Source organism: Bombina bombina, chromosome 7 (assembly GCF_027579735.1).
Source record: "Bombina bombina isolate aBomBom1 chromosome 7, aBomBom1.pri, whole genome shotgun sequence".
NCBI lineage: Eukaryota > Metazoa > Chordata > Amphibia > Anura > Bombinatoridae > Bombina > Bombina bombina.
Genome location: NC_069505.1, coordinates 487,243,272 through 487,501,623, shown reverse-complemented (window position 1 = coordinate 487,501,623; position 258,352 = coordinate 487,243,272). Strand labels below are relative to the sequence as shown.

At 41.4% G+C, this 258,352-nt stretch overlaps 3 protein-coding genes across 3 annotated transcripts in view; 2 read left to right on the top strand and 1 right to left on the bottom strand.

Annotated features, from left to right (window-relative positions):
* The first annotated feature begins 20,290 nt into the window (after positions 1–20,290).
* On the top strand, positions 20,291–174,682 carry LOC128666815 (cytochrome P450 2G1-like). Its single transcript, XM_053721610.1, has 9 exons — positions 20,291–20,455; positions 47,887–48,049; positions 66,628–66,780; positions 76,556–76,716; positions 77,208–77,384; positions 149,511–149,652; positions 149,839–150,026; positions 173,943–174,084; positions 174,369–174,682. Exons 1-9 carry the CDS (start codon positions 20,303–20,305, stop codon positions 174,548–174,550), a joined length of 1,461 nt encoding a protein of 486 aa, XP_053577585.1. The 5' UTR covers positions 20,291–20,302; the 3' UTR covers positions 174,551–174,682.
* A 58,018-nt stretch (positions 174,683–232,700) lies between these two features.
* On the top strand, positions 232,701–233,261 carry LOC128636018 (syncollin-like). The gene has a single exon (XM_053689089.1). It carries the CDS (start codon positions 232,713–232,715, stop codon positions 233,109–233,111), a length of 399 nt encoding a protein of 132 aa, XP_053545064.1. The 5' UTR covers positions 232,701–232,712; the 3' UTR covers positions 233,112–233,261.
* A 131-nt stretch (positions 233,262–233,392) lies between these two features.
* LOC128666814 (caldesmon-like) overlaps positions 233,393–258,352 on the bottom strand; it is a 47,409-nt gene continuing 22,449 nt past the window's right edge. The window contains exons 4-6 of the mRNA XM_053721609.1: positions 238,826–238,921; positions 234,172–234,310; positions 233,393–233,605 (exon numbers count right to left, since the gene is read on the bottom strand). Coding sequence (XP_053577584.1) covers positions 233,468–233,605; positions 234,172–234,310; positions 238,826–238,921 — 373 coding nt within the window. The 3' untranslated portion in view covers positions 233,393–233,467. The remainder of the gene's footprint in view (positions 233,606–234,171; positions 234,311–238,825; positions 238,922–258,352) is intronic.

Here is a 258,352-nt window from a genome sequence, read left to right as displayed (position 1 = left end):
AGCTCTGGCAGGTGTGTGATACAGTAAAGCTGGTACATACAGTAAGTCAGCTCTGGCAGGTGTGATACAGTAAAGCTGGTACATACAGTAAGTCAGCTCTGGCAGGTGTGTGATACAGTAAAGCTGGTACATACAGTAAGTCAGCTCTGACAGGTGTGTGATACAGTAAAGCTGGTACATACAGTAAGTCAGCTCTGACAGGTGTGTGATACAGTAAAGCTGGTACATACAGTAAGTCAGCTCTGGCAGGTGTGTGATACAGTAAAGCTGGTACATACAGTAAGTCAGCTCTGGCAGGTGTGTGATACAGTAAAGCTGGTACATACAGTAAGTCAGCTCTGGCAGGTGTGTGATACAGTAAAGCTGGTACATACAGTGAGTCAGCTCTGACAGGTGTGTGATACAGTAAAGCTTGTACATACAGTAGGTTAGGTCTGGCAGGTGTGTGATACAGTAAAGCTGGTACATACAGTAAGTCAGCTCTGGCAGGTGTGTGATACAGTAAAGCTGGTACATACAGTGAGTCAGCTCTGACAGGTGTGTGATACAGTAAAGCTGGTACATACAGTAAGTCAGCTCTGGCAGGTGTGTGATACAGTAAAGCTGGTACATACAGTAAGTCAGCTCTGGCAGGTGTGATACAGTAAAGCTGGTACATACAGTGTCAGCTCTGGCAGGTGTGTGATACAGTAAAGCTGGTACATACAGTAAGTCAGCTCTGGCAGGTGTGATACAGTAAAGCTGGTACATACAGTAAGTCAGCACTGGCAGGTGTGTGATACAGTAAAGCTGGTACATACAGTAAGTCAGCTCTGGCAGGTGTGATACAGTAAAGCTGGTACATACAGTAAGTCAGCTCTGACAGGTGTGTGATACAGTAAAGCTGGTACATACAGTAAGTCAGCTCTGGCAGGTGTGTGATACAGTAAAGCTGGTACATACAGTAAGTCAGCTCTGGCAGGTATGTGATACAGTAAAGCTGGTACATAGAGTAAGTCAGCTCTGGCAGGTGTATGATACAGTAAAGCTGGTACATACAGTAAGTCAGCTCTGGCAGGTGTGTGATACAGTAAAGCTGGTACATACAGTAAGTCAGCTCTGGCAGGTGTGTGATACAGTAAAGCTGGTACATACAGTAGGTCAGCTCTAAATATAAAATTATATATATATATATATATATATATATATATATATATATATATATATATATATATATATAAAATAAAACAATCAAAGAAAAAACATAAGCGCACAGGAAAAGAGTTGTGAACTATTACATAAAAAAACAACAAATGTAATCAGAGAGAAGATGCAAAAGTTCAGATATCCAGGAAAAATCTATCAGTGATGAAGTGCAAAGTTCCAATCACAATCGAACCACCTTAAGGATTTGTTAAAAATTGTCCCAGTGCAATAAGATCCAGATAGATAACACAAATGGATACTAATCAAACCTTCCCTCAATCCTATGAGGTAAGGGTTTTGCTCAGTGTGGGAGAGGGGAAAACAACCGAACCCACCGTCAGTATGTAGATCCAAAGTGGTCTCATTCCGAGGATGAGTCGTGTATAAAATGCAAAGAAGATCCAATAGTATAAAATTGTTTGATAAATTGTATAATAAAAATGCATACAAATGTTAAACGTAATCCATATGAGGTCAGTAAAAGGCTGTTGTTGTAGTTGTCAATACAAAAATGCCATCTACATGCCGGGACATTTCTAAAATCAGCGTCTGCCAGGAAACAATACGCTAATGGTCATAACTTTACGCGTTTGGATTTTTAAAATAATTGATTACTTCTTTATTAGAGGGCTCTGATAGTGCTCTTATAGTGTGGCTTTTTGTCTTATAGTTTAGGCTATAACCTCTACCCCCTTTTATATACAACAAAGGTTTTTTTTGGTTAAGCACACCACAAAAGGACTGTTTAATCTTAGCACACATATTGTGGGAGTGCTATCAAAGTGACCAAAACAATTACAAAACAACAAAAAGTATTGGTGCACATCCAACCAATTAAGTCCACTCTTTCATGGCATATTTGTATATGCTTCTGTCTGTCAAATATACTTACATAGCTTCTAATAAGATTGGGATAAACATCTTCCAATAATATTGGCTTATATTTGAGCTGCAAAAACAAATATACTTCTATATGCTAAATATATTTACATAGTTCAAATAAAATTGGGATTAACATCTCGCAATAATATTGACTTATATTTATGGTGCAAAAAATTGCCTGTTTAAATTTAAATAAAATAGGGATCTTAGTCACACAATATGATCATATTCTGCTAAGCCAGTCACCACTTACAAGGTGTCCCATATTAGACTGGTCCTAACACTAACCAGTTTCCACACTGCAGCAAGTCATGTCTACACAGTGTGAAACTTTCTAGCTTATTAAGTATATCACAATTACATTATCTGGAACACACCTGGGCTGGGTGGCGTGCATTAACAAAAGGGGAGGGATTTGGTCACCTCCCTATTTAAAGATACAACAAAAGTTTTTTTTTTTTTTTTAAGCACACCACAAAAGGACTGTTTAATCTTAGAACACATATTGTGGGAGTGCTACTAAAGTGACCAAAACAATTACAAAACAACTTATATATAGGTAGAGATCAATGTTCCCTCTAATATTTTGTTGGAATATTCACAATTCTTAAAGTCCATGTGAATACACTCAGTTTTTACCAATTTCTAGTGCAAAAAACAGGCCCCCTTTATTTAATTGCTGATAACTGATTTTAGCATATATATATATATATATATATATATATATATATATATATATATATATATATACACACACACACACACATATATATATATATACTAAAATCAGTTATCAGCAATGTGAGATATATATATATCCTAGTTTGTGGATCCAAGCACTCACTGTACGTAGATATGCCTGGGTGCACTCTATGGTAGATAGGTAGAAACTTTGGTAGAGAAGAGGCACTCACAGGTCTTAAATAACATAATCTTTATTTCATAAATTCAGTCAACGTTTCGGTCCTCGCAGGGACCTTTGTCAAGACTGTTCCCAGTGGTAGGCTGTGTAGTATAATCAGCGGTTGACTGAATTTATGAAATAAAGATTGTTATTTAAGACCTGTGAGTGCCTCTTCTCTACCAAAGTTTTTATATATATATATATATATATATATAAAACACACATATATATATATATATATATATATATATATATATATATATATATAACATATATATACAGGGAGTGCAGAATTATTAGGCAAATGAGTATTTTGACCACATCATCCTCTTTATGCATGTTGTCTTACTCCAAGCTGTATAGGCTCGAAAGCCTACTACCAATTAAGCATATTAGGTGATGTGCATCTCTGTAATGAGAAGGGGTGTGGTCTAATGACATCAACACCCTATATCAGGTGTGCATAATTATTAGGCAACTTCCTTTCCTTTGGCAAAATGGGTCAAAAGAAGGACTTGACAGGCTCAGAAAAGTAAAAAATAGTGAGATATCTTGCAGAGGGATGCAGCACTCTTAAAATTTCAAAGCTTCTGAAGCGTGATCATCGAACAATCAAGCGTTTCATTCAAAATAGTCAACAGGGTTGCAAGAAGCGTGTGGAAAAACCAAGGCGCAAAATAACTGCCCATGAACTGAGAAAAGTCAAGCGTGCAGCTGCCAAGATGCCACTTGCCACCAGTTTTGCCATATTTCAGAGCTGCAACATCACTGGAGTGCCCAAAAGCACAAGGTGTGCAATACTCAGAGACATGGCCAAGGTAAGAAAGGCTGAAAGACGACCACCACTGAACAAGACACACAAGCTGAAACGTCAAGACTGGGCCAAGAAATATCTCAAGACTGATTTTTCTAAGGTTTTATGGACTGATGAAATGAGAGTGAGTCTTGATGGGCCAGATGGATGGGCCCGTGGCTGGATTGGTAAAGGGCAGAGAGCTCCAGTCCGACTCAGATGCCAGCAAGGTGGAGGTGGAGTACTGGTTTGGGCTGGTATCATCAAAGATGAGCTTGTGGGGCCTTTTCGGGTTGAGGATGGAGTCAAGCTCAACTCCCAGTCCTACTGCCAGTTTCTGGAAGACACCTTCTTCAAGCAGTGGTACAGGAAGAAGTCTGCATCCTTCAAGAAAAACATGATTTTCATGCAGGACAATGCTCCATCACACGCGTCCAAGTACTCCACAGCGTGGCTGGCAAGAAAGGGTATAAAAGAAGAAAATCTAATGACATGGCCTCCTTGTTCACCTGATCTGAACCCCATTGAGAACCTGTGGTCCATCATCAAATGTGAGATTTACAAGGAGGGAAAACAGTACACCTCTCTGAACAGTGTCTGGGAGGCTGTGGTTGCTGCTGCACGCAATGTTGATGGTGAACAGATCACTGACAGAATCCATGGATGGCAGGCTTTTGAGTGTCCTTGCAAAGAAAGGTGGCTATATTGGTCACTGATTTGTTTTTGTTTTGTTTTTGAATGTCAGAAATGTATATTTGTGAATGTTGAGATGTTATATTGGTTTTACTGGTAAAAATAAATAATTGAAATGGGTATATATTTGTTTTTTGTTAAGTTGCCTAATAATTATGCACAGTAATAGTCACCTGCACACACAGATATCCCCCTAAAATAGCTAAACCTAAAAACAAACTAAAAACTACTTCCAAAAATATTCAGCTTTGATATTAATGATTTTTTTGGGTTCATTGAGAACATGGTTGTTGTTCAATAATAAAATTAATCCTCAAAAATACAACTTGCCTAATAATTCTGCACTCCCTGTATATATATATATATATATATATATATATATATATATATATATATATATACATACACACACACTATAGTACTATATCCTATACTATAGTAGTTTTTTTTTTCCATGATGCTACTTTCTGGCAAACATGCTAATGAGTACACATCATTGCATATTTTGACAGGATTGACAGTGGCACCCATTTTTAATTAGCAGAGGAGTAAGGAAGAGATGTTAGGTTAGAAACTAATACATTTGCAGCAAATGCATTAGACACAGTACTGTAAATAATTAACTGTTCTAAATTTTAACCCTACCTGTTCATGAAAAGTATTTTCTCTTTTATCATCTTTAAATAGTGCTTACTTATGTGTGATACAAATGTATTACACTTCCACATCCCTTTTAGCAGCTAAGCATTTAATTGAAATATATTTTTATTAATCACACTCCTCCAGCAATAACATCAAAAGAAGAGAAGATACAGACTTTCAATCATTAGAAAACATCAGATCTTGGGGAACAATAATCACAATTAAAAAAGGAATGTCTTTCCATAGCATTTCTGATTCCAAAAAGTCTCTTCTTTACTTGAAAACACGACCAAGTTACTATATAAAGCTACTGTAGAGGTCAGCAAACAGGTTGCCCCATTGTTGTTTTAATGAGATTAGTCCCTTTCACTTTGTGCAGTCTGCTGTACATTTTCAGGGGAGAGTGTGTTGTTTAAACATAAACACATGATCCCTCAAACATTTTCTTAACAAAACCCATCATGTATTATATATTTGGGGAGCATGTAATATGCAGGAGGCATAATCTTCAAAGATTCCCAGCCTCAATAACAATAACTTAAAAAAAAAAACTGTATAAACATAAAAACAATAATCAATGCACGGTTCAAACTTCTACCTTAATATTTAAGCGTTGTATTTTGTGTTTTTAACATTTCAAGGAGTTGTTTGCTCATCTTATCTTGCTCCTAAAGTTAGTAACTAGTTCTATTCCTCGCCACCTCTTCTCTCCCCTTGAACCCTATCTCTCTCCCCTCTCCGCTCCACCTCCCCCTCAGCTACCACAGAAGTCAGACTATTATCCCCCTCCAGCATCCAATAAAACCAGACTTTCTGAAATCTGACCTCCGTATCTTGAATCTGTGCAGCAGATTCATACATTGAGTACACCAACTTAATTCTAGCTATTACTTCTGACCACGACGGTACCTCCGTCTTCCAGTATTTAGCGATCACTATTCTGGTCATGGTGCACAATATTCTAATAAACGTATTAATGTGTTTGTTCAGTCTAGGAATGCGTTCATGCAATAGAGCCTGAGCGGGGGTGAGATTAACCCCTTAAGGACCAGCGACGTACCCTGTATGTCACTGGCCTTTTTTTGGGACTTGATTGTTTTATAGCGCGGTCTTGCCACCAGCGTTGAGACTGCTCTATTCCACAAAGCCTGCTGGAGGGAGGGCATTAATAGCGTGTTCTTGCTAGACTTGTGCTATTATGTCCTTAAAAAACACTTAACGACCAGTGATATATGACATTGTGGTCATTAAGGGGTTAATCCGCTCGCCCAACACTCTTCCCAGTAGTGAAGACAATTCCTGCCATACTTTATATACTTTGGGACATTCCCACCACATGTGTAGATATGAACCTACCTCTCTGCACCCTCTGTAACAAAATTTAGAGCTCTCTTTTCCCATATGGGCTGTCCTAGTTGGGGTTAAGTACCATCTGAAAGATGTTTTTAGTGCATTTTCTCTCAAATCAGCACTAATGAGGCCCTTACAGGTTTGGTGCAATGTCTCTTGCCATTTATCCCGTTCTAACTCTTTATCTATGTCTACTTCCCATTTTGCCATTAATGTTGTTTTAGAGTCACTTTTAGATTCCTGGATTGAAATGTATAACCTAGATATTGCCCTCTTGGGTCGAGCAGTCGCTGTGCAAAGGTGTTCAAGCTCAGATTGTCTAGTGTGTGTCGGGGATTTGTCTATATATGTGCGTGCAGCTGATACTACTTGGAGGTATAAGAACCATGGTAATGGAAGAGGTTCAAGTTTCTGCTGGAGCTGAGTGAGTCAACAGAGTGCCTTGGGAGTACATGTCGGCTACCCTATATAACCCCTTGTTTTCCCATTTTCTAATGTGATATTTAAATTCTTCATTAACAATGTATTTCAAGGGTAGTACCTTTGTGCGTGAGGGAAGAATTCTTTCCATGTTTCGTGAGGGTGGCCACTGTCGTCTAGAGAGTAGTGTGATTTTATTTTGGTATATGGCGTGCCTACTAATCAGCTCTTTACACCAAAGGATACCATCCGGAGTCTCCTGCCCCACCATCTCTGCCTCTAAAAGAGGCCATATTACATCCTCCTGTCTCCTGCTTAAGAGGGAATCCTGGGCCAGTCTTGCTGCTCTATAGTAATCAAGTAGATTGGGGACACCTATCCCTCCCAGTTGCCTATGTCTGTTTAAGATAGTGTGAGGTATTCTCGGGTGCTTATTATCTCTTAGGAAGCTATGCATGTCTCTCTGAAGACTAGCAATGTCTGCAGTATTAATCCTGATCGGGAGCACCCTAAATAAGTATAGTATTCTAAGTAAAATCGTCATTTTTATCGCGGATAGTCTCCCATACCAAGAAAAACAAATTTTCTTCCATTTTCCCAGATCAGATCTAATCACTTTAAGTAAAGGGGTATAGTTTGCTTCATACAGCTTCGAGTAATGTGAAATTAACTTTATGCCTAAATATTTCAACCCATCTGGAGCCCAATTAAAATCAAAGTTTGCTTCTATCAATTTGATAGTATTCTTAGGAATAGAAAGGGGTAGCGCCTCACATTTATCTACATTAATTTTATATCCCGATATTTGAGAAAACCGCTGTATTGCTTGATATACATACGGTAATGAATGCAGAGGTTTAGAAATAGTCAGCAACACATCGTCCGCAAATAGGGTGATTTTATGGTGGAATTTTCCTACCTCTAGGCCGAATATATCAGGACAATTGCGTATATACGCCGCCAATGGTTCAATGCATATGGCAAAGATCAGAGGTGAGAGCGGGCAGCCTTGTCTGGTGCCATTAAGTATATGGAAATTTTATGATTGGTGTCCTATCGCCCAAAACAAATGCTGTAGGCCTTGAATATAACCTTTGAACCGCCTTCAGGAAATTGCCCTCAAACCCCATGCGTGATAAAAGATCTAGCATGTATTTCCAGTCAACCCTATCAAATGCCTTCTCCGCATCCAGTGATAGGACCAGAGAAGGCACTTTTCTGTCTCGCAATAAATCTATTATCGATACCATTCTGCGGATATTGTCTGGGGCTTCCCTATCCTTAATGAATCCCACTTGGTCAGGGTGAATAATACTGGGTAGAATATGTTTGAGTCGGTTGGCCAGGATTTTTGTAACTATCTTAGCATCTTGATTGATAAGGGAAATAGGCCTGTAGCTGCTACATAAATTAAGGTTTTTCCCCTGTTTTGGTATTACCACAATTTTGGCTCTAAGCAGTTCCTCTGGTATTGGTCTCCCTTCCATAATGTGATTTGCAAACGTTATCAAGTGTGGCACCAGGACTTCCCTAAATGCCTTATAGTACTCCCCTGGGAATCCATCAGGTCCCGGGGCCTTACCAGGCTTAAGGTCTTTTATAGCTGCTATCACTTCAGCCCTTGTGATCTCAGCATTCAGATTAGTTCTGTCGTCTTCAGTTATCACTGGCAACTTCGCCTTGTCCACAAAAGAGTTAAAAGCCTCTTTCGTCTCTGGATTATGCTGCACTTTCGTGCCGTCATATAATATCTGATAGAACTTGGCAAACGTGTCAACAATGTCCTGTGGGTGTGTAGTGGTCTGGCCTGTCGGTGTCTGAATGCATGGAATAGAAAGGGATTGGTAGTTATCTCTAAGTTTCTTTGCTAGATATTTGTCAGGCTTATTGGCAAAAATAAAATAATTCGTTTTCAGTCTATGTGCAGCTTTTATGGAGTGCCCATTCAGTATAGATTGTAGAGTTTGCTTTTTTTCAACTAGCTTGGTGAGTGTGGCTCTAGAGTGGTTTGATTTATGTAAAGTTTCTACTGTGGCAATTTCGGTGTTCAGTTGATAAATAAGGTCGTTGTTCTTTTTTTTATATAGTGTCTTTTCTTAAATTAGGACCCCTCTGATCACCGCCTTATGCGCCGCCCAGGGTATAGCTGTGTTTTCTGTGGTCCCAACATTAATTTTCCAGTATTCTTGTAGGCTATGTAAAATCCTGCTCTTAACGGGTGGGTGTTTGGTGCTAGACGCATCGTATGTCCATGTCCTAGTTCTCTTAGGGTCCGCTAGGTCTCCCAAAGTAAGCGCTGTCAGAGAGTGATCTGACCAGACACATGGGTGAATATCTAGGGAATGTATTGCTGGTTGTAATATCTGGCTAGTAAATACGTAGTCTATTTTTGAATAGCTATCGTGTGGTGCTGAATAAAATGTAGTGTCTCCTAGCCCACCATGCAGTACCCACCATGTGTCCTGTAGTGTATGTTGAGCTAAGGCGTCTAGGATGTTTTTAGCAATACTCTTCTGTCTCTGTTTTTTCTTAGACTGTTGGGTAATTGTTTGTCTAGTCAGTGATTGCAGGTCAATGTTAAAATCCCCCGCCAGGATTATTCTTAATCTAGACCAGTCAGTTAGCAAATTCGAAATGACAGTAAAAAATGTATCTTGTTGTTCATTTGGGGCGTATATATTGCATAGAAGAATCTCTATACCCCCTAAACACCCAAACACTAAAAGGTATCTACCTTCCTTATCAGAAATAGTCTCTCTATGAGTAAAGGGTATCGATGAGTGTATTAAGATAGAGACCCCTCTCTTTTTGGAATCTAAGGCAGAGTGATACTGCTTTGAGTAGTCTCTTGCCCAGTATTTGGGGATAGTGTCTTTCAGGAAATGAGTCTCCTGAAGATAAATAACATTAGCTTTCAATCGTCTATAATGTGACATGGCTGTCCTCCTTTTAACATCAGTGTTTAGTCCTCTCGCATTATGCGAGATCAAAACTATCTTAGGAATAATCATCACAATTTTTGCACCAACATTTCCTCTCAATCCTACCTTTGGCAGCAGGGACCCCGGATGGTAGATCTCCCTCTAAGCTCCGGTATCTAAATTTATAACCTGAAAGTAGAAGCCTGTTAATTTCCCTCTTCCTCCTCTGTCCCTCTAACTGTTTCTTCTTTTTCCTATAACCATTTCCGCAAGATGAGCTTAGTAAAGTTATACAACATTGCATGCATTGAGATATTAATAATATAAACAAATATAATAACACAACAGTAAAGAACAATTAAACAATTGAATGCAAATATATCGAAACCAGCACATAAAACCTGTACTGTGCAATTCCGACATGGAGTTTCAACTTTGCATCACTTACACCAAATGAAGAGTCCCAGTCTCATCTTGTGAGTTTAAGTCTTAATCGGCCTCCCGGCCGTTTTCAGCTACACCTAGGTCTTAGGGCAGGCCACAGAATGTAATAAAAAGAATAGGTATTCTCGTCCGTGGCACTCATGTACTGCCTGGACGTCTCATGTTTTGGATTTCTTTTTGTTAGTCACCTTTTTCCATTTTGATCTTTGGGGTTTCGCCTTTAGTGAAGATACAGCAGAAGAGGTAGATGTCAAATCCTCCCTTAAGATGTCTGGTGGTTCCAAGTCCAGGAGCTTGCAGATTTCTGGGATTTCATCAGTGGTTTTAATAGTAAACATTTTGCCATTTCGCATCACTTGCAACGCGAAGGGGAGCCCCATCTGTAGGGGATGTTATTTTTTCTTAGGAGAAGAGTGAGAGGTTTCAGAGCATATCTTCTCTGTAGTGTTTTAATGCAAAGGTCCTGGAAAAACTGGATAATATTGCCCTGGAACTTGAATGTGGGATTGTTTCTAGCAGCCAATAGAATCTTTTCTCTATCAGGGAACCGTAAAAGCTTAACTATAACGTCCCTTGGTGGTTGATCTGGTTTGGGCTTTGCTTTGAGGGCTCTATGCGCTCTTTCTATTGGGCACTCAGAGTCTATCGGTCCTCCCAGTATAGAATGGAATAATTGCTGGAGATAACTGTGTAGATCTTCTGCTCCAATTGACTCAGGGATACCTTTGAGCCTAATGTTGGAGCATCTGCTTCGATTCTCCAGATCTTCAATTTTTTCTTCTAGATCTTGTATGTGTTGGTTGTGTGAGTCAAGAGTTTGGGAGACTGTTGTAATTTCCTCCCCCATTTCCTCTGTGGCTGTTTCTAAGGAATCTACTCGGGTTCCCAGCTCTAGTATCTCTGTTTTAATGTCCGTAAGACTATTAGTGACTGTAGTTTGGAAGCTGTCCATCTTCTCCCACAGTTTCTCAAAGTTAGAAGATATATCCTGCAGGTCTGCTTTAGTTGCGGGGGTTAGTTCTGCAAATTCCTCCTCATTTTCAGAATCCATATCTTCCTCGATTTCCGCCTGGGCACTTTCTTGAGATTTGGAGATCTTAGAGATTTTAAAGAAGGTGTCTACTGATAAGGGTTTTAGACCCTCGTCTCCCTTGGATCCTTTTCTTGTAGCCATAATGTGTAAGCTATTCTTTACTACTTTTGTTTTTGTGGTTTTTAAGTACCCAACAGGCATTGCTAAATTTCCTTCTTTCTTCTTTGGAGAGGTTCCGGTTCGCCTAGACCTCCGCTGGATAATAGGGTATACTTTATCACCTCTGCGCCCTCTCTATCACTCTTCACTCCCTCCAGACATGTTTAGTAGATAATGGATGCCTCGCCTTTCATAGCTTATGTGAGCATTTCTGCAAACTTATCATCTTTATGGTAGAAGTGGGTGAAAGGCGAAGACACCGCAAGTGATGCAATAGTGGGTATAGGGTTAGCTGTAATCGTCCATGCCGGACTGTCCCAGCACAGTGTATCTCAGGCAGCTACATCTTCTTTATTAACTATCTCTAGTTCTTTGCCAAACACTCAGAAGCAGAGCTAAGATGGTTGCTAACTGTTCTCTCTGCCCCAGGGAAGGTGTCCTCACTGGACGAAGTCGGGAAAGGGAGTTGGGATATGACCTGCTGATATCTTGGTCAGCAGGAAATGGAGGGGAGAGAGAACTGTTCAATAGCACATACACACAGAGGATATATAGAAAAGGGAACAGAGAGGGAGATGCTGCAGGGGGTTCTCCTTTCCTTGTTATTACATCCCTTCTCCCTCTCTCTGCCACATCAGGAGCTTGTTACAGCAAACTATATATGATTAGCATGGGTAATGCATTGCCTTACAAGTTGCAGTTTATGTGCCAAGTGTCATACAAACAGATCCCTCTCTTGGTGTGCTGTGTTAGCGGTTTCTGAACCGGCTGTATTCTGCAAAGTTTATGTCTGCTGGGGATCGCTAAAAGCCTTTTGCCCTAGAGTTGTTTCAAACAAAGCTAGTGATGAGCAAACCTGTAATTGCTCGTTCTGAGGGGTTCTCTCTCTAACTAGGAGCTGGAGCTATCCTGTAGAAAGCCAGTGGGTATTAACATTTAAGGCTAGCCACTTTTGAAAAAAGAAAACGGAGATTTAACTTTAAGTTCACTTTGTGTGGCTGCTCCCAAAATGGCGTCTTTTTGCGCCACTGACCTTTACACTGAGCGGCTTGGCTTGCGGCGTGGGTTCTCTGGTTCAGGCGGCTCTAAATTTGTAAGTGGGGGGTAAAAGAAGGAGAAGATCTTCCCAGAGTAGACTCCGGTATTTGCTTACCCCTCCGGTGTAGATGATGTGGAGATTCGTTTTAAGCCAGATGAGCCCACCGCCGTCTGTCTCTTCTGAGGTTCCTTAGGTTGCTCAGTCGGCTCCGGAGCGGGGCCCGGCCCTCCGGAGTCACGATCCGACTGTTGTGCTTAAATTGGGGTCCTTCTCCTTATTCCACAGTCCCAGAGCAGATGTACAGTAAAGCGGGTGTCTGCCAGAGGTATTCCCCGCCTGGCTAACCGCAACGGTTCCTCTCTCCTCGCAAAGTGCAGTTACCAGTCTCCAATCTGAGTGCCAAACTGTTCCACAACAATGCCCCACTGTATATAGTAGTAGACTAAATAACCTGAGAGACTTTTAGGGCAAATTTGCTAGGTAAAACAGTTGTTTTTTATAGATTATCTGAGGAGCCTCTGTATGTTGCATTCATTCAGCTCGGTTGCTAGCTCTGCCCGCAGCTAAGCATTTAAAGGGACACTCAAGTCAAAATTAAATTTTCATAATTCAGATAGAGCAGGCAATTTTAAATAACTTTCCAATTTACTTCCATTAACAAAATGTGCATAGTCTTTTTATATTTACACTTTTTGAGTCACCAGCTCCTACTGAGCATGTGCAAGAATTCACAGAATATACGTACATGCATTTGTGATTGGCTGGTGGCTGTCACATGATACAGGGGGAGTGGAAATAGACATATTTTTTAGAAAAAACATAATTTATGTAAGAACTTACCTGATAAATTAATTTCTTTCATATTAGCAAGAGTCCATGAGCTAGTGACGTATGGGATATACATTCCTACCAGGAGGGGCAAAGTTTCCCAAACCTCAAAATGCCTATAAATACACCCCTCACCACACCCACAAATCAGTTTAACGAATAGCCAAGAAGTGGAGTGATAAGAAAAAAGTGCGAAAGCATAAAAAACAAGGAATTGGAATAATTGTGCTTTATACAAAAAAATCATAACCACCACAAAAAAGGGTGGGCCTCATGGACTCTTGATAATATGAAAGAAATGAATTTATCAGGTAAGTTCTTACATAAATTATGTTTTCTTTCATGTAATTAGCAAGAGTCCATGAGCTAGTGACGTATGGGATAATGAATACCCAAGATGTGGATCTTCCACGCAAGAGTCACTAGAGAGGGAGGGATAAAATAAAGACAGCCAATTCCGCTGAAAAATAATCCACACCCAAAACAAAGTTTAAATCTTATAATGAAAAAAACTGAAAATATAAGCAGAAGAATCAAACTGAAACAGCTGCCTAAAGTACTTTTCTACCAAAGACTGCTTCTGAGGAAGAAAACACATCAAAATGGTAGAATTTAGTAAAAGTATGCAAAGAAGACCAAGTTGCTGCTTTGCAAATCTGATCAACCGAAGCTTCATTCCTAAATGCCCAGGAAGTAGAGACTGACCTAGTTGAATGAGCTGTAATCCTTTGAGGCGAAGTTCTACCTGACTCAACATAAACATGATGAACCAAAGACTTTAACCACGATGCCAAAGAAATGGCAGAAGCCTTCTGACCTTTCCTTGAACCAGAAAAGATAACAAATAGACTAGAAGTCTTCCGGAAATATTAGTAGCTTCAACATAATATTTCAAAGCTCTAACTACATCCAAAGAATGCAACGATCTTTCCTTAGAGATCTTAGGATTAGGACACAATGAAGGAACTACAATTTCTCTACTAATGTTGTTAGAATTCACAACCTTAGGTAAAAAATAAAAAGAAGTTCGCAAAACCGCCTTATCCTGATGAAAAATCAGAAAAGGAGACTCTCAAGAAAGAGCAGATAATTCAGAAACTCTTCTAGCAGAAGAGATGGCCAAAAGAAACAAAACTTTCCAAGAAAGTAATTTAATATCCAGCGAATGCATAGGTTCAAACGGAGGAGCTTGAAGAGCCCCTAGAACCAAATTCAAACTCCAAGGAGGAGAAATTGACTTAATAACAGGTTTTATACAAACCAAAGCTTGTAAAAAACAATAAATATCAGGAAGACTAGCAATCTTTCTGTGAAAAAGAACAGAAAGAGCAGAGATTTGTCCTTTCATGGAAAAAATACCTCTGGGTGAAGAGACCATTCTCCCGGATGTAGCGTTTGGCGACTGAGATAATCCGCTTCCCAATTGTCTATACCTGGGATATAAACCGTAGAAATTAGACAGGAGCTGGATTACGCCCATACAAGTATTCGAGAGACTTCTTTCATAGCCAGAGGACTGCGAGTTCCTCCTTGATGATTGACATATGCCACGGTTGTGACATTGTCCGTCTGGAAACAAATGAACGACTCTCTCTTTAGAAGAGGCCACGACTGAAGAGCTCTGAAAATTGCACGGAGTTCCAAAATGTTGATTGGTAATCTCCCTGAGATTCCCAAACCCCTTGTGCTGTCAGAAACCCCCATACAGCTCCCCAACCTGTCAGACTTGCATCTGTTGAGATCACAGTCTAGGTTGGAAGAACAAAAGAAGCCCCCTGAACTAAACGATGGTGGTCTGTCCACCACGTCAGAGAGTGTCGAACAAACGGTTTTAAAGATATTAATTGAGATATCTTAGTATAATCCCTGCACCACTGGTTCAGCATACAGAGCTGAAGAGGTCGCATGTGAAAAACGAGCAAAGGGGATCACGTCCAATGCAGCAGTCATAAGTGCTAGAATTTCCATGCATAAGGCTACCGAAGGGAAAGATTGAGACTGAAGGTTTCGACAAGCTGAAACCAATTTCAGACGTCTCTTGTCCGTCAGAGACAGAGTCAAGGACACTGAATCTAACGACACTGTCTGAGGAATCAAACGAACTTTTTGGTAAATTGATCCTCCAACCATGTTCTTGAAGAAGCAACACTTATAAAAGACTGGAAAGGTTCTTTCTAGTGAAAATGAGCAAAGGGAATTGAATCCAATGCTGTGGCCATAAGACCTAAAACTTCTATGCATATACAGCAACGGAAGGAAATAATAGAGACTAAAGGTACCGACAGACGGAACCCAAAAAAATTATCCTTGTCTGATAGAGACAAGGACAGTGACACAAACTATCTGGAAACCTAAAAAAAGGTGACCCTTGTGTGAGGAATCAAGAGCTTTTGAAAAAAAGATCCTCTAACTATGTCCTGAAGAGCAAGTGAATCATATGAGATTCCGCATCCTCAGAAAATAATTTGAATGAAAACAGAAAAATGAAAATATGCATTTATTGTATCTAATGAAAACAAATAATGCTATCAATGACAATAAAAAGGCAAAATAGTTTGAATAAAACTCCAAAACCCGGTTCCTCAAAAGGAACTGGAAGAAATACCCCAGAAGATTCCAGATCTGAGCAGCGCTTGAACCCCATGGGTGCCCAGCCATGCTTCAACAGTACCCAAAATATATAGGACAGAAACACAGTTAAAGAAAGTGTTAGCCTTACTGGAATAAAATCAAAGAAATTTGGACAAAATAGAACCAAATAAATTTCAAAGAAGTCTTAACCTGCCCCTTACGTACATCGCAATATTAGGGAGCTGATTTCGAACTCCAATTATAAACATGTTACTTGGGAAAGAACTCAGGAATTCGTTCCTTAATAAGAACAACCAAACTAGTATAAGCTTAAAGTTTTAGTCTTAGAACTCAGTCTTGAAGCCCAGAGTAACAGTTAAGAATTGAATCCAATTATAAAACAAATAATTGATTATCTTAGAACAAAAGAAATATGGATTTATTTTTTTTATTTTTTTAAAAATCACAAAATTCTTCTAGCTAAAAAAGCTAAAGACATAGATTAACCCTCATTTGCGAAAATATTCAATAAAATGAAGACACAAATGAAATTATTAGCATGATAGTCCAGTTTAAAGGACCAGCCAATACAGTGGACTTGCATAATCAACAAATGCAACAGCACCTAGTCTAGTAAATGTTGTCCCTTTAACAATGCTAAAATAAATCATAATCTGATACTTGATCTTAAAGTAAACAGAGAAAATGAAGCAATTGCAATATCCAAATAAATCACAGGACCAAGAAAAGTACCTGAAACTAAATAATTTTCCATAAATAAGATACAACTATCTAAAGGAAAATAAATACTATTTTGCTATAGAAACAATAGCATAATTAGTAGAATTAGAGATAGCCCCAATAAATTGGAGAACCCTCCAAATTGAATTTAACTGATGGCAAAGAATATAGTTTAAAACCTTTGAAGAAGGAATAAAAGAAAATTCTCAGCCTATTCCATTCCCTAGTATGGGGATTGGAAAGAAAACCTCTGAAAACACAGAAGAAATAAATAGGCAGAAATAGTGTCAGCTAGTCTTAAAGAACTAGTTACCTTAATATCCAAAATAATCAACACCTTTTCAACAAAGAACAAATGTACTTTAATAATAGAAAAATAATAAAAAAGTAGATTTGTTAGTGTCAATATCTGATGAAGAAAATTTCTGAAAGAGAAAAAAACATCATCAGAGAAGGATAAATCAGTATGTTGTTGGTCATTTGAAACTTCAATAATTAAAAATTTTTTATTAGAAGGCACGAAGTCAGACAAAGCCTTTAAAATAGAATCAGAAAAATATTTCTTATAAATCTTCTAAATATTTCTTGTAAGAATGGAAATATATAAAGCATAAATACTAATGGATTCTGCATGTAAAAGTATATCATAATAACTTATTACAAACCATAGCTAAAGATAAACATTTATAACATTTAAAATAAATGAACTTAGCTTTGGTAGAACTGAAACTCAGTTAAGCGTTTTTCCAGAAGTGGCTTCTGATTCAGGGTCAATCTGAGACATCTTGCAATATGTAATAGAAAAAACAACATATAAAGCAAAATTGATCAAATTCCAAAAACAAGCTTCTAGCAACCAGAAGCAATAAATAATGAGACTTAAATACTGTGGAGATAAAAATGACACTCAAATTTTTTAGCGCCAAAAAAGCCGCCCACATTATTTGGCGCCTAAATGCTTTTGGCGCCAAAAATGGCGCCACATCCGGTAACGCCGACATTTTTTGGCGCAAAAACGTCAAAAAAATGACGCAACTTCCGGCGACACGTATGACGTCGGAAAAGACAAGAACATTTTTGCGCCAAGAAAGTCCGCGCCAAGAATGACGCAATAAAATGAAGCATTTTCAGCCCCCGCGAGCCTAACAGCCCACAGGAAAAAAGTCAAATTTTAAGGTAAGAAAAAATTGATTAATTCATATGCATTATCCCAAATATGAAACTGACTGTCTGAAAATAAGGAACGTTGAACATCCTGAGTCAAGGCAAATAAATGTTTGAACACATATATTTAGAACTTTATATAAAAGTGCCCAACCATAGCTTAGAGTGTCACAGAAAATAAGACTTACCTACCCCAGGACACTCATCTACATGTAGTAGAAAGCCAAACCAGTACTGAAACGAGAATCAGTAGAGGTAATGGTATATATAAGAGTATATCGTCGATCTGAAAAGGGAGGTAAGAGATGAATCTCTACGATAACAGAGAACCTATGAAATAGACCCCGTAGAAGGAGATCATTGCATTCAAATAGGCAATACTCTCCTCACATCCCTCTGACATTCACTGCACACTGAGAGGAAAACCGGGCTCCAACCTGCTGCGGAGCGCATATCAACATAGAATCTAGCACAAACTTACTTCACCACCTCCATAGGAGGCAAAGTTTGTAAAACTGATTTGTGGGTGTGGTGAGGGGTGTATTTATAGGCATTTTGAGGTTTGGGAAACTTTGCCCCTCCTGGTAGGAATGTATATCCCATACGTCACTAGCTCATGGACTCTTGCTAATTACATGAAAGAAAAAATCTATTACTCATTTGAATTTCAGACTTCATACACTGTCTGCATTTATCATTGCACCAGCAGTTCTTGTGAACTGCTGGTGCAATACCACCCCCTGCAGATTCACTGCCAATCGGCCGCTAGCAGGGTGTGTCAATCAACCCGATTGTATTCAATCGAGCTGATTGCTGTCCGTCACCTCAGAGGTCTTAGGACCGCTGCTTCTTAACTTATCATATGCGAGGCAGGGCGGACATGATTCACTGTAGCAAGTCATGACCGCTGCTTCTTAACTTACGTTTCAGGCTCCGTAGCAGCATCCGCGGTTTAATAAATCTATCCCTAAGTGCTATTGCATTGTCTTTTTATCATGTATTTGTTGTTCATGCAAATCTTCACTATTTACTGCTCCTTTAACTTGGTTGTGTATATTTAGGAAACTCACATAACCTTAAATTACATTTCTACCTCAAAGTGCATTAAAGTTACACTGCATCTTCATTAGAAGTTATTAATTAAAGGGCCATGATACCCAAATGTTGAAACACTTGAAAGTGATGGAGTATAGCTGTAAAAAGCTGACTAGAAAATATCACCTGAACATCTCTATGTAAAAAAGAAAGATATTTTATCTCAGAAGTTTCTCAGTAGCCACATCCCATTGTAAAGGACTTTATGCAGCAAATCAGTATGTCTGTCCCGGGACAGTGGAAGGAGAGAGCTTTCGTGCACTCTCATCTTATTTCCTTATTCAGTGTAGGGAAGTTTACAATGAAATCTCATGAGAGTTAAAGGGACAGTAAAGTCAAAACTAAACTTTCATGATTCAGATAGGGCATGCAATTTTAAACAACTTTCCAATTTACTTTTATCATCAAATTTGCTTTGTTTCCTTGGTGGTATTTTTGAAAAGCTAAACCTAGCTAGGCTCAAACTGATTTCTAAACCGTTGAAAACCGCCTCCTAGCTCAGAGCATTTTGTTTTTCACAGTTAGACTGTGCTAGTTCACATGCATCATATAGATAACATTGTGCTCACTCCCGTGAAGTTATTTAGGAGTCTTCACTGATTGACTACACTGCATGTCTGTCAAAGTCACTTAAATAAGGAGGCTGTCTGCAGAGGCTTAGATACAAGGTAATCACAGAGGTAAAAAGTATATTAATATAACTGTGTTGGTTATGCAAAAACGGGGAATGGGTAATAAAGGGATTATCTATCTTTTTAAATAAGAACATTTTTGGTGTAGACTGTCCCTTTAAGTGAAGTCTCACAAGATCACAGTAAGAGTTCATGACCTCAGCACTGTTGATGCTGATTGGCTGCTATTCATTTCTTCCTTTTTTAATTTTTTTTTTACCGGCAGCTGAAGTATAACTTTTTACACAGAACTTACTCTGCTGAGCTGAGGAAATTGTGAGGTAAAATATCTTCCTCTTTTACATAGAGAAGCTCAGGTGATATTTTACTGTCAGCTGTTTATTGTTATACTGCATCAGTTTCATGTGATTTAGCATATGAGTATTATGTCCCTTTAAAGCCCATCTAAAAAAGTTAATTACACTGCCCTAAGAGAGGCTATCATGCATAAAACACACTACAGAAATATAACCTACAAACATTATACGCAGTGATTATTGTATATCAGTGCCCTAATTGATCAAAGCAGAGAAGACAAACATACTCAAGATGCCATTTGAGTTGAATATAGCTAATCTGCAAAACAATACATCTGCCAGATTTAAATGCTGTTAAATCTTTATGACAATATTTTGCAATAGAGTGGTTAATTGCTTGTTTATATCCACCCATAAATGACTCATTTATTACACCCCTTTTTTAAACTATTTGACATTCACAGCTACTCCACCAAAGCTACCATGGATGTCTCTGGAGATACAACGCTAATGATTGCCTTCTGCATATCTCTTATTATTTTAATCTTGGGTTTCAAGACGGCTTGGAAGACACATAACCTTCCCCCTGGACCCACACCTCTTCCCGTGTTAGGGAACATTTTGCAGATACGAAGAGGAGATATTGTTCAATCGCTAATGGAGGTGAATTTTCACAAAGATATATTGGTGGGAGAGGAAACTGGTTATAGGGGGTCTACATACAGATCCAGCATTTCCCATTACAACGATTGGTATTTTCCATGTCAAAATGTTGAGTGACAGTAAACACTTTAACGTTTTGATATAAAATATTTAATTGTGTGTAGTAAAGCATCTTTGCAATATACTTTATTTTGCCCCCTTTTCCTGTAATGTGAGTCTGAAAATTAAAAGGGGCAGTGTACTGTAAAATAGTTTTTCCCTTAAAGGGATACTAACCCCTCATTTTTTCTTTCATGATTCAGGTAGAGCATGCAATTTTAAGCAACTTTCTAATTTACTCCTATTATTAATTTTTCTTTGTTCTCATGTTATCTTGTTTTGAAAAAGCAGTAATAAAAGGTTAGGAGCCGGCCCATTTTTTAGTTCAGCACCTTGGTAGAGCTGCTGATTGGTTTGCTACATTTAGCCACAAATCAACAAGTGCTACCCATGTGCTGAACAAAAAATGGTCTGGCTCTAAAGCATACAGTACTGCTTTTTCAAATCAAGATAGCATGAGAACAAAGAAAAAATTATAATAGGAGTAAATTAGAAAGGTGCTTAAAATCTCATGCTCTATCTGAATCATGAAATTAAAAAATTGGGTTTAGTATCCCTTTAATGTGTTTTCGATTACTTGTTATACCAGCTTCAGAGTATAAAATGTATGAGAATTTGCTTTTTTTTTTTTTTAAAGGGACATTGAACACTAAATAACTGCTAGATAAAATTATGCATTCAAAGAAAAGAGTCTGAGAATAAAATGTAGATGTATTTTATAAGGTTTCATTAGTTGTTTAAATAGTGACAAAATAAGTTTTACGGGTTTATTTAACAAGGGCCGAATGGCTCCTGTTCCCCTAGTTTCCGCGCGAGCCGTAATGCTCGCCGGAAACGGGAGTTAAGAAGCAGCGGTCTTAAGACCACTGCTCCTTAACTCATACACCGCCTCTGAGGCGGCGTATAGCAATCCACCCAATCATGTACGATCGGGCAGATTGACACCCCCTGCTAGCGTATGCTGTCGGCATTTATCGATGTGCGGCGGACATGGTTCCCTATAGCGGATCATGTCCGTCCGCTCATTGATAAATGGTGGCCTTAGTGTCTATAAAACAATGGGAGCTACCATGTTGTAACTTAGGTTACCTTCTCTGCTGTGGCCAATTAGGAACAGTTATAAATAGGTCACTAGAGTGTGCAGCCAATGACTGTGTGGTATATAACAGTGTTCTGCACTTCCATTTCTAACAGGAAATGAAAAGCTCACAATGTCAGAATTCAATTACAGGAAAATGCGACAAAATAAATAATAAAAGTATATTGTAGTTTTTCTTTTTTATATATATATATATATATATATATATATATATATATATATATATATATATACACACACATACAGTTTATTGGTTTATATTACTATCTCTAAGTGTTTAATGTCCCTTTAAGTTTATTTTTTAATTTTAAATTGCTGACTTTGTTCTTTGAAACCACAACCCATTATAATGGGTTGAACTTATTTTACACACACATGCTTTTTAATTATATCTCTTTCAGTATTCCAAAGCCCAATAATTGAAAAATTAAAATTGGGAGTGTAATTTCTTCTGCTGGCTATGTTCACACTGCTTTTCTATAGCTAATACTTAAAGGGGCAGTTCAGTCATAATTAGACATACATTATTTAGACAGAAAATTTTAAACAACTTTCCAATTTACTTCTATTATTTTATTTGCTTCCTTCTTTTGTTATCCTTTGCTGAAAGGTTTATCTAGGCAAGCTAAGGAGCAGTAAAGAACCTATATTCTAGCTGCTGATTGGTGGCTGCATATATAGACCGATTGTCATTGGCTCACCCATGTGTTCAGTTAGAAACCAGTAGTGCATTGCTGCTCCTTCAACAAATGATACCAAGAGAATGAAGCACATTTACTGATAGAAGTGAACTGGAAAGTTGTTTAAAATTGTATGTTCTACCTAAATCATGAAAGAAAACTGTTGGGTTTCTTGTCCCTTTAAGCATGGAAACTTTCAGTATAGGTAAGGACATCACATATAAAATCAGCTATTTTAAATGCTGATATAAAGGCAAAGGATCTATATGTAAACAATTTAATACACTTTAGCAGGTAAAATGGATCATTGGGGTACATTGTCCCTTTAAGAGTTTTCCAATGAGAACTGGAAGCCTACATGACAGGCTTCACAAGCCTAACCCTGCTACATATCTGTACTTTCTTTGCTTCAGGCAGAGATGATCAGATAAGGAACTGCAAAACAACGGGTATTTTTGCTAACATGACAATAGCTAGTCTTGTCAACGTAAGTTCTTATTGGCTCCTCTAAAGAAGTCAAGTGGTGGGTGGATATTGTCTATTGAAAAACAAATGCAGAATACAAAGTGCATTTAAAACATTCTGAAACTGTCAAATTGCAGAACAACCTAGTAATTACAATCACCTAGATTACGAGTTGTGCCAGAGGCGTAACTAGAATTCACAGGGCCCAGGTGCAAGAATCTAAGAAGGCCCCCCACCCCAAAAAAAAAAAAAGTGTATTTGATACATTTATTTTTTTTAACATTTAACACAGAAAAAAAAATGTGAATCAGATTACATGTCTGCAAAAGGAGGTACCGTGTGCCCACAGTCTGTGAGATGGTCTAACCCCCTATTACTGTATATAGTGACACTGTTTAACACACCGGTACTGTATATAGTGAGTCAGTGACACAGTCTGTAATCTGCCGGTGAGATGGCTGGCCCGCCCCTACCCGCCCCAGTACTTTATAAAGTGACCACAGTAGTCTGTGACATAGTCCAGCCCCCCCCCCCCCCTTACTGTATATAGTGGTACTGTATAGTGACACTGTTTACCTCCCACCCCCCATGCTGTAGTAACAAGGTCTGTAATTTGCTGGTTCCACAAACATATACACACACATGCATAAATACACACACAGTCACATGCATACACACACATACATGCATAAATACACAGTCACATACATACATACATACACACACACATGCATAAATACACAGTCACATACATACACACACATACATGCATAAATACACAGTCACATACATACATACATACACACACACATGCATAAATACACAGTCACATACATACATACATACACACACACATGCATAAATACAAACACAGTCACATACATACATACACACACAGTCACATAAATACATACACAATAAATCCACAGAAGAAGGCAGCACCTTGCAGTATAAAAAATATCTTTATTTCCACATGCTGGAATAAAACAGTGACGTTTCGGGTATATTTTTTATACTGCAAGGTGCTGCCTTCTTCTGTGGATTTATTGTGACTAAAGAGATTACAGCACCCTTTTTGGCCTGCACCTGACAGTGGAGCTGAGCTACAAACTGTTCTAATAAATACATACACACACACACATACATGCATAAATACACACACAGTCACATAAATACATACACACACACACGCATAAATACACACACAGTCACCTACATACATACATACACACACATACATGCATAAATACACACACAGTCACCTACATACATACATACATACACACACATACATGCATAAATACACACACAGTCACCTACATACATACACACGCATACATGCATAAATACACACACAGTCACCTACATACATACATACACACACATACATGCATAAATACACACAGTCACCTACATACATACATACACACACATACATGCATAAATACACACACAGACACCTACATACATACATACACATACATACATGCATACATACACAAACAGTCACCTACATACATACATACACATACATGCATACACACACAGTCACATACATACATACACACACATACATGCATACATACACACACAGTCACCTACATACATACACACACACACACACATGCATACATACACACACAGTCACCTACATACATACACACACATACATGCATAAATACACACACAGACACCTACATACATACATACACACACATACATGCATAAATACACACACAGTCACCTACATACATACATACACACACATACATGCATATACACACACAGTCACATACATACATATACACACACATACATGCATAAATACACACACAGTCACCTACATACATACATACATACATACATACATACATACACACACATACATGCATAAATACACACACAGTCACCTACATACATACATACATACATACACACACATACATGCATAAATACACACACAGTCACCTACATACATGCATACACACATACATGCATAAATACACACACAGACACCTACATAAATACATACATACACACACATACATGCATAAATACACACACAGTCACCTACATACATACATACATACATACATACACACACATACATGCATAAATACACACACAGTCACCTACATACATACACACACATACATGCAAAAAAACACACACAGTCACCTACATACGTACATACATACATACACACACATACATGCATAAATACACACACAGTCACCTACATACATACATACACACACATACATGCATAAATACACACACAGTCACCTACATACATACACACACATAAATGCATACACACACACAGTCACATACATGCATACACACACATACATGCATAAATACACACACAGTCACCTACATACATACATACATACACACACATACATGCATAAATACACACACAGTCACCTACATACATACACACACATACATGCATAAATACACACACAGTCACCTACATACGTACATACATACATACACACACATACATGCATAAATACACACACAGTCACCTACATACATACATACACACACATACATGCATAAATACACACACAGTCACATACATACATACATACACACATACACACATACATAAACACCAATGGGTAAAACTGAAAGACTAACCCCTGTAGTCAGAGACACTAGTGAAGCATCACGTCACACTCACATGATATCATTGCAGGCAGTGGCAGGTCAACATTTTTTATTTTTTTTAAAAAAAAGAATTTTTTTTTTTTTAAGCTGGGCCCCCACCCTTGGGGGCTCAGTCGCAATTGCGACCTCTGCACCCCCTGTAGTTTCGCGGAGTTGTGCGTTCGTGTTTTAACGCTAAAAAAATTGCCATCTCAGCTTTAAAACAGCACCCTAGCCCTAGCCCTAACCCCCAGACAGCTCCCCAACCTGTAAGACTTGCATCTGTTGTGATCACCGTCCAGGACGGATGAACAAAGGAGGCCCCTTGAACAATAAGGTGATGGTTTACCCACCAATTCAGAGAGAGTTGAGATGGGATTTAAGTATATCAACTGTCATATCTGAGTATAATTCCTGCACCACTGGTGCAACATGCAAAGCTGTAGAGGTCTCATATTAAAACAAGCAAAGGGGATTGCGTCTGATGCTGCAATCATGAGACCTAAAAATTCCATTCACATAGTCACTGAAGGGAATGATAGAGACTGAAGGTTTAGACAAGCTAAGACCAATTTCATTTGTCTCTTGTCTGTTAGAGAAAGAGTCATGGACACTGAATCTATCTGGAAACCTAAGAAGGTGACCATTGTCTGAGGAATCAAGAAACTCTTTGGTAAATTGATCCTCCAACCATGTCTTTGAAGAAAAAACATTAGTTGTTTCGTGTTAGATTCTGCTAAATGAAAAGATTGAGCTAGTACCAAGATATCATCAAAATAAGAAAACACCGTAATACCCTGCTTTCTGATTACATATAGAAGGGCACCAAGAACCTTCGAGAACATTCTTGGTCTTGTTGCTAATCCTAATGACATCAAATATAGCATCACAAATGAAATGATTTGCACGTTGAAGTAAAGGAACAATGCTAGATAGTTCAGGATCTGATAACTGCTGCGCTAAACTGTCCAACCAAAAAGTTTAAGCAGCAGCAACATCAGCCATATAAATAGCTGGTCTAAGAATATAGCCCGTATGTAAATATCCTCTTCTAAGGTAAGATTCAAGCTTCCTATCTAAAGTATCATTAAAAGAACTACTATCCTTTATAGGAATAGTGGTACGTTTGGCAAGAGTGGAAATAGCCCCATCAACCTTAGGGACCTTTTCCCAAAACTCTAGACTAGCCACAGGTAAAGGATACAACTTCTTAAACCTAGAAGAAGGGTTAAAAGAGGTACCAGGTTTAGACCATTATTTAGCAATCATATTGGAGATAACATCTGGAATAGGAAACACTTCAGGAGTAACCTCAGAAGTCTTAAATACAGAATTTAAATGATTATTAACTTTGCTGTCAGGAGGACTAGACTCCTCAATACCCAAAGTAAACAATACTTCTTTTAATAGAGAACGAATATGTTCAATTTTAAATAAAAAAGATTTGTAGATTTCTGACTCTGATGCAGGATCCTCTGAGTCAGAGGAACCCTCATCAGTAGAGGATATTTCAGTATGCTGTCGGTCAGTAAAAAATTCATTAGATCTATGACAAGTTTGGAAAGACCCTTTACATTTATTTGAAGGCAGAATAGCAGTCATAGGCCTCTAGTTATCAAGCTCCGTATTTACCTGCATTCGCCAGCCCCAATACGCTCGCCTAAGGTCGCCTAACATCGCCGCCGCGGACCTGAATACGTTAGCAAAATTTATCAAGAAAACTGTCAAAAAGCCGCGCACCAAGTACGGGGCGAAGAGCAGCGGACTGTTGTTAACTAACAGTCATCGATCTCGCTGCTCATCGACTTATTCGCAGCTTTCTTGCTACCCTGTCACTAAGCACACACACTATACTATACAGTTTTACCCCCTAAACCGCCGCTCCCGGAGCCCCCTGCAACTAAATAAACTCATTAACCCCTAAACCGCTGCTCCCGGACCCCGTCGCAAATATAATAAATATATTAACCCCTAAACTGCCGCTCCCGGACTCCGCCGCCACCTACATTATACCTATTAACCCCTAATCTGCCGTCCCCTATACCGCCGCCACCTACATAAAGTTATTAACCCCTATCCTGCTGATCCCGGACCTCGCCGCAACTAAATTAATTGTTTAATCCCTAAACCGCCGCACCCAGAGCCCGCCGCCACTTACATTACATTTATTAACCCCCATCCTGCCCCCCCTACACCGCCGCCACTATATTATATGAATTAACCCCTAAACCTAAGTCTAACCCTAACCCCCCCCTAACTTCAATATTATTTAAATTAATCTATATAAATATTCCTATAATTAAAAAAAAATATTCCTATTTAAAACTACTTACCTATAAAATAAACCCTAAGATAGCTACAATATAATTAAAAATGACATTGTAGCTATTTTAGGATTTATATTTATTTTACAGGCAACTTTGTATTTATTTTAACTAGGTAAAATAGTTATTAAATAGTTATTAACTATTTACTAACTACCTAGCTAAAATAAATACAAAATTACCTGTAAAATAAATCCTAACCTAAGTTACAATTACACCTAACACTACACTATCATTAAATAAATTAAATTAATTAACTACAATTACCTAGCATTAAATAAAATTAACTAAAATTAACTAAAGTACAAAAAAACAAAACACTAAATTACAGAAAATAAAAAAAATTACAAGAAGTTTAAACTAATTACACCTAATCTAAGCCCCCTAATAAAATAAAAAAGCCCCCCAAAATAATAAAATTCCCTACCCTAAACTAAATTAGAAATAGCCCTTAAAGGGCCTTTTGCGGGGCATTGCCCCAAAGTAATCAGCTCTTTTACCTGTAAAAAAAGAAATACAACCCCCCCAACATTAAAACCCACCACCCACACACCCAACCCTACTCTAAACCCCACCCAATCCCCCCTTAAAAAACCTAACACTACCCCCTTGAAGATCACCCTACCTTGAGCCGCCTTCACCCAGCCGGGCAGAAATCTTCATCCGATCCGGCCAGAAATCTTCATCGAATCCGGGCAGAAGAGGTCCTCCAAGCGGCAGAAGTCTTCATCCAAAGGATGCAATCAGCCAATCTGATTGAGCTTGCATTCTATTGGCTGATTGGAACAGCCAATAGAATGCAAGCTCAATCCGATTGGCTGATTGCATCAGCCAATCGGATTTTTCCTACCTTAATTCCGATTGGCTGATAGAATCCTATCAGCCAATCGGAATTCAAGGGACACCATCTTGGATGAAGTAATTTAAAGGAACCGTCATTCAGTGTTAGGACGTCGTTTGAAGAGGATGGCTCTGCGTCGGCTGGATTCAAGATGGCTCCGCTCCGGTTGATTGAAGATAGAAGATGCCGCTTGGATGAAGACTTCTACTGCTTGGAGGACCTCTTCTGCCCGGATTCGATGAAGATTTCTGGCCGGATCGGATGAAGATTTCTGCCCGGCTGGGTGAAGACGGCTCAAGGTAGGGTGATCTTAATAAATGTAATGTAGGTGGCGGCGGGGTCCGGGATCGGCAGGATAGGGGTTAATAACTTTATGTAGGTGGCGGCGGTATAGGGGGCGGCAGATTAGGGGTTAATATTTATAATGTAGTTGGCGGCGGGGTCCGGGAGTGGCGATTTAGGGGTTAATACATTTATTATAGTTGCGGCGGAGTCCGGGAGCGGCGGTTTAGGGGTTAAAGATTTTATTTAGTTGTGGCGGGGTCTGGGGGCGGCGGTTTAGGGGTTAATAAGTATTATATAGGTGGCGGCAGTGTAGGGGGGACAGATTAGGGGTGTTTAGACTCGGGGTACATGTTAGGGTGTTAGGTGCAGACACTTCCCATAGGAATCAATGGGATATTGGGCAGCAGCGAACATGAGCTTTCGCTGCTGTCAGACTCCCTATTGATTCCTATGGGATCCGCCGCCTCCAGGGCGGCGGATTGAAAACCAGGTACGCTGGCCCGGAATAGTGGCGAGCGTACCTGCTAGTTCTTTGATAACTAGCAAAAGTAGTCAGATTGTGCCGAACTTGCGTTCAGAACATCTGGAGTGACGTAACCATCGATCTGTGTCGGACTGAGTCCGGCGGATCGTATGTTACGTCACTAGATTCTACTTTTGCCGGTCTGTAGGGCTTGATAACTATGGCGAATCAGCCTCGCCACAAATACGCTGCGGAATTCCAGCATATTTGCGGTTGACGGCTTGATAAATAGAGGCCATAGCCTTCTCTATGGCTGCAGCAATAAAAAAAAGTCATATCTGCAGGAATATCAAGTACATTAGACAGAGAAGGAATAACAGTAGATGTATTTTTGTACTCATAGAAACATTATCAGCATGTAATAATTTGTCATAACAAATGCCACATAATTGAGCTTGATCTGAAGAATAAGCTTGTTACAACAAACACACTTAGCTTTGGTAGAATTGTGTTCAGGTAGCTTAGTTCCTACAGTAACATCCGAGGCAGGATTAGTTTGAGACATCTCGCAAAATGTAACAAAAAATAAAAAATAACATCTAAACAAAATATCCAATTTACTCAATATAGCAGTTTCAGGAATGGGAAAAACATAAATTATGCTTACCTGATAATTTCATTTTCTTCCGTGGGAAAGAGTCCACAGCCGCATTCATTACTTGTGGGAATTAAGAACCTGGCCACCAGGAGGGGACACAGGACACAAGACTCTACACCTAAAAAGAGCAATGACTACCTCGAGGTAGCAGTCTCGGGTCCCCACAACAGATGCCGTTGTACTAGCTATGATGCCAAAGTGACCTTTACCCTACAGAGGCACTCCGCAGGAATGTTGAGTCACAGTCAGGGCACCAGCCAAAGGCTCAAATACTCCTCCCACTTCCCCTATCCCCCAGTCATTCTGCCGAGGAACAAGGAACAGTGGAAGAAATATCAAGGTGAAAGAGTGCCACAAGACTATACACGAAACGCCTCAAAAAATGGGCGTGGGGCTGTGGACTCTTTCCCACGGAAGAAAATGAAATTATCAGGTAAGCATAATTTATGTTTTTCTTCCTAATTGGAAAGAGTCCACAGCCGCATTCATTACTTGTGGGAAATTATACCCAAGCCAAAGAGGACACAGAATGCCAAAACGGGAGGGTAAGAGGCGGCCCAATCTGAGGGCACCAGGTTTGAACCACATCCCCATAAAGAAAAAAGCATTGCTTCGTCCGAAAACAGGGAACAAAATTAATGAAAAAAATGGCAGATCCCAGTCACAGGGGGACCCTGACCAACAACTCCCAAAAGGAAGAAGCAAGGTAGAGAGAGAATGAAACTAGAACCCTGTCTTCCAGAAGACAGATCAAGTCCAGCTCGCAAGGCTCAAGAAAGCCCAACCAGATGCCAAGAAAAAAAGGGCATCACAGCAATACGCGACCAGGTCGGAGACTGAAAAAGAGAACGAAAGGTATCTCAAGGAGCAAGAAAACTGCACAGACATCTAAGAAGCACACCATAGTGCAAGCCACGGAACAAGGGGGAAAAAAAAACTTGCCTAACTTCCCAGCTGGAGGGAACCAAGGCATGTGCGCCTCAAACCGTAAAAGAGACTGAGGGCGGCTCCAAACGAAAACCCTGCAGCCCGGTAAAAAAGAAACAGCAAGAACCAATCCCTTAGACGAAACACCCCCCCATGGAGGGATAACTCAAAGGATCCAAAACCCACAGAGAGCTCAGAGAGCACCTCAACAGGGATCCCATGCAGCCTAAATAAACAAGAGGGAGCTGAAAAAGGTGAAAGATAACCAGAACCACAGCTTAGGATCCTGAGTTAAACAGGGTCGTCCTCACCTACCTCAGAAATGCTGCAACGAGGACCACCCACACACGGAAAGACTAACCTGTCGACGACAGGGCTAAGCCTAGGGACAGAGTCCCACCACTCCTTGAAACGAGAGGGAAGAGAAACAACAAGCCAAATCAAAAGAGAGTGACCATAAACACGGGCAGAGACCCCCCAGAACTGGAGGAACACAGAAAACCCAGAGAGACAACTCACAAGGGTATCTCTATCCCTGAAAAAGGGACTAACTTGGAAAAACACCCACAGAGGGACAAAAGTACCCCAAGGGGAGACAGAGGGCAAGGAAAACCTTCCCACAGGACACAAGACTCTACACCCAAAAAGAGCAATGACTACCTCGAGGTAGCAGTCTCGGGTCCCCACAACAGATGCCGTTGTACTAGCTATGATGCCAAAGCGACCTTTACCCCACCGAGGCACTCCGCAGAAATGTTGAATCACAGTCAGGGCACCAGGCCAATGGACCCCAAAGGAAGGTCCAAAAGCACTGCACCTGCTTTCACAGAAACAAAGGCACCGAACAGCCAGAAGAAAAGGTCTAGACAATGAAAACCCCTTTCCAGACGAAGCCCGGAGGGAAAACAGGACAGGTATAGACAGGGCTATACCAACACCAACCGGAAACTCTAGACCTACCCCATATCCACAACCAGACCTGAATGAGGAGGGCGTCATAGATAGTATTCCATGAGCTGAAACCCAAGTCGAACAAGACCTGAGCCATACCCTGACCAAAAGCCTGGTCAGACACACTTCACCCGAGGAAAGAACCCGAAAACGGGAATTACAGAAAAACCCCAAGAAAAGGACTGCAAAATCACAGAAACTATCCCAAGGCGATAGAACCCTCGACACAGAGACAAGCTCCGGGAAATTCAGAAACCATGGTCCCACGTCGGCACCCAACCCCATGGGACGGAATAAACTATGGAAAACCAAGTACCAGAACCGAGACGAATCCAAGGTGACCCTTAATATCCGGGTTCCTATCAGAGAAGACAGCCCTCACAGAGAATGTGGGCATGGAACCCACTGCCTCTCACATCCAAGCGAGCATTCCACCACTAATTTACGAAACCGGATCCCGAAAGATAGCGGAACGAGCCAGATCCAGCGACCCCAATAAAAAAAGGGCAGTGAAAAGCCCAAAACAAAGGCCTCAAACCGCATCTAGCAAAGAAGGTCCCGCCCCCAATCAGGGGAGCCAGAAGCGATGCGGCGGAATCCACTAATACAGGCCCCGGGAAGTAGGCTGGTACGCCAAGTCTATCCCGGAATCCGGACCCTAAAGTCTGAGATGTAGATGTATAGTGTAGTTTGTGAAAACAAAACATAGAACAGTAAAACAAACACTCAAGGTCCCGCCGGACCAGCCAGGTGCATCATGCGTCATTGACAACTAACAAGGTGCACAGTAAACTCTGGACCTAACAAGTCCGTGAACAACTTCTGTGGAAGTAATAAAACAAGTCAATCCTAGAAATTTCCGAAGGAATAATCAAATAAATTATATCCTAACCGGATGAAAGAAAATAAGGCAGCCCGTAGGCATCCGCCAAATAAATCTGGGAAAGAGTACGAGCGACCGACATGTACATCATTTCCACTAGTCTAGCTAGAAGCACCATTCGAGGACTGAGAATTCCCCGACTGATAAAGAAAAGGATCCCCCAATAAGTCGATGACAAAGTAGGACGCGCAGCCACACAATCCTATAGCGAAAAGCACAACCTGGAGGGACATTCACCCCCGGGGGAAACTGGATAGACCCACCCAGGGTCTGGACACCTGGGATAGTCGGGCAAGAACACAACCGCGCATAAACCTCTGGGTCATGTATGCAAACAAGCGCCATCAATACATTGAAACGGAAATGACCTGCCATCTCCAGGGGGAACAATCCACCCTGTGCGGAGGGAGAATTAACATTACGGTTACCCGCAAATGTAGTAGAAGGGTGCTGTTGGGAATCCGCCACTTGAGGGACTGTCATGTATCTATAGCTTTAAGAAGAAGACATTGCTTCACCAACAATATGCTATTTAAGGATGTCATATCCTCCTAATCAGTGCTTAGTTATTGTGTTTCTTAGTTACTCCTGTAGCTGTTCATTCTAGCTCTCTCAGCTGTTTACATTCTCTTATTTAGTAAGAGTATGAACCCTTACCTACCTTTTCATAAAGGTTTAACTACATTAGTCTTTCACTCCTTGCATCATGGAACAAACTCTGCAATAATAGCTATGCCTATGGATTGTAAACTTGTAGCACTGGATCTCCAAATTGTTTGCTGCTCCGTTCTTCGCTACTATCTGACATCAGTCAGCCTCGCTCTGGAGTGAATGATTTCACACTGCCGCAGCTCCTCACTCTGCTTCGCAAGACGCTACATAGATCCACACGCAAGTATTCTCTTGATGATAAGAGATGTATTGTATCTGATAAACTCGAAACTAATATACACTTACCTTACTACATGAGGAATAGAAACATATGATATATCTTGAAATATATGACCAACGTTATTCAACAGAAATCCTGGAAATTCCCCTGGAAGTGGGAACAAAAGACAGAGGCGCCTCTAAGTGCAGCAACAACAACACAACCTCAAATCAGCAATGAAGATCTATGTCGATGTTCTCACATTTTACGAAGCACACTATAGTGCAAATGGAACAGACCGAGGCTTCTGAGCCGCTCGGCTGACTCTATGACAGAACTTGTACATCTATGAACTGTTAAATTAACAAACACTCCGAAATGCATCCTATGATAATCCTTGTAAATATATGAACTGTTTCAGATGATGGCCTCTAGTTATCAAGCCGTCAACCGCAAATACACTGGAATTCCGCAGCGTATTTGTGGCGAGGCTGATTCGCCTTAGTTATCAACCCTTACTGCCTGGCAAAAGTAAAATATAGTGACGTAAGCTTCGATCCACCGGACTCAGTCCAACACAGATCAATGCTTACGTCCCTCCAGATGTTCCAAACGCAACCCCGCCGCAACTACATAATACCTATTAACCCCTATCCTGCCCCCCTACACCGCCGCCACCTATATTAAATTTATTAACCCCTATCCTGCCCCCCCTACACTGCCTCCATTATAATAAATGTATTAACCCCTATCCTGCCCCCCCTACACCGCCGCCACTATAATAAATTTATTAACCCCCTATCCTGCCCCCCCCACACCGCCGCCACTATAATATAATTATTAACCCCTAAACCTAAGTCTAACACTAACCCTAACACCCCCCTAACTTAAATATTAATTAAATAAATCTAAATAATATTACTCTTATTAACTAAATTATTCCTATTTAAACTAAATACTTACCTATAAAATAAACCCTAATATAGCTACAATATAACTAATAGTTACATTGTAACTATTTTAGGATTTATTTTTATTTTACAGGCAAGTTTGTATATATTTTAACTAGGTACAATAGCTATTAAATCGTTAACTATTTAACAGCTACCTAGCTAAAATAAATACAAAATTACCTGTAAAATAAAAACTAACCTAAGTTACAATTACACCTAACACTACACTGTCATTAAATAAATTATTCCAATTTAAAACTAAATACTTACCTGTAAAATAAACCCTAAGATAGCTACAATCTAATTAATAATTACATTGTAGCTATGTTATGATTTATATTTATTTTACAGGTAACTTTGTATTTATTTTAACTAGGTACAATAGTTATTAAATAGGTATTAGCTATTTAATAACTACCTAGCTAAAAGAAATACAAAATTACCTGTAAAATAAATCCTAACCTAAGTTACAATTAAACCTAACACTACACTATCATTAAATTAATTAAATAAATTAGCTACCAATACCTGCAATTAAATACAATTAAATAAACTAAACTAAATTACAAAAAAACAAAACACTAAATTACAGAAAATAAAAAAATATTACAAGAATTTGAAACTAATTACACCTAATCTATGCCCCCTAATAAAAAAAAATAATAATAAAAGTCCCTACCCTATTCTACATTACCAAGTAACCAGCTCTTTTAACAGCCCTTAAAGGGCTTTTTGCGGGGCATTGCCCCAAAGTAATCAGCTCTTTTGCCTGTAAAAAAAAAAAAAATACAACCCCCCCAACATTAAAACCCACCACCCACATACCCCTACTCTAACCCACCCAAACCCCCCTTAAATAAACCTAAGACTACCCCCCTGAAGATCCCCCTACCTTGAGTCGTCTTCACCCAGCCAGGCCGAAGTCTTCATCCGATGGGGCAGAAGAGGACATCCAGACCGGCAGAAGTCTTCATCCTATCCGGGCAGAAGAGAACATCCGGACCGGCAGACATCTTCATCCAAGCGGCATCTTCTATCTTCATCCATCCGACGAGAAGCGGCTCCATCTTCAAGACCTCTGGCGCGGAACATCTTTCTTGCACGACGACTACCCAACGAATGGCTGGTCCTTTAAATGACGTCATCCAAGATGGCGTCCCTCGAATTCTGATTGGCTGATAGGATTCTATCAGCCAATCGGAATTAAGGTAGGAAAAATCTGATTGGCTGATGCAATCAGCCAATCAGATTGAACTTCAATCTGATTGGCTGATAGCATCAGCTAATCAAATTTTTCCTACCTTAATTTCGATTGGCTGATAGAATCCTATCAGCCAATCAGAATTTGAGGGATGCCATCTTGGATGATGTCAATTAAAGGACCAGCCATTCGTCGGGTAGTCGTCATGCAGGAAGGATGTTCCGCGCCGGAGGTCTTGAAGATGGAGCCTCTCCTCGTCGGATGGATGAAGATAGAAGATGCCGCTTGGATGAAGATGTCTGCCGGTCCGGATGTCCTCTTCTGCCCGGATAGGATGAAGACTTCTGCCGGTCTGGATGTCCTCTTCTGCCCCATCGGATGAAGACTTCGGCCCGGCTGGGTGAAGACGACTCAAGGTAGGGGGATCTTCAGGGGGGTAGTGTTAGGTTTATTTAAGGGGGGTTTGGATGGGTTAAAGTAGGGGTATGTGGGTGGTGGGTTTTAATGTTGGGGGTTGTATTTTTTTTTACAGGCAAAAGAGCTGATTACTTTGGGGCAATGCCCCGCAAAAAGCCCTTTTAAGGGCTGTTAAAAGAGCTGGTTACTTGGTAATGTAGAATAGGGTAGGGACTTTTATTATTATTTTTTTATTTTATTTTATTAGGTGGCTTAGATTAGGTGTAATTAGTTTAAAATTCTTGTAATATTTTTTTATTTTCTGTAATTTAGTGTTTGTTTGTTTTTGTAATTTAGTTTATTTAATTGTATTTAATTGTAGGTATTGGTAGCTAATTTATTTAATTAATTTAATGATAGTGTAGTGTTTAATTGTACCTTAGGTTAGGATTTATTTTACAGGTAATTTTGTATTTCTTTTAGCTAGGTAGTTATTAAATAGTAAATACCTATTTAATAACTATTGTACCTAGTTAAAATAAATACAAAGTTGCCTGTAAAATAAATATAAATCCTAAAATAGCTACAATGTAATTATTAATTACATTGTAGCTATCTTAGGGTTTATTTTACAGGTAAGTATTTAGTTTTAAATTGGAAAAATGTATTTAATTATAGTGTAGTGTTAGGTGTAATTGTAACTTAGGTTAGTTTTTATTTTACAGGTAATTTTGTATTTATTTTAGCTAGATAGCTGTTAAATAGTTATTAACTATTTAATAGCTATTGTACCTTGCTAAAATATATACAAACTTGCCTGTAAAATAAAAATAAATCCTAAAATAGTTACAATGTAACTATTAGTTATATTGTAGCTATATTAGGGTTTATTTTATAGGTAAGTATTTAGTTTTAAATAGGATTAATTTAGTTAATAAGAGTAATATTATTTAGATTTAATTAATATTTAAGTTAGGGGGGTGTTAGGGTTAGTGTTAGACTTAGGTTTAGGGGTTAATAATTTTATTATAGTTGCGGCGGTGTAGGGGGGGGCAGGATAGGGGTTAATAAATTTATTATAGGTGGCGACAGTGTAGGGGGGCAGGATAGGGGTTAATAAATTTATTATAGGTGGCGGCGGTGTGGGGGGGCAGGATAGGGGTTAATAGGTATTATGTAGGTGGCAGCGGGGTCCGGGAGCGGCGGTTTAGGGGTTAACATTTATTATAGTTGCGGCGGGGTCTAGGAGCGGCAGTTTAGGGGTTAATAATTTTATTATAGTGGTGGCGGTATAGGGGGGCAGGATAGGGGTTAATAGGTATTATGTAGGTGGCGGCGGGGTCCGGGAGCGGCGGTTTAGGGGTTAACATATTTATTATAGTTGCGCCGGGGTCCGGGAGCGGTGGTTTAGGGGTTAACATATTTATTATAGTTGTGGCAGGGTCTAGGAGCGGCGGTTTAGGGGTTAACATATTTATTATAGTTGCGGCGGGGTCTAGGAGCGGAGGTTTAGGGGTTAATAACTTTATTTAGTTGTGGGGGGCTCCGGGGGCGCCGGTATAGGGGGTAGAACAGTATAGTATAGTGTGAGTGCTTAGTGATAGGGGTATCAATAAAGCTGTAAAAAAGCCGAAGAGCAGCGAGATTGATGATTGATAACTATCACAGTCCGCTACTCATCGCCCCGTACTTGGTGCGCAGCTTTTTGACAGATTTATTGATAACTTTGGCGAGCGTATTCAGGTCCGCGGCGGCGATGTGAGGCGAGCGTATTGGGGCCGGCAAAGGCAGGGAAGTACGGAGCTTCATAACTAGAGGCCATAATATCTTGTAAATATGAACTACCACTTATTATGAATGCTTCTATTATATGAACTGCAATCAAGTCAGTGTTTTTAAAATCATTCTTACCAAATACTTTTATATCACTCTTACAAATAATTGTTGGAAGGCTTGTGAGAATTCTCAGATTGAAGTTAAAGTATTTAATAACTATCGCTACCCTGCAATATGCTCACATACTGTCAGGGTGCCAGGAATCAGACTGAGACGAGAAGTGCAAAAATAATCACACCTTTATTAATAACAAAAAATAATCACAAGTCAAATAACAAGCCAGGAGTCAAAGCCAGAGCTGGTAGTCAGACGAGCCGAGTCAGGAGGCAAAGCGAGTAGTCAGACGAGCCTAGTCAGGAGGCAAAGCGTGTCAGGAACCAGGAGGGACGTCAGACAGCCAGGTAATACACAGGAACTCACAAACAGGTCTGAGACAATGCAAGGGCAAAGCATACTGAACAGAGGCCCTTTAAATAATAAGTGATGACATCAAAATTCTGAGACTGCAACCTGTCTCACACGGATGATGTACAACAGTCTGGCCATAAGAGGATGTGCAGGAAATGAGCAGCATCACACACTCTGCACCAGATTCAGCAAGAAAAGGTAAGCAAAATGGCTGCCAGTAGCACATGGCAAACAAAGCAGGGAAAAAAACATGACACATACTAACTAATCCCTATTCATGTGGGGTCATTCTCTTAATTAAAACTAAATTGCTTTTCCCTATTCCATACCATTCACTTACCATAGTGAACTGATTGAAGTAGAAAAGCTACAAACTAACTAAACTAACAATTGTTGTTAAAGCATTAGAAGGACAGAGCCCCCAGAGGCTGATGGCTCAGCAGGCCCATGGTTCCCCGAGCTTGAGGAACCAGGCGCTCTAAGAAGGCACAAGAGACAGGACTCTATCAGCCAATCGGAATTAAGGTAGGAAAAATCTGATTGGCTGATGCAATCAGCCAATCAGTTTGAAGTTCAATACGATTTTTCCTACCTTAATTCCGATTGGCTGATAGAATCTTATCAGCCAATCGGAATTTGAGGGATGCCATCTTGGATGATGACATTTAAAGGACCAGCCATTCGTCGGGTAGTCGTCGTGCAGGAAAGATGTTCCGCGCTGGAGGTCTTGAAGATGGAGCCGCTCCTCGTTGGATGGATGAAGATAGAAGATGCCGCTTGGATGAAGATGTCTGCCGGTCCGGATGTCCTCTTCTGCCCAGATAGGATGAAGACTTCAGCCCGGCTGGGTGAAGACGACTCAAGGTAGGGAGATCTTCAGGGGGGTAGTGATAGGTTTATTTAAGGGGGGTTTGGGTGGGTTAGAGTAGGGGTATGTGGGTGGTGGGTTTTAATGTTGGGGGGGTTGTATTTTTTTTTACAGGCAAAAGAGCTGATTACTTTGGGGCAATGCCCCGCAAAAAGCCCTTTTAAGGGCTGTTAAAAGAGCTGGTTACTTGGTAATGTAGAATAGGGTAGGGACTTTTATTATTTTTTTTTATTTTTATTTTATTAGGGGGCTTAGATTAGGTGTAATTAGTTTAACATTCTTGTAATATTTTTTATTTTCTGTAATTTAGTGTTTCTTTGTTTTTGTAATTTAGTTTAGTTTATTTAATTGTATTTAATTGTAGGTATTGGTAGCTAATTTTCCGATCAGCCAATAGATTGCGAGCTCAATCTGATTGGCTGATTGGATCAGCCAATCGGATTGAACTTGAATCTGATTGGCTGATTCCATCAGCCAATCAGAATTTTCCTACCTTAATTCCGATTGGCTGATAGAATCCTATCAGCCAATCGGAATTCAAGAATCGCCATCTTGGATGACGTCATTTAAAGGAACCGTCATTTGGCGAGTAGGCGTCGGTAGAAGAGGATGGATCCGCGTCGGCTGGAAGAAGATGGCTCCGGAAGAAAGAAGATTGAAGATGCCGCTTGATAGAAGACTTCAGCCCGATGATGGACCTCTTCAGCGCCCGCTTGGATCAAGACTTCAGCCCGATGATGTACTTCTTCAGCGCCCGCTTGGATCAAGACTTCAGCCCGATGATGGACTTCTTCAGCCCCCGCTTAGGCTTGGATGAAGACTTTGGAGGCTCCTCTGGACGGATCGGTGATACCCGGCGTGGTGAAGATAAGGTAGGGAGATCTTCAGGGGCTTAGTGTTAGGTTTATTTAAGGAGGGTTTGGGTTAGATTAGGGGTATGTGGGTGGTGGGTTGTAATGTTGGGGGGGTATTGTATTTTTTTTTACAGGCAAAAGAGTAGAATTCTTTGGGGCATGCTCTGCAAAAGGCCCTTTTAAGGGCTGGTAAGGTAAAAGAGCTTTTCTATTTGTATTTTAGAATAGGGTAGGGCATTTTTTTATTTTGGGGGGCTTTGTTATTTTATTAGGGGGCTTAGAGTAGGTGTAATTAGCTTAAAATTGTTGTAATCTTTTTCTAATGTTTGTAAATTATTTTTTAATTTTTGTAACTTAGTTCTTTTTTATTTTTTGTACTTTAGTTAGTTTATTTATTTGTATTTATTTGTAGGTATTTTATGTAATTAATTTATTGATAGTGTAGTATTAGGTTTAATTGTAGATAATTGTAGGTATTTTATTTAATTAATTTATTGATAGTGTAGTGTTAGGTTTAATTGTAACTTAGGTTAGGATTTATTTTACAGGTAATTTTGTAATTATTTTAACTAGGTAGCTATTAAATAGTTATTAACTATTTAATAGCTATTGTACCTGGTTAAAATAAATACAAAGTTACCTGTAAAATAAATATTAATCCTAAAATAGCTATAATATAATTATTCGTTATATTGTAGCTATATTAGGGTTTATGTTACAGGTAAGTGTTTAGCTTTAAATAGGAATAATTTATTTAATAAGAGTTAATTTATTTCGTTAGATAAAAATTATATTTAATTTAGGGGGGTGTTAGTGTTAGGGTTAGACTTAGCTTTAGGGGTTAATAAATTTAATAGAGTAGCGGTGAGGTCCGGTCGGCAGATTAGTATAGTTAATACTATTTATTATAGGGTTAGTGAGGCGGATTAGGGGTTAATACATTTATTATAGTAGCGGTGAGGTCCGGTCGGCAGATTAGGGGTTAATAATTGTAGGTAGGTAGCGGCGACGTTGGGGGGGCAGATTAGGTGTTAATAAATATAATATAGGGGTCGGTGGTGTTAGGGGCAGCAGATTAGGGGTACATAGGGATAACGTAGGTGGCGGCGGTGTACGGAGCGGCAGATTAGGGGTTAATAATAATATGCAGGGGTCAGCGATAGCGGGGGCGGCAGATTAGGGGTTAATAAGTGTAAGGTTAGGGGTGTTTAGACTCGGGGTACATGTGAGGGTGTTAGGTGCAGACTTAGGAAGTGTTTCCCCATAGGAAACAATGGGGCTGCGTTAGGAGCTGAACGCTGCTTTTTTGCAGGTGTTAGTTTTTTTTCAGCTCAAACGGCCCCATTGTTTCCTATGGGGGAATCGTGCACAAGCACGTTTTTGAAGCTGGCCGCGTCCGTAAGCACCGCTGGTACTGAGAGTTGCAGTGGGGGTAATATATGCTCTACGCTCCCTTTTTGGAGCCTAACGCAGCCCTTCTGTGAACTCTAAATACCAGCGGTATTTAAAAGGTGCGGGGGGGAAAAGCACGTGTAGCTAACGCACCCCTTTGGCCGCAGAACTCTAAATCTAGCGGTTAATTAATTTAATTATAGTGTAGTGTTAGGTTTAATTGTAACTTAGGTTAGGATTTATTTTACAGGTAATTTTGTATTTCTTTTAGCTAGGTAGTTATTAAATAGTTAATAACTATTTAATAGCTATTGTACCTAGTTAAAATAAATACAAAGTTGCCTGTAAAATAAATATAAATCCTAAGATAGCTACAATGTAATTATTAATTACATTGTAGCTATCTTAGGGTTTATTTTACAGGTAAGTATTTAGTTTTAAATTGGAATAATTTATTTAATGATAGTGTAGTGTTAGGTGTAATTGTAACTTAGGTTAGTTTTTATTTTACAGGTCATTTTGTATTTATTTTAGCTAGGTAGCAGTTAAATAGTTATTAACTATTTAATAGCTATTGTACCTAGCTAAAATATATACAAACTTGCCTGTAAAATAAAAATAAATCCTAAAATAGTTACAATGTAACTATTAGTTATATTGTAGCTATATTAGGGTTTATTTTATAGGTAAGCATTTAGTTTTAAATAGGATTCATTTAGTTAATAAGAGTAATATTATTTAGATTTATTTAATTAATATTTAAGTTAGGGGGGGGTGTTAGGGTTAGTGTTAGACTTAGGTTTAGGAGTTAATAATTTTATTATAGTGGCGGCGGTGTAGGGGGGGCAGGATAGGGGTTAATACATTTATTATAGGTGGCGGCGGTGTAGGGGGGGCAGGATAGGGGTTAATAAATTTATTATAGGTGGCGGCGGTATGGGGGGGCAGGATAGGGGTTAATAAGTATTATGTAGGTGGCGGCGGGTCCGGGAGCGGCGGTTTAGGGGTTAACATATTTATTATAGTTGCGGCGGGGTCTAGGAGCGGCAGTTTAGGGGTTAATAATTTTATTATAGTGGCGGCGGTATAGGGGGGCAAGATAGGGGTTAATAGGTATTATGTAGGTCGCAGCGGGGTCCGGGAGCGGCGGTTTAGGGGTTAACATATTTATTTTAGGTGCGGTGGGGTCCGGGAGCGGCGGTTTAGGGGTTAACATATTTATTATAGTTGCGCCGGGGTCCGGGAGCGGTGGTTTAGGGGTTAACATATTTATTATAGTTGCGGCGGGGTCTAGGAGCGGCGGTTTAGGAGTTAATATATTTATTATAGTTGGGGCGGGGTCTAGGAGCGGCGGTTTAGGGGTTAATAACTTTATTTAGTTGCGGGGGGGCTCCGGGGGCGCCGGTATAGGGGGTAGAACAGTATAGTATAGTGTGAGTGCTTAGTGACAGGGGTATCAATAAAGCTGTAAAAAAGCCGAAGAGCAGCGAGATTGATGATTGATAACTATCACAGTCCGCTACTCATCGCCCCGTACTTGGTGTGCGGCTTTTTGATAGATTTATTGATAACTTTGGCGAGCGTATTCAGGTCCGCAGCGGCAATGTGAGGCAAGCTTAGGCAAGCGTATTGGGGCCGGTGAAGGCAGGTAAGTACGGAGCTTCATAACTAGAGGCTATAATATCTTGTAAATATGAACTACCACTTATTATGAATGCTTCTATTATATGAACTGCAATCAAGTCAGTGTTTCTAAAATCATTCTTACCAAATACTTTTATATCACTCTTACAAATAATTGTTGGAAGGCTTGTGAGAATTCTCAGATTGAAGTTAAAGTATTTAATAACTATCGCTACCCTGCAATATGCTCATATACTGTCAGGGTGCCAGGAATCAGACAGAGACAAGAAGTGCAAAAATAATCACACCTTTATTAATAACAAAAAATAATAAAAAGTCCACAAGTCAAATAACAAGCCAGGAGTCAAAGCCAGAGCTGGTAGTCAGACGAGCCGAGTCAGGAGGCAAAGCGAGTAGTCAGACGAGCCTAGTCAGGAGGCAAAGCGTGTCAGGAACCAGGAGGGACGTCAGACAGCCAGGTAATACACAGGAACTCACAAACAGGTCTGAGACAATGCAAGGGCAAAGCATACTGAACAGAGGCCCTTTAAATAATAAGTGATGACATAAAAATTCTGAGAATGCAACCTGTCTCACACGGATGATGTACAACAGTCTAACCATAAGAGGACGTACAGGAAATGAGCAGCATCACACACTCTGCACCAGATTCAGCAAGAAACGGTAAGCAAAATGGCTGCCAGCAGCATATGGCAAACAAAGCAGGGGGAAAAACATGACACATACTAACTAATCCCTATGCATGTGGGGTCATTCTCTTAATTAAAACTAAATTGCTTTCCCTATTCCATACCATTCACTTACCATAGTGAACTGATTGAAGTAGAAAAGCTACAAACTAACTAAACTAACAATTGTTGTTAAAGCATTACAAGGACAGAGCCCCCAGAGGCTGATGGCTCAGCAGGCCCATGGTTCCCCGAGCTTGAGGAACCAGGCGCTCTAAGAAGGCACAAGAGACAGGACTGATAGACATGCGTCAGTGGGGCTGAAGCACCTTCCTCACAAGAGGAAGAATCTGAATCAGAAACTACAATAGTCTCACAGTCAGAATCCTCCATGGCTAAAAACTATCAAAAAGAAAAACAAGACTATACCAGAAAATGAACGGCACCTGACACCCACAATGGATGGGGCACTCACCACCTCCTATGACCAGATCCCCGCGAAACAGACTTTCTTTGTCGCCACACGGTCAGGAATGCGGAAGCGTAAAAATAAGTGTAACAACGCCCGGTCACAGGTGATCCGTGCAGTCCAAAAAAAGTGCGCCAGAAAAAGGCGGCAACTAGGCCCCACATAAATCCTTCAAGCAATTCTCCTGAAATGCAAGATGTCTCAGTCTCAGAGCCAATACTCACTACACAAGGCAGGATGATCACATAAGAAACATGATTAAAGGAAACCCTCCCTGTTCATAAATCCCCCCTAAGGAAGGAATAATCCCTCGATTCCCAGATCCGTACAGAGGAGCCTCACTGAGACCCCTGCTATCTGTCACATAAACACATAACATTCATATTGTTAAAATGAAACAATCTTACCGGAATCTACGCCATGGAACAGGAACACGGCCCTTCAAGTGTGACGATAGTAGCGTCGCCTCCGCAATGGAATTGAGAGAAGAGAGCAGGTAGCGAAGCGAGGTGCAGCAACGCCAAGTGCTAGAAGAGCTGTTAATACGAGTCGGGGTGGTGTCGCAGAGAGAACTCCCACTGCAACTCCGGACTCTAACATTCGCCCAGGCCCTGAGAGACTGACAGGACTACTTAAAACTTCCGTCCCATTGCGAAGAGTAATACCCTCCATAAGAGACACACTTTATGTAAAAAATAAAGTAAAAATACTTTTAAAAAGAAAAACTTCTGACACTTCTCTGCCAACCTCTTGTGACGAAAGGCAAAGAATGACTGGGGGATAAGGGAAGTGGGAGCAGTATTTGAGCCTTTGGCTAGTGTGTCTTTGCCTCCTCCTGGTGGTCAGGTTCTTAATTCCCAGCTGTGGACTCTTTCCCATTAGGAAGAAAAAATGCTTATGATAAAATTCTTATACATGAAGTAAAATCAAAAGCAAGCATCATAGCTCTCTATAATATAATGAGAGCAGAGAGCATAAGAGGGAGAGGCTTAATATAACACATTTTGGTGCCAAGAACGACTCACTGAAAAGAGGCAATTTGTGTCATAACAGGCGTGACTTTGCGCCAAAAATGACGCAATGAAATGACGCAACTCGTGTCAAAGCAGGTGTGACCTCGTGCCAAAAATGACGCAATGAAATGACACAACTCGCGTCACAGCAGGTGCGATTTTGTGCCAAAAATATTCGCACAAAAAATGACGCAATAAAATGATGCAATTTGCGTCATCACGAGCCTAATTTGTCCGCAAAAAAATTAAAAACAGACTCCATGTTAGCAGCTAACAGGAACCCCAGGTAAGAAAAAAATACCTAAATTCTCCCATAAACATATTTTCCATTCTGAAACTGTGTGACTGCAAAGGGAAATATTAACAGACCTGACTCATGGCTAATATATGCAATATACATTAAAAACTTTATAATATAAAGTGTCTTCCATAGCTGAGAGTGATATATACTTACCAGAAGACACCCATCCACATATAGCAGACAGCCAAACCAGTACTGAAACATATCAGCATAGGTAATGGTAGAGGAGTATAATGTCATTCTGTAAAGGGAGGCAGCAGATGAATACCTACGACCGAATTTACAGAGAGCCCTAGAATAGATTTCCCATAGGAGAAAACATGGTGTCATCAGGTAATACTCCCTTCACATCCCTCAGACAAACACTGTACTTTGAGAGGAACTAGGCTTCAATATGCTTAGAAGCGCGTTTCACTGAAGAAATCAAGCACATCATGCTACAACACCTCCTAAGGAGGCAAAGTTTGTAAAACTGAGGTATGAGTGAGGTGGGAGGTGTATTTATATGCATTTGAGGTTTGGGAAACTTTTCCCCCTCCTGGTAGGAATGTATATCCCATACGTCACTAGCTCATGGACTCTTGCCACCTATATGAAAGAAATATAGTTTTTGCGAAAGCGATATTTACGCTCCACTTAGTAATACCAGCTCACGTTTGCATTGCACGGAAGCTTTGCACTCACGAGAGCGTGTTTCCATAGGCGTGAGACATGGCATGAGAACCTAGCGCAGCAAAGGGGGTAATTCGCACAGCGATGGGCAGAAGATTTAAATATATATGTATATGCTTATATACATATATATTTATGTGTTAATGTGTGTATATACATATATTAATATATACATACCCACTCGAACAAATGCACTCACAGGACTTTTCAAGGAATAACAAAGGTTATATTTAATGAAACGTTTTCGGGTATGCACTACCCTTCATCAGCATAACATAAAATGAGATATAACACACAATATATAGGCAAACAAATCATATCATAATCAAAACAAACACACTCCAACCTGTGTATTCACAAAAAAAGCGCCAAAGTGAATAGCTGAAACGCAATCCTGCGTTTCACTGTTTCGTATCACCGGAAGGACTATTCCAAACAGTATAAGTGTACATGTAATAGCATGTTGTATCCTAACATAATACAATAATCGTGATATAAGCCCTGATAGTCACCTGTATGTTTATTCTTAGAAAGCGAGTCTAAGTTACCATGCCAACGGACCCAAACATCCAGTCTCATAGTGCTTTGGTAAGAAATTAAACTTATATGTGATCACATAAACATTATAAACTATAAATATCATGAGTGTATAAATGCACACCACTAGTGATCCATACTTCTCACATATGCCTTAACGTGACTCCTACATATACAGATGGTATAATAGAGGCTATAGAAATGGCGAAACCGGAAATGACATAATAGTCCTTCCGGTGATACGAAACAGTGGAACGCAGGATTGCGTTTTAGCTATTCACTTTGGCGCTTTTTTTGTGAATACACAGGTTGGAGTGTGTTTGTTTTGATTATGATTTGATTTGTTTGCCTATATATTGTGTGTTATATCTCATTTTATGTTATGCTGATGAAGGGTAGTGCATACCCGAAAACATTTCATTAAATATAACCTTTGTTATTCCTTGAAAAGTCCTGTGAGTGCATTTGTTCGAGTGGGTATTTCCTGATATTTCTGCACCCAGGCAGCTGACACTGGTGGATTGAGCTGCTGAAAGGAGTTTATATTAATATATACATATATATGTATATAAGCATATACATATATATTTACAGAGAACACACAGTTCCCCATAGACCGATATGTAAAGGCACTATTCACTGACGTTTTTGTTTTCTAATACCGCACACCCGCCATCTTTAACCCCTAAAAACTGCTTCATGCCGTTTTAAAAAATAAATAAATAAAGATGCTAGAATATTTTTTTTTAACAAAATGTGCTACACACTTTATTTTGGGGGCAATTGGAGCACATTTAGAAAATTAACCAGAGATCTGATCTCTGGTTAATTTATGAAGCTCACGGTAGCAATAGCCAGCCACTTGTAATGTCTGGTTATTTATCGCGCGCCCCCGTAAATGGGCGAATTAGCCCGTTTATAGGTGCAGAAAATTTGCGCTCCGCTTGTAATCTAGCCCTACGTGTTTAATTTCCTTTTAAAATGTTTCAATCTTATTTTCTCCTTCTTAATGCAGCTAAGTAGAAAATACGGGGAGGTCTACACAATATATTTGGGCTCCCGACCAGTGGTGGTGGTCACTGGGTACAAGACTGTTAAAGAGGTACTGGTAGACAGAGGGGATGAGTTCCTGTCGCGAGGGGAAATGTGCACTTTGAACACATACTACAGAGATTACGGTAAGTACAGATAAGTATTAAAGGGACAGTGTGCTGTAAAATTGTTTTCCTTACGATGCTTCCAGTGACTTGATATACCAAGCTGCAGAGAATAAAATGTACAGGATATTGCTCCTTTAGGTTTATGTTTGTATTTGTTTTTTGCTCATTGAAACCTCAACCTATTGTTCTCAAGAACATGCCCATTTAAATTGGCTAAGCCTGCATGAGAGACAGATTCTTATCTTATCTCTATATACACATGCTAATGCATCATTATTTAACTGTCTCTACAAAGACTGAAGTTTCCATTTTTAATTGCTAGCATAAAAAAACCTGGAACCTGCCATTTCCAATATATATAACGCTATGGGGTTGGTAAAACAAGTAATCAGGAAAACAGTACAGGTGAAAATGAATCATTGGATGCACATAAGAAGGCATAAACATTTATTAATGATGCAATTAAAGAATAGGATTGGATGAAGCACTTGGATACAAATATTGTTGCAGAAGGCACAAAAATATTGTTGGACTTATCTTTTGGGGGGGGGGGTTGTAGAAAGGTCTTAAAGGAAAATTTTGGGGCAATTTATACGTCTGTTTTTGTCTTTTAGATTAACTATGGTGAGAATAAACTTAATTAATTGATGAAAATTAAAGAGTAATATACATTCATTATTTATTTGCTTGCTGTTGCAGTGAAATACCTCTGCAAATTAGGCTTGTGCCACTCTATCAAAAAGTAAATTCGGTACTTAAAGGGACACTAAACCCAAATTAAACTTTTATGATTCAGATAGAACAGCAATTTTAAGCAACTTTCTAATTTACTCCTATTATCAATTTTTCTTCATTCTCTTGGTATCTTTATTTGAAAAAGCAGGAATCTAAGCTTAGGAGATGGCTCATTTTTGGTTCAGAACCCTGGGTAGTGCTACATTTAGCCACCAATCAGCAAGCGCTACCTAGGTGCTGAACAAAAAATGGGTAATCTCCTAAGCTTAGATTCCTGCTTTTTCAAATAAAGATAGCAAAAGGACAAAGAAGAATTGATAATTGGAGTAAATTAGAAAATTGCTTAAAATTGCTGCTCTATCTGAATCATGAAAGAAAAAATTGGGGTTTATTGTCCCTTTAAGTATGATGCACATTGCCTGACCCAGCTACATACTGCATACTATATAGAGTAGTAGACAAGCCGAACTGCAACTAATCCTAATTGGTCAAAATCAAGGGAGGTAAGATAATCATACTTTCCAGGAATTTTTAGTGTTTTCCTTATTTGCAAAACTGTGGCCCAGGTGCTAAAACTAAAGGGACATAATACTGGAATACTCAAAGCTAAGAATAAAATATCAAATGAACATCTCTATGGAAAAAACATAAATGATGCTTACCTGATAATTTTCTTTTCTTCAGATGGAAAGAGTCCACAGCTGCATTCATTACTTTTGGGAATTCAGAACCTGGCCACCAGGAGGAGGCAAAGACACCCCAGCCAAAGGCTTAAATACTCCTCCCACTTCCCTCATCCCCCAGTCATTCTGCCGAGGAACAAGGAACAGTAGAAGAAATATCAGGGTGAAAAGGTGCCAGAAGAACAAAAAACAGACACCCCACAGAAAAAATATGATGGGGAGCTGTGGACTCTTTTCATCTGAAGAAAAGAAAATTATCAGGTAAGACTAATTTGTTTTTCTTCATAAATGGAAAGAGTCCACAGCTGCATTCATTACTTTTGGGAAAACAATACCCAAGCTATAGAGGACACTGAATGCAAAAACGGGAGGAAACAAGAGGCGGCCCATTCTGAGGGCACCAGGCCTGAAAACCCCAACCCAACAAAATACCGTTTCGTCCGAAGCCGAGAACAACTGTGAAAAAAAGGAAAAGGCCCAAGGACACTGACCCGCAGATAATCCACAGCCTTGCTAAAGACCGCAGGGACTAGACTCGACTGAGTCAACAGCCTCCAAGAGACACCGTCGCCAAGCAGTCAGTCTCCAAACAACACACCCCTTACTAAAGAAAGGGAACAAACTACCGTATTCTTCCACAAAGAAGAAAAGGCACGAAGAAAACATGATTGTACTTAAGGGACTCAAGACGCTGCTCATTTTATCAACCTCGAAAGGAGGAAAGGCTGAGTAAACCTCGCCGGGGATCGAACTTACAACCCTCGGTTTGCTACAGTGCAGAGTAGCCACAGTGCATTAGTATGCTGAGCTACCTGTCCAGCAAGCATAAGGAACTCCAGACCAACAGAGACCCACCAGTCTCATAGAAACAAGGGGAGGCAACGCCCAGACCCCAGAAAAACAGAAACCACAGGATAAGGCCGGGAGTCCGAAACAGAGAAGATCTTCCCCTAACACAGTGCAACCGCACTCTAAAAAGCAACTGAAGATGAAGGTCCCCAAGTCGCAAAAAGGTAGCTCAGAATACTGAAATATTCAGAAACCTAATGCAGCAATCTCAGATAGGTCTGACGAACAACACCTGAAGCAAAAACACTGCACGCTGCAGTCATAAAAAAAACTCTGGGCAAGCAGAAAGCAGCTGAAGATAGGATCCTTCAGATTGCTAAGTATCCACTAACCAGCAGATGACGTTGCAAGCTATCCAAGAGCCGCCAGTCCGCCCCACAAATCTTAAATATGGAGAAAGGAGAAACCTCAAGAGGCTTACCGTACCTTGAATGCTCCGAGGACGAATGTAGCAGAGCAACAGATCTCAGATCCTGCTCCAACACCGGACCAGCCCAAGCGACAGACATGTCTAATAGACAGGGGGGACAGAAAGACCCCAACCACAAGCCCCCAGGGAATGGAAAGAAAAAGGGGGGACTCACCCACCTCAACAGACCTTGGGTGCCAACCCAATCTGCTCCTCCAAAATAAGGCCCTTCCAAGGAGAACCCCCTGGGACCTGGAAAAGAGAAAAGTGCAATAGATCCATAGGAAGACCTGTCACAGTTCTCTTAGAAAGTCTCTACGTAGAGAGATCAAATTCCAACAGGTGAAACAGAGCCCACAGAGCAGCAGATGCTGCCCCTTATAGAATATAAGCCACCTGATCCAACGTCTTATACACATGGCAGCACAAAGACCCTCCAGAGAGAGGAAACCCCAGCTCATAAGGAAGACAAAAACTATCCCCTCAAGAGGGAAGGGCACAGATAAGAACAGCGTACATGTCCACAAGACATAAAGCCATAGTATGATCAAAACACGGACTGAACGAAAAAATCATCCAGACACCACTGTTGACCCAACAGAGAGAAAACTCCCCATGAAGAGGAGCACACTCCGTCCGAAGGACAAGTCAGGCCTTAAAGTTTATAACCAGTACCCGAAGGTGGATGTGAACTCTGGCCTTCCTGCTTGCAAGCCCAATAAGCTAGCCCCTATGTCGCAACATAGGGTCCCTGAAAACACTGGGTCGTCCCGAACCAGTCCACAGGATCATAAGTCTCCAGACATCCAAGAAGGATCCAAGACAAGAACCCTGGACCCGGGACCCAGAATCGTCCTAGAACGAACAACACCCCCAGGGAACAAAAGATACCCTGTCTGAAGCAATCAGACCTCACAGGGGGATGATAACCGTGGAACCCAGAGAATGGGTACAGGACTCACTCGTAATTCCCAGCCCAAAAGGGAAGAGAACACCCTTGGCCGGAGGTCAACACCCCCCCCCCCCAACAAGGTGCTAGGCCGCGACAAAGTCACGCAATTTCTATAGATCCCAAAGGCCCCAAGGGCAACACAAGGGAAATAAGAATGAGAACAGAGTCACTCGAAAGAGAGAGAAGAAAAGAAAGGCTAGTCACCATAATCCTTTCAGATTAACGTTCCAGAGGACCACACCCAAGGGAAAAGAATGCAAAGCACCCCAAACCCAGGCAGAAAAACATCCCCTAAAGGGACACTGAACCCAAATTTTTTCTTTTGTGATTCATATAGAGCATGCAATTTTAAAAAACTTTTTAATTTACTTCTATTATCAATTTTTCTTCGTTCTCTTGGTTTCTTTATTTGAAAAAGAAGGCATCTAAGCTATTTTTTTGGTTCAGAACCATGGAAAGCACTTGTTTATTGGTAGGGGAATTTACCCACCAATCAGCAAGAACAACACAGTGTGTTCACCAAAAATGGGCCGGCATCTAAACTTACATTCTTGCATTTCAATAGAAGTAAATTAGAAAGTTGCTTAAAATTGCATGATCTATCTGAATCACAATAGAAAAAAAATTGGGTTCAGTGTCCCTTAAGAAAAAGCTTGGAAAAAGAGACAACACCTCCTATCATCCCTGATATGGAGATGACTAACTCCTGAAGGAAGACAGAGCCACATGGCCTTCACTTCCTAATTAAGCAGCCAAAGCCGCCAGAAAAAACGGACGTAGTCCAGAAAGTCTCGACCCAAAGGAAGAGAATCTCTAAAAGGGACAAGTCCTAAAAGGACACTTCCAACACGTGTCTGAACTAGGCCTCAAAGACAGAAGGATCTGTACCCAGTCAGGACCAGCCTGAAACCAAGGGCCCCAGCACTGTCAAGGCCTTATAGAGTCTCCCCCAAGATGGAGGGATAAAGAACAGTCAGACAGACCTTTATAAACAGTGCGACCACAAAATCGGGAGTATCAATTCCAGAGAAGAAAGTTCCCGAAGGTAACCTCACACCACAACATGAGCTTTAGACAAAATAAAAATGATCCTCACCAGATGAAAATAAAGGATAAGGCAACCCATAGGCTATCGCCCAGGAAGAACGGACAGACCCGCAGGACCAGCCCAACAGCGGTCCGAGACTTTCAAGCTCAGAACTGGAAAAGGATACACAAATAACAAAGACCATAAGAAGATTACTTCATCCCCTTATGTCTATGCACGCAAGCCAGTCGAGATTAAGACTGAGAATCCCCAAACCCATTAAGAGTGGGATCCTCCAGCAACGCCAAAAACGTGCCTTAGTAGAACACGAAGGTGCGCCAGTCTATAACGAAAGGCGCAACATACCTCTGCCGGGACAAAAGAAAACACCAGCCCCGAAGATTGACCCCCTGAGGTCTCAGGGGCAGTCGCTGAACTTGACCAGGCGATCCCACGCTTGACGAGCCCCAGTTAACGGAACATGGACAATATTGTAAGCACACTCCCAGGAGGTGCAGATGCGCCAGCGCCAAAGGTATGGCCATGCAGAACTGTGTTGTAACCTCCAGTGGGAACAGGCCACACTCCATAGAAGGATAAGTAGCGTTTGGGTTACCTGCATGCGTAGTAAGAATTGGTGGTAGGGAACTCGTCTCGTGGGAAATAGAATCCCCAGAGGCGGATGGCTCAGTGGGCACCTGATTCCACGATCCCGAGGAACAGAGCACTCTAAAACGGCATTCAGGACATAACTGATGGGCATGTATCACCCAGGTCAATTCATATTCTTCGAAAGAAGTAGAGTCTGAATCAGAGACATCCGTCTCCAAAAAATAAGAATCCTCCATAACTAGGACACTGAATAAAAAATAGACCAATAAGAAAAATCTAAACGGCACCTTACACCCCCAATGGCTGGGGCACTCACCACCCTTGATTAACCCTTGATTCCTAGATACAAAAGGAGCCTCACTGAGACCCTATGTTACAGTTATCCCCGAAAGGTTGTAGCCCCTCTCGGATAAACAGGTGTAATTACAATACATCCATGATGAAAGTAAAATGAAACGATCTTACCGGAATCTACGCCGTGGAATAGGAACACGGCCCTTCAAGTGTGACAGATAGTAGCGTCGCTTCTGCCATGGACTTGAGAGAAAAAAGCAGGCAGCGAAACTCGTCAACGCGGATTGCTTGTGGAGCTGTTAATGAGTCGGGATGGTTTCGCAGAAAGACTCTCCCTGCATCTCTGGACTCTAACTTTCACCCATGCTCTCACTGAGAGGCTGACAGGACTACTTAAAACTCCAGTCCCATGCCGAAGAGTACTAAACTCCATAAGACTATCGAAAACTTCTGACACTTCTCTGCCAACCTCCTGGGACAAAAGGCAAAGAATGACTTGGGGATGAGGGAAGTGGGAGGGGTATTTGAGCCTTTGGCTGGGGTGTCTTTGACTCTTCCTGGTTGCCAGGTTTTGAATTCCCAAAATTAATGAATACAGCTGTGGACTCTTTCCATTTATGAAGAAAAAGGAAGATATTTTACCTCAAAATTTCTTCATCTCACAATAGTGGGTGCTCTGTGAACAGTTATCATTCAGCTGCTGTTGAAATAAAAGAAAACAAAAAAACAGCCAATTAGCTCCATCAGTGCTGCGTTAAAACTTTGCTTTATTGTGATCCAGGGCTGACATCAGGGGGTGAAAGGGGGCACTCAAGTCAGGGGCCCGGTGGGTCAGGGGAGGCCGGGTCCCAAAGGGGATGAGGGCACCATAAGTGCCTTAAAAATAGGCCTGGCACTCTTATTTTTGGTTTCCACGGGGGGCCCCCACTTACCCCTGATGACCTAAACTGCCAGTCGCACCTAAAATTTAATCCAGTGTGGCTGGGTCCTTTCTAGGCTGCACTGCTGAGAACTGCATGTTCCAGAAGGCCGTGCAGCAAGAGGACTGCAAATAAGATGCAGAGGGAGGGGCTTCCGCATCCCGGAGCAGCACATAGAGATTGGGGATGAAGGGTCTTCTAGAGTGGCACACAGGGTTTGGGAGAAGAAAAAGGTCCTGGAGCAGCACTCTAAAAAGGCATCCTGAGATTAAGATAGGCATAAGTTTTTTGTTTTTTTATTATTTAACCCTTTCACTACCAAAAACTTCAGAGAAAACTTGCCCAAAATACTGAAGAATTTTAGCATTTTTGCTATCACTCCATTTAAACAGAAATAGAGCCTTGGCTTTTTATTTACAAAGCTATTTATTTTTTTAGTAGACAACACAAGGTATTTATCTAGGCCCCTTTTGGTATATTTCATGCCACTGTTTTGCACACAACAGTTAGAGTGCCACTCGGAATCTAGCCCTTTATCATTCATTAACAGAGCAGTAGTTTAACCCATTTGTGAACCTTATTGATACCGCAGATGTGCCACATGGCATTCTCTTTGTCTAAATCCTTAACCACACCGTTAATGTACATATCAGTGGTTTAGCTCTTTGTACCAGTAATACATACAGCAGTAGTTTACCCCTCTGTGCCAGTCATACATAATGCAGTGGTTTAGCCTCTGTGTGGCAGTAATACAAAGAGCAGTGGTTGCTCCCTCCTTGGGAATAATACATAAAGCAACATTTGGAATATTTGTGCCAATTATACATAGAGTAGTGGTTTAATCCATTCGTGCCATTAAACTAAAGAAAAATTATTTTACACCTCTTTTGCCTGTAACACATAAAACAATGGTTTATCTATTTTCTGTCAGTATCACACTTACCAGTGATTCAGCCATTTGTAATGAGGGAAGCTGTAGAAATACAAATCGGGTTTAAGCTTTTATACAAGTAACAAGTTTAACTTCTGCTCTATATGTTAGAAACACAAATGGATTCATGTACAGTTCTATGTGTTACTGGATGTTAAAACACGTATTTATATACTGCTGGCCAGGGACACCCTTAGTATTTGCGGGGCCCTGGACAAGACAAACTTTTGAGGACCCACAGCCCTTCCCCCTCTATGCCCACCCCTATCCCAACATTCAGTGCTACCTATATAAAGAATAACAATATATAATTGCACCTCTTGATACCATAAACACTTTGTTACAGAAGCATTAGTTATTTTGTTGTGAAGAGCTTATTTCCCAGCAGCAATGCCTGAACCAGCAAGCCAGCGCCTAAGAAGGGCTCCAAGAAAACCGTAACAAGTTTCATTTCATAAAGAGTTAACTCTTTTTTTTTCAGCTTTTAGAAACTATTGTCTAATCACCTCTGGAGCCAGACTGCTAATTGATAAGATGAACTTGTAAACTTGTTATCTTAAGTACTGTAATCCTATTGTGGCCTGTCAAAGGACAGTGCTCTCTATCTAAATGTGTGATGGGGGATTTTGTGCTTCCCCCCCTCTCCCCCTGGGAGTGCCCTGTGTGCATGTAACCTTAATAAAAAGCAGGCTGGGCATCCCAGTCCTGAGTTCTTGTTTTGACCCTCAATCGCAGCGTTGACTCGTTTTTGTGGGCAGAAGGATATCCTAGCTGTACTGCAGCTAAGGGAGATTATTCTATATTTGCGAGACTCATATAGAATACTATGGAAAGCAGCTTCTCCCCTCTTTAGCAATAGGGATCCAGGCTACTAAGCGGTCCATCTCTCAGCGAGACTAAGGGTAACCGTAACATTTGGCGGCAGCGGCGGGATTTTCCTGGATTTCCTAGGAGAGGTACAGAACGGATGGAGAGCGCTTACGAAAAATTGAAGCGTACAACCCTAAAGGATTTACTTGAAAGCAGAGGGGGGTACGCCAGCAACCGGCCGAGCAGAGAGCTGATCGCAGAATTGACCGAACTGGATCAGAGCTTCACAATGGCGGAAACACCGACCACGATTAGTGACGAAAAAACCAGGATTGTTCGGGAAAGGCTCTCATTATACGGGCCGAACCCCTCCATGGAATTGGTACAGCAGTTGATGGCGGAGGCGGACGAGGATATACGAGAGACTCGAGCCCACAAACTCAACCTAGCGAACGCACACCGCAATGCTGAAGCCCCGCAGGTAATCATCCCTGTCGAAAATGCTGGGAGGCCCAAGATACCCTATGCGGCATTTCGACCCTTCCTAGAGAGCGAGACAGGGATTGATGAATATTTGGCGGACTTCGAAAGGCAATGTGCCCTGCACCAGATTCCCAACAGAGAGTGGCCCACGATATTGTCTGGGAAACTATCCGGGCGAGCCCTGGAAGCCTTTCGTACTCTGGGTGCTGAGGAAGTGACACAGTATGAGCTAGTTAAGGAGACACTGTTGCGACGGTACGCTGTAACTCCGGACACGTATCGCCGACAGTTTCGGGGCACGGAAAAGAAGCCTAACGATACCCATATGGAATGGGCGCACCGAATGCGGAGAGCGGCAAATCACTGGCTGAGCGGAAGTAAAGCGGTGACTGGGGAGGAAATTTTACAATTGTTTCTCTTAGAACATTTTTATAATGGCATGGAACAGCAAGGGAAGGAATGGCTGCGAGACAGGCGGCCTTCTACCTTAGAAGAAGCAGCCAAATTGGCCGATGAACATTATGACTCCCGTCTTCACGAACCCATGAACTACCGAGCTCCAGCACGGGTCGAACCCAGAGAGGTTTACCGTGCACCCCCTCGTGCTGAATTCCGAGCCCCGGTGCCCACAGGGCCCGTCCGACACTCAGGACCACCCAATAACAGCTCTGAGCGTCCCAGACCGACTTGCCACCGATGCAAGCAACCAGGGCATTTCATGGCTAGCTGCCCCCTTAATACGCACCAGACACCCAGGAATTACAATTACCCCTCTGGGTCCTATCGTCCGGCCCGGGCCCTCTGTGTTAACCAAGAGGCCCCTATGGAGGGATATGTGGGGCCGCTTCACGAGGCAGACCCTGTATATGCTGCCTCAGATAACCGCCAGCACCATCGGCAGAGGGTATGGCTCGAGGGGCGATCTACCGAGGGATTGCGAGACACAGGGGCTACTATCACGCTGGTACAGAGTCATTTGGTGCCAGAGCACAAGCGATCTGGACAGACTGTGGCCGTTAGAGTGGCGGGGGGGGATGTGTACAAAATTCCAACAGCTAAAGTGCATCTTGATTGGGGAGCGGGAAAGGGGGCTGTGAACGTGGGCCTAATGGATAATTTACCTGCCGAAGTACTACTGGGCAACGATTTGGGCCCCATGACTTCTGCCTATGCTCCAGTATGCAACAACGAGGCGGACCCAGTGACTACACGGGCCCAAGCCCGGACGGAGCGAGAGCTTTCACCAGTGCGGGAGACACAGGTAAGACCTACCCCGACCTTGCCTGACAGGTTAGGCCCCATACCCTGGGACACCCCAGATGCTTTCGAGGCAGAGTCTAAGACTGACCCGACCTTACAAAAGTACCGGGAACGAGCAGAGACCGGAGGGGGCGGGGCAGATAACGAAACATTCTTATGGGAAAAAGGGAAACTATACCGCTGGACAGAGAAAAGGGGACAGCGTAGGCGACAGCTGGTAGTGCCCCACAAATACCGTCAAGAAATCCTCAAAATAGGCCACGACATCCCCTTAGCAGGCCACCTAGCCGTTACCCGTACCCTACACCGCATTACTCACACGTTCTTTTGGCCAGGGGTGCACGCTGACGTTAGAACTTACTGTAACACCTGCGATGTGTGTCAACGAGTAGGAAGGCGAGGCGATCACCCTAAAGCCCAGCTAGTAAATATGCCCATTGTAGAGGAACCCTTCAGCCGGGTTGCTATTGACCTAGTGGGACCACTGGCTACCCCTAGTCCCTCCGGTAAGCGATACATTCTTACCGTAGTGGACTACGCTACCAGGTACCCAGAGGCTGTCGCCCTATCCAACATACAAGCGGATACGGTAGCGAATGCACTAGTACAGGTGTTCTCCCGGGTAGGATTTCCAAAAGAAATCCTATCCGACCGAGGCACCCAATTTACGGCTGAATTGACCCAACAACTCTGGCAGGTTTGCAAAATTAAGTCCCTCCTAAGCTCCCCATACCACCCCCAGACGAACGGGCTGTGTGAGAGGTTCAATGGGACCCTCAAGCAAATGCTCAAGACGTTCACTCAGGAATACCGAGACTGGGAACGCTTCCTGCCGCACCTCCTATTTGCTTATCGGGAGGTGCCCCAGGAAACGACAGGGTTCTCTCCCTTCGAGTTGCTCTACGGAAGAAAGGTACGGGGACCCCTAAACCTGATCCGGGAGCACTGGGAGGGAGAGATGGAGGCTGACGGTGTCCCAATTGTGCCATACGTGCTGGAACTCAGGGACCGAATGGAGCAATTAGCCAAATCCGTGCGGGCTAATCTCCAGTTGGCCCAGAGAAGACAGAAAGTATGGTACGATCGGGGGGCCCGAAAGAGAATCTTCACCATAGGACAAAAGGTGTTAGTACTTAAGCCGGTGAAGACAGACAAATTGCAGGCGTCCTGGCAGGGTCCCTACCAGATCGTAGAGAAAAGGGGAGACACCACTTATGTGATAGCTAGCTGCCACGACAACAATCTTAGAAAGACATTCCATGTAAACATGCTCAAGGAATATTTTGAGCGACCAGAGAACGTGACGGCCGTATGTTGTTCCCCTCAGGAAGACCCAGACAGTTTACCTATTCCAGACCTATTAGAAAAGAGCCTCCCCACAGGTATAGTGGCGCAGGTTCAGATAGGGGACCGACTTAGCCCCACTGAAAGGGAGCAGCTCAACCAACTCCTCCAGTCCAAACACCTCACCTTCTCCCCGAAGCCAGGGTACACTACTTTAACCACCCACCAGGTAGATACTCCGGGACAAGCTCCCTTGCGCCAGGCTCCGTACCGAATCCCCGAAGCAGTTAGGACAGGAATGAAGAAGGAGATCGATGAGATGCTCCAGCTCAGGGTAATTGAGCCCTCCGATAGTCCCTGGGCCTCCCCAGTTGTCTTGGTGCCCAAGAAAGATGGGACCACCCGGTTCTGCGTAGACTATCGGAGGCTCAATGAAAATACCGTGACGGACGCTTACCCTATGCCCAGGGTAGACGAGCTACTCGATCGTATAGCCAGGGGAAATTACCTGACCACTATTGACCTCTGCAAAGGTTACTGGCAGATTCCCCTGGCCCCGGAGGCTATCCCCAAGTCGGCATTCGTCACCCCATTCGGCTTATATCAGTTTAGGGTAATGCCGTTTGGGATGAAGAATGCCCCAGCTACATTCCAGCGCTTGGTGGATAGGCTCCTGGATGGCTTCCAGAGTTTTGCTTGCGCCTACCTGGACGACATAGCGATCCACAGTGAGTCCTGGGAGGACCACTTAGCTCATGTGGGAATGGTTCTGGATCAGATCCGGGCTGCTGGCCTGACTCTGAAGCCAGAAAAATGCCACTTTGGGATGGCCGAGGTACAGTACCTGGGTCACCGGGTGGGGTGTGGAAAGCAGCGACCAGAGCCGGCCAAAATAGAAGCTGTCGCCAATTGGCCCACCCCCATCACTAAGACTCAGGTCCTAGCCTTCCTGGGCACGGCAGGGTACTATAGACGGTTCGTACCAGACTACAGCACACTTGCCAAACCCCTGACTGACTTGACCAAGAAGAACTTACCTCGACAGGTCCTGTGGTCTCCCCACTGTGAAACGGCTTTCCAGGCTCTCAAAAATGCTCTAATTAACGCTCCTGTCTTGGCGGCCCCAGCCCTTAACAAACGTTTTATCGTCCATACAGATGCTTCCATGTTCGGGCTGGGAGCCGTCCTCAGCCAAGTAGGCGAAGATGGAGGGGAGCATCCAGTTGCCTACATCAGCCGGAAGCTCCTGCCCCGTGAAGTCAGCTATGCAGCGGTCGAAAAGGAGTGTTTGGCTTTGGTGTGGGCATTAAAGAAATTGACTCCCTATTTATATGGTCAGGAGTTCACTCTGGTCACCGACCATAACCCGTTGGTGTGGCTGAACCGGGTCTCTGGAGATAACGGCAGGCTATTACGTTGGAGCTTATCGTTGCAAACCTTCAATTTCACCATTACTTACAGACCTGGGAAACAGAATGGCAACGCCGACGGGTTGTCCAGACAAACCGACCTCAGCCCCACATAACCAGCGGTCTGGACAGCCTTAGTCTGCCCCGAAAAGGGGTCAGACCGTGTCTGCCAGAGTGTTCCACAGAAAGGGAGCAATGTTACAGAAGCATTAGTTATTTTGTTGTGAAGAGCTTATTTCCCAGCAGCAATGCCTGAACCAGCAAGCCAGCGCCTAAGAAGGGCTCCAAGAAAACCGTAACAAGTTTCATTTCATAAAGAGTTAACTCTTTTTTTTTCAGCTTTTAGAAACTATTGTCTAATCACCTCTGGAGCCAGACTGCTAATTGATAAGATGAACTTGTAAACTTGTTATCTTAAGTACTGTAATCCTATTGTGGCCTGTCAAAGGACAGTGCTCTCTATCTAAATGTGTGATGGGGGATTTTGTGCTTCCCCCCCTCTCCCCCTGGGAGTGCCCTGTGTGCATGTAACCTTAATAAAAAGCAGGCTGGGCATCCCAGTCCTGAGTTCTTGTTTTGACCCTCAATCGCAGCGTTGACTCGTTTTTGTGGGCAGAAGGATATCCTAGCTGTACTGCAGCTAAGGGAGATTATTCTATATTTGCGAGACTCATATAGAATACTATGGAAAGCAGCTTCTCCCCTCTTTAGCAATAGGGATCCAGGCTACTAAGCGGTCCATCTCTCAGCGAGACTAAGGGTAACCGTAACACACTTCTTCATAAATTCCTCATACCCTCACTCCTAAAATGAGGCATAAATGACTGCTGTATGTGTTTCTGACACCAAGGGGAGTTGTCTGACCCCTATGTGTCCATAACAGATACAGAAATCTGTTTAACCCCTCTTTTCCAGGGTGGCTGCTGTAATGAAGAAGTCACAATGTGCATACATGATAAAGCAGTGCATAAAAGTTAGCACTTTTTTAATGAAGACAGACATATTGAAAAGGTTGCAACATCCTGTGCATTCCTGAAGTGTCGCTGTTAAAGGGACATAATACTCATATGCTAAATCACTTGAAACTGATGCAGTATAACTGTAAAAAGCTGACAGGAAAATATCACCTGAGCATCTCTATGTAAAAAAGGAAGATATTTTACCTCACAATTTCCTCAGCTCAGCAGAGTAAGTTCTGTGTAAAAAGTTATACTCAGCTGCTCCCAGCTGCAGGTAAAAATTAAAAAAAATGAAGAAATGAACAGCAGCCAATCAACATCAGCAGTGCTGAGGTCATGAACTCTTACTGTGAGCTCATGAGATTTGACTTAACTCTTATGAGATTTCATAGTAAGCTTCCTTTACCTGATTGGTGAAATAATATGAGAGTTCACAAGGCTCATCCCCTAAGATGTCCCAGGACAGACACACTAAAATGCTACTTAGAAATCCTTTACAATGGGAGGTGGCTACTGAGGAACTTTTGAGGTAAAATATCTTTCTTTTTTACATAGAGATGTTCAGGAGATATTTTCTAGTCAGTTTTTTACAGCTATGCTGCATCACTTTCAAGTGTTTAAACATTTGGGTATTATGGCCCTTTAATGTGCAGCTGGTGGTGGCCATCTTGAAACGATTGATACCATATTTGTAAAGGACACAGCAGCCTTCCGGCTAGATCACAAGTTTTTGTCGGTAAGGCTTGCGGGGCTAACGCTCCTTTTTTTCTTACCGCTCCCTTAAGCCAACGCTGGTATTACGAGTTTTCTGTAAGCCGGCGTTAGCCTCAGAAAAGTTAGCGTTGAACAAAATTTAGCTCCACATCTCACCTCGATACCAGCGTTGCTTACGGTAGCGGTAAGCTGGCAAAACGTGCTCGTGCACGATTTCCCCATAGGAAACAATGGGGCTGAGCTGGCTGAAAAAAAAACTAACACCTGCAAAAAAGCAGCGTTCAGCTCTTAACGCAGCCCCATTGTTTCCTATGGGAAAATAAAAAATATGTCTACACCTAACACCCTAACATGAACCCCGAGTCTAAACACCCCTAATCTTACACTTATTAACCCCTAATCTGCCGCCCCCGTCATCGTCGCCACCTGCATTATACTATTAACCCCTAATCTGCCGCTCCAGATACCGCCACCACCTACATTATACTTATAAACCCCTAATCTGCTGCCCCCAACATCGCCGACACCTACATTATAGTTATTAACCCCTAATCTGCCCCCCCCCCAACGTCGCCGCAACTATATTAAATTTATTAACCCCTAATCTCCCACCGCCAACGTCGCCGCCACTATAATAAAGTTATTAACCCCTAAACCTAACCCTAACCCCCCCTAACAAATATAATTTAAATTAAACAAAATTAATTTAACATAATTAAATAAATTAATCCTATTTCAAACTAAATACTTACCTATAAAATAAACCCTAAGCTAGCTACAATATAACTAATAGTTACATTGTAGCTATTTTAGGATTTATTTTTATTTTACAGGCAACTTTGTATTTATTTTAACTAGAAACAATAGTTATTAAATAGTTAATAACTATTTAATAACTACCTAACAAAAATAAATACAAAATTACATGTAAAATAAACCCTAACCTAAGTTACAATTACACCTAACACTACACCATAATTAAACTAATTACATAAACTACCTACAATTAAATACAATTAAATTAAATAAACTAAATTACGGGGGGAAAAAACACTAAATTACAGAAAATAAAAAAAGAATTACAAGAATTTTAAACTAATTATACCTAATCTAATCCCCCTAATAAAATAAAAAAGCCCCCCAAAATAATAAAATTTCCCTACCCTATACTAAATTACAAATAGCCCTTAAAAGGGTCTTTTGCGGGGCATTGCCCCAAAGTAATCAGCTCTTTTACCTGTAAATAGAAAATACAATACCCCCCCAACATTACAAACCACCTCCCACACACCCCTACTCTAAAACCCACCCAATCCCCCCTTTAAAAAACCTAACACTAACCCCCTGAAGATCACCCTACCTTGAGCCGTCTTCACCCAGCCGGGCACAAGTGGTCCTCCATACGGCAGAAGTCTTCATCCGATCGGGGGAAAAGAAGAGGTCCTCCAGACGGCAGAAGGCTTCATTCAGGAGGCATCTTCTATCTTCATCCTTCCGGAGCAGAGCGGGTCCATCTTCAATACAGCCGACGCGGAGCATCCTCTTCAAATGAAGTCCTAACGAAGAATGAATGTTCCTTTAAATGATGTCATCCAAGATGGCGTCCCTTGAATTCCGATTGGCTGATAGAATCCTATCAGCCAATCAGAATTAAGGTAGGAAAAATCCTATTGGCTGATGCTATCAGCCAATAGGATTGACCTTGAATTCTATTGGCTGATTGGAACAGCCAATAGAATGTGAGGTCAATCCTATTGGCTGATTGGATCAGCCAATCGGATTGCACTTCAATCCGATTGGCTGATTACATCAGCCAATAGGATTTTTCCTACCTTAATTCTGATTGGCTGATAGGATTCTATCAGCCAATCGGAATTCAAGGGACGCCATCTTGGATGATGTCATTTAAAGGAACCTTCATTCTTCGTTAGGACTTTGTTTGAAGAGGATGCTCCACGTCGGCTGGATTGAAGATGTACCCGCTCCGCTCCGGAAAGATGAAGATAGAAGATGCCGCCTGGATGAAGCCTTCTGCCGTCTGGAGGACCTCTTCTGCCCTGATCGGTTGAAGACTTCTGCCGTATGGAAGACCACTTGTGCCCGGCTGGTTGAAGACGGCTCAAGGTAGGGTGATCTTCAGGGGGTTAGTGTTAGGTTTTTTTAAGGGGGGATTGGGTGGGTTTTAGAGTAGGGGTGTGTGGGTGGTGGGTTGTAATGTTGGGGGGGTATTGTATTTTTTTTTACAGGTAAAAGAGCTGATTACTTTGGGGCAATGCCCCGCAAAAGGCCCTTTTAAGGGCTATTTGTAATTTAGTATAGGGTAGGGAAATTTTATTATTTTTTTATTTTATTAGGGGGATTAGATTAGGTGTAATTAGTTTAAAATTCTTGTAATTCTTTTTTTATTTTCTGTAATTTAGTGTTTGTTTGTTTTCATAATTTAGTTTATTTAATTGTAATTAATTGTAGGTAGTTTAGGTAATTATTTTAATGATAGTGTAGTGTTAGGTGTAATTGTAACTTAGGTTAGGATTTATTTTACAGGTAATTTTGTACTTATTTTAGCTAGGTAGTTATTAAATAGTTATTAACTATTTAATAACTATTCTACCTAGTTAAAATAAATACAAAGTTGCCTGTAAAATAAATATAAACCCTAAGCTAGATACAATGTAACTATTAGTTATATTGTAGCTAGCTTAGGGTTTATTTTATAGGTAAGTATTCAGTTTTAAATATTATTAATTTATTTAATTATGTTAAATTAATTTAGTTTAATTTAAATTATATTTAATTTAGGGGGGTTAGGGTTAGACTTAGGTTTAGTGGTTAATAAATTTATTATAGTAGCAGCGACGTTGTAGGTAGGTGTCGGCGACGTTGGTGGGGGCAGATTAGGGGTTAATAAAATTTAACTAGTGTTTGCGAGGCAGGAGTGCGGCGGTTTAGGGGTTAATACATTTATTAAAGTGGCGGCGATGTCCGGTCGGCAGATTAGAGGTTAATAATTGTAGGTAGGTGGCGGCGACGTTGGGGGCGGCAGATTAGGGGTTAATAAATATGATGTAGATGTTGGCGATGTTAGAGGAAGCAGATTAGGGGTTCATAGGTATAATGTAGGTGGTGGCGATGTCCGGTCGGCAGATTAGGGGTTAACATTTTTTATTTTAGTGTTTGCGATGTGGGGGGGGGGCATGGTTTAGGGGTTAATAGGTAGTTTATGGGTGTTAGTGTACTTTGTAGCACTGTAGTTAAGAGCTTTATGTTCTGGCGTTAGCCCATAAAACTCTTAAATACTGACTTTTAAATGCGGTAGGAGTCTTGCCAGGAGAGGGTCTACCGCTCACTTCTTCCAAGACTCGTAATACCAGCGTTAGGCAAATCCCATTAAAAAGATAGGATACGCAATTGACGTAAGGGGATTTGCGGTAGCCTCGAGTCGCGGAAGAAAAGTGAACGGTACACCTGTACCTGTCAGACTCGTAATACCAGCGGGCATTAAAAAGCAGCGTTGGGACCTCTCAATGCTGCTTTTTAAGGCTAACGCCAAACTCGTAATTTAGGCGTTCATTTTTTTTAAACATGTTTCTTGCACTCTGGTATTTGGGGCTTATAGGGCAAAATGGCATAAGGCAGAGCTTGACAAACCCAGGAGCCAGGCAGCCACTGGCTTCTAGAATTTTATTAAATCCTAAATATTTGTACTGGCTCCTAAATTTTAAGCTTAATTGTCGACCCCAGTCATAAGGTACTTACTATTTTTTTACTGCCCAGTTTTAAGGATATAGCCCTGTACACCCAACCTTTAATGACACCCCTGTTTTATGGTGTTCCAAACCCCCCCCCCCCCCCCCAGAAATAAATGTTATTTGGCTCCTGAAGTAATGTTTTTTACAAGTTATACAAAGTTTTCACTATGTGACCCTTACAAAGTTGCCTAGTAACTGTTTGTTTTTCAAGTAATCAAGCGTTTTAAAATGAATATATACTGGGTCTCAGATAAGACAAAATCGAAAAGGTTGTGGGGGAATAACCAGTATTAAATGTAACACAGATGGGAAAGTGAAATTATTGTTGGGTAGTCAATCTGAAGTAAGGACCTCTTCATAGCTGCCGTAGATCTTTGAGAACTATTGGTGGGAATAATTGCAACAACCTACAAACGAAGAAGACACATCTCTAGCTGTAGCATATGTTCATTTGTAGCATCTATACACTAATATAACATAAAGAAGAAACTTACAATAACCTTATTTACAATACAGGAGTGGCATTTGCCTGTGATGTGAACAGGTGGAGAGAGCTTCGACGTTTTTCTGTCACAGCTTTGAGGGATTTTGGCATGGGGAAGAAGTCCATAGAGTATCGTATACAGGAAGAGTCAATGTTCTTGGTGGCCGAACTAAAAAAGACCACAGGTAGGTATATAACAATCTTGTCCGATATTAGTCCTCAAGGGCTGGAGAGAGATTAGATTTCAAGAATATACTTGTGAGAGAAAATCTGAGTGCTTGGGATGAGTGGTTCAAGGAGGGTCCACCCCAATTCTCAATGATGTTAAAAGCCATACATTTTCAAGGCAGCCCATGGCCTAGCTCTTCCAGGGAACAGAGATGGAAATGGGGAAAGGGAGGTTTTAAATTAAAAAAAAAACTACACACAAATAAGTAGAACATAATGGGGTACATTTATCATGCAGCCTATGCTGCTGTTTCCGCGCGAGCCTTCATGCTCACCAGAAACATAAGTTAAGAAACAGCGGTCGTAAGACCGCTGCTCCTTAACTCATCCACCACCTCTGAGGTGGCGACTGCAATCATCCCGATCGTATCCGACACCCCCTGTTATGGCGGCCGATTGGCAACGAATGTGCAGGGGGCGGCATTGCACAAGCATTTCACCAGAAATGCTTGTGCAATGATAAATGCAGACAGCGGATCATGTCCATATGACATTTTATAAATCTACCCCAATGGCTCAACAGAGCCCTTTTCTACCCTTAATATGTGTAAATCCTGTTTAGCATCCCCAATTTTTAAGGTCTGCAACCCCCCTTTTTAAACGGACATAAAACATAAATTTCTTTCTTTCCTGACTCAGATAGAACTTACAATTTTAAAAATGTTCTTTGTTTTCTTGCTATCTTTTGTTGAAAAGCAGGAAGGTAAATTCAGGCGTGTGCACGTGTCTGCAGCACTATATTTGTAACGGGAAGAGAAACTTCCCAAAGTAGGAATGGAACCCAGTGGCAGAGAACAATAAATAGACAAAATCCAAAGCGTCACAACAGGCAAGGGTTGAAGCAGAGATCGAAGTCAGGAGTATCCAAGGTCAGGGCAGGCAGCAAAGAAGCAACGTCAAAAACATGCCAAAGGTTAAAAGCCAGGGAGATCCAGAATACAAGGTAAGGTAACATGATAATTGCTTAGTCTCTGTGAATCATCCAGCAGAATAACTCAGCATTGAGTAAGAGGGCTGTCCAGGCTTTAAACCCTGCAAGGGCCAGGAACGTCCTTGTTGCTCAGGTAACGCAGGTGCAGCAGTCACCTGAGCACCTATGGGAGACAAGGGTGTAGCCACAGAAAACTCCCCCTGTTGAATTCACGGGTGTGCACAGCCGCGCAAACACCCGTGAACAACATGTCAGTTGTGGGGGTGGGTTGCGACAGCACCTGCCGAGCCCCCCATCAGTTCCCAGGTAAGAGAGTACCCCTGGTACCACAACAGAGCCCCCAACAAAGAGCGGCTTTCGGACGAGAACCGGGGAAGACCTGTCAGGGTGCCTTCGATGGAAGGTCCACACCTTCGCATTGGCCTGGAGATTACCCACAGGCTCCCAGGACCTCTTCCAGTGGACCAGGTACTCCATCCTGTTGCGACGTTGTCTGGAATCCAGGATCTCTTGTACCTCATACTCTTCAATGCCATCTACTTGGATAGGTGGAGGAGGAGCGGCAGTCCTACCAGGAAATGGGTTGTGATGGTATGGTTTCAGGAGAAACACATGTAAACTGGGTGGATCTTGAATGTGGGAGGTAGAATCAATCGAACTGCCACAGGGTTCACTAGTTTTGTTACTGAGAAAGGACCTAGGAATTGTGGTCCCAGTTTCTTGGAAGGACAAGTTAAGTGGCGATGTTGGGTAGAGACTACTACTTATAAAAGTGGAGACAACCTCCTTCTTCTATCTGCTTGTCATTTTTGACGTGCCTGGGAAGCGATCAACTGTTGTGTCAAGGCGCAAAGCAGAGAGAGGAGGTTGTATAGATGTGTGGAGACCTCAGGAACAGGGATTACAGGTGGTAGATCAGGTAGGGTATTAGGATGGTACTTGTAGTTAGCGTAAAAAGGGGTCATTCAACTAGAATAATTTTTATTGGTTATTGTATGCAAACTCTGCGAGGGAAATCTGCTCTTTCCAGTTGTCTTACAGATGAGTAGAAAAGCAGCAGAGGTACTGCTCAAGGGTCTGATAAGTCCTCTCTGTCTGCCCATTTGACTAAGGGTGGTAGGCAGTGGACAGGCACCAGTAGATACAGAGGCTCCGGCAGAACAGGGTCCAGAACCAGGAGGTGAACTGTGTGCCATTGGTGAGATACAAAAGATTTGGGTACACCATGAAGCCGGAATATATGTTGGATGAATAGCTCAGCGGTCTGGCGTGCTGTAGGGAGACAAGCAACTAGTATGAAGTGCTCCATTTTAGTGCATCTGTCTACAACCACCATAATGGTGTTGTGTCGTTGGGATGGAGGTAGGTTGACTATAAAATCCATGGAGATGTCCCTCCATGGATGTGTTGGCACAGGTAATGGTTGTAACAGCCCTGCTGGTCTGGAGGATGGCTTCTTGTTGCGGGCACAAACAGAACAGAAGGAAACAAAACAGTGGATGTCCGAGGTCATGGAAGGCCACCAGAAGTGTATTTGTGTGAGTTCAATATTATTGTGGATACCACGATGGCCCACTATGGGATTATCATGGTGATGCTGCATAACAGCAAGGCGATGGTCGGTGGGTATGTAGATACGTTGATGGCCTCTATCAGTGACTGGTGTGTGGCTAGGAAGAAGGAAGAGGACAGTGTGATTTCTTGTATGTCAGCGGAAGGAGCCTCCTCAATGGCATACATACGGGACAAGGTGTCCGCCTTCCCGTTCTTGGAGCCTGGACGGAACGTTATCTGTAGGTCAAAGCAAGAGAAGAAGAGGGCTCATCTGGCTTGTCTTGGGTGGAGACTTTTTGCTGATTTCAGGTATTCCAGGTTTCTGTGGTTGGTATATACTACCACAGGATACGTAGCGCCTTCGAGCCAGTGTCTCCATTCCTCTAGTGCTGTTTTGAGGGCCAGTAATTCCCTCTCGCCTACATCATAGTTGTGTTTGGCACTGGTCAGTTTACTGGAATAATAGACTGGATGGAGTAGGTCTTTCTCTCCTGTTTTCTGTTATAGAACAGCTCCAAACGCTGATTCGAAGGCATCTGTTTCCAGATAAAAAGTACTTGCTACGCTTGGTTGTATAAGGAAAGGGGCTTGTGTGAAAAGCTCTTTCAGGTGATCAAAGGCATGTTGTGCAGCAGAAGTCCAGGTGAAAGAGGTGCTCGTTTTGGTCAGGGCTGTGAAAGGGGTGCATAAGGAGGAGAACCCTTGGATGAACCGTCTGTAGAAGTTAGCAAAGCCAATGAACTGTTGCACCATACGTTTAGTCTTGGGCACAGGCCAGTCAATGATTGGTTGTATTTTCTTTGGGTCCATCTGTATGCGCCCTGGTGACAGAATGTACCCCAGGAACTCAATGGTGTCTACTTCGAAGGTGCATTTCTCCAGTTTTCCATATAGGTGTTTCTGCCTCTCTCGTGTACGGCCAATGAAGGGGAGAAGATGAGGATGACATCCAGATACACCACAAGAAAGGTATCCAAGAGATCTCTGAAGACATCAATGATAAAGTATTGGAATGTTGCCGGGGCGTTACAGAGCCGAAAGATGCATGACGGTGTACTCAAAGTGGCCGTAACGGGAACAGAATGTAGTCTTCCATTCATGCCCATCCTTCACTCTGACGAGGTCAGAGGCCCCTCTGAGGTTGATCTTAGTAAAGATCCGTGCATCCTAACTATTCTGTCGAGCAATTGAGGAATAAGAGGATAGCGGTTCTTCCCCGTTATGGCATTGAGAGCCCTGTAATCCACACAGGGTCTGAGACCCCCGTTTTTCTTCCCTACCAAGAATATGCCGGCACCAACTTCTGATGTAGAGGGACGAATTAACCCTTTGGCCAGGCTCTCCTCTATGTATTGTATTCTTTCAGTAGCTTGGATTCTGGCTCTGACAGGGAATAGAGACGTCCATATGGCAAGGGTGCTCGTGGCAACAGGTCAATAGGACAGTCATAAGGCCTGTGAGGTGGTGGCTTATCAGCCCCCTTTTTCTCAAAAACGTCCACATAGGCCTTATATTTTGAGGGCAAGGTACATCCTATGGTAGAAGTGATATGAGCAGAAGTTGCAGAGGAAGGACATAGACAGGAGGTGACACAAGGCGGCGAGGAGAAGGTAAGTTTACCGGCTACCCAGTCCACAGATGGGTTATGTTTCTTTAACCAGGTGATTCCCAAGATAACCGGGAACAAAGGAGAAGGAACAATGTCCCATATGATGTGTTCTTGGTGTTCCTTCCCAATTCGGAGCAACAAGGGATGTGACTCCAAGATGACAGGACCGATCTTCAGTGTGCTACCATCAACCATATGTAACAGAGAAGGGTATGTTTTAGTATGAGTAGGTACAGAAAGCTGGGAGGCAAGGGTAGCAGCCAGGAAACAGCTACTGGCTCTGGAATCCACGATGGCAGTCAGCTCGGTGGACTTATCTCCCAGCTGTAGGACGACAGGAATAGTAAGGTGAGAGGAGGTATTATATATATATATATATATATATATATATATATATATATATATATATATATATAGGAAGGTTGAGACAGATGGCTTGAAGTTGTGACATACCCGTCTGAGGTCTTGCAGGACAGTCTTTCAGAACATGGCCAGGCTTGGCACAGTAGAGGCAGAGGTGGAGTGTATGTCTACTGGCCCTCTTCATAGCTGTCAGTTGCCCACGGACCAAACCGATCTGCATCAGTTAACCTTGCTCTTCAATTCCAACTGAAGGGGATGTAATGGTAGCAGAAGGAAGGAAGGAGTCAGAACGTTGAGGCAGTGGTGGTGAGGAGCCTTGTTTTTCTTGCTATCTCTCACGGAAGCAACAATCCAATTGTGTGACAACCAGGATCAACCCCTCTAGGGTGACAGGAATGCCAATATGTGCTAGCTCATCCTTCAGGTGATTGTTCAATCCAAGGCGGAACGGGTCTATGAGGACTTATCTCCCAGTTGTAGGATGACAGGAATGGTAAGGTGAGAGGAGGTATTATATATAGGAAGGTTGAGAAAGATAGCTTGAAGTCATGACATAACTGTCTGAGGTCTTGCAGGACAGTCTTTATGAACATGGCCAGGTTTGGCACAGTAGATGTAGAGGTGGAGTGTATGTCTTCTGGTCCTCTCCATAGCTGTCAGTGGCCCACGGACTAAACCGATCTGCATCAGTTCACCTTGCTTTTCAGTTCCAACAGAAGGGGATGTAACTGTAGCAGAAGGAAGGAAGGAGTCAGAACGTTGAGGCAGTGGTGGTAAGGAGCCTTGTTTTCTTGCCGTCTCTCACAGAAACAACAATACAATTGTGTGACAGCCAGGATCAACCCCTCTAGGGAGGCAGGAACTCCAATACGTGCTAGCTCATCCTTCAGGTGATCGTTCAATCTGAGGCGGAACTGGTCTTTGAGGGCCACGTCATTAAGGGCAGTATGAGGAGCGACTTCACGGAACTCCATTATGTATTCCTCTACTGGTCTTTTTCCCTGTGTCAGGGACAGGAGGGTGTTCCGTGCTGTGGCGGAACGTAATGGGTCATCATAGAGAGTGTTCATTGCTGTTATGAAGGACTCCCAAGTCTCCAAGATAGGACTTCTAGTATGCAGCAATTGATGAGCCCATGTCTGTGGATGACATGCAGCAGGGAGATGGCAGTGACACTTTGACAAAGTCCATGGCATAGGTACGAGGTTTGAGTGAAAACAGTAGTTCATAAGAGGTGACAAAGGCACAGTAGTCAGAGCGCTTGCCTGTGAACTTCTCACATAGGGCGACAGCGGGCTCAGAGCCTCATACAGGGGAGATGGTTAAGGAGGAGAGGGGGGTAAGGCTGCTGCTGCTGCAGCAGCAGATCACTGTTCCCGGCCCCTCTCTCTCTCTGCAACAGGCTCTCCTAGCTTGCTTGCAACTCCTGAATGGCTTGCGCCATAGCGGCCAGATTATAGGTAAGTGCAGCCAGCGGGTAAGGTTTTCTTGCAGGTTCCATGGTAAGGCTGAGTTATTATGTAACGGAAAGAGAAACTTCCCAAAGAAGGAACGGAACCCAGTGGCAGAGAACAATAAATTGACGGTGTCACAACAGGCAAGGGCTGAAGCAGAGAGTGAAGTCAGGAGTATCCAAGGTCAGGGCAGGCAGCAAAGAAGCAACGTCAAAAACAAGCCAAAGGGGGGGGGCTTGGCCAAGAGGCAATCATGGCGGTCGGAAAATCTTACAGCTCTGCAGCCTGGCAATCTAAATTAAAGATTTTATACTGAGAAACCTACAGCCTGACCAGATTAACCATATATGTGGCTCTCTGACAATGCCCACATTCAAATTAGACGCTCATTTTGCAACCTTGAACATAGAGATTGCTAATATAAGTGGACTGATATGATACGGAGGCCTGCCGCACAGATCTTTATTTCGATTCCACGCAGATCCGGTCAAAAAAGCTAAACCCACAGTGCACTATGATGAGAGAGATGGATGCAGTGGTGGCCCTCCTCGGGGACCTAGGACAACGGATGGATTTTCATTATACCCAACTTACCTCTGACATCCGCTCACTGGGCACCGGGAGGGACCGCCATGGTACCCACGCCATATTGGAAGAGACAGCAGAGGAGCACTGCCATGTGGAACAACACTTCGATCCTCAAATGTGCACGCAGAAATATGCTGCCGCATTGTTATACGGACCTCCGCACACGTCCAGACCTCTTCTTCCTCTGTTGCCCGCTGCTACGGTCAGTATGACTGACATGGGGAAGACCTCATCTGAACAGCCCGTACCTGAAACAGACCATTCTCCCCTGTGCTCTCCTCCCGGAGCGGTCCCGCTGCCATTTCAGTCTAGCTCCACACTAGGTACTTTGACCTACCAGCTCACTCAGCTAAGTAGCGGGCCGCAGTCACAACTTAATCCACCCGCCCGGCGACGACTAAGGGGTCAATCTTATACAATAACTCACAGCAACTTCGGTATTCAAGGGGCCCTTAGCACAGACAAAGCAGGAATCGGCTGATTACACCAGGAACTTGCTGTGAGAGATGACTCTCACAAATGCTTGACACTCTGCAATACTGCTCTAACACTAGAGCCGTGTAATTACCATGATAATGCCCTCCATATTTGTTCTCTCATACCTTAATGACGGCCCATAAGCTTGAAAATTTGGGACTGAGGGCTTAATTTGCAAGGCTCTACATTACAGATGACTTTTCTCTTGCTATAGTTCAGCAAGCAGCCTGGTTCAATATTAACTTCCTTTGTTATTAATCCATTTATGATGCCTGTTGTATCACACCTTTGTATGGAAACCATATGACTAAGTTGCTTGCTACCTTAGCTGTCTTTTATTTAAACATTTGTGATTACTTGGACTTTACAGCTAGTACAGATATAAATATTATTGTATGTCTCAATTTTCCCATCTCACTCTAACTAGTAAAGTGCATAGCCTATAACACTTTCATACCCATATGGTTAAACAGTGCATTCCACTGAAGATATTAAGGTATATATAGCCCTATTCACTCTTCTTAGCTACTAATCTAACAAGGCATGGGGGTCTTTTTAAGACTTCATAGATGTACATGTAACTTTCAAACTTTGTATTAGAGATCACTGCTGATAGTTTGACATTCTCTATCATATTACATTCCATTCCATACTGCATCCTTATCCCCACCAGTTAGAACGTAGGGGCCTAAACTTCAGTTTTCCCCACGCTTAGCATAAATAAACCACCACTTTCCTCCCTACCTCAAGCGGACAATACTAGTACTGTATTTGACACACGCTCCTCCAGGTGAATCAACACTACCCCCACCAATTTACAGCCACTCATATTTAGATATCACCTACCCTTGTAATGTATATACATTACAGTGACTCCTACTCCATAAGGAAACACTTTAGTAGAAGAGAACTCTCCTTAACCCTACATAGTGTGTATCCACATTCTATAGGTAGTGCAATAACCACTCACCCTATGCCTCTATTTACCTATATTAATATATAATGGGTACTTCAGCCATGTTATGAGACTTTAGGTTACATATTTAGTAATCCCACTCCTATCTATCAATACCCCAAGACTATATGTAGATCAGCCTAGTAGCCTCAGCGAGGAATTACCATTACCCTATCTCTAATCCTTTAACCCTGTACATTATATTAAACCTCTCAGGCTTATAACTGTCCAATAGAGTCTGATGCTCCTCAAATTGTACCTTGATTTTTCTTCAACTATATTCCACCTTCACTGACCAGCATGCTCTTATAGTAAACCCTTGTTATCTCTACCACCCTTACTATCATTGTATCAGAAGTGTGACTCCAAACTAGCTACAGGTTGAGGCTTTATTTATAAAAACCTGTGGGATCCCTAGGTAGGACACTCAATTAAACTAGCTATGACATATCCTTAGCATGTGCAGGTACCGTGATTCAGTATTATTAGATGAGTGCCTTTCTCTTTAATTACCCTATGTACTGAATCTTATTGCTGACAGCTCCTTACTTTAAGTCAATTTCCACTATACTAGCCCGCCCCCCCCCTCTCCTTCCCTCATCAAGAGTAGCTTTGGCCCACTGATTCCCCTACCCCCCTTTAATCCACACAGTTGCCTGTTGACATTTAGTGTTTTATTAGTTTGTGTCTGGATTACAAAAAAAAAAAAAAAAAAAGAGGTCCTTTACACCTCTGCACAGATTGCATTTCAATAACATCATTATTTTTTTATCACTTGTAGCCATTTGTTTTTGAATTGGTCAATTTATGCCTATTCATACATATATCACTGCATATCTAATGTTGTTGACTCCTGTAATGGCATTGCATTGTATACCTCACCTGTGCAGATGGATTCCTGTATGTTAAGTTTTTCCTTTTACCTCAATAAAAAACTATTTTCAAAAAAAAAAAAAAAAACAAGCCAAAGGTCAAAAGCCAGGGAGATCCAGAATACAAGGTATTGAAACAGGATAATTGCGAAGTCTTTGTGAATCAGCCAGCAGAGTAAGTCAGCAATGAGTAAGAGGGCTGTCCAGGCTTTAAACCTTGCAAGGGCCAGGAACGCCCCCGTTGCTCAGGTAACGCAGGTGCAGCAGTCACCTGAGCACCTATGGGAGACAAGGGTGTAGCCACAGAACACTCCCCCTGTCAGGAGCTGGGAATGTGTTATGCATGTCAGCCGCGCACAAGAACGCACGCACCTGTGCAGACACCCAAAAACAGTTGCGGGGGGGTTGCTGCGACCGCACCTGCCGAGCCCCCCATCGGTGCCCAGGTAAGAGGGTACCCCTGGTAACACGACAATATTGCAGCAGTTTTACAATAATGTTATACATTAGCAAGAGCACTAGATGGCAGCACTATCTCCTGTCATGTAGGAATTCAGACATGTGCAGGCTACCTATCTAAATATCTCTTCAACAAAAAATAATATATGAACGATACAAATTTGATAACTGAATTAAATTGGAAACTTTTTTTAAACGTATACTCTCTATCTGAATAATGAAAGAAAAAAATTGATATTCATGTCCCTTTAAACAAGTCTTCAAAATCTTGTTTGTCTAAAGCCTTTGAGAAATAATGGAGTACAACATTGCAAATAGCATTTTGAGAAAATACAGTGTGGGGGAAAAAACAGATGACAAGAGTTTAAATATATTTACTTAAAAGATCAATGTTGAAATATTCGTCATCACCCAAGAACTTTGATAAAAGTACTCTATAGGTGATTAAAATTATTGTTTCTTTGTTTTAGAATCAGTGATTTACCCCCACCAGCTCCTCAGCCTGGCAACAGGCAACGTTGTCTCCTCTATCATGTTCGGCCAACGATATGACTATGAAGATGAAGAGTTTAATACTATTTTAGCTTCCATATATGAATGTTTTAAGATCATGAGCTCTGCATGGGGTCAGGTACGGATATAAATGCAAATTTCCTATAAAAATACAAAACTGTAGTAGGCCATTGAATGTCTAAACTGACTATTCTAAACAATATATGTCCAGCTTCAGTCTTCAGGGATAGTAAAACAGAATTTCCTTTAATGAGTAAAAAGTTGGTCAACCAATGTCAATCAATCTGATTATCTCTCTGACCAGATTGATCAAAAAATTCTGTCCCAAGTCCCTTGAAGACTTGAGTTGACATTCCTAAATCTAGAACAAAGTATTTAACTAGTTAATAGATATTTAGGGTTTTGAGAAAAGGAATTACTACAAATATTGAATGTTTCTATTGTGTATTTGCATGGTAAATCAATTCGAAATAATGTATTATGTTTTAGAAAAAAGAAAAAAAAAGAAATATATATATATATATATATATATATATATATATATACCTTCTCATTTATTCTGTGATGTTCCTTTGGGCTAGAACAAACTTCCTTTTTAATTTTCCTTAGCTCTATGAAATGTTCCCCAGGATCATGAGATATCTTCCAGGAGATCATCAGAGGATTTTTCGACTCACTGAGAACCTCCTAAATATTGTAGAGAAGAAAGCTTTGATGAACCAGAAGACTCTGGATCCAAATAACTCCAGAGACTATATTGATGCTTTTCTAATAAAAATGGATAAGGTAGGAAAACATTTTCAGCCACATTATAAAACAAGAAAGGGCTGGTAAATGGCAAATGAGGTTTAATACTAGTAAATGCAAAGTTTTACATTTTGGAAGTAAAGATATGCAGGCTACTGTAGTGTTCTTACTATTGGGTCACTGGTGAGATTTTATACTGACAACTTGACACACTGATAAATGTACTAATTTATACATATAAATAAACAGTAACAAGCTCTGTAGCTTATATCCATATATACCTTTTATAAGATTATGGGCTCCCTTTATTAACCAGCGGATGCTGCTTCGGAGGCCATCATTCAGGTTTGCCTGAAATGGAAGTTAAGAAGCAGCGGTCAGTGAGCAGGGGGCGGCATTGCACAAGCATTTCACCAGAAATGTTTGTGCAATGATTAATGTGGACAGCGTATGCTTTCTGCGTTTAGCGATATCTAGCGAATAATCTCCGCTCAACACTTAATAAATCGACCCCAATGACTGGAACACTATTCTATAGAACAAACTGTCATCGGACTCTCGGGGGCAGTGTGATCTCAGAGGAACTGCACAGTCTATATTGGTTACTGATATACAGGCATAATGCACATACACTGTCTCTTATGTTCAGGGAAATATTTCCTCTGAGAGGGGCAATCACAATCCTTGTTGGTGATGATAGAATTTACTGCAGGCAAACATCTGTGTACACACTGTACTGTTACTAGCTCAGGCAGCCATCTTGTTTTCTACCCAGGAACTGATTCCCTCAGAAACTCACCAATTGGAGCTAGCTCCGCCCACACACAAAGAGACTGACAGTTCTGCCCCTCTGTTATTCTCATCACAGCATAAGACATGTAATGACAAACACCAAAGCTACCTATTATTTAAATGAGACTAGACAGAGGCAGCTCTTGAGTTAGTGAGGCCTTAGGCAAGGCTCAAATTTGTGGCCCTCGACACAAATAAAAATCCAAAAATTAAACAAATATGAATATGAATTGCTTAGATTTTTGCAGAAATCTGTCCATATGTGCATTAAAAGTTCACCCAAACCCTTCCTATAGGGTCGCCATATTGCCACTTAAAAACAGGACACATATGAAAAACACATGTGTCAGGGCTGTTTAAAGACATGTTTTTAATAATATACCATTATAAGAACCCTGACATATGTATTTTTTATATGTGTCCTGTTTTAAAGCGGCAATATGGCCACCCTAGATTTGGCAAATATTCAACCTGAATTAAAGGGACATGAAACACAATTTTTTTTTTCTTTCTTGATTTAGAAAGAGCATGTAATTTTTTTGAAATATCTTTTTATTGTTGTCCAAAAAAGTAATACACACATTCTTATCGTTTACAATTTGTGCGGGTGTAGTCACATATGATACAGTTTACAACATCCATTACAAATTATACGCTGAACCTTACAGTATACACATAATGATTCACATTAGTATCAGTTGGGTGAGAACATGATATTTTCCTTTCTCATCCGCACTTTGAAATCTATAGCAAGTAGTATTTTTCAAGTCAGTGTGATTACATTTCTCAGACGTACTCTTTTTCCAATACCTTTATCATAATTAAAACTCAATCTAAATCATATCTAACCTAACATAAACATAACATAACTAAACCTATTCCAAAGTTGTTGCTGCTGCTTCTGGGGCCTAGCGGTGGGAAAAAAAAAGAAAAAAAAAAGGGGGGGGGGGGTGATGGGAATGAAAGAGGGATGGAGAAAGGAGGGGGAAGGGAGAAGGAAGAATCATCCTACATAAGTGCTTATTGTGACTTAGAATAAATGTGTCCACTCCCCCCTCAACTCTGCCTCTGTGAAGAGAACTGAGTCTTTAAATGGCGTCAGGATTAGCCTTTGGATCTCTAGTTCAAAGGTAAGTATGAGTCTACGCCATTTACGTAAAAATAGGCCCAGCCTGTTCTGAACATCCATCCTAACATCCATTTGTTCCGTAAATATCTGTGATCTGAGTAGATTCCTAAAGCTCGCAAAAGAAGGGCTTTTCCTTACTGTCCAATTTTTTAAGATACATTTTCTAGCTAACAATATTACTAGACTCAGTACAGCATCTTGTTGTCTGTGGTGTGGGTCCCAGTGTAAGAACAGAATAGTTTCTGGGCGGAGTATGAGGTGTATCTGTAAGGACTGGTGAATCCAATATTGTATTTTACCCCAGTATTGTCTGACTGCTGGACATTCCCACATATAATGTAGGAGAGTAGGTGCCTCTATCGCGCATCTCACGCATTGATTAGGGCGTGTGGTCACCCATTTGGCAAGTATTCTCGGAGTGAGATAGGCCTTATGAAGGAAGCGTATCTGGGATTCCCTGAACATGGCGGACAATGTGGCTGATTTAGTTTTTTCGAGACCTTCTCTCATGTCCTCCCACGTAATGTCACCAATTCCCTCTCAAGCCCATCCCACAAGCATTGAGTCCCTTGTGCTCTGCGCTCGTTGTTGTAGAAGAGTCTGATATATTTCAGATAGGGAGAACTTACCCATTTTATACAATGCTTGTGTGATGCGGAAGGGAGAACCCTCCCAAAATTCCGGTGCGTTTCGAAGCAGTGTATTGATATAATGGCGCACTTGTAGGAAGGCAAAGAAGTGTGTTCTTGGTATTCCAAACTCTCTCTGTAAGGTACCAAAATTTTTTACCTCCTTTGTGAGGGGAACTAATAATTGTTGAAGTGATCTCAGTCCCTTCCGTTCCCAGACCAAGAAAGGTTGGGTTTCCGAGCCTGCCGGAATCTGGATTTTTGACAATAGGTAGGTAGCTTGAAACATGGCAGGATTTCTTCAGAAATTTATGAGCCTGGTGCCAGGCCTTTAATGGTTCGCTGAACAGCATATTAAGGCCCAGAGCCTTCACAGATTTCATGTTCGAAACATGAGGTAGGTACGCTAAGGAGATGTCTCCCAGAACCGCCTGCTCCAGGGAGGGCCGACAAAAGTGGTGTGTTCCCACCTGCCAGTCCAACACCAGTCGTATTAAAGCCGCCCAATTATACAGTCTGAAGTCTGGAAAAGCCAGTCCCCCATTGAGAAAACCCATGCTCAGTTTTTCCCTCGAGATTCGTGGCTTTCCTCCTTTCCAGATGAAGCGAGTCGCTGCCGAATTAAGCATTTTGACATCTGATTTGCTTAGGAGCAGGGGGAGCATAAGAAGAGGATAGAGCAGGCGAGGGAGTATCACCATTTTGAGGAGGTTGATCCTACCTGAGAGTGACAGGGGTAGCGATCTCCAGCTGTTCATCTGCGCCTGTAGTTTTGCACACATAGGTGCCAGATTATTAGCGTACAATTTATTGGGGTTAGCGGAGATTTTAATGCCAAGATAGGTGATATCATGTTTAGCCACTGAGAATGGGAAGTCCCCATCAGTGCTAGCTTTCCTGAGAAGCCATAGAATCTCCGATTTATGCATATTAATTTTATAGCCGGATAGCAGTCCGAAATCAATGAGAGTCTCCAGAATACGCGGTATATGTGTGCGCGGATTTTGGACAAACAGGAGCATATCATCCGCGTATAATGCCAGATGTTGTGGGTGTCCTGCCAAATCTATGCCAGGGAAAATCTGTTTTAGCTTAATAGCCAATGGTTCGAGGGAAACATTAAAGAGGAGGGGTGATAAGGGGCAGCCCTGTCGGGTTCCCCTGTGTAAGTAAATGTTCTCTGAGAATATATTATTGACAAGTATATTAGCAAAGGGGGCTCGGTACAAATTTTTAATAAAAGTCAAAAATGGGCCAGAGAAGTGAGCCTTGGCCATGGTGTAGAAGAGGTGGTCCCACTCCACTCGGTCAAAGGCCTTCTCTGCGTCGAGGGACAGCAGGAAGGCCTCCGTGTCACTTTTCCCCTCACCATCTCCCTTCGCGGTCCAAAAGTGCTGGATGACCTGCAGGACCCTGCGAACATTGACCACTGATGATCTCGCATACATGAATCCCGTTTGGTCCATGTGTATAATGTCAGGCAATATAAATTTTAGTCTTTCTGCCAATAAAGAGCATGTAATTTTAAACAACTTTTCAATTCACTTCTATTATGTAATTTGCTTCATTCTCTTGATATCCTTTGTTGGAAAGAAGATCTAAATAGGATCAGTAGCTGCTGATTGGTTGCTGCACATAGATGCCTTGTGTGATTGGCTCACTCATATGCATTGCTATTTATTCAACAAAGGATATCTAAAGAATGAAACAATGATAATAGAAGTAAATTGGAATGTTGTTTAAAAACATAAATTATGCTTACCAGATAATTTCATTTCCTTCTGTATAAGGAGAGTCCACAGCATCATTCCTTACTGTTGGGAAATACTGAACCTGGCCACCAGGAGGAGGCAAAGACACCCCAGCCAAAGAAAAAATACCTCTCCCACTTCCCCTATCCCCCAGTCATTCTTTGCCTTTCGTCTCAGGAGGATGCAGAGAAGTGTCAGAAGATTTCAGAGTTGTTCCTCAGGAGGGATAAGTGCCTTTCTTTATGGAACTGGAGTTTTAAGTAGTCTTGTCAGCCTCTCAGTGAGAGCATTGACAAAAGTTAAGAGTCTGGAGATGCAGGAAGAGTCTTTCTGCAAACCCTTCCAGACTTCATGCTAACAGCTACTTAAGCAACAAGTGTTGACGAGTTTCACTGTCTGCTTTCTTCACTCAAGTCCATGTCAGGAGCGATGCTACAAGACTTTCACACTTGAGAGGCTGTGTTTCTGTTCCACAGCACGGATTCTGGTAAAATTGTTTAGATTTTTACTTATGTTGAAAACGCTAGAAGACAGGGTCACAATGTGACTCCTTTTATCTTTATAGAATCATGGGTTAATATCTCCTGAGGGAGGTTATTGAACAGTGGGGATGAATCAAATATGTTTTCTTTAATTTATGCTGCTTTATATGTGAGATTTATTTTGGGCTCATAGACTGTCTGTTATGCGGTAACGGAACATACAGGTTTTTACTTTCACTTTGAACGCTGTGCAGCTTGTAGCTTGGCGCGCTTTTTCTCATAGCAGGGTCAGTCCTGCATTGCTCACCACGTGACCAGGTATGGCCGTTTTCTCTTTCCAAACCAAACTAGCTGTCAGCGAGGTTGCTTCTTCTCTGATTGCCTGGGTCTAGGAGGTGGTGAGTGCCCCAGTCATCGGGGGTATAAAGGTGCCGTTTTTGTGAGAAAATAAAAGTGTATTTATTTGTATCCTACTATTGTTAGCGTAAGCTATGGAGGATCCTGATATGCTTGAGGGTACTGCCTCTATTCCTAACAGTAATACCTGTCTATATTGTGAGGAGGCCTTAGTGTGCCCGCCCTCTCAACTATGTTCCATATGCATCAACAAGGTTATTATGTCTGAGAAGGTTAACCCCTTTAGTACGACTGAGCCGTCCACCTCTGAGGACTCGCCGTCCCACAAGGTACATACCGATCAATCATCTCCATTGTCACATGCAGCTTCCCGTAGCACAGAAGCTTAACCGCGCAGTAAAAAACGGCGGTGTCTGGAGGGGAGGAGCCAGCCAAGGAAGAACATGGCTGCTTTTGTGTGATGCTCCGGAGCAACTAGTCTCGGTGGAGGGTCTGAGGGGGAGCCATCCCGGCCATTGAACAATGTAAAGGCATGGAAAAATGCGATTTAACTAAGAAGCAGTCCTAATTATACAGAAGAGCGCAAACAGAGCTGAAAATGTGGCTATAGGGATAAAGCTGCGGCCCAGCAATGACACTCCTCACACTCTAGTAGTGGAAAACACAGCTACGCACGATAGCCCTGACTATAAAACACGACCCTTGAATGCTTACGGAACCCACAGCAAGACGCAACAGCATTTGAAAACGCCGGGAAAACCTAAAAGCAAGTATAAACTGTGTCTCTGATAGTCTATATAACAAAGTGGGACCCGAAAAGTTTATTCACCTGGGGGGCGGCCTGCTGAGCTGGATGGGAGCATTACAATTGCAGCCACCATTATCCCCTATTCATAGCCTATCATTACTACTGCAATTTCAGAATTGTCATATACCTTATTAAATGGCACAACGTCCTGTGCGCACGGCATAAAGAAATAAATATTTAGACGACTGACTGAAGCCCCACGTGCGTTTGGGGATTGGGCCTTGCACACCAGGTCCACACCCCCACAGGTGCTTTGCAAATACATCACAAGAGGTGTGGGAGGAATAGCTTTTTAAAAGAGACTGCATATATTATCTAATACGTTCACCAGAACCCTGACTGACAAGCCTGTATTCGTTTAAAAAGACATTACCTTTAATAAAGCCAACATGGCGGCTCGGAACAAACCTAAAGGGGATAAAAAAGCTAGGTCAGTAACCGCACAAGGGAACAAATTTAATGCCTTTTTCAAACCCCTTGGAGGGCCAAGCATTGGAAATGTAGATCCAGCAACAACAGTCAATATGGATAATACAGAATACACTACATCTACCACAGAGGATCAAGCTACAAATATCACCAAAGCAGATCTTAGCTCTCTGCCTACCAAAGACGACCTCAAGTATTTCATGGCCCAAATGAATAACACTATAAAAGAGGGTTTGGCAGAAGTGAAACGAGAAGTAAATGCACTGGGTCACAGAGTTCTCCATTTGGAAGAGCAGATCGAGGAGACATCTAAGACCTCTGACAACATGGCTATTGCCTTGGAACAACAGAACTTCACCATATTGGAATTGCAAGCACAGGTAGAAGATCTTGACAATAGGGGCCATCGTCAAAATCTCCGTATCAGAGGGGTGCCCGAACAAATTCAACCTGCACAAATCCCATCCTACCTACAAAACCAAATCAAATATCTTCTGGAACTGAAAGCAGATGACAATATTCCAATAGATAGGGCCCACCGTGCATTAAGGGCTAAGCCTCCCCCATAAGCCCCCCCCCCCCCCAGAGACATTGTCTTGTGTTGCCACAAATGTTTGGATAAGGAGAGAATACTTCAGGCTGCACGGAAAAAAACTCCTATCATGTTTGGAGAAGATTCCATACAAATATATGCTGACCTCAGCGCACTTACGTTCTCAAAACGTAGAGAAGCCAGATATTTAACCCTACACCTCTCAGAGCTGGAAATCCCATATAGAGGGGGTTTCCCATTCGCCATAAAAGTAATGAAAGGGGACAAAACCTTTATATACAAAGATTCAGAAGACCTGGAAACCTTTTGTACACAGCTGGGAATTCCTCAGCCGTCTCTCCCACAACTAAAAGAAAGTAATAAAGAAGACAGAGCCCACCTAGGCCGCAGCGCCCTAAATGGTCTACTATTCCAAAAAAAAAAGCTAGACACTTTTCACCGTCTAACAACCAGAATGGACATCCGGTCATTTCCAGACGGTTTTGGGATACACTCCATAAATATTTCATGAGACTGACCAAAAACTTAAATATACTGGCCATTAGCTACATTAACACTCATTTAGTCCCCCCCCCCTGACACAACCAACTCCTGAGACAAAGTCGGTACCTACACCGACCAGAGGTTCATTACCCCATCACTGGTAGCCCAGAGCAACCAGTTATTTAGTGTTTTAGGGATATAACGTTTTTTATATCCCGACTAATACTAACCAGATGTTATCTATAAGATTTTTTAAGATCAAGGTTTTGATCTTACACTCACCATAATATCACAAAACACGAAGGGCCTCAACTTGCCCACTAAGCGTTCAGTTGCCCTTCGTTGCTTTGCTAAGCACAAAGACTCAATTATCTTTATACAAGAGTCCCATTTTTTTAAAGGCTGCAGAACCCAAATTTTCATCTAAAACTTACCCCCTGGGTTTTTTTTAATTCTCTCTCTACCGGGAAAAAAATGGGGTGGGCATCCTTTTCCATAAAAATATCCAATTCACATTGTTAAACAAAGTTATGGACGATGAGGGTAGAATTTTAATCCTGATAGGCTCCCTTTTTAACAGTCCAGTAACTCTGGTGAACGTATACGCCCCCAATATCAATAAATCCAAATTCTATCGCCAGTTATTAACAATGGTTGCGGATAATAGGAAGGAACCCCTGATAATGGGTGGGGACCTAAATATAACTCTTGACCCCAAACTAGACACATCCGCAGGTAACCCCCAATCGCAAACGAGGGCACCAAACACGATATATGACTGCCTCGCACAGCTGGGGCTAATAGACATTTGGCAAGAACACAATACTCAAAGAAACATACACTTTTTATTCCCATCCGTGGACAGTCTACACGAGAATCGATTACTTGCTAATAGACAGAAACCACCTCTCCTTAGTTAAAGACTCTGACATCCAACCTACTTCCTGGTCTGACCACTCTCTAATAAGTGTTGACCTGAGATGGCCCAACCACCCCATTACTCTGTTTATATGGAGAATAGATGATTCCCTACTACACTCCCCGTCCACATTGGAATCTCTCACAAAAACACTAAGTGAATACTTCAGCATTAATGCCACGCCGGACATGAGTCCAAGCACAATCTGGGAAGCCCATAAGGCCGTACTAAGAGGAGAGTGCATCAAACACTCAGCGTTTAGGAGGAAAACATATAATAAGAACATTGCTGTGCTCTTTCAGCAGCTTCATAACCTATAACTTAGGAATAAAAACACCTCATCAGATTCTCCAACTTATACTCAACTACTACAGGTTAGACAGGACCTTAATAATATATTGACCAAAGAGGCTCAAAGAAAGGCTCTTAATATTAGGAAATTATATGCATATGAAGGTAATCGTGCAGGCCCACTCTTGGCAAAATTGTTGAGGGTCCAGACACTCAGATCCCAAATACCCAAATTGGTGACCCCAGACAACAAATGTATATACGACAGTAAGCAGATTGCTGACCATTTCAGTAAATTTTACTCAAAGCTATATAATCTTGATAAAGGTAATACACATAACCGGTTAGAGCAAATGAGACACTATATAGGGAAAGCGGACTTACCCAAACTTGAATCCCCGCAGAGGGATGCTTTGTAGGAACCAATATCACTAGCGGAGGTACTTAGGGTGATCCGTGACTTACCTGCAGGGAAAGCTCCCGGCCCAGATGGCTTCTCAAACACCTATTACAAGTCCTTCAGGAAAATTCTGTCCCCACATTTATTACAGCTATTTAACGCTCCAGACGATAAATATACACTTACTCAAGAAATGCTAACAACACACATCTCAGTGATTCCGAAACCGAATAAAAGCCCTACTGACCCGAGCAGCTACAGACCTATTTCCCTCCTCAACACAGATATCAAGATCCTGGGCAAGATCTTAGCTAATGTATTAATAAGATTCTGAATACTCTCGTTCACACTGACCAAGTAGGTTTTATCCCAGGGAGGGAGGCGAGAGACAACACCATCAGTCCTTATAGTGACGGATGTTGAAAAAGCGTTCGATCGCATAAGCTGGGATTTCCTGAGGGAAACCCTGAGATCTCAGGGATTTGGCCCCAATATGATAACCCGTATATTTAGCCTATACGCGCACCCCTCAGCAAAAGTTAAGGTGAATGGAATGCTGTCAGAACCCTTTACCATTAGCAATGGCACTAGGCAGGGCTGCCCCCTCTCGCCCATTCTGTTTATCCTCACAATGGAAGTCCTAGCGGCCCATATCAGGCAAGACTCAGAGATAAAGGGAATTAACATAGGGCCACACATTTTTAAGATAGCTATGTATGCAGATGACATCTTATTCACAATTTCAGATCCCCTGGCCTCTATCCCTAAAGTCCTTGACCAGATTGACACCTTTGGCAGATACTCAAATTTTTTAGTTAATAAGCATAAATCTGAGATCCTGAACATCTCCCTCCCATCAGACGCATTGCAATCCATCAAAAATCTGCCCCTTGAATTTACAAGAAAAATCCCTCAGATACTTGGGCATTCAACTTTCTCCTAATATCACACAACTTTTTGATGACAACTATTTAGCACTTTCCCGGAAATACACCAAGACTTGAAGGGGTGGGCAGCCAAACCGATTACTTGGTGGGGAAGAACTCAATGCATAAAAATGACCACCTTGCCCAGGATCTTGTATTTGTTCCAAACACTCCCTATTCCTATTCCCAAATGGTTTAGCTCACAACTGCAGAAGCATATTAATCTATTTATCTGGGGGAAACTTAAGAGCAGGATCCGCAGAGACACTATGTATAGGGCATGTGGGAATGGAGGCTTAGGACTGCCCTGCATTGCAGATTACTTAGATGCATAACCCTACAAAGACTAGTAGACTGGCACAGATCTAAGGATTCCAAGGCGTGGGTGGCAATTGATTCACACATACTTAAGGTCCCAGATGTAGGAGCTTTGTGTTGGATTCCTAGATACCTCAGGCCCCCCCAGTGCACAACACTGGAGATTCACTGATGTGTGTTTGATTTATGGGATTCAATAGTTCAGCGTAGAAAACACATCTCGGGTGCTCGCTCTCCTCTTTTTCCAATCCCCATGAACGTTGATACGAGGGCTAGATAAGGGACAACAGAGATTAACAGAATGGGGCTATACCATCCCTCTCAAAGAGTTCACCACACAGGGGAAACTTAAAGGCAGAGAGGACCTGGGGTCGGTGGCTGGGGGTAGGTACTCGACTTGGCTCAAACATTCTCAACTAGCGCACTTTATCCATACCTCCCCATTCAAACAAGATTTCCTAAGAGACCTCACACCTTTCGAAAATTACTGCACCAAACTAGAAGGAGCAAAGCACTCATTATCGCTGGCCAGAAAATTAATACATACTGAGCACAAACTACAACTCCCTACATATACACACAAATGGCAACAAGACCTAAATACTGAAATATCAAAAGATGAGTGGCACAAAATATTTCTACAGACCAAGCGAGCTTCAACTTCCCCCCAATCACTTGAATTAAATTTTAAAGTCCTGATGCGGTGGTACCTCACCCCTTCAAGGTTGCAATCTATCTACCCCAATGCATTAGAGAAATTCTGGAGGGGCTGCAATGAAAGGGGGAGCTACCTCCATATGTGGTGGTCTTGTACCAAAATAAGACCCTTCTGGCAAATGGTGGAAACATACCTATGCTCTTTGATCTCCAGGGAGTTCTCTTTGACACCCAGACTAGCCTTACTGAATGACCTGCCAAAGCTCCCCTGCAAACTTAAGCTCACTTTACTACAAATAGGTCTGACAGGTGCCAAAGCTGTGATAGCCCTCCACTGGAAAACTCAATATTCCTGACAATATCTAACTGGACTGAGAAAATATCTGACCTGTTGGTCCTGGAGGAATATGGTTACACCAAAAGGAAGAAATTAAACTTCCTTGCAGAAGTACGTTTCCTCTGGGAGGACTGCCTTGCACGCTCCGACATAGGGTCTACACAAGTTTTTGGGAATGACAATTGACTGACTATTCAGATATCTGCTGTGACCTGTCCTTTTCTTCTTTTCACCTCCCTCGGGGAGAACACATCAGCCCTCCCCATCAGTCAGGTACAAATAAATAGGTTAGATAGACAAGGAAGGTTTAACATTGTCGAGAGGTTGATCTGAATAGTCAAGAAGCATGACAGGGCCGGTTGACACATATGATTAAGGAATACAGACAACGGGGAGAGGGGACACAGAGACGTGGGATGGGAGGACATGGGACAGCGGAGGTACCACACATATAAAGCATTTTTTATCGGGACACAATGGTGGGACGTGAGGTGATACAGTGTAGATTATTGAGAACATCTGAATCCCTCAATAGTAGTTAAGATTTACCATACTCTCCTCTAAGGCTCCCACACATAGGATACATTTTGACTGGCTGACAACCTTTCTTTTTCTTTTTTCCCTTCTGTTCCCATTTTCCTTTTATGGTTTGCATTGAAAATATCATCTGCCTAACAATGTGTAAAATTTAGGCTGATAGCATACCATCAGTAATAAGATATTGTGATTATGTTTTGTATTTATCACAAAGATGTACTATGCTGTATGAATGTTAATAAAAGATGATTTATAATAAAAAATAAAAATAAAAAAAACGGCGGTGTCTGAGGCCCTTAGTGCTCTACCTCGCCCTGATAAGCACAAGCGAAAGGTTAAACATAGCTTTCCGGTCCAGGGGACATCCAGTGATTTGCTTGATTTGTCTGCCTTTCAAGTATCCCAGGATGGGTCACACTCTGGATCGGAGTCTGCTACCTCTAGGCCTCCCGCTGTGGAGAAGCCAGCCTTTAGTTTTAAAATTAAACACCTACGTTTTCTTCTAAAGGCGGTTCTGTCTACCTTTGATCCCTAAATTAGACAGAGTGTATGAGGACAGGGTAGTCCCGCTAACTTTTCCTGTACCTGTAAAAATGGGGAATGTTATTAAAAACGAATGGGATAGAATTGGATCTTATTTTTCCCCTTCATCTGCCTTTAAAAAATTATTCCCCTTCCCAGACGCCCAGCTGAAGTTGTGGGGTTCCGTCCCTAAGGTGGATGGCGCTATCTCCACGTTAATTAAGCGTACTACTATCCCTCTTGAGGAAAGCTGGTCTTTCAGAGAGCCGATGGATGAAAAAATGGAAACTTTTCTCAGAAACATGTTTCAGCATACAGGATATTTATTTCAACCGGCGGCTGCTGTTACCTCAGTTGCTGGAGCTGCGGCCTAGTGGTGCGACTCCTTGACGGAATTGATCAAGGTGGAGGGTCCCCTCGACGTTATCGAAGACAGAATTAAGGTCTTGAGAATTGCTAATTCTTTTATCTGAAAACGAAAGTGTAACCACACCCGGTCACATGGTGCGCAAGGCAGGACCGCCCCTGCTATGAGAAAAAGAGCGCCAAGCTACAAGCTGTGCAGCACTCAAAGTAAAAGTAAAAACCTGTGCGTTCCAGCCACATAAACAGTATATGAGCCCAATAAATCTCACACATAAAGCAGCATAAAACCAAAGCATCGCATTTGATTAATCCCCACTGTTTAATAATCCCCCTCAGGAGATATTAACCCATGATACTATAAAGATAAAAGGAGTTACACTGTGACCCTGTCTTCTAGCAAATCCATGCTGTGGAACAGAAACACAGCCTCTCAAGTGTGACAGTCCTGTAGCATCACTCCAGGGGCTCCTGGAGATTGCAAGGCATGGTCGGAAGGAGCCATGACCTGTGGAGGAAGAGGCCCCTAATTGAGGTAGGAGGGATTAGAGGAGGAATGAGGGGAGGTTTTAAAAGGGACATGCAGAGCGGGAAAACCAGCAGACTGTTTTTTACATAGTAAGAGAGAACATCCTCTGTTGGTTCTCCCGCCCTGCATGCTATGGCTTCTGTGGAGGAGCTGTTGTGCAGGCTTCGTGAGGCGGCAGCTGAAAAAGGACCTACCTGGTTGGAGTCGCAGGTCCGGTCGCTTCTGGGGGCTTCAGTTGCCGGTCCGGAGACCGGTGGCGTCCCGCTGAGGAAGAGGTCGTCGAGGCCTTCAAGGCCTCCAGCTAGGCTGAGTCCGGAGGTGAGCTGTAGGCCGGCGGGGAAGAAGATTGGATCCGGCTCGAGCAGGAAGACAGCGGCCGCGGCCGCGGCAGAAGGGGCATCATCATCTTCTAGGCCCCAGGCGATGACGTCATCGGCGGTGAGGAGCGGCGCGGAACCGGAGCGGCAGGTGACGGCTACGACGGCCTCACAGGGGGCAACAGGTGATATTCAGCCGGTGTACGGCCGGGATGGGCCTGGGAGCAGTGGCTTGGGAGCTGGGAGGGATGTGGTGGTTCCTGGGCCTAGCGGGGTGCCGTTTTCGTTTGGGGGGGTTGTTCCTGATAGTGATAGTGAAGGGGATAATAGCTGGGCGCCAAATGTTGTTTCTGTGGGGGGGGCGGGGGGGGGGCCCTGTTATGTTGCCTCTGGATGTGTCGGCTGGGCCTAGTGAACTGCCTCAGGATGGGTTGGGTCAGGTGGGGGATGGGAGACATCAAGGGTTATTAGTAGATTGTGAGTACGGCTCTGAAGAGGAGCTTGAGGATTTTGAATTGGATTCTGGGGCTGTGGGGCTGGCACTTGAAACGTCTGATGAGGAGTTTGTCCCCCCTTCCCCTGGTGTGAGTGGAAAGTCTGTTTGTTGTTTTGGTGGTTTGTCAAATGTTTCTTCTGATATGTGTTCCTCTCCTAAGCCCCCAGGTAATCGTGGGAGGGTTAAGGATGTTGGTGTGGGGGGCTCACATGTGAGTTTTTGTTTTCCAGATGGTGCTGCGGCGGCGCAACGGCCTGGCCCGCGTCCTGGCCCGTCCGCTGCGGCGGACCTCAATGACGGCCTGGAGGAGGATTTCCTCGGCCTACACGGCTCCTGGACCGAATCAATTCGGATTGAGCCTGATGAAGGCGAAGGGGGAGACGCCTTGCAGGTTGCTGGTAGTGAGGTGAGAGGTAGGGGCAGGGGGAGGGGGATGGAGAGGCCTAAGGTACAGAGTGGAGCCAGTTCAAATACGGCGCTCACTCGGGGGGGGTGGGGGAGGGTATAGACGGCCGGTTAGGTCGCAGGCCCAGGTTGGTATTTCTAGGGGGGGGAGTAGACGACGGCCGGGGGCGGAGGCTCCCTGGTCGGGGGGTGACGGAGGAGGGGCGCCGAAGAGGGGTAGGGGTGGGCCTACGGCCAGGATGGCCAGTCTACATCAGGTGAGACGGGGGAATAGGGGTTTTCCTCCTCTGAATATGAGTTCACGTGCTGTTGTTTTGCAGGATCAGCCACGGCAGCCGGCCCAGATGACACGGACGGCGGCCATACTGCAGGAAGATAGTCTGCATGGAACGGAGCCACGTGGTGGCGGGTTCCAGATTGCTGCACGAGAACCAGCGCAGGGAGTGCAATCGGCAGAGGCGTCAACAGGTGAGACATGTTTGGTGGGGGTGGGGGTGAATGTTGCGGGACATGCTAGTGATTCTATGGCTGGGAGGGTGGTTTCTGGTCTGAGGGATTTACTGTTGCAACTGGAAGGGTCTGTACCTGCTCAGGAGGGGTCGGTGGTTAGGGCTTGGGTCCCTGGTCCGAGTTTGTCGAGTGCGCCGGCGGTAGGGAGACTGGAGGTGGGTACGGTCGTTTCACCGGGCGCTAACGTGGGTGCTCCTGTGGTGTCTCAGGGCGCGGGAGTGTCGGTGGCTGTGGTTGGTTTACAGAAACAGGTTGATGGGCCTGAAATGAGGGTGGCGGATACGGCAATGTCCCGTTCTTGTCTTTGCTCCATTGGCCCCCTAGGGATGCACCTGGCCGTGGAGGTGAAAGATAAGATATGTAAACGGGAGTTTATTGAGTTGTTTTCCCTTCTTCCGCTTGAGCAATCCTTTGAGATCCCTGAGGATTCAAAAAAGGATGTGGCCAAGAAGGAGGAAGATGAAAGGAAAAAACGTTATAGAAAATTGCCGAAAACATTCACAAATTGGTTCCAAGCCTTTGTGATTTATGCGAGCGTTTTTTCGGGTAGGTTCCCAGAGCAGGGTGGTTCTTTGTTCTGCTACCTGGATGAGATTGCGGCCGCTCAGAGAACATACGGGGGTATGGCCTGGTGGTCCTATGACGAGAATTTCCGGCAACGGTTGTCTGTTAAACCGGAGATGAGGTGGGATGACCGGGACATGGGATTGTGGTTGAAGATAATGACACCTTTGAGAGCCTCCCAGTCCTTTCGGTCAGGAGCCGGTGGTCCACCCTCGGGTGGGTCCCCGGCGTCAGTTAGAAAAGGGTGCTGCTTTGCATTTAATGAAAAGCTGTGCAAATGGGGTTCAGCGTGTAAGTTTAAACACGAGTGCTCAGGGTGTGGGGGAGCCCATTCCTACACAAAGTGTTTCAGGAAGGGTAAATCAGGGGGAACAGGGGATTCGGCTGACAAAGGGGGTGACTCCGGTGAGGCTAGGCGCGATGGAGCCCTGGCTCGTCAGGTACGCTAGACGTCGGGGTTGTCTGGAGAGAGCGGCCTTATTGTATCATGGCTTTCAATTTGGCTTTGTTATCCCGTCGCAAGGGGGCAGTCGGGTATTTAGGGGCAATTTGAAATCGGCACGTGTGTGGCCGGGGGTTGTCACTGAGAAGTTGGCAAAAGAGGTGGCGTTGGGGCGCATGGCTGGTCCTTTTGGTTCCCCGCCTATTCCTGACTTGAGAATCTCTCCGCTAGGGGTGGTACCGAAGAGGGAGCCTGGGAAGTTTAGGCTTATTCACCATTTGTCTTTCCCGAAAGGGGGATCTGTAAATGATGGTATCCCTCATGAATTGTCTTCGGTTAAATATGCCTCCTTTGACCAAGCGGTGGACTTGGTGAGAGGGGCGGGGCCTTCAGCTTTACTTGCCAAGGTCGACATTGAGTCGGCTTTCAGGTTGTTGCCTGTTCACCCGACTTCGCACCGTTTGCTGGGCTGTTGTGTGGGGGGCTCGTATTATGTTGACTTATGTCTGCCAATGGGCTGCTCCATATCGTGCTCCTTTTTTGAGCATTTCAGTACTTTCCTTGAGTGGGTGGTATCAGAGCGGACAGGCTTGTCCTCGCTGGTACATTACCTGGATGACTTTTTGTTTGTAGGACCGGCGGGTTCTCCGGCTTGTAAGAGGCTGCAGGAGGTTTGTTGTCAGGTGGCCTTGGAATTTGGAGTGCCAATTGCGCAGGAAAAATCGGAAGGGCCGGTTACGGCCCTTGATTTTCTGGGTATCACGATTGACTCCGTGAGAATGGAGTGCAGACTGCCATGCGATAAGGTGGCGGATCTGTTGGAGTTAATTGACCGCTGCTTGTCGGTAAGGAAGATTACGTTGCGGGAGCTTCAGTCTTTGGTAGGCAAATTCAATTTTGCGTGCCGAATCATCCCGATTGGGAGGGTTTTTTGCAGACGGTTGTCGCTAGCGACGGCGGGTGTGGTCAAGCCGCACCATTTTGTTCGGTTGTCTAAGGAACTGAAGGATGACTTAATAGTCTGGAGGCGTTTTTTGATGGGTTTCAACGGTTCTGCATTGTTTCAGGCACCTAGGTTGTCTAATGAAGAGTTGGGGCTGGTGACTGACTCCGCTGGTGGTTGTGGTTTTGGTGCGTATTTCTCGGGTCATTGGTGTGCGGACAGGTGGCCTGAGGATTGGTTTTCCTTGGGTCTGGTAAAAAATCTAGTGTTCTTGGAACTTTTCCCCATTGTTGTCTCCTTGTTTGTCTGGGAGGATGAGTTGTGTAATCGGTCGGTATTGTTTTCAACTGACAATATGGGGGTGGTTTACGCTTTGAATACTTTGACTTCTTCTTCCTTGCCTGTTTTGCGCTTGTTGCGTCTGTTGGTTCTGAAATGTTTGAGAATGAACGTGTGCATTAAGGCCAAGCATATTCCGGGGGTGTATAATTCTATAGCCGACTCCCTTTCTCGTTTTCAGTTTCGACGATTTCGGGAGTTGGCCCCCCGGGCAGACGTGACTGGTTGCCCGTGCCCGGTTTCCCTGTGGAGGCTTGGAGTAGAGGACTGGATAGACTGGTGAGGGCTTCCTTGGCTCCAGGTACTTGGGCTTCCTATGCTAGGGTGTGGAGGGACTGGGAGTCCAGGTTATTGGCATATGGTGTTGTTGAAGGGGGCTTTGAGCTTACGGGTTTCCTGCTGGACTGGATGAGGGAGTGGGAAGTTCAAAAACTGTCGGCTTCGGCGATGGATAAGCGGCTTGCTGCTTTGTCTTTTCGCTTTAAATTTTTGGGTGTTCAGGATGTGACAAGAGTTTTTTGGGTTCGCCAAGTACTTAAGGGTTTAAAGAGGGGCTCGGTGGGCCCCTCCCCTGATAGTAGGAAACCGATTACCTTTATGCTGTTGAAAAAGTTATATGGGATCTTGGAGGTTGTTTGTTCGTCGGTGTTCGAAATTTCGTTGTTTAGAGCGGCCTATGTTTTGGCTTTCTTCGGGGCCTTCCGCATATCCGAGTTGGTCAGCAAAAACTTAAATTCTATGGGGGGTTTAGGTTTTGCGGATGTGTTTCTTTATGACGCCAGGGTGGAGTTACTTTTGAGAAAGAGTAAAACGGACCAGCGAGGGAAGGGTAGGACGGTAGTCCTTTTTTCTAACGGTTTGGAGGTTTGTCCATGCCAGTGCTTGCGAGTGTACTTGGGTTGTCGGCCAGTAATTGGTGGGTCATTGTTGGTCCACCAGGATGGGAGACCTTTGTCGCAATTTCAATTTAGGGCAGTACTCAAAAAAGCTCTGGTTTGTTTGGGCCTGAATTCGGCTGATTTCGGGTCTCATTCGTTTCGTATTGGAGCGGCAACGGAGGCTTCCATGCAGGGGCTTTCGGAGGCTGAAATTAAGGGCATTGGTAGGTGGGGTTCTAAGCGTTTTCGCCTGTATGTTCGCCCTGAGTAGGGCTTTTTGAGGGGGTTTTTTGGGTGGTGTTTTTCAATTGTTTTCTGTGTTTCAGGTTTGAAACGTTTGTGGCTGGTCGGTCATTCGTTTATTTATTGGGCCCGGAGAGCGGCTGCAGTGAAAATGGACGGTTTACAGTTGGGTATTCCTAAGTCCCAGTGTGAAGTGAAATGGTTCGGTGTCAGGGGGCTCAAATGGGACGGATTGTTGCCTTTGGTGATGGATTATTGCAGGCATTTTCAGCCTCCTACTATCTTATTGATCCACGCTGGGGGAAATGATCTGGGTTGTCTATCTCAGAGGGATTTGGTGAGAAAAATGAAGAAGGACATTGGGAGGCTGAGGGTGTTGTTCCCCTCAATGACTTTTATTTGGTCTGACATTCTACCACGGTTGGTGTGGAGGGCAGCCTGGGACCCTGTTCGGTTGGATAAGAGTAGGCGTAAAGTTAACAAGATCATGGGGGCCTTTGTTCGGAGGCTTGGGGGTTCGGTGGTACATCATTTAGACTTGGCTGAGGTTGGCGAGGGTGAGTTTTATATGCCGGACGGTGTTCACCTGAATGATTTTGGCCTGCAGCTATTTATTCTTAATTTCAAGGAAGCGTTGTGTGCGGTTGGTGGTCTGGCGGGACTGGGCTGAGGTGTCAGGCCAGTCGGTGGCGGTGGTGCTAGCCCTAATTTACAGAATATTATGGCCAGTTGTCAAGTGTGGTGGTATGTTGAATTCCCATGGAGGGATTTTAAGATGGGGTTTTCTAAGGGCATGGGGTTCCTTAGAAAACTTAGATGGATTTTCGTTTACGGGCCCAACCACTTGCACGGTTGGGTCCAGTTAAAGGAGTTACGGCCATAGTAAGATTGGAAGAAAACGCAGGAAGGACTAGTACCGCTGGGTGGTTTTTTGTGTGGTGAAATGTTTACAGTTATTTGCACTTTATTGATTAAGTTATTAAAGTTTACAAAGTTATTTATTTGAATAAACGGCTGCGGCCAATTTATACCATTAACTAAGTCTGGTGCCTGTTATTTATGTTGGTTTCAAGAGTGGGGTTTGGGTTGGTCTAAAGGGGCCGGAGCTTGACGACATAGAAGGTCAAGGGGCTCCTGGAGATTGCAAGGCATGGTCGGAAGGAGCCATGACCTGTGGAGGAAGAGGCCCCTAATTGAGGTAGGAGGGATTAGAGGAGGAATGAGGGGAGGTTTTAAAAGGGACATGCAGAGCGGGAAAACCAGCAGACTGTTTTTTACATAGTAAGAGAGAACATCCCCCACCCGCCCGTCCCCGTATTAATATGGAGAGGAGTGTTTTTTTTTTATTTCTGTTTCAGGTTTTGTCGCAGTTGAAAGGCGGTGGTGCTAGCCCTAATTTACAGAATATTATGGCCAGTTGTCAAGTGTGGTGGTATGTTGAATTCCCATGGAGGGATTTTAAGATGGGGTTTTCTAAGGGCATGGGGTTCCTTAGAAAACTTAGATGGATTTTCGTTTACGGGCCCAACCACTTGCACGGTTGGGTCCAGTTAAAGGAGTTACGGCCATAGTAAGATTGGAAGAAAACGCAGGAAGGACTAGTACCGCTGGGTGGTTTTTTGTGTGGTGAAATGTTTACAGTTATTTGCACTTTATTGATTAAGTTATTAAAGTTTACAAAGTTATTTATTTGAATAAACGGCTGCGGCCAATTTATACCATTAACTAAGTCTGGTGCCTGTTATTTATGTTGGTTTCAAGAGTGGGGTTTGGGTTGGTCTAAAGGGGCCGGAGCTTGACGACATAGAAGGTCATGAAATGGACTTGAGTGAGAAAACAAGCAGGCAGTGAAACTCGTTAACACTGTTTGCTTAAAGGACCATTCAACACATTAGATTTGCATAATCAACAAATGCAAGATAACAAGACAATGCAATAGCACTTAGTGTGAACTTCAAATGAGTAGTAGATTTTTTTATAACAAATTTCAAAGTTATGTATATTTCCACTCCCCTTGTACCATGTGATAGCAATCAGCCAATCACAAATGCATATACGTATAGTCTGTGAATTCTTGCACATGCTCAGTAGGATCTGGTGACTCAAAAATTGTAAATATAAAATTAATGGAAGTAAATTGGAAAGTTGTTTAAAATTACATGCTGTATCTGAATCATTAAAATTTAATTTAACCTGAGTGTCCCTTTAAGGAGCTGTTAGCAGGCAGTCTGGATGGGTTCGCAGAAAGACTCTCCCTGCATCTCCACTCTCCAGTCTCTAACTTTTATCAATGCTCTCACTGAGAGGCTGACAAGACTACTTAAAACTCCAGTCCCATATTGAAGGGCAGATACCCTTCATAAGGAACTCTCCGAAATCTTCTAAAACTTCTCTGCTATCCTCCTGTGACGAAAGGCAAAGAATGACTGGGGATGGGGGAAGTGGAGAGGTATTTAAGCCTTTGGCTGGGGTGTCTTTGCCTCCTCCTGGTGGCCAGGTTCAGTATTTCCCAACAGTAAGGAATGATGCCATGGACTCTCCTTATATTAAGAAGGAAATTGTATTCTCTATCTGAATCATAAAAGAAAATAATGTAGGTTTCATGTCCCTTTAATTCCCAATTCCATAATTAGTACATTAAATTACAAGTCTCTTGTATCAGTGTCTCTACTAGATCACTGAATTTAAAATCTGTCCTCAGGAATCAGGACTCACTAACAGGCCACATTTTGAGGATATCTGAACTGAACCACAGGTGAAATAATCAGCTGATTAGTAACCATGGTTATTTCACCTGCTCTCATCTCAGGTAATCCCCAAAACCTGGCCTGTTGGGGAGGTCTGAGGATAGGATAGGAAAACCAGTGATCTAGACCCTAGTTTCTCAACCTGTGGTATGTGTACCTAGGGTTGCCACCTCTGCCATGTTTTCCTGGACACTTATGAGTTACACATGCTGCAGGGTAAGCAGGGTGGAACATGAATAGTGCCTCTAGACATCACATGAATAGAGCTGATGAACAGCACAATACATGTTCCTCCCTGCACACCCTGCAGCATGTGTAACTCATAAGTGTCCAGGAAAACATGGGCAAGGTGGCAACCCTACGTGTACCCCAGGGATTGGCCTTTATTATTTTTCCCCCGCAGATGTAGCTATCATAAACATGACATATCAAAAAAAGTTGTGTTTCTCATTTCTACCCTCTAGCATTCCTAACATTTCCTGCCTAGGTGAGACCACTGCTCAATCACTGATTCATCTTAAATTGGTAAAACCTTAGATTCTGGCTTTTAAGTGACATATGAGGTCTGGAGTTGAGCTTCACTGATATGAACAGAGAAGGTGTATTACTGCATTTAATTATCATAGAGACAAGTGGCAGATAAATGTGCCACTGTGAAATAGGTAAAGTGTGACGCAGTAAAATGAGACAGATACACTGTGTATGAAATGGTTATTAAAAATAAATAGATGGTACCATAAATATTACTTTCCTAATCATTCAGAAGAGTTTATTTTCCTCTTTTTTTTAATGTAAGAAGCACAGTAATTGTGTATCATTATTAATATCAATATACTATATAGATATGTCTGTGTTTTGTGTGTTTATTATTCTCTTGTGATAATATTGCCAAATATATTAAATTGCGTAAAACATAAAACCGATATCCGATTCCTATATATTTAACATAACAGATACAAGCTTGTGAAATCAAGTAATACACATGATTGCCACTTTTGCTCATGTAAAATATCAATAGTATTTGTGCAGCAGTTGGGGAACATAGAAAAAATAAATGTACGCCTACAGGGGTACTTGCTACAAAAAGGTTAATAAACACTAATCTAGACCATAAAATTTGGGTGCGCAACAATTTGGCCACAAGCCTATATATAAAGGTTGCAGGGGATATAGGTAGAGGACCTAATCTTCTACTGCCTACTTAAAACCTTTACCCCTCTCTGGTGCTTTGTTCTCTACATTGATGACATTACAATGGGGACTATTTATTAATGTGCGAGCGGACTTGGAGGGATATTTATCAAAGCCTCAACTATGCTGCATTCGCCGGCACCAATACGCTCGCCTAACATGGCGGCCGCAGACCTGAATACGATCTCCATATTTATAAAAATAACTGGAAAAAAGACGTTCACCAAGTACGGGGCGATGAGCATCGAACTGTTGTTAGCTAGCAGTCATCGATCTTGTGTCTATTCGCCTTTTTACCAACTTTATTTATACCCTGTCACTAAACGCCGCCACTATATTAAAATGTTTAACCCCTATTCCGCCGATCCCGGACCCCACCGCAACTAAATAACATTATTAACCCCTATCCCGCCTCTCCCGGCCCCCGCCGCCACTAAATAAATGTATTAACCCCTAAACCTCTGGCCTCCCACATAAGCCAATAGGATTAGAGCCGCTAAAATCCTATTGGCTGTTCCAATCAGCCAATAGGATTTGAGAAGCTCTCATCCTATTGGCTGTTCCAATCAGCTAATAGGATTGAGTTCTCATCCTATTGGCTGATTGGAACAGCCAATAGAATGAGAGCTGCTCAAATCCTATTGGCTGATTGGAACAGCCAATAGGATTTTAGTGGCTCTAATCCTATTGGCTGATTGTAACCTTTCAGCCAATAGGAATGCAAGGGACGCCATCTTGTATGATGTCCCTTGCATTCAAGTTCCAGTTTACGGCGGCGATTGTATTGAAGAGGTGCTCCGCGACCGAGAGTCTTCAGATGTCTTCAGGATTGACCCGCTCCGCACCGGATGGATGAAGATAGAAGATGCCGTCTGGATGAAGACTTTGCCGGCTGGATGAAGATAGAAGAGGCTGCCTGAATGATGACTTCGCTGGCTGGATGAGGATGGATGTCCGGACTTCAATAACTGTACGTGGATCGTCGGGGGTTAGTGTTAGGGTTTTTTAAGGTTTTTTTTGGGTGGGTTTTATTTTTAGAGTAGGGTCTGGGCAGTAAAAGAGCTAAATGCCCTTTTAAGGGCAATGCCCATAGAAATGCCTTTTCAGGGCAATGGGGAGCTTAGGTTATTTTAGATATGGTTTTTATTGGGGGGGTTGGTTGTGGGGGTGGTGGGTTTTACTGTTTTTTACTGGTGTTTGTATTTTTTTTTTACAGGTAAAAGAGCTGATTTCTTTGGGGCAATGCCCCACAAAAGGCCCTATTTTTTTGTAAAAGCGTTTTTTGTTTTTTTTTGTAATTTAGTAATTTTTAATAAGGTTAAATAGTATATTTAAATAATTTGAGTAGGGTTAGGGTTTTTTTAATATGTAATTTAGTTAATTTAATTGCTAGTTTAATTTAATTGTAGGATAATAGCTAGGATAGGTTAATTAATAGTTTAATATAGTTTATTTTAATTCTACAGGTAAGTTTAAATTTATTTTAAGATAGGGATGTGGTAATTTTAATTTAAAGTTAGCAGGCTGTTTAGGGGTTAATAGCTTAATTTAGTTTATGCGATGTGGGGCCTGGCGGTTTAGGGGTTAATAGGTTTAGTTAGTAGTAGTGATGTAGGAGGCCAGGGGTTTAGGGGTTAATAGGCTTAGTTAGTGGTAGTGATGTGGGAGGCCAGGGGTTTAGGGGTTAATATGTTTATTTATTTGTGGCGGGGTCCGGGAGCGTCGGGATATGGGGTTAATAACTTTATTTAGGTTGCGGCGGGGTCCGGGAGCGGCGGGATAGGGGTTAATAACTTTATTTAGGTTGCGGCGGGGTCCGGGAGCAGCGGGATAGGAGTTAATAACTTTATTTAGGTTGCAGCAGGGTCCGGGAGTGGCGGGATAGGGGTTAATAACTTTATTTAGGTTGTGGCGATGTCGGGGCCGCAGATTAGGGGTTTTTAGACTCAATGCTTATGTTAGGGTGTTAGGTGTAAACGTAACTGGTTTTCTACCATAGAAATCAATGGGATATCTGGCAGCATTGAACATAAGCTTTCGGTGGTTTCAGACTCCCATTGATTCCTATGGTATCCGCGGCCTCCAGGGTGGTGGATTGAAAACCAGGTACGCTGGGCCGGAATAGCCGCGAGGGTACCTGTCAACTATTTGATAACTTTTAAAAAGTGTCAAATAGTGCCGAATGTGTATTCGGAACATCTGTAATGACGTAAGCATCAATCTGTGTCGGATTGAGACCGGCGGATCGTATGTTACGTCACAGATTTCAAATTTTGATGGTTTGTAGGGTTTGATAACTAGGTCGGATCAAGCTTGCAACAATTACGCTGCGGAATTCCAGCGTATTTGCGGTTGACACCTTGATAAATATCCCCCTTGATCCGATATTGCGTGTCATGTCCGCTGCACATCGATAAATTCCGACAGCATTCGCGTTCTGTACTTGAATATTCAATCAACCCGATCGTATTCGATCGTGTTGATTTCTGTCTGCCACCTCAGAGCAGGCAGACAGGTTATGAAGCAGTGATCTTTGGACCGCTGCTTCATAACTTCTGTTTACGGCGAGCCTTCACGGGGCATCAAGCTCCATACGGAGCTTGATAAATATGCTCCAATATCTTGCAAAGAATTAGTCCGTTACTGAGACAATTGGGTTTTTTTTACCATAAAAAAAAAATGAAATTTATTCCAAATTAAAGGGATAGGTAACCCAAAAATATTCTTTTCAGACAGAGCATACAATTTTAAAAAGGTTTCCAATTTACTTCTAGTATTAAATTTGCTTTGTTCCAATGCTATTCTTTGTTGAAGAGATACACAGGTAGGCGTCTGTAGCACTACATGGCAGGAAATAGGGCTGCCATCTAGTGCGCTTGCAAATATATAACATTGGACATCCAAAAATAAAGCGTATTGTGCCAAAATAGGACTAAGATAAAATCCAAACTTTTATTACAAAGTTTAAAAGCATACGAAGGTCAGTATTTAAAATAAAAGTATCAGGTAGATGACACAACGCAGACCCATTTTGTGCGCATGCGAACTTGATCTTGCAAAACTGCTGCCAGAAATGGGCCGGCTCCTAAGCATAGATCCCTGCTTTTCAGCCAAAGATACTAAGAGAACAAATAGAAGTAAGAGAAGGAATTTGTTTAAAATCACATGCTCTATCTGAATCATGAAATATTTTTTGGGGGGTTTCATATCCCTTTAACAATTGAGATAAACAATGAAAGCATTCGCGTTCTGTACTTGAATATTCAAGCAAAAGAAAACATAATTGTAAGTCATGTATAAACCGGTCACGTAAGCCATTAAGTCTATCTCTGGCATGCCCCAACGCTCTGTCAGAATGATGAAAATTTCCTGTTTGAGAGACAATTCCCCAGAGTTAAGAGTCTGCTGGCTCCGGTAATCCGCCTCCCAGTGGTCCACACCTGGAATGTAATTTGCTGTGATTGTACATTGATGAAGTTCTGCTAAAGACTGTATGCGCAATATCCCCTCCATTGCTAAGGTGCTGTGGGTACCTCCCCTGATGATTTATGTATACTACCGTTGTGATGTTATCCGACTAGAAGTGGATGAAGGGCACCGATCTGAGTTGGTGCCAGAATTGTAGTGCCTTGAAAATTGCCCTGAGTTCCAACACATTGATCGGTAATCAATGACCATGGCCATCCCAGACCACTTCCGAGCCCGACAGGCTGGCATCCATTGTTATAATTTGCCAATCCAAGCAGCTGAGTCTCACTCCTCGCGAGACTGAATCTTGGAGAATCCACCAAGACAGATGTCCTTGTGGCTTTGTCTAACTGAATGCGCTGTGATAGGTCTGAATGACTGCCATTCCACTGGGAAAGCAGGCAAAGCTGAAGTGGACGAAGATGAAACCTGCCGAACTGAACAGCCGCTACTATCAGTCCCACAACTTCCATACACTGACCGACTGAAGGAGATTGGACTTCTTGAAGTGACAAATAAGCTGCAATGCGTTGATCAGTGAGTAACAGCTTCGTTGACACATAATCTATAATAAGCCCAAGAAACAGACTCTTGTCTGAGGAGACAGAGAGTTTTTGGGTACATTTACCTTCCAGCTATGCATCCAACGAAACCAAAGTGGTGTCTCCGTATGAGCCTTAACGAAGATATCTGTTAAGTAAGCGATGGGAACCCCCTGGGAACGGATCACAGAAATGTCTGTCCAGAAAGGCGAAACAGAGAAAACAATGATAATCTGGATGGATCAGAATATGCAGGTAGTTCTTTAAGTGCACAAATTTGACAGGCTATCAAATACTCCATGAGGAAAGTCTAATGTCTAATGGTTAAAGGGACATTTTGTAAGCTGCATGATAATGCGCCTTCATATTTGAGAAGAATCTTGCAATTAATAATGCATCTTCTTTTTGTCGGATGAGTATATTTTGTTATGTTTTTTTCCTCTCACTGATTTCCCTATGCCCCAGAACAAAACCCTTGCTAACCAATCACAAACGAATACACTTATATTGGATTTGAGCATAAATTGTTATTTGCACTTAAAGGGACACTGAAGGCAGAAAAAAACTAACCATAGCTAAAAAGAAAGTACAAATTTAAATATATTTACAATGCCCTATGTGTTTCAATAACTTACCGATTTGTAGATAATTGGCTCCGAATATTTAGTCTTTTCCAAACCCACTCCGTTTTTCGTTTTTATCTTTGTCCAATCCGGGCTGACAACCCATGTTCGAATATGGCAACCGTTATTCCTGATGCACATGCGCAAGATACGCGACGTAATTGATTACGTCACTATCTTTATGTAAGTTCTGTATGCAGTAGACCCGTTCTATCTATCGCGGATCAGAAGAGTTTGCTGGACTTTAAAGGTAAGTTGCTTGCGTGTGTGTGCTTAGAGAATCTCCCTATAAATAACGAGCAATTGATAAAAAACTGGGGAATACTACTTGTTAATACAAATGTATATATATACACATTAGTAACAATCTTATATTTCACTGTTATGTTATGTATTTGTTATTTACTAAACTTTATTACTGAGAATCTCCCTATAATTAACGAGCAATTGATAAAAAACTGGGGAATACTACTTGATAATACAAATGTATATATATACACATTAGTAACAATCTTATATTTCACTGTTATGTTATGTATTTGTTATTTACTAAACTTTATTACTGAGAATCTCCCTATAATTAACGAGCAATTGAGAAAAAACTGGGGAATACTACTTGTTAATACATTTTTATATATACAGTATGAACGATCATATATTTCATACTTATGTTATGCATAGGAGAATTAATTTAACTTTATTACAGTGAAACAGCAGTAATACATTTTGGACTACTAACATGATAACAGAGTGAAACATAATTGACCGTAAAAAGACTGGAGAACCTATCTAGTCGATTTAACTTTCTAATGCACATGCGTGTTTGAAAATACTTTGTGGGTAATGTCGGCGTCAGTGCCGCAATCTGCGCATTCGCGTATCAACCGATCTGATTGCGCATGCACAGGATGACGAAATCGGAATATAATGATATTCAAAAACTCGCCATGCGATTGGAAATTGCTTGATACCGTGTACGGCCCATATTTGAGAGCTGGATGAAGTCATGTCATGTATAGAAAATAAAATTATATTTTCTAATGATATGCAGTTTCGTTATAGGACAAAATAAGGTACATTTGATTGTATTGATGTATGTTAGATAAAATATGTGTTCCGTTTTGAAGACAAAATTCAAAAGTTAATAATCCTTTAAAGAGATTGGGGTAGCCTGCCTTCTTCTCTTAAGGTGGTTTAACACAGATTCAACTTAGTTAATAAATACTTTTTCTTTCATGATTCACATAGAGCATGTAATTTTGAACAACTTTCTAATTTAATTCTATTATCTATTTTGCTTTGTTCCTTTGCTATCCTTTGTTGAAAAGAATACTTAGGAACGCTTAAAAACAGCAAAGCACTACTAGGAGCTAGCTGCTGATTGGTGGCTGCACATACAATTCCTCTTGTCATTGGCTTATTTGGTGTGTTCAGGTAGCTCCCAGTAGTGCATTGCTGCTTCTTCAACAAAGGATACCAAAGGAACAAAGCAAATTTGATGATAGAAAGTAAATTGGAAAGATGCTTAAAATCACATGCTCTGAGGCCTATCTATTAAGCCATCAACTTATTTGCATTCGCGGGGTTCAATACGCTCGCCTAACATCACGGCCACGTATCTAAATACTCTTTCCTTATTTATAAAAAAAGCCGGCAAAAAGACGCGCACCAAGTATGGGGCGATGAGCATCGGACTGTTGTTAACTAACAGTCATTGATCTCGATGCTATTCGGCTTTTTCCCAACTTTATTTATACCCTGTCACTAAACGCCGCCACTATACTAAAATGTTTAACCCCTATCCCGCCGCTCCCCGACACACCGTTGCAACCTAAATAAACGTATTAACCCCTATCCCGCCGCTCCCCGACCCCGCCGCAACCTAAATAAAGTTATTAACCCCTATCCCGCCGCTCCTTGACATCGCCACCACCTACATAATGTTATTAACCCCTATCCCGCCGCTCCCCGACACCGCCGCCACTAAATAAACGTATTAACCCCTAACCCTCTGGCCTCCCACATCACTACCACTAACTAACCCCTAAACATCGCCAAAAACTGAGTTAAGATATTAACCCCTAAACCTAACAACCCGCTAACTTTAAATTAAAATTACAACATCCCTATCTTAATATGAATTTAAAATTACCTGTAGAATTAAAATAAACTATTTTAAACTATGAATTAAACTACCCTAATTATTATTCTAAAATTAAATTAAAATACAAATTAAATCAACTAAATTACATATTAAAGAAACCTAACCCTACTCAAATTATTTAAATCTACAATTAAACATTATTAAAAGTATTAAATTACTAAAAAAAACAAGCACTAAGTTACAAAAAAACAAACACTAAATTACAAAAAATAAAAAACCACAGTATCAAAAATAAAAAAGAATTACACCTAATCTAATAGCCCTAACAAAATAAAAAAACCTAGCCTACAAAGATATCAGCTCTTTTACCTGTAAAAAAAAATAAAAAACCTATCTAAAATAACCTAAGCTCCCCCATTGCCCTCAAAAGGGCATTTGGATGGGCATATCAGTCTTTTGCCATGCCCTGAAAAGGGCAATCAGCTCTTTTAAAAGCCCAAACCCTAAGCTAAAATAAAAACCCACCCAAAAAAACCTTAAAAAAACCTAACACTAACCCCAAGACGATCCACTTACAGTTCTTGAAGTCCCGCTTGAAGGATCCATACAGCCAGCGAAGTCCTCATCCAGGCGTCAAAAAGTCTTCATCCAGACGGCATCTTCTATCTTCATCCATCCGGCGTGGAGCAGGTCCATGCTGAAGACATCCGCGCAGAGCATCCTCTTCAATGCGGTCGCCGCCGTAAACTGGAACTTCAATGCAAGTGACGTCATCCAAGATGGTGTCCCTTGCATTCCTATTGGCTGAAAATTTTCAATCAGCCAATAGGATTAGAGCTGTTAAAATCATATTGGCTGATCCAATCAGCCAATAGGATTTGAGCAGCTCTCATTCTATTGGCTTTTCCAATCAGCCAATAGGATTTGAGCTCTCATTCTATTGGCTGATTGGAACAGCCAATAGGATGAGAGCTCAATCCTATTGGCTGATTGGATCAGCCAATAGGATTTTAGCAGCTCTAATCCTATTGGCTGATTTAAAATTTTCAGTCAATAGGAATGCAAGGGACGCCATATTGGATTAATGACTCAGATAGGGCATGAAATTTTAAACAACTTTCCAATTTATTTTTATCATCAAATTTGCTTTGTTCTCTTAGTTGAAAGCCCAAGCTAGGTAGGCTCATATGCTAATGTATAAGCCCTTGAAGGCTGCCTCTTATCTCAGTGAATTTTGACAGTTTTTTTACAGCTAGACAGCGCTAGTTCATGTGTGCCATATAGATAAACATTGTGCTCATTCATGTGGAGTTATTTATGAGTCAGCGCTGATTGGCTAAAATGCAGGTCTGACAAAAGAACTGAAATAAGGGGGCTGTCTGCAGAGGCTTAGATACAAGGTAATCACAGAGGTAAAAAGTGTATTAATATAACCGTGTTGGTTGTGCAAAACTGGGGAATGGGTAGTAAAGGGATTATCTATCTTTTTAAACAATAACAATTCCGGAGTAGACTTGTCTTTGTGGCAGAAAGTGGAACAAGATTAAATGTTGTGTATTTCCCAGCAATGCATTTAAATAGAAAAGATTTGGCTAGTGATATGAACATAACATTGCGTAATATATAATTATATGCTGTTACATAACATTTTTGTAACAAAATAAATGTCAGTTAATGATCCATCATGTTAATGTAAATAACATATAGGTTGTTACTTCATAATATTTTAATTGTAATCTTACTATGGAACAATTGCACAATGTATAGATACATTCATCTGTAGTATATTATGTTTTTTAATGTTGAAGACACAGCCTTGGGGAGAATGTATATGACGATTGTTGAATCTAATGTTCACATTAAGATACTTGGTTTACATAATGATAATGTAAAGTTGTCGGATTTTAAGATTGATATCTGGGGTAATTAATAGGTTGAAATAATAAAAAAATGATAAGGGAAGAGGTTTATGTGGATAGTGCTGTATGTATTTTTAATTTTAAAAATATACCTTTTTTTTTTTTTAACCCTTTCCCGCCTAGACTAAGTTGTCTACATCAGAACTAAGTTCCGATGTAAACAAATTGAAATCAAATGATCGTTCATGCGATCGCGTGATTTCAATGATGGGATCGGGTCAGGGAGGAGTGCCTATGATGCTCGGCACGCCCTCCAGCCAGCAATCTCATTTACCAAGCCGCTATGGCTTCAGGACTGTCAAACGGCTAGGACATTCCATGCTGTCCTAACAGCCCTAAAGCCCAGCGCAGTTAGGACGGCATGGAACGTCCTAATGGCGGGAAAGGGTTAAGATTGCGTTCTGTAAGGCTGACCATTCCACCTACAAGTCCCTTGAATGATTGAAAGCTGCCAGAGGCTATAATGAGTATACAGCCATGTCACCTAGATTTAGCCCTGCTGTGAAATGCACAATTGGCCAAAAGAAGCTACTCCCAGGTGGTAACCAAGCCATAGAACAAACTACTGAGCTGTTGTTGATAGTGGAATCCAGACCTGGACTCCTTGCCCAATGTGCTTAGAGGGATATGGCTGCACCTCACTGACGAGGCCCAAAGGAGGCCGAAATGATCGTCTGGGGTTGCCATTTAACTTCTTCAGAGGAGAAATGCCTGGTATTTCAGGGCTGGACTGATCTTGTTAGGCAGGATCAGACTGATATACTACAGGAAAGTCTTCCTTTGTGAAAAGCACAATGGGGCTAAAAGAAGCTACTCCCAATGGCAACCAGGCCATAGAACAAGCCACTGACTGGGTAGCTCTGCCAAAGAATCCTCCCAATACCTGTAACCTGCCGCTATGTAGTGGAGAAAGCAATTCTAGCAGAAGCCCACCCAAAAAACTAGACAGACTAGTATTCAGGTGAAAACACAAAGTACCTTTATATTGGGAAAACACAGTTTTTATACAAAATCTCATAAGAGCTTGGTGGCTCCGGGGTGATCCCGGGGTAGGGGCAGCACTTCCAGGGTGTCGTTGGCAAGCCCTCGGTCTTCAGCTGCTACAGTCCAAAAAGCAACATGATCCATGGCTGAGGGCCGGAGCTATGGGTGATTAAACGTACACTGGGAAGGCCACTGGGGACCGGGTCCGGAACCCCCAGTTCCCAAGGTAGTTCCTTTCCTGCAATCACCCTCCCTCTTGCCCTCCTCACGGGGGATCAATCCCCAAAAGAGCAGAGCTCTGTGTCAAGGGCCCCCTGGAGCGACCTGGGTTTAAGGACACCAGGGATCTCAACTGTAGTTAGCGACCGGTAGTTCCATAGGCCCGGCCGGCCGGAGAGGGATGGGGCGGTCAGAGACCAGCTCTTCCAAGATGAGGTCCAAACACAGAAATACAACTAAGGGAAGGTCTGGGAGATCGTGAATGCTCCCAATTGCTCAAATCCAGGGAGAAACACAAAGGGGGTAGGTGGCAGGGGGTAGAGGTTTAACCCCTGCAGCCTGGTATCTGTGACAGAGGGATATGGCTCCACCTCACTGATGAGGCTCAAAGGAGGCAGATACAATCATCTGGGGTTGCCATTTAACTTGTTCAGAGGAGAATTGCCTGGTATTTCGGGCAGGACTGACCTTGTTAGATGGGATCAGACTGATTTACTTCAGTAAAGTTCTCCTCTGTGACACAATTGGGCTAAAAGAAGCCACTGCCAGCCATAGAACAAGCTACTGAGCTGTTATTCATTCCTGGCAGATTGCTTCTATTTCTGTATTTATAAGCCCTGCTAGACATTGGCTACAAGTTATCCTCTCATAAAGAGCTGGAAGTCTTGGACAAATCACTTTCAACTGATTCCATCTCCCTTAAAGGGACAGTCTAGTCAAAATTAAACTTTCATGATTCAGATAGGACATGCAATTTTAAACAACTTTCCAATTTACTTTCATCATCAAATTTGATTTGTTCTCTTGGTATTCTTTGTTGAAGGCTAAACCAAGGTAGGCTCACATGCTAATTTATAAACCCTTGAAGGCAGCCTCTTATCTCAACGCATTTTGTTAGCTTTTCGCAGACAACACAAGTTCATGTGTGCCATATAGATAACATAGTGCTCACTCCCATGAGTCAGCGTTGATTGGCTAAAATGCAGAAGTGAGATAAGGGGGCAGTCTGCAGAGGCTTAGATACAAGGTAATCACAGAGGTAAAAAGTTTATTAATATAACAGTGTTGGTTATGAAAAACTGGGGAATGGGTGATAAAGGGATCATTTATCTTTTTAAAAAATAAAAATTCTGGAGTAGACTGTCCCTTTAATAACTATAGCAAAATTGTTTTGTACATGTTCATATTCATGATGTCATGTACTTTATGAGTCTGCCAACATCAGCTGGTCTGAATTCTCCCATAGGATACATCAACCAGTTGTGGCTAACCATGCTTTCAGTGGTTATTTTCTAATATTTTAACTTGCAGAATTAGTGAAAGATATGAACTGCGCATATGCAGTCACTTGGGGGGGGGGGGGGAAAGCCTGTGCTAGCATGCTATTTCAAAAGGTCAGAGCTGTTGAACAGAAAAAGGCCAAAAAAACTATGGAAATCTGCTCAAATGTATTTTCAATTGGATTGGAATCTTATGGAGGATTCCCCTCCATACAAAGGGGACGATTTATTAAGCAGGGTATGCTGCTCATTACGACCGAGTCTATCGGCTCGCCGGAATCAGGAGTTAAGTAGCAGCAGTCATAATAATGCTCATATGTTAAATCACTTGAAACTGATGCAGCATAACTGTAAAAAGCTGACAGAAAAATATCACCTGAGCATCTCTATGTAAAAAAGGAAGATATTTTACCTGACAATTTCCTCAGCTCACCAGAGTAAGTTCTATGTAAAAAAAAAAATTAAGAAATTAACTGCAGCCAATCAGCATCAACAGTGCTGATGTCATGAACTCTTTTACTGTGATCTCATGAGATTTCACTTAACTCTCATGAGATTTCATAGTAAACTTCCTTAAACTGAATAGGGAAATAACATAAGTGTGCATGAGGCTCACTCCCTTGCCGGTCCCGGGACAGACATACTGATCTGCTGCTTAAAGTCCTTTACAATGGAATGTGAATACTTAGGACATTTTGAGGTAAAATATCTTTCCTATTTTACATAGAGATGTTCAGGTGATATTTTCTAGTCAGCTTTTTACAGCTATGCTGCATCACTTTCAAATGTTTCAACATTTGGGTATCATGGCCCTTTAACTTGTCCGCCACCTCTGAGGTGGCGGACTGCAATCATGCCGATCAGATACAATCGGGATGATTGACACCCCCTTGATAGCGGGAATGTGCAGGGGGTGGCATTGCACAAGCACTTCACAAGAAATGCTTGTTAAATGATAAACGTCGATAGCATATCTTTTCGGCATTTATCGATGTCGGGCGGACATGATTCTCTACAGCAATAGCGAATAATAAATCGTCCCCAAAGTATCAAGGTCTAATATTACCCGGGTCGAGCAGGTTTTCACCAACTGCTGTATTTGCTAAACTAACCAACTGCAGAAACTTTATTTCAACAACATGGAAGATGCCTATTCACTAATACAAGCCCTCCTCATAGAATTTGATATTAACATGGCTGACAGGTTTGACCGTTTGCGTAGCCTCATTCGGCCCATGGAGGATGAGACGTGTGTGACTAGGCCTGCTGCAACGGATGAAGGAGTAGTCATTAAGCGACAAGCATTATCGATATACCGCACAGCTCAGAAGCCTACACTGAATGCGAAAGAAGACAACCTGCTGGGTCCTGAAAAAATAAGGAATCTCCCATACTCTTCATTGCCTGCTGAACAGGGGGAAGCTGTTAATTCCTCTAAACAGCACAAGAAAGAAGAGTGAGCACCAGTTAAAGAATACGCCAGTGAAAACTACCGTTCTTGTTGGGAGCGGTAATCCTTTGGTGGAAGCCTTTGATCAGCTCATCCCATTTAGATCCCAGAGAGTAGTCGTCACCAGCTCATCTGGAACTGTGTCATTAAAGTCTGCTTATAGAAGCGAGATAGAGAAATTAAAATATACTGGAGGCTACACTGAAGACCTGTGGCGGTTTGGAGACGAGGTTCAAATAGCTGCAGGAGAGTCGCGACCATGGGGAACATAAGTAAAAACCTGGATGCCTACATTCTCATCCAATGTCAAGGTTCATACATGGCAATCATTAGAGCTGGAATAGGATTGTAACATTCTTTCCCTTTAAGAGCTGTAATTACACTTGCTTAAAAGGCAGCAGCACTACCAGCATAACGCTTGCTATTGATTGCTGGTTCCGGTAAGGAATCCCTTTCACTCTCATCCTGGGACTTCTCAAGCCACTCCTATTCCTCTCCGTGACTGGTTGTTGCTGCTTCCTCAAGTCAGTGACGTCATCGCAGCTGCGATCGCTCTCCTCCGTTGCCTGTCAGCTTCTCCACCCCACAAACAGGGGCTCGCTTCTCAGCTGCTTTACCTACCTCTCCAGAGACACGCTTTAACCATATCCTGTCTTCTGTAACGGTATGCTTAAATCTTTTTATCGTCATCCTCTGCTAGCAAAGTTACAGATAGAAACATAGATATTGACGGCAGATAAGAGCCATAGGCTCAGCAAGTCTGCCCGACCTTACCTAACAGTATAAACTTATCTAGTTCGTAGGATAGCCTTATGCTTGTCCCATGCATTTTTAAAGTCCCCCACAGTGTTTGTTGCTACTACCTTTTCAGGAAGTTTATTCCATAAATCAATCACTCTTTCTGTAAAGAAATGCTTGCTCAAATTACTCCTGAATCTACTACCCTTCAGCTTGAGATCACGTCCCCTTGTTCTTGAATTTTCCATTTTATGTAAATACCCACAGCCTCAGTTTTACTAAACCCTTTAATGTACTTGAAAGTTGCTATCATATCACCTCTTTCCCTTCTCTCCTCTAAGCTATACATATTTAGGTCATTGAGCCTATCCTGGTAAGTTTTATTTTTTAGACCATGTACCATTTTGGTAGCCTTCCTTTGCACAGATTCAAGTTTGTTAATATCCTTCTGAAGATATGGCCTCCAGAACTGCACACAATACTCAAGATGAGGCCTGACTAATGATCTATAAAGTGGCATAAGAACCTTACTATTTCTGCTGCAAATACCTCTACCAATACATCCAAGCATTCTGCTAGCCTTATTCGCTGCATTACTACATTGTTTACTAAGTTTTAAATCATCTGAAATAATAATTCCCAAGTCATGTTCCTCATCTGTAACAGTCAGTAAAGTGTCATTGAGTCTGTAATTAACATTTGGATTTTTCTTCCCTAAATGCATTATTTTACACTTTGCTGTGTTAAACTTTAGATCCCAGTCGTTTGACCAATCCTCCAATTGTTGTATATCACTTCTCATTTTGTCTAACCCCCCCCCCCCCCCCCGAACATCCACTCTGTTGCAAATTTTTGTATAATCTGCAAACAGACATACTTTCCCCTGTAGCCCTTTGCTGATATCACAGATAAATATGTTAACAGGCCCCAGATCTGACCCCTGAGGAGCATCTCTAGTAACAGCCCCCTTTGCTGAATGAACTCCATTTACTAAGACACTTTCACCTAGATTTAGAGTTTGGCGTTAGCCGTCAAAACCAGCGTTAGGGGCTCCTAACGCTGGTTTTGGGCTACCGCTGGTATTTAGAGTCAGTCAGGAAAGGGTCTAACGCTCACTTTGCAGCCGCGACTTTTCCATACCGCAGATCCCCCTACGCCATTTGCGTATCCTATCTTTTCAATGGGATCTTTCTAACGCCGGTATTTAGAGTCTTGGCTGAAGTGAGCGTTAGAAATCTAATGAAAAGACTCCAGCCGCAGCAAAAAGCCAGGAGTTAAGAGCTTTCTGGGCTAACGCTGTTTCATAAAGCTCTTAACTACTGTGCTCTAAAGTACACTAACACCCATAAACTACCTATGTACCCCTAAACCGAGGTCCCCCCACATCGCCGCCACTCTAATAACATTTTTTAACCCCTAATCTGCCGACCGCACACCGCCGCAACCTACGTTATCCCTATGTGCCCCTAATCTGCTGCCCCTAACACCGCCGACTTCTATATTATATTTATTAACCCCTAATCTGCCGCCCCCAACGTCGTCGCCGCCACCTACCTACACTTATTAACCCCTAATCTGCCGACCGGACCTCACTGCTACTATAATAAAGTTATCAACCCCTAATCCGCCTCCCTCCCGCCTCAATAACCCTATAATAAATAGTATTAACCCCTAATCTGCCCTCCCTAACATCGCCGACACCTAACTTCAAGTATTAACCCCTAATCTGCCGACCGGACCTCACCGCTACTATAATAAATTTATTAACCCCTAAAGCTAAGTCTAACCCTAACACCCCCCTAAGTTAAATATAATTTTTATCTAACTAAAAAAATTAACTCTTATTAAATAAATTATTCCTATTTAAAGCTAAATACTTACCTGTAAAATAAACCCTAATATAGCTACAATATAAATTATATTGTAGCTATTTTAGGATTAATATTTATTTTACAGGCAACTTTGTATTTATTTTAACCAGGTACAATAGCTATTAAATAGTTAATAACTATTTAATAGCTACCTAGTTAAAATAATTACAAAATTACCTGTAAAATAAATCCTAACCTAAGTTACAATTAAACCTAATACTACACTATCAATAAATTAATTAAATAAAATACCTACAATTATCTACAATTAAACCTAACACTACACTATCAATAAATTAATTAAATAAAATACCTACAAATAAATACAATTAAATAAACTAACTAAAGTACAAAAAATAAAAGAAGAACTAAGTTACAAAAAATAAAGACATAATTTATGCTTACCTGATAAATTTATTTCTCTTGTAGTGTAGTCAGTCCACGGGTCATCCATTATTTATGGGATTATATCTCCTTCCCAACAGGAAGTTGCAAGAGGATCACCCAAGCAGAGCTGCTATATAGCTCCTCCCCTCACATGTCATATCCAGTCATTCGACCGAAACAAGACGAGAAAGGAGAAACCATAGGGTGCAGTGGTGACTGGAGTTTAATTAAAATTTAAACCTGCCTTAAAGACAGGGCGGGCCGTGGACTGACTACACTACAAGAGAAATAAATTTATCAGGTAAGCATAAATTATGTTTTCTCTTGTTAAGTGTAGTCAGTCCACGGGTCATCCATTACTTATGGGATACCAATACCAAAGCAAAAGTACACGGATGATGGGAGGGACAAGGCAGGAACTTTAAACGGAAGGAACCACTGCCTGAAGAACCTTTCTCCCAAAAATAGCCTCCGAAGAAGCAAAAGTGTCAAATTTGTAAAATTTCGAAAAAGTGTGAAGTAACATAGTAACATAGTAACATAGTAGATAAGGTTGAAAAAAGACTGAAGTCCATCGAGTTCAACCTATACAAATCTAAAATACTTACAAAAAGCTCCAGTTAAGCTTAAATAACCCCATTAAAATGTGACCCATTTAATACTAGCAATCATATCCATGAATTTTGTTTATATACAGAAATTTATCCAGACTATTTTTAAATGTATCTATGGTATTGGCATTCACTACCTCCTTTGGTAATGAGTTCCACAATTTTATTGCTCTTACAGTGAAAAAACGTTTCCGTTGCAGGAGATTAAATCTCCTTTCCTCCAACCTTAAATTATGACCTCTTGTCAGAACCAATTTTCTTGGAATAAAAAGAGCTTCTGCCATCTCTGTATATGGGCCTTGAATATATTTATATAAAGTAATCATGTCACCTCTCAAGCGCCTTTTTTCTAAAGAGAACAGACCCAGTTTGGCTAGCCTCTCCTCATAGGTTAATTTCTCCAATCCCCTTATTAGCTTTGTGGCCCTTCTCTGAACTTTTTCTAGTTCTGCAATATCTTTTTTAGCAATCGGTCCCCAGAACTGCACTCCAAACTCAAGGTGAGGTCTTACCAGGGCTTTATATAATGACAGAATTATGCTTTCCTCCCTTGAATCAATGCCTCTTTTAATACATGCTAGTATCTTATTAGCCTTTGAAGCCGCTGCCCTGCATTGTGCACTCATCTTTAGCTTGTTATCTATTACTACTCCCAAATCCCTTTCCTCCTGTGTTTGGCTAAGTCTTGTCCCATTTAAAAAATACATAGCCTGCTTATTTTTACTTCCAAAATGTAGAACCTTACATTTTTCTGTATTAAATCTCATTTTCCATTCACTTGCCCATAGTTCTAATTTTGGCAAATCCCTTTGCAAAGAGAGTTCATCCTGCTCTGACCTAATGACCTTACTTAACTTAGTATCATCTGCAAAAATAGAGATGTCGCTATTTAATCCTTGCTCCAAGTCATTTATAAAAATATTAAAAAGAACAGGGCCCAGTACTGATCCCTGGGGGACGCCACTGATTACCTTTGTCCAATCTGAGTATGATCCATTTACTGCTACTCGTTGCTCCCTATCTTTTATCCAGTTATTTATCCATGAGCTAACATTTTCAGCTATTCCCAGTCCCTTAATTTTGTGCATTAATCTCTCATGTGGCACTGTATCAAATGCCTTTGCAAAATCTAAGTATATCACATCAACTGATTCCCCTTTATCTATATTTTTACTTACTTCCTCGTAGAATCTAATTAGATTAGTTTGACATGATCTATTTCTCCTAAAGCCATGCTGATTAGAACTCATAATCTTGTTTACACGAATATGCTCATCAATATAATCCCTTATAATCCCTTCAAATATCTTCCCCACTATTGATGTCAGACTAACTGGTCTATAGCTTCCTGGATCATCCCTGCTTCCCTTTTTGAAGAGTGGCACCACATCAGCTTTACGCCAATCCTGGGGTACCATGCCTGAGGATAATGAGTCTTGAAAAATTAAGAGTAAAGGTTTGTCTATAACAGTGCTAAGTTCACTTAACACCCTTGGGTGTATTCCATCTGGGCCTGGAGTTTTATTTACCTTAATATTTTTTAGTTTTTTCCTGATATCCTCTAAACAAAACCCAGTTAGTGGTATGGACTGGCATGTTCTATTCTGTTCCAAAGTATCATTCAATGGTTCCTCTCTTGTGTATACTGAAGAAAAAAACTGGTTTAGTACCTCAGCCTTCTCCCTGTCATTATTTATCATGCTACCCTCCACACATTTTAATGTACCTATATTATCCTTCTTAGACTTTTTGCTATTTATGTACTTAAAGAACCTTTTAGGGTTAGACTTAGAATCCTTGGCAATTAATTTTTCATTTTCAATTTTGGCTAATTTGATTGCTTTTTTGCATGCTTTGTTACATTCCTTATAAATATTGTATGCTGAGTCTGTACAATTTTCTTTTAATAATTTAAATGCCCTACGTTTTTTCCTAATTTCTTTTAACACATTTTTATTTAGCCATAACGGCTTAGTTTTTTTATTTTTATTTTTATAACCATATGGTATGTATTGATATGTATATTTATTTAACAAATTTTTAAATATTATCCATTTATCCTCTGTATTTTTATTAGAAAATACATTGTCCCAATTTATATTTAATGATTTCCTTAAATCGTTGAATTTTGCTTTCTTGAAATTAAAAGTCTTAGTTAAGCCTTTAAAACACTGCATATGAAAAGAGATTTCAAATGTGACCATGTTATGATCACTGTTACCCAAATGTTCTTTAACTTCTATGTTTGATATTATATCTGTATTGTTTGATAGCACTAAATCCAATATAGCTTTACTCCTAGTTGGCTCCTCTATTAATTGTGACAAGAAGTTATCCCTGAGAACATTTAAAAATCTATCCCCCTTAGCTGAATTACTAGTTTCATTGGCCCAGTTTATATCAGGGTAGTTAAAATCTCCCATAATTACAGCACTGTTATTAGCAGCCTTACCTAATTGGATAAGTAGTTGAGTTTCCTCCGGGTCACTAATGTTGGGAGGCTTGTAGCATGTTCCTAGTAATATTTTTTTAGGATTTTTCCCCCCACTCTTTATTTCAACCCACAGGGTCTCTACATTGTCACTTGTATCATAAATATCTTCCCTTATTGTAGGTTTAAGGTCAGGTTTAATATACATGCAGATTCCTCCACCCCTTTTATTATTCCTGTCCCTCCTAAATAATGTATACCCCTCTAAGTTAACTGCCCAGTCATGTGAATCATCCCACCAAGTTTCAGTTATACTGATAACATCATAGTCCTCTTCTGCAACTAAGAGCGTCAGCTCCCCCCATTTTACCTGTCATGCTTCTTGCATTTGTTGTCATACATTTAATTTTCATGTGCTTTCTGCTGCTACTTGGTGTACTTTCCTCTATACTTTCTAATGTGACATTTCTTAAGTCATCCCTTCCTTGAGATATTAAGGTAGTGACATATTCAGACACTGATCTCTCTGTTCTATTTTGTTCTAATTGACCCTCCCCCCCTTTGCCTAGTTTAAAAGGTTCTCTAAACGTGCTACCATCCTTTCCCCCAACACACCTGCACCCATGTCATTCAGGTGCAATCCATCCTTACTGTACAATTTGTACCCTAGTGAAAAATCAGCCCAGTGTTCTAAAAAGTCAAACCCCTCATTTTTACACCATGTTTTTAGCCATGAATTAACAGACCTTAGCTCCTTCTGCCTTACTGAGTTAACACACGGCACTGGTAATATCTCAGAAAATATTACTTTGGAGGTCCTTGCTTTAAGCTTGCTACCTAACTCCCTGAAGTCATTTTTTAGGACTCTCCATCTCCCACTGATTTCTTCATTAGTACCAATATGCACCATGACTGCAGGATCAGACCCGCATCCCTCTAACAATCTATCAATACGCTCCACAATATGCCTGAGATTCTCACACATTCTTAATAAAAGGTTTAACTTAAAAGTATAAAATAAATATATTTCCCCTTGGTTACCCCAAAACCTTGTTTGCCTAACTACCTTGGTTAGCTATTATACTTAAACAGACAATGTTACTTTAACAGAGAATCAATACAGCAAGCCTAAAAGAGCAAGCTCACACAGTAAATGTGCTAAATTTATAGGCTTGCAAGGCCCAAACAGGTGAAAATAATCCCACCCCTAATTACCCACACAGACAGAAAAACAAAAAAAATTTGAATGCTAGAAATAAAGTTATTTAGTTATTTCCATTTTTAAAATAAAAATGCAACCCTTGCAAAGCAAATAATTTATAAAATAGCTTGGTTAGCTATTATACTTAAACAGACAATGTTACTTTAACAGAGAATCAATACAGCAAGCCTAAAAGAGCAAGCTCACAGAGTAAATGTGCTAAATTTATAGGCTTGCAAGGCCCAAACAGGTGAAAATAATCCCACCCCTAATTACCCACACAGACAGAAAAACAAAAAAAAATTTGAATGCTAGAAATAAAGTTATTTAGTTATTTCCTTTTTTTAAAAAAGACCAAGTTGCAGCCTTGCAAATCTGTTCAACAGAGGCCTCATTCTTAAAGGCCCAGGTGGAAGCCACAGCTCTAGTGGAATGAGCTGTAATTCTTTCAGGAGGCTGCTGTCCAGCAGTCTCATAGGCTAAACGTATTATGCTACGAAGCCAAAAGGAGAGAGAGGTAGCTGAAGCCTTTTGACCTCTCCTCTGTCCAGAGTAAACGACAAACAGAGAAGAAGTTTGACGAAAATCTTTAGTTGCCTGCAAATAGAACTTCAGGGCACGGACAACGTCCAGATTATGTAAAAGTCGTTCCTTCTTTGAAGAAGGGTTAGGACACAAAGATGGAACAACAATCTCTTGATTGATATTCCTGTTAGAGACTACCTTAGGTAAGAACCCAGGTTTAGTACGCAGAACTACCTTGTCTGAATGAAAAATTAGATAAGGAGAATCACAATGTAAGGCAGATAACTCAGAGACTCTTCGAGCCGAGGAAATAGCCATCAAAAACAGAACTTTCCAAGATAACAGCTTGATATCAATGGAATGAAGGGGATCAAATGGAACACCTTGCAAAACGTTAAGAACTAAGTTTAAGCTCCACGGCGGAGCAACAGTCTTAAACACAGGCTTAATCCTAGTCAAAGCCTGACAAAAAGCTTGAACATCTGGAACTTCTGTCAGACGTTTGTGTAGAAGAATAGACAGAGCCGAAATCTGTCCCTTTAACAAACTAGCAGATAAGCCCTTTTCTAAACCCTCTTGTAGAAAAGACAATATCCTAGGAATCCTAACCTTACTCCATGAGTAACTCTTGGATTCGCACCAATATAAATATTTACGCCATATCTTATGGTAAATTTTTCTGGTAACAGGTTTCCGAGCTTGTATTAAAGTATCAATAACAGACTCAGAGAAGTCACGCTTTGATAGAATCAAGCGTTCAATCTCCATGCAGTCAGTCTCAGAGAAATTAGATTTGGATAGTTGAAAGGACCCTGAATTAGAAGGTCCTGCCTCAGAGGCAGAGACCATGGTGGACAGGACGACATGTCCACCAGGTCTGCATACCAGGTCCTGCGTGGCCACGCAGGCGCTACCAAAATCACAGATGCTCTCTCCTGTTTGATCTTGGCAATCAGTCGAGGCAGCATCGGGAATGGTGGAAACACATAAGCCATGTTGAAGACCCAAGGGGCTGTCAGAGCATCTATCAGCGCCGCTCCTGGGTCCCTGGATCTGGATCCGTAACAAGGAAGCTTGGCGTTCTGGCGAGATGCCATGAGATCCAGATCTGGTTTGCCCCAACGATGAATCAGTTGAGCGAAGACCTCCGGATGAAGTTCCCACTCCCCCGGATGAAAAGTCTGGCGACTTAGAAAATCCGCCTCCCAGTTCTCCACGCCTGGGATGTAGATCGCTGACAGGTGGCAAGAGTGAGACTCTGCCCAGCGAATTATCTTTGAGACTTCCAACATCGCTAGGGAACTCCTGGTTCCCCCTTGATGGTTGATGTAAGCCACAGTCGTGATGTTGTCCGACTGAAATCTGATGAACCTCAGAGTTGCTAACTGAGGCCAAGCTAGAAGAGCATTGAATATTGCTCTTAACTCCAGAATATTTATTGGGAGGAGTTTCTCCTCCTGAGTCCAGGATCCCTGAGCCTTCAGGGAATTCCAGACTGCGCCCCAACCTAGAAGGCTGGCATCTGTTGTTACAATCGTCCAAGCTGGCCTGCGAAAGGTCATCCCTTTGGACAGATGGGGCCGAGAAAGCCACCATAGAAGAGAATCTCTGGTCTCTTGATCCAGATTTAGTAGAGGGGACACATCTGAGTAATCCCCATTCCACTGACTGAGCATGCACAATTGCAGTGGTCTGAGATGCAGGCGCGCAAATGGTACTATGTCCATTGCCGCAACCATTAAGCCGATTACTTCCATGCACTCACTTTGCAGCCGCGACTTTTCCATACCGCAGATCCCCCTACGCCATTTGCGTATCCTATCTTTTCAATGGGATCTTTCTAACGCCGGTATTTAGAGTCTTGGCTGAAGTGAGCGTTAGAAATCTAATGAAAAGACTCCAGCCGCAGCAAAAAGCCAGGAGTTAAGAGCTTTCTGGGCTAACGCTGTTTCATAAAGCTCTTAACTACTGTGCTCTAAAGTACACTAACACCCATAAACTACCTATGTACCCCTAAACCGAGGTCCCCCCACATCGCCGCCACTCTAATAACATTTTTTAACCCCAAATCTGCCGACCGCACACCGCCGCAACCTACGTTATCCCTATGTGCCCCTAATCTGCTGCCCCTAACACCGCCGACTTCTATATTATATTTATTAACCCCTAATCTGCCGCCCCCAACGTCGTCGCCGCCACCTACCTACACTTATTAACCCCTAATCTGCCGACCGGACCTCACTGCTACTATAATAAAGTTATCAACCCCTAATCCGCCTCCCTCCCGCCTCAATAACCCTATAATAAATAGTATTAACCCCTAATCTGCCCTCCCTAACATCGCCGACACCTAACTTCAAGTATTAACCCCTAATCTGCCGACCGGACCTCACCGCTACTATAATAAATTTATTAACCCCTAAAGCTAAGTCTAACCCTAACACTAACACCCCCCTAAGTTAAATATAATTTTTATCTAACTAAAAAAATTAACTCTTATTAAATAAATTATTCCTATTTAAAGCTAAATACTTACCTGTAAAATAAACCCTAATATAGCTACAATATAAATTATATTGTAGCTATTTTAGGATTAATATTTATTTTACAGGCAACTTTGTATTTATTTTAACCAGGTACAATAGCTATTAAATAGTTAATAACTATTTAATAGCTACCTAGTTAAAATAATTACAAAATTACCTGTAAAATAAATCCTAACCTAAGTTACAATTAAACCTAATACTACACTATCAATAAATTAATTAAATAAAATACCTACAATTATCTACAATTAAACCTAACACTACACTATCAATAAATTAATTAAATAAAATACCTACAAATAAATACAATTAAATAAACTAACTAAAGTACAAAAAATAAAAGAAGAACTAAGTTACAAAAAATAAAGACATAATTTATGCTTACCTGATAAATTTATTTCTCTTGTAGTGTAGTCAGTCCACGGGTCATCCATTATTTATGGGATTATATCTCCTTCCCAACAGGAAGTTGCAAGAGGATCACCCAAGCAGAGCTGCTATATAGCTCCTCCCCTCACATGTCATATCCAGTCATTCGACCGAAACAAGATGAGAAAGGAGAAACCATAGGGTGCAGTGGTGACTGGAGTTTAATTAAAATTTAAACCTGCCTTAAAGACAGGGCGGGCCGTGGACTGACTACACTACAAGAGAAATAAATTTATCAGGTAAGCATAAATTATGTTTTCTCTTGTTAAGTGTAGTCAGTCCACGGGTCATCCACTACTTATGGGATACCAATACCAAAGCAAAAGTACACGGATGATGGGAGGGACAAGGCAGGAACTTTAAACGGAAGGAACCACTGCCTGAAGAACCTTTCTCCCAAAAATAGCCTCCGAAGAAGCAAAAGTGTCAAATTTGTAAAATTTCGAAAAAGTGTGAAGTGAAGACCAAGTTGCAGCCTTGCAAATCTGTTCAACAGAGGCCTCATTCTTAAAGGCCCAGGTGGAAGCCACAGCTCTAGTGGAATGAGCTGTAATTCTTTCAGGAGGCTGCTGTCCAGCAGTCTCATAGGCTAAACGTATTATGCTACGAAGCCAAAAGGAGAGAGAGGTAGCTGAAGCCTTTTGACCTCTCCTCTGTCCAGAGTAAACGACAAACAGAGAAGAAGTTTGACGAAAATCTTTAGTTGCCTGCAAATAGAACTTCAGGGCACGGACAACGTCCAGATTATGTAAAAGTCGTTCCTTCTTTGAAGAAGGGTTAGGACACAAAGATGGAACAACAATCTCTTGATTGATATTCCTGTTAGAGACTACCTTAGGTAAGAACCCAGGTTTAGTACGCAGAACTACCTTGTCTGAATGAAAAATTAGATAAGGAGAATCACAATGTAAGGCAGATAACTCAGAGACTCTTCGAGCCGAGGAAATAGCCATCAAAAACAGAACTTTCCAAGATAACAGCTTGATATCAATGGAATGAAGGGGATCAAATGGAACACCTTGCAAAACGTTAAGAACTAAGTTTAAGCTCCACGGCGGAGCAACAGTCTTAAACACAGGCTTAATCCTAGTCAAAGCCTGACAAAAAGCTTGAACATCTGGAACTTCTGCCAGACGTTTGTGTAGAAGAATAGACAGAGCCGAAATCTGTCCCTTTAACAAACTAGCAGATAAGCCCTTTTCTAAACCCTCTTGTAGAAAAGACAATATCCTAGGAATCCTAACCTTACTCCATGAGTAACTCTTGGATTCGCACCAATATAAATATTTACGCCATATCTTATGGTAAATTTTTCTGGTAACAGGTTTCCGAGCTTGTATTAAAGTATCAATAACAGACTCAGAGAAGTCACGCTTTGATAGAATCAAGCGTTCAATCTCCATGCAGTCAGTCTCAGAGAAATTAGATTTGGATAGTTGAAAGGACCCTGAATTAGAAGGTCCTGCCTCAGAGGCAGAGACCATGGAGGACAGGACGACATGTCCACCAGGTCTGCATACCAGGTCCTGCGTGGCCACGCAGGCGCTACCAAAATCACCGATGCTCTCTCCTGTTTGATCTTGGCAATCAGTCGAGGCAGCATCGGGAATGGTGGAAACACATAAGCCATGTTGAAGACCCAAGGGGCTGTCAGAGCATCTATCAGCGCCGCTCCTGGGTCCCTGGATCTGGATCCGTAACAAGGAAGCTTGGCGTTCTGGCGAGATGCCATGAGATCCAGATCTGGTTTGCCCCAACGATGAATCAGTTGAGCGAAGACCTCCGGATGAAGTTCCCACTCCCCCGGATGAAAAGTCTGGCGACTTAGAAAATCCGCCTCCCAGTTCTCCACGCCTGGGATGTAGATCGCTGACAGGTGGCAAGAGTGAGACTCTGCCCAGCGAATTATCTTTGAGACTTCCAACATCGCTAGGGAACTCCTGGTTCCCCCTTGATGGTTGATGTAAGCCACAGTCGTGATGTTGTCCGACTGAAATCTGATGAACCTCAGAGTTGCTAACTGAGGCCAAGCTAGAAGAGCATTGAATATTGCTCTTAACTCCAGAATATTTATTGGGAGGAGTTTCTCCTCCTGAGTCCATGATCCCTGAGCCTTCAGGGAATTCCAGACTGCGCCCCAACCTAGAAGGCTGGCATCTGTTGTTACAATCGTCCAAGCTGGCCTGCGAAAGGTCATCCCTTTGGACAGATGGGGCCGAGAAAGCCACCATAGAAGAGAATCTCTGGTCTCTTGATCCAGATTTAGTAGAGGGGACACATCTGAGTAATCCCCATTCCACTGACTGAGCATGCACAATTGCAGTGGTCTGAGATGCAGGCGCGCAAATGGTACTATGTCCATTGCCGCAACCATTAAGCCGATTACTTCCATGCACTCACTTTGCAGCCGCGACTTTTCCATACCGCAGATCCCCCTACGCCATTTGCGTATCCTATCTTTTCAATGGGATCTTTCTAACGCCGGTATTTAGAGTCTTGGCTGAAGTGAGCGTTAGAAATCTAATGAAAAGACTCCAGCCGCAGCAAAAAGCCAGGAGTTAAGAGCTTTCTGGGCTAACGCTGTTTCATAAAGCTCTTAACTACTGTGCTCTAAAGTACACTAACACCCATAAACTACCTATGTACCCCTAAACCGAGGTCCCCCCACATCGCCGCCACTCTAATAACATTTTTTAACCCCTAATCTGCCGACCGCACACCGCCGCAACCTACGTTATCCCTATGTGCCCCTAATCTGCTGCCCCTAACACCGCCGACTTCTATATTATATTTATTAACCCCTAATCTGCCGCCCCCAACGTCGTCGCCGCCACCTACCTACACTTATTAACCCCTAATCTGCCGACCGGACCTCACTGCTACTATAATAAAGTTATCAACCCCTAATCCGCCTCCCTCCCGCCTCAATAATCCTATAATAAATAGTATTAACCCCTAATCTGCCCTCCCTAACATCGCCGACACCTAACTTCAAGTATTAACCCCTAATCTGCCGACCGGACCTCACCGCTACTATAATAAATTTATTAACCCCTAAAGCTAAGTCTAACCCTAACACTAACACCCCCCTAAATTAAATATAATTTTTATCTAACTAAAAAAATTAACTCTTATTAAATAAATTATTCCTATTTAAAGCTAAATACTGATGGAATCAGCCAATCAGAATTTTCCTACCTTAATTCCAATTGGCTGATAGAATCTTATCAGCCAATCGGAATTTGAGGGACGCCATCTTGGAGGACGTCACTTAAAGGAACCGTCATTTGGCGAGTAGGCGTCGGTAGAAGAGGATGGATCCGCGTCGGCTGAAAGAAGTTGGCTCCGCTCCGGATGGATGAAGATTGAAGATGCTGCTTGATAGAAGACTTCAGCCCGATGATGGACCTCTTCAGCGCCCGCTTGGATCAAGACTTCAGCCCGATGATGGACCTCTTCAGCCCGATGATGGACTTCTTCAGCGCCCGCTTGGATCAAGACTCCAGCCCGATGATGGACCTCTTCAGCCCGATGATGGACTTCTTCAGCCCCCGCTTGGGCTTGGATGAAGACTTCGGAGGCTCCTCTGGACGGATCGGTGATAACCGGCGTGGTGAAGATAAGGTAGGGAGATCTTCAGGGGCTTAGTGTTAGGTTTATTTAAGGGGGGTTTGGGTTAGATTAGGGGTATGTGGGTGGTGGGTTGTAATGTTGGGGGGGGGTATTGTATGGGTTTTTTTTACAGGCAAAAGAGCTGAATTCTTTGGGGCATGCCCCGGCAAAAGGCCTTTTTAAGGGCTGGTAAGGTAAAAGAGCATTTCTATTTTTATTTTAGAATAGGGTAGGGCATTTTTTTATTTTGGGGGGCTTTGTTATTTTATTAGGGGGCTTAGAGTAGGTGTAATTAGCTTAAAATTGTTGTAATCTTTTTCTAATGTTTGTAAATTATTTTTTTATTTTTTGTAACTTAGTTCTTTTTTTATTTTTGTACTTTAGTTAGTTTATTTAATTGTATTTATTTGTAGGTATTTTATTTAATTAATTTATTGATAGTGTAGTTTTAGGTTTAATTGTAGATAATTGTAGGTATTTTATTTAATTAATTTATTGATAGTGTAGTGTTAGGTTTAATTGTAACTTAGGTTAGGATTTATTTTACAGGTAATTTTGTAATTATTTTAACTAGGTAGCTATTAAATAGTTATTAACTATTTAATAGCTATTGTACCTGGTTAAAATATATACAAAAATATTAATCCTAAAATAGCTGCAATATAATTATTATTTATATTGTAGCTATATTATTAGGGTTTATTTTACAGGTAAGTATTTAGCTTTAAATAGGAATAATTTATTTAATAAGAGTTAATTTATTTCGTTAGATAAAAATTATATTTAATTTAGGGGGGTGTTAGTGTTAGGGTTAGACTTAGGTATAGGGGTTAATAAATTTAATAGAGTAGCTGTGAGGTCCGGTCGGCAGATTAGGGGTTAATACTTGAAGTTAGGTGTCGGCGATGTTAGGGAGGGCAGATTAGGGGTTAATACTATTTATTATAGGGTTATTGAGGCGGGAGTGAGGCGGATTAGGGGTTAATAACTTTATTATAGTAGCGGTGAGGTCCGGTCGGCAGATTAGGGGTTAATAAGTGTAGGTAGGTGGCGGCGACGTTGGGGGCGGCAGATTAGGGGTTAATAAATATAATATGGGGTCGGCGGGGGTTAGGGGCAGCAGATTAGGGGTACATAGCTATAATGTAGGTGGCGGCGGTGTACGGAGCGGCAGATTAGGGGTTAAAAAAATATGCAGGGGTCAGCGATAGTGGGGGCGGCAGATTAGGGGTTAATAAGTGTAAGGTTAGGGGTGTTTAGACTCGGGGTACATGTTGGGGTGTTAGGTGCAGACGTAGGAAGCTGGACGCGTCCGTAAGCACCGCTGGTATTGAGAGTTGCAGTGGCGGTAAATTATGTTATACGCTCCCTTTTTGGAGCCTAACGCAGCCCTTCTGTGAACTCTAAATACCAGCGGTATTTAAAAGGTTCGGGAGAAAAAAAGCACGCGTAGCTAACGCACCCTTTTGGCCGCAGAACTCTAAATCTAGCGTTTTTTTTTCTGTCCTTAAGCCAGCATTCCACCCAGTTCACAATTTTTGAATCTAGACCAAGGAGATACAGTTTGTGAATTAGTTTATTGTGTGGGACGGTGTCAAATGTTTTGCTAAAATCTAGATATGCTACATCCTTGTCTAATACTTTTGTTACATAATCTTGTATATGTGAATGTTTTCTCTCTGATTACCAAATCTTACATATATGTATATACATACTCTTGTGCACATGATATTATCATATTGTCAGATCGTAGTACTTACTAAAGCATTAGGAAGTATTTAAAACACCATTCAGACATATACTAAAATGCAATCAATGGGATTTAATACTCTAAAGGAAAGAGATATTTACTTCCCATTTATGCAACACACCCAAATTAAACAAGAGTTCTGCAGTTGTGATCTAAACTACTGTTCCTAAATACATTAATTCTAAAAGGAACTCATTATTGTTGTGTTACAAGGATAGAGGGTATAGCCGTATATAAAGTTATTAGGTTGGACACAATTCACGATTAACCCCTCGAGAACCTAATTATATAACTCATACCGAATTTCTATGTAGGTGTTACTCACAATCAGCTAGATTACGAGTTTGGCGTTATGACTAAAATAGCATTGTTATGGCCCATAACGCTTCATTTTCCCTAACACTGCTATTACGAGTCTTGTAGGTATAGGTGTACCGCACACTTACAATGTATTAACCCCTTTTCCGCTGCTCCCCGACTTCGTCGCCACTATAATAAACCTATTAACCCCTAAACCGCCGCCCTCCCGCATCGCAAACACTATTTAAATATTATTAACCCCTAATCTGCCCTCCGCCCACACCGCCGCTATAATAAACCTATTAACCACTAACCTGCAAGCCCCCCACAACAAAATATACTAAATTAAACTATTAACCCCTAAACCTCTGGCCTCCCACATCACTACATAAATATATTAACCCCTAAACCTATCCCTAACCCTAACGTAAGCCTAAATTTAACCCTAACCCTAACACCCCCTAACTTAAATATAATTAAAATAAAGCTAAATAAAACTTACAATTATTACCTAAATAATTCCTATTTAAGACTAAATACTTATATTGTAGCTACCTTAGGTTTTATTTTTATTTTACAGGTAAGTTTGTATTTATTTTAACTAGGTAGACTAGTTAGTAAATAGTTATTAACTATTTACTAGCTACCTAGTTAAAATAAATACAAATGTACCTGTAAAATAAAACCTAACCTGCCTTTCACTAAAAACTAACATTACAATAAAATAAAATAAATTAAATTAATAAAATACAAAGTACTAAATTACAAAAAAAAACCACTAAATTACACAAAATAAAAAATGAAATTATCAAAAATAAAAACGAATTACTCCTAATCTAATAGCCCTATCAAAATAAAAAGCCCCCCAAAATAAAAAAAAACCCTAGTCTACACTAAACTGCCAATAGCCCTTAAAAGGGCCTTTTGCTGGGCATTGCCCCAAAGATAACAGCTCTTTTACATAGCAATTAAAAATACAAACATCCCCCCCAACAGTAAAACCCACCACCCACACAACCAAACCCCCCCAAATAAAATTCTATCTAAATAAACCTAAGCTAACAATTGCCCTGAAAAGGGCATTTGGATGGGCATAGCCCTTAAAAGGGCAATTATCTCTTTTGCCATGCCCTGAAAAGGGCAATCAGCTCTTTTACAAAGTGCCCAACCCCTAAGCTAAAAATAAAACCCACCCAAAAAACCCTTAAAAAAACACTAACCCCCGAAGATCCACTTACAGTTTTCAAAGTCCGGACATCCATCCTCATCCAGCTGACAAAGTCCTCATCCAAGCGGGCAGAAGTCTTCATCCAAGCGGGCAGAAGTCCTCATTGAAGCGGGCAGAAGTCTTCATCCAGACGGCATCTTCTATCTTCATCCATCTGGCGCGGAGCGGGTCCATCTTCAAGACATCCGGCGTGGAGCATCCTCTTCTTAAGGTCGCTGCTGTAAACTGAAGCTCCCCTTTAAGTGACGTCATCCAAATGGCGTCCCTTACATTACAATTGGCCGATAGAATTCTATCAGCCAATAGGAATTAAAGGGGAAAAAATCCTATTGGCTGATCCAATCATGCCCTTTTCAGGGCAATGGTTAGCTTAGGTTTATTTAGATAGAATTTTATTTAAGGAGTTTGGTTGTGTGGGTGGAGGGTTTTACTGTTGGGGGAATGTTTGTATTTTGAATTGCTATGTAAAAGAGCTGTTACCTTTGGGGCATCAAGCCTGATGAAACAGACAGCAGTCTGAGAAACACGTTGCTTGTTCTTTTAATATCTAGTGTCATGAGACACTGAGATTTTTATTTTATTAATAAAATTTGGTTTTATGTAAACCTCTTTGTGAGAGTCTGAGCTCTGTCAGTCCGGCAAGACATTGGAGAAACCAGTTTCCTTGCAGTGTCAGTGAGCTGGGACACTGTGAGATCCCAGTCTGTTTGATTTAGCACAATTGGGTGCTGCAGTGAGTACCTTTTTGATTACCTATCAAATCTCTTTCACCAACTGTATTACACTAGGAGGCGCCTTTGTCTTTTTGTGATTTTTTTCACAGAGAAAACTTGCTCTTAGATCCTGATTTCCCTGACAAAGCAGCTGACTCCAGTCATCATCTGTGTTCCTGATCATTGATCATCCTGGTATTTGATCACATTCATCATTTGGGACTATACCCACCCCAATTGGGACATTTACCATCTATATAACATTGCAGAAGAAGACAGCATTTCCTGATAAGAACCTTTCAGGAATTTCTTATTACTGTATTTGTTATTATTTGTGTTGTATCCTATGTTTCTCATAGTCCCATATTTATAAGAATTGTTTCTTATTTGTTTACATTATTCCGTATAGTATATTTTATTATAGTTATTATATGTAATTTCTTGTTCTCTTCTCTCTTAGCCTATTTACATAATAATCATATAAGGTCCTGTGCGCCCCCTAGTAGTAACACACCCTTAGTGTTACTGATTGTTTCTATTAACTATTTAATAAATACCTAGCTAAAATAAATACAAATTTACCTGTAAAATAAAACCTAACCTAAGTTACAATAACACCTAACAGTACACTACAATGAAATAAAATTTCCTACATTAAATACAATTAAATAAATTAAATAAAATTAGCTAAATTACCACAAAAAAACACTAAATTACAGAAAATAAAAAACAAATTACAAGATCTTTAAACCAATTACGCCTAATCTAATAGCCCTATCAAAATAAAAAAATCCCACCCAAAATAAAATAAAAAAACCTAGCCTAAACTAAACTACCAATAGCCCTTAAAAGGACCTTTTGCGGGGCATTGCCCCAAAGAAATCAGCTCTTTTACCTGTTAAAAAAATTACAAACAACCCCCACACAGTAGTGTTGCATCAGCCAATAGGATTTTTTCTACCTTAATTCCGGTTGGCTGATAGAATTCTATCAGCTAATCGGAATCTAAGGGACGCCATTTTGGATGACGTCACTTAAAGAAACATTAATTTCAAAGAAGCCGTTGATTGAAGAGGATGCTCCTCGCCGGATGTCTTGAAGATGGAGCCGCTCCACGTCGGAAGGATGAAGATAGAAGATGCCGTCTGGATGAAGACTTCTGCCCATCTGGAGGACCACTTCTGCCAACTTTGTTGAGGACATCTGGCCACTTGGATGAAGACTTCTCCCAGTAAGTGAATCTTCTGGGATTTATTAAGGGTGTATTGGGTGGGTTTATTTTTTTAGGTTAGGGCTTTGGGCAGCAATAGAGATAAATGCCCTTTTAAGGGCAATGCTCATCCAAATGCCCTTTTCATGGCAATGGGGAGCTTAGGTTTATTTAGATAGGATTTTATTTGTGGGGTTAGTTGTGTGGGTGGTGGGTTTTAATGTTGGGGGGGTTGTTTGTATTTTTTTTACAGGTAAAAGAGCTGATTTCTTTGGGGCAATGCCCGGCAAAAGGCCCTTTTAAGGGCTATTGTTAGTTTAGGCTAGGGTTTTTTTTTATTTTGGGTGGGCTTTTTTTTATTTTGATAGGGCTATTAGATTAGGTGTAATTAGATTAAAGATCTTGTAATTTGTTTTTTATTTTCTGTAATTTAGTGTTTGTTTGTTTTGGGTAATTTAACTAATTTTATTTAATTTAGTTAATTGTATTTAATTTAGGGAATTTATTTAATTGTAGTGTAGTGTTAGGTGTTAGTGTAACTTAGGTTAGGTTTTATTTTACAGGTAAATTTGTATTTATTTTAGCTAAGTAGTTATTAAATAGTTAATAACTATTTAGTAACTATTCTACCTAGTTAAAATAAATACAAACTTGCCTGTAAAATAAAAATAAACCCTAAGCTAGATACAATGTAACTATTAGTTATACTGTAGCTAGCTTAGGGTTTATTTTATAGGTAAGTATTTAGTTTTAAATAGGAATAATTTAGGGAATGATAGTAATTTGTATTTAGATTTATTTAAATTATATTTAAGTTAGGGGGTGTTAGGGTTAGACTTAGGTTTAGGAGTTAATAAATTTAGAATAGTGGCGGCGATGTTGGGGATGGCAGATTGAGGTTAATAAATGTAGGTAGGTGGCGGCGATGTTGGGGGCAGCAGATTAGGGGTTAATAAATATATTGTAGGTGGCGGCGATGTCCAGAGTGGAAGATTAGGGGTTAATAAGTATAATTTAGGTGGCAGCGATGTTGGGGGCAGCAGATTAGGGGTTAATAATATTTAACTAATGTTTGCGAGGCGGGAGTGCGGAGGTTTAGGGGTTAATATGTTTATTATAGTGGCAGCGATGTCCGGAATGGCAGATTAGGGGTTAAAATGTTTACTATAGTGTTTGCGATGCGGGAGGGCCTCGGTTTAGGGATTAATAGGTAGTTTATGGGTGTTAGTGTACTTTGTAGCACTTTAGTTATGAGTTTTATGCTACAGCGTTGTAGTGTAAAACTCATAACTACTGACTTTAAAATGCGTTAGGAATCTTGCCGGTAGAGGCTGTACCGCTCACTTTTTGGCCTCCCAGGACAAACTCGTAATACCAGTGCTATGGAAGTCCCATAAAAAAAAGGCTTTATGAAATTTAGGGGTTAATAAATTTAATATAGTTTCGGGGACGGCAGATTAGGGGTTAATAAATGTAGGTATGTTGCGGCGACATTGGAGGAGGGAGATTAGGGGTTAATAAATATAATGTAGGTGTCGGCAATGTTGGGGGCAGCGGATTAGGGGTTAATAAGTATAATGTAGGTGGCGGCGATGTCCGGAGCGGCAGATTAGGGGTTAATAAGTATAATGCAGGTGTCGGCGATATCAGGGGCGGCAGATTATGGGTTAATAAGTGTAAGTGTAAGTGTAGGGGTGTTTAGACTCGGGGTTCATATTAGGGTGTTAGGTGTAAACATAAATTGTGTTTCCCCATAGGAATCAAAGGGGCTGCGTTACTGAGATTTACGCTGCTTTTTGGCAGGTGTTAGACTTTTTCTCAGCCGGCTCTCCCCATTGATGTCTATGGGGAAATCGTGCACGAGCACGTACAACCAGCTCACCGCTCACTTAAGCAGCGCTGGTATTGGAGTGCGGTATGGAGCTCAATTTTGGTCTACGCTCACTTCTTGTCTTTTAACGCCGGGTTTGTAAAAACCCGTAATATCAGCGCTGCAGGTAAGTGAGCGGTGAGAAAAAACTGCACATTAGCACCGCACCTCTCATAACGCAAAACTCTTAATCTACCCGCTTGTATTTATTTTAACTAGGTAGCTAGTAAATAGTTAATAACTATTTACTAACTAGTCTACCTAGTTAAAATAAATACAAACTTACCTGTGAAATAAAAATAAAACCTAAGCTAGCTACAATATTATAACTATTCATTATATTGTAGCTAGCTTAGGTTTTATTTTACAGGTAAGTTTGTATTTAGTTTTAAATAGGAATTATTTAGGTAATAATTGTACGTTTTATTTAGATTTATTTTAATTATATTAAAGTTAGGGGGTGTTAGGGTTAGGTTTAGGGGTTAATATATTTATGTAGTGTTAGTGATGTGGGAGGCCAGAGGTTTAGGGGTTAATAACTTTAGTATAGTGGCAGCGACATTGGGGGCAGCAGTATAGGGGCTAATAAGTGTAGATAGGTGGCGGCGATGTTAGGGCCAGCAGATTAGGGGTTAATAAATTTATGTAGGTGGCGGAGATGTTGGGGGTGGCAGATTAGGGGCTAATAACAGTATTGTAGGTGGGGCGGCAGATTAGAGGTTAATAACTGTAATGTATGTGGCGGCGATGTTGGGGCGGCAGATTAGGGGTTATAACTGTAATGTAGGTGGCGGCGATGTTAGGGGCAGCAGATTAGGGGTTAATAACTGTAGGCAGGAGTCTGCGATGTTGGGGGCGGCAGATTAGGGGTGTTTAGACGTGGGGTTTATGTTAGGGTGTTAGGTTTAAACATAATTTTTATTTCCCCGTAGACATCAATGGGGCTGCGTTACGGAGGTTTTCATTCTGCGATCGCAGGTGTTAGGCTTCTTTTTAGCCGGCTCTCCCCATTGATATCTATGGGGAAATCGTGCACGAGCACGTCAAAACATCGATTGTATTTGGGTGAGGTATGGAGCTCAACGCTACCATATCGCTCGCACAAGCCAGGTTTTTTCAAACCTGTAATACATACGTTATGAAAGGTGCGCAATGAAAATAACGTACCCGAAATTAGCGAGCAGCCATAATGCCACAACTTGTAATCTAGCTGTATGATAATATTAAGAAAATATTTGATGTCATGTTTAGATATAAGTTCCATTTGTATTACTCCTTTCCTAGCATATACTCATGACGATTCCCTCTATGGGCTACTTGGGGTTTCATAAATATTGCAGTCCATATCAGATGGTAAAAGCAGAACTATAGTGTACTATTCTTAAACCCTAAGGCCTAGATTTGGAGTTTGGCGGTAGAAGGACTGTTAACGCTCCGCGGGTTTTTTTCTGGCCGCACCATAAATTTAACTCTGGTATCGAGAGTTCAAACAAATGCTGCGTTAGGCTCCAAAAAAGGAGCGTAGAGCATTTTTACCGCAAATGCAACTCTCGATACCAGAGTTGCTTACGGACGCGGCCAGCCTCAAAAACGTGCTCGTGCACGATTCTCCCATAGGAAACAATGGGGCTGTTTGAGCTGAAAAAAAACCTAACACCTGCAAAAAAGCAGCGTTCAGCTCCTAACGCAGCCCCATTGTTTCCTACGGGGAAACACTTCCTACGTCTGCACCTAACACTCTAACATGTACCCCGAGTCTAAACACCCCTAACCTTACACTTATTAACCCCTATTCTGCCGCCCCCGCTATCGCTGACCCCTGCATATTTTTTTTAACCCCTAATCTGCCGCTCCGTAAACCGCCGCAACCTACGTTATCCCTATGTACCCCTAATCTGCTGCCCTAACATCGCCGACCCCTATATTATATTTATTAACCCCTAATCTGCCCCCCTCAACGTCGCCGACACCTGCCTACACTTATTAACCCCTAATCTGCCGAGCGGACCTGAGCGCTACTATAATAAAGTTATTAACCCCTAATCCGCCTCACTAACCCTATCATAAATAGTATTAACCCCTAATCTGCCCTCCCTAACATCGCCGACACCTAACTTCAATTATTAACCCCTAATCTGCCGAGCGGACCTCACCGCTATTCTAATAAATGTATTAACCCCTAAAGCTAAGTCTAACCCTAACACTAACACCCCCCTAACTTAAATATAATTTACATCTAACGAAATAAATGAACTCTTATTAAATAACTTATTCCTATTTAAAGCTAAATACTTACCTGTAAAATAAATCCTAATATAGCTACAATATAAATTATAATTATATTATAGCTATTTTAGGATTAATATTTATTTTACAGGCAACTTTGTAATTATTTTAACCAGGTACAATAGCTATTAAATAGTTAAGAACTATTTAATAGTTACCTAGTTAAAATAATAACAAATTTACCTGTAAAATAAATCCTAACCTAAGATATAATTAAACCTAACACTACCCTATCAATACATTAATTAAATAAACTACCTACAATTACCTACAATTAACCTAACACTACACTATCAATAAATAAATTAAATACATTTCCTACAAATAAATACAATTAAATAAACTAGCTAAAGTACAAAAAATAAAAAAGAACTAAGTTACAAAAAATAAAAAAATATTTACAAACATAAGAAAAATATTACAACAATTTTAAACTAATTACACATACTCTAAGCCCCCTAATAAAATAACAAAGCCCCCAAAATAAACAATTCCCTACCCTATTCTAAATTAAAAAAGTTACAAGCTCTTTTACCTTACCAGCCCTGAACAGGGCCCTTTGCGGGGCATGCCCCAAATAATTCAGCTCTTTTGCCTGTAAAAAAAAACATACAATACCCCCCCCCCAACATTACAACCCACCACCCACATACCCCTAATCTAACCCAAACCCCCCTTAAAGAAACCTAACACTAAGCCCCTGAAGATCATCCTACCTTGTCTTCACCATACCAGGTTCACCGATCCGTCCTGGCTCCAACATCTTCATCCAACCCAAGCGGGGGTTGGCGATCCATCATCCGGTGGCTGAAGAGGTCCAGAAGAGGCTCCAAAGTCTTCCTCCTATCCGGCAAGAAGAGGACATCCGGACCGGCAAACATCTTCTCCAAGCTTCATCTTCGATCTTCTTCCATCCGGTGCGGAGCGGGTCCATCTTGAAGCAGGCGACGCGGATCCATCCTCTTCTTCCGTTGTCTCCCGACTAATGACGGTTCCTTTAAGGGACGTCATCCAAGATGGCATCCCTCGAATTCCGATTGGCTGATAGGATTCTATCAGCCAATCGGAATTAAGGTAGGAATTTTCTGATTGGCTGATGGAATCAGCCAATCAGAATCAAGTTCAATCCGATTGGCTGATCCAATCAGCCAATCAGATTGAGCTCGCATTCTATTGGCTGTTCCGATCAGCCAATAGAATGCGAGCTCAATCTGATTGGCTGATTGGATCAGCCAATCGGATTGAACTTGATTCTGATTGGCTGATTCCATCAGCCAATCAGAAAATTCCTACCTTAATTCCGATTGGCTGATAGAATCCTATCAGCCAATCGGAATTCGAGGGACGCCATCTTGGATGACGTCCCTTAAAGGAACCGTCATTAGTCAGGAGACAACGGAAGAAGAGGATGGATCCGCGTCGCCTGCTTCAAGATGGACCCGCTCCGCACCGGATGGAAGAAGATCGAAGATGCCGCTTGGAGAAGATGTTTGCCGGTCCGGATGTCCTCTTCTTGCCGGATAGGAGGAAGACTTTGGAGCCTCTTCTGGACCTCTTCAGCCACCGGATGATGGATCGCCAACCCCCGCTTGGGTTGGATGAAGATGTTGGAGCCAGGACGGATCGGTGAACCTGGTATGGTGAAGACAAGGTAGGATGATCTTCAGGGGCTTAGTGTTAGGTTTCTTTAAGGGGGGTTTGGGTTAGATTAGGGGTATGTGGGTGGTGGGTTGTAATGTTGGGGGGGGGTATTGTATGTTTTTTTTTACAGGCAAAAGAGCTGAACTTCTTGGGGCATGCCCCGCAAAGGGCCCTGTTCAGGGCTGGTAAGGTAAAAGAGCTTGTAACTTTTTTAATTTAGAATAGGGTAGGGAATTGTTTATTTTGGGGGGCTTTGTTATTTTATTAGGGGGCTTAGAGTAGGTGTAATTAGTTTAAAATTGTTGTAATATTTTTCTTATGTTTGTAAATATTTTTTTATTTTTTGTAACTTAGTTCTTTTTTATTTTTTGTACTTTAGCTAGTTTATTTAATTGTATTTATTTGTAGGAATTGTGTTTAATTAATTTATTGATAGTGTAGTGTTAGGTTCATTGTAGGTAATTGTAGGTAGTTTATTTAATTAATGTATTGATAGGGTAGTGTTAGGTTTAATTATATCTTAGGTTAGGATTTATTTTACAGGTAAATTTGTTATTATTTTAACTAGGTAACTATTAAATAGTTCTTAACTTTTTAATAGCTATTGTACCTGGTTAAAATAATTACAAAGTTGCCTGTAAAATAAATATTAATCCTAAAATAGCTATAATATAATTATAATTTATATTGTAGCTATATTAGGATTTATTTTACAGGTAAGTATTTAGCTTTAAATAGGAATAAGTTATTTAATAAGAGTTAATTTATTTCGTTAGATGTAAATTATATTTAAGTTAGGGGGGTGTTAGTGTTAGGGTTAGACTTAGCTTTAGGGGTTAATACATTTATTAGAATAGCGGTGAGGTCCGCTCGGCAGATTAGGGGTTAATAATTGAAGTTAGGTGTCGGCGATGTTAGGGAGGGCAGATTAGGGGTTAATACTATTTATGATAGGGTTAGTGAGGCGGGTTAGGGGTTAATAACTTTATTATAGTAGCGGTGCGGTCCGCTCGGCAGATTAGGGGTTAATAAGTGTAGGCAGGTGGAGGCGACGTTGAGGGGGGCAGATTAGGGGTTAATAAATATAATATAGGGGTCGGCGATGTTAGGGGCAGCAGATTAGGGGTACATAGGGATAACGTAGGTGGCGGCGCTTTGCGGTCGGCAGATTAGGGGTTAATTATTTTAAGTAGCTGGCGGCGACGTTGTGGGGGGCAGGTTAGGGGTTAATAAATGTAATACAGGGGTCGGCGGGGTTAGGGGCAGCAGATTAGGGGTACATAAGTATAACGTAGGTGGCGGTCGGCAGATTAGGGGTTAAAATATTTTAATCGAGTGGCGGCGATGTGGGGGGAGCTCGGTTTAGGGGTACATAGGTAGTTTATGGGTGTTAGTGTACTTTAGGGTACAGTAGTTAACAGCTTTATAAACCGGCGTTAGCCCAGAAAGCTCTTAACTCCTGCTATTTTCAGGCGGCTGGAGTTTTGTCGTTAGAGCTCTAACGCTCACTTCAGAAACGACTCTAAATACCGGCGTTAGGAAGATCCCATTGAAAAGATAGGATACGCAAATGGCGTAGGGGGATCTGCGGTATGGAAAAGTCGCGGCTGAAAAGTGAGCGTTAGACCCTTTAATCACTGACTCCAAATACCAGCGGGCGGCCAAAACCAGCGTTAGGAGCCTCTAACGCTGGTTTTGACGGCTACCGCCGAACTCCAAATCTAGGCCTAAGTTACTAATTCCCTTGTTATGGTTTGACTCTCTCTTTGCAACTAAGTTATGGGTTTCATTTTGGAGGTTATCAGATATTACTAATATTTCTTTAATTTATATTAACCAGCCACATAACAGATTAACTCATCACGGATAAATAGAATAAACCCATTTGGTTCCTATTCAGCACTCATACTCTCTTCTTATCGGAATTAAACCAAACATTAGTTTTTTCAGTCTTTGATATTCCGACATAGTAAGTTATCACTAAGTTTGAGAATACTTGCTTAAAACGACACTGAACCCAATTTTTTTTCTTTCGTGATTCAGATACAGCAGCAATTTTAACCCCTTAATGACCACTGCACTTTTCCATTTTCTGTCCGTTTGGGACCAAGGCTATTTTTACATTTTTGCGGTGTTTGTGTTTAGTTGTAATTTTCTTCTTACTCATTTACTGTACCCACACATATTATATACCTTTTTTCTCGCCACTAAATGGACTTTCTAAAGATACCATTATTTTCATCATATCTTATAATTTACTATAAAAAAAATTATAGAATATGAGGAAAAATTGAAAAAAACACACTTTTTCTAACTTTGACCCCCAAAATCTGTTACATATCTACAACCACCAAAAAACACCCATGCTAAATAGTTTCTATATTTTGTCCTGAGTTTAGAAATACCCAATGTTTACATGTTCTTTGCTTTTTTTGCAAGTTATAGGGCCATAAATACAAGTAGCACTTTGCTATTTCCAAACCACTTTTTTCCAAAATTAGCGCTAGTTACATTAGAACACTAATATCTTTCAGGAATCCGTGAATATCCCTTGACATGTATATATTTTTTTTTAGTAGACATCCCAAAGTATTGATCTAGGCCAATTTTGGTATATTTCATACCACCATTTCACCGCCAAATGTGATCAAATACAAAAAATTGTTCACTTTTTCATAAATTTTTTCACAAACATTCGGTTTCTCACTGAAATTATTTACAAACAACTTGTGCAATTATGGCATAAATTGTTGTAAATTCTTCTCTGGAATCCCCTTTGTTCAGAAATAGCAGACATATATGGCTTTGGCGTTGCTTTTTGGTAATTAGAAGGCCGCTAAATGCCACTGCGCACCACAAGTGTATTATGCCCAGCAGTTAAGGAGTTAATTAGGGAGCTTTTAGGGAGCTTGTAGGGTTAATTTTAGCTTTAGTGTAGTATAGTAGACAACCCCAAGTATTGATCTAGGCACATTTTAGTATATTTTATGCCACCATTTCACCGCCAAATGCGATCAAATTAAAAAAAACGTAAAATTTTTCACAATTTTAGGTTTCTCACTGAAATCATTTACAAACAGCTTGTGCAATTATGGCACAAATGGTTGTAAATCCTTCTCTGGGATCCCCTTTGTTCAGAAATAGCAGCCATATATGGCTTTGGCATTGCTTTCTGGTAATTAGAAGGCCGCTAAATCCTGCTGCGCCTCACACGTGTATTATGGCTAGCAGTGAAGGGGTTAATTAGGGAGTTTGTAGGGAGCTTGCAGGGTTAATTTTAGCTTTAGTGTAGAGATCAGCCTCCCACCTGACACATCCCACCCCCTGATCCCTCCCAAACAGCTCCCTCCCCCACCCCACAATTGTCCCCGCCATCTTAAGTACTGGCAGAAAGTATGCTACTGTGTAGGATCCCCCTTAGCCCCCAACCTCCCTGATCCCCCCAAAACCGCTCTCTAACCCTCCCCTCTGCCTTATTGGGGGCCATCTTGGGTACTGGCAGCTGTCTGCCAGTACCCAGTTTGCAAAAAAAAAGTGCTATTTTTGGTTTGTTTTTTGTTTTTTCTGTAGTGTAGCTTCCCCCCCACACAGACAAACCCCCACCACCTTGCTGATCGTTTTTTTGTTTTAAATTTTAGGCATTTATTAACACGCGCCCGCCCCCGCCCTCCCGTGCACGCGCCCGTGCGCGCCCCCGGCCATCCCCGCCCACGATCCCGCCCCCCTCCACATCACCAGGGCCATCGATGGCCGCCACCCGCCTCCCGGTCCGGCTCCCACCCACCAACGCAGTGAGCCACCGATCTCCGGTGCAGAGAGGGCCACAGAGTGGCTCTCTCTGCACCGGATGGCTTACAAAGGTTATTGCAGGATGCCTCCATATCGAGGCATCACTGCAATAACCGGAAAGCAGCTGGAAGCGAGCAGGATCGCTTCCAGCTGCTTTCCACACCGAGGACGTGCAGGGTACGTCCTCAGGCGTTAACTGCCTTTTTTTTGAGGACGTACCCTGCACGTCCTCGGTCGTTAAGGGGTTAAGCAACTTTCTAATTTAGTCCTATTATCAAATTTTCTTCATTCTTTTGGTATCTTTATTTAAAAAGCAAGAATGTAAGCTTAGATGCCGGCCCATTTTTGGTGAACAACCTTCTTTGTTCTTGCTGATTGGTGGATAAATTCACCCACCATTAAACAAGTGCTGTCCAGGGTCTGAACCAAAAGATGGCTGGCTCCTTAGCTTAGATGTCTTCTTTTTCAAATAAAGATAGCAAGGGAACGAAGAAAAATTGATAATAGGAGTAAATTAGAAAGTTGCTTAAAATTGCTGCTCTATCTGAATCATGAAAAAAAATTTGGGTTCAGTGTCCCTTTAAGAACATACATCAACCAACTTCTGTTCTAGTCTGGTCAAACTTGACCTTATCGCTCACTTCTCAAACTTATAATAAATAGTGAATTTAGCTATCATGACATTATCAATTAGAGATAGTCAGAAATCTGCCAACAGGTAACTTAGAGATCTAAGGAAATACTAAATAGTACTGTTCTGCTCATATGGGGTTAATTGCTATACTAGTATTGAAAATTATAGTTATTACACTTGGGGCTGGATTTAACAAGCAGTGGATGCTGCTGAATCTGCCCGAAGTTTCCGGCTTTTAGGTGGCAGACTGCACTCATCCCTATCCAATACGATCGGGATGATTGACACCCCCTGCTAGCGACCGATTGGCTGCGAATGTGCAGGGGTCAGCATTGCACAAGCATTTCACAAGAAATGTTTGTGCAATGTTAAATGCCGAGAGCATATAACATTATAATATTATATACTATTCCTTTATCATTTGGTTTCTTGAGTTTTCTAATATTTTATGTAACATTATTGCTATAACTGTTACTATATAGTAAGCATATATGGTTTATTTATCATACAATATTTAGTTCTATGTTATTGCAAGGTCCAAAAGTGACCGTCTATATCTTTAGACTTCCTCTATGGGTAATTTATATGCACTTGGGCCCACAAGCGACCCTTTGAAAAATGAGAGGAACTAGCCATTCTTGAAAAGAGAGGTTTCAACTCATTCTGTTCAGTTTTTTCATTGCTGATACAAATGCTACTCTTTTGCTTGACGATATTTAGCTCTGAATAGAACAATTATTCTTCTGTATTTTATTGTCATCACATACTAATCATTGTATTGCTATTTATCATCTCTAAGTTTTCCAAACCTCAAAATGCCTATAAATACACCCCCCACCACACCCACAATTCAGTTTAACGAATAGCCAAGTAGTGGGGTGATAAAGAAAGGAGTAATAAAGCATCAACAAAAGAATTTGGAAATAATTGTGCTTTATACAAAAAAAATCAAAACCACCATAAAAAGGGTGGGCCTCATGGACTCTTGCTAATATGAAATAAATGAATTTATCAGGTAAGTTCTTACATAAATTATGTTTTCTTTCATGTAATTGGCAAGAGTCCATAAGCTAGTGACGTATGGGATAGCAATACCCAAGATGTGGAACTCCACGCAAGAGTCACTAGAGAGGGAGGGATAAAAATAAAAACAGCCATTTTCCGCTGAAAAAATTAATCCACAAACCAAAATATAAATTTATTCTCATAAATTAAAGGAAAAAACTTAAATCAAAAGCAGAAGAATCAAACAGCTGCCTGAAGAACTTATCTACCAAAAACTGCTTCCGAAGAAGCAAATACATCAAAATGGTAGAATTTAGTAAATGTATGCAAAGAAGACCAAGTAGCAGCTTTGCAAATCTGATCAACTGAAGCTTCATTCTAAAAAACCCAGGAAGTGGAAACTGATCTAGTAAAATGAGCTGTAATTCTCTGAGGCAGGGCTTGACCTGACTCCAAATATGCTTGATGAATCAAAAGCTTTAACCACGAAGCCAAAGAAACGGCAGAAGCCTTCTGACCTTTCCTAGAACCAGCAAAGATAACAAATAGACTAGAAGTCTTCCTGAAATCTCTAGTAGCTTCAACATAATATTTCAGAGCTCTCACTACATCCAAAGAATGTAAAGATCTCTCCAAAGAATTCTTAGGATTAGGATACAGGGAAGGAACAACAATATCTTTATTAATGTTGTTAGAATTCACAACCTTAGGTAAGAATTTAAATTAAATCCGCAAAACTGCCTTATCCTGAAGAAAAATCAGAAAAGGAGATTCACAAGAGAGAGGGATAATTTAGAAACTCTTCTAGCAGAAGAGATGGCCAAAAGAAACAACACTATCCAAGAAAGTAAATTAATGTCCAAAGAATGCATAGGCTCAAACGGAGGAGCCTGTAAAGCCTTCAAAACCAAATTAAGACTCCAAGGAGGAGAGATTGATTAATGACAGGCTTGATACGAACCAAAGCCTGCACAAAACAATGAATATCAGGAAGTTTAGCAATCTTTCTGTAAAATAAAACTGAAAGAGCAGAGATTTGTCCTTTCAATGAACTTGCAGACAAACCTTTATCAAAACCATCCTGAAGAAACTGTAAAATTCTAGGAATTCTAGAAGAATGCCAAGAGAATTTATGAGAAGAACACCATGAAATGTAAGTCTTCCAAACTTGATAATAAATCTTACTAGAAATAGATTTACAAGCCTGCAACATAGTATTAATCACGGAGTCAGCACTAAGCATTCAATTTCCATACCTTCAAATTTAATGATTTGAGATCCTGATGGAAAAACGGACCTTGAGATAGAAAGTCTGGCCTTATTGGAAGTGGCCAAAGTTAGCAACTGGACATCTGAACAAGATCCGCATACCAAAACCTGTGAGGCCATGCTGGAGCCACCAGAAGCACAAACGATTGCTCCATAATAATTTTGGAGATCACTCTTGGAAGAAGAACTAGAGGCAAGAAAATATAAGCCGGTTGATAACACCAAGGTATTATCAATGCATCCACTGCTTCTGCCTGAGGATCCCTGGACCTGGACAGGTACCTGGGAAGTTTCTTGTTTAGATGAGATGCCATCAGATCTAGTTCCGGAAGCCCCCACATCTGAACAACTTGAGAAAACACATCTGGGTGGAGGAACCATTCTCCCGGATGTAAAGTCTGACGACTGAGGTAATCCGCTTCCCAATTGTCTATACCTGGGACATAAACCGCAGAAATTAGATAAGAGCTGGATTCCGCCCAAACAAGTATCCAAGATACTTCTTTCATAGCTTGAGGACTGTGAGTCCCACCCTGATGATTGACATATGCCACAGTTGTGATATTGTCTATCTGAAAACAAATGAACGGTTCTCTCTTCAACAGAGGCCAAAACTGAAGAGCCCTGAGAATTGCACAGAGTTCCAAAATATTTATTGTTAATCTCGCCTCTTGAGATTTCCAAACCCCTTATGCTGTCAGAGATCCCCAAACAGCTCCCCAACCTGAAAGACTTGCATCTGTTGTGATCACAGTCCACATTGGATGAACGAAAGAGGACCCTAGAATTATACGATGGTGATGTAACCACCAAGTCAGAGAAAGTCAAACATTGGGATTTAAGGATATTAATTATGATATCCTTGTATAATCCCTGCACCATTGGTTCAGCATACAAAGCTAGAGAGGTCTCATATGAAAACGAGCAAAGGGGATCACGTCCAATGCTGCAGTCATGAGACCTAAAACTTCCATGCACATAGCTACTGAAGGGAATGACGGAGACTGAAGGTTCCGACAGGCTGCAACCAATTTCAAACGTCTCTTGTCTGTTAGAGACAAAGTTATGGACACTGAATCTATCTGGAAACCTAAAAAGGTTACCTTTGTCTGAGGAATCAAAGAACTTTTTGGTAAATTGATCCTCCAACCATGTCTTCGAAGAAACAACAGAAGTTGATTTGTGTGAGATTCTGCAGAACATAAAGACTGAGCAAGAACCAAGATATCGTCCAAATAAGGAACACCGCAACACCCCGCTCTCTGATAACAGAGAGTAGGACACTGAGAATCTTTGATAAGATTCTTAGAGCTGTCACTAGGCCAAAAAGGAAGAGCAACAAATTGGTAATGCTTGTCTAGAAAAGAGAATCTCAGGAACTGATAGCGATCTGGATGAATCAGAATATAAAGATATGCATACTGTAAGTCTATTGTGGGCATATAATGCCCTTGATGAACAAAAGGCAGAATAGACCTTATAGTCACCATTTTAAAAGTTGTTACTCTTACATATCGATTCAAAATTGAATGAATTTTCTTTCTTTGGGACAATGAATAGATTTGAATAAAACCCCAGACCCAGTTCCTAAAATGGAACTGGCATGATTACCCCAGATAACTCCAGGTCTGAAACATACTTCAGGAAGGCCTGAGCCTTTACTGGTTTGCTGGAATGTGTGAGAGAAAAAATCTTCTCACAGACGGTCTTACTCTGAATCCTATTCTGTACCCCTGAGAGACAATATTCTGAATCCAATGATTTTGGACCGAATTGATCCAAACATCTTTGAAAAATCTTAATCTGTCCCCTACCAGCTGAGCTGGAATAAGGACCGCACCTTCATGCGGACTTGGGGGCTGACTTTGATCTCTTAAATGGCTTGGATTTATTCCAATTTGAAGAAGGCTTCCAATTGGAAACAGATTCCTTGGGGAAGAATTAGGTTTCTGTTCCTTATTTAAGAACGAAAACGGTTAGAAGCTTTAGATTTACCCTTAGATCTTTATCCTGAGGCAAAAAAACTCCCTTCCCCCCAGGACAGTTGAAATGATTGAATCCAACTGTGAACCAAATAATTTCTTACCTTGGAAAGAAAGAGATAGCAATCTGGACTTAGAAGTCATATCAGCATTCCAAGATTTAAGCCACAAAGCTGTAACTAAATACATAGATTTAATATCAATTTTGATGATATCAAAAAATGACATTATTAGCATGTTGAATCAAGTTAACAATGCTAGACAAATCATGATTCAATACTTGTTGCGCTAAAGTTTCCAACCAAAAGGTTGAAGCAGCTGCAACATCAGCCAAAGAAATTGCAGGTCTAAGAAGAAGACCTGAAAATAAATAAGCTTTCCTTAGATAAGATTCAAGTTTCATATCTAAAGGATCTTAAAAGAAGTACTATCTTCCGTAGGAATATTAGTACATTTAGCAAGAGTAGAGATAGCCCCATCAACCTTGGGGATCTTTTCCCAAAAACTCCAATCTAACTGCTGGCAAAGGATACAATGTTTTAAACCTTAAAGAAGGAATGAAAGAAGTACCAGGCCTATTCCATTCCTTTAGAAATCATATCAGACATAGCATCCGGAACTGAAAAAAACCTCTGGAATAACCACAGGAGGTTTATAAACAGAATTTAAACGTTTACTAGTTTTAATATCAAGAGGACTAGTCTCCTCAATATCCAATATAATCAACACTTCTTCAACAAAGAACGAATGTACTCCATTTTAAATATATAAGTAGATTTGTCAGTGTCAATATCTGAGGAAGGATCTTCTGAATCAGATAGATCCTCATCAGAGGAGGAAAATTCAGTATGTTGTCGGTCATATGAAATTTCATCAACTTTATGAGAAGTTTTAAAAGACCTTTACATTTATTAAAAGGTGGGATAGCAGACAAAGCCTTCTGAATAGAATCAGCAATAAATTCTTATAAATTCACAGGTATATCTTGTACATTAGATGTTAAAAGAACAGCAACAGGCAATGTACTAATACTGATGGACATATTCTCTGCATGTAAAAGTTTATCATGACAATTTATTACAAACCACAGCTGGAGATATAATCTCCACAAGATTACAACAAATGTACTTAGCTTTGGTAGAACTGTTATCAGTCAGCAGGATTCCAACAGTGATTTCTGAGACAGGATCAGATTGAGACAACTTGCAAATGTAAGAGAAAAAACTAAATATAAAGCAAAATTATCAATTTCCTTATATGACAGATTCAGGAATGGGAATAAAATGCAAACAGCATAGCCCTCTGATAGAGAAAAAAAGCAAGAGGCATATAGGAATGGGGTTTAAAATAATGAAAATATTTGGTGCCAAGTATGACACACAAACAGAGAAAACATTTTGGCGCTAACAACATCCGGAAATGACACACTCGCGTCAATAAATACGCAACCTTGTGAAAGGACTCGTCGTCGACAAAGACGCAAGAAATGACGAATTTGCGTCATCGAACATAACTTTGCGTCAAAAAAATCTCACGCCAAAAATGACGCAATATAGTTTGGCATTTTGCGCCCTGGCGAGCCTAATTTAAAATGACAGTCAATTGAAAAAAGACTATACCCCAGGTAAGAAATACATTTTCCTAAAAAATGCATTTCCCAGATATGAAACTGACAGTCTGCAAAAAGGAAATATACTGAAACCTGAATCATGGCAAATATAAGTACAATACATATATTTAGAACTTTATATAAATTACATAAAGTGCCAAACCATAGCTGAGAGTGTATTAAGTAATGAAAACATACTTACCAAAAGACACACATCCACATATGGCAGATAGCCAAACCAGTACTGAAACGGTTATCAGTAGAGGTAATGGAATATGAGAGTATATTGTCGATCTGAAAAGGGAGGCAGGAGATGAATCTCTACGACCGATAACAGAGAACCTATGAAATAGATCCCCGTGAGGAAAACCATTGCATTCAATAGGTGATACTCCCTTCACATCCCTCTGACATTCACTGTACTCTGAGAGGAATCGGGCTTCAAAACATGCTGAGAAGCGCATATCAACGTAGAAATCTTAGCACAAACTTACTTCACCACATCCATAGGAGGCAAAGTTTGTAAAACTGAATTGTGGGTGTGGTGAGGTGTGTATTTATAGGCATTTTGAGGTTTGGGAAACTTTGCCTCTCCTGGTAAGATTGTATATCCCATACGTCACTAGCTCATGGACTCTTGCCAATTACATGAAAGAAATACTACTTTCTTTAGCAGATTGATGACAAATTCGGCTTCCTCCGATCGTTGTGTGCCCCACGAGCTGGACACAAGATGGGGCACGCAAGGATTGGAGGAAGCCGGATTTGTCATCGATCTGCTAAAGCAAATAGGAGATGCGTGCGGAGGAAGAGCGGTTTGTTTACCAGCACTAAATGGTAACAATTCAAAAAATGAAGCGTTTCAAAATTTAAATTAATTAAAGAGCCCGTGTTTTTAAGATTAGTTTTAGATACTGGGCAGTAATTAAATAACATTTACAATCACTTTAATTCCATAGTTTGGACTGAATTTTATTAATTGATTTTGGATTCTGCATATGTATTCTGATTTTGTAATGTTTTCTGTGTGGCTTTAACCTGGATTGTCTGATTTTGGATTCTCTAATTCCTTACCTAAGCATAGTGACTTTGTAGTTTGTTTTCTGTATTTGGTTATTTCCCTACACTGTCGCTGCATATGTCTGCATCTTCAGAGTCCTACAGCCTTATTACCACTAATCCCTCTATTCTCATGAGATCTGCACTAAAGTTCAGTTACTGAGTCTCCTTTGCTCTCTTACCGCTAACTCCTCCTTAGTGTTTAACTTGCAGTGTCTCAATAAGGGTTTATAATAAGTTTGGCCTATAAGCCATTGATTCTGGCTTTGTGCAATTATTTGGTATCTGGCAAACCGCTTGATGCCGAAGAATCCTGTTCTCAGCCAGGAAATGGGTGTGTCAGTTATTACACAGGGTTTTTCCACAAAGTATGGATCCTATTAAATCTCACAAACATATACATTACAGCATTCCTTTACACATTCTGTTAATTACCCTGTAAATCAATAATGAGATCCTTTAGCTGTACAGTACTCGTATTTTGATGTTTTACCTTGCAAGATTTTTTTCCACATCAGATGCCTCAATTTAAAACAAAGCAAAATAATTTCATCCTTAAAATTTCTCATAACATTTATTTCTATTCTCAATAGGAGAAAAACAATACGAAAACTGAATTCCACATGACCAACTTAATTTGCAGCACCCTACAGATCTTCTTTGCTGGGGTGGAAACCATCGCTAACACGTTGACGTATTCTTTCTTAATTGTGATGAAATATCCAGATATACTAGGTAAGCAAAGTACCAACGGTGACCATTACCATAAGATCTTTTACATAATTCAGATTCCAAAATAATGTCTTAACTGAATTAATGTACTTAGCAGTATGATTGTCTTAGCTGGAAATCTTGTAGTGTCCATAAAAACCGAGGAGCATGTCTTTCAACAAGAACTTTCACCTTTTTTTTCCCTATTAGATAAAATCCATAAAGAGATTGACACAGTAATTGGTCGAAACCGCGAGCCAAACGTACAGGACAGAAACCAGATGCCGTACACTGAGGCTGTGCTCCATGAAATCCAGAGATACATTGATATAATTCCAATGGGAGTTCCACGGAAAACAACACAAGATGTCCACTTTAAAGGATACGTCCTACCAAAGGTTAGTGTGTGAAAATGAAATATCAAGTTGGCTGTATGACATTAACATGGAATGTAAATTGCAAATAAATATAGAGACAGTGTTACAAACATTATGATCAACAATATTGTGAGATTTAAAGTGGGTGAGATCATTCTTTGTTGACTAAAGCACTATCGTAGTATTCTTTTCTTATTAAACTTTCTTAGACTGTGTTATTAAGTGCGCCCCCTTTAAGATCCCTAACAAATTGGCTCTGCTTCTTTTTTATTTTATGTCCGTTTGCCTGGTTTTGATTTTCTGTGTTGGAGGCTATAATGAAGAGCTTTGAACACTTCCATTTAAATCCTGTTATCAGCTCTAGCTGAAAAATTGAGCAAGTTTTGATATTTCCCTTGGACCTGGACACCCACAGAAGACAGGGGAGGGGCAGAGAGAAGGAAATAATTGTAAATGCATATACAGAGTTTAAAGCTTAGTGCATTTATCTCTCTAGCAGTTTGTAGGCTTGTCCCTGTGACGTTATGGTTTTCCAATGAAACTACACTAGTTGTACGTCTCTGAAAAAGACACAAAGGACAGATTAAAAGAAAAAATAAGTAGCATTAGAATTTGAAAGCAATAGGGAAAGACTGTAGCCTTGGAACAAGCGAATGGTAAATGTTAAAAACAGACACCAAGATTACAAGTTTTGCGCTATACCGGGTGCGAAAATAATGCAAAAAAATTAGCGTTATCGCACTTTCAATAGTACTGCCATTACTTTAAGGCCTGACTTTAAGTGCTTGTGCACTCTTTCCCCCATAGACATCAATAGGGTGAAAGTGTCAGGAAAAAACTAACACCTGCGATCGCGGAATGGCGATCGCCGAAACACAACCCCATTGATGTCTATGGTGAAAATAAAGTTATGTTAAAACCTAACCCCCTAACATAAACCCCTAATCTGCCGCACCCCGACATCGCCTATACTAAATAAACCTTTTAACCCCTAAATCGCCGACTCCCCACATCGCTATAAATAAAATAAACCTATTAACCCCTAAACCGCTGGCCCCCCACATCGCGACACACTAAATTAAACTAATAACCCCTAAACCTAATAGCCCCTTAATTTTAAATTAAATTTACAATTAAACTATCTTTAAATAAATAAAAACTTACTTGTGAAATAAAAAAAAACTAAGTTTAAACTATAAAGCAACCTAACATTACTATTTAAAAAAAAAAAAAAAAAACGAAAAATTAAAAAATAAAAATTACAAATTACAAAAATACTTAACACTACCAATTTTTTTTTAAAAGAACCCCCATAAATTATGCTTACCTGATAATTTCATTTCCATTGAGGGGAGGAGAGTCCACGGGTTCATTCATTACTGTTGGGAATTAAGAACCTGGCCACCAGGAGGAGGCAAAGACACCCCAGCCAAAGGCTTAAATACCTCCCCCACCTCCCTCATCCCCCAGTCATTCTGCCGAGGGAATAAGGAACAGTAGGAGAAATATCAGGGTATAAATGGTGCCAGAAGATAAATTAAATTTAGGTCCGCCCATTGGAGATACGGACGGGAGCCATGGACTCTCCTCCCCTCGATGGAAATGAAATTATCAGGTAAGCATAATTTATGTTTTCCATCTAAAGGGGAGGAGAGTCCACGGCTTCATTCATTATTGTTGGGAACATATACTCAGGCTCTAGAGGACACTGAATGAAACCGGGAGGGAAAAGGGGGACCCTAATCTGAGGGCACCACAGCCTGCAAAACGTTTCTTCCAAAAACAGCTTCCGCAGAAGCAAAACGTCAAATTTGTAAAACTTAGTAAAAGTGTGTAAGGAGGACCAGGTAGATGGCTTACAAATTTGCTCCATAGAGGCCTCATTCTTGAAGGCCCAAGAAGAAGCCACAGCTCTAGTTGAATAAGTTGTGATCCTCTGAGGAGGCTTATGTCCCGCTGTCTCATAGGCCAAGCTAATCAAACTCCTCAACCAAAAGGACAAAGTAGAAGAGGCTTTCTGCCCCTTGCGCTTCCCTGAATACACAACACAAAGAGATGTAGACTGTCTGAAATCCTTCGTTGCCTGAAGATAGAACTTCAGGGCACGAACCACATCCAGATTATGAAGTAACCTCTCCTTAGAAGAAGAAGGGTTAGGACACAAAGAAGGAACCACTATTTCCTGATTGATGTCACGGTAAGACACCACCAACAAGACTGACAATGCCAAAATCTGTCCCTTTAAGGAACTAGCGGCAAGACCCTTTTCCAAACCATCTTGAAGGAAGGCCAGAATCCTGGATACCTTCATCTTATGCCAAGGATATTCATGCATCTCACACCAGGACAAGTAAGTCCTCTACACCATAAGGTAGATGCGACGAGTGACTGGCTTTCTTGTCTGAATGAGAGTATCAATCACGCTTTCCGAAAAGCCTCTCTTGGCCAAGACTAGGCGTTCAATCACCATGCAGTCAGCCTCAGAGAATCAAGATTTTGAAGTTGAAAGGGGCCCTGTTCCAGCAGATCCCTGCGACAAGGTAACCTCCACGTCGGAGAGGATGACATCCCCACCAGATCCGCAAACCACGTCCTTCCCTGCCACGATGGAGCAATCAGAATGACCGAAGCTCACTCCTGTTTGATGCATGCCACTACACGAGGTAAAAGTGGTAACGGTGGAAAAATGTAAGCTAGGCTGAACCCCCAAGGCACCACTAAGGCATCTATTAGCTATGCCTGGGGATCCCTGGACCTCGAACTGTTTCGGGGTAGCTTGCAATTGAATCTGGAAGCCATGAGGTCTATCTCCGGAATTCCCCATCGCAGACAAATCTCCGCAAACAATCTCAATCTCTGTTGAGAAAGTCTGCTTCCCAGTTGTCCACATCTGGAATGTGAATCGCTGAGAGCGAGCAGCTGTGGGACTCCGCCCACTCCGAGATCCGAGACACCTCCCTCATAGCTAGGGAGCTCCTCGTACCGCCCTGGTGGTTGATGTAAGCCACCAAGGTAATGTTGTCGGTCTGGAATCTGAGGAAGCTGAACGACCCCAGAAGAGGTCATGCCTTCAGAGCATTGTAGATTGCTTGAAGTTCCAGAATATTTATCGGAAGGAGAGACTCCTCCCAGGACCATTTTCCTTGTGCCATCCTGGCACCCCAAACAGCTCCCCATCCTGCCAGACTCACGTCCGTGGTCACAATCTCCCAGGACGGTCTCAAGGATGTCTCCATGGACAGTTTCTCCGGACGGATCCACCACGAGAGGGAGATCCGAGTCCGAGCATCCATGGATATCTGCTGTGATAGATCTGAATGATCGCCACTCCACTGTCTCAACATGCACAATTGTAGAGGTCTGAGATGAAACCTGGTGAATGGAATGACGTCTATGCTGGAAACCATGAGTCCAATCACCTCCATACACTGAGCCACCGAGGGGCTTGAGGAGAACTGAAGGGCAAGACAACAGGACGCAATCTTCCTGCGTCGATGGTCTGTGAGAAAAATTTTCATGGACATAGAGTATATTGTCGTACCCAGGAACTCCACCCTGTTGCTGGAAATCAGGGAACTCTTTCAACCGTGAGATTGTAGCAAAAGAAGAAGAGCCCTTGAATGATCCTCTGCGAGACTGAGTGACGGAGCCTGGACTAGGATGTCATCCAGATAGGGCGCCACAGCAATGCCTCTGGCTCTGGCCACCGCAAGTAGCGCCCCCAGAACCTTTGTGAAGACTCTCAGGGCCGTCGCCAGACCAAAGGGAAGGGCCACAAACTCAAAGTGTTGGTCCAGAAACGCAAATCTCAGGAAATTGAAGTGGTCCCTGTGGATTGGCACATGAAGGTAAGCATCCTTCAAGTCTATGGTTGTCATGAACTGTCCCTCTTGAACTAGGGGCAGAATAGATCTGATCGTTTCCATTTTGAAAGATGGAACACTCAGAAACTTGTTTAAACACTTTAGGTCCAGAATCATGCGGAATGCGCCCTCCTTCTTTGGAACCACAAAAAGATTTGAATAGTACCCTAGACCCCTTTCTGCTTGCGGTACTGGTACGATGACACCTAGAGAGCAGATATCTCTCACACATTCTAGAAAGGCTTCTCTATTTTACAGTCTTGAAGACAGGTTTGATAGGAGGAATCTGCCCCTTGGCGGATGGGATCTGAACCCTAGCCTGTAGCCCTGGGCGACAACGTCCAGAACCCAAGGATCCTAAACTTCCTGCAACCATGCTTCTGAAAAGAGAGATAATCTGCCCCCTACTTGGTCCAGAGACCGGTCGGGGGCCGCCCCTAAATGCCGATTTTGTCTCGGCGGGCTTCTTGCTCTGCTTAGACTTGTTCCAAGAATGAGCCGGTTTCCACGTTCCTTTGGACTGGTCCACTTTCGCGGCGGGCTGCTGGCGCTGGGCCTTATCCGCATGAAAGGGAGGAAAAGTAGATCCTTTAGGCTTAGCCATCTAATCCTGCGGTAGGAAAGCTCTCTGGCCTCCCGTAACCGTGGATATGATTGAATCCAATCCTGGACCGAACAGAATCTTTCCTTGAAAAGGCAGGGACAACAGCCTCAGACCAAGACTTTAGCCACAGAGCCCTGCAAGCTAAAACGGAAAAACCTGACACCTTAGCATTCAGGCAAATAATTTGCATATTGGCATCAAATATGAAAGAATTGGCGATCTTCAGCGCCTTAATCTTGTCCTGTATCTCGTCGATGGAAGTCTCCTCCTCAACCATTTCACACAGGGATTCACAAAAGCCGCTACCGGCTGAAAAAACAACCCAGTGTGTTGAAACATTTTCCTTAACATGTTTTCCAACTTCTTATCCATGGGCTCTTTAAATGACGAACTATCCTCCAGGGGAATAGTTGTCCGCTTCGCAAGCATAGAGATAGCACCATCCACCTTAGGGACAGTACCCCACAGCTCCAGCCGGGACGGGGAACAGTTTCTTAAAGGAAGAAGAAGGGGAAAAGGAAGAACCTAATTGCTCCCATTCGTTCTTAATAATATTTGCCATCTTAACAGGAGAAGGCCTGAGGCACCACCACCACCCTGTCCTCATATACCTTTTAAAACTTAGGAATCGCAGGTTCTTCTGGAAGTTTCGGTTCCGGAACTTCCAGAGTAGCAAGCACTTGTTTCAGCAAAAAGCGCAAATTTTCCATCCTAAACCTAAAGTCAGGCTCCTCCGCAGCCGGAGGTTTAGATGACACGGACTCCAACCCAGAAGGGGCCTCCTCCAAAGAGTCGGAGTGGGCCTTGTCATTGTATAATGCCTCAGACATTTCCACAGGCGTAGACAACCCCTGGGCCAGGCCGCCATGATACGCCCTATGCTTGTGCTTAGCAGAACGTGGTAAGGCATGGATCCCTTTCGATACCGCTGTTTGCAGTTGATCCGCAAAATCTGACGGGCAACTAATCTCTCCTGCAGGAGTAACGGTTGGACCCTGGGGCACTGCAGAGATGGATGCATGGAACGCACCTCACGGGACGGGGACCCCTCAGAGGTGGATGGCTCAATAGTACTAGACATCCATTTGCTCTTAGATGTCGTAACTTTATTAAGGCATGTGGAACATAGTTGAGCAGGCTGATCTACCAGAACCTCCTTACAATAAACACAGGAATGAGACCTAGTTAAAGAGGGCGAGCCCTCTAACGCGTCAGAGTCCTCCATAGCTTACGCTGTTGTTAAGGACTAGATTAACTTAATAAATAGGTACCTTTATAACCTCTAAGGGCCTGGGCACTCACCACCTCCTATGAGCGGGACTACAGAAACCGTTTCGTCTCCTACTCCGCTGATCAACAGAGGAAGATAGATAGTCACACCCGGTCACATGGAATGCCCGGCAGGAAACGCCCCTGCCTAAGGAGAAAACGCGCCAAAAAAGGGCCGTGCCATACTCCCGTAAGTCACCTGAAAGTTCCACACGTTGCCAGAGCCTCATCTCGCACATAACGCAGCAATGACACAATAAACAATATCATTTATAAACCCCCCCCTGTTCAATAATCCCCTTTCCAGGAATATTAACCCTTGATTCTTTAAAGATAAAAGGTGTCACAATAAAAATGAAACGATCTTACCAGAATCTACGCCGTGGAACAGGAACACGTCCCTTCAAGTGTGACAGGTTAGTAGCCTCGCTCCTGACATGGGCTTGAGTGTAAAAAGCAGGCAGAGAAACTCATCAACGCTGATTGCTTGTGGAGATGTTAAAATGAGTTGGGATGGTTTCGCAGAAAGACTCTTCCTGCATCTCCGGACTCTAACTTTCACCCAGGCTCTCACTGAGAGGCTGACAGGACTACTTAAAACTCCAATCCCATTCCAAAGAGTACTACCCTCCATAAGAGACTACTCCGATGTTACGAAAAATAAGAAGCTAAGATTACAAATAAATAAACAAAACTATCCAAAATAATTAAAATTACACCTAACCTAATACCCCAATAAAAACAAAAAAGCCCCCCAAAATAAAAACACCCCCTAAACTAACAATAAACTACCAATAGCCCTTAAAAGGGCCTTTTGTAGGGCATTGCCCTAAGTTAAACAGTTCTTTTACCTAAAAATTACAAAGTCCCCCTAACAGTAAACCCACCCAACCAAGCAACCCCCCAAAATAAAAAAACCTAAGTCTAAAAAAAAACCTAAGCTACCCATTGTCCCTAAAGGGGCATTTGAATGGGCATTGCCCTTAAAAGGGCATTCAGCTCTTTTCCAAGTGCCCACCCTAATCTAAAAAAAAAAACACCAAAAAAAATAAAAATAAATAACACTAACCCCAGAAAATCTACTCACAGTTCCAAAAGTCCAGACATCCATCTTCATCCAGGCGGTGAGAAGTCTTCATCCAGGCGGCGACATCTTCATCCATCGCGGGGGCATCTCCTATCTTCATCCCGGTGGCGCAGAGCTGTAGAGGCGCGGAGCGACGCCGGCAGCACGGACATTCCGTGTGGAGGATCCTCTTCATACAATCACCGCTGTACAGTGTGTACACTGAAGCTTGAATGCAAGGTACCCGTTTAAAAATGGGGTTCCTTGCATTCCTATTGGCTGACATTTTTTAAATCAATTTCAGTAGCTCTCATCCTATTGGCTGATTTGAAAATGTCAGCCATTAGGAATGCAAGGTACCCCATTTTTAAACGGGTACCTTGGATTCAAGCTTCAGTGTACTGCGGAGATTGTATGAAGAGGATCCTCCACGCTGGATGTCCGTGCCGCCAGCAACAATGCTCCGCACCTCCACGCCACCGGGATGGATGAAGATGTCGCCGCCTGGATGAAGACTTCTCACCGCCTGGATGAAGATGGATGTCCGGACTTCAGGAATTGTGAGTAGATTTTCTGGGGTTAGTGTTAGTGTCAGGATAGGTTAAGTCCAGAGTTAGACCCAAATGCTAAAATGAAGTTAGAATAACACTCTAGCACTGTGAGTATATTCCCGGACCTGACCCTGCGACAGCTGCAATAGTATACTCACAGAAATAAACTGGAAGATGATACGGCAGGGTCAGGGGAAGAACTTCGGGTAGATAAGGGTTAACCAAAAGAGTAATCCATCAAGCAATAACCGGCAACATGGAATCAGGCAGGCAGGGGTTAACCAGAAGGCTTTGTCAAACAAGCACAGTTCCAGCAGCGTGTAATCAGGCAGTTTGGGGTTAAACAGTAGAATGGTCAAGCAAGCAAAGTTCCAGCAGCGTGTAATCAAGCAGTTTGGGGTTAAACAGTAGAATGGTCAAACAAGCAAAGTCCAGCAACGTGTAATCAGGCAGTTTGGGGTTAAACAGTAGAATAGTCAAACAAGCAAAGTCCAGCAACGTGTAATCAGGCAGTTTAGGGTTAAACAGTAGAATAGTCAAACAATCCAAATTCCAGCAGCGTGTAATCAGGCAGTTTGGGGTTAACAGTAGAAAGTTCAAAACAAGCAATAGTCCAGATATCAGGAATCAGGCAGGAAGGAATTAGGAATCAAATAAGCCAGCAATTCTGATTCAAAATAAGTAATCCAAAAGTTACTTACAAGCAGGAACAGAACAAACAGGCCCAGAGGTGAGGAGACGCCGGAATAAGAAGGCCCTCTGACGTCAGCAGAAGGGGCCGAGGAGAACAAGGTTGCTAAGCAACCAAGGAAGCGCTACCGCGCTGTGCAGAAGGAAGCGATCAGCAGCTGAGCGATCGCGACAGTGCCCCCTCCTCAAGGACCCCTCCGGGGAACACGAACAGGTTTAGAGGGATTCTGAACGTGGAACTGTTTGATCAAAGCGGAAGCACGAACATTAGAAGCAGGTTCCCAAGAACGTTCAGTGATGGGATATCCCTTCCAGTGGACCAAATAATATAGACGAGTACCCCGTAACCTGGAAACAAGAATATGACTGATCTCAAATTCTGAAGTACCATCCACAAGGAACGGAGAGGGAACTTTACATTTGGTGGAAAACCGGTTAGAGACGTGAAAGACAGGGTGAATCTTCAAGTTGTCTGGTAAAGCTACCCTGTAGGCAGTAGAACAAACCTTGGAAACAATCCTGAATGGCCCAATGTATTTGGGACCCAATTTAGCACAAGGTTGTTTGAGTCGAATGAATCGGGTGGAAATCCAAACCTTGTCTCCAGTCCGAAAAGAGGGTGCCTTCCGGCGTCTGCGATCAGCAAATCTTTTATACTTTTGAGAAGAGAGAAGAAGAATTTCCCGAACCTTCTTCCAGTGTTTACAAAGATTTCTCACTGTACGATCTGCTCCAGGAACTCCAGAACCTCCCGAAGACATAGGAAATGTTCTAGGCACAAATCCATAGGCTGCCTTAAAAGGGGAAGTCTGTAAAGAAGAATTGAAACTGCAATTGTAAGCAAGTTCAGCTAAAGGAAGAAGTTGAGACCAATTGGAGTGCTGATGATTAACATAGTGCCTGAGATAGGATTCAAGAGATTGATTTACCCACTCAGTTTGACCGTTGGACTGAGGATGATGAGCAGTAGAAAGAGATATGGTAACTCCAAACTGTTTGCACAGAGATTTCCAAAATCTTGAGACAAATTGAACTCCACGATCAGAAACAATGTCCAAAGGAAAACCATGTAATCTGGTGATATGAAGAATAAACAATTCAGCAAGTTTCTGGGCCGATGGTAATCCAGGTAATGGAACAAAATGAGCTGCTTTGGAAAACCTGTCTACCACAACCCATATGGTCTTGTTTCCGGCAGAATTGGGAAGATCTGTAATAAAGTCCATGGAAACATGAGACCAGGGATAATACGGAACAGGTAGAGGTTGTAACAGTCCAATAGGTAAAGATGAAGACTGTTTATTAGAGGTACAAGAATGACAAGCTGCAACATAATCCTTGACATCTTTGCCCATGGAAGGCCACCAGACATGTTGTTTGAGTCTCCACAAAGTATTACGCACTCCTGGATGTCCAGATAGAACATTATCGTGAGCCCAACGAAGAAGTTTTAGACGGAATTCAGTAGGTACAAATAAGATTCCAGGAGGTATGTTGAAGGATGAAGGAACGGAAGCTTGAACAGACTGTAATGCTTGGAAAGGAAATGTAGACAACTGAGCTAGGACTTTCGCAGGGCGGAGAATGGGTTCAGAATCCAAACATGTAGAATCAGAAGCTAGAAATTGTCTAGATAAAGCGTCTGCTTTCGTATTCTTAGAACCAGGAATATAAGAGAGGACAAAATTAAATCTGGAGAAGAACAAAGCCCATCGGGCTTGACGTGAGTTGAGGCGTTTGGCAGTATGAAGATACAGAAGATTTTTATGATCCGTGAGAATAAGAAATGGTTGAACCGTGCCTTCAAGCAGATGTCTCCATTCTTCCAAAGCCATTTTAATAGCTAACAATTCCTTGTTACCGACATCATAATTCAGTTCAGAAGTATTGAACTTCTTGGAGAAAAATCCCACAGGAAGGATCTTGCTAGAAACAGGATTTCGCTGAGATAGTACTGCCCCAGCAGCAATCAGAGAAGCATCCACTTCAAGGATGAATTGGAGACTCGGAACAGGATGGCAAAGAATGGGAGCAGAAGTAAATGCAGACTTCAGAGATTCAAATGCCTGTAAGGCTTTATCAGACCAATGTTTGCAATCCTGACCCTTCTTAGTAAGAGCAGTAAGGGGTGCCGAGATGTTAGCAAAGTCTTTTATGAACTTACGATAGTAATTGGCAAACCCCAGGAACCTTTGAAGAGATTTTAGGGAAGTAGGTCTAGGCCAGTCTATAATTGCCGACAGTTTGTCAGAATCCATCTTGAATCCAGACGGGGAAATAATGTAACCCCGGAAATGAATAGATTCTTGATGAAAAGAGCACTTTTCAAGCTTGGCAAAGAGAGAATTTTCACGTAATCTCTGGAGTACTAATGTAACATGATGAACGTGGTCCTGTAAATTCCGGGAATAAATCAAAATGTCATCAAGATAGATAATAACGAATTGATTGAGATAGTCTCTGAATATTTCATTAACAAAATGTTGAAAAACTGCAGGGGCATTGCATAACCCAAAAGGCATAACTAAATATTCATAATGCCCAAACCTAGTATTGAAGGCAGTTTTCCACTCGTCCCCTTTACGAATTCTGACCAAATTATATGCCCCACGAAGGTCCAATTTGGTAAAGATGGAAGCACCCTGGAGACGGTCAAATAATTCGGGAATGAGAGGAAGCGGATAACAATTCTTGATTGTAATTTGATTTAGAGCTCGATAGTCAATGCAAGGACGAAGGCCTCCATCTTTCTTTTCCACAAAGAAAAAACCTGCTCCTACTGGAGAAGAAGAAGGGCGGATAAAACCTCAGGCCAAATTATCCTTGATATACTCCTCAAGTGAAACATTTTCTTGATGAGAAAGTGGATATGTTTTACCCTTAGGTAGAGGAGCTCCTGGTAATAGGTCAATGGGACAATCAAAGGTCCGGTGTGGAGGTAATACTTCAGCATCCTTTTTAGAAAAGACATCACAGAAAGAATGATAATGTCCAGGCAAGGAATCAGGAATGTCCAAAGCTGCGACAACAGTATTAGAAGCTTTGGTAGTACTTTGAAGACACTGTTTGAAACAAGAAGATCCCCAAGCAACAAGCTCTCCTTTAAACCATGAAAAAACTGCATCATGTAATTGAAGCCACGGGAGTCCCAAAATGAGAGGAAACTGTGGGGAAGAGATTATGTCAAAACAAATGGTTTCGGAATGAAGTACTCCTACAGACATGAGAAGTGGTATCGTAGAATATTGAATGAAACCAGAACCTAAGGGTTGACCACTGACAGTAGTGACCTTGATTACTTGACTCTTGGAAAGCAAAGGAATATGAAAAGCATTAACAAAGTCCGAATCCATAAACATTCCGGCAGCTCCGGAATCGATGAGTGCTTGAGCTTGAAATTTGGTGTTGCCAAAACGAAGAGTGACTGGAACAAATAGCTTGGGATTGAGGGTAGAAAAAGATCTTTGGCTTAACTCAGTCCCTCTTTCTGGAGTTAAGCCCTGGCTTTTACTGGACGAGTTGGACAGTCTTTTAACATATGCCCCTTAATACCACAGTAAAGACATAGTCCCAGATTACGCCTTCTGAGACATTCAGCTTCGGATAATTTAATTGCACCAACCTCCATGGGTTCACTTGACTCAGAGATAGAAGTATTAGGAGTAGGAAGGTTTGGTGTACAAGGCATAGGACGGAAAGAAGATCTGATAAAGGATCTTCTGTTACGGTCACGTTCATGGAGACGCTCAGAGTAACGAGCATCTAGCTTGATACATAAGTTGATAAGTTCTTCTAGAGAATCAGGAAGATCCCTATAAACCAATTCATCTTTCAAACGATCACAAAGACCTTTACGAAACGCTGCACGTAAGGCCCCATGATTCCACATAGTTTCAGCAGCTAAAGTCTGGAATTCTATGGCGTATTGTGCTACAGAAAGAGATCCCTGTCTTAGATCTAAAAGTCCTGCTTCAGCAGTCGCTGATCTACCAGGTTTATCAAACACAGAAGAAAATATGGAAACAAAAGTGTCAATATCATGGAGCAAAGGATCATCCTTTTCCAACAGTGGAGAAACCCAAGCCAAGGCTTTACCCTTCATAAGAGAAATTAAAAAGGTGATCTTGGAGGAAGAGGAAACAAACATCTGAGGATTATTTCTGAAGTGAAGGCGGCACTGATTTAGAAATCCTCGACAGTCTTCAGGATTGCCGTCATATTTATCCGGTAGTGGAATTCTGGGAATAAACTGTTCTGCAGGTTGTGGCGGATTAAATGCAGGGTTAGAACTGGCCGCAGGAACAACAGGTGTTGCAGAAACTTGAGAAGGAGAAAGATTATGCAAAAGAGCAGTAATTTGATCCAATTTAGAATCCAGGGATTGCAGGTGTGCAGAATGGGTTCCAAGAAGCTGTCCCTGTAGAGCCACAGCTCTGGATAACTCACCAGGGTCCATTTTATGGCCTGTCAGGATAGGTTAAGTCCAGAGTTAGACCCAAATGCTAAAATTAAGTTAGAATAACACTCTAGCACTGTGAGTATATTCCCGGACCTGACCCTGCGACAGCTGCAATAGTATACTCACAGAAATAAACTGGAAGATGATACGGCAGGGTCAGGGGAAGAACTTCGGGTAGATAAGGGTTAACCAAAAGAGTAATCCATCAAGCAATAACCGGCAACATGGAATCAGGCAGGCAGGGGTTAACCAGAAGGGTTTGTCAAACAAGCACAGTTCCAGCAGCGTGTAATCAGGCAGTTTGGGGTTAAACAGTAGAATGGTCAAGCAAGCAAAGTTCCAGCAGCGTGTAATCAAGCATTTTGGGGTTAAACAGTAGAATGGTCAAACAAGAAAAGTCCAGCAACGTGTAATCAGGCAGTTTAGGGTTAAACAGTAGAATAGTCAAACAATCCAAATTCCAGCAGCGTGTAATCAGGCAGTTTGGGGTTAACAGTAGAAAGTTCAAAACAAGCAATAGTCCAGATATCAGGAATCAGGCAGGAAGGAATTAGGAATCAAATAAGCCAGCAATTCTGATTCAAAATAAGTAATCCAAAAGTTACTTACAAGCAGGAACAGAACAAACAGGCCCCGAGTTGAGGAGACGCCGGAATAAGAAGGCCCTCTGACGTCAGCAGAAGGGGCCGAGGAGAACAAGGTTGCTAAGCAACCAAGGAAGCGCTACCGCGCTGTGCAGAAGGAAGCGATCAGCAGCTGAGCGATCGCGACAGTTAGGTTTTTTTGGGTAGGGTTTTTTTTAGATTAGGGATGGGCAGTGAAAGGGCAATGCCCATACAAATGCCCCTTTAAGGGCAATGGGTAGCTTGTGTTTTTTTGGGGGGGGGTTTACTGTTAGGGGGACTTTGTAATTATTAGGTAAAAGAGCTGTTTAACTTTGGGCAATGCCCTACAAAAGGCCCTTTTAAGAGCTATTGGTAGTTTAGTGTTAGGTTAGGGGGTGTTTTTATTTTGGGGGGCTTTTTTTGTTTTTATAGGGGTATTAGATTAGGTGTAATTTTTATTATTTTGGATAATTTCGTTTATTTTTTTGTAATTTTAGAGTTTTTTATTTTTCTTAATTTTAGAGTTTTTATTTTTTTGTAATGTAATTTTTTTTTATTTTTTCGTAGTGTGATTTTTTTAATTTATAATTTTTTATTTTTTATTTTTTGTTAATTTTATTGTTTTAAAATAGTAATGTTAGGTTACTTTATAGTTTAAACTTAGATTTTTTTAATTTAATCGGTAAGTTTTAATTTACTTAAAGATATTGTAAATTTAATTTAAAATTAGTGGGGTATTAGGTTTAAGGGTTAATAGTTTAATTTAGTGTGTTGTGATGTGGGGTGGCGGTGATTTAAGGGTTAAAATGTTTTGTTTAGTAGTTGCGATGTGGGGGCAGGTGGTTTAGGGGTTAATAAGTTTATTATAGTAGTTGTGATGTGGGGGAGCCGGCAGTTTAGGGGTTAATAGGTTTATTATAGTAGTTGCAATGTGGGGGGCCAGCGGTTTAGGGTTAATAGGTTTATTATAGTAGTTGTGATGTGGGGGCCAGCGGTTTAGGGGTTAATAGGTTTATTATAGTAGTTGCGATATGGGGGGCTGGTGGTTTAGGGGTTAATAGGTTCATTATAGTAGTTGCGATGCGGGGGAGGTGGTTTAGGGATTAGTAGGTTTATTATAGTAGTAGCGATGTGGGGGGGGGGCGGCGGTTTAGGGGTTAATAGGTGTATTTAGTGTTGGCTATGCGGGTGGGCGGCGTATTAGGGGTTAATAAGTTTAATAAAGTATTTGCGATGCGGGAGGGTGGCGGTTTAGGGGTTAATAGGTGGTTTATGGGTGTTAGTGTACTTTGTAACATTTTTGTTATGAGTTTTGTGAAACATTTTTGTTTCGCAAAATCCATAACTACTGCTCTCAGATGGTGGTATGGATCGTGTCGGTATAAGATATAAGTAAGCATTTTAGCCGGACCGCACAACCTTTAATACAGTGCTATGGAAATCCCGCACTCAAACGTCATTTTTTGAGTGAGGAATGGATTGTTGTGTTACAGGCTAAAACGCTTGCAGTATAGTTACTTGTAATATGCAATACCGGCCATTCCACGCACAATGGCCAATTTTTCAGCAGTATATCTGTACCGCACCATAACACACAAATTGTAATCTAGGTGAGAGTAAATTATGGAGAACCAATCTACACAGTTAAAGGGCAGTGATACCTAAATGTTGAAACACTTGAAAGTGGTGCAGCATAGCTGTAAAAAGCTGACTAGAAAATATCACCTGAACATCTCTATGTAAAAAAGAAAGATATTTTACCTCAAAATGTCCTAAGTATTCAAACCCCATTGCAAAGGACTTTAAGCAGCAAATCAGTATGTCTGTCCCGACTCCCGGGACAGCTAAAGGAGTGAGCCTCGTGCACACATGTTATTTCCCTATTCAGTTTAAGGAAGTTTACTATGAAATCTCATGAGAGTTAAGTGAAATCTCATGAGATCACAGTAAAAGAGTTCATGACCTCAGCACTGCTGATGCTGATTGGTTGCTGTTCATTTCTTCATTTTTTTTTTACCTGCAGCTGGGCAGCAGCTTAAGTATATATTTTTTACACAGAACTTACTCTGCTGAGCTGAGGAAATTGTGAGGTAAAATATCTTCCTTTTTTACATAGAGATGCTTAGGTGATATTTTCCTGTCAGCTTTTTACAGTTATACTGCATCAGTTTCAAATGATTTGGGACCTGAAACCCAAAATGTTTCTTTCATAATTCAGATAGATAATACAATTTGAAACAACTTTCTAATTTACTTCTATTATCTAATTTGTTTCATTCTCTTGGTATCATTTGTTGAAGGAGCAGCAACTGGTTTCTGACTGAACAAATGGGTGAGCCAATGACAATCAGTTTATACACTGTGTGCAGAATTATTAGGCAAATGAGTATTTTGACCACATCATCCTCTTTATGCATGTTGTCTTACTCCAAGCTGTATAGGCTCGAAAGCCTGCTACCAATTAAGCATATTAGGTGATGTGCATCTCTGTAATGAGAAGGGGTGTGGTCTAATGACATCAACACCCTATATCAGGTGTGCATAATTATTAGGCAACTTCCTTTCCTTTGGCAAAATGGGTCAAAAGAAGGACTTGACAGGCTCAGAAAAGTCAAAAATAGTGAGATATCTTGCAGAGGGATGCAGCACTCTTAAAATTGCAAAGCTTCTGAAGCGTGATCATCGAACAATCAAGCGTTTCATTCAAAATAGTCAACAGGGTCGCAAGAAGCGTGTGGAAAAACCAAGGCGCAAAATAACTGCCCATGAACTGAGAAAAGTCAAGCGTGCAGCTGCCAAGATGCCACTTGCCACCAGTTTGGCCATATTTCAGAGCTGCAACATCACTGGAGTGCCCAAAAGCACAAGGTGTGCAATACTCAGAGACATGGCCAAGGTAAGAAAGGCTGAAAGACGACCACCACTGAACAAGACACACAAGCTGAAAGTCAAACTGGGCCAAGAAATATCTCAAGACTGATTTTTCTAAGGTTTTATGGACTGATGAAATGAGAGTGAGTCTTGATGGGCCAGATGGATGGGCCCGTGGCTGGATTGGTAAAGGGCAGAGAGCTCCAGTCCGACTCAGACGCCAGCAAGGTGGAGTACTGGTTTGGGCTGGTATCATCAAAGATGAGCTTGTGGGGCCTTTTCGGGTTGAGGATGGAGTCAAGCTCAACTCCCAGTCCTACTGCCAGTTTCTGGAAGACACCTTCTTCAAGCAGTGGTACAGGAAGAAGTCTGCATCCTTCAAGAAAAACATGATTTTCATGCAGGACAATGCTCCATCACACGCATCCAAGTACTCCACAGCGTGGCTGGCAAGAAAGGGTATAAAAGAAGAAAATCTAATGACATGGCCTCCTTGTTCACCTGATCTGAACCCCATTGAGAACCTGTGGTCCATCATCAAATGTGAGATTTACAAGGAGGGAAAACAGTACACCTCTCTGAACAGTGTCTGGGAGGCTGTGGTTGCTGCTGCACGCAATGTTGATGGTGAACAGATCAAAACACTGACAGAATCCATGGATGGCAGGCTTTTGAGTGTCCTTGCAAAGAAAGGTGTCTATATTGTCACTGATTTGTTTTTGTTTTGTTTTTGAATGTCAGAAATGTATATTTGTGAATGTTGAGATGTTATATTGGTTTCACTGGTAAAAATAAATAATTTGAATGGGTATATATTTGTTTTTTGTTAAGTTGCCTAATAATTATGCACAGTAATAGTCACCTGCACACACAGATATCCCCCTAAAATAGCTATAACTAAAAACAAACTAAAAACTACTTCCAAAACTATTCAGCTTTGATATTAATGAGTTTTTTGGGTTCATTGAGAACATGGTTGTTGTTCAATAATAAAATTAATCCTCAAAAATACAACTTGCCTAATAATTCTGCACTCCCTGTATGTGCATCCACCAATCAGCAGCTAGAACCTTGGTTCTTTGCTGCTCCTCGGCTTTCCTGGATAAACCTTTCAGCAAAGGATAACAAGAGAAGGAAGCAAATTAAATAATAGAAGTAAATTGGAAAGTTGTTTAAAATTGTATTCTCTATCTGAATCATGAAAGAACATTTTTGTATTTCATGTCCCTTTAAGAATGAGCACAAACTACAGGTGTTTAAACAATGATGGATTTCCCAGTTCCGTGGTCATGTTGTGTAAGGACTGGCAGCCCAACTATGGACAAGATCATTTCTGTGGCTCTTTTAATTTCTTAAATGGCAAAACAAGTCCAAAAATGAATTATGTATCATTAAAGGGACACTAAAGTCAAAATTTAATTTAAATGGATTAGCTAAAGCAACGTTCCAAATTACTTATGTTATCCATTTTGCTTAATTCTTGGGGGACGAATTATCAAGCCCTGAATGGAGCTTGATGCCCCTGTTTCCGCGCTCGCCAAAAAACATAATTTATGTAAGAACTTACCTGATAAATTCATTTATTTCATATTAGCAAGAGTCCATGAGCTAGTGACGTATGGGATATACATTCCTACCAGGAGGGGCAAAGTTTCCCAAACCTCAAAATGCCTACAAATACACCCCTCATCACACCCACAATTCAGTTTAACGAATAGCCAAGAAGTGGGGTGATAAGAAAAAAGTGCGAAAGCATAAAAAAAAATCATAACCACCACAAAAAGGGTGGGCCTCATGGACTCTTGCTAATATGAAAGAAATGAATTTATCAGGTAAGTTCTTACATAAATTATGTTTTCTTTCATGTAATTAGCAAGAGTCCATGAGCTAGTGATGTATGGGATAATAAATACCCAAGATGTGGAACTTCCACGCAAGAGTCACTAGAGAGGGAGGGATAAAAATAAAGACAGCCAATTCTGCTGAAAAACAATCCACACCCCAAAATAAAGTTTCAATCTTATAATGAAAAAAACTGAAATTATAAGCAGAAGAATCAAACTGAAACAGCTGCCTGAAGTACTTTTCTACCAAAAACTGCTTCAGAAGAAGAAAACACATCAAGATGGTAGAATTTAGTAAAAGTATGCAAAGAAGACCAAGTTGCTGCTTTGCAAATCTGATCAACCGAAGCTTCATTCCTAAATGCCCAGGACGTAGAAACTGACCTAGTAGAATGAGCTGTAATCCTTTGAGGCGGAGTTTTACCCGACTCGACATAAGCATGATGAATCAAAGACTTTAACCAAGACGCCAAAGAAATGGCAGAAGCCTTCTGGCCTTTCCTGGAACCGGAAAAGATAACAAATAGACTAGAAGTCTTTCGGAAATCTTTAGTAGCTTCAACATAATATTTCAAAGCTCTAACTACATCCAAAGAATGCAACGATCTTTCCTTAGAATTCTTAGGATTAGGACACAATGAAGGGACCACAATTTCTCTACTAATGTTGTTAGAATTCACAACCTTAGGTAAAAATTCAAATGAAGTCCGCAACACCGCCTTATCCTGATGAAAAATCAGAAAAGGAGATTCACAAGAAAGAGCAGATAACTCAGAAACTCTTCTAGCAGAAGAGATGGCCAAAAGAAACAAAACTTTCCAAGAAAGTAATTTAATATCCAGAGAATGCATAGGTTCAAATGCTTGTAGAGCTTGTAGAGCCCCCAGAACCAAATTTAAACTCCAAGGAGGAGAAATTGACTTAATAACAGGTTTTATATGAACCAAAGCCTGTACAAAACAATGAATATCAGGAAGATTAGCAATCTTTCTGTGAAAAAGTACAGAGAGAGCAGAAATTTGTCCTTTCAAGGAACTTGCAGACAAACTTTTGTCTAAACCATCCTGAAGAAACTGTAAAATTCTAGGAATTCTAAAAGAATGCTAAAACATTGATGAGAAGAACACCAAGAAATGTAAGTCTTCCAGACTCGATAATATATCTTCCTAGACACAGATTTACGAGCCTGTAACATAGTATTAATTACGGAGTCAGAGAAACCTCTATAACTGAGAATCAAGCCATCAATCTCCATACCTTCAAATTTAATGATTTGAGATCTTGATGGAAAAAAGGACCTTGAGATAGAAGGTCTGGTCTTAACGGAAGAGTCCACGGTTGGCAAGTAGCCATCCGAACAAGATTCGCATACCAAAACCTGTGAGGCCATGCTGGAGCCACCAGCAGTACAAACGAATGCTCCTTTAGAATCTTGGAGATCACTCTTGGAAGAAGAACTAGAGACGGAAAGATATAGGCAGGATGATACTTCCAAGGAAGTGACAATGCATCCACTGCCTCCGCCTGAGGATCCCTGGATCTGGACAGATACCTGGGAAGCTTCTTGTTTAGATGAGAAGCCATCAGATCTATTTCTGGAAGTCCCCAGATTTGAACAATCTGAAGAAAAACTTCTGGGTGAAGAGACCATTCGCCCGGATGTAACGTCTGGCGGCTGAGATAATCCACTTCCCAATTGTCTATACCTGGGATGTGAACCGCAGAAATTAGACAAGAGCTGGATTCCGCCCATACAAGTATTTGAGATACTTCTTTCATAGGTCACAGGTTGTGACATTGTCCGTCTGAAAACAAATGAACGATTCTCTCTTCAGAAGAGGCCACGACTGAAGAGCTCTGAAAATCGCACGGAGTTCCAAAATGTTGATTGGTAATCTCGCCTCCTGAGATTCCCAAAACCCCTACGCTGTCAGAGACCCCCATACAGCTCCCCAACCTGTCAGACTCGCATCTGTTGAGATCACAGTCCAGGTTGGAAGAACAAAAGAAGCCCCCTGAACTAAACGATGGTGGTTTGTCCACCACGTCAGAGAGTGTCGTACAATCGGTTTTAAAGATATTAACTGTGATATCTTTGTATAATCCCTGCACCACTGGTTCAGCATACAGAGCTGAAGAGGTCGCATGTGAAAACGAGCAAAGGGGATCGCGTCCGATGCAGCAGTCATAAGACCTAGAATTTCCATGCATAAGGCTACCGAAGGGAATGATTGAGACTGAAGGTTTCGACAGGCTGAAACCAACTTCAGCCGTCTCTTGTCTGTCAGAGACAAAGTCATGGACACTGAATCTATCTGGAAACCTAAAAAGGTTACCCTTGTCTGAGGAATCAATGAACTTTTTGGTAAATTGATCCTCCAACCATGTTCTTGAAGAAACGATACAAGTCGATTCGTATGAGATTCTGCTAAATGTGAAGACTGAGCAAGTACCAAGATATCGTCCAAATAAGGAAATACCACAATACCCTGTTCTCTGATTACAGATAGCAGGGCACCGAGAACCTTTGTAAAAATCCTTGGAGCTGTTGCTAAGCCGAACGGCAGAGCCACAAACTGGTAATGCTTGTCTAGAAAAGAGAATCTCAGAAACTGAAAGTGATCTGGATGAATCGGAATATGCAGATATGCATCTTGTAAATCTATTGTGGACATATAATGCCCTTGCTGAACAAAAGGCAGAATAGTCCTTATAGTTACCATTTTGAATGTTGGTATCCTTACATAACGATTCAATATTTTTAAATCCAGAACTGGTCTGAAAGAATTCTCCTTCTTTGGTACAATGAATAGATTTGAGTAAAACCCCAGCCCCTGTTCCAGAACCGGAACTGGCACAATTACTCCAGCCAACTCTAGATCTGAAACACATTTCAAAAATGCTTGAGCCTTCACTGGATTTATTGGAACGCGAGAAAGAAAAAATCTTCTTGCAGGTGGTCTTATCTTGAAACCTATTCTGTACCCTTGTGAAACAATGTTCTGAATCCAAAGACTGTGAATCGAATTGATCCAAATTTCTTTGAAAAATCGTAATCTGCCCCCTACCAGCTGCGCTGGAATGAGGGCCGCACCTTCATGTGGACTTGGGAGCTGGCTTTGGCTTTCTAAAAGGCTTGGATTTATTCCAGACTGGAGATGGTTTCCAAACTGATACTGTTCTTTTAGGGGAAGGATCAGGCTTCTGTTCCTTATTCTGACGAAAGGAACGAAAACGATTAGCAGCCCTATATTTACCTTTAGATTTTTTATCCTGAGGTAAAAAAGTTCCTTTCCCCCCAGTGACAGTTGAAATAATAGAATCCAACTGTGAACCAAACAATTTATTACCTTGGAAAGAAAGGGAAAGCAAAGTTGACTTAGAAGACATATCAGTATTCCAAGTTTTAAGCCATAAAGCTCTTCTAGCTAAAATAGCTAAAGACATATACCTGACATCAACTCTAATGATATCAAAGATGGCATCACAAATAAAGTTATTAGCATGTTGAAGAAGTTTAACAATGCTATGAGTATCATGATCTGACACTTGTTGCGCTAAAGCCTCCAACCAAAAGGTTGAAGCTGCAGCAACATTAGCCAAAGATATAGCAGGTCTAAGTAGATTACCTGAGCATAAATAAGCTTTTCTTAGAAAAGATTCAATTTTCCTATCTAAAGGATCCTTAAAGGAAGTACTATCTGCCGTAGAAATAGTAGTACGTTTAGCAAAAGTAGAGATAGCCCCATCAACTTTAGGGATTTTGTCCCAAAACTCTAATCTGTCAGATGGCACAGGATATAATTTTTTAAACCTTTTAGAAGGAGTAAATGAATTACCCAGATTATTCCATTCCCTAGAAATTACTTCAGAAATAGCATCAGGGACAGGAAAAACTTCCGGAATAACTACAGGGGGTTTAAAAACCGTATTTAAATGCTTAGATTTAGTATCAAGAGGACTAGATTCCTCCATTTCTAATGCAATTAAGACTTCTTTAAGCAAAGAACGAATAAATTCCATTTTAAATAAATATGAAGATTTATCAGAGTCAATATCTGAAACAGAATCCTCTGAACCAGAAAAATCATCATCAGAAACAGAATCAGAATGATGATGTTCATTTAAAAATTCATCTGAAATATGAGAAGTTTTAAAAGACCTTTTACGTTTACGGGAAGGAGAAATAACAGACATAGCCTTCCTAATGGATTTAGAAACAAAATCTCTTATATTAATAGGAACACCCTGAGTATTAGATGTTGATGGAACAGCAACAGGTAATGGAACATTACTAATGGAAATACTATCTGCATTAGCAAGTTTATCATGACATTCATCACAAACTACAGCCGGCGGGACAGTTACCACAAGTTTACAACAAATACACTTAACTTTGGTAGAGCCAGCATCAGGCAGCGTTTTTCCAGAAGTAGCTTCTGATCCAGGGTCAATCTGAGACATCTTGCAATATGTAAGAGAAAAAACAACATATAAAGCAAAATCTATCAAATTCCTTAAATGACAGTTTCAGGAATGGGAAAAAATGCCAATGAACAAGCCTCTAGCAACCAGAAGCAAAAAAAACAATGAGACTTAAATAATGTGGAGACAATAATGACGCCCATATTTTTTAGAGCCAAAAAAGACGCTCACATTATTTGGCGCCAAAAATGACGCCACATCCGGCGACGCCGACATTTTTGATCATCCTGAATCAAGGCAAATAAATGTTTTAAACACATATATTTAGAACTTTATATAAAAGTGCCCAACCATAGCTTAGAGTGTCACAAAAAATAAGACTTACTTACCCCCGGACACTCATCTACATATAGCAGATAGCCAAACCAGTACTGAAACGAGAATCAGTAGAGGTAATGGTATATTAGAGTATATCGTCGATCTGAGAAGGGAGGTATGAGATGAATCTCTACGACCGATAACAGAGAACCTATGAAATAGATCCCGTAGAAGGAGACCATTGAATTCAAATAGGCAATACTCTCTTCACATCCCTCTGACATTCACTGCACGCTGAGAGGAAAACTGGGCTTCAGCCTGCTGCGAAGCGCATATCAACGTAGAATCTAGCACAAACTTACTTCACCACCTCCACGGGAGGCAAAGTTTGTAAAACTGAATTGTGGTTGTGGTGAGGGGTGTATTTGTAGGCATTTTGAGGTTTGGGAAACTTTGCCCCTCCTGGTAGGAATGTATATCCCATACGTCACTAGCTCATGGACTCTTGCTAATTACATGAAAGAAAAAGTTATGAAGCAGTGGTCTAAAGACCACTGCTCCATAACTTATCCGCTGCCTCTGAGGCAGCGGACAGAAACCAACCCTAATGAATACGATTAGGTTGATTGACACCCCCTGATTGGCCGCGAATCTGCAGGGGGCAGCATTGCACAAGCAGTTCACAAGAACTGCTTGTGCAATGATAAATGCCGACAGCGTATGCTGTCTGCATTTATCGATGTGCGGCGGACATGATACACTACATCGCATCATGTCCGCTCGCGCTATGATAAATCTACCCCTTTCTATCCTTTGTTAGAGAGAGTAAGCTAGGTGAGCTAAGGAGCGTGCATGTGTCTCGAGCCATCTGGCAGCAGTGTTTCCAACAATGTTTATAGCAATGTTATTCATAAGACTGTTAAAGACACATGCACACTACTGAGCTCCTATCAGCCTACCTAGCCTTACTTTTAACAAAGAATTTCAAGAGAACAAAGCAAATTTAATAACAGATGTAAACTGGACAATTGTTTAAAATCACATGCTCTATCTAAATAATAAAAGTTTAATTTTGACTGTCCCTTTAATGCCTACCTAAGTCACCTGACAGGACTATATTGACCGAGCAGATCAGAGTTAAACGTTCATCCTCTTAAATGTCATAGCTAAAATTAAATATTCTTTTATTAATCTCATACTTTTTATATATTTTAACATCCTTATGTCATTTGGTATCAAAGTACTTATGAGTACAGTAAAACAGAGAAACCATATTTATTTAGAGAGATAAAAAGTTTAAACCTTACATAGATCTTGTTCTCACCTAGCTGTTTGGACTTATTTTTTACTACAATCCCCTTTGTTTTCATAGGGTACAACTGTGTTTCCAATGCTAGGTTCAGTGCTGAAAGACCCAACCTGTTTTCAATGGCCCATGGAATTCAATCCACAAAATTTCTTAGATGAGAATGGGAAATTTAAGAAGAACGATGCTTTCATGCCTCTATCAGCAGGTAAGTATCCTCTCAGGAAAACATGCAGGACACAAGTTTTAGATACAAGAGGCTTTTTGCATTAATCACATATTGTTGTTTCAAAAGAGTGTACATGCCAGTGAGTAGAAGAGAATATACATGACTTCTTCATGTAGCCTTCAACTGTAGAAAGGACACTTTGTACAAGTAATGATCTAGTCAACAATAGCAAGGAAATGGTGATGGATTATAGCTTGTTCTTCTGCATAGAGTTTAGTTTCTATGAGTTGTCTAATCAATTATACACATCCTGCTCTTCCCAGGAAAACGGAACTGCCTTGGAGAAAGTCTGGCACGCATGCAGTTATTCCTCATCTTTGTCAATATCCTGCAGAACTTCAATCTGAAGTCTCCTGTACCATTGGAAGAACTGGACCTCACACCAAATATCTCTGGACTTGGGAATTTTCCAAAACCTTACACAATTTCTTTTATCCCGCGCTAACTGTGGTCAAAGACTCTCATCTTCTCCATCCAAGTAGTTTCTCAAGATTTAAAATCTGTAGAAATGCACAGACTTATCTTATTTACATTGACAAAGTTATCCATACCTAATAAATTGCTTTTTCCCCAAACACAGACGTGTACAGACTCCTCAGGTCTTCTCACTGAGCTTCAAAACCACAATGGTCCATTCTTCCCATGCACAAACCTATTTATTGTCTTCATGAGTAAAGAGCTTTGCACACATGATCTTCTTATATCTGGAGCTATCCAAACCTCTCAGGTCTTCTCATGTGTACAAAGCTTCCCAAAGCTTACAGGTCATTAGTTTGCAAAGCTTACCTAACATATCTTTTATTCACAATATATATATATATATATATGTTATGGGTAAAGTCCGAAATCCGGGTAATCCTAGGATTACCTGGGTAAAGCTGACATTACCCAAGCGGCTCTGGGTAAAGCGCGAAGTAATGTAACTGCCCCATCTACACTATTTTTTTGTCTCTGTCTGAGGAGTTGAAGGAAGGACCTGATCCTCTCGAATCCACCCCCCTTGAACCCCCCAGACGGAGGCAAAAAATATAGTGAAGATGTGTGAATTACAGTGCATCGTATATATGTTTGATGAAGTGACTCCATGCACACTGAGAAGATTTATCATGTTATATCAGGCTTTACCCAATTTTGGACTTTACCCACTATATATATACACACACATATACACACACACACACACACACATATATATATATATATATATATATCAGCATATAATTATTTATTCAATGTTCTTAATCACAACTTTGATAAGTCGCTGTTTCGGCTTTCACAGAAGCCTTCATCAAGACAAGTAAAAACTCAAAAAAAGGGGGAGTGGCTAGGCAGCGGCCATGAATGGTCGCAATATCTGTTGCTCCTACAGAGATCTGCTTGAACCGCCGATTTAGGCAGTGATTCTGCAATATCTACTAATATTCACCTCATCTTTCACTAGAAAGAGGGGAGCAGTATTGAACTATCCTGAATTGCAGAATTTTATGACCTATAGGATCCAGATCTGGCCCGTTGAGTTCTAAGGTGGCGGCCATGCAGTAGAAATTCGACACCCCCCCCCCCATAAAATGGGGTATAGCAGTTACTAATTAACTGGCTACTATGCTACGAAGGAAACCATCTTCCAAGATAACCCATCTAAGGGCAGGTGAGGTTGAAAAAGAGCCATACAAGCTTTGTTTTATAAAGGGGGAATTACAAGATGGAGGCCCTAAACAAATGGGAGCGTGAGATGAAGCAGCACATAACTGAACACTATCGGAACTTGGAGGCCGAACTGTGTAGGCTTTTCTTTAGTCCCGCCACTACAGAAGTCCTGCTAAGTGTGAGTAAAGGGGACACTATGCCTCCTCGGTTGGACTTAGTTGGCAAGGAGGCATCCGACTCCAGCAGACAGACACCCAGTGGGGGGACTGGACTCTACAAGGGGCAGTCACTTGAGTCAGATTTGCAGATCGGAGCTGCATGTGAAGTGCAGACGGAGGCGTCCTGCACGCTAACAGAGGAGATCGCTCCCCCGGACACTTCCCGTGCAATAACAGAGGATGATGCAGTGACGCAGAGAGACTCCAGCTTCAGATCCACTCTAACCGAAAACCCCAGCCTGCTGCCCCTTACCTACCCGCTAATAACCGTGACCGGAGCAGGAAAGGAAATAAGCAGAAAGTTTTCCAACACCCAAGGAAACCGGGGCCTTTCTGAAACGGGATGCCTACAAGTCCCAATTCCACAGAGAGTATGCTCCTCTTTTTCAGGCAATCCTTGGAGGTGTCGTCATCTCAGTTTGGCGCTATGTGACCGGGACAGTGATTCTCTAGACGTGAGACAAGGGGTGGGGTAACTTAAAACTTAAAAGTTAGGCTCTAGATCTTCTTTTGGAACACATCAGGAAATCTGTTATAGTTGGCTACTACTAAGCAATGGTATTCCCCTTTTTTATATATGAGTCCTGTATCTGACTATCTGGCTACTGGGTTCATGAGGACTCCCACAATCAGAAGCTTTATTAATATCTGTGGTCTGCCCTAGTTACTAGCCTGTATGTATGTACATTCCCCCTGGACATTCAACCTTGGTGTTTCTAAGGGACTTCAGAAACTCTTATGCTTTATCCAAATTGTTCTTTCTAAAGATAGCAATCATACCACTTGTTTACACTAAGTCAAATTGTATTAAATAGCAATGGTAATGTAGAGTTTTGACCTATGGTATTACTACATGTGTAATACAATCAAATGATCTAGCTAACTTGCTCCATACAAGTTCACTGTTCCATGTAATGCTTTAACTAAGTTGCTTAATACAATGGTTAATGTTTATGTTTACCACTTCTTTTAAGTTGCATCTCCCTATAATTCCATAGAATCCTTACCATAGTGCAGATATATATTACAGGTATAAATAGCAGTCAATATAGTCCCCTTGATAAAAAGCCATTGTGCTAAGTAGAGCTGCGAGTTATATAGGACAGCACATTAGTGCATCTACACCCGTACTAATAATGGAAGACTAGAGAGAAGCAGATACTTATACATGGCTATGTACCTCCCTGTAGTGCTCTATAGTTACATGACACTTCAACCCCTGCCCTATATGGCTAACTTAACGTGCCTATATTGATGGTTCCCCTATCATTTTGTATGCCTGTGTCTGAAACTTGGCCCAACAGTGGCCTTTACATTCTTTCTTTTATACTCCCCTTCCCCATCACACTCAGTCATTAACGGTCCAATAGTGGCCGTTCTTTTCCAAGTTGGGGGAATCAATTTCATTATTATATTAAGGTCCAAGAGTGACCATGTGTTACATTAGAACACCTCTTCTTAAACATTTAGTCTATGTGGGTCCATGAGTGGCCTGTTAAATCATTAGAGGTGTATTTCTTTCTTTATCCTATATAAAAAATTAAACGAGGTTCCACTACTCTAGTTCGGTAGTAGTTTGATGCATAGAATTGTCCTGTCCTACCACACTATGGTAGCCTATAGTATGTAGTCTTTGTATCTCTGATTGTAATGACTAAATCATTTTATGATGTTTCTATTATGATGACTGCTGAACATTTAACAACTGTAATGGATGTTTAGTGTTTGTACAGTAGTACTATATTGTCTTACTAATTATAGGTTATCCTGTACATTATAATTCAATACACTCTTCCCGAATGTTAATGCTAACCAAATATTATTGTACTTTATGCATACATGCTGCTGAACTTTTGTTTATTGTTATGTATTTGCAGAACCTCAATAAAATCTCTTAAAAAAAAAAACTCAAAAAAATAATTTTTTGCTGATACGCAAATTTCACAAATCCTGAGAGTGCCCTTCATCTTCCTATACAGTTCTATATATATAACACACAGAAAACCCAGCACTCACTTACAAGCTCTCAGCTAAGATTTAAAAGCAAAAATTGAAAGGTTAGTCACCGCATCTGGCCAAATGGGACAAGCTCAGGTACCACGTCAAGGTCCTTTCCAATACCTGAGACCCTAAAACAGCCACACAATGCAAGCTTTCAAATCCAAACAAACTGAAAACAAGGGAAGGGTGCACAGGAATATGTAACCACCCTAGACATATACAAAACACGGAAGGGAACTGCACTCTTATACCGGACCGGGTACACATCCCATGACCCTGCAACATGCTCAGCCCTGGGTGCCACTGGCACTCACAGGAAGCTGTGCTGTCCCCAGAGCCACAAGCAGTTAACCCCAGACAGGTCTGGGTGCAAGAACCATAGGGAAAATTACAAAACAAATTAATACAACACACAGAAAACCCAGCACTCACTTACAAGCTCTCAGCTAAGATTTAAAAGCAAAAATGGAAAGGTTAGTCACCGCATCTGGCCAAATGGGACAAGCTCAGGTACCACGTCAAGGTCCTTTCCAGTACCTGAGACCCTAAAACAGCCACACAATGCAAGCTTTCAAATCCAAACAAACTGAAAACAAGGGAAGGGTGCACAGGAATATGTAACCACCCTAGACATATACAAAACACGGAAGGGAACTGCACTCTCATACCGGACCGGGTACACATCCCATGACCCTGCAACATGCTCAGCCCTGGGTGCCACTGGCACTCACAGGAAGCTGTGCTGTCCCCAGAGCCACAAGCAGTTAACCCCAGACAGGTCTGGGTGCAAGAACCATAGGGAAAATTACAAAACAAATTAATACAACACACAGAAAACCTAGCACTCACTTACAAGCTCTCAGCTAAGATTTAAAAGCAAAAATGGAAAGGTTAGTCACCATATCTGGCCAAATGGGAAAAGCTCAGGTACCACGTCAAGGTCCTTTCCAATACCTGAGACCCTAAAACAGCCACACAATGCAAGCTTTCAAATCCAAACAAACTGAAAACAAGGGAAGGATGCACAGGAATATGTAACCACCCTAGACATATACAAAACACGGAAGGGAACTGCACTCTCATACCGGACCGGGTACACATCCCATGACCCTGCAATATGCTCAGCCCTGGGTGTCACTGGCACTCACAGGAAGCTGTGCTGTCCCCAGAGCCACAAGCAGTTAACCCCAGACAGGTCTGGGTGCAAGAACCATAGGGAAAATTACAAAGCAAATTAATACAACCCACAGAAAACCCAGCACTCACTTACAAGCTCTCAGCTAAGATTTAAAAGCAAAAATGGAAAGGTTAGTCACCGCATCTGGCCAAATGGGACAAGCTCAGGTACCACGTCAAGGTCCTTTCCAATACCTGAGACCCTAAAACAGCCACACAATGCAAGCTTTCAAATCCAAACAAACTGAAAACAAGGGAAGGGTGCACAGGAATATTTAACCACCCTAGACATATACAAAACACGGAAGGGAACTGCACTCTCATACCGGACCGGGTAAAAATCCCATGACCCTGCAACATGCTCAGCCCTGGGTGCCACTGGCACTCACAGGAAGCTGTGCTGTCCCCAGAGCCACAAGCAGTTAACCCCAGACAGGTCTGGGTGCAAGAACCATAGGGAAAATTACAAAACAAATTAATACAACACACAGAAAACCCAGCACTCACTTACAAGCTCTCAGCTAAGATTTAAAAGCAAAAATGGAAAGGTTAGTCACCGCATCTGGCCAAATGGGACAAGCTCAGGTACCACGTCAAGGTCCTTTCCAATACCTGAGACCCTAAAACAGCCACACAATGCAAGCTTTCAAATCCAAACAAACTGAAAACAAGGGAAGGGTGCACAGGAATATGTAACCATCCTAGACATATACAAAACACGGAAGGGAACTGCACTCTCATACCGGACCGGGTACATATCCCATGACCCTGCAACATGCTCAGCCCTGGGTGCCACTGGCACTCACAGGAAGCTGTGCTGTCCCCAGAGCCACAAGCAGTTAACCCCAGACAGGTCTGGGTGCAAGAACCATAGGGAAAATTACAAAACAAATTAATACAACCCACAGAAAACCCAGCACTCACTTACAAGCTCTCAGCTAAGATTTAAAAGCAAAAATGGAAAGGTTAGTCACCGCATCTGGCCAAATGGGACAAGCTCAGGTACCACGTCAAGGTCCTTTCCAATACCTGAGACCCTAAAACAGCCACACAATGCAAGCTTTCAAATCCAAACAAACTGAAAACAAGGGAAGGGTGCACAGGAATATTTAACCACCCTAGACATATACAAAACACGGAAGGGAACTGCACTCTCATACCGGACCGGGTAAAAATCCCATGACCCTGCAACATGCTCAGCCCTGGGTGCCACTGGCACTCACAGGAAGCTGTGCTGTCCCCAGAGCCACAAGCAGTTAACCCCAGACAGGTCTGGGTGCAAGAACCATAGGGAAAATTACAAAACAAATTAATACAACACACAGAAAACCCAGCACTCACTTACAAGCTCTCAGCTAAGATTTAAAAGCAAAAATGGAAAGGTTAGTCACCGCATCTGGCCAAATGGGACAAGCTCAGGTACCACGTCAAGGTCCTTTCCAATACCTGAGACCCTAAAACAGCCACACAATGCAAGCTTTCAAATCCAAACAAACTGAAAACAAGGGAAGGGTGCACCGGAATATGTAACCACCCTAGACATATACAAAACACGGAAGGGAACTGCACTCTCATACCGGACCGGGTACACATCCCATGACCCTGCAACATGCTCAGCCCTGGGTGCCACTGGCACTCACAGGAAGCTGTGCTGTCCCCAGAGCCACAAGCAGTTAACCCCAGACAGGTCTGGGTGCAAGAACCATAGGGAAAATTACAAAACAAATTAATACAACCCACAGAAAACCCAGCACTCACTTACAAGCTCTCAGCTAAGATTTAAAAGCAAAAATGGAAAGGTTAGTCACCGCATCTGGCCAAATGGGACAAGCTCAGGTACCACGTCAAGGTCCTTTCCAATACCTGAGACCCTAAAACAGCCACACAATGCAAGCTTTCAAATCCAAACAAACTGAAAACAAGGGAAGGGTGCACAGGAATATGTAACCATCCTAGACATATACAAAACACGGAAGGGAACTGCACTCTCATACCGGACCGGGTACATATCCCATGACCCTGCAACATGCTCAGCCCTGGGTGCCACTGGCACTCACAGGAAGCTGTGCTGTCCCCAGAGCCACAAGCAGTTAACCCCAGACAGGTCTGGGTGCAAGAACCATAGGGAAAATTACAAAACAAATTAATACAACCCACAGAAAACCCAGCAGTCACTTACAAGCTCTCAGCTAAGATTTAAAAGCAAAAATGGAAAGGTTAGTCACCGCATCTGGCCAAATGGGACAAGCTCAGGTACCACGTCAAGGTCCTTTCCAATACCTGAGACCCTAAAACAGCCACACAATGCAAGCTTTCAAATCCAAACAAACTGAAAACAAGGGAAGGGTGCACCGGAATATGTAACCACCCTAGACATATACAAAACACGGAAGGGAACTGCACTCTCATACCGGACCGGGTACACATCCCATGACCCTGCAACATGCTCAGCCCTGGGTGCCACTAGCACTCACAGGAAGCTGTGCTGTCCCCAGAGCCACAAGCAGTTAACCCCAGACAGGTCTGGGTGCAAGAACCATAGGGAAAATTAGAAAAAAAATTAATACAACAGGAATATTTAACCACCCTAGACATATACAAAACACGGAAGGGAACTGCACTCTCATACCGGACCGGGTAAAAATCCCATGACCCTAAAACAGCCACACAATGCAAGCTTTCAAATCCAAACAAACTGAAAACAAGGGAAGGGTGCACAGGAATATGTAACCATCCTAGACATATACAAAACACGGAAGGGAACTGCACTCTCATACCGGACCGGGTACATATCCCATGACCCTGCAACATGCTCAGCCCTGGGTGCCACTGGCACTCACAGGAAGCTGTGCTGTCCCCAGAGCCACAAGCAGTTAACCCCAGACAGGTCTGGGTGCAAGAACCATAGGGAAAATTACAAAACAAATTAATACAACCCACAGAAAACCCAGCACTCACTTACAAGCTCTCAGCTAAGATTTAAAAGCAAAAATGGAAAGGTTAGTCACCGCATCTGGCCAAATGGGACAAGCTCAGGTACCACGTCAAGGTCCTTTCCAATACCTGAGACCCTAAAACAGCCACACAATGCAAGCTTTCAAATCCAAACAAACTGAAAACAAGGGAAGGGTGCACCGGAATAGTTAACCACCCTAGACATATACAAAACACGGAAGGGAACTGCACTCTCATACCGGACCAGGTACACATCCCATGACCCTGCAACATGCTCAGCCCTGGGTGCCACTAGCACTCACAGGAAGCTGTGCTGTCCCCAGAGCCACAAGCAGTTAACCCCAGACAGGTCTGGGTGCAAGAACCATAGGGAAAATTAGAAAAAAAATTAATACAACACACAGAAAACCCAGCACTCACTTACAAGCTCTCAGCTAAGATTTAAAAGCAAAAATGGAAAGGTTAGTCACCGCATCTGGGCAAATGGGACAAGCTCAGGTACCACGTCAAGGTCCTTTCCAATACCTGAGACCCTAAAACAGCCACACAATGCAAGCTTTCAAATCCAAACAAACTGAAAACAAGGGAAGGGTGCACAGGAATATGTAACCACCCTAGACATATACAAAACACGGAAGGGAACTGCACTCTCATACCGGACCGGGTACACATCCCATGACCCTGCAACATGCTCAGCCCTGGGTGCAACTGGCACTCACAGGAAGCTGTGCTGTCCCCAGAGCCACAAGCAGTTAACCCCAGACAGGTCTGGGTGCAAGAACCATAGGGAAAATTACAAAACAAATTAATACAACACACAGAAAACCCAGCACTCACTTACAAGCTCTCAGCTAAGATTGTAAAGCATATATATATAAATATATATATATAAATTATGATGGAAATAAAAGTGTGAGGGTAAAATTCTCCATTTCATAAAAGTAAGAGCCATAAAAATGATTAAATAGCCAATCAGCAAATCTAGGCAAGTATCTTTGCTTGCTTTTCCCCATAAGTATTCAGTATAGTATACATTGTTTCAAATACACCAGAGAACTTTGGGTAAGATATTAACCACAGGGTAGGTGTAGCAAAAACAAAACTACTTCTGGACAGCTGTGTTGAGCTCATTAGCTCTCTGTGGGTTCGACGAAGGCATGATGGAGTGGGGTTGTGCAGAGTCAAAGTGTTCTGTTAATATGACAGCTGAAATCCATTGTTTTAGGGACAAAATGTTCTGGTGTGGGCTGCCTGAGCAGCTCAGTGTGGCGAACGCTTGAAACAAATAAAGGAATTTTCAGCATTAAGTATTTTATTCTTCATTACTGAAAGTCCCCTTTATTTGTTCCAATGGTCAATACTAGAGGTTCACAAATGCTAGGATTGACAATAACTTTAAGCTAAGCTTATACACATTTTCTTTGTAATTTTTATCTCTTGGCCTATTAGTAATGCTCTACGGTATAATATCTATCAGAGTCCAAAAGTTGGCATGTTTTTTGTTTTGTTTTTGTTTCTGAATATTTGCATATTGATATCATCATTTAAAGTGAAGGTAAACTTTGATGAATGAAAGCCCGGTTTTTAAAAATACTATTAAAAACAGGGGCACTTTCATTCATCAAAGTTTAGAAAGCAGCCGTTTTGTTTAAAAACGTACTTTTCTTCTCTTCACAGCCAGAGCAGCTTCCCGCGCCTGGAGATCCTCTCTTTACACGTCAGCAATGACTAATCTGGCTTCCTCCAATCACAGCATTGGCCTCAGGCAATATTTTCCCTGGGGGAAAGCCGTGATTGGAGGAAGCGTGTGAAGAGAGGATCTCCGTGCGGGGGAAGCTGTTCCGGCTGTGAAAAGAAGATAGGTAAGTTTTTTTTTTTTTTTAAACGGCTGCTTTGTAAACTTTGATGAATGAAAGTGCCCCTGTTTTTAATTGTATTTTTAAAAACCGGGCTTTCATTCATCAAAGTTTACCTTCAATTTAAGAAGGCGCAATTGATGTGCCATACTTTATTATATTGTTATATATAAGCTGGTTCATATGTGACGACCTACTTTATTATTAAAGAGACACTAAAGTCAAAATTAAACTTTCATGAATCAGAGAAAGCTGCAATTTTAAGCAACTTTCTAATTTGCTCATATTATCAATTTTTCTTCCTTCTCTTGGTATCTTTATTTGAAAAGCAGGAATGCAAAGCTTAAAGGGATAAAAATTAAACTTGCAGATAGAGCAGGTAATTTTAAAACACTTTTAAATTAATTAATATTTTCAAATGTGCTTTGTTCTCTTGGTATCCCTTGTTGAAATAGAATGCGCACATATCCTACACTAGGGGAGCTGCTGATTGGTGCCTGCACACATTTGTCAATGATTGAACCCATACTCTAAATTTCAAATAAGCAGTAGATTTTTTTTCTGACAAATTAATTTTGTCTCCCAATGTCCGGCCCCCTGTATCATGTGACATCAGCCAATCACAGACTAGTATACGTATACCCTGTGAGCTTGTGCACATGCTCAGTAGGATCTTGTGTCCCATAAAGTGTGAATATAAAAAGTTAAAATTTTATAATGGAAGTAAATTGGAAAGGTTCTTAAAACTGCTGCTCTTTCTGAATCATATACGTTTATTTTGACTTGATTGTCCCTTTAAATTGGAAAAGTTGTTTAAAATTGTATGTTCTGGGGGCGTGTCCGAATGGCGTACCTAACCAGTCGCATTTACTGTCAGCTCTGTAAGATCTCTCTTCAATCCGCCGATTTAGAGTTTCTAACAGCAAACCTTGACACAAGCTATTGTTGCCTAACATAAGGAGAACATAACCCAACTTTCCTTTGCTGTATTGATGAAAACAGAGACACAGTTCGGAAGCTTAATACCTAAGGCGGCGGCCTACACACAGGTAGCAACCCCCCCCGGCTCCTCCGGGTTACCAGTGCTGGCAGCGGGAGACTGCCTTACTGACCTTCTAAGCAACATTGCATAAACTAACATATCATTACAAAGCTCGCAACATGAATGATCTTTATTCTGCAAGCTACCAGGTGACGGACAATTCTAAAATGGCGACCGCTTGGGAGTTGGAACTGGAAAAGGAACTTAATCTGCGTTTCGCTAGGCTGGATAGTCTGCTTGACAAGATATGCCAAAACTCGTCTTATCTAGTCGTTACAGAGAACGCTGGCCATAAGCATTTACACGCTGACACACCAGACCCGTACTTTGCAGCGCCCGGAACAAAAAATGGAGCCCAGAGGGGAGCAATAATAGAGGTGAGACCTTTACTCCTATCTACCCTACCAAAGCAACGGGAAGACCAAGTAATTACTAATGTCCCCCGAGAGACCGATCACCTTATCTATAACAGAGGGGAAGCCTTAGCTGGCTTGCGGGCTGTGAAGGACATCGGAGCAGCTGGAAGAAATTTATACAGCACATGGCTTGACAAAGACCCTGAGCTGCGCCACGGCAATACCCGATCAATGCCGGTTACATCGGGGCTACTTGCATGGCTGGAAAGTATCAACGGTATATCAGATGCCGCCTCACGATTCCTCCCGCACAGCAGGCCAGGTGAGGAGAGAGGCTCTGAATTGGGGATAGTCGTTATCGTTTTAGGACTGTGTCCCCGCAAAGTGCACTTACCACCAGCACCATACGAGATCAAGGCAGCATATAACATTATAAACGGCATACCATCCGCAACCTCACGGAGCATACAACTTGACACAGGCTGAAGAGATTTCTGGACTAAAGTACCACTACTAGGCATCCTCTTAAAAGCATAGCATTCCCACATGTAAATTTGGCACATTACACATCTCACTCAGCTAAATCTGTTCATGTTAAGATTATTTTGTATAAGAGTACCCCAAAAGCTTTTTCTTTATGGCTGCCTTCCTCAGACCCTGTAAAATGATTGTTTGCCTCCCTCAAACCCTGTAAAGTGCATGAACAACGGTGGTGCTTGTAAACAGTTGACCCTGAGTTATTATATTTGGTAGCAACCCCCCTATAATAACTATGACTGTATTATATTTATAAGTTGCAAGAAAAACATAGCATATACATATGATAGGTTAGCTCAATACATGTCTCACGCAGTTAATACAGTTTTATTATGCTAAATGTATTTCGCATAATGGCCCCAAAAAGTTCCCCCTCCTGTAATCGCACCCCTCAAATCCTGGAAAATACATGAGCAAAGTTAATGTTGGTAAAAGTTTGACCCTGAATCTCCATATTTGTCTGCAACCCCCACTTTAATAATAATTATGTTTGCACTTTCATATTTATATTTTGCCAGAAATTAATTTGTTCTTAGTATTGGCCCCTACATCTCCATAACAGTAACCGGTAGCTATGTAAATAAAATGTTGTCCTTTCTTCAAGACGTTGTTGTTGCTAATGGACAAGGATGTGATGTGGATAACTGATAGCTTATCATCTACTCTGCAATGTGTTTACATTGCATTCTTTCAATATATGTAATTTGTATATATGTTTATATTTGGTTCATAAGTTTATAGGGCTGCACTATTTTGATAACCAATGGACCCGATCACATGGACTCTGAGAAATACTATTTATCACCCACCATATGTTTACTGGTTATATGACATATTTGTAGTACTATCAAAGATCAGATGCTTGCTGATACCATGTAATGTGAACTGATAGCCTATCATTTACTTTTATACTTGGTTCATAAGTTTACAGGGCTTGCAGGGCTGCACTATTTTGATAACCAATGGACCTGATCACATGGACTTTGAGAAATATTATTTATCACTCACCATATGTTTACTGGTTATATGACATATTTGTATTACTGTCAATGGTTCGTTGCTTACAGATATCATGTAATGTGCACTTTGACTCCTTACAATAAAGCTCTTTTTGAAAACCAGGTTCTGAACCAAAAATGGGCCGGCTCCTAAGCTTACATTCATACTTTTTCAAATAAAGATACTAAAAGAATTAATAAAAATTGATAATAGGAGTAAATTAGAAAGTTGCTTAAAAATGCCTGCTCTATACTTTTTTCTACAAAAGAGGTTCTGGAAGTTTGTCATTACCACACATTATATAATATGCTATTTCCAGTGTACATTGTATTGCTGTTGTCATTATGATTCTTGTGATATGACTTCATAATAAGTGTCCCACTGCAACAGTTCCTACTTTTTTGATTCCACATGCAACAGTTCCCACTTCTTTGGTTCCACATGCAACAGTTCCCACTTCTTTGGTTCCACATGCAACAGTTCCCACCTCTTGGGTTCCACATGCAACAGTTTCCACCTCTTTGGTTTCACATGCAACAGTTCCCACTTCTTTTGTTCCACATGCAACAGTTCCCACCTCTTGGGTTTCACATGCAACAGTTCCCACCTCTTGGGTTCCACATGCAACAGTTCCCACCTCTTGGGTTTCACATGCAACAGTTCCCACCTCTTTGGTTTCACATGCAACAGTTCCCACTTCTTTGCTTTCACATCTTGGGTTCCACATGCAACAGTTCCCACCTCTTTGGTTCCACATGCAACAATTCCCACCTCTTGGGTTCCACATGCAACAGTTTCCACCTCTTTGGTTTCACATGCAACAGTTCCCACTTCTTTTGTTCCACATGCAACAGTTCCCACCTCTTTGGTTCCACATGCAACAGTTCCCACCTCTTGGGTTCCACATGCAACAGTTCCCACCTCTTGGGTTTCACATGCAACAGTTCCCACCTCTTGGGTTCCACATGCAACAGTTCCCACCTCTTGGGTTTCACATGCAACAGTTCCCACCTCTTGGGTTCCACATGCAACAGATCCCACTTCTTTTCTTCCACATGCAACAGTTCCCACCTCTTGGGTTTCACATGCAACAGTTCCCACCTCTTGGGTTCCACATGCAACAGTTCCCACCTCTTTGGTTTCACATGCAACAGTTCCCACCTCTTTGGTTTCACATGCAACAGTTCCCACTTCTTTGGTTTCACATGCAACAGTTCCCACCTCTTTGGTTTCACATGCAACAGTTCCCACTTCTTTGGTTTCACATGCAACAGTTCCCACTTCTTTGGTTTCACATGCAACAGTTCCCACCTCTTTGGTTTCACATGCAACAGTTCCCACCTCTTTGGTTTCACATGCAACAGTTCCCACTTCTTTGGTTTCACATGCAACAGTTCCCACCTCTTTGGTTTCACATGCAACAGTTCCCACTTCTTTGGTTTCAAATGCAACAGTTCCCACCTCTTTGGTTTCACATGCAACAGTTCACACTTCTTTGGTTTCACATGCAACAGTTCCCACCTCTTTGGTTTCACATGCAACAGTTCCCACTTCTTTGGTTTCACATGCAACAGTTCCCACCTCTTTGGTTCCACATGCAACAGTTCCCACTTCTTTTGTTCCACATGCAACAGTTCCCACCTCTTTGGTTCCACATGCAACAGTTCCCACCTCTTTGGTTCCACATGCAACAGTTCCTACTTCTTTGGTTTCACATGCAACAGTTCCCACCTCTTTGGTTCCACATGCAACAGTTCCTACTTCTTTGGTTTCACATGCAACAGTTCCCACTTCTTTGGATCCACATGCAACAGTTCCTACTTCTTTTGCTCCACATGCAACAGTTCCCACCTCTTTGGTTCCACATGCAACAGTTCCTACTTCTTTGGTTTCACATGCAACAGTTCCCACTTCTTTGGATCCACATGCAACAGTTCCCACCTATTTCTCCACTAAGTATTTAAAAGAATAAGAAACCTAAAAAAACTTTTAGTGATTCAGACCAAGCATAAAAAGTTTCCAATTTACTTATATTATCAAATTTGCTTTGTTCTCATGGTATTGTTTGTTGAAGAGATACCTAGGTAGGTGTCTGGAGCATTATATGGCAGAAAATAGTGCTGCCATCTAGTGTTCTTGTAAATGGATAACATTCTTGCAAAACTGCTGCCATATAGTGCTCAAGACATGTGCAGGCTCCTGAGCTTATGCAAAATGGTGGTTAGAAAGGAGCGCCAATTAATGGCAAGGTCTGATAGGATTTGAGTGTGAATAATATAATAATGGTTCATCTGAATAACGATATAGCACTATAGCTCAGCTACAATTATGGTGGTTGTGCTGCATTGATGTATAGATTTAAAATATATGAGTGGCACAATATGGTACATAAAAGTATTTAATACATATTGAACATTTAAAACATAGGTGTCGTTAAAACAGATATATTTTTAGCAGAACGGCAAGAAATGATGTATAAAAGCATATAAAACACGCGTGTATGGCTTGTTCACTGCATATATATACAGTGTCTTATATAAGTTGTCTCATATATAGTTATATTGGCATAGACAGGAAAATAATAATAATAAACATAAAAAAGGATAATGTCCAGTAGTCCCTTCTAAAAATTAAGGAATGTGAAGAGAGGTTTTTTATGTGTATCCAAAAAGTGAACCATCCAATTAGGTGTGATCCAAAATCGTGATGCAAATTAATCCAAAACAGTATAAATCCAACAAATTCAAAAAAATATTTTCAAAAAAACTTTTTGTTAAAAGTAATTAATCCAAAAGTTCAATCCAAAATAGTGATAGAAATAAATCCATAAAGTTCAAACCAAAATAAGTCCATAAAAAATGAAAAATATCCAAAAGGTAAAAAACAAAAATAAAAAATTAAGTTGACTAGTATGTGCACAAACTAGTGAGAGTGATCACAGAAAGGGTATTGGTAAAGGAGTTATAATCCCATGTAGAAAGTGTTATAAAAGATGAATACAAAATGAAAAATAAAAAATAAAGATAAAAGTAAAAATAAGGATAATCCTGGGAAGTCTTCAAAACCTGTAGATAAAAGATAATAACATAGTATAATACTGTATTAAAATTCAATAATCAAGGAAAAAATAGCTCACCATAACTCTGTCAACGCGTTTCGGCCCACAGGAGAGGCCTTTATCAAGACTATGGTATGGTGTGGGTGAGCTGAGGTCTTTATACCCCTCTCTAACCAATCATATTACACTCGGATTGCGCCAAATTTTCGCGCCAAAATCGTAATACCGGAAGTAATAAACCGGAAGTGTTTGTCTATATATTGAAATGGTTCAATTTTATCTTTGTAATATTCTTAAAAAAGGCTTATGTTAGAACATTGTCTTAGATGTTCTTGATGTGCTCTTTCAGTTGCCCTATGTGTGTGCCATGTCGGTTCTGTTTATGGTAAACAGTTGCGATTTACCGGAGGTTTTTAAACCGGAAGTAGCGAAAAGAATGTAAACATCCGGTGGAGCTATACCGGATGTTGCGCTTTACCGGTTACGGTTAGACCGTAAGTGGTGCTTTGCCGGATATGGTTAGACCGGAAGTGGCAAAAAAATATAGTAAACAGAGCCGATATCTATAATCTGAGATTTTGGTGTAGAGTGTATATATAAAAAATTTTTTTGATTGGTTAGAGTGTCCGGTAGAAGTACAAAGAGTATGTTTGTATCTATCTGTATTATCTGTATATCATACATGATATTGGATTCTGGAAGCTTTTATTTTCCATTTTCAATCTGGATGTGACTAGCTTAACAGTTGATTAGCTATGGGCGCAATATAGTAAACTTATATTGAAATCAAATACGGATAGAGAGGAAACTTGTCTTTATCTAAGTGTTTTAATGGTAATTTTAAGATAGATGGAGACTTGTAGAGATCTAGTTGATTAATTTTCTATTAATGAATTTGAAAAATGGGAATTGTGGTGGGGGATACTCTTAATTTTAGTATCTACATATAAGGTATATTGTTTTAGGTGCCCCTTTGATTAGCATATATATGTTTAATTGTTTCTTAGCCTATTATTAGTCAGTGTATATGTGTCTCCAGTTTTTTTTATCAATGTTACCTTGTGTTACTGCTATATTAGAATAGGGACATGTCTCCCCACTCCAAATGTTGTCTTAAATTATGTATTTGTCCTTATAGAGGGTCAGGCTTTGATTGTTTTTTAACCTGCTATGTTAGATATTTTAAAATAGGGAGGCTACTGCAGTAAGTGTCAAATCTAATATGGCTGATTGTTTCTCCTATATTCCATACACTGTTGATATATTAGGGGGTTGTATCTTATTGATGTTTGTTGGCATCTGGAAGGTCCCTCAGTTTAATAGTAAGGTTCTTTCTAAAGCTAATCATATGGACGTATGAGTAAGGCAGTGGGACTGAATGGATTTACTTAAGAGATCCTTATGTAGATCCATGTAGGTCATCTTCATTGGATATATTTTGAAGGTGTGTCAGTCTTATTGTGTCACATGTTGACCTCAGTGTGTTTTCTTCGATGTATTCCTTCTATATGAGGGCAACAATGTTTCGGATAGATGTCTGAGGGTCAGATTCATGTGTGTTTCAGACTTAGCAGATGTGAGAGGTCCTCCTTGTTGTTCAAACCCTTCGGGTAGAGGCAGTCCAGCTCAAAAATCCATCTGGATTCTGCAATCAGGAGCTTCTTTTCATAATTGCCTCCCCTCCAATTAGGCTTTATTATCTGGATACCGTAGAAATTCAAATCCTTGATGTTTCCTTTGTGTTTAATAGAGAAGTGTCTGTACAGTGCGGTGTCTGTGCTGCCATGTTCAATCTGTAACAAATGTTCCCGTATTCTATCTTTCAGACATCTTGAGGTCTGTCCGATGTACTGAAGTCCACAGCTGCATTGTACTATGTAAATTACCCCCTTGCTGCTGCATCTTATCAAGTCCTTAATTTCATGTTTGATGTTGGAGTTATGTGGTGAAAAGTTTTTGATTTTCAAGCCTCTCTTACACGCCTTGCAGCTCGGGCATGGGAAAAATCCCTTGATGGATTTCCCTGATATATCTTTCACCTGTGTTGTTGTTGGGCATGGAATGCTAGGAGATATAATATTCTTAAGATTATCTGACTTTCTGTAGATAAATTTCGGCCTGTCGATGAGTGTTTCACCAATTGTATCGTCATCCTTCAGTAGATGCCAGTGCTTTTCTATTATTTTCTCTATAGTACGCCTATTTTCGCTGTACTGCGTTATAAAAGCAACATCTATAGAGTTGGTGTTGATGTCTCTCCCAATCTTCTTGTCCTTGTACTTAAGAAGTTCCTTACGATCCTTTTGCCTGACCTCTTCTATGTCTTTGTCGAGTTTCTCCTCTTCATATCCTCTCTCCAGGAAGCGTGTTTTCAGTTCTTCCGCCTGGGTTTCCCATAGATTATGGTCCGAACAGTTCTTTTTCAATCTTAGTAGCTGTCCTTTGGGTATATTCTCCTTCCATTTGGAGTGGTGGCAACTTTCCCTGTGGACATAGTTGTTACAGTCCACAGGTTTAAAATATGTTGAGGTCTGAAGTTTCCCATTTTCAATGATTATTCTTAGATCGAGGAATGTGATCTCCTTGTCGCTGATCTCGTGGGTAAATTTCAGGTTGTTATAGCTCCACCGGATTTTTACATTCTTTTCGCTACTTCCGGTTTAAAAACCTCCAGTAAATCGCAACTGTTTACCATAAACAGAACCGACATGGCACACACATAGGGCAACTGAAAGAGCACATCAAGAACATCTAAGACAATGTTCTAACATAAGCCTTTTTTAAGAATATTACAAAGATAAAATTGAACCATTTCAATATATAGACAAACACTTCCGGTTTATTACTTCCGGTATTACGATTTTGGCGCGAAAATTTGGCGCAATCCGAGTGTAATATGATTGGTTAGAGAGGGGTATAAAGACCTCAGCTCACCCACACCATACCATAGTCTTGATAAAGGCCTCTCCTGTGGGCCGAAACGCGTTGACAGAGTTATGGTGAGCTATTTTTTCCTTGATTATTGAATTTTAATACAGTATTATACTATGTTATTATCTTTTATCTACAGGTTTTCAAGACTTCCCAGGATTATCCTTATTTTTACTTTTATCTTTATTTTTTATTTTTCATTTTGTATTCATCTTTTATAACACTTTCTACATGGGATTATAACTCCTTTACCAATACCCTTTCTGTGATCACTCTCACTAGTTTGTGCACATACTAGTCAACTTAATTTTTTATTTTTGTTTTTTACCTTTTGGATATTTTTCATTTTTTATGGACTTATTTTGGTTTGAACTTTATGGATTTATTTCTATCACTATTTTGGATTGAACTTTTGGATTAATTACTTTTAACAAAAAGTTTTTTTGAAAATATTTTTTTGAATTTGTTGGATTTATACTGTTTTGGATTAATTTGCATCACGATTTTGGATCACACCTAATTGGATGGTTCACTTTTTGGATACACATAAAAAACCTCTCTTCACATTCCTTAATTTTTAGAAGGGACTACTGGACATTATCCTTTTTTATGTTTATTATTATTATTTTCCTGTCTATGCCAATATAACTATATATGAGACAACTTATATAAGACACTGTATATATATGCAGTGAACAAGCCATACACGCGTGTTTTATATGCTTTTATACATCATTTCTTGCCGTTCTGCTAAAAATATATCTGTTTTAACGACACCTATGTTTTAAATGTTCAATATGTATTAAATACTTTTATGTACCATATTGTGCCACTCATATATTTTAAATCTATACATCAATGCAGCACAACCACCATAACTGTAGCTGAGCTATAGTGCTATATCGTTATTCAGACGAACCATTATTATATTATTCACACTCAAATCCTATCAGACCTTGCCATTAATTGGCGCTCCTTTCTAACCACCATTTTGCATATCTTTCTATAAGTGGGTATTTGGGGACCCACTACAGACAGGAGCTACAGGTCTATACTTTTAGCGCTGTAAGACAACATTGAACCGGCTCCTGAGCTTATGTTGCTGTTTTTCAACAAAAGATATCAAGAGAATGAACAGTATTTGATAATAGAAGTAAATTAGAAAGTTGTTTAAAAATGCAGGCTGGGAAAAAATTATAAATACAGATCTAAATTCACTGACTGTCAGTTACAGTAACCAAGATATTAACCACTATAGGCCCTCACAGCACAGCTGACCCTACACTGCCCAGTACACTACAAATAGCTATTGGGAGCATACACAGATAGCCATTGCTTACTTACCTCAATAGTAATGTGCTGCAGCCCCCTCTGGTGGCCAAATGATAAAATGAGCAGGGTTTAAAGGCACATTGTACTATAAAAGGAACCTCCCAGTGGTAGGTTGGAGAGAAATGTATAACTGAAATAGCTGATTGTGCTCAGTGAAGCCCTTAGGCATAATTTGCATTTCAATACCCAGCAGGATCAGAGTCAGACCATTTATATGGGCATGTCCATAAGAACAATAGGTAGTGTTTTTAATAAGTGACACCAGCTGTTTCAAATACAATAATAAACATAAAGGAATATGTATTTAGCCCATTTAATTGTTGTGCAAATGAGTAGAAGGTTATACTCATTACTCATCTGCACAACTAGATACTGCAAATGTATTAAAGGAATATACAATTGCTTTAATATGTTATATGCATATAGTTAAAGGGGCATAAAATCCCTTTTCCTTTCATGATTCAGACAGATCATGTGATTTTAAACAACTTTCCAATTTACTTCTATGATCTAATTTGTTTTGTTCTTTTGATTTCCTTTGTTGAAAGGGATACCTAGGTATACTGGTGACTGCACATATATGCCTCAATGTGTTCAGCTAGCTCCCAGTAACCCATTGCTGCTTCGTCAACAAAGAGTATCAAGAGAATGAACAAATTATATGATAGAAGTAAATGGAAGGTTGATTAAAATCATGAAAGAAAATGTTTGAGTTTCATGTCCCTTTAATATCATTTCCTCAGTAGCAATGCAATACTGGGCTCTAGCTGAGAACATCTGCTCAGCCAATGATGATAAGAGAAAAAAATGCATTGCAACCAATCACCAGTTAGCTCCTGGCATTGCATTGCGGCTGAGGATATGTATTTATATATATTTAACAAAGGATACCAAGAGAACAAAGTACATTTCACAAAAGAAGTGTCTGGCAAGCTCTATCTGAACCATGCAAATTTAATTGATGTGGCATCCATTTGACAGCAGTCAGTAAAGATTGTTATCATAAGAAATAAATGTGATTATATAAATAAAAATGCAAAGCAATAGAGCTGTATGCCCAAAGTCTTAAAGGGGCATAAAACCCATTTTCTTTCATACAGGTGGTGAGAGTCCATGATCTGTTACTCCTGGAAATTACTCTTCTCTACCACTAAGAGGCAAAGATTCCCAAACCCCAAGAGCTCTATAAAACCCCTCCCACCTCACACATACCTCAGTCTTCACCTAGTTAAAGGGATAGTAAAGTCCAAATTAAACTTTCATTATTCAGATAGAACATATAATTTTAAACAACTTTCTAATTTACTTTTATCATAAAATGTGCTTTGTTCTCTTGGTATTCTTAGTTGAAAGGGAAGCCTAGGGGGCTCTTATGCTCATTTCTAAGACCTAGAAGGCCGCCTCTTATCTGAATGCATTTGACAGTATTAGGAGACCAGATTTGTACCCGGTATAGCAAACAATAGCAAGACAGAAAAACTGGAAAACAAACCAGCAATGGGCAATATTTGCTTAGATGTAGAAGGCACAGGATGGTGCCAAGGAGGCGTCAATATAAATAAAGCTTGTCGTATATTATGACCTCAAACCCAAATCAGATAGACCATATCATTTTAAACAAATGTAAAGTTTACTTCTGCAATCAAATTAGCTTCATTCTTTTGGTTTCCTTTGTAGAATGACTAGCAATGCACTACTGAGAGCTAGCTGAACACATTTGGTAAACCAATGAAAAGAGGTATATATATATATATATATATATATATGCAGCCACCAATCAGCAGCTAGTTGTAGATAGTTCATTACTGCTCCTGAGCCTACCTAGATATGCTTTTCAGCAGGATACCAAGAGAACAAAGCCAATTAGATAATATAAGTAAATTCAAATATTCTGAATTATGAATGAAAAAATGGAGTCTAGAGTAAGATTGTCTGCGTTTTTGTGACATTTCAAACTTTATATAATATCTTCACAAGCGACAATGTACTATAAACTAGTATCCCATATAAGAGAAAAATCATACAATGTGCACAAAACAATACTATTTCCACTAAACAAAATATAGCAAAAAAAAAAACTGTCTTTGGAATTTACAAAAACACTAAATTTGAGAGAAAAAAACCAATAATATTAAATCTTATGGTTAACATCACTTGTACCTTCAAGTTTATCACCCGATCTCTGCACTTCCTGTTTGATTGTTTTTTATTATTATTATTATTTAAATACACAGCGCCAGATTACAAGTGGCGCGTTAACAGTAACGCGCAAGCAAAAAGGGGTTTATCGCAGGTGTTTGCATGTCAGGTTTACCACTGATATTACAAGTTGAAAATTGAGCGCAATCGCGATTTACGCTAGAATGATTACCGCATCCTCAGAGCACTTGTTAACTGTTTCGCGTCACAAAAACGTGTCACTAAACAGTTTAAAAATACATTACAAAGTACAGTTACACTTATAATAACTCTACCACCTCTCAAATTTCAAAATTCAAAAGAGGGACAGGGACAGCACCCACCCGCAGCAAAAGTGTGATATGTAGTGGGCAGGAGCAGGGATGAGGATATTAAAAAAAAAAAGTAATATAAATAAAATCCAACACAAGTTAAAACCACTGGTATAGCTATGTGAGCTCTGTATTTAATTAGCCTTTGCAGAGACAGCGCTAAATATTTTTATCTTAATTGGACATTTAATAACAAATTCTTTAAAACTGCTCTCTGCATTCCCCATTAATATTCTAGATTCTGGCCTTTAAAGTCAACAAAAATGCACAGTAACACACTACATAGCATGGACTTACACATGCAGATACACACACACTACATAGCATACACTTATACATGCATATACACACACTACATAGCATAGACTTACACATGCAGATACACACACACTACATAGCATAGACTTACACATGCAGATACACACACACTACATAGCATACACTTACACATGCAGATACACACACACTACATAGCATACACTTATACATGCAGATACACACACACACACTACATAGCATACACTTATACATGCAGATACACACACACTACACAGCATAAACTTATACATGCAGATACACACACACACTACATAGTATACACTTATACATGCAGATACACACACACTACATAGCATACACTTATACATGCAGACACACACACACTACATAGCATACACTTACACATGCAGATACACACACACTACATAGCATAGACTTACACATGCAGATACACACACACTACATAGCATACACTTACACATGCAGATACACACACACTACATAGCATACACTTACACATGCAGATACACACACACACACTACATAGCATACACTTATACATGCAGATACACACACACTACATAGCATACACTTATACAGGCAGATACACACACACTACCTAGCATACACTTACACATGCAGATACACACACACTACATAGCTTACACTTATACATGCAGATACACACACACTACATAGCTTACACTTACACATACAGATACACACACACTACATAGCATACACTTATACATGCAGATACACACACACTACATAGCTTACACTTACACATACAGATACACACACACTACATAGCATACACTTATACATGCAGATACACACACACACTACATAGCATACACTTATATATGCACATACACACACACTACATATCATACACTTATACATGCAGATACACACACACTACATAGCATACACTTACACATGCAGATACACACACACTACATAGCATACACTTATACATGCAGATACACACACACTACATAGCATACACTTATACATGCAGATACACACACACTACATAGCATACACTTATACATGCAGATACACACACACTACATAGCATACATTTATACATGCAGATACACACACACTACATAGCTTACAATTATACATGCAGATACACACACACTACATAGCATACACTTAAAAATGCAGATACACACACACTACATAGCATACATTTATACATGCAGATACACACACACTACATAGCTTACACTTATACATGCAGATACACACACACACTACATAGCATACACTTACACATGCAGATACACACACACTACATAGCATACACTTACACATGCAGATACACACACACTACATAGCATACACTTACACATGCAGATACACACACACTACATAGCATACAATTATACATGCAGATACACACACACTACATAGCATACACTTATACATGCAGATACACACACACTACATAGCATACACTTACACATGAAGATACACACACTACGTAGCATACACTTACACATGCAGATACACACCCACTACATAGCATACACTTATACATGCAGATACACACACACTACATAGCATACACTTACACATGCAGATACACACACACTACATAGCATACACTTACACATGCAGATACACACACACTACATAGCTTACACTTATACATGCAGATACACACACACTACATAGCTTACACTTACACATAGATACACACACACTACATAGCATACACTTATACATGCAGATACACACACACACTACATAGCATACACTTATACATGCACATACACACACACTACATATCATACACTTATACATGCAGATACACACACACTACATAGCATACACTTACACATGAAGATACACACACTACGTAGCATACACTTACACATGCAGATACACACACACTACATAGCATACACTTATACATGCAGATACACACACACTACATAGCATACACTTACACATGCAGATACACACACACTACATAGCTTACACTTATACATGCAGATACACACACACTACATAGCATACACTTATACATGCAGATACACACACACTACATAGCATACACTTATACATGCAGATACACACACACTACATATCATACACTTACACATGAAGATACACACACTACGTAGCATACACTTACACATGCAGATACACACACACTACATAGCATACACTTATACATGCATATACACACACACTACATAGCATACACTTACACATGCAGATACACACACACTACATAGCTTACACTTATACATGCAGATACACACACACTACATAGCTTACACTTACACATACAGATACACACACACTACATAGCATACACTTATACATGCAGATACACACACACTACATAGCTTACACTTACACATAGATACACACACACTACATAGCATACACTTATACATGCAGATACACACACACACTACATAGCATACACTTATACATGCACATACACACACACTACATATCATACACTTATACATGCAGATACACACACACTACATAGCATACACTTACACATGCAGATACACACACACTACATAGCATACACTTATACATGCAGATACACAAACACACTTACACATGCAGATACACACACACTACATAGCATACACTTATACATGCAGATACACACACACTACATAGCATACACTTATACATGCAGATACACACACACTACATAGCTTACACTTATACATGCAGATACACACACACTACATAGCATACACTTATACATGCAGATACACACACACTACATAGCTTACACTTATACATGCAGATACACACACACTACATAGCTTACACTTATACATGCAGATACACACACACTACATAGCTTACACTTATACATGCAGATACACACACACTACATAGCATACACTTATACATGCAGATACACACACACTACATAGCATACACTTATACAGGCATATACACACACTACATAGCATACACTTACACATGCAGATACACACACACTACATAGCATACACTTATACAGGCATATACACACACACTACATAGCATACACTTACACATGCAGATACACACACACTACATAGCATACACTTACACATGCAGATACACACACTACATAGCATACACTTACACATGCAGATACACACACACTACATAGCATACACTTATACATGCAGATACACACACACTACATAGCATACACTTACACATGCAGATACACACACTACATAGCATAGACTTACACATGCAGATACACACACACTACATAGCATAGACTTACACATGCAGATACACACACACTACATAGCATACACTTACACATGCAGATACACACACACTACATAGCATACACTTATACATGCAGATACACACACACACACTACATAGCATACACTTATACATGCAGATACACACACACTACACAGCATAAACTTATACATGCAGATACACACACACACTACATAGTATACACTTATACATGCAGATACACACACACTACATAGCATACACTTATACATGCAGACACACACACACTACATAGCATACACTTACACATGCAGATACACACACACTACATAGCATAGACTTACACATGCAGATACACACACACTACATAGCATACACTTACACATGCAGATACACACACACTACATAGCATACACTTACACATGCAGATACACACACACACACTACATAGCATACACTTATACATACAGATACACACACACTACATAGCATACACTTATACAGGCAGATACACACACACTACCTAGCATACACTTACACATGCAGATACACACACACTACATAGTTTACACTTATACATGCAGATACACACACACTACATAGCTTACACTTACACATACAGATACACACACACTACATAGCATACACTTATACATGCAGATACACACACACTACATAGCTTACACTTACACATACAGATACACACACACTACATAGCATACACTTATACATGCAGATACACACACACACTACATAGCATACACTTATATATGCACATACACACACACTACATATCATACACATATACATGCAGATACACACACACTACATAGCTTACACTTACACATACAGATACACACACACTACATAGCATACACTTATACATGCAGATACACACACACTACATAGCTTACACTTACACATACAGATACACACACACTACATAGCATACACTTATACATGCAGATACACACACACACTACATAGCATACACTTATATATGCACATACACACACACTACATATCATACACATATACATGCAGATACACACACACTACATAGCATACACTTACACATGCAGATACACACACACTACATAGCATACACTTATACATGCAGATACACACACACTACATAGCATACACTTATACATGCAGATACACACACACTACATAGCATACACTTATACATGCAGATACACACACACTACATAACCTACATTTATACATGCAGATACACACACACTACATAGCTTACAATTATACATGCAGATACACACACACTACATAGCATACACTTAAAAATGCAGATACACACACACTACATAGCATACACTTACACATGCAGATACACACACACTACATAGCATACACTTATACATGCAGATACACACACACTACATAGCATACACTTATACATGCAGATACACACACACTACATAGCATACACTTACACATGAAGATACACACACTACGTAGCATACACTTACACATGCAGATACACACACACTACATAGCATACACTTATACATGCAGATACACACACACTACATAGCATACACTTACACATGCAGATACACACACACTACATAGCTTACACTTATACATGCAGACACACACACACTACATAGCTTACACTTACACATACAGATACACACACACTACATAGCATACACTTATACATGCAGATACACACACACTACATAGCTTACACTTACACATACAGATACACACACACTACATAGCATACACTTATACATGCAGATACACACACACACTACATAGCATACACTTATACATGCACATACACACACACTACATATCATACACTTATACATGCAGATACACACACACTACATAGCATACACTTACACATGCAGATACACACACACTACATAGCATACACTTATACATGCAGATACACACACACTACATAGCATACACTTATACATGCAGATACACACACACTACATAGCATACACTTATACATGCAGATACACGCACACTACATAGCATACACTTATACATGCAGATAAACACACTACATAGCTTACACTTATACATGCAGATACACACACACACTACATAGCATACACTTACACATGCAGATACACACACACTACATAGCATACACTTACACATGCAGATACACACACACTACATAGCATACACTTACACATGCAGATACACACACACTACATAGCATACACTTAAACATGCAGATACACACACACTACATAGCATACACTTACACATGCACATACACACACACTACATATCATACACTTATACATGCAGATACACACACACTACATAGCATACACTTACACATGCAGATACACACACACTACATAGCATACACTTATACATGCAGATACACACACACTACATAGCATACACTTATACATGCAGATACACACACACTACATAGCATACACTTATACATGCAGGTACATAAGGGATTAAATGCCATATCCTCCTCTGTGGAAAGAATAACTTATAACTATATACATTCTTGGTTTAACATAAACTCAACTTAGTTTCTAAACGTAGAAATAAATAACACACAAAATAACGACACAACAACTTTTTATGGTTAGAGAAAACCCGCAGGTCACGTTTATTGTGGCAACACAAGAACTAACGACCGTCTGAATAAACATGGACCAGGGGGGGCGGCAATCAGGTACTAGCTAAACGTAGTAACCCATGCTAACAAGATGGGCAGTACCAGGGCGCAGGAGAAGAAGCAGAGCGTAGCTCAATACTATAAAAACAGGGAATTCTCGGCATCGTAATCACACGGGCAGGGAACACCCCAGACGCGCGTCTGGGGACTTCATCCCTGGCCGGAAGTGCCGTCACTCTACCTCGATCACATCCTGCCCCCGGACACTGTCCACCCGCCAGCCCAGGGTGCAAACCACCACTCCGTACCAGTAAAGGGCCAGGATCAAAAAGGTGCGTAAACCAGATTGAAATACCTGGGGAGCTGAAACTTAACGTCCTTGGACTTACAGAAATAGGCTGGCTAGCCCTCATCAAGCCTTCGGATAGCCCTAGTCCCTGGGGACCACCATAAGGACGGATCCCCCTACTGATTGCAAAATAATAAACAAAGGGAGGGAAGGGTGGGGAAAACTTTGAGAAAAACAGCAGAAAGAGGACATGTGCTTCCTGTACTGGGCTTAAAAAGGTAAGCTGGAACCCCTCCTCTCTTTCTGCAACATTGTTTCACACACACAACACAACACTCCCCTCCTCCGTCTTGGCCTTAACCCTTATGTGCATTCCAGGCAATTTGCCTTACATTTCCTTAAGGGATTAAATGCCATATCCTCCTCTGTGGAAAGAATAACTTATAACTATATACATTCTTGGTTTAACATAAACTCAACTTAGTTTCTAAACGTAGAAATAAATAACACACAAAATAACGACACAACAACTTTTTATGGTTAGAGAAAACCCGCAGGTCACGTTTATTGTGGCAACACAAGAACTAACGACCGTCTGAATAAACATGGACCAGGGGGGGCGGCAATCAGGTACTAGCTAAACGTAGTAACCCATGCTAACAAGATGGGCAGTACCAGGGCGCAGGAGAAGAAGCAGAGCGTAGCTCAATACTATAAAAACAGGGAATTCTCGGCATCGTAATCACACGGGCAGGGAACACCCCAGACGCGCGTCTGGGGACTTCATCCCTGGCCGGAAGTGCTGTCACTCTACCTCGATCACATCCTGCCCCCGGACACTGTCCACCCGCCACGAGATCGCCCGAATATCAAGGGCCACTCTCGCCGCCACCCAACTCACACAAATAGGAGTAGGGACTGACGTATATCTTCAATAAACAGGTCCATGCCATGGTCCGTAAGATGGACCCCCTCGCCTCGGTACAGGCTCCGGTCAGCGGCCGTAATGAACTTGTGTTCCACAACAAAACCACCTAGCTCGCACATAAGCTTCCTAACATCTCTATTGAGCTTCTTGCGAACTTGGAACGCTGCCCTATGATTGGCCATGTGTCTCCACGTCAACCTCGGTATAATGTTTGACCAGCCCATTCTCACACCAGGCAACCAAGCTTTAAAGGTGCGCAGATCTGATTGGATCACTGCGCTCAAGTCCCGACCGGGAATTGAGCCGAGATCATTTCCACCTAAGTGGATGATCAGAACATGGGGTTTCTCCCACCGCCTCATGGCGGATTGCAGTAACCCAGGCAGATCTGCCCAGCAAAGGCCTCTCCTCCCTAACCACCTAACTACCACCCTGGAGAATGAGAACCCAAGCTGCTGCCCTCCAGGTTGCGATGCTGCTCGGATAGCCGCCCAGTGTACGAACGAGTGCCCAACGATCCAGGCACGAAGTGGCCCACTTCTAGGCCCTGCAATAGAAACAAGAGTTAGGGCATATAATGGCAGCGCAGTGTGCAACATTATCAACCAGCAAATATTAACATTGGGATATAAGTGGCCTAACGTAAATCTGATACCTCTTAGACTTCCACCTCCCAAGCGCCATTATGCGGTCAGCCGACCAGCCTAAAGTCGCCGCCGTCGTAGCAGCCCCAACCCTAAAGGAGTGAGGAGCTATAGTATTGGGATTCAAGCCCACTTTTTTAGCCGCCCACCCCAAAACCTTCCGAAATTGAAACCTCGTCAGGGGGGGTACCATCCTGATGAATTAAAAATCTAACCGCACCCACTGGACGCCTGTCCGAGAAGGTCTTCAACAGTGCACTAGGGCAGCAGGCGGAAACCCGCATGCGCGGGTAGCGACAGCCAGGCCCCCCTACCATCTTGATCGATTTTCGATCGAGGGATGAAAAGTAATACCCCATTATCCGTAAACCTGACATGCTCCGCCAGGACGCCACCCACTTTCGCCAACTTAGACTGGGGGACCAATTCCCCCACTCGGAGTGCGCCATGAAACGCCACGGCGAACGCCGCTGAAAAAAGCCGCACCTCGTAGTCTGAGGAACATACCTCCGGTAAAACACGAAGCAGGAGGACCAACCTGTCCGCTGTTATGGGTTCCCTAACGTCTGGACGCCGCACTTCCGACCTTCCCCAACCCCTCAGTATTTGACGAATCAAAAACGTTTTGGAAGAGTCCGTCAGCGTGAATAGTTTACAGAAAAAGGACACCGCCGCCAACCGCGCGGATACCGCCCCTTTCTTAGCTAACTTAGCCCTAAGCTCCGCGAGCCAGCGCAATAGCCAGTCCTGCTCACCAGCACAAGAAGGAAATCCTTGGACATCGCAGAAGAATACCCATTCTTCCCAGTACCTTACATAGGACTTCCAAGTGGAAGGTGCCAGGGACGCCTTAAGCACCGGAATCAGGGACTGCCATCCAAAGCCACCTGCCAAAGAAAAGGGGGACAGGGAAAGCCATGAGTGGCAGCCTCAGGAGCACATTTCCTAAAATTTTCCCATTGAAAGCGAGATAGTGCATCAGCAATAACGTTTTTAACCCCTGGGACATGCCTAGCCCGAAACTCAATGTTCCGCTTGAGGCATCTCAAAACCAGAATTCTCAGATATCGAATTACTGGTGGCGAGGACGAAGAGAGACCGTTAATGGCGAAAACCACGCTCAAATTGTCCGTCCAAAAAATGACGGAGCGGTTCTCGAGCTTGTCCCCCCAGATCTCCAACGCCACCAGAATGGGAAAAAGCTCTAGAAGGCACAGGTTCCTGGTCAGGCCCCTGGCCGCCCACTCTGCCGGCCAAGGTTCGGCGCTCCACTCGCCATTGAGATAGGCGCCGTATCCAAAACCCCCAGCAGCATCAGTAAAGAGGTGCAGTTCTCGCGCCGGAGTCTGAGGGGTTCTCCAAATACAGATCCCATTGAAATCCCTGAGGAACAGATCCCAGACACGGAGGTCTTCCCTCATGTCACTATTAACCATTAGCTTGGCCTTAGGGGAAGTAACTCCCGGCAACAAGCGCTCCATTCGCTTCAGGAAAATCCTCCCCATCGGGATGACCCTCCCTGCAAAGTTGAGCAGACCCAAAACCGATTGGAGCTCTTTCAGCGTGCAAAACTGCGCCGCTGCGAGGCTCCTGACTGCTGCCAACATCTTCTGTACCTTATCAACCGGAAGCCTACATTCCTGGGCTACCGAATCAATTTCGATACCCAGGAAAGTTAGACAAGTGCAAGGGCCCTCCGATTTGTCTTCTGCTAAGGGGACTCCAAATTTCTCCATCAACAGCCGCATGGCGTAAAGGAGCAGCTCACATTCCCTAGACCCCTGTCTGCCGACCAGGAGAAAGTCGTCCAAGTAGTGAGCAATCCTATCCTCTCCCGTCACTTCCGCCACGGCCCAATGCAAGAAGGAACTAAACGCCTCAAAATAGGCGCAGGAAATGGAACACCCCATGGGCAAACAACGGTCAACATAATAGTGTCCGTTGAAGAAACAACCCATTAAGTAAAATGATGCTGGGTGAATCGGCAAGAGTCTGAAAGCAGACTCGATGTCAAGCTTGGCCAGTAAAGCCCCATGACCCGATCTGCGTACTACTTGCAAGGCATCATCAAATGACTGGTAATATACGGTACTTAAGTCCTGAGGAATGGCGTCATTGACTGACTTTCCCTTTGGGTATGAGAGATGTTGTATCATCCTAAACTTTCCTGGGTCTTTTTTGGGCACGACCCCTAGAGGCGAGATAACCAATCCCGGCATAGGTCTTTCCCTAAACGGGCCAGCCATTCTACCCAGTGAAACTTCCTTACCCAATTTCTCCTTTAATACCTCCGGGAAAAGGGAGGCAGATTTCAGGTTCCTGCGAGAAGCCGCACCCGAAACCGGACCTTGTACGGGGATAACAAAACCTTCCCGGAGCCCTGACTCCAACAAGGCCGCCGTTACCCTATCGGGGTATAGCGTGAGCCACTTACAAATTGCGGCCACCTTCAGCGGGGTGTCCGCTCTTAGCGACAGCAGGGCCTCTTGGCCCAGTCCTGTCCTGTCTTTCCCCTTTTTTAACGCAGTCTGCGGCAGGGTGAAATCCCCCGCAGATGCGACAAGCGTGCCGAAAGGAACACGCGGTTCCCAACGTGCATTGCTTGTCCTGGAATTTCCAACAAACCCCAGCTGGGCGTCTGCGAAATCTATTTGCGGGTCGAAACTGCGTTGCACCCGCCGGGGCCCCAGCAGAACCTAGCGATTTCTCGGGACCCAGCCGGGCCCAGAGTTGCATTTCTACGCACCCGAAATCCAACAGTGGATTACCCACCATCTTTCTGCGGAACTCCTCATCATAATCCCGCCATGCACCATCGCGATAATTATCAGCAATGATCTCCATGTTTTCCATGTATTTCAACACGGCTAAACACTGGTCTGGCCATTTTTGCTAATAGCAGGACGCATAGATCCTGAAACACCGGCGCCATTCGTGAAATGTATCTGGGCGCTGGTACTTCTTGGGGCCTGTCCCATCCTCCGCTCTCGCTTTCTGCCTTAGGGCTTCCACCGAGAGCTCGAAGATGTTAACAAATTTACCCTCTTGAATTCTCCGTACTGTCTTAGTCTTCAAATGCTCGTGCAGATCATAAGAAGACCAGGATCTAGTATCCCCTTGGAGTGCCACCTTCCGATTAACGGGCCTCCCCACCCCACTTATGCGAAGTCTGGGTGGGGCAGCCCTGTCGGACCTACCAGAGGCAATATAGTCATGACGGTCACGCAAACCCCCTTTTTCTGATCTCTTCTCATCAGTTAACCATCTAAGCATCTTATACATTCTTTTATTGCCCTTCCCATGCAACCCCAGTTCCTTGTCATTTTCTGACCCAGAATCATCCGAGGATGAGGTAAAACCCCGCAACCCCACTGAAACTGAGGACTCACCATCTCTCACACCGGTCCTGTTTGGAATCGCCACGACTCCCGAAGTAGAAGGACGCTCATCCTCTGACACCATGGAGTCCTGGCCGCTCTCAGCACCTCTCTCCAACCCGCTGCCTGAATCTCCTGACGTAGCCATGTCGCTTTCCTGCAAAAGAGATTGCCAGAGAGGAGTACCACGAAGGGGAAGGTCTGCTCTACCCCTCCCCCTGTGCCCAGACCGTTCATGCATCCCCTCACACACATCATGGACATCATGGGTGCCTTCGCCACTTGCAACATCATCATACACACCCTGCTCATCTTCTGTAAAGTCCTCTATCTCTTCACTAAAATGTACTGACTTCTGAGTGATAGGGGTGGCTTTCTTACGTCTAGTGGATGCAACCGCTAAATCTAAACTCTGAAACTGTTTTGGTGAACCATGTTTGGTAGAAGACCTAGTTACTACCTTCCTCGCTGCTGCCGGGGATGCGCCCGGAGCCTGAGGCCTAGCCCCTACACTCCTACCAATTTGCGCGCCAAAAGCGCCGCCTGCACGGGCGCCGCCTTTGCCCACAGAAACCTCACTATTACTGCCAGCGCTCTTAGGCATACTCCTAGCGTGCCCAATAGGTGCTGCGCCACCTTTATAATTGCCCAATGGGGCCTTTGCCCCTTGACGAGGATTACTACCCGACGGGGCCTTTGCCCTTTGCCGGGCCGTAATACCCTTTGCAACCTGCCCACGGGGGCCTCCAACAGGGACCCCCGGGTTCATTTGGCCAGAGAAATGCCCCCCCTGAGGTAATTCCTCCATTGATTCACCATTAGCCCCCTCGTGAAGATCAACCCCCACAAGTGCTGCCCCTGTAGACCCCATTGCATCAGCAGAATTGCCCCCCGGAGCATAAGTTCCCCCCCGCGGCACTCCTCTCTTACCTTGAACGCAGCGCGGGGAACTCGACCTGCTCCGCTTCGATGACTGCTGACAAATGGCGGGACCGGCAGTGACGTCATCGGAAATGACGTCACCGGAAGTCCCGCCCTCGGAGGACCGCAAACCGGAAGTCGCCGCCGATGGAGGAACAGTCGACGCGGGAGCCTGCGCAACCACCGCCGGAGGACCAAGGACCACGTGGGACGCACCCGGAGACCCCGACAAAGAAGATGCCCACATCTGGAAAAGGGATACCGCGGCCGCGATGGAGTCCTGAGACACCGGAGACGACGTCGGAGGTAAGGCCGAACTGCTCCCACTAAAACTACCAACTATTGGGGCAAAAGAGCAAGGCCCGTAGGGGCCGGGGACCGGAACGCCACAAGGCCGAGAAGGGCCCGCCGCGACCACGCGAGGGGAGGGAGGCCCAGCCAGGGGGACCGGAGAGTAGGGGACAGAGGAGCTAGCAGCTGTAGACCGCATAGCGGGCCTAGCGGGGACCCCCGCTTTACCGGCTACTTTAGGGGGACATGTGGGCCTGCGAAGGCCAGAAACGGGCCCGGCAGGGCCCGACATGGTAACTAAATTGGGGCCTATGTCAGAACTAACCCCCCGTAAAGAGGGCTCACTCCCGGCCGCATGGCCGACGGGCTCAGACGCGCCATCTGGATGCCCAGCACTACCCCCCATATTGCTCACTAATGCCAGCACCTCCAGTAAGGCCCTATCTGAAATCTCCCCACTACTACCCCCAACCTCCCCGGAGGATTGATCAAGTGAAGGGGAAAGGGAGGGAAGTAAAGGGGTTCGACCCACCGTTTCTGGCGATGGAGGGATCCACTCAGCTGCTTCATCGCTGTCTTCAACCACTTCTCTCTCTGCAGGTTCCTCCCTAGCCTCCATGATTCGCTTTGGAGGTGCTTTAGATCTCCTTGAACGTCTCATGTGAAAACTTTGAGAAAAACAGCAGAAAGAGGACATGTGCTTCCTGTACTGGGCTTAAAAAGGTAAGCTGGAACCCCTCCTCTCTTTCTGCAACATTGTTTCACACACACAACACAACACTCCCCTCCTCCGTCTTGGCCTTAACCCTTATGTGCATTCCAGGCAATTTGCCTTACATTTCCTCACACACTACATAGCATACATTTATACATGCAGATACACACACACTACATAGCTTACACTTATACATGCAGATACACACACACACTACATAGCATACACTTACACATGCAGATACACGCACACTACATAGCATACACTTACACATGCAGATACACACACACTACATAGCATACACTTACACATGCAGATACACACACACTACATAGCATACAATTATACATGCAGATACACACACACTACATAGCATACACTTATACATGCAGATACACACACACTACATAGCATACACTTACACATGAAGATACACACACTACGTAGCATACACTTACACATGCAGATACACACACACTACATAGCATACACTTATACATGCAGATACACACACACTACATAGCATACACTTACACATGCAGATACACACACACTACATAGCTTACACTTATACATGCAGATACACACACACTACATAGCTTACACTTACACATAGATACACACACACTACATAGCATACACTTATACATGCAGATACACACACACACTAAATAGCATACACTTATACATGCACATACACACACACTACATATCATACACTTATACATGCAGATACACACACACTACATAGCATACACTTACACATGAAGATACACACACTACGTAGCATACACTTACACATGCAGATACACACACACTACATAGCATACACTTATACATGCAGATACACACACACTACATAGCATACACTTACACATGCAGATACACACACACTACATAGCTTACACTTATACATGCAGATACACACACACTACATAGCATACACTTATACATGCAGATACACACACACTACATAGCATACACTTATACATGCAGATACACACACACTACATATCATACACTTACACATGAAGATACACACACTACGTAGCATACACTTACACATGCAGATACACACACACTACATAGCATACACTTATACATGCAGATACACACACACTACATAGCATACACTTACACATGCAGATACACACACACTACATAGCTTACACTTACACATACAGATACACACACACTACATAGCATACACTTATACATGCAGATACACACACACTACATAGCTTACACTTACACATAGATACACACACACTACATAGCATACACTTATACATGCAGATACACACACACACTACATAGCATACACTTATACATGCACATACACACACACTACATATCATACACTTATACATGCAGATACACACACACTACATAGCATACACTTACACATGCAGATACACACACACTACATAGCATACACTTATACATGCAGATACACACACACTACATAGCATACACTTATACATGCAGATACACAAACACACTTACACATGCAGATACACACACACTACGTAGCATACACTTATACATGCAGATACACACACACTACATAGTATACACTTATACATGCAGATACACACACACTACATAGCTTACACTTACACATACAGATACCCACACACTACATAGCATACACTTATACATGCAGATACACACACACTACATAGCTTACACTTATACATGCAGATACACACACACTACATAGCATTCACTTATACATGCAGATACACACACACTGCATAGCATACACTTACACATGCAGATACACACACACTACATAGCATACACTTATACATGCAGATACACACACACTACATAGCTTACACTTATACATGCAGATACACACACACTACATAGCATACACTTATACATGCAGATACACACACACTACATAGCTTACACTTATACATGCAGATACACACACACTACATAGCTTACACTTATACATGCAGATACACACACACTACATAGCATACACTTATACATGCAGATACACACACACTACATAGCATACACTTATACAGGCATATACACACACTACATAGCATACACTTACACATGCAGATACACACACACTACATAGCATACACTTATACAGGCATATACACACACACTACATAGCATACACTTACACATGCAGATACACACACACTACATAGCATACACTTACACATGCAGATACACACACTACATAGCATACACTTACACATGCAGATACACACACACTACATAGCATACACTTATACATGCAGATACACACACACTACATAGCATACACTTACACATGCAGATACACACACTACGTAGCATACACTTACACATACAGATACACACATACTACATAGCATACACTTACACATGAAGATACACACACTACGTAGCATACACTTACACATACAGATACACACACACTACATAGCATACACTTATACATGCAGATACACACACACTACATAGCATACACTTACACATGAAGATACACACACTATGTAGCATACACTTACACATACAGATACACACATACTACATAGCATACACTTACACATGAAGATACACACACTACGTAGCATACACTTACACATACAGATACACACATACTACATAGCTTACACTTATACATGCAGATACACACACACTACATAGCATACACTTACACATGCAGATACACACACACTACATAGCATACACTTACACATGCAGATACACACACACTACATAGCATACACTTATACATGCAGATACACACACACTACATAGCATACACTTATACATGCAGATACACACACACTACATAGCATACACTTATACATGCAGATACACACACACTACATAGCTTACACTTATACATGCAGATGCACACACACACTACATAGCATACACTTACACATGCAGATACACACACACTACATAGCTTACACTTATACATGCAGATACACACACACTACATAGCTTACACTTACACATACAGATACACACACACTACATAGCATACACTTATACATGCAGATACACACACACTACATAGCTTACACTTACACATAGATACACACACACTACATAGCATACACTTATACATGCAGATACACACACACACTACATAGCATACACTTAAACATGCACATACACACACACTACATATCATACACTTATACATGCAGATACACACACACTACATAGCATACACTTAAACATGCAGATACACACACACTACATAGCATACACTTATACATACAGATACACACACACTACATAGCATACACTTATACATGCAGATACACAAACACACTTACACATGCAGATACACACACACTACATAGCATACACTTATACATGCAGATACACACACACTACATAGTATACACTTATACATGCAGATACACACACACTACATAGCTTACACTTACACATACAGATACCCACACACTACATAGCATACACTTATACATGCAGATACACACACACTACATAGCTTACACTTATACATGCAGATACACACACACTACATAGCATTCACTTATACATGCAGATACACACACACTACATAGCATACACTTATACATGCAGATACACACACACTACATAGCTTACACTTATACATGCAGATACACACACACACTACATAGCATACACTTACACATGCAGATACACACACACTACATAGCATACACTTACACATGCAGATACACACACTACATAGCATACACTTACACATGCAGATACACACACACTACATAGCATACACTTATACATGCAGATACACACACACTACATAGCATACACTTACACATGCACATACACACACACTACATATCATACACTTATACATGCAGATACACACACACTACATAGCATACACTTACACATGCAGATACACACACACTACATAGCATACACTTATACATGCAGATACACACACACTACATAGCATACACTTATACATGCAGATACACACACACTACATAGCATACACTTATACATGCAGGTACACACACACTACATAGCATACATTTATACATGCAGATACACACACACTACATAGCTTACACTTATACATGCAGATACACACACACACTACATAGCATACACTTACACATGCAGATACACGCACACTACATAGCATACACTTACACATGCAGATACACACACACTACATAGCATACACTTACACATGCAGATACACACACACTACATAGCATACAATTATACATGCAGATACACACACACTACATAGCATACACTTATACATGCAGATACACACACACTACATAGCATACACTTACACATGAAGATACACACACTACGTAGCATACACTTACACATGCAGATACACACACACTACATAGCATACACTTATACATGCAGATACACACACACTACATAGCATACACTTACACATGCAGATACACACACACTACATAGCTTACACTTATACATGCAGATACACACACACTACATAGCTTACACTTACACATAGATACACACACACTACATAGCATACACTTATACATGCAGATACACACACACACTACATAGCATACACTTATACATGCACATACACACACACTACATATCATACACTTATACATGCAGATACACACACACTACATAGCATACACTTACACATGAAGATACACACACTACGTAGCATACACTTACACATGCAGATACACACACACTACATAGCATACACTTATACATGCAGATACACACACACTACATAGCATACACTTACACATGCAGATACACACACACTACATAGCTTACACTTATACATGCAGATACACACACACTACATAGCATACACTTATACATGCAGATACACACACACTACATAGCATACACTTATACATGCAGATACACACACACTACATATCATACACTTACACATGAAGATACACACACTACGTAGCATACACTTACACATGCAGATACACACACACTACATAGCATACACTTATACATGCAGATACACACACACTACATAGCATACACTTACACATGCAGATACACACACACTACATAGCTTACACTTACACATGCAGATACACACACACTACATAGCATACACTTATACATGCAGATACACACACACTACATAGCATACACTTATACATTCAGATACACACACACTACATATCATACACTTACACATGAAGATACACACACTACGTAGCATACACTTACACATGCAGATACACACACACTACATAGCATACACTTATACATGCAGATACACACACACTACATAGCATACACTTACACATGCAGATACACACACACTACATAGCTTACACTTACACATACAGATACACACACACTACATAGCATACACTTATACATGCAGATACACACACACTACATAGCTTACACTTACACATAGATACACACACACTACATAGCATACACTTATACATGCAGATACACACACACACTACATAGCATACACTTATACATGCACATACACACACACTACATATCATACACTTATACATGCAGATACACACACACTACATAGCATACACTTACACATGCAGATACACACACACTACATAGCATACACTTATACATGCAGATACACACACACTACATAGCATACACTTATACATGCAGATACACAAACACACTTACACATGCAGATACACACACACTACATAGCATACACTTATACATGCAGATACACACACACTACATAGTATACACTTATACATGCAGATACACACACACTACATAGCTTACACTTACACATACAGATACCCACACACTACATAGCATACACTTATACATGCAGATACACACACACTACATAGCTTACACTTATACATGCAGATACACACACACTACATAGCATTCACTTATACATGCAGATACACACACACTACATAGCATACACTTACACATGCAGATACACACACACTACATAGCATACACTTATACATGCAGATACACACACACTACATAGCTTACACTTATACATGCAGATACACACACACTACATAGCATACACTTATACATGCAGATACACACACACTACATAGCTTACACTTATACATGCAGATACACACACACTACATAGCTTACACTTATACATGCAGATACACACACACTACATAGCATACACTTATACATGCAGATACACACACACTACATAGCATACACTTATACAGGCATATACACACACTACATAGCATACACTTACACATGCAGATACACACACACTACATAGCATACACTTATACAGGCATATACACACACACTACATAGCATACACTTACACATGCAGATACACACACACTACATAGCATACACTTACACATGCAGATACACACACTACATAGCATACACTTACACATGCAGATACACACACACTACATAGCATACACTTATACATGCAGATACACACACACTACATAGCATACACTTACACATGCAGATACACACACTACGTAGCATACACTTACACATACAGATACACACACACTACATAGCATACACTTATACATGCAGATACACACACACTACATAGCATACACTTACACATGAAGATACACACACTACGTAGCATACACTTACACATACAGATACACACATACTACATAGCATACACTTACACATGAAGATACACACACTACGTAGCATACACTTACACATACAGATACACACATACTACATAGCTTACACTTATACATGCAGATACACACACACTACATAGCATACACTTACACATGCAGATACACACACACTACATAGCATACACTTACACATGCAGATACACACACACTACATAGCTTACACTTATACATGCAGATACACACACACACTACATAGCATACACTTACACATGCAGATACACACACACTACATAGCTTACACTTATACATGCAGATACACACACACTACATAGCTTACACTTACACATACAGATACACACACACTACATAGCATACACTTATACATGCAGATACACACACACTACATAGCTTACACTTACACATAGATACACACACACTACATAGCATACACTTATACATGCAGATACACACACACACTACATAGCATACACTTAAACATGCACATACACACACACTACATATCATACACTTATACATGCAGATACACACACACTACATAGCATACACTTACACATGCAGATACACACACACTACATAGCATACACTTATACATGCAGATACACACACACTACATAGCATACACTTATACATGCAGATACACAAACACACTTACACATGCAGATACACACACACTACATAGCATACACTTATACATGCAGATACACACACACTACATAGTATACACTTATACATGCAGATACACACACACTACATAGCTTACACTTACACATACAGATACCCACACACTACATAGCATACACTTATACATGCAGATACACACACACTACATAGCTTACACTTATACATGCAGATACACACACACTACATAGCATTCACTTATACATGCAGATACACACACACTACATAGCATACACTTACACATGCAGATACACACACACTACATAGCATACACTTATACATGCAGATACACACACACTACATAGCTTACACTTATACATGCAGATACACACACACTACATAGCATACACTTATACATGCAGATACACACACACTACATAGCTTACACTTATACATGCAGATACACACACACTACATAGCTTACACTTATACATGCAGATACACACACACTACATAGCATACACTTATACATGCAGATACACACACACTACATAGCATACACTTATACAGGCATATACACACACACTACATAGCATACACTTACACATGCAGATACACACACACTACATAGCATACACTTATACAGGCATATACACACACACTACATAGCATACACTTACACATGCAGATACACACACACTACATAGCATACACTTACACATGCAGATACACACACTACATAGCATACACTTACACATGCAGATACACACACACTACATAGCATACACTTATACATGCAGATACACACACACTACATAGCATACACTTACACATGCAGATACACACACTACGTAGCATACACTTACACATACAGATACACACATACTACATAGCATACACTTACACATGAAGATACACACACTACGTAGCATACACTTACACATACAGATACACACACACTACATAGCATACACTTATACATGCAGATACACACACACTACATAGCATACACTTACACATGAAGATACACACACTACGTAGCATACACTTACACATACAGATACACACATACTACATAGCATACACTTACACATGAAGATACACACACTACATAGCATACACTTACACATACAGATACACACATACTACATAGCTTACACTTATACATGCAGATACACACACACTACATAGCATACACTTACACATGCAGATACACACACACTACATAGCATACACTTACACATGCAGATACACACACACTACATAGCATACACTTACACATGCAGATACACACACACTACATAGCATACACTTATACATGCAGATACACACATACTACATAGTATACACTTATACATGCAGATACACACACACACACTACATAGCTTACACTTATACATGCAGATACACACACACTACATAGCTTACACTTACACATACAGATACACACACTACATAGCATACACTTACACATGAAGATACACACACTACGTAGCATACACTTACACATACAGATACACACATACTACATAGCATACACTTACACATGAAGATACACACACTACGTAGCATACACTTACACATACAGATACACACATACTACATAGCTTACACTTATACATGCAGATACACACACACTACATAGCATACACTTACACATGCACATACACACACACTACATAGCATACACTTACACATGCAGATACACACACACTACATAGCATACACTTACACATGCAGATACACACACACTACATTGCATACACTTACACATGCAGATACACAAACACTACATAGCATACACTTATACATGCAGATACACACACACTACATAGTATACACTTATACATGCAGATACACACACACACACTACATAGCATACACTTACACATGCAGATACACACACACTACATAGCATACACTTATACAGGCATATACACACACACTACATAGCATACACTTACACATGCAGATACACACACACTACATAGCATACACTTACACATGCAGATACACACACTACATAGCATACACTTACACATGCAGATACACACACACTACATAGCATACACTTATACATGCAGATACACACACACTACATAGCATACACTTACACATGCAGATACACACACTACGTAGCATACACTTACACATACAGATACACACATACTACATAGCATACACTTACACATGAAGATACACACACTACGTAGCATACACTTACACATACAGATACACACACACTACATAGCATACACTTATACATGCAGATACACACACACTACATAGCATACACTTACACATGAAGATACACACACTACGTAGCATACACTTACACATACAGATACACACATACTACATAGCATACACTTACACATGAAGATACACACACTACATAGCATACACTTACACATACAGATACACACATACTACATAGCTTACACTTATACATGCAGATACACACACACTACATAGCATACACTTACACATGCAGATACACACACACTACATAGCATACACTTACACATGCAGATACACACACACTACATAGCATACACTTACACATGCAGATACACACACACTACATAGCATACACTTATACATGCAGATACACACACACTACATAGTATACACTTATACATGCAGATACACACACACACACTACATAGCTTACACTTATACATGCAGATACACACACACTACATAGCTTACACTTACACATACAGATACACACACTACATAGCATACACTTACACATGAAGATACACACACTACGTAGCATACACTTACACATACAGATACACACATACTACATAGCATACACTTACACATGAAGATACACACACTACGTAGCATACACTTACACATACAGATACACACATACTACATAGCTTACACTTATACATGCAGATACACACACACTACATAGCATACACATGCACATACACACACACTACATAGCATACACTTACACATGCAGATACACACACACTACATAGCATACACTTACACATGCAGATACACACACACTACATTGCATACACTTACACATGCAGATACACAAACACTACATAGTATACACTTATACATGCAGATACACACACACACACTACATAGCATACACTTACACATGCAGATACACACACACTACATAGCATACACTTATACATGCAGATACACACACACTACATAGTATACACTTATACATGCAGATACACACACACACTACATAGCATACACTTACACATGCAGATACACAAACACTACATAGCATACACTTACACATGCAGATACACACACACTACATAGCATACACTTACACATGCAGATACACACACACTACATAGCTTACACTTATACATGCAGATACACTTACACATGCAGATACACACACACTACATAGCATACACTTATACATGCAGATACACACACACTACATAGTATACACTTATACATGCAGATACACACACACACACACTACATAGCTTACACTTATACATGCAGATAAACACACACTACATAGCTTACACTTACACATACAGATACACACACACTACATAGCATACACTTACACATGAAGATACACACACTACGTAGCATACACTTACACATACAGATACACACATACTACATAGCATACACTTACACATGAAGATACACACACTGCGTAGCATACACTTACACATACAGATACACACATACTACATAGCTTACACTTATACATGCAGATACACACACACTACATAGCATACACTTACACATGCACATACACACACACTACATAGCATACACTTACACATGCAGATACACACACACTACATAGCATACACTTACACATGCAGATACACACACACTACATTGCATACACTTACACATGCAGATACACAAACACTACATAGCATACACTTATACATGCAGATACACACACACTACATAGTATACACTTATACATGCAGATACACACACACACACTACATAGCATACACTTACACATGCAGATACACACACACTACATAGCATACACTTATACATGCAGATACACACACACTACATAGTATACACTTATACATGCAGATACACACACACACTACATAGCATACACTTACACATGCAGATACACAAACACTACATAGCATACACTTACACATGCAGATACACACACACTACATAGCATACACTTACACATGCAGATACACACACACACTACATAGCTTACACTTATACATGCAGATACACTTACACATGCAGATACACACACACTACATAGCTTACACTTATACATGCAGATACACACACACACACACACACAAACTACACAGCATACACTTATACATACAGATACACACACACACTACATAGCTTACACTTATACATGCAGATACACACATACACACACACTACACAGCATACACTTATACATGCAGATACACACACACACTACACAGCATTCTCTTATACATGCAGATATACACACACTATACAGCAGACACTTATACATGCAGATACACACACACTACAAAGCATACACTTATACATACAGATACACACACACACACTACATAGCTTACATGTATACATGCAGATACACACACACTACATAGCTTACACTTATACATGCAGATACACACACTACATAGCATACACTTATACATGCATACACACACACACACTATATAGGATACACTTATATATGCAGATACATACACACTTATACATCCAGATACACACGCACACACACTACATAGCTTAGACTTATACATGCAGATTTACACACACTTATACATGCATATGCACACAAACACTACATAGCTTACTGTAGTGTTGTGCTTACTTCCTGTTTGGTCAAAAGGCACATTGAGGTTTCCATACAAAGATGATGTCATCAAGTGGGCTGTGGTTAGAATCAGTACAGTTCAGATAAGCCATCTTGTGACAGTTTGTGATGCAGTTATAAATTACCAGGATTGAATCTGAGCTCTGACAATTGCTGATACTAATAAATGTAATGTCAGCTACAGATCACTGCAGAGGATACAGCATCAGCCAGTCAGGAAGAGTAAGAACTGTCAGTTACACATTATAAGTTATATTGCAGTTATACACATGCAGATACACACACACTACATAGCATACACTTACACATGCAGATACACACACACTACATAGCATACACTTACACATGCAGATACACACACACACTACACAGCATACACTTTTACATGCAGATACACACACACTACATAGCATACACGTATACATGCAGATACACACACAGACTACACAGCATACTTTTATACATGCAGATACACACACACTATATAGCTTACTCTTATACATGCAGATACACACACACCACAGCCTACACTTATACATGCAGATACACACACACTATATAGCTTACTCTTATACATGCAGATACACACACACCACAGCATACACTTATACGTGCAGATACACACACACTACATAGCATACACTTACACATGCAGATACACACACACTACATAGCATACACTTACACATGCAGATACACACACACTACACAGCATAGACTTATACATACAGATACACACACACTACATAGCTTACACTTATACATGCAGACACACACACACTACAAAGCTTACACTTATACATGCAGATACACACACACTACATAGCTTACACTTATACATGCAGATACACACACACTACAAAGCTTACACTTATACATGCAGATACACACACTACACAGCATACACTTATACCTGCAGTTACACACACACACACACACTACATAGCTTACACTTATACATGCAGAGACACACACACACTACATAGCATACACTTATACATGCAGATTCATACACACACACTACATAGCATACACTTAAACATGCAGATATGCACACACACACTACATAGCTTATATTTATACATGCAGATACACACACACACACTTATACATGCAGATACACACACACACTACATAGCTTACATTTATACATGCAGATACACACACACACACTTATACATGCAGATACACACACACACTATATAGCTTACACTTATACATGCAGATACACACACACACACACACACTACAAAGCTCACACTTATGCATGCAGATACACACACTACACAGCATACACTTATACATGCAGATATACACACACAAACACTACACAGCATACACTTATACATACAGATACACACACACACTACATAGCTTACACTTATACATGCATATACACACACACACTACATAGCATACACTTATATATGCAGATACACACACTTATACATCCAGATACACACACACTACATAGCTTACACTTATACATGCAGACACACACTACATATCATACACTTATACATGCAGATTTACACACACACTTATACATGCAGATACACACACACTACATAGCTTACACTTATACACTTATACATGCAGATACACACACTACATAGCATATGCTTATACATACAGATACACACACACACTTATACATACAGATACACACTACATAGCTTACACTTATACATGCAGATATACATACTAGATAGCATACACTTACACATGTAGATACACAGACACTACATAGTATACACTTATACATGCAGACACACACACTACATAGCATACACTTATACATGCAGACACACACACTACATAGCATACACTTATACATGCAGATACACACACACACTTATACATGCAGATACACACACACACTTATACATGCAGATACACACACACACTTATAGATACAGATAGACACACACACTACATCCTATATGGGTATCTGTAATTCATTGTATGGGGTACTGGGGTTGGCAAGCACATTAGCTGGCAGTCTGCCGCTGCCACTGTTCGTTACCCTGGTGTTAGCACTGCTCATCGTATAAAACTGATGACATGCTAGTATTATCACCAGGGGTTAGACGTCATCACTACCAGGGGTTAGAGGTCACCATTACCTGAGGTCAGAGGGTATACAACCTTCTTACTCCTGCTTAACCCATGCACCATTCCTTTTTGAAAGGGAATCTAACAGGTATCTAACCCTGGGAGAGAAAAGCCAGCTGCCACTGAATATGGGCCCAATAGAAGTTAAATTTAAAAAAAAATAAAAAATAAAAATGCATGGGGCAGTGCGGGACAGATGGCTAGCAACCCAGGACAGCAAATGGAAGCTCATTTATCTTTATTTTGTCATTTATATAGTAATAGTTGTTTTTGCCTTTAAAAACCACCACCTATACTGAAAATTGGAATACTTTAGTATTCACTATAGAAAAGTTATGTAAAAAGAAACAGCAATTAAGATCCCAGTAGGGTTGGAGGAGATGGGTAATAAATATTATTTTTTAATTGCTCTCTCTAAGTCCTGGCCATTGTGTATAACAACATACCTAACAACATTTGTGGCAGTGAGTATCAGACTCAGGGAATTGATGGGGGCCATCACCATTTTGTGGGTGAAGATGTGTTCGGAGGGGTAGGCTCATGGGTGGTTAGTGGGCGGGACTGTGGGTGTGTCTGTGCAGTTTGTGGGCATGGTTGTGTGCTCAGTGGGTGGGGCTAAGGGAAAGTCTGCAAAAAGGGACATATGACTGTCTCAGAATCAGTGACTGTTTCTCTCAATTATACAGCTGTAAAAAAAGTAGACAATACATGACAGGAAATAGTGCTGCCATCTAGTGGTCTTGCTGATTGTTGCAAAACTGCCGCCATATTTTAAACAAATAAAAGGAAATGTTTTAGCCTTCACGTTCCTATGGTTTGTTGCTCAACGTCATTTTAGTATTTTGATGCTGTGAGAAACAAATCCTGCATTTAACCTATTCACTGCCCATTGTAGTAAAGGCACATCTGCAGCAGTTTGGATCTTTTTATTTATTTTAACTTTCAGGGTAAGCTAAATCTAAAAGTTCCCAGTATAGTTGCAGGGTCTTGTAGTATATTCTTATGAAGTCAGGTGAATTATAAATTTATCTGGGCCAGAGATCTGGGGCAAGATTACATATGCGGCGTTGCCTGTAAAAGTCGGCAATGCCGTTTTTTACGTAGTTTTGGTATCACATATACGGCGCAGCATATAAATGCGGCACGTACATTTCACCCGTCGGCTGCAATTTTTACTCCCATAAGCTAACATAGAACAAGGACGTATGCGGCAAAAATGGAGACATTTTACTCCATTTTCCCCTCGCCACACATAGGCATGAGTATGTGAGCACCGTAACTCCCGTAACTGCCTGAAAATATTAACTAACACCTAATGCATGCGCAATATCTATCTACCTGTCAACCGCAATCCCCCACCGCAATTACTAAAAAAGTATATTAACCCCTAATCCACCATTAACCCACATCGCAATAAACCTAATAAAGTATATTAACTCCTAATCCGCCATTAACCCACAACGCAATAAACCTAATAAAACTATTAACCCCTAATCCGCCAAACCCACAAAACGCAATAATCCTAATAATTATATTAACCCCTAATCCGCCAAACCCCCACAACGCAAATAATGAATTAAATTACTAAACCCCCTAACCTAACACCCCCTAAATTAACCCCAATTACCTAAATAAAAAAATACTAGGTTACAATTAAAATAAAAAAGCTAACATTACTACGTTTAAATTAATCTAAGATTACAAAAAATAAAAAAGTCTAACATTACATAAAATGATAAACCAAATTATCAAAAATAAAAAAATTAAACCTAATCCCTATAAAATTAAAAAAGCCCCCCCCAAAAATAAAACACTCCCTAATCTAATACTAAACTACCAATAGCCCTTAAAAGGGCCTTTTGTAGGGCATTGTCCTAAGTTAAACAGTTATTTTCCTTAAAAAAATACTAAGTCCCCCTCTAACAGTAAAACCCCCCCACCCCCAAAATAAAAAAACCTAACACTAAAAAATCCTAAACTACCCATTGCCCATAAAGGGTCATTTGTATGGGCATTGTCCTTGAAATGGCATTCAGCTCTTTTACTGCCCTTGAAGGGACATTCAGATCTTTTAAGAGTTTTCAGAAATCCCTAATCTAAAAAAAAAAAAAAAAACCCAAAAATGAAAAAAAGCCTAAGTCTAACCACCCAAATAGGTACACACCGTTCCTGAACTCCGGCGAAAAAGGTCCTGTTCCAGGCGGTGAAGTCTTCTTCCAAGCGGCCGACATCTTCTTCCAAGCGGAGACCTCTTCCTTCTTCATCTAGGACCAAGCCCGTGCAGAGATGAGCGCGGAGCAGGACCGGTGAGCGCGGAGCCATGGAGCTAGGAGGAATAGTGAATTTAAGGTATGCGTTTAAATATGGCGTCCCTTGCATTCCTATTGGCTGATTTGATTCTTCAAATTCAAATCAGTCAATAGGATGAGAGCTACTGAAATCCTATTGGCTGTTCAAATCAGGCCTGATTCTGACCAAAAAAATTGAACATCTGGCACATCCGCCAGATGCTTATGTAAAAGAATAGATAATGCAGAAATCTGACCTTTCAGAGAACTGACTGACAACCCTTTCTCTAGACCTTGCTGGAGAAAAGACAAAATTCTAGGAATCCCACCCTACTCCAAGAGTAGCCCTTCGATTCACACCAATAAAGGTATTTACGCCATACCTTATGGTAAATTTTACAAGTAACAGGCTTGTGAGCCTGCAGCATGGACTAAATGACCGACTCAGAAAGCCCATGCTTAGCCAGATCTAAGCATTCAATCTCCAAGCAGTCAGCTTCAGAGAAACAAGATTTGGATGGAGGAATGGACCCTGAGTTAGAAGGTCCTTCCTCAGAGGCAACCTCCAAGCAGGCAGAGATGACATCTTTACTAGGTCTGCATACCAGATCCTGTGAGGCCATGCAGGAGCTATTAGAATAACCAACGCTCTCTTTCCTGTTTGATACGAGCAATGACCCGTGGAAGGAGCGCAAATGCAGGTAACAGATATGCTAGACTGAAAACCCAAGGAACCACCAGAGCATCTATCAGAGCGGCCTGCAAATCTCTTGGCCTTGAACCATACATTGGAAGCTTGGCTTTCTGCCGAGACGCCATCAGATCCAACTCTGACACCCCCCACTTGAGGGTTAACCTGGAGAACACACCCGGATGGAGATCCCACTCCCCGGGATGAAATGTCTGTCTGCTCAGGAAATCCGCCTCCCAGTTGTCCACTCCTGGAATATGGATGGCAGATATACAACAATTGTGAGCTTCCGCCCACTGAATAATCGGAGCCACCTCCTTCATGGCTAAGGAACTCCGAGTTCCTCCCTGGTGGTTGATGTAAGCCACTGAGGTGATGTTGTCCGATTGGAACCTGATAAACTGGGCTAAGGACAATTGAGGCCAAGCCATCAGAGCATTGTAAATAGCTCTCAACTCCAAGATGTTTATAGAGAGAGCAGACCCCTCCCGAGGCCATAGTCCCTGCGCCTATAACTAGTCCCAGACTGCTCCCCAGCCTAGCAGGCTGGCGTCCGTGGTCACGATCACCCAGGAAGGTCTCCGGAAGCATGTGCCCTTAGACAGATGCTCCTGAGAAAGCCACCACGGGAGAGAGTCTCTTGTCGACTGGTTTAGATCTATCCTCTGAGATTGTAATGCTTGTGGGATATTCCACTATCAGACCAAACTTGGCCAGTAGTCTTGTTATCCCGGCATCAAGCTGGAATGATAGGGAATATCCCAAAGTAGAGAAAGTTTGCAAAATGAGGTAAACAGTACTCTGCACTATGCAGGGTAGTCTTCGGCGGCAGCAAGTAGGAATCGGCAGTTAGGCAGTTCAAGGGTAAACGGCAATAGGTAGGGAATCCAGCGTTAAGGCAGTTCAAGGGTAAATCAATAGAATGGTCAGGCAGGCAGAGTTTTGCAACAGTATGGCAATCCAATATTTTAGGGTTAAGGCAAGCAGAGTAGTCAAACAGGCAGAGTTTATCAACAGTTAAGCAAACCAGCAATTCAGGGGTTAAGGCAAGCAGCATAGTCAAACAGGCAGAGTTCATCAACAGTTAAGCAGTGCAGAAATTCAGGGGTTAAGGCAAGCAGACTAGTCAAACAGGCAGAGTTCAGCAACAGTGAATCAATACAGCAATTCAGCATACAGATATACAGCACCCAGGAGCACAAGAAGAAATACCTATACTTGGGCACAGGTGAGAGGGACTGAGGCCTTTACATAGGGAAGAAAGGGCGGGCGGTGATGATGTCATCACCGTGCTGCAGTTACACTGCTGTATTCCTAGCAACAGGAGGAGTGCCTGTGTCCATAGCAATGGCCACAGCAGAGCAGAGAGCAGCGTTACAGAGATAGATCTAAATGGTCTCCATTCCATTGTGTGAGCATGCATAATTGCAGAGCTCTCAAATGGAATCGAGCAAAGGGAATGATGTCCATGGAAGCGACCATCAGACCAATTACCTCCATACATCGAGCCACTGATGGCCAAACAGTAGACTGTAAAGAGAGGCAAGAGGAAAGAATCTTGGATTTTCTGACCTCTGTCAGAAATGTTTTCATAGATATGGAATCTATTATGGTCCCTAAGAAAACCACCCTTTTAGCTGGAACAAGGGAACTCTTTTCCAGATTCACTTTCCATCCGTGGGAATTTAGAAAAGACAAAAAGTTCTCTGTATGAGAGTTTTCTTGTTGAAAAGATAGTGCCTGAACCAATATGTCGTCCAGATAGGGCACCACTGCAATTCCCCGAGACAGTTCGCCGGCGAATAGTTCCCGGCGAACATTTGCTTGTTCGCGTTCTCTGCGGCGGGCCGAACATATGCGATGTTCGATCCGCCCCCTATTCGTCATCATTGAGTAAACTTTGACCCTGTATCTCACAGTGTGCAGACACATTTCAGCCAATCAGCAGCAGACACTCCCTCCCAGACCTTCCCAGCTCCTGGACAGCAGTCATTTTAGATTCATTCTGATCCTGCATTCTTAGTGAGAGGAGGGATAGTGTAACTGCTGCTGATTTAATAGGGAAATTGATAGCTAGGCTAGTGTATTCAGTGTTCACTACAGTCCTGAAGGACTCATCTGATCTCTGCTGTAAGGACAGCACCCCAAAAAGCCCTTTTTAGGGCTAGAACATCTTTTTTTTTTGCCTGTGTTATTTTGACTGTGAAACATCAGTCTGCTAGTGTAATCTAATTGCAGTTACCTGCCTGCACTGCCACCACTCATATCTGTTGTAACAGTAGTGTAAATTTTGTAAAAAAAAACTTTTTTGACTGTGAAACATCAGTCTGCTAGTGTAATCTAATAGCAGTTGCCTGCCTGCCAGCGTGTGTGCCAGGCCCACTTGCCAACTAGTGCCACCACTCATATCTGTTGTAACAGTAGTGTAAAAAAAATTTTTAAAAAAAACTTTTAACTGTGAAACATCAGTCTGCTAGTGTAATCTAATTGCAGTTGCCTGCCTGCCAGCGTGTGTGCCAGGCCCACTTGCTAAGTGCCACCACTTATATCTGTTGTAACAGTAGTGTAAATTTAAAAAAAAAAAACTTTTTTGACTGTGAAACATCAGTCTGCTAGTATAATCTAATTGCAGTTGCCTGCCTGCCAGCGTATGTGCCAGGCCCACTTGCCAACTAGTGTCACCATTCATATCTGTTGTAACAGTAGTGTAAATTTAAAAAAAAAAAACGTTTTTGACTGTGAAACATCAGTCTGCTAGTGTAATCTAATTGCAGATGCCTGCCTGCCAGCGTGTGTGCAAGGCCCACTTGCCAACTAGTGTCAACACTCATATCTGTTGTAACAGTAGTGTAAATTTAAAAAAAAAAACGTTTTTGACTGTGAAACATCAGTCTGCTAGTGTAATCTAATAGCAGTTGCCTGCCTGCCAGCGTGTGTGCCAGGCCCACTTGCCAACTAGTGCCACCACTCATATCTGTTGTAACAGTAGTGTACATTTTTAAAAAAAACTTTTTTGACTGTGAAACATCAGTCTGCTAGTGTAATCTAATCTAAAGCGGCTAGATATTTCATTCTGAAGAAATGGAAGTCGAGAGCAGTCCCGAGTATTCTAGAGATAAAAAATTGTTTGAAGAAACAGTGTATCATGGAACAATTAGACACCAATTTACATAATGATCAAGAGGTGAGGAGTTTCTTCTCCAAGTGGTCGAAGTTTATTAAAGCCTTACCTCCTAGGGAGGTCGAACATTTGATCTTCCCATTTAGAGATTCGGAACTGGTTCTCCTGGGAATTTGGTAAACCCCCCGCAGCCAATAAACTGATAAATTCTTGCTCCCTCTCGTTATTCTCTTGTCCCTTCCCTCTCCCCCTTCCTCCTTCATTCTCCCCCCCCCACCTTTTTTTTTTTTTTTTTGTCTTGTTTTTTGTTGTCTTGTTGTGTCTCTGTTTAGTCAACGAATGTTCAATTGGTGTTAGGTGTTATTAAAAACCCCAACCTCGTGTACAAATGTTACATATAAGGGTATTATTGATTTGGCAGGAGGAAGTGAAATTTGTTGTTCTGAAAAAGGAAAAAAAGAAAAAGTTTTCTTTTTGTAAATTCTTCTTTTTGTTCCTCTTTTTTGTACCATATTATGTCATACCTGGCCCTGCATGGCATAAAAAGGTGGATTTCACTTTATTGTACACATTGTTGGATATAAATAAACAATATATAAAAAAAAAATGTAATGCTCTATCTGAATTATGAAAGAAAATAATTGGGTTTCATATCCCTTTAATAACCAGCATAAAAAGTATGTTTTCCAGTAGTTCTATCAAAACTAACCATGAGTGGACCCATCCAGGAGAGCACACCAACCAAGCCTTTGCCCAACTCATGGGGAAAAAAACACAAACCAGAAGTTCATATAATTTAAGGCTTTACACTAACCAATAAGGCAACTCACTCAAGTGGACATACCAACTAAGAGAGAGGGGTTCCCCAATGCAACAGTAAGATAAGTAGACTTATCAGTCAAATATAACAAACAGGAGTGATTAAAATACAAACATGTTCACCACATTGGAATAGTCTTCTCCTAACCCTTCATTCTAACCCAGAGTAAATCTCACCCAAAAGTAGGTACCAATCTGGAATCTATCTTAGATAAGATTTCTTGCAAACCAAGATAACACCTGTTGAAAGGTTCGTACTGTAATGAAGTCTCATCAAACATTTCAAGAGCCCCGTAGGTCCTACTAAAGATAACATAGTAACAGGACATGGATTCCATGTGAGGCCAACCAGGATTAGATCTACTAATTGTATACACTGGCTGTGGTAAAATGTGATCTGCCAGTAGATATCTAAGTGCTGACCAGTAGATCATAAGATTGTAGGGATTTTTTTCGTGCAAGCTCAGTTATTCCTATGTTTAGCATACTTATAGGTAATTACACAGACTTATTTCACAAAAAACACAGACCCAGTCTTACTAAAGTATGTTACCGTTGTTTTGCACTTAGAGAGGATCCAACTATATTGACTTCTAGGTATTTCTTCTCAGCCATGTTTGGATCTTTCCCTGCAGTTGATAAACTGTTGATATTCACTTCCAAGTTGCCCCCCTCCCAATCACCACCACTCATTATGTTATCAGCTGCTGGATATGTCAGCCGCTTTCCATAATCCATTTACACCTGTTTTCAGATTCCTGCCAAAATTATTCAGCCTTCTGCTTATCTGAGCTCCCCCAACCTCAATGGTTGCAGAGTATTTCTCTGATGTTGTTTCAGGTATAACCTGCAAAATAGCCTCATTAATCTTAGGTGACCATTGTTAGTCAGTGCAGCCAAAAGAAGCAGAGCCGTGTTGTTAAACTGTTCTCCTTATGTACCAAAGATTGGCCTGATCAGTTTGCAAATAAATGATATATGCAGAGCATTATTCTAGTAAAACATTGCTTGTATTTTTTAGAATGATACATTGTACCCAAATAAGTAAGCTGTAAAATATTAGCGCTCCATAGACCCCTTCCCCAAAGTTTACTCATAGAAATTTTTTTAACTCTGTAAAACTTTCTCACAAATCATTACCCATCTTTAACCTTCCCGAAAAAAAGCCTGCAGAGTATTGCCCCCTCTCTTGCTTTCTTTAAAAATAAAACTGTGGAGCATTGCCCATTCCATTACTTTCCTGAAAAAAACAAAAACCTGCAGAGCATTTCCTCCTTCATTACTTCCTTAAAAAACCCTGCAGAGCATTTCCCCCTCCATTACTTCCCTAAAAAACCCTGCAGAGCATTTCCCCCTCCGTCAACAGTGTGGTTAATTGATAACTCTTTAATGGGTCTCATGTGACTTTATCTAGAGTAACATGGGCATCAGATCCTCTGGTTCCCACCATTATTACCTGGCAGTATCCCCAGTTGTCACCTTGAGAGTGATTGATGATTGTTGGCCAATTCTGTTTTATGTTTCCACCCATAATCTCTTGCATAAAACCCTTTACCCTTTGGTGCTCATACAACCCTCAACAATGAGATCACTGAGTCTCTTCTTCCCGTTCCTCCTGGTCTCGCTTTCCTGGGGGCTTTGCCCCCAACCTGCTGACCTCAAAGACACATATGGCAACAAGATTTGTGCCCGCCTGTTTGAGGATAGCAGTGTCTACTATGATGAGTGCTGCGGAGGATCCTACTTGGACGTTGTCCCTGGTGCTGATGTTCCCTACATTCCCCTTGGGTGGAATAACCGTATCTCCTCACTGGTGATTGCCCCTCGATGTGAGTTGACAGTCTGGTCCAGGAAACCAAAAGAAGGATCCACCAAAAAATTTACCAGTGGAGTCCAGGCACGCCTATCAGAGGTCAAGAAAGGTCTCTTTGGCGATTGGAATGACTCTATCTCATCCTATTACTGCAAGTGTAATGCTTAGAGAGCACAAGACAGATGGACGGCTATGTGGAGGGTTCGCAGTCACTGAAATTACAAGTTAATGACAAGAAGAGATGAAAATAACCACCTGTCAGAATTAATAGCAAAAATAGAAACAACTGCAAAAATGCAATAAAAATCAGTTTCAGAAAAAAAAGGTATTGTAGAGTTTTATGGGACGGGTTTGATTCTGGAAATGATACAAGAGATTGTGTACATGTGTGTTTGTGTGTGATAAAAAAAAAGCGGAGAGACAACCAGTGAGGAACTGACACAAGTATGTTTGGATGAGGTGACAATTACGCAATTTATTGATAAATATGCAATTTATTGATAACTATTGTGAGGAGCAAGTGCTCATCCTCTGAGCTGTGCAAATAAGGTGCTGTCTGCAACCCGTGTACGGTGATACCCCAGGACAGACAGGTCTTTGCTCTTGTGTAGGAAATGAACATATCGAACACCTGGCCCATAAGCCTTAAATATATGTGAAACCTAAAACAGAGTAAAGCAAACGTCAGAATAGAAGGAAAAATTACACATAATGTATAACGCTAACATATTAAGAGTTCCCTTTCTCCTGAATGACACTACCAGAGACTTAAAGATTATTTCTCCCAGATGGCATTGCCAGAATTATTTTTTTTACTCTCCCAGGTAACATTGGCATATTGGGGGTCCCCTATATCTCAGGTGACACTGTCAGGTTGGAGGGTTTCCTGTATCCCCAGTTACACTGACAAGTTGGGAGCCTCATCTCTCCCAAGTAATACTGGCAGATTAGGGGTCTCTTATCCCTCCTAGGTGACAGTAGCAGACTGCGGGCTACCCTTCATCCATGAGGACAGTAACAGACTGGGGGGTACCCTGCATCCCTGAGGACAGTAACAGACTGGGGGGTACCCTGCATCCCACATGACAGTAACAGACTGGGGGGGGTAACCTGCATCCCACATGACAATAACAGACTGGGGGGTACCCTGCATCCCACATAAAAGTAAAAGATTGAGGGGGTCTCCTTTCCAGGCAACTCTGACAGAGGTCCGTAGGTTGACACTTACCATATTCCATCCTTTGGAGTCACCACTCATGTCATTTTCAGGGGTTAGGTCCTGCTGGGCTAAGACTGTCTGTTTATCATCTCCCAGTAACTTTACATGCAGCTCATAGACCTGTTTGTGCAGTTTGCTGTCTTCGTACCTAAAGGGTCAAAGAGAAAGTGAGACACAGTGTCTAATAATAATGCTCTGTATATCTGACACGTACATGTGTATTAAACTACAATCAGAATGGTTTGTCTATGGTAGATAAAGGGCTCTGCTGTATATGATATATGTGTGTGCTTGCGTGTTTGTGCTGCTTTGTGTTTGTGCATGTGTGTGTTTTTGTGCGCATGTGTGTGTTTACGTGTGTTTGTATGCATGAGTGTGTGTGAGCGTGTGTGTTTGCACGTAAGCGTGTGTGCACGTGAGCGTGTGTGCATGTGTCTGTGTGCATGAGTGTGTGTATGCATGTGATTGTGTGTGAATGCATGTGTTTGTATGCATGTGTGTGATTGTGTGTGCATGTGTATTTGTGTATGCATGTGTTTGTATGCGGGTGTGTGCATGTGTTCATTTGTATATATGAGTGTGTGCGCGCATGAGTGTTTGTGTACGCGTGTGCTCATGTGCATGAGTGTGTGTGCATGTGTGTGTTTATTTGTATGTACGCTTGTGTGTGTGAAAATCATGCATTATAATGAGTGAGACAAGAAAACGGCACAGTTACAACAAACCATGCTGTATTATGTTTTGAACTCAGTATGGCACAATATCAGTTCTGGAATAACACGGCTGGCACTCTTAGGTGCTCCCAAGATAAAATCAAAATTTTAAAGCAATTTATGGCCAGTGAAATCAGCAATAATAACTATTACAGATTTCAGACCATTCACATATATCTGCCTATTCCTTCCCCAGTGTCGCATGCGATTAGCCGTGCACGGAAAGTGCAGAGGACACAGAATCTTGTAGAAGGCACCAGTAGACATCTGCCTAAACAGGAATCTGACCCTACACAATACCCTGTAGTAAGTCTACAGAAAGTGTGAAGCAACGCTCTGCTGTCTGTGTGATATAATGCTGAGCAATAAAGCTGGTGCAAGTTCTGCTGTCTGTGTGATATAAAGCTGAGCAATAAAGCTGGTGCAAGTTCTGCTGTCTGTGTGATATAAAGCTGAGCAATAAAGCTGGTGCAACGCTCTGCTGTCTGTGTGATATAAAGCTGAGCAATAAAGCTGGTGCAACGTTCTGCTGTCTGTGATATAAAGCTGAGCAATAAAGCTGGTGCAACGCTCTGCTGTCTGTGTGATATAATGCTGAGCAATAAAGCTTGTGCAACGCTCTGCTGTCTGTGTGATATAAAGCTGAGCAATAAAGCTGGTGCAACGCTCTGCTGTCTGTGATATAAAGCTGAGCAATAAAGCTGGTGCAATGCTCTGCTGTCTGTGTGATATAAAGCTGGTGCAACGCTCTGCTGTCTGTGTGATATAAAGCTGAGCAATAAAGCTGGTGCAACACAACGCTCTGCTGTCTGTGTGATATAAAGCTGAGCAATAAAGCTGGTGCAACGCTCTGCTGTCTGTGTGATATAAAGCTGAGCAATAAAGCTGGTGCAACGCTCTGCTGTCTGTGTGATATAATGCTGAGCAATAAAGCTTGTGCAACGCTCTGCTGTCTGTGTGATATAAAGCTGAGCAACAAAGCTGGTGCAATGCTCTGCTGTCTGTGTGATATAAAGCTGAGCAATAAAGCTGGTGCAACGCTCTGCTGTCTGTGTGATATAAAGCTGAGCAATAAAGCTGGTGCAATGCTCTGCTGTCTGTGTCATATAATGCTGAGCAATAAAGCTGGTGCAACGCTCTGCTGTCTGTGTGATATAAAGCTGAGCAATAAAGCTGGTGCAACGCTCTGCTGTCTGTGTGATATAATGCTGAGCAATAAAGCTTGTGCAACGCTCTGCAGTCAGTGTGATATAATGCTGAGCAATAAAGCTGGTGCAATGCTCTGCAGTCAGTGTGATATAATGCTGAGCAATAAAGCTGGTGCAACGCTCTGCTGTCTGTGTGATATAAAGCTGAGCAATAAAGCTGGTGCAACGCTCTGCTGTCTGTGTGATATAATGCTGAGCAATAAAGCTTGTGCAACGCTCTGCAGTCAGTGTGATATAATGCTGAGCAATAAAGCTGGTGCAATGCTCTGCAGTCAGTGTGATATAATGCTGAGCAATAAAGCTGGTGCAACGCTCTGCTGTCTGTGTGATATAATGCTGAGCAATAAAGTTGGTGCAACGCTCTGCTGTCTGTGTGATATAAAGCTGAGCAATAAAGCTGGTGCAATGCTCTGCAGTCAGTGTGATATAATGCTGAGCAATAAAGCTGATGCAATGCTCGGCTGTCTGTGTGATATAATGCTGAGCAATAAAGCTGGTGCAACGCTCTGCTGTCTGTGTGATATAAAGATGAGCAATAAAGCTGGTGCAACGCTCTGCTGTCTGTGTGATATAATGCCGAGCAATAAAGCTGGTGCAATGCTCTGCTGTCTGTGTGATATAAAGCTGAGCAATAAAGCTGGTGCAATGCTCTGCTGCCTGTGTGATATAAAGCTGAGCAATAAAGCTGGTGCAATGCTCTGCTGTCTGTGTGATATAAAGCTGAGCAATAAAGCTGGTGCAATGCAGTCAGTGTGATATAATGCTGAGCAATAAAGCTGGTGCAACGCTCTGCTGTCTGTGATATAAAGCTGAGCAATAAAGCTGGTGCAATGCTCTGCTGTCTGTGTGATATAAAGCTGAGCAATAAAGCTGGTGCAACGCTCTGCTGTCTGTGTGATATAAAGCTGAGCAATAAAGCTGGTGCAACACAACGCTCTGCTGTCTGTGTGATATAAAGCTGAGCAATAAAGCTGGTGCAACGCTCTGCTGTCTGTGTGATATAAAGCTGAGCAATAAAGCTGGTGCAACGCTCTGCTGTCTGTGTGATATAATGCTGAGCAATAAAGCTTGTGCAACGCTCTGCTGTCTGTGTGATATAAAGCTGAGCAACAAAGCTGGTGCAATGCTCTGCTGTCTGTGTGATATAAAGCTGAGCAATAAAGCTGGTGCAACGCTCTGCTGTCTGTGTGATATAAAGCTGAGCAATAAAGCTGGTGCAATGCTCTGCTGTCTGTGTCATATAATGCTGAGCAATAAAGCTGGTGCAACGCTCTGCTGTCTGTGTGATATAAAGCTGAGCAATAAAGCTGGTGCAACGCTCTGCTGTCTGTGTGATATAATGCTGAGCAATAAAGCTTGTGCAACGCTCTGCTGTCTGTGTGATATAATGCTGAGCAATAAAGCTGGTGCAATGCTCTGCAGTCAGTGTGATATAATGCTGAGCAATAAAGCTGGTGCAACGCTCTGCTGTCTGTGTGATATAATGCTGAGCAATAAAGCTTGTGCAACGCTCTGCAGTCAGTGTGATATAATGCTGAGCAATAAAGCTGGTGCAATGCTCTGCAGTCAGTGTGATATAATGCTGAGCAATAAAGCTGGTGCAACGCTCTGCTGTCTGTGTGATATAATGCTGAGCAATAAAGTTGGTGCAACGCTCTGCTGTCTGTGTGATATAAAGCTGAGCAATAAAGCTGGTGCAATGCTCTGCAGTCAGTGTGATATAATGCTGAGCAATAAAGCTGATGCAATGCTCGGCTGTCTGTGTGATATAATGCTGAGCAATAAAGCTGGTGCAACGCTCTGCTGTCTGTGTGATATAAAGATGAGCAATAAAGCTGGTGCAACGCTCTGCTGTCTGTGTGATATAATGCCGAGCAATAAAGCTGGTGCAATGCTCTGCTGTCTGTGTGATATAAAGCTGAGCAATAAAGCTGGTGCAATGCTCTGCTGCCTGTGTGATATAAAGCTGAGCAATAAAGCTGGTGCAATGCTCTGCTGTCTGTGTGATATAAAGCTGAGCAATAAAGCTGGTGCAATGCAGTCAGTGTGATATAATGCTGAGCAATAAAGTTGGTGCAACGCTCTGCTGTCTGTGTGATATAAAGCTGAGCAATAAAGCTGGTGCAATGCTCTGCTGTCTGTGTGATATAATGCTGAGCAATAAAGCTGGTGCAACACTCTGCTGTCTGTGTGATATAATGCTGAGCAATAAAGCTGGTGCAACGTTCTGCTGCCTGTGTGATATAATGCTGAGCAATAAAGCTGGTGCAACGCTCTGCTGTCTGTGTGATATAAAGCTGAGCAATAAAGCTGGTGCAACACTCTGCTGTCTGTGTGATATAATGCTGAGCAATAAAGCTGGTGCAATGTTCTGCTGTCTGTGTCATATAAAACTGAGCAATAAAGCTGGTGCAATGCTCTGCTGCCTGTGTGATATAATGCTGATCAATAAAGCTGGTGCAACGCTCTGCTGTCTGTGTGATATAATGCTGAGCAATAAAGCTGGTGCAATGCTCTGCAGTTTAGTTGATGTGATGCTCTGCAGTCATGCAGTGTGATGCTCTGCAACCTGTATGTTTTGATACTTTCTGCAACCTTTACAAAGTCTAATTGCAATTATTTCCTGTCATGTTAGTATGATTCTCTATAATCAGCATAGTGCAATCATGTGGCATATAGTATGTGTGCAATGTTCTGCAGTCTTCATAGTGCAATGCTATGCAGGTACACAAGACACATTACCAGTCCAGTACGTAAATATCCGGCTGATATGAATCCAGCAGATTAGTCCAGAGACCTTCAGCCAACAGATCCACCATCTGCTCCTTTACACACCAACTGCAAAGAACACAGTATTATTATTAATTATCTGCAGGAGGAGGATCTAAACCAAATAGATTGAATCAAAAAGCTGCTGTCCAATATCTATAAAGAAACAGGTTGGTAGTTCAGGTTAAAACCTGTGCAATATCTATAAGCCAGCAGGTAGTTTTGTGTATAAAAGAGGTTATACAGCTAGAAAAGTGAGCAGTACAATATGTGTAAGAAGCAAGCAAACAATTCATGGTATAACCACAGGGGAACAGTACAACATCTTTGAGAAATAAGGATCATTTCAGAAGTGTTGAGAAATATATATTGTAATCAAGCTGGCAGTTCTGAGTATAACCACAGGAGGGCGCTGTACAATATCTTAACTAATTAAAGGGATAGTGCACTGTAAAATTAGTTTCCCTTAAAGGATTACTTTCTGTTATAATTTTTAAGCTAAACAACTAACATATTAAAGTTAATAAACATTAATTAAAACCTACTGACCTATATTTTCTCCAAAACGAAGTTTCATAACGTTCTAAAAGTTATATCTTTTATTCGCCGATGATGTCACATTATCCTGCCCACTATTTTCAGCACTGAGTGTTCAAAATACTTAAACCAATAACTTTGTGTTTAAAGCGCCATTTTGAAACCTAGGTATTGTAAACGGATTGGTACAGAGCAAAGGATACCCACGGAGTGGGTTTGGAAAACAATTAAATTTGCAGACAAGATTTCTGATATACGGTAGAGATATGTTAATGAAATGCTATTGATAAAAAGCATATTTGGGGTAGTTAGTTAGTAACAGGCATAGAAAATATTTACTTACAGTGGCCCTTTAAGGGACAGTCAAGTCCAAAAAAAAAATGCAAGTCTGTCAAAAGAACTGAAATAAGGGGGCAGTCTGCAGAATCTTACATACAAGGTAATCACAGAGGTAAAAAGTGTATTAATATAACAGTGTTGGTTATGCAAAACTGAGGAAGTGTAATAAAGGGATTATCTTTCTTTTTAAACAACAAAAATTCTGGTGTTGACTTTCCCTTTAAATGTGTATATCCCTATTTACACAAAGGCCAAAACTGAACCGAAATGTTCACTGTGGGTGTTGGTTTCAAAAAGCAAAGTCAGTTATTTAAATTGCAAGAATAAACCAAACAGGGCAATTTACTCTGTAATATATCACAATGCTATGAGTTATGGGTATAATCACAGGAGGGTGCTGTTCACTATCTATAATAAATATGAGGGCACTGTAGAAAGTGGTAGTTATGGGTATCACAATAGGTTGCAGTGTAATCGTTTTTATAAACTAATAGGCATATGTATAAATATGGGTCATTTTGTATTATTTATAAGAAACAAGTGAGCCGTCAGGGGTATATCCACAGGAAGAAACTATGGAATATTTATGAAGTGTGCAGCTATTGGTATAACTACAGGGGGGCACTGTGGAATATTTATGAAGTGTGCAGCTATTGGTATAACTACAGGGGGGCACTATGGAATATTTATGAAGTGTGCAGCTATTGGTATAACTACAGGGGGGCACTGTGGAATATTTATGAAGTGCGCAGCTATTGGTATAACTACATGGGGGCACTATGGAATATTTATGAAGTGTGCAGCTATTGGTATAACTACAGGGGGCACTATGGGATATTTATGAAGCATGCAGCTATTGGTATAACCACAGGGGGCACTATGGAATACTTATGAAGCATGCAGCTATTGGTATAACTACAGGGGGCACCATGGAATATTTATGAAGCATGCAGCTGTTGGTATGAAGCATGCAGCTGTTGGTATAACTACAGGGGGCACTATGGAATATTTATGAAGCATGCAGCTATTGGTATAACCACAGGGGGCACCATGGAATATTTATGAAGCATGCAGCTGTTGGTATGAAGCATGCAGCTGTTGGTATAACTACAGGGGGCACTATGGAATATTTATGAAGCATGCAGCTATTGGTATAACTACAGGGGGCACTATGGAATATTTATGAAGCGTGTAGCTATGGGTATAACCACAGGGGGGCACTATGGAATATTTATGAAGCATGCAGCTATTGGTATAACTACATGGGGCACTATGGAATATTTATGAAGCATGTAGCTATTGGTATAACTACAGGGGGCACTATGGAATATTTATGAAGCATGCACCTATTGGTATAACTACATGGGGCACTATGGAATATTTATGAAGCATGCAGCTATGGATATAACCACAGGGGGCACTATGGAATATTTATGAAGCATGCAGCTATTGGTATAACCACAGGGGGGCACTGTGGAATATTTATGAAGCATGTAGCTATGGGTATAACCACAGGGGGGCACTATGGAATATTTATGACTATGGGAGGGCACTAGTAAAGAAACCTGGGTTCTATGCACAAAGCCTAGGTAGTTTATGGGTCTTACCTCAAAGAGGATCTGTAAATATAATCAGAAACAAGTGGGCAGCTAAGGGTATAACCACAAAAAATATTGGGGCGGATTCCAATCTTTCAGATTTTTCTAGTTCCATTTTAATAAAACATGACTCATTTTTTTTTTTTCTTTTAAACTTTTATTTATAGCCAATGCAGGGTACAATATTATAAAACACACCATCACTCACCTCGCAGGGCGGCTTATGTGAAAAGAAGTACATTACAGTATATTGCGACAGTATAATATGTAATTCTGAACAGTTTCCGATGAATCAACAAACGTTTTGGTAAATAATTGCTTGTACCACAACATTGGAGTTTTTAACATTATTTAACTTAACACCAACTATTAACACACACCCCAGTCAGACCAACTAATCAATCATACAACACATAGCAAACCACCAGTCTCATCCACAAAATTAGCTAGTGTTAGCCTTTGTAGCAGTTTGACCTGATCGCCCCTCAAGTCTATATTAATAACCGATTGTCTTAAAGTATGAAACATAACAATGAGATGTTGAACAATATCTCTTTGCAACTGAGTTATATAAAATCACTGCAGCATCCACACTGCTAGCCCGGTTCTAGGAATATTGCAGTACTTCATACAATTAAAACAGCTAGCAAAACCTTAGTTTAGTTCAAAATGCATCCGCAGATTTAGAGGTCAGAGTAAAAAATAAAAGGAACATTTAATACATGTATCCATTACGTTTGGGGCCCGCAAAATGCATAAGAGACGAAATGGGATAAGACTGCGTATAGGGCATTTCTACTCAAGTGGGTGGATGAGGGAGGGAAAGTGTAAGTGCAGACACAAGAAAATTAAGCAAACAATTTTTAACACCAACAGCAAACATACCAATCAAGCAAACAGACCACCTAGTCAAACAAAACATAGCAAACCACCAAACCTATCCATAAAGCCCTACTAGGTAAATGTTAAAACTTTTACAGCTAGAGTAATGTACCGTTTCAAAATTAATATTTTCTTGACCATGCTAAAAGAAACAGTTGGATTCAGTTAATATCCTCATGTGAACACAAGCGTGAAATAAGGTGTATTTAGAGCAAGATCAGCAAAGTTAGAGTATGAGGCGTTTCCTTTATTTACTCCTTGAGGCAGGGGTTAATACTGAATGATATATTCAGGGGGGGTTAAGATATTTGGTAAGAAAGTGCTTATATGTGCCAATCCTGTTAAAAGATTGCTCTAATTTTTATACATTTATACTTGTGGTGCTTTCTAGAGAATGTAATCAGGTGCTGACAGAGAAATATTACGTTTAAGTGCTGAGGGGAATAGCCTATGTGTAATGTTCCGTTGAGTGTGGGGCAGGCAAATTGCATAAGAGACAGAGTAAAATAGCACTGTACACAGATACATTTCTGCTCAAGTATGGGGCAGGAAAAGGAAAACTATAAAAGCAGACACAAACAAGTTAGGCAGATAACTTTTAACCCTAAAAAAACGGAGCCCAGTTCTAAGCATTAATAGTCCACAAGTCCCAACATTTAACCCACTAAATGCTGTCCATGGTCAGTGCCTTAACCTGATATACACAGGAGACAGCAAGATAGAAAGTTAAGAGCTAACCGACCCCCCCACGGGTCATCCCGTGATTACATTCTAAGTTGTCTTGACTTTGTATGCTCCTCTGTAACACCCGACGGTGCAAGTAAGTAGAAGGACAAGCTTGAATGTTAATCAAAAAGATCCAGGTATTCAGGGAATGTTGAGTTGGTAGGTCTGCAACCGGCTTAATTCCAAATACAAACTGTAGCTGGGTCGTTGTCAGCAGCGGGTCTCCAATTGACACTTCTCCATGTGGTCGGCATACAGCCCGGTAAATTGCGACCATTAATGATTGGTGAGGGGAAGAGTGAGTGTCGGGGTCGCGCTGCAGTTCGGAGTCAGATCCCACGGCTTCCATCGCCTCCTCTTTAATAACTGCAAGGGGTCCTGCTTCCTTGCTATTTCTGATTATGGGACCCGAGCCCTCTGACATCAGTGGCTGTCCTGTCGATCCTTCCTTGTGCCGTCTCTGATGTGCCTCAGGAGTCATGCAGACATAATTACAAATGGGTTCTGCTGAGAGGTGGCACCATTTTGGACTCGCAGACGAGAAATCCACGACCTGAGTTTCGGCCAGTAGTGTCTTCAGGGTAGATTCCAGCTTGGTTAACACTGGCAGAAGCAAGCCCTGTATGGCAATTAAAATGTCTTGGTTTTCAAAGTCTGTTACGACTGGGGAGATTTCCATATTTATTCCTTTGTCCCCAGCTGCGCTGTGTACCATGCGTATCACAGCTCTCTCCTCTTCTATCACTTTCCGTCGTTCCGGGGGCCAAGAGTTGTAAAGCTTGATCCTTAGATGCCCGAACAGCTAAAACTGCTAAGGGCTAGCAGGATGGTGGAGATTTAATCCTAGAATAGGAAAAAAACAACCTGGTCTCAAGCAGAGCAGTTACCACTTGCGACCATCTTGCTAAGCCTCCCACCGGAAGTCAAAACATGACTAATTTTTATGTCAAACACAGCTGGACATTTTCTAATATGGAACTAGACCAAATAAACCTGTAGGAAGCCATGACCACTGCTGAAACATAACAGCAGGGGAACTAGAAAAGGAGTATATCGACAATCCAACAGGCAAAAGCCAAGAACAAGTCCCTACGACCCCCACGGTAAGGCTTGTAACTAAATCTTCACTGGAGAAATATTTGTCACTTTGAATACACCAAATACATCCCTCCGACAAACAACTTGTACTCTGAGGGGAAACAGGCCTCAACTCTGAGAGCCCCTCTCTCTGAAGAATCAAATGCACATCTTCATCCTTCGACCACCTTCAGCTGAGGCAAAGACAAGACTGAGGTACTGGTGAGGTGGGAGGGGTTTATACTGCTCTTGGGGATGGAAATCTTTGCCTCCTCCTAGTGGTAAGGAAGAGTAATTCCCAGGAACAATAGATTGTGGACTCTCAGCACCTGTATGAAAGAAACAACCTTGCAAATCTATAATTGCAGATTCACACTCTGTATTGATTTTGCACCTGCCGATATATTGTATTCACAAACTGATGATGATGACGTATTCAGTATTGTTGGGTATTTTGGTTCCATTCGATGGTCCTCAAAAAGGCAAGTCACCATTGTTGGCACGGGTTGCTCCATCTTGTTTTTCTTCTAAGAGTATGCACAGATCTTTAGCCCATGTCTATTATCATTCGATCTGTGGGTGTTGAATATTTATGAACTGCCTTTGGCTTTTGAATTCGATGTTTCCATTTTGTGGTAGATATTTCATTAAAATGGTGAGTCGAGTGGATTGGAAATCCATGCTGTCCATGACGAATTTTCAGATATCCGCTCAAATCTGATATTGGGCCAGATAACAGGTGGAGCGCAAAATATCGCTTATGTGAGCGAAATATTTGCGCTCCACTCAGTGCGCTGTTATTTTAAGTTAGGTGCAATGTGAACACGCTTCCATAGGCTCCAATCGGAACCTCGTTCTGATGTCGTCAGACACAGCATGAGAACTATTGCAACGAAGGGGCTAAGACGCGCAGCAAAGTGTAAATATATATATATGTGTGTATATATATTTATATATATATATATATATATATATATATATATACACACACATTTATATTTACAGGGAACCCACATTTCCCATAGACCGCTATTTCAGTGCTGTTTTTTTTCTAACACCCCACATCCGCACACTTTAAGCCCTAAACACTGCTTTGTGCAGCTGTTAAAAATATGTTTTCTTAAATACTACATTTGTATGTGTTGTTTTTTTTTTTCTCTTATTTTTATTGAGGACAAATTTAAAAAAACAACAACACTGGCATGAGATACATGACTTTAGCATAGTTACATACACTGTCTAGTATACATTGTTACATTCACCGTGCAAATGTCCTCATTTTTGTCCCCTTTAACATCCAGTCTGACCACTATTGGGTCCATAATTGAGCTATAATAAAACAATATGGGGTTAGTGTAAGGGTAAAGCAAAATTAAAACTATATTACCAAAAAGATGTAGAGTATATGGAGTGTGGGCCGAAACTGAACCGTCTATTTTTGTTTTAGCATAATCAGGCACCTTACGGATTTAGCTTTAATGGGAAGGGGAGAGAAATACCTATAATGAGAAATGCGATAAGGTAGTACAAGTAGCGTATTAATTCATAAGAGGGAAGAGCAACAAAGTGCAAGCCGCCGCTTTATGCCTCTGTCGTTTGGTCTTGGGCTCCAGTGTAACAAATACAGCAAATGTCACTATATTTAAGCACCACCAAGTAATGCAGCAGAAAAGTGTAAAAATTAGATGTTTTGCTTTAAAATGGATCCAAAAATCAGCGGATTATCGGATTATAAAATAGAGCTCAGGAAAGTGGGACCGCTCGTGATCGCTGTTCAGACACATCCCTGCTAAATTTTTTTTTAATAAAAACAAACGCTACACTTAAATTTCGGGGCAATTGGGAGACATTTTGAAAATTAACCAGAGTGCTAATTGCTACCGCAAGCTCACAGTAGCATTAACCAGCCACTTGTAATGGCTGGTTATTTATTGTGCGTCCGTAAACGGGCGAATTTGCCCATTTACAGGCATCCAATAAATTAGCGCTCCACTTTGTAATCTAGCTCATTATCTTTTTCAAATAAGGAAATGGTGTTTGCATTGTAATCTCTCCAATGTTAAAAAAATGTGTATCAAGGGCCGTAAAACAGAAAATAAACAGATTTGAGAGTTTGGAATGTACAATATTAAGAAGTAGAGAGTTATGGTTATACTCACTCTGCAATATAAACCGGAAACAAGCAGACAGTTACAGGTATAATATATATATATATATATATACACACAGAGAGAAGCACACTCACAGGAACGAACAACTGGCTCAATACGATTGTTAGCCTGTTCTATGGCGATTTACCACCTGGGTGCAGCTTCTTTTAGCCCAGTAATGCTTTTCACAGAGAAGAACTTTCCTGTAGTATATCAGTCTGATCGCGCCTATTACAGTCAGTCCAGCGCCAAAATACTAAGCAATTTCTCTCTGAGCAAGGAACACAGCAACCACAGACAATCGTTTCAGCCTTCATTGGGCCTCGTCAGTGAGGTGTAGCCATATTCCTCTAAGCACACTGAGCAAGGAGTCCACGTCTGGTTCCCCCTTTTTCCCATCGGGAGACTAAATACACACAGAGAGAAGCACACTTACAAGAATGACCAACTGGCTCAATACGATTGTTAGCCTGTTCTATAACGATTTACCACCTGGGTGCAGCTTTTTAGCCCAGTAATGCTTTTCACAGAGAAGAACTTTCCTGTAGTATATCAGTCTGATCCCGCCTATTACAGTCAGTCCAGCGCCAAAATACCAGGCAATTCCTTTCTGAGCAAGGAACACAGCAACCCCAGACGACCGTTTCAGCCTTCATTGGGCTTCCTCAGTGAGGTGTAGCCATATTCCTCTAAGCACACTGAGCAAGGAGTCCACGTCTGGTTCCCCCTTTTTCCCATCGGGAGACTAAATACACACAGAGAGAAGCACACTCACAGGAACGAACAACCAGCTCAATACGATTGTTAGCCTGTTCTATTGCGATTTACCACCTGGGTGCAGCTTCTTTTAGCCCAGTAATGCTTTTCACAGAGAAGAACTTTCCTGTAGTATATCAGTCTGATCCCTCCTATTACAGTCTAAATATACACAGAGAGAAGCACACTCACAGGAACGAACAACTGGCTCAATACGATTGTTAGCCTGTTCTATGGCGATTTACCACCTGGGTGCAGTACACAATATATACAAGTCAACCCACCAAAAGGGGTGGGAGGTGCTCAGTTAGAAGGACCGTTGGTATATATAAAACAAACATTTTATTCTCCATGACGATAAAAAATGATTATAAAAAACAATTAAATACCCTTTAAAAGGCCACACTGGATATGAGATTTATTAAGTACACCTCAAATTCCAATTTATATCACAAATATGCAGTGAGTCTGAGTGCAGTTATGGAGCAATTAGCATCGGTTGTCCCATTGTACACACGCCACTGAGTAAAAAGTACCCTCCATAAGCTAAGAGGACACAGTCTTCCAAAATTAAGTTCTTAACTCTCATTAGGTAGTGTACAATTATTAAAACTGGTTGGGTCCGTGCACCAAATCTCTGCAAAAATGACTCAGATTCTCACATACCTCTCAACAGCTATTTAACACCATAGATGAGTACATAAAAGGTCAGAGAAATCGCCTGATGTGCGTTTCGCCTCCTGGCTTTCTCAAAGGCAATAATAAAGGTTGCTGTGTAATGTCAATGAGATATAAATAGATAGTCATGGATATATACAGTCGTATGCAAAAGTTTAGGCAACCCTGACAATTTCCATGATTTTCATTTATAAAAAATTGGGTGTTTGGATCAACAATTTCATTTTGATCTATCAAATAACTGAAGGACACAGTAATATTTCAGTAGTGAAATTAGGTTTATTGGATTAACAGAAAATGTGCAATATGCATCAAAATGAAATTAGACAGGTGCATAAATTTGGGCACCCTTGTCATTTTGTTGATTTGATTACCTGTGACTACCTGGCACTGATTAATTGAAACACACAATTGGTTTGGTGAGCCCATTAAGCCTTGAATTTCATAGACAGGTGCATCCAATCATGAGAAAAGGTATTTAAGGTGGCCGATTGCAAGTTGTTGTTCTCTTTGACTCATGACAACATGGGGACCTCAAAACTACTCTCAAATGACCTGAAAACAAAGATTGTTTAACATTATGGTTTAGGGGAAGGCTACAAAAAGCTATCGCAGAGATTTAAGCTGTCAGTGTCCATTGTGAGGAACATAGTGAGGAAATGGAAGACCACAGGCACAGTTCTTGTTAAGGCCAGAAGTAAAATATCGTAGAGGCAAAGGCAAAGGATGGTGAGAATGGTCAAAAACAGCCCACAGACCACCTCCAAAGACCTACAACATCATCTTACTGCAGATGGTGTCACTGTGCATCGTTCAACAATTCAGCGTATGGGAGAGTGATGCGGAAGAAGCCTTTTCTGCACACACGCCACAGAGTCGCTTGACGTATGCAAACACACATTTGGACAAGCCAGCTTCATTTTGTAAGAAGGTGCTGTGGATTGATGAAACAAAGATTGAGTTATTTGGTCATAACAAGGGGCGTTATACATGGCGGCAAAAGAACACAGCGTTCCAAGACAAACACTTTCTACCCACAGTAAAATTTGGTGGATTTTCCATCATGCTGTGGGGCTGTGGGGCCAGTGCCGGAACTGGGAATCTTGTTAAAGTTGAGGGTCGCATGGATTCCACTCAATATCAGCAGATACTTGAGAATAATGTTGAGGAATCAATATACAAAAAGGGGGGTTTGGAAGGAGCGCCTAAATGGTTACACATTAGCACTTTTGTTTATACATTCACCTCTTTACATTCATTTGAAACGTCACATTTTAGTATTACACATTGTTACTCCACACATATTTGTACACTATCACTTGAATTTGTTGTACTATTCTCACACACAATTGCACACTTTTTTATAATTATTAATTATTAGTTCTTCACTACTGGCTAGGTTTTGTTCAGTCTCCTCAAGTACACTTTAGCCTTATTTTAGGCGCTCCTTCCAAACCCCCCCTTTTTGTATATTGCATTTTAGAACAAGACTGTTAGGCTCTTGTTCCCACTAGAAGTGAGCGTGGGTACTCTCTTCTTTGGCGCAGTCTTCTATTTTTCTTTTATTTAATGTTATGGAATCAGTCACAAAGCTGAAGTTACACCGGGGCTGGATATTTCAACAAGACAACGACCCAAAACATTGCTCAAAATCTACTCTGGCATTTATGCAGAGGAACAAGTACAATGTTCTGGAATGTCCATCCCAGTCCCCTGACCTGAATATCATTGAAAATCTGTGGGGTGATTTGAAGCGGGCTGTCCATGATCGGCAACCATCAAACCAAACTGAACGAGAGATGTTTTGCAAGGAGGAATGGTCCAAAATACCTTCATCCAGAATCCAGACACTCATTACAGGCTATAGGAAGCGTCTAGAGGCTGTTATTTCTGCTAAAGGAGGCTCTACTAAATATTAAAGCAATATTTCTGTTGGGGTGCCCAAATTTATCCACCTGTCTAATTTTGTTTTGATGCATATTGCACATTTTCTATTAATCCGATAAACCTCATTTCACTACTGAAATATTACTGTGTCCTTCAGTTATTTGACAGATCAAGATGAAATTGCTGATCCAAACACCCAATTATTTATAAATCATGGAAATTGTCAGGGGTGCCTAAACTTTTGCATACGACTGTAACAACAGGGGGTGGGGGGGTAATGTGACCTATCTATAAGAAGCAAGCTAGCAGACGTAGGTCTTCCATATATGTAAATGGAACTATGGAAGCAGGAAGTTATAGAAATATAAACTTACAATGGTACCGTCCATAACCACCCATAACTGCCTGTTATGTGCATAGCCATTTACGGGCGCGTGATAATTAACCAGCCAATACAAGTGGCTGGTTATTGTTATCGCAAGCTCTAGGCAGCAATTTGCATTTCAAAAACTAACCAGAGATTAGATTTCTGGTTAATTTTCAAAATGTGCCCTACTTGCCCCCAAACTTAAGTGTTGGGTTCCTTTTTGAATTAAAAAAAAAAATTAAGCATCTTTATTTTATTTATTTTTCAAATAACTGCAAAAAGCAGTTTTTAGGGGTTAAAGTGTTCGGGTGTGAGGCGATAGAAAAAAACCTTTACATTGCGGTCTATGGGAATTGTGTGTTCTCTATAAATATATATGTATATGCTTATTTACTGTACATATATATTTATGTGTTAATATATGTACTGTATATACACATCTAAACACATAAATATATACTGTATGTATATATTCATATACATATATATTTCACTTTTGCTGCGCGACTTACCCCCTTTGCTGCGCTAGGTTCTCAGCCATGTCTCACGGCATGAGAACGAGCTCCCATTTGAGCCTATGAAAGCATGCTCTCGTGAGCGCAAAGCTTCCTTTCAATGTGAATGCGAGGTCGTGTTCGCATTGCACCTAACTTGTAATACCAGTATACATTTGAGTGGAGTGCAAAAATCACGCTCGCATAAGCAATATTTTGTGCTCCACTTTAATCTGGCCCAATGTAGTAGTTACAGGTATATCTATCAGAAACACACAGACACAAAAGAGCATTGTACAAAGTAGTGGGACCACAAGAGGGCACGGAGCAATATTTATAGGAAATAAATGAGTAATTTTAGTTATTACCACAAGCTGTTGCTATTTGGCATCAAAGGAAGGCACAGTGACATAACTCACATGCATGTAATTATGGGTATAACTGTGGTGTTTCTCACTGTGGTGTTTCTCTTAGCAGCTGTGGCTATAACCACAGTAGGGTCATGTGACATATGTATATGATACACTGGTAGCTGTGATATAAATGAAGGAGGGTGTTGTTGTTTTATATTTATAAGATGCAAGCAGTTTTGCAGAGGTGGATTTTGGCCTAGGCAAACAAGGCACTTGTCAAGGGCAGCAGATTGGGAGGGGCGGCACTTTTTTGTGACTATATTTGTAAGAAACAGATATGTTAGAAGTATTATACAGGTATTTAATGGGAAAATTTGCCCAAAGAGCTTACATTCTTGGGGCGGTATCACAGGAGAATGTCCATGGATCTTACAGTTTAGAGGTAGTTTTTATTCATCTAGATATTGCCTTTAGGTCTGTTGGCTTTCATCACTTAGTTTTGTGTTTGGGAAGTATTGTTTCAAGAAATTTGTGTTCGGCATTATATATATATATATATATATATATATATATATATATATTACAGCAATAGATAGATGTGTGTGTCTGTGAATGTGTGTGTGTGTGTGTATGACTGTGTGTGTGTGTGTCTGTGTATGACTGTGTGTGTGTCTTTGTATGACTGTGTGTGTGTCTCTGTGTATGGATGTGTGTGTGTGCCTGTGTATGAGTGTGTGTGTCTGTGTATGGCTGTGTCCGTGTGTCTGTGTATGAGTGTCCGTGTATGACTGTGTGTGTGTGTCTGTGTATGACTGTGTGTGTGTCTGTGTATGACTGTGTGTGTTTCTGTGTATGACTGTGTGTGTGTGTCTGTGTATGACTGTGTGTGTGTGTGTGTGTGTGTGCATGACTGTGTGTGTGTCTGTATGACTGTGCATGTGTCTGTGTATGACTGTTTGTGTGTGTCTGTGTATGACTGTGTGAGTGTGTCTGTATGACTATGTGTGTATGTGTGTGTGTGTGTGTGTATGACTGTGTGTGTGTCTGTGTATGACTGTGTGTGTGTCTGTGTATGACTGTGTGAGTGTGTCTGTATGACTGTGTGTGTGTATGTGTGTGTGTGTGTGTGTGTATATGACTGTGTGAGTGTGTCTGTATGACTGTGTGTGTATGTGTGTGTGTGTGTATGACTGTGTGTGTGTCTGTGTATGACTGTGTGTGTGTCTGTGTATGACTGTGTGAGTGTGTCTGTATGACTGTGTGTGTGTATGTGTGTGTGTGTGTGTATGACTGTGTGAGTGTGTCTGTATGACTGTGTGCATGTGTGTGTGTGTGTGTATGACTGTGTGTGTGTGTGTGTGTGTATGTGTGTGTGTGTGTGTGTGTGTGTATGACTGTGTGTGTGTATGTGTGTCTGTATGACTGTATGTGTGTGTGTGTGTGTGTGTGTGTGTGTGTGTGTGTATGACTGTGTGTGAACATTTATTTTGGAAATGCGATAAAAATATATATATATATTACAGCAATAGATAGATGTGTGTGTCTGTGAATGTGTGTGTGTATGACTGTGTGTGTGTGTCTGTGTATGACTGTGTGTGTGTGTGTGTGTCTTTGTATGACTGTGTGTGTGTGTCTGTGTATGGATGTGTGTGTGTACCTGTGTATGAGTGTGTGTGTGTCTGTGTATGACTGTGTCCGTGTGTCTGTGTATGAGTGTCCGTGTATGACTGTGTGTGTGTGTCTGTGTATGACTGTGTGTGTGTCTGTGTATGACTGTGTGTGTTTCTGTGTATGACTGTGTGGGTGGGTCTGTGTATGACTGTGTGTGTGTGTGTGTGTATGACTGTGTGTGTGTCTGTATGACTGTGCATGTGTCTGTGTATGACTGTTTGTGTGTGTCTGTGTATGACTGTGTGAGTGTGTCTGTATGACTGTGTGTGTATGTGTGTGTGTGTGTATGACTGTGTGTGTGTCTGTGTATGACTGTGTGTGTGTGTCTGTGTATGACTGTGTGAGTGTGTCTGTATGACTGTGTGTGTGTATGTGTGTGTGTGTGTGTGTGTGTGTGTGTGTGTGTATGACTGTGTGAGTGTGTCTGTATGACTGTGTGTGTATGTGTGTGTGTGTGTGTGTATGACTGTGTGTGTGTCTGTGTATGACTGTGTGTGTGTGTCTGTGTATGACTGTGTGAGTGTGTCTGTATGACTGTGTGTGTATGTGTGTGTGTGTGTGTATGACTGTGTGAGTGTGTCTGTATGACTGTGTGTGTATGTGTGTGTGTGTGTGTGTATGTGTGTGTGTGTATGTGTGTGTGTATGACTGTGTGTGTGTCTGTGTATGACTGTGTGTGTGTATGTGTGTGTGTGTGAGAGTGTGTCTGTATGACTGTGTGTGTGTATGTGTGTGTGTGAACATTTATTTTGGAAATGCGATAAAAAAAATTGTATTACTCCCTGACCAAAAAAATATTAGGGCCACAAAAGGCCTTAAACCTTAGGGGCAGAATTTTGAGTACCTAGGGCAGCACAAAACCTAAAAATGCCACTGGATTTTTTAGTATAACCTTACCAGGTAGCTGTGATATTAGTATAACAAACAAGCTAGTAATTACAAGAGGGAACTCTGACATCTCTATAAAACACAAACTGGCAGTTATACCTACAGGACAATGCTGCACAATGTATATGAGAAACAAGCAGACACTTACCAGAATAAGAAGAGAGCTCACTAAAACACACGTTATACTTAGATATGGCTTTTGCCTTCATTACTAACCCCATAGGAGGTTATGTTATACCTATGGCACAAACACACACCATGCAATGCCTATAATATGCGCCCCAAGCTGTGCTCTCCCTCCTCACTGTTTTACAAACGTGATTCCAAACCAGGGAAAAGCCCAAACACAAAAACTGCAGAGTATCTGTACATGTGGGCAGTGCCAAACAAACATAGGTATTATTGTGGAGTATATATATTATAGGCAAATATCTGTAGATTATGTCCCCTTCCTGTACTTGTAATTGGATTTGTGCACTTATAAGAAAAGTTAAATCTTTGGCTTCTTTGGCTTGCAATTCTTTCCATACATACCGTATATATCAAGAAGACAAATAGTATGGTGAGATTACAAGTGGATAGGGTTGCCACCTGCCCGGGAATGACCTGGACAGTTTAGGTTTCTATTTGTGTGTCCAGGTTCGAAACTGAATCAGGCTCAGACATGCAAACAGCCACAGCCACAGCCAAAAAGGTGGCATTGTGCATTTGCAACATACTGCACATTCCTACAGTCATTTCTCTCTTGTGCGTGTGTGTGTGTAAGTGTCTTTGTGTGTGAGAGTGTGTGAGTCTGTGTGTGTTGTGTGTGAGAGTGTGTGTCTTTGTGTGTGAGTGTGTGAGTCTGTGTGTGAGTGTGTAAGTGTATTTGTGTGTGAGTGTGTGTAAGTGTCTTTTTGTGTGTGAGTGTGTAAGTGTCTTTGTGTGTGAGAGTGTGTGAGTCTGTATGGGTGTGTGAGTGTGTGTCTTTGTGTTTGAGTGTGTGAGTCTGTGGGGCCTATCTATCTAGCTCCGGACGGAGCTTGACGGCCTGTGTTTCTGGCAAGTCTTCAGACTCGCCAGAAACAGCAGTTATGAAGCAGCGGTCACAAAGACCGCTGCTCCATAACCCTGTCCGCCAGCTCTGAGCAGGCGGACAGGAATCACCACAATTCAACCCGATCGTACACGGTGATTGACACCTCCCTGCTGGCGGCCGATTGGCCGTGAGTCTGCAGGGGGCGGCTCTCCGCATTCAGCGAGGTCTTGCGGACCTGATCCGCACTGTCGGATCAGGTCCGCAAGACCTTTGTTAAATAGGGGCCTGTGTGTGAGTGTGTAAGTGTCTTTGTGTGTCTGTGTGTAAGTGTCTGTGTGTGAGTGTGTGAGTCTGTGTGTGAGTGTGTGTCTTTGTGTGTGTGTGTGTGAGTGTGTAAGTGTCTTTGTGTGTGAGTGTGAGTGTGTAAGTGTCTTTGTGTGTGAGTGTGTGTGTGAGTGTGTAAGTGTCTTTGTGTGTGAGTGTGTGTGTGAGAGTGTAAGTGTCTTTGTGTGTGTGTGTCTTTGTGTGTGAGAGTGTGTGTGTTTGTGTGTGTTGTCAGTGTCTTTCTATGTGTGTGTAAGTCTGTGTGTGCAAGTGAGTATATTTGTGTGTGTGAGTGAGAGAGTGAGTGTGTCTGTGTGTGTAAGTGTCTGTGTGTGTAAGTGTCTTTGTGTGTGAGTGTGTGTGTTTTTGTGAGTTGTCAGTGTCTTTCTGTGTGTGTGAGTCTGTGTGTGAAAGTGAGTGTATTTGTGTTAGTGTGAGAGAGAGTGAATGTGTGTCTGTGTGTGTAAGTGGCTTTGTGTGTGAGTGTGTGTCTTTTGTGTTTGTCAGTGTCTTTCTGTGTGCATGTTTGTGAGTCTGTGATTCAAAGTGAGTGTAGTTGGGGATGCGTGAAAGAGAGTGCGTGTGTTAGTGCGTGAGAGAGAGAGTGAGTGTGTTAGTGTGTAGAGAGAGAGTGAGTGTGTTAGTGTGTAGAGAGAGAGTGTGTGTGTTTGAGAGCTTTAATGTCTTTGTGTGTCCAGGAATGACCCGTACAGTTTGTGTTTCTATTTGTGTGTCCAGGTTTGAAGCTTTGTATGTGAGAGTCTGTAAGTGTGAGTCTGTGTGTGAAAGTGAGTGTATTTGTGTGTGTGTGAGAAAAAGTGAGAGAGAGTGAGTGTGTTAGTGCATGAAAGAGTGTGTGTGTGTTTGAGAGCTTTAGTATTTTTGTGTGTCCGGGAATGACCTGTACAGTTCTTGTTTCTATTTCTGTGTCCAGGTTTAAAGCTGAGTCAGCCCCAGAAACGCAAATTCCTGGCTTGGTGGGAAACAGCCACAGACAAAAAAGGTGACATTGTGCATTTGCAACATACTGCACATTCCTACAGGTATTTCTCTCTCTTGTTTGTGTGTCTTTTTGTGGGAGTGTGTCTATGTGTGAGACTGTGTGTGTCTTTGTATTAGTCAGTATCTTTATGTGAGTGTGAGTCTGTGTGTGAAAGTGAGTGTGTTAGTGTGTGTGAGATAGAGAGTGTGTGTGTTAGTGTGTGTGAGAGAGTGTGTGTATTTGAGAGTGATTGTGTGTGTATGTGAGAGAGAGTCTGTGGGGCCCATGTATCAAGCTTCGAATGGAGCTTGATGCCCTGTGTTTCTGGCGAGCCTGCAGCGGTCACAAAGACCGCTGCTCCATAACCCTGTCCGCCTGCTCTGAGCAGGCGGACAGACATCGCCGGAAATCAACCCGATCGAGTACAATTGGGTTGATTGACACCCCCCTGCTGGCGGCCCATTGGCCGCGAGTCTGCAGGGGGTGGCGTTGCACCAGCAGCTCTTGTGAGCTGCTGGTGCAATGCTGAATACGGCGAGCGTATTGCTTGCCGTATTCAGCAAAGTCTGGCGGACCTGATCCGCAGTGTCGGATCAGGTCCGCCAGACTTTGATAACTTGGGGCCTGTGTGTGAAAGTGAGTGTATTTGTGTGTGTGCGAGAGAGAATGTGTGTGTTAGTGTGTGTGAGAGAGAGAATGTGTGTGTGTTAGTGTGTGTGTGAGAGAGAGTGTGTGTGTGCTAGTGTGTGTGAGAGAGTGTGTGTGTGAGAGAGAGAGAGAGAGAGAGAGAGAGAGTGTGTGTTAGTCTGTGTGTGTGTTAGTGTGTGTGTGAGAGAGAGTGTGTGTGTGTTAGTGTGTGTGAGAGTCTCTGTGTGTGTGTTAGTGTGTGTGTAAGTGTGTGTGAGAGTGTGTGTGTGTGTTAGTGTGTGTGAGAGTGTGTGTGTTAGTGTGTGTGTGAGAGAGAGTGTGTGTTAGTGTGTGTGTATTATTGTGAGAGAGAGAGAGTATGTTAGTGTGTGTGAGAGAGAGCGTGTGTGTGAGAGAGAGTGTGTGTGTGTTAGTGTGTGTGTGAGAGTCTGTGTGTGAGTTAGGTGTTGCAAGTGAGCGTGACCCATGATAGCACTGAAAAATGTAGCTTGTCTGGAAACCTTAAGTAAAGTGTTAGGGCTAGAATAAATGCACAACAAAATACATGTATAATATATACTGTATATATATCAGTTTTTATATCAGTGATCTCCAGAGAAAATCAGGGCAGTGTAATACTTTCTACTAGAATTACACTTTCTCATATTCAAACCACAAATTAATTGCATCATTTAACATAAAGGTATTTAATGATAATTTGAGCAATAAACATTTAATACTTTTAATATTAGCTGAATTTAGCTTCTTTTTGGATACAATTTTAGATGGGTAGTGAGTATAATCAGCCGGTTGGTGCACCCATTAAAAAGGTGCTGGAGAGAAGAGAAGAGAAGAGTGAGTGAGTGAGTGAGTGTGTGAGTGAGTGAGTGAGTGAGTGAGTGAGTGAGTGAGTGAGTGTGTGTGTGTGTGTGTGTGTGTGTGTGTGTGTGTGTGTGTGTGTGTGTGTGTGTGTGTGTGTGTGTGTGTGTGTGTGTGTGTGTGTGTGTGTGTGTGTGTGTGTGTGTGTGTGTGTGTGTGTGTGTGTGTGTGTGTGTGTGTTTTTCAAAGCACTCTCTGGACTTCTGACAACAAAGACAAAATTTATTGTGATAGTGACGTTTCGGGACCAAACCTGTCCCTTCTTCTGGTTTGGTCCCGAAACGGCACTATCACAATAAATTTTGTCTTTGTTGTCAGAAGTCCAGAGAGTGCTTTGAATCATTTATCTACTACATACTCCTGAGAGCACCCTGGCAGTTGTGGAGAGTTGGTGAGAGTGCAGATACTGAACTTTGATATATATATATATATATATATATATATATATATATAAATCAATGTAAATATTTGCATAGGAAATTAGTACATCTAAGCAAGTATCCCCGCTTGCCCCCAGAAATTCTTAATATGCAATGTTTCCAATGCACAAGAGAATTGTGGGTAAGATATGCAAATTAGGTATGCAAATTCTCAGTTTTTTTGCTTCAAAATACTGTTTTAACACAGCGATCCTTTTAAACAGGAATATGACAGCAAACCAGAAATCACTCACTATACAAGCCTGTTTCGTTCTTTTTAGAACTCATCAGTAGGAGATAGATTTCTGATTGCTGCATTGGAAAAGCTATTTTCATGGTTAAACCAAAATTCATTAAAATTATGGGGGGGGAATAAAAAACTGAAATTAAAATCCTCCGTGTCTCAAAATTAAATCAATGTAAATGTTTGCATAGAAAATTAGTACATCTAAGCAACTATCCCCACTTGCCCCCAGAAATTCTTAATATGCAATGTTTCCAATGCACATGTCAGTATATTTATGAAAATCTTAGCAGTGCTATCCAAATAATATATATAAGTTTATGGCAGGGTTATAAACACAATACAAAGAAATAGAAACCCTAATTAACCATGCATCTACTAGACCATACAATTAATATAAATATCTGAATTCTTTTATTTAGTTAATATCCATAAACATATTGAACTATATTTGCAATAAAAGGAAACTAAATAAAAGTTTATATGCGTTAGAACCAACTCTTAAGATATGCTATTCTTCTTACAAAACCCAGAACAATATACCTTCACAATTCAGCCTTATTTATTTAACACAATGGGACTAAAAACCTTTAACATCCAAGCA

Bases quoted from the DNA above. Each gene is read 5' to 3' on its own strand.
- LOC128636018 (XM_053689089.1), top strand. From the start codon at position 232,713: ATGAGATCACTGAGTCTCTTCTTCCCGTTCCTCCTGGTCTCGCTTTCC.
- LOC128666815 (XM_053721610.1), top strand. From the start codon at position 20,303: ATGATTGCCTTCTGCATATCTCTTATTATTTTAATCTTGGGTTTCAAG. The intron at 76,717-77,207 runs GTACGGATATAA...AATTTTCCTTAG, and splicing joins TGAGCTCTGCATGGGGTCAG to CTCTATGAAATGTTCCCCAG. The intron at 77,385-149,510 runs GTAGGAAAACAT...TATTCTCAATAG, and splicing joins TTCTAATAAAAATGGATAAG to GAGAAAAACAATACGAAAAC.